This window comes from Micrasema longulum, unplaced genomic scaffold, assembly GCF_059751315.1.
Source record: "Micrasema longulum isolate JH-2025_06_02 unplaced genomic scaffold, ASM5975131v1 h1tg000220l, whole genome shotgun sequence".
NCBI classification, from domain to species: domain Eukaryota; kingdom Metazoa; phylum Arthropoda; class Insecta; order Trichoptera; family Brachycentridae; genus Micrasema; species Micrasema longulum.
In genome coordinates this window covers 761,604-988,454 of record NW_028277425.1, presented here as the reverse complement: position 1 = coordinate 988,454, position 226,851 = coordinate 761,604, and the positions used below count along the sequence as shown (strand labels likewise).

The 226,851-nt window shown below is 31.8% G+C and overlaps 1 protein-coding gene across 3 annotated transcripts; it reads left to right on the top strand.

Annotated features, from left to right (window-relative positions):
* The first annotated feature begins 25,304 nt into the window (after nucleotides 1–25,304).
* Rdl (Resistant to dieldrin) lies at nucleotides 25,305–215,997 on the top strand. 3 transcript variants are annotated; one of them, XM_088243622.1, is made up of 10 exons: nucleotides 25,305–25,528; nucleotides 123,958–124,055; nucleotides 127,191–127,258; nucleotides 160,979–161,205; nucleotides 202,968–203,050; nucleotides 206,554–206,691; nucleotides 208,241–208,525; nucleotides 209,873–210,045; nucleotides 210,364–210,498; nucleotides 215,194–215,997. In XM_088243622.1, the coding sequence occupies exons 1-10, from the start codon at nucleotides 25,452–25,454 to the stop codon at nucleotides 215,356–215,358; spliced, it is 1,449 nt and encodes a 482-aa protein (XP_088099748.1). In that variant the 5' UTR covers nucleotides 25,305–25,451; the 3' UTR covers nucleotides 215,359–215,997. The 3 variants fall into 3 exon arrangements, with proteins under 3 accessions (XP_088099748.1, XP_088099746.1, XP_088099747.1); XM_088243620.1 differs by lacking the exon at nucleotides 127,191–127,258 and adding an exon at nucleotides 126,129–126,196 and having other exon boundaries at nucleotides 210,361–210,498; XM_088243621.1 differs by lacking the exon at nucleotides 127,191–127,258 and adding an exon at nucleotides 126,129–126,196 and having other exon boundaries at nucleotides 25,343–25,528.
* Nucleotides 215,998–226,851: the final 10,854 nt, after the last annotated feature.

Here is a 226,851-nt window from a genome sequence, read left to right as displayed (position 1 = left end):
TCTCTAGTCCAAGCATCCACGCTATTTTTCGAAGCAAGCGATGTTGGACTGATTCAATGTGATTTATGCGATTGACATAGAATGGAGACCAGACCACTGAGGCATATTCAAGAAGAGGGCGAACAGTTGAGCAATAAAGAGTTTTGATTGTACGGACATTAGTAAAATCAGAGGATATTCTGTTAATGAAGCCAAGTAATTTCAGTGATTTATTTACTGTATTATCTATATGCTCGTTGTATGTCAGTTTATAGTCCAAAACAACTCCTAAATCTCTGATGGACTTAACTACATCAATTTTGGAGTTTTCTAATAGGTACTCGAAGGAAATTGGTTGATATAAGGTATGATAAGAATACATGTTACTTAAACATAAATATTATAGTATAGTATATAATAAAAAACAAATATAAAGTAATGAAATGCATAAAAATATAAATAATATGTGTACCAATTATAGAAGCTACTACGTTTATTGATCTACATATATTTTTCAAAAAAATCTCTCGCTTCACTATTTATATGTGCAGTTATTTTTATTTTAAAACTTGTTTTACATTTTGAGTCTTTTATATTTGGCAATAAATCATTAAATATTTTTGAAGCAATTACATTATATTGCTTTTTACCAAAAGCAGTTGATACAAATAGGACAATACAGTTAATTTATGTTGCTAAACGAGTGTTTATATTTTGTTGGGTTCTTTTGACCTCACTTAATTTATCATAAAATTTAAGTAGTAGGCACCTCACAAATAATAATCTTACATCCAATAGCTTTAACTTAGTAAATAGATCTTCCGTTGGATACCTCAAGGGCTTTTTGAGAATGATCTTCAATATAATTACAATGTTAGTAAATTAACGTTAGTAGTACAAGCATAGGTATATTATATCCTTAGTATTTCAAGAATTCCACACCAGTCAGAATTCTCGACAGCTCTCCGACACCGGGTGAAATAAAAATGGACGTGTCAAACTTGGAAAATGGAACGGCACCAGGAGTTGACGATATACACTCGGAATTTCTCAAAAGCAGCATCACTGGCATTGTTGGCCCTTTACACCAACTAATGACCAAAGTGTGGGAACGAAAGAGGCGTCCGAAAGACTGGGTAAACGGGGACATTACCTCATTGCACAAAATGGGTGGTCCATTGAATTGTGATAAATATCATGGCATCATTTTTATACGTCATGCATGGATCAAATACACAACATAAGGTGTTTTTTTACAGGAGAACTATGAACTTCATAATTCCTTGACTTTTTGCTTCATAGATCGTCAAGTTAGTTCGTTTTTGTCCGACAGCCCATTATTAACAAAAATGAGTTTACTGTACTGGAAAAATCATTATTTATAAAATTCAAATGAAAAAGTTTTTTTTTAATTGTTACAGGGGTTCATTGACGAATTTTGTCTCAAGTTGTAGTCATTACTTTGTACCAATTTCGTAAAAAAAGTTTAAAGCACTATGTCTGCAGATTTGTGTTTTGGTCTGTTGGACAAAAACGAACTGAAGCGACACGATTACGAAAAAGCGTTTAATAGTCCGCACAGACCCACACTCCGGAAAATACTAGAATCATATGAGTGCCTATATCACTAATCAAACTTATCAAAGCCCCTCACTAAAGTAGCGAATGCCGAATAATTAACGACGTAATCACAGACTGGTTTGCGGCAACCGCCGAAGTTCGTCAAGGTTACGTCCTCGCACCTCTCTTTTTTATAATCCTTATGGACTTCATCCTAAGGAAGTCAATCCCACTCGATCTAGAAATTTCCATCTCCTCCTCCCAAAATCTCAGTGACCTAGAATATGCCGATGATGTAGTTCTAATTGACGATTCAATATGGGGTCTTCAAGTCACTGCAGGGCCCTGATCACAATGGGAACTTAACATTTATCTTCAATCACAAAGTGAAATTAAATTTTCTGTATGAAAAACAGAATATGCAAACATATTTTTCTTTTAAACATGTTCAATTATAGGTTACCGATGAAGATACTTTAAATGTTCATACAAATCTACTTCTTTTCGTACACAAATATCGATTTTTCTTTAAAAACAGTCGAATATAACTCTGTTAACTTCCCATTTTAATCGGGGTCCAGGATGGGCTAAATGGGTACTTACTCGTATTACGCATGCATGGATTTGAAAATTTATCTCGATAGTTTTGATGGTTTCAAATACCTGAGAGTGCATGTCACAGAAAATGACGGAAATGGCTAAAATAATTTTTATTTATTTATTTTGTTTATTTTATTTATTTTATTTATTTTATATTTATTATTTATTTTATTTATTTTATCTATTTTATCTATTTTATCTATTTTATCTCTTTATCTATTTTATCTATTTTATCTATTTTTATCTATTTTATCTATTTTATCTATTTTATCTTATTTATTTATTTATTTTATTTATTTTATTTATTTTATTTATTTTATTTATTTTATTTATTTTATTTATTTTATTTATTTTATTTATTTTATTTATTTTATTTATTTGATTTATTTGATTTATTTTATTTATTTTATTTATTTTATTTATTTTATTTATTTTATTTATTTTATTTATTTTATTTATTTTATTTATTTTATTTATTTTATTTATTTTATTTATTTTATTTATTTTATTTATTTTATTTATTTTATTTATTTTATTTATTTTATTTATTTTATTTATTTTATTTATTTTATTTATTTTATTTATTTTATTTATTTTATTTATTTTATTTATTTTATTTATTTTATTTATTTTATTTATTTTATTTATTTTATTTATTTTATTTATTTTATTTATTTTATTTATTTTATTTATTTTATTTATTTTATTTATTTTATTTATTTTATTTATTTTATTTATTTTATTTATTTTATTTATTTTATTTATTTTATTTATTTTATTTATTGTCTTACAAACTATAATTAATTATAAAAAAATGTGACTTCATGGGGGTTATCCGTACCGAGGACACTTAACAATATACTTTTTTATTATTATTATTATTTATATATTTTTACATTTGAGAATAAACAAAGCAGACTAACTTAATAAACAGAAATAATTAATAAAATGTTAAGACAGTTTTAAACACTACATATTTATGTTTATACATAATGAAAGAACAAAAACCTAACATAAGTACTTGTGAAGCAGTTGATTCAATATTGGTTTGGGCAAATGAGACAAGCCATTTTACTTCTACCTAGCTCCACTATCCATTTTTTATGGCCTTTTTGAACATTATACAACCAGTTGAGGTTTATTTCGTTTCTCCTTTTTTCAAGACGTTTAAAATAAGATTAATAATCTTCATAGTTATACTGATTACGATTTTTCCCGGACCTGTAAGAATAGTTTGGTCAGTTTATATCAGTTTGTGACGAATGAGTTAAATCAACCTTAAACTTTTGCAGACCCTTAGAAACGCGAGTAACGCGAGAAGTTAGCCGAGTTTATAAGCAGGATAATTAACAATTCATCCAGTGAGTTGTTCCAAGAAATTAGTAGTGAAACAACCTAATCTCGGGAAGACACTTTGACATTCAAGGAAACAAGTAAAGACCAAACTGATGTAATTACTATTTACAATAATGCAGTGATGTTGATTTCTTAAACAAAAACATTTTAATTTTAATGAACCGGTTCATCTTTAAATTTAATCATTTGTTTTTTTATTTATTCTTTTTTTTTTTTTTAATCTTTATGGTTTTTTTTTAATATTAGGAGGTCTCAACAATGTTTTAGAATTTCCAAATGCTTGCAGACTAGCTGGATTTCCTCCCTAGGGAGTTATTCATATTTAAATTTATTGCAACAGATAAGGAAAATATTTTTGAGAAGGATATAAAATTAGACTTCCATTTAGGAAAAAGGCAAAGTCACAAAATTCAATTTTATTTAAAGCAATTAAAAAGTATTACGAAATGAAAAAAAATATTTATGAAGAAAAAAAACATATCAAAATTTAAAATAATGGTCAAGACATATGTGATAAACAATTTATAAATTAAATATATTTGCAATGTTATTATTAGAACACACATAACAATATGTATGATATGTGTGCCCTATTTTAAGATTTAAATAATAATAATAATAATAAATATATGAAAGTCTAAGCATTTACAGGGCTTATGACCTGTCAATGCTTAGACTTTCATATATTTATTATTATTATTATTTAAATTTAAAATAGGGCACACATATATACATATGTTATGTGTGCCCTATGTTAAACATCCACATTTCTTCAACTCTTCCATCTTTGACTTTGTGAAATAACACAAACTTCTCAAAGTCAACAGATGGAGAGTTAAGAAATGTGAATGGTTAAACATAGGCAGAATCGTGAATGTTACACAGTGTGTAAAGTGGCCACTTAAACCAGCCAATGACAGGTCATAAGCCCTGTAAATGCTTAGACTTTCATATATCCTTCTCAAAAATATTTTCCTTATCTGTTGCAATAAATTTAAATTGTAAGGTCTATCCATACAATATCCCATCTGGTAAAAGTAGACATCATGAGCTTTTTCAAGTTGATTTTAAATTTGTCTCCATTGTAATTTTTCAAATGGAAAGGGAAGTTATTGTAGTGTTTAAGTCCAATGTATATTTTTTGTTTGTTCACATATGAAATTGATAAAATTAATTAATTTTTAAAGCATGTTTTTTACATAGCAGTCTCACATGTTAAGCTTATTTTTTTATACTCTTTTATTTTATTTATTTTTTATTTTATTTTATTTTATTTTATTTTATTTAGAAAACATACAGTCATACAAAATCAGTATTAAAAACAACAATTTTTTAACATAAAAAGACCAATTAAGTTTTCATAAATTAAAAAGATATAAACATTAAATGTGACAAAAAATAAATAAGAATTTTAAGTGAAAAAAAGATAATTGTTGACATTTGCGTTTTCCATGGAGGTAATAAATTAAAATAAATAAAAATACCGAATGTACACTCCGAGCCATCCACGCACACACATGAACGCACATATAAAACATACACAAACATATACATTACATGCGGCACATATGCATAGCATAAACCACTCAAGATGTACATTCAGCAACTATCCCAAATAATCGACCCCATGAAGAAATTTTCTGTACAAATGCAACGTGCAGTTAAAAATGTCTACATCAATACTGAGTCCGTTATAATTAAGTTCATTGTTATTTTCTTTTTTTTTATAACTCTTAACTGTTTGAAATGTTATCGTTCTTCGTGTCATATTTTAATTCCTTCATTTTTATGTAAACTTATTTTATTTTCTCTTTGTTTTTTTTTATTTTTTTTTTATATCTACCTCATATCTTTGTAAAAAATGACAGACTATGCGTTTATAACAAAAAAAATATAAACATATTCATCAGTTGAACACTGACTGATTAAATTCATCGCAGATCGATGGAATGATCTCACATTTGACAAACAAGTCAATTATATTTTAGGTAGGTTTATTTAATACATACTCATAAATTTTTTAAAGTTTCAACATGTCTGATGCCACGCTTGCTCACTTTACAAGGCATCAGACTCTCGAGATCCTGGACGTCCGCTGCTAATCGTTAGTTGGCTGTTCATATCAGCGTCAGATTCATTAATATTTGTTCATACAATGTTTCTGTCAAAATGCTCTATACATTGTAGAGCTTTTAATATTCTTATGAATTTTTTTAGACAAATATATTTTGAGCATCCCCATTTCAAGCCAATTAAAGGAGGTACTACAAAATTTATTTTACGTTTTTCTAAAAATATAAGAGTAAATAAATTACTTTAAAACGTATGAAGACTAAAGTTAATTTACAAAACTTAATTTTACGTCAAACGCAGAGCTTCGCCCAAAGTGCTTTAGTTTAGAAGGCTACAAAACGCCACGTCAGCATTAAAGTTAATATATTATAATTTATACGTTGGTATAAAATAAAAGTAGTTATTTTGGGCCGTCCTATATAAGTAAAACAAAACGTTTTTTTTTAACTCAGTCAATCGACCGACTTATAAAAGCCCTTAATCTGAATAATCTTAGAATCTACTTAAATTTACAATAGGTATAATAGTCATGGCATGATCTAGACAGACATAGCAAGTGTGTCATCTCAAGTTAGAAGTTATAGCACCGCTCGCTTTTTGAATGCTTGCCTTTGCTGTATGAACACATCGGCAGCACTGTTTAGTGACATTTTGTTGACTGCCCTGAGGATCGGTGGCAGAAGGGAAAAGAATCTGACCTTGATTCTAAAATTTCCCACAACAAAGACAGCACTGGTACGCGAGTTACGGTGGGGTACGTTAAGGTTATTTTGAGCAAGGGCATCTACATATATGGTACAGTTAGATAATATTTTGTGCCAAAACATTGAACTAGCCAAAACACTTCTGAATTATAAAAAAACATACTTTTCACATAAAACGGGAATTTAAAGGACATAAATTTACTTGTCGTATTTTAGTAGATTAATTTAGACTGTTACATGCTAGCGTATTCAGCTCTTCGGGCCTCGCTTTATGGGCCGTGTGGGCCTCAGTTGAATGGCCTTTTGGGCCTCAGTTGAACGGCCTTTTGGGCCTAAGTGAATTAGTAATTATCTCGAGCACTGTGAAATTTCACCAATTGGGGAAATTAAATTAAAAGACAAAAAAAATTATTCTGCATCTGATATTTTGTATCTCCACAGAAAAAGATAAAAGCTCTACTACAACTTGGTTCCCATTTCCTAATAGTGAGTTATTTATTGAACTTTTTGTACATAATGTTATTTGCACATTGGCAAGCTTATTGCTAAATGGCAATTTCTTCCAACCAACCAATAAAATTATAGTTTTATTTTTATAATTCAAGTTACATAACATATTCAATAGAAAATAAAGATTAAAAAACTAAAAATATAAAAAAATAGAAATAAACGTATTTATTTATAAATTATCTTAAATCAAAACTGACGGCCGGTGGAAGAACCTTTGGCCCCCAATATTGAAATATTTATGTTACTCATAAGAACATATTTTTTTCTTTTTACAAAAAATAACAAAAATAATAATCAGTCACTCAGAATAATTCTAACGAAACCGCAAAAAACTAACAGATATAATATATTCAAAATCTGGGTGGCCTCCGTAGTGTAGTGGTTAAGACGCATGACTCACGCACGTTCCGAGTTGGGTTCCCGGTGAGGACACAAATTTTAAAAGGTGTTTTTTCTCAAACCTGAGTGAACTGGGCTGTAAATCAAACTGCAAAAAAAAATCCATCGATCTACTGAATTTCATCAAAATTCTACCATATATTTAACATTTCCATTTTTTCCATATAATTTTTTTATTATTTATTCGTCTCAAATAAACCAAATACTCATTCTTTTCTTTCTGCTCAGTTAGCTACTTTTTCTGCCATTTGTTTATTTTTAATATAATAATTATTTTCAAATATTACACCATCACAGGTAAGGAGACCCAATTACAATGGTAAATTACAGCACAGAATACCATATTTACGAATAGGTTTAAGGTATTCTCACCGGGAATCAAACCCTGAGCCTTCCGTGCGTGCATCAAGCGTCTTAACCACTGCACCACGGAGCCCAGCTATTATGTTATTTATATATATACCTTTATATATTATTACGAATTATACATATCCTTCAGTTTTACATATCATTATTTTCAAAGTTAATGAATTAAAATGATGTCATTTATAATTATTTCATAGTTAAATAAAAGGACAGCAGATCACTATAATAATAAAACGTTTTTAACGTATTTAACGTTAATAAAGTATTTATTTAGATCTCACTCATTTAGAACAAATAATTTAAACTAACCGAAAGTAAACTTTGATTTTATACTAATATAACCTAAAAATATTTGATATTAACACTACTTATCTATTTTATTAAATAAAACGAGCTGAACCCGGCAATGCTTTGCAATTGCTAGATTTGAGTACTTGCTAAATAGATTAAATGAACAGAATCGAAAGTTTGATATCAATTACTGTATTTAGTCCAAAATAGATATGTACGGATACATTATTATTTTTGTGTTTCGGTTTAGATAAATAGGTGTTCGAACATTGTTTTTCTGTCACTGTCTTGTAAATGCCTCCCCGATACTGTGCAAAAAAGACAACTGCATGTCCGACCTTTTATTAGAATACACAAAATTGACGTTCCGCTCTACCGTTTTCCGCACCTTAAAACTGAACCAATTTTGTTCTTTTTTTAGACATAGTATCAGAATAAAAATTTCTGTATCGGTATGATTTGCGCTTTTCAAAATTAGTTATATTTGTGTACCGTGCGCCCGAAGACAGCGGATTAAACTGTGCTTTTTATGGGTTTGAATGGTTCTAGTTCCCATAGTAAATAAAAAATAAATAAATACAAAACAACACGTGGACACGCCACTTGTAAATATCTAAAATGTGTAAAAAAGAGTTTTGCGCTGTTTTGGACATGTGGAGCGAATGGACAACGTAAGAGTGGCTAAAAATATTAACAATGCAAATGTTCATGGATGCAAAAATAGAGAAAGACCGAGAAATATATGGCATGACCAAATACAACAAATACTTGATGATGGATATGGCAAAAGTCGGAATAATCGGCGCGCGTGCATAAGAAGATCTATGAATATGGAGGAAGCGAGATCTGAATCCAAAGATAGAGTGATGTGGCGTTCTATCGTCTCTGCCCACCCTTTCGGGGAAACAGCGGAATAATTTGTTATTGTTGTTGTTATTGAAAAAAAAACATTTCTCTAATGTCATAATTCAGAGAGAAAATACGTGAATACGTTTGTGTGAAGAAAAGTCGGACCGCGTTTTCTCTTTAGACTTAACATGATTAAGTATGCTAACTAAACTTTACTGCAAAATCTTGAGTAAAAACAGTTCGGATAATCGTAAAAATAAATATATACGTAAAAAAAACATATACGCTCCTAACCTATTTTGTGATTAATAAATTGAAGATTTTATGAGTTGTAAACCTTCTCGTGGCAAAGATGTACATTTATCTGAAAATTGCAAGTAAATCGGTCCTGTAGTTATTTAGTCTATCGAGGACAACCATTCCAACATTGCCTTTTATTGTCACGTTTTTAACGTTAGTATTTATTGTGATCTCACTCATTTAGAACAAATAATTCAAACGTACCTTTCGGCACTTAATAATTCACTGTTTCTGCTCATTTATTAGCCTATTTCATCATTTAGAACAAATAATTACCTGGCACACGGGCCGACATGTTTTTTGCGTTCTGATTTTGACTAGTGTTATTAACTAAATTCAGTACGCTGATTCTGAATATGAATTCAATTTGAGTCCATCACGTAAAGATTTTATACAAAAAAATATAACAACTTTTAAGAATTTTTGTGTAAATTTCTTACATTTACTTCATAATATTAAGTAGGTATATGGATAGAATAATACTGTAGGATAGTATATGTACATATTTATTTGGTAATATTGTATTTTTCACAAGACGGCTCACTGGTGTATTGCAACAATATTCCTAAATTGGTAGTGAAATTAGGAGCGGACAAATACGATTGGATTTGTCCGCTCCTCATCGTGGAGGTTATTCATTGACTCTTCTAAAATAAGTCTGAAGGGTGTCTTGTTGCACAATTGTAATACATATGCCTCGGTGCTTGTTCCTCACTCCGCGCATCTCAAAGAAACATATGAAGCTATTACTAAATAAAATAAATAATGAAAAATATGGTCGGCAGCTGTGTGGAGGCCTCAAAATAATATGCATGCTATTGGTCAGCAGTCTGGAGACCTCAAAATAATATGCATGCTATTGGGTCAGCAGTCTGGATGCACAAAGTATCCGTTTTTTTTGTGTGAGTGGGACAGTCGAAAACTAAATCTACATTACGTGAAGAAAGAATGGCCAACTAGAGACCGACTCGTACCAGGACACAAAAATGTGCAGCGTGATGCATTAGTTGATCCAAAGTTACTTTTTTTTCCTCCCCTTCGCATCAAGTTAGGACTGATGGAACAGTTTCCTGCACTTTCTGAAGCAAAACTTAAGGAAGGAATTTTTGTAGGTCCTCAAATTCAAACCTTAAAATTCGGCAGATTGTTCCAGAATACGATGACCCAGGATGAATTTGTAGCATGGAGTTCTTTTGTAGAGGTCATAGATGGTTTTCTCGGAAACAACAAGTCTCCAGACTTCAAAGAAATTGTAGCCAATATGGGTGAAAATTATGAAAAACTGGGATGCAATATGAGCGTTAAACTCCATTTTCAAGACTCCCGCGTGAAATACCTTTCCTACTTAGCTTTCTACAGTTTCTTGAAAATCTTGGGGTTGTCAGCAAAGAACAGGGGAAAGGTTTCACTGAGACATAAAGGAGATAGAGAGACGTTATCAAGAGAGATGGGATGTAAGAACGATGGCAGACTACTGCTGGACATTGAAGGGGACATACCGCGAATACGCAAAAAAAAAAAGAAAAAAGGGATAGATTTCATTTAAAAAAACATATGTTTGTATAATTACACATCGGAACTTTATTTTTCAACACGTGTTTTGATGTGTATGATTGTTTAAATAAATATTTTCTCAGTACTTATGGCGGTTAATATGAAAATTTACGAAATCATATTTACACACTTTTCTTGAAAACCTGGCATGCTGGTACACAGATTCGTGATCAGCATACCCTATTTACTATAATACACTTATCAGACTTGAAACACTTTTTCTTGAAAAAAAAATGTAGGCCTGTGTAATTAACCACAGTTCACAGAAAACAAACCTCATAAACAAACAGGCAGAAAGTAAACGATTTTTTAACCTCAAAATATTTTAGGTTTACCTTAAACCAGTCTGTCAAAGAAAGAGAGATCTAGCGCCGAACAAAACAATTAAGGACACATGTGTATTCCCTTTCCAAACGACGTATGTCTTTTGCTATCGCTGAAGTATTTAACACGGAATGTCCTGAAGAAAAACTATAGGGTGAGTTAATGAATAATATATTTTTTAAATTATTTCATTTATCAATTGGCAGGTAAACAAACACACGAAATAGTACACCATGAGGCGGACTAATCTTCACTCAATTTCTTTTTGCAAAATATTTACCCGCGAGTGGAAACTAAATAAATAAAACCAAAAAAGATAATATTAATTATGCATCCACCCACCCTAATTGACCGACTGGATTGACATGATACGTGTAAAACAGGCCCGTACATGAAAGACTTAATCAATCATTTTTAGATTATTAATACTATAGGTTGTATTTCTTCTTGCCTGTTTTTAATAGCCATGAAAGGTTGAACAGTGTTTGGGTACTACCAAATCTCTGCAGATAAGCTCTAGATCTCACCGCCTAGAGGGTCAGTCTATCAAGACAAAGACATTTCAGTAAATTTGAGAAGGGAATATGGAAGTCTATATATTTACAGAAGTTATGATTTTATGTTAAGTTTGTTTTTGTTTTTCTTTTTTTTTTCTTTTTTTGTTTTTTATTTCTTTTATTTTATGTTAATATTTTTATTTATTTTTTATTTTATGTTTTTTTTATTTTATTTTATGTTATTTTTTTATTTATTTTGTGTTATTTTATGTTATTTTATTTTATTTTATTTTATTTTATCTTATTTTATCTTATTTTATTTTATTTTATTTTATTTTATTTTATTTTATTTTATTTTATTTTATTTTATTTTATTTTATTTTATGTTATTTTTTTATTTATTTTGTGTTATTTTATGTTATTTTATTTTATTTTATTTTATTTTATCTTATTTTATCTTATTTTATTTTATTTTATTTTATTTTATTTTATTTTATTTTATTTTATTTTATTTTATTTTGTTTTATTTTATTTTATTTTATTTTATTTTATTTTATTTTATTTTATTTTATTTTATTTTATTTTATTTTATTTTATTTTATTTTATTTTATTTTATTTTATTTTGTTTTGTTTTGTTTTGTTTTGTTTTGTTTTGTTTTGTTTTGTTTTGTTTTGTTTTGTGTTGTTTTGTTTTGTTTTGTTTTGTTTTGTTTTATTTTATTTTATTTTATTTTATTTTAATTTATTTTATTTTATTTTATTTTATTTTATTTTATTACTATTTTATTTTATTTTATTTTATTTTATTTTATTTTATTTTATTTTATTTTATTTTATTTTATTTTATTTTAATTTATTTTATTTTATTTTATTTTATTTTATTACTATTTTATTTTATTTTATTTTATTTTATTTTATTTTATTTTATTTTATTTTATTTTATTTTATTTTATTTTATTTTATTTTATTTTATTTTATTTTATTTTATTTTATTTTATTTTATTTTATTTTATTTTATTTTATTTTATTTTATTTTATTTTATGTTATGTTTTACGTTATGTTTTTTTCTGACAATGTTTTGAGTATATCCGCTTTGTAGTTTAATGATCAGCGCGTTTGTCTACATACAATAAATCTCGGATTCGATTCCCGACCTGGCTGACATGAAATATTTATTTAAAACGACGTTTTAAATAATAATAATAATAATCACAAATGTTTATCTACCCTGTGTTTAGTTTGAATAAGTAAGTATACTTACTCAACCCACTACTTGTTAATAGTTTATGTGATCATACAAATGTTTGAAGTATCAAAGACTGCAAACATCAGGAAAATCCCTTGTTACACATTGTGAATACATAGTTCACCGGGAAATAAAGTGATTCAACTTCGTCAAGTTCCTTATTGCACCCCGTAACTAATTTCACTAAATAACTGATTTTGCTAAAGGTGGTACTGAGAATTAATCGTATAAAAATTCCATCAGGCTATCAATAACGTAACTCATACCTCGTCTATTGCATTATCTTAGCTTGTAATAAGACATTAATTTGACCCCGCTATATCTTTCAAAAAGAAAGTAAATTTCACTATTACGCGTGAAGAATGTTCTACGTGCTATTTTGACCCGCGTCTCACTTCGCCCCGCCTTCCCCCGCGCTGGTCCTACGTACAAAGCTTCTAAAACATTCTACTCCCCGCGACGCATTCTCTCCTTGCTTACTCAGCGCTGGTTTGCGCAGTCTGACTGGCATAACGGCAACTACGTATGAAGGCATCGAATTCACGTTAAAATCTGTCTCGCCGAGTTTGTCACTTGCCGTTGGATCTTATTGTCTTTTTATTTAAGTTGTAACTTCGTTTATTTATTTAAAATTTCTAGTACATAGAATAAGTACTTTGGTGGACTTATTGCTAAAAGCAATATCTTCCAACCAACTAAAAAACAGGCTAGTTAAAAACAGAGTCAATCAAAAATTTGTACTAAAAAAACATAAATATAGATCCAAAGATACACACATGAAAAACCTAAATAATTAAAGCGTTCTTTTAATTACTTGCACATATTAACTTTAAAAATAAAGAAACATTATGGTATACATATAAAATGATGAGGAATGCGGAATCAGATAATGAGTTTGGAAGGAGAAAAAACGGGAAACCATTAAAAGAAAGGGGGATAAAAATATACATTTAAAAAACAAATAGTAAATATTGAATTCAGGATTCTGAGAAAACATAAAAATGTTTGTGAGTGTGTGTGTGTGGAGGTTTCTTGGAGGTGGCTAGAGAAAGTTATTTTTTTGTATGAAGAGTTAGCTCATTCCAAAGTCTAGCAGCTTGAACGGAAAGTGGATACCTGAAAAATGATGTGCTATGTCGAGGAATGGGAAGTGTTCTCTCCTGAGAAGAGAGAAGCGAAAGACTATGATCAGAAAGGTAAATGAAAATCTCAACAAGATATTTTGAAGCACAAGGGTTGTGAAGAATATTGTAAAGAAGTAAGAGAGATTAAAGGTTTATGCGCTGATAAAAATGAAGCCACTTGAGTTCCGTATTGGAGTCAAGATAGCAAATATTATCATGGCACAGCAAAGAAAATATAATTGATTGGGATAGATTTTTTTTGTTGTGGTTGAAAGAAAATTGTGCAGTCTTTTTAGTGAATGGGGGGCTCAACAAAACTTCTTCCTAGCCTCAGTAATCTGTTCATGCCACGTTAAGTGTTGATCCACAATTATGCCAAGGTTTTTCAACTGTCTTCCTGAAATGAATCCAATTTTGGACGATTATTAAGGTAGGAAAATTTTAGAAATATTGAAAAGAGAATTAGTCTATGGATACTTATAATCGCTTGGGATTTTTTTGGATTGATGAGTAAACCGTTATCTTTAGACAAACAAGAAATTGAATTTAAATCAGAGTTCAGCGTTTTACTAGCATTAGTGATATTTTATTACGTGTGAATATAATCACATTTATAAAAAATGACCGGTTATTGGTGCAAAAAGGACTGAATTTATCTTTGCCCACGAGTCGCGAAATTACACTGCGCATTTTTGATAAACGGTGGTTATTGCTCAGTTACGTAAGTACAAACTTAGTGTGCATTATCTTGCAATGGGTGTAATTTGAACCTAGCTGTGGTTATTTCCCCTGACTGTTGGTGTCTTCACCTTACGTGTACGTATTCAGACATTATTGTACTTTTGTGACTTAAGGGTAATGGACTATATCGCTATAGTCAGTAACGCCAAGCTTCGAACTATGTTGCCAGAGACAAATTGCATAATTAAGTGACTTGGAGACTAGACGCTCGTGTGATAACCTGTTATTGTCATACTGAAAGTTGAGCCCAAGCATGGTATAAAATCAATAAACATTCATCTGACAAATTTGCCTTGCATTGGTTAATCGTAATATCGGGTATCCACCCCGCTACGAACATTTGAACTGCTACCACCAAGTTGGGGATAATTTGTTCTTATCTATCTTCAACTTGGATTTCCGTACAAACCTCTTCACAATATCTTCCAAAAGCGTTGTTCATATATTTTACGCTATAAACGTGTTGGTTGTTTAATGCCATTTACTTCTTCGTCTCGGATTTTGCGCCAATTTGTGCCGGAGGAAAACTGGCCTTGCGACCTTTTGTGACGTTGCCGAAACATTCAAGAACTGTATTTTACTTTGGTTCCGGTATGTGTGAATACACACTACAAATCTTTAATTTTTCCCATTGGCAAAAATATATTAATAAAAACAATATTGTAGATCTCTCAAACTATACTCCTACCTCTGGGGTTAAATGATTTCCCCGTGCCATCAAAGATGAGCCATTGTAGCGTTTAGTATTTATATAAATAACTTACTTTCATCATTAATCATCCTCTTCTTCTCTCAGTGCCCTGTCAGGTAACCCCAACGTTGGCAATCACTCTGGCAAAAGTCTCCCTGTCATGTGCTGCCCGGAAAATCGGCTCCACAGTCCTGAAGCCAGTCCAGTCTCGTATATTTCGCAGCCAGAACATCTGTCTTCTTCCAGCCCCTGTGTGATCTTTAATCTTGCCTTTCAAAATTAAATGAAGCAAGTGGTACTTTTCTCCACGCATTATATGCCCCAGATATGAAATTTTACGAAGTTTTATGGTGGTTAAGAGTTCTTTGTTCGTTCTAGCTCGACTTAAGACTTCTGAGTTTGTTATTAGGTCTGTCCAAGATATCTTAAGCATTCTGCGATGCAACCACATCTCAAAAGCCTCGAGCCTATTCATAATGTTCACTTTCAGAGTCCAAGTCTCACAGCCATACAACAATACTGACCACACATAACATTTTACCAATCTTTGCCTTATTTTCAAGTTGAGATTAGCATTGCAGAAGATGGATTTTATTTTATTAAAAGCAGCTCTTGCTGTCTCAATTTTGCATTTAATTTCTATATCTGGGTCGAGAGTCTCTGTGAGAATGCTGCCGAGGTATTTAAATTGTCCACCTTTTCAATGTCAATACCCTTTAATTTGAAAGAAAATGCGGAGTAATCAAGGCGGCCAAATGTTATCCATTTTGTTTTGCCAATATTAATTGTTAATCCCAGCTGTTTGCCAAATGCATCCACACAATTTAACAACTCCTGAAGATCGGCAATAGTATCTGCCAGCAAAACAGTTTTGTCGGCGTACCTGATATTGTTGATTACAACTCCATTGATCTTCAGGCCTCTTTCATTACTGTTCAACGCTTTCTTAAAAACATAGTCAGAATACAAGTTAAAAAGCAAAAGAGACAGGATACAACCTTGTCGCACTCCCCGATAAATGAGTATTGCATCTGATATTTCGTTTCCGCGTCTGATTTCAGCTGTTTGGTACCAGTATAGGTTTTGGATATGTATAATTGAAGATTTTCATTGCAGATCTTACTAAACACTGATTTTATATTGTTCTACTGTGTTTGTACTTCTTCTGTGGGCTCTTCAGGAAATTGTCTAATTTTTTCATTTAGTTTTCGAGTGACAGTAATTCTAATCACATCCGACTGCAATTTGGAAGAATCAATTTTGTTGGTAATCTTTGGTTTTTTTATTTGTTTTAAACGTAATTTAATATCGGCGACAAGTAAAATATGATCTGATCCGATGTCTGCTCCCGGGTAAGTGGTAACTCTTTTTACTGAGTTCTTATATCTATTGTTTATTAAAATATAGTCAATTTGATTCCTAACGATGTCATACCTTGGGTTCCCATCTTGGGGTGATTTCCATGTGTAAAGTCTACGTTTTGGCAGTTTTAACCAGGTATTTAAAACAATCATATTTTTTTCTTGGCAAAATTCATAAAGTCTGTCGCCTCTTTGGTTGCTTGTACCCAATCCGTATTCACCAACAATGTATGAACAACGGCCTTGACCAATCTTAGCATTAAAGTCACTAATGACACAAATCAATTCTCTATTTAAGTTTTGTAATGTACTTGCTAATGAATTGTAAAAACATTCTACATCATTATCATATCTCGCTTCTGCGGTAAAGTCTATGCTGTACCTTGCATGTAATATGTAACAACAGGCTACCGGAGTCCAAAAAACATAAAAAAATGGCAATATGAATTTAAAAAATAACTCCTTGAGGAGGTAGGTGGAAGGTTAAATTTAGTTTCAAGTTTTTTTTTTACCTCGGATATTTCTTACTATATGTAAATGTTTAATTTTATGTTTTGTTTTAATTTCTTTGTATTATATACATAATTTGCCATTATTTGAGTTTTGTGTTTTTGTAATTACTTGTTACCATATAATTTTTTTGTGTTTTTTACACTAAAAATATATTAAAGTCCCTCGACTGGTACCCGAAACGTGAGACTGATCATCTTACCTTCATGTAACAAAAATGATCAAGATACGCTGCGATTGGTGATCCAATGCAGTGCCTTATGCACCATTAGGTGCGGAAAGGAAATTATGATGATATTATTTTCATCTCTTGATGTAAATATTTTTCGGTCCCAAAATGAGTTTGGAGTAACTCTTAGGAGTACATTTTCTTATAATGATTGTACAAAAAATAAAATAAAAAAAGAATCAGTAAAATCGATGTTTAGTTGTCACGTTTTTTGCACTCTAAAACTGGACCATTTTTGTGATTTTCTTTAAGAAATATGTTTAAAATGTAAGTTTCTAAGTCGGTACCTTTTGCGTTTTATAAAAATAGTTAAATGATACTGATAAAACTGAACATTTTTAAGAGTTTTTGGATAGTACTAGTTTTCACAAAAAAAAGGATACACCAATAGTAAATATCTATAGTGTTTACAAAAAATCACTGCTCTAGTGAAATAATCCAGGAAGAAAACACGGGAATACGTTTGTATGAAGAAAAATCAAACCACGTTTTCTCTTAAGGGGTTACAGGTAGTCTGAATTTTTATGTAATTGAATATTTTTGTTGCATTTTCTATAAGCGTAATTTTTTATCATGTTATGTTGATCCGGTAAATGGTTTGAAAGATGTCTTAACATAGCTTTTGGGTAACAAAAATACGTTGTGGGTCCAATGATAACCGGTATATAGCTTATGAAACTTGCAGATCAGCTTGATAATAAAAATGTATGGAAGCATTGTTTTTTCAATCTCTTAATAGGGTATAACCAAAAATAGGAGAGCGTCAGCAAATTTGTAAATGTCTTTGACATGGGTATCCATTGATATACTGTATATGTTTCTTATAGCTCTATTTTGTATAACTTGTATTTCTGATACATACTTTTTTGCGGCAAATCCCTAGATACGTGATACAGGTATACCAAATAAGAGTATTTCATTGAATAGTACACTGCACGACGTAGTGATTTTGAAAAATTCTCCTAAACCTATGCATTGTACCAGTGATTGAAGAGATTTTAGATTTAACATAATCAAACTGGTGAATCCATGAGAGCTGTGAATCCATGTATATTTCCAAATATTTTGTCACTGATCATATTAATGTCCCGTTTTTTACCAAATGTAATGTAATTAGATTTTTTTATGTTGAGACTGAACTTGCTGATACGGAGCCAAAATATAAGATGGTGAACATCTTGTTGCATTTCATTTTCAAGATCTTTTACATTACGATTGTTATAATAAATAAATGTGTTATCTTCATACAGTAAAGTGTACCTTTAATACCCTAATATGTAACATCATTTATATAAATTAAAAACAGCAGTGGCCCGAGAACGGAACCCTGTGGTACACCACATGTGATCCCCTGAACTGACTTGATTGTGCTTCAATCTGAACTAAGCAACTTCGATCACTTAGGTTATTTTGAAACAATTCAAGGGAAGTCCCAACGATGCCTAAAGGTTCTAATTTTTCTAATAGTTTTCCTAATATTTTAGTTAGGCACCTAATGAGTCTGAACTGGAGTTATCTTATTTGCACAGTATTGGAGAAGCATTAGCGAGTCAATGTCAGGAGAACAATGTTTAAATACATGTTCATATAAATTCTCAACCACCGCATATCCTGCGAATGCATTTTAGAATTTATAATTTTGTATCCAGTAAATCTAACTTTGGAATCCACTTTAGTCAATTATAACACTGAATGAATCTGAATTTTTAGGAAAACACAGATGTCTTATGTTTGATATTATCTATGGGTCATCAAAAAAATTGAATTTCGCGTCAGCAAATCGTTTTGTAGAGGGTAGTGACAAAAACAGTAATTTTTAAATATTTTTTATTTATTTTAGGTATACCGTAATATTACCAACTCAATTAAGAGATGAGTTTTCCAACGATTCATACTGTTATACTAATAGTAAGCGATAAATACTTATTAGTTGTTGCGTAATAATGGGTGGTAATAAGCAAAAATAGGTGATCAAACTGGCAAGCGTCTTTTGTATGCAGATGATGCCGTGCATATCACTAACATCAATTAAAACGACAAATCAACAAATGTTTTTTCACTGGAATTTCAGTCATCTAGCACAGGGAGAAGAAGACTCCCTGGAGGAAATTGTTGTGGTTGGCAGCGCAGAAGAAGCGGACGAGGGAGATCTGCCATGCGCTGGTTGAACCAGATATTAACTTCAGCAGGCACTTCGCTTGTGGTAGCTCTCAGAAATGTAGGGTGCTGAGACAAGTGAAAGACTGCAGAGACTGAGAATACCACATACCACTACTTTTAATTACTTATATTATATGTGTTAATAAAATCAATATATTGCTGCTCTTACTATAAAGTGTCATTAATTTTAAAGATGTTATTTAAATTGACCTAAATTTAAATTTACTGTCTTATATTTCACTTAAAGATTCTTCTCATCGTTTCTTTGAATCCCTTAAAATAAATATGTGATTATGTTTTTCCTTTTTTAAAAAAAATGTTTTTACTATTTTATCTTATTTTTACATCTAATTATGTTTTTCATTCTTTATTTCCATTCTTAATTTTTAATAACTCTTACAAATTTTCTTCATTTTTAATATTATTTCTATTTGTAAATACTCACTACAAACTACAAACCTTAAAATATATTTTTTTCACTTAAATTTTAATTTTTAAACAACTTTCATTAATGTTTTCTTTTTCCTTCTCTTTTTTATACTTTCATAATTAACCTTACATATAATTGCTTTTTAATATGGAAACTTCACTGGTCCATTAGAATTAAGTCTAATTGTGTAAAATATTAAACTTTGTAACTGTACTGTATGTTTCCTGAATAAAAGAAAATAAAAAATAAAAAATAAAATAGTGGTCACGATCCACAGTCATACAGTACTGACTAGAAAAACTGGAATTTAAACTTATTGATATTTAGTTAAAATTCTTCAAAGGAATTGCACCGAATAGCATATTCTGTGGGGCGAAACATATGGACAAAAACCTGGTCGTTCCCCAAATAACTAATTTCTTCGTAGAACGAACATTAAATTGCGTTATTCCAAGATTGTTCAATGACCTACCGCAAATTATTTTTAGAGTGGAAGATCCTCAATTTAAAAACAATAACCGAAAATCTAAAGTGGTAATAAATAAATGTATGTTATATGTAAGTGTATAAAATAAACATGTCTCAAAAAAATAAAAATACCATTCCCTCCTAGGGTTATCATTTAAAAAGGAATGGATACCTCGGGCATAGGTAAATACTAACTACAAACTTTTAAATAACTTTTTCAGCTTTAATTTCAATTTTTAAACCACTTCCATTTATGTTTTTTTTCCTTCTCTTTTTTGTACATTCATTGATAATATATATAATTATTTTATAATATGGAAACTTCACTGGTCCATTAGAGTTAAGTCTTATTGTGTAAAATTTAAAATTATGTAATTGTACTGTATGTTTTCTGAATAGAAAAAAAAATAAAAAAATAAAAAAATGGTACAGGGTGCCTAAAATGCCTGTTTCAGAACAATGCCGGCCGTCTAAACCTTAACCCAATCCCAGCGTGAACTATCTTTAAACAGTCTAAAAAATCATGCACCGTACGCGGTAACTGTATTCAGACATTTTTGACTTTACAGGCTGATACTTTGATAAGTGCATTATACGTGACCAAAAAATTTTTTTTTAAATATTCCCAGAACATTTGTTGATAAGTGACATCTTTGAATAACTCCTAATATTATATTTGTTTATATTATAAAAGATTTGAATCAGAGCGGGTGAAAAAATTAGTTAACAGTTTTTAAATTCCAGCTTAACGGTGACCTTGAGCCGTATCTCGAGTGTCGTAAAACCTTATCTCTATGGAACTGTGCGTTGATTGTGTTATTGAGTACCGGCTGTTATTTTTGTACTGATAAGACATGACAATTTTATTTATAACAATAACGACTTTACAAAATAACTCCTTTATTAATTACATTAAAACGTTTGTTTTGTTTAGTTCATGTTTTGTTTTTTTTTTAAATATATGTACGCAATTTAAAAAATAATATTCATAATATCTCAATATGTCGAATCGATGTTAAAGTGATGAGCGGGAGAGATTTTAAAGTAAGTGAAAATAAATCCTTTCATTTTGAAGATGATATTAGAATTATTGCTGTTTCCATTTGAACCATGAAAAAATCGGACATTAAACGACGATAATTTCACATTTATTATTTTATATATAGAATCTTAAAATTAATCATAAGGAGACGTATTTTTATTTTTACAGTAAAAATAACAAAAATATACATTGCTTTCTGAATTCACTTCTCTTGAAATTTGAACCGATGTTAAAAAATAAATAGGTATTTTTTAAAGTAGAACATAATATTGAACGAATTTCGAAGAAAAAATTAATTTGACTGTCGAGTAATGTTATAAACAAATGCAATAAAGACTGAATTTAAGAACGTAAACACTTATTATGCTAATTGTGCTTAAGCGTCTCCGCGCAGTGTTCCATCAACACTTTCATAAACACGAGTGAGTTACTATATAGCATAGCATAATGCTAGCGCTTTGCTTGCAAATATGTTGGAATACTTTTATATTAATGTTTTTTGATATAATTTCTCAATGTACAAAAAATTTTTTTTGATTTTTAAAGTTCAAGTATTTAGGAAGATAACTAAACGATAAATTATAGGGATAATTGTCTTTGTCTCTTATAACTAGGCAATTTTAAAATCTCTTACGTGATTTTTAGCGCTTAAAAGTATGCTGCCGCATACGGGTGGCGGCAAACGTACTCTATGCTTAGCGGTGAAAGAGTTCTGTCAAAGGCGGCGAACGCCTGTTATTTTATGCTAAGTCCTAACGAAACGTCTTTAGACGTAGTGGGTAATTAATTATAATTAGTTACTAAAAATTCCAAATAAATGCTGTTCTGCAGCTGAACTGAAACGAGAAACCTCTTCTCAAAATATTGTAATTACCATTATTTTGAGAAGTAAAATCATCATCATCGCCTAGCAAAGGGCACTGCATTCTTCAGCCACATGCGGCGCATCTAGATCATATGTTACATTAAGTTAGAATAATTACACTTACGCTTCAGGTGCTTGCCCGGAGACGATGAAATATTGTAGTGAAAAACCACATTGTAATCCATGGATTAGTTACATACCGTATTTTTTGGACCATAGGATGTACTTTTTTACTATGAAAATTCCACCCAAAATTGGAGTGCTCTTGTGGTCCGATGCGTTTTACTGTCCAAAGTATTTTTTTTTTTTTTAATTTATAGATGAATTTTGAGGTGCATCTTATCGTCCGCAAAATATAGTAAGTTAAAGAATCAAACCCGTGACTGAGCAAACACGCCAACCATTAAACTAAAGCGGACTTATATCCAGTATATCCTCTGAATTTCTTTTTTCAAGACCTATGAGTGGCCATCGAGTCGACAGCACCTCATCTAGGATTCTGGTTGTACTTCATATGCAGAACTGCATTTTTCATCGGCGCGGACGGGAAAAATAAGAAATCTTCATTATCATCATTCACTTTCCGCACCTGATGGTGCATAGGACACTGCATTGGTACACCAATCGCAACGTATCTAGATCATTTTTGTTATGTAAGGGTAAGATGATCGGTCTTACGCTTTAGGTGCCATTCCACGGAAAATGAAATATTTAAATGCAAAAACCCTTTTTGAAAAAAAATGTTAATGTCAACCATGTCAGGAATCGAACCAGAGGCCTCTCGAATGGCAGGCAAACGACCTGACCACTACACCACGAGGCCAATATTTTAAATAATCTTTATTTCAAAAATACATTTATGCATAAAATAAAAATGTTTCGTTATAATAAAAACATTTTAAGAAGACTTTAAGGTGATTCTAAGCGAAAATATGAAACAAATTACTCATAGATGGCGCTTTTATATTATTTTATAAAAATATGCCATTTTTACGCTTATTTTCAACGGAAATTTTACATAACTTGGTTTGCGGAAACTTTACACTATATTGATTGTAACAAATGCTATAAAAATATAACTGAGGTCTTTTTCACAAAATGGTTTACAAAACAAAAAAAAACATTTAACTTATTTTTTTGTTTTGTTCACCATTTTGTGAAAAGGGCCTAAATTATATTGTTATGGTATTTGTTACAATTGATATGGTATAAAGTTTTTGCAAACCAAGTTTTGTAAAATTTCCGTTGAAAATAAACGTACAAATGGCATTTTTCAATAAATAATTAGTTTTGTATTTTTGTTTAGAATCACTTTAGTTGAATGTTTTGTTAAACAAGCAAACATCACGCCGTTTCTCCGTAGGCGTAAGCAGAAAAAATAGACGGCTAATTTACTCAGTCATTGCATACCAGACATATTAAAGTATTTGTTAGATTTTATTTGAGCAAAAAATGTAAAGCTTGAGTCTAAAGTTATTCCTAGATCTCAAATCGTTAAAACTGAATTAGTGCTCATATTATTAATACTCTATATTTATTATATATTTTGAAATTATTTTCCTTGTAAATGTAATCTTGTTACATTTTTGTCCATTTAGGTGCATATCATTCAGATCATACGAAATACTAAAAGGATCGAGATCTTTCTGGAGCATTTATTTGTTGGTCAGCTGATGTTTCAATTCTACGGAATATCTTTAAATCGTCAGCATACAGCAGAGAATTGCCATTTTAAGAGAGAGCCAAGATCATTTACAAAAACCAAAAATAAAAGTTTAAAAAAAGCCCCTTGAATGCCTAGACTTCCATATTCCCTTCTCGAAAATGTTTTTCGTCTCTGTTGCAACAAATTTAGATCTAAATAACTTCCAAAGAAGGATATCCAGCCTGTCCACAAACATACTCAAAACATTGTTCATGAAACTATTTTAACTTCTGAATTTATTCCGTCTCAAATGGAAATATGTTTTGATATAATACTGAATTTATAGATAGCCAGTATTGGTTACTACTGCCACCTGTTGCATTCCTCTCTAGAGAATTAGTAAAATTCTCGGAACTGCATACCTAGTCCAGCCTGGGAATAGGCGAACCACGCGCCGCCGCACCGCCGCCGCCGCCGCGCGCTGTCGTCACAACACGTTTCCGCGCACGACGACTAGTCGTGACGCGATGATTCTCCGAGGCGATATATTATATTATATAATTTCTTCGTTACTTTTAGAAAATTTTAATTTACCAGAAAATTTTAATTAAGAAAATAAAATTTAAAATTTAATTAAAAAATATATTAACGAATTAAAAAAATATATTTTCATCAAATTCTAAAAATACTTTTTTTTAAGGATCAATAAAAGTATGCGTTTCTATGTAAAAAGTATTTTGAAATAAAATATTCAATAAATAAGTTTTTCTCCACCTTAATGTGTCTTCGATCGAAAACCAAACTTTTCAAAGCGTTTGAATTTCCCGCCGTAAAGTTACCCCCCTCCTATCGCTAGTCCCATGTGGGGAAGGGAAACACGACACCCCCTACCACGGTAACTCTACCGATGGTAAACCGAAGTTATGAAAACTTTGTTTACTTATTTTTTAAACTGACAACAATCAACAATAACAGTTTTTTTAGAGATGGATGATCGCATTCGGCTGAGTAGACAGTGTTGACTGTAAATTGTCCATAATGTGGCTAATTACAGGCGCTCTTTAGGTAAGCGAGTGACTGCCTCGAAGGCAGAGTAACGTATGTAAATAGGTCCCGCCCAGAAGGGGTGTGTCCGTGCGATAGGCGCGGGGAGCGCGGGGTGCCGGTCGATAGCCTTCCGGGGGCGTCCGGGCCGCGCCTGCGCCCCCCAGCCCGTCAGCCCTTAGACTGTGCCTTAACCGAGCGGGGTCGCAATTCTCGGGGAGAATTCTGAGCTCCGCTCGCCGCAGAAACGGACGCGACGGACGTTCAGTTTCCCGGCGGGAACGGCGTTTCCGAGGGCCCGTCGGTCGCAGCTCCCTTCACCCGCATCGAATGTTCCCGCCTCTCCCCGGGGGCGGTGCTGAAGAGGAGGCCAGCGCGGTACCCATAACATTGCCGGATTCTCGTCGCGCCGGACGCGTCAGCCTCGAGTCTCAGTTCGCTGCCCGATCGCCGCTCTAGTCGTCTCCGCCTTCGGATGCCGGAAGCGCGTGGCGCGAGTCGCTGGTGGCGGTGAGATGCGGTGAAGCCAAGATGGGGACTGCGGCCCGCGTAGCCGCGCTGCTGGCCTTCTGCCTGGCGCTGCTTCCCGGCCCTCTGGCGCTCGCGGGGTGAGTACCATTCGACCATTATCACCGGCAGACCCTGACCCGCTCCATCTTCCCATACAGAAGTCATCAATTCATCATCAGCAAAAAAAAGTTTATAAAAGTTTTCCCGCGAAAATGCGCACTCTCGGTTTACACGCACTTTACTGCACTACGCCCCCATTTCAGCCATTCCCTCGTCCTACGATAATCTACCAATTTATAGTGATTAAATTTATTTATAATATATTATCCAATCTATATGCCCTTTAAATTTATACTTAATATAATTAAAGTAATGTTTAAAAAAGTTTTGACGAAATTTTGTGATTTCCGACGGGATACCTAACGAAATATTTGTAATGTTTTTAGGCGTAAACGTTTCTAAAACTATCGTAAAAGACATGTAAAAGTGATTTTTTTATGTTTGACAAAACATTTAAAAAAAGTGTTCATTACAAAATTATTCAACAATTTGAAAAGGTTAGTAAAAACCTTAAAAACCAACATATATTTTTTTAAACATTTATTCGGGTTTTTATTTCTGTGTTCTCTACCGTTAAAATCTCTCATAAACAATAAATCTATATGAAAACATAGTAGATACTAAAAGCAGGTACCGCCGCATGCCGGTAGACTTTAGAGTTCGTAATTTGTTATTATGTAGTTTTCTTACATTAAATTAATCTTTTTGGTTGGTAAGTCTTTTTGGATTAAAGTTTTAAACGCAATGTGTGATAAACTTTGAAATCTATTTAATTTAATTTATTAGTTTTATTTTTATTAATCTAACCATTACTCCTTGTAACTAAATGCACAACCTGTTCATTAATTCTATATCTATAAGTAATGTGTTGTACAAGTGTATTTGGTTTTCGGGTATTTGGTATTTGGGTTTCATTTAAAAAGCTTTTTCTTGTTTTATTTTGGCTTATAATTAAAACACCGTAATGTATTTACATTTCTAAAAAAATTAAATAACTAAGCACTCCATCGCGATAAAATTGTGAATGTTTGGAATCAGTTTTGAAAGTTCATTTTATTAACGCTCAATACTTTATCATATTGCTGTTAATATTTTACATACATTAATAAAATCATATTTCACCAACAAACTACAAGAAGTGGCTTGGTGGGATTTTAGTTTTAGTAAAAATATGAATACTGAAATGTTAAAACTGTAAAAATGTATTAATTAAATAAAAATTACAAGAATATCTTCAAACACAGATTTGATCAAAACCCTCAAGAGAGAAATCATATTTTTTTAAATTAGTAGATGAAAACTATTAGAAATATAGAATAGGAATAAAGAATATAGAATTTTCAATCAAATTTATTATAGACACATACAATTATTTAAACCTCGTAAAAAATCACATCTTACTTCAATATTTATTTTGCTGATTACTAACTCAAGTCACCTAGAAAATGCTAGAAAATTTGGCCCTTCGGGCCTTATGTAATCGGCCCTCGGGGCCTCTATTTATCGACACTACGGGCCTCAGTTCATCGGCCCTTCGAACCTCGGTTGATTAAAAACTCGGGCACCTAGATATATCTTCTCTTTGGACCTCACAATTTATTGTTGGTTGTTCGGAGCAATCTAAGTAATAAAAAAGAATCTGTGGCTCAAAATTATGCCACAAAAATTACACAAAATTTACAGATATCAATAAATAAGATACCAATTACAGATATCAATTACAGGTGTAAGCAATTAAAATTTCAAAGTAATAAATCTGTTATTTTAAATAATAATAGTCAGTTGGTAGCGACTGTTAAATGCTCAAATTTATAATGCCATACAAAAAAAAAAAAAAAACATTAAAATAAATAAATTGCAGGCTGGATTTTTTGTTATTATTGAGTAAAATCTCATTCACATCTAATAAATTGACTCTATAATTTATTAAATTATTACTCAAACCCCGTTTTTTTGTAAAAGTTTTTAAAATTTTGAAAAAAAATGGACAAAACTTATGTTTAAACCCAAAATAAAACTCTTATATTTAACATCATACATATTTGTATACCCACATTTAAATAACTGCGATACTTTTTATATGTTTTGAAAGAGAAATAAAAAATATTACAATTCTACAGAGTATGGCAATGAGAATAATACCCAAATTAAATATCTGTACCTTAAGAGGATAAAACACAGGAGTACACTTTTTGTTGGACTGAAGTTATCGCAATTAGCTATTTTATGAACAAAACGCCAAAGTCAACGTTCGTCAATTAAATCCTTTTTTAAACTGAAAATCGGAAATCTGTTGTTTTAGCGAAGTCACATCAGTAGTCGTTATTTTAATATATGCTCTTATATTATTAATATTTTTATTTATTGAAAGTGTATTAAAGATTAAAATTATTACATTTAGTTCAAAGACAAAATCACAAAATCTTATTTACTGAACATTTTGTTAAATGTGATTCAATACCAAGCGACGTGTAGCAGTTTTGCGGAAGAGCCAATTAAAGTTTTTTTTTTAAATTAATTAAAAATGTGGTAATAATTTTTTGTTTAAATTATGTAAGAACCACACCAAACAAAACGAATGAGATTTTTTGATTAGTAAAAAAAAAAGTTGGCTCTTCTGAAAGTTGCTACATGTCGCTTGGTATTTTTTACCTTCCCAGTGTCAATATATGTACATATATTAAAAAAACAGGCGTTGTGGTGTAGTTGGTTACATAATTAATAAAAAAAATAAAAGGGAAATCCATGATTGATTTTTTTTCTCAATTCGTCTGTTTTGGTGTATTTTTTAATACTTCCTTCCACATCACATGGTGACAAGCCTCTTTAATATACACTTTACACGGGTTATTCCTTTTTTCGAAAACATAGAAAATATGGATGAAAATGTTAACTTTCTGACAGTAAAACAAAGATTAAAGTTTATTAATATCTCAACTAAAATAAAATTTAACGAACTATGTCATACATACGAAACAAGAGATAAAAAATTATAAAATTGCCAATGATGAGAAAAACCATCTCAAAATTATTGAAACAAAGGTTTACAACTGCACAATGAATAACCTGATGAAATAAAAGAAATGGAATAATTTGGAATATGAAAAGAAATACGGCCTTGATAAATTTAGGCGTCAAATTTAATGTTATTAAAGTTTATTCTTGTTAGTTCTTGCTGTTTTAAACTAACCTATCATAAAAAAAGCATAAAAAAATATCTTTGCTTTTACTGTCTAAAACGTTATCGAATCAATGAATGAAAAAAAAAACAAAATGATTTTCGTATTATTTACTAATTACATTATTTTTAAACAAGACAATTGAATTGTATTGTTTTGCGATAGAAGCGGTACAACTGTCCCTCTTGCAAGAATTTTAAGACTAATAAAATAGAAAAAAAGTTAATGTTGACATTTGACATGATACAGTAAATGATAATAAAAAAAATATTGCTGAATTTCTGAAATCAAATGTCTAAGTCTTAGTTTAGTGTCCGCAAATTATTTTTTGTTTCTTTTTTACTTCTTATTTTCTTTGAAAAACATTTAGTCTTAAGTTTAACTCAATCTTTATTATGACCAATTGATTAAATCAAACTACATACTTGTATAAAATTGATTTATTTATTCATTGAATTACATATTTATTACAAAATAATAAAAAAAAACGTATTTTAACTCTATGAGGCCAAGAGCCTTGTGTTTAGTTCGGATCTAACATAATGAAAAGGGAAAGCATGTACATTATTAAACAATAGCAAAACTAAAAATTAAAAATGGTGAAATAAAATTTATGAAAGATGGTGGAGTTGTATAATGAATATGTAGTTATAAAGAATGACACCAATACTTAAAAAATGTATGTTTTTTTTTGTGTCCCTGTTGAATATACAAATAAAATTTTCCAATAGTAAATAAATAAAACAAACCGTTGCCAACATCTGATAAATACAGACTTGTTGGCTGAAAGTATAAAAAAAAACCTTTTATGCGTACGTTTTTAAAAAAAACAAGCAATATTTGTATTTATTTTTATTTCATTGATAATGTGGGATTAGGCTTAGAGAGTATTTTCAAAAATAAAACTCGCTGATCTTAAATGACAACAGGCTTAAATTTATTTTTATTTTGAGAAAAATATTAATAAATTTAATCTTTACCAACAGAGTTGAATTTTTTTTCCGTCCACCGCAAACTTCCGTAGTAGATTAAAAATAAATTTTAAGAAATGTCATGTTTTAATAATACCTAGGGTTTTTCAATATCGCAACATGGCAACAGCGAAAGGGTATTTTCACAAGTCTGAAATAACGTTAAAAAACTGTTTTTTTACGATTCTAATGAAAACAAGTTTTTATGTAAATTTCTAGGATTTAAAAATGAGCACCTACAAAACGGCTCAGAGTTGTTGCCACGTCAATTTGACATCACACCAACTCCGTTTCTAATAAACATTGCATACAAATACGTCGCGAAAACGTCATTCGTGCCGTTTGTTTCATAGGGCGTGAAACGTCTCGTTCTCGCTCATTCAAATATTCATATTTTAAACTTTTGTAGGAAATTTATCCGACGTTGTACGGAAAAAAATATTAAAGCCGTTACCAATATATAACATCCCCACAATGCAGGTCCTCGGAAAAGATGGATATCCACGCAACTCGTATCACGGACAAATATCAATTAGATATTCTCGGTGTGAGCGAGGCGCATTGAAAAGGATCTAGAAAGAGACTGTTGAATAAATATACTTGTATACACTCTGGTCAACCACAGTATCACCATCAAGGTGTGGCAATTCTACTTTCACAGAGAGTTTTATACTTTTATTGCCGCACTAAGCGAAAAGAGCTCCTAGATGGCAGGTAATACAGAGAGGCCAACATTTATAGTGACCACAAGTTAGTCGTTTCTAAGATCCTTAGAATTAACGATGTTGTCACAGATTGGTTTGAAGTCACCACCGGAGTTCTTCAAGGTTGCGTCCTTGCACTGTTTCTTTTTATAATTCTTATGGACTTCTTTTTAAGGAAGTCTACTTTAAGAATTTCACTAGATTGAGGAATATTCATTTCTTTCTCCCAAAAACTCCATCACCTAGAGTATGCCCATGATGCGGTTATAATTGACGATTAATTTCGGGGTCTTCGGGTCACTTTAAATAAGCTAAATAGGAACTCCAAATGCATGGGGTTAAAAATAAATATTGCAAAAACCCTTGTCCTGTATACACATTTTGTGCCTTGATGCTCAAAATCTCCTGATTCTGTCAATCTAAATCATCCCAAGAGTCGAGAGTTTTAAATCCCTAAGAGTATACGTTACAGAAAAAAGCAGCTTGAAAAAAGAACTGAGAGTGCAACTATGAGTAGCAGGCGCCACATTCAACAATATGAGGCAATCTGAAGATTGGATATTTACTTAATGAAAATCAAATGCCGCCTATATAACGCCTGCATAACACCTATTCTTCTCTACGAATACGAATTTTGGCACCTCACTAGGGCCAAAAACATCAAAATTCTGAGTTTTGAGAATAGGTTTCTCAGAAGAATCGTGAAGGTGTGTGTTTGATTGACTTTGTGAGGAATAAAGTAATAAGAGAACGTAGCATACTCCAGTGACAACTGTCACCAAGCGGAGGCGATACGGTTTGCTGGGCCATATACTGCGTATGACTCCTGCAGTACTATTCTGAACCGATCTTGTGACTGGAGAAAACACTTATATCTCGTGTATTTGCATACAAAATACGCGAGAAGTAAGTATTTTCTATGGCCGCGAGAGCGTTTGGAATATCATTCTTCAGAGACTTAACCACGCTTGCATACTTTACAAGGCATCAGGTTTTTAACGTACTAGACGTCCACTGCTGACTGTTCGTCGGCAGTTTATGTCAGAACTTTGGGACGAGAACCTTACTTGGGAGTACGCACAGGAGCTGACTGCCAATGGAGATGCATGGAGGCTTTTTGTGGATACCATTTACTCCAACTAGGGAGCGGACATGGAATAATGATGATAATACCAACGTAACTTTTTGCCTGTAGTAAAAAGACTCAATTATATTGATGTAAAATTAATCATCACAAGAATTAACATAAAAACATACATGTCATCATATATGTTCTATGTATATTGTATGTTTAAGATTTTTTACAATATAAACCTACATATTTTAATAGTCCTATCTGTTAATATTTGTGAAGTTAAAAAGCTGGAACCTCTATTGATGCGGAAGAAATTCTGACTGAATTATTCTACCAACATTCTAGACAATGCCTGAAAATTATTTTCAATGTTTATACTTCTTCTTGGACCAGCTGGTTTCGTTGATATCAGTAACTCCCAAAGAGGTTGAATCTAGTTCGTGTCTTCAAAAAATTTGATAAACTTCAAATATTGTCAGTTGAATAAATATTTCCCTGTTTCGAGATTGGCACCTGAAGCGTAAGACCTTACCGTCCACGCATAAATAATCCTGATAAGCTGCGATTGGAGCACCGATGCACTTCCGTATGCACCACTGGGTGCAGACAGGAAAAAGACGGGAAAGATGAAAAAATAATAATAGTGAAAGTAATGATTCACAAAACCAAATTAATTTTAAAATGATAATTTGTTTTTAAAATGGCGTTTGATTGACATAGAATAATATGTTTTTTTATTGGTCAAACGAAAAACCTAACACAAACAGTTGATGCCCAATTATTATAGAACTAAATGTAACTTATTCATGTCGTTGTTTCCGATGCATATATTTGATCAAATATTTAACGGATTCAGAATTACAGGGATATGGTTGTAGATTTTATAATGCTCGTCGATTGTCAACTTGAATTTTCCAATTGGAAATTCAAAATGCTCGTCGATAGCAAACTCGAAGTTTTCATTTGGAAATTCAAAATGCTTGTTTGAAATTGTATCGGTCACATCTTTGGATCAGTTCCATAAAGCTATAACTAGACATTTCTCGATTTGAGGAATGGCTGACCAAACTATTGATTCATTTAAATAGATTGAAATCGACTTATCATTTGCATCACCTTAAATGAAATATAATGTATGTTAAAATATAACCCAAAATTTGTAAAAAAAGTCTTTTATTTTCCGGAGGGAGTAATATTTTTTTTGAAGATGAAAAGTAGTCGTTGACACGTTTTAACTCTCCGGCTATTCCTATGCACAAAATCACGTTGATCGGTTGTCCGTTGCGACTTAAAAAACACAAACAATCAGACACACACTTTCGCATTTATAATGTAAGTAGGGATATATTTATTAGAAATATATAATAGTTTCAATTGGTTATGGATCTGAGGGATTGTTAAGTTTATTTATTTCCATAGGAAAACATGTGTCATAAAACTAAAAAATTGGACTTGTCGTTCTATGGAACTGAGCCGTCGAGATAATTGGTACCATGTATCTGACAAAGGTAACCAAAATATTTAGGTAAATTTTCCAATTTCACTTACCAACTGTCCAAATGAAAAAATACCGATAAAAGTCTATGCAGATAACCAAATATCTCAACAAAAGTAAGCAATTCTCAAAACGAATACGGTGGCTCATTTATATTGTCAGGTTTAGGCCATCGCTTTATACACATAACATTCTTAATTCTACGGTGCGTTGTTTGAACATCTTGCCGACGTTTTGGTCAGCTTTGCGGCAAATATTGTCTGGGCTAAAGCTATCCGTTCTCTATCTTAAAATATAAGCTGAATCACGAAGACATTGATAAAAAGGGGGTACAAAAGTCTAAGCATTTACAGAGCTAATCAGTTGCAATTGGCAGGTTTTGATTTTAAAGAATGTTTAGCTTTCATTATTTTGCCTATTTTTGAACTCCGTAACAACTATTTATTTATTGTTTGCGTTAGAAATTAATTTTTGCCGTCCGCTGATTTTTATGAAGTAATATTTTAATAATAAAAGTAATTATGATTTAAATTCGGTCTATCAAGTATTATTATACTAATTCATAATGTGAGCAAATACGGTTTCAAATTACAATATTCAACCCGCGGCTTCGCTCACGTGGTATTAGAGAGAAATTATTTTGGTAATTAAAAAGTTGAGTCGTTTATCACTAAGAGTTTTCGTTTATCAATAAGAATTTTCCCGATGGAATGATATATTTTATCAGGATTGAAAAAATCTTTTACTTCTATCGCTATGAAAAAAATACTATGATCCGTTAGATATTCGTGTTTTTTTTTATTTTTTTAATTTACTTAACTTAATCCGTTATACTGTTATATTGTATATTGCAAATGTACCCTACAATAAACGTCTTTATTTGTTTTTATGTAGTTGTCATTTGCCAATATTTATTTATTTACTAACGGACTTGGTCTAAACGAAATATGTGTGTACACTAGTGCCATTAATTATGGAAACTTCAAGTAAAATTAGGATTAATTAGATCTCTTAGTCGAGATTGTCTTTTCTCTTATTTTAAATCGGTGGTTTTATGATATTTTTGAAATTTTTATGTTTTTACTTGATATTTAGCATATTTTGAAAATGTAATTGGTGTTATAGTCTTCACTAAACAAATTAAACATGCGTTCACCTTGGCCATACAACTTTCAGATTTTACAATTATGTGCATTTGCAATAAAAAATGACATTTATTCTATGTGAACTAACAACAAGGCGCGTAAGATTATTCTGCCAACCAATCAGGAGGGGGCTTTAGAGGCGGTTCCAAAGAATATTTTTTTTTTTTTGTCAACTTATGTCAATGAAGTAAAAAAGACCTATGTTACTTGAACTGAAGTGTAATGGCCCAAAATATGCCTAAGCGTGCTGATAAGTCACCGAATATAAATAAGAGGCGATAATACTTCACAGAGAAGGTTATTCTTACGAAGATATAGCCAAAAGGTTGGGTGGCGGTGCTACAAAGTATTTTGTTAGGATGGATAATTTTCCAACGGTACCAAGTGACTGGATTCATGAAAAGTGTTAAAAGAACCGGAAAAACCCGAAATTAATAGATCAAGGTGTTTGCAGAATCTGTTGTCCATCACATGTCCGTCGTTGAGCATCTCAATACATAACACCATCTTGAAGATGTCAGGAGCGCAAGCTGCTGACCAAACGATCAGGATGTAACTTTGTGAAAATAATTTACTTTCGAGAATTCCTCGAAAGAAGCCGTGTTCGATTAAAAATCAGAGACAAAATAGTCTGGACTGGGAATTAAATCCCAAGGACTGGACGGAAAATGACTGGGTCGAACTAATTTGAAGTTGCGAAACTAGAATCTGCATCTTTGGTAGTAACGGCGTCAGGTTTGTTCGTCGTTGAACGAGCGAAGATTAATTGCCTGAGTACACCACGGTCTCATGAACACCCCGTGAGTGTCGTGGTGAGGGCCAGCAGGGCAAAACATGGTGTTCGACGTCTGACACTCATGGTGGGTAATAGTTTTCTTATTTTTTTTAATATTTTAAAACAAAATACACATTGTAGATATTATACTTCTAGGAGTTATGAAAAAAAACTTATTTGGGACCGTACATAAAAAGAAAACATTTTTGTGACAAAATATAATTTCATACATAGTTAATACATCCGAAATAGTAAAAAAACATAACGTCAAAAATATTTAACATAGTATTTTACAGCATCTATATAAATAACATTAAATACTATCACTATCAAAAAGAATTAAGTAATATTTTTTTATTGCAAAACTTTTGGATTTGCTATTCGTTTTTTCGTGTTTTCGTTCATTGGGCAGTTTATTGAATTCGGAATGGCCAATGTTTTCCAGAGACCTTCTGCCGAACTTCGTTAAGCGAAATTTAGATACATGAAGATTTCCTGAGTTACGCGTATTATAGTTGTGAAAATCATAACGAAATGTGTATTTTAAATTTGTGTGAGCAGAAAAGTTTATGATATTCAAAATAGAAACAATAATATAATATCAATGCCAAAAGTATCAAGATGTGGCCTTGGAGCCAAAACTGCTGCCCACTATCAGTGATTTGTTCGAGGGGTATCTTGAGCAGTTTACCTTTCAGCAAGATTGTGTGGCATGCCCCACCGCACGAAGCAACCATAAGTTGCTCAGTAACCATTGTATCACTGTCCTGCTCAATTTCAGCAATAGTCTTGACACTCCTGACCTCAATTTTATTTAAAATTTGTGGTAGAAATTAAAAGTGCAACGGAATCTGAGCAATAAAAGCAAGTTGATCGAAGCCATCGTGGTTCAGGGTTTTTACACCCGAAGATCTTTGAGGTTTGGTGAACAAAATGCTTTTAAAAATTGAGGCAGTTATTTAATCTAAGAGATACACGACATATTTTTTGAAATTAACAGTTATACCCAATGTTGAACATTGTACCGTAAATCTTTATTCTGGCAACATGCATGTGTTACTATTTTATTTTGTTACGTGCAATCATAAGCATGCCAACATGCCATAAAATAATTTAAAAACACACACGTATGGGTTTACTATTCCAGAACAGATATTTGTTATAATTACTATTCAATCACAATTTAACCAAAAGTTTCCACAATTAACGCTACAAGTATATATATCGCGCCTTCAATGAAACAGTAACAATTTAAGATAAATAATTTAATTTAATATTTACTTTGAGTAAAATCACCAGATATATTTCATTTTCCCAACGATTTCTGAATAAGATATTATTTAACATGGAAAATCACAAAGTCGGTACTTCTAATTTTATTTTACAATTTTAAGTATTCTGATTTTGAGTTAAATATACATAATAAATTTTGAAAAAAAAATCCTTTAATAATATGCCTAATTCTAGCTGTGCAATTTAACCACTTAATCAATGTCTTTGTGACAAATTTACATTTATACTTTTTTGAATGCGGCAATTTTTTTGCAGTGTCATATTTACTATTTTGTCTATGGCAATCGAGATTTTCTTCAAAAAGTATAACAGCCTTTTTAAGGACATATCTAATTATATACAACACAGTGGCATTGCGTTAACCTTTAACTTTAAGATTACAAAAAAATGTTCTTGTATTTATAGGGGTTGCCGAGATTTTAATTAATTAAGTGCAATTTGCAACGACGCGCCGGTTACACCACAGGAACGGGCGGGTTAAAGGGTGAAACGAGAAACAAAAACTTGAATGGGGTTAAGACATTATATTATTTTAGTTTTTTGGCCTTCCTGAAAATTGACTTTTTTTATTAGACAAATTACATCTTAAATGATGGCACTATTGCTTTTGAGAAAGGTACATCATACATTATCATGTAAATATTTGAAGTTTTTCAGTGACATTTCTTGATGAACCTGCATTTTAATTATTATAATAAAAATAATCATTTTAATTCAATTCCACTTTAATTTATAATTTTCACCGGTTACCGAGTTGGACGTCTATCGGACAATGTCGGTCACAATGAAACCAGATTACTGGTGTAAATTATAAATAAAAGTGGTGTTAAACTAAATACGTATTTTTAAACCTTTATATATATTTTTTCTATCCGTGTATATGTCACTGAACTCTGAACGATTTTGATAAAAAAAATTGTGTGTGAGTGGGTTGCTAGATGGTTTAGATTCACAAACGGACCCAACTTGTGTAAACAAAGCTTATTTGTTAAATAAAAAGATACAAAATAAAAAGATTTAAATGTCATTCAGTACATGGCAATAAGCCCGCCAATGTACAAATAACATTATGTACAAAAAGTTAAATAAAAAAAAATTAAAAAAAAGACCAACCAGCTTAAAGCAGGCAAGTCATTTTTCGGGCAGGACAACGTCTATCAGGTCCACTAGTTATAATTTAAAATTTCGCTTTAATTTATACAAACATAAATTGTTCATGTTAGTGACATTGTACAAGTTCAGTAAGTCAACTAACACGTTTTGTAACTATGCGGTGTAAAGTGGGTATTCGAAGCGAAGTTCTTAAGTGAATTATTTTGAATAATTAATTTGGACAGCGAGTTATGAAAACACGCCCCAGTTTAGTGTACATCGGTATGGTCATCTAACACCAAAGTACGCTTTATTCAATTTCAACGCAGAGCAACTGAGATGAAGAACATTTTAGAAAATGAAATATGGAAGTTTATGCATTTACTGGGTTATGACTTGTCATTGCCTAGTTTAAAGGGGCATTTTATAAATATAATACCAGACCACAACAATTATGATTGTATTTACAACACTATCACATTAAAAAAACAAGACAACTTAGTGCAGGACTGTTAAAAATACAACATTATGGAATTAAGCACTACAACAACCAAGTACCAATGTTTCTAAAAACTGCAGTAATGAATCAAGCAAACCATTGTACATGATCTTTATATATAAAATTCCTCTGTACGTGTGATGTCACTGAACTCCTAAATGGCTTAACCGATTTACGTGCGGTCTTCAGAAAAATATAGATCATTTCACTGTGAGTGTTCGTAAATATTGAAATCTTCAATCTAATAAGTTAAAAAGAAGTAAGGGGCACATTTGTTTTATTTGGGGTTGAATTCGAGGAGGAATGCATTTACAAAAAAATGGAAAGATGTTGTTTTTTTGCTTTTAAAAAAAGGTTTTTTTTTAATGTTTACAAACAGCATTTGTTTTTTGTGGATCTCAATCAGAATCTTTGCTTAAATTCCTTATAATTTCTACCCGTTTATTTATTTTTACTGGATTTTTAGTAATACTAAAATGGTTTTAAATTCAACACATTTTTAAAAATTGTATTCTTACATAAGTACACCCCTCTGTTGGTGAGAAGACCGGAGTTTGACGGAGTTTGCAAAAAAAATGTTTTATTTAAAAAAATATTTATTTTATGTTTTGGAATTCAACCATAAATAAGTACCTAGGTACCTACTTATCAATGAAAAGTTTTTTGCCAACGTTCGGGCAGGACAACATCTGTCGGGTCCGCTAGTATATAATAAATTTCTTAGTGGATGTATTTTTACTGATTTGTGGAAGATTGCAAATGTGACCCCCCCCCCCCATCCTTGAATCGGAAAATAAATTGTCCATCACAAATTACCGAATCATTTATATTATTTCATGTTTTGCCAAAGTTTTTTAATCATTAATCTAAAAAGTTGTTCTAGAATATTTTAAGCAGTCCATTTGTCCTAGACGGCAATCGATACAGTCTACTTTTTATCACAAAAACGACAGAACGAGTTTATTTACTAGTTTCTCCCAAATACCACTCGAGCAAAGCCGTGGGCAAAAGCTAGTATATTTGTTCTACCTTAACAGGTTTTTTAATATTATAAAAAATATTTTTAAAATACAACACATGAAACATATTTTAGAAAACGGAATGTGAAAGTCTGGGCATTTATAGGGCTTATTACATGTGTTTGGTGAGTTTAATTGCCACATTATACACTATGTAACATTCTGCCTTTTACAAAATGATTTGTACCTCTGTAATCTGCCGTGCAAAGCCTAAACCGCCGCAACTAACATTTTGTTGTTTTGAATTATTTACTCATTAGTGATCACCAATTAATTAGTTAAAAAAGTATCCAGCTATATTTGCTACGACAAATAGAAATTTATTAATAAAATACCTACCCATGTAGTAACATTAAATTTATAACCCATAAATGATTAAAATACTAATACTAACTGAAATACGATTTTTTTTTTTAAATTTGCTTGATTGCGTAAAATATTTTTATTTGTAAACGCAAACGCAAGCTATTTTTTAAAAGTTTTTTCTATGATTTTTGAACTATGTTAAAAAAAAATGTGTGTTTTAATTCAATCATACTAAAAAAAGGTGGCCTCCGTGGTGTAGTGGTCAAGACGCTTGACTTACAAACGGAAGATTCCGGGTTCGATTCCCGGTGAGAACACAAAAAATAATGTGATTTTTCTCAAGCCTAGGTGTTCTGTGCTGTAATTCACCACTGTAATTGGGCCTTCTGACCTGATGTGGTTGAAAAAAAAATGCCAAATAGGATAAAATACTTATCGGCTACCAGTTTTCTCCAAAAACCAACAAAAACGCAGTAAGCCTTATGAAACACTACATTCCAGGCTTCAATAATGACTAAATGTTGTTTTTTCTACAGTATAAATTAAAAATACTGCATTTCAACTAGTTGTGGTCAAATTTTTGTCTGCAGCAACTGAAGCTAATTTGAAATTTTTATTTCCTTTTTTGTTAAAATTATTTATATGACACGATTTTTTCTCATAATAATCTCATTTCATGATAGAAATAAAAAATAAAAAAACATTTTTATCAATATAATTGCAATTAAATTGTTTGTTTGTATTTTATTTTTCTCGAAAGTGGATTTTTCGAGTAACGTCGGCTTAGAAATTGCACGGCAGTACTTTAAAATGGGTGAAATCCAGTCCTCGTCTATAAACATTTAAACAAACTAAAATTTTTGCTGTGCTAAAAGTAACAATGATTGAAAGTTATAAAATGAAAAAATATTATTTTCAAATTAGAAACTTTTTTATCTATTTTAAATCGTTTTTCTCCTACATACGATATGATTGTTATTACACGACAAAATTAATTGAATTTCGATTATTTCCACTTCGGTTAACTAAAATTATTTTAATCGAAATCCTATGGCAATTGGAAGCAAGTGCAAATGTGTGTTTTATATAATATGTACGGAAACGTGTGATTCATCCGGCGATGATAGCCGATATTCAATTATATCCAGTACTGAGATAATATGTCGGTAAGATCAATATCCAATCAACATCCGGGTTTTGCTTGTATGTTTGTCGTATATTTGCATTGCAATATTTTTTGCAAGGATTTTTATTTTTTTATTTGCCTTGTTTGAAACTGAATTCACCGTCCATATTCAAATCTTGCTCGCAATTTTCATATCTTTCATATAACGACGAAAATACATATCAAAATTCAATTATAAAATGCGCTTATTTGTAAACTGTCGTTGTGTCGCCGTCAATAAAATCTGTTAAATAAATTTTATTTTATTTTATTTATTATATAAATGACCTTTGTATGAAGAAACAAATGTAAAATAGAATATAAGCTTAGTATTATTAATTTCTCATGAAATTCAAATAATTTTAGTTTTGTCAAAACGAACTTATTATATTTATCAACAATATTTTGAGTTTGTCCAAATTTTTGTAGATAGTGACTGGACTCAACTCCCTGGGGAGCTGTTTATATTAACAAATTACAACAGAGATAAAGAATATTTAAGAGAAGGTAATATAGAAGTCCAGGTATCTACAGGGCTGATGACCTGTCAATGGCTGGTTTAAGTGGCCATTTTACACACTGTGTAACATTCACAAATATGGGCAGAATGGTAAATGTTACATAGTGTGTAAAGTGGCTATTTAAACCAGCCATTGACAGGTCATAAGCCCTGTAGATGCCTGGACTTCTATATTACCTTCTCTTTAATGTTCTTCATCTCTGTTGAAATATGTTAACTATTATATTTAGTCAAAAGAGAATTACGTTATTTTCCTTTATTTGCGAATAAAAATAAAAATAAACCCACAATCGAATATTTTTTCACAAATCTTTTTAACAATTAAAAAAGGTTGTTTTACATTATACTGGCGGCGCAACGACAATATAAAAGTTAGCATCTTAGCTAGCTTAAATGTGATCCACCTTAGCAATCTTAAACGGAAAAAATATTTTCTCGTTTGTTTAATAAAATTTCTATAATGCAGCATTTATTGTCTTCGTGAAAGCTTTGTGAAATAATATCTTTATTAGAGGAAATGTACCGAATACCGAATAGCTTAAGAAAAAAACTTATTAATTATCATAAATATTGTTTATAAAGAATCAAACATTGAAATCTTTGGGAACATAGTAATATAAGAAACATAAAATATCTCCGAAATGCTAAAATCGGTAAAATGTCATTATTTTTAACAAAAAGTTAAACAATACAAACTTCGTGTTTTCAAAAAAATGCTCCTTATATGGAATACTAATATATTTTTTAATTTTGCACGCAATAATTACATAAATAATCGATATTAGGGCCCCCGAACACTCAATCTCCAATGATGGCAGGTTTTACACGGAATTCACTTTGATTTCGTTTTTGCATTTTTTAAAAATATTCTTTTTCTTTTATAAACCTTCCAGTATGTTTTATTGGGGGTCAGGGACCTGAATACTATAGATAAATATATTTGTTAGAAATCATGTTCTTCATTTCAGATTAGGAACGAGATTAGTACTAACAAATGTATTCACTTAAAATTATCCACCTGAATTTAACTTCAAAACATTGTGAAAACATCAAATTTAGGCTATGATATTGACAATCAGTAAAATATTGATAATTTTGAGGAGAAAATTAAAAAAAAAAAAAGTAAAACGGACATTAATGTAAAATCGGAAAGGCACAAAAACGTCATCACTGTATCTGACCCTCGTGGTGTGTCTGGGATCCGTGCGTGTACTAACATGTTTTAATGGGTCGGTGGGGAAGTGGGTACGCTGGGTTCCAGAAGGCGTTTTTGCTTACATTTTGAGAACCACCGTCATCTCATATTAGGAACGTATGCCATATTCCGTAAATCTCTTGTGAATATATATTTTTACACCGTTTTTAGATTTCAAAAAAATCATTATCTAATTATCTGGTAGGCCTTTGAGTTGCTTATTAAATAAATGGTTGTCTAATCATTGCGTTGGCGTTGTCACAAACAGTCAACATTTTTTCAAACGGTTTATATTAAATCATATTTATTTTGGGAAAACTGGCTTAAGAAAAGTGCTTAAAAGGATTCTGATTTAAAATGGCTTAATAAATTAGGGATAAAAAAGCAAAGTAATATACTTAAAACGTTATAAAAATTACATATTTTTTAATTTCAATGTTTATTCAAATATCATTTTCTTTTATTACATGCCATGTTTTAGAGTAACTAAAGTAAAAATATTTTTGAATTTTTATTAATGAATTGATATTTAAGTGATTACGTTGATTGCAATATGGAACCGAATTGTGGTACAGTGAGAATGTCGCAGACACACGGATCAGAGATTCGGAGGATCTTGATTCCCTTTGTCTAGAAATCATCCCTTCCTCTCTCTACACCTGATATATGCAAAGGACACTGCATTTATACCAATGGCAGCGCATTTCAATTATTTATTACACGAAGGTAAGGTTATCAGTCTTAAGCTTCAGATGACAGACCAGGTACAATGAAATATTACAGTTTATACAACATTTTAAATATTTTAGTATATTCTTTGGTAGTATATTCTTTCAAATCAAAAAGAATTATTTCAAACTAAGTATTCATTCAAATGAGATTTCTTCACTTCAGTCCATTTCGTTTTGAATACCGACTACCGGTTTTATCACACTCGCGAAATCTTCACAATGAAATTATTTAGGAATACGGAAGTATAGTATTTAAGTATTTATAGGACTGTCCAGTCGCTGACTTGTTTCAATAATCACACCTTAAATAGTCTGTATTTCTCTTATGTTTGAATATTGATATTTCTTCAATTCTCCCATTTGTTGATTTTTTAAATGTAAATGAACTTAAATGATACCAGCCCCAAAAACTTAAACATTTAGCTCGAATCTTAGCAGACTGCATTTAACCGGCTTCAGAGTTATTACAACAATGATAAAAAACATTTTTCAAAAGGGAAATACGTAAGTCTAGGCATTTATAGGGCTTTTGACCACTTTCAATGACCACTTAACGCATTGTATAATATTCACAATTCTGCCTATGTTTGATCATCCATATTTCTTAAATTCCTCAAACTGCTGATTTGATAAGTGCGGTGAGTTTCATCTGACTGAATCATTTCGCCAACATACCAGGCATCGTCTGAATGTATTTAAATATATATATATTTAATTCTTCATGAACCAGAGAGTTTAATCAAAAATATTTTTAATTTGTCCCGATTGTTCCGAACAAGAACTGGATTTAGCCCCTTTAGGAGTTATTAAGATACAAAACCTTATGTGATTTTGCAACTGACTTTATTAATAGTGAAAAATACGCTACTTCATACAAAATACGTCCAAAATACGAACAAATCCAGCACACATGGTATCGAATTTTTTTTATATGCCTTCATTTATTTTTTTAAATATATGTGTATTTTGTACTAAAATTATTAATATTATAATCTCACCGCAAGCTCAAGAGGTTGCTTTTTTTTAGGTGTGGTATTTTTGTTTCTGTACTTTTGCTTTATTATGTTTTTTTTTACGTGTTGTAAAATTGTATTTTACTAAAAAAAAATAAAAAAACATAAAATTATTGCCGTTTTTTGTGAGGTGCTTAGCACTTTAATAATGTCAGTCATTAAATAACATAAGCTCATTTAGTAAATAAAATAAAACTTACATATGGCGTACATCAGTCTCGGATTCGTATTCCTGCTGCGACCTACTGCGGCCGTCCAGTCTCATCCAACCGGACACGACAAATTATCCTGGCTACGCTTGCCTAAACTGTCACGTGAAGCGTAAAACAGGTGATCTCACCTTAATGTAATTTGCGATCGAGATAACGCTCTATTTGGTGTTCCAACACGCTGCCTTGTGCAGTATTAGAAGTGGATGGAGGAAATTCATGCAGAATAATTGAAAATTGTTGGTGAATTTCGAACCTAACCTAAACGTTAAACTCAAGCTAAATATTTTTTCGATTCTTACATAAATTAAATGAACACGACATTAAGAACAAATTATTTATTTATTTATTTGTCCAACGGCTTACCCCCTTAACAACATATAAAAAATAATACATTATTGTGTTGTAGGTGATTTTGCATGAATCCAACAAATCTTATGATTCCTCCTAAAATTTATAACGTTTTTTTCTTTGCAATCATTTTCTTTTCTTTCTTTGTTGTGATAAAATGTTAGTTCAAATTGTCGGTAGTAAAAAAAATTGATAATTAATATCTGTACCTCAGAGGCAGACGGATGCAAATCCAAACATCAAATGTTCAAAACAAGCCCGAAGAATCTACTTTTTCTGATTAATTTCTAATAATTCATGGCATTCATTTGTATTTTAAGTATCTTAATACATTGTTTCTTTCATTATAAGCCTTACATTTCTTCAAAATTAATCGCCATGATCATAAACTGGATACGAAAATCGAAATGTCAATTCATAAAATTCTGGATTTGCATCCGTCTGCGTCTGAGGTACAGATATACAGTTTAATGATAATTAGATTTAAGTTAATATTAGGACATTCATATAATATAATGTTTATCTTAAAAACAGAATACATTACTCGCTTGTATAGAAACATATTATAATAAATTAATATCATCATGCGAATTATTATAGATACAGAAAACGAGGAAGATCGGAAAAAACGTGACATGACCAAATTCAACAAATACTTAGGACGGACATTCCAAAAGTCAGAATAATCAGCGTCCGTGAATGTAAAGGAAACGAGGTATTTTTGCAAATACAGTTTGAAATACAGAGTAAAACAGCGTTCTATCCTCTCGGCCTACCCCTACGGAGAAACGGCGCTATGGTTTATTTGTTTTTTATTTAGATAAAAAAAAATATTTGCGATCTTCTGACTTAAAATTCAAAATTATAATTTTTAGGGCCGTTTTCAACGAGTTGTAAACAACTCACTAGTAGAAAATTGGAATCAATTTAAGGTAGAGTGGGCTTCAACTCTCGGGCCTTTGATCAATTAGTCGGTGACGGGACAACAAACTGGTTCAAAACAGGAGCAAAAGAGAAAAAAAAAACGCAAATATTTAAATCCATAACTCAAGCACACATGACAAAACAACAAAAGTTAAATATAAACAAATTTAAAGTGGCAGAGACAATGTTTCAGAGTGCACTTTATTCATATTTTATTTAAAAACCGGTACTCATTGTCTTTTACATGTTAGTTAAAAAAATAACTAATATACATACTTAAAACAGATTATTTAATACCATTAAGTAAATAATACGCCAAAAACTACAACATAATATACTTGATATTACAGTTTAAGAAAGAAATGCTTTAAAATTATTGATGTAAAATTATTAATTATTGATTTGAAAGAGGATGAATAATTACCACCATCAAAACCGACAATGGATACAGCACTGCTTTGGTTCACCAAATGCTGCGTATCTCGATCATCCGCTACGCAAGGGTTAGGTGTTATGCTTCGTGTACCAGTCTAGGGACCGTAAAATATTACAATGTTGAAACAAGTTATAAACAAATATTTTGATTTATTGCAACAGAGAGGAAAAACTTTTTGATGGAACATAGAAGTCTTGGCATCAACAGGTCTTATGACCTCGCATAGATAAAGGTGGAATTTATCTGGCTGAATTATTTCACTTCATTAGGCAACACCTGAAAATGCTTTTCAATGTTTATTCTACTTTTTATACCTGTTATTAAAATCTCAAATGAAACCGTGTTGGGTAACAGGTATGAATTGGAAGTACCCACTTACTTCAAACTAACTGGTTTAAAAAAGTAGGTCTTTTATGGAATTTCCTAATAAGTAGTACAGGCACACGAACCTCCCCATCATTAGTAAAGGTTTAATCTGTTTCACTTTAAAATAGCGACCAACCGAAGGGTCAGTTTCGATTTCGCTTTCGACAAATAAAACTAGTTTCGGCCACGGTTCCCATCAAAACTTGCAGTTGGGATACTTCGGATTACGGTCGGCTGTACTCGGGTGGAAAGATAGCATAAATAGAGTTATTGAATTCTTGTCCATTAAAATAATTAGTTATTGTATTGCCATGAAAAATATAAACTAGATTGGTCTAATCTGAATCAGCAAAAATAGTTTTGTGATTTATTGACCATAGTTAGTTATAATATCTTTTTATTTCTGAAATTCCTTTATAGTTAGTCAGTTAAAGTTCCTCTAGTGTACATCGAAGAACTGTTATATTTAATTTTTATGTATAACATAACAACGAACCAAAAAGCTCTAAAAATCAACAAATTTACTCATAAAATGTCTGCCTAATAGTTTCATTGTGTATTTTATTTAATTGACGCCAATTTCAATGAACTCGTTAGCTTTACAATAAGACCGGCTAATTTTGGGCATTTTAGGTGTCTTTCAACTTATTTGAATGTTAATAAGTTATGGTTTCGACCTAAATTCCGGGCCGAAATTATGTTTCGTTTTCGGCTGAAAATCTTGTTTCGGTCGGTCATTACATTTAAAGTCGGAAATGTGAATGTACAAACATTGGCTGAACGGTAAATAGTGCAAAGTGACCACTAAATGATTTTTTTTAACCAATCTTTTTTTTGACTAGAAAATATTACTTTAAGCAATACACCCGCCAAATTTCATATATTTTTGTACCCGAAGTTTTAATAAATTAATTGAATGGCCAATGACAGCTCATGAGCCCTGTTAATGCCTAAACTTCCACATTCCTCTTATAAAATGTTCTTAACCTCTGTTATTTTTTTTATTTTTTTATACGCCTCCACTCGTAAACCTCTGTTATAATATGTAAGTTATTTCTCTGCTTAAACATCTGTCCGTAAAACCCACGTTAGATTTTCTTCATTGTCTCATGCATTAAATTAATTTTAATACATTCTAGAAATACCTGAAGTGTGAAACTCAATTATGCCTTTTATAAAATGTGAGAAAATTAACACTTCAATGGATTTATGTAGGAGAAATTAATACATTAGAGTTTATTGAAAATTTTATCGGAAAATAAAATTATTTAACAAATTAAAACAGAGATGGGAAACATTTTATAGAGGGGAATATGGAAGTTTAAGCATTTACCGGGCTTATGACCTGTCGTTGGCTGGTTTAAGTGGCCACTTCACGCATTGTGCAACATTCACCATTTTGCCTATCTTTGAACATCCATATTTCTTCAATTCTTCCATCTGTAGACAGAAATAGATTTCTCCCCCTAGGAAGTCATTCAGATTAACAAATTACCACAAGGATTGAGAACATTATAGAGAAAGAAATATGAACGTTGGCATTTACAGCGTTTATGGCCTATCATTGGTTAGTTAAAGTGACCATTTTCAGAATCTGATAAATCTCAAAGGTTTCAACTCTTTAACTTCACGAAAATAAACTTAAAGAATTGAAAAAATATTGAGGTTCAAACATAGGCAAAATGGTTAATGTTATAGTATGTAAAGTGGCCACTTAAACCACCCAATGACAGGTCATAAGCCCTGTAAATGCTTAGACTTGAATATTCCCTTCTCCAAAATGTTTTCCATCTCCGTTGCAATTCGTTAATCCTAGTGAAATGCAGTCTTTTGTCTACAAACATTAGGACAAACTCAAAATATTGTGGAAAATTATTTATTAAAGCGGTGGATAATTTGTTGAAGTATTTTATTAGTTTGTTACAAAATTTAAAAAGAATTAAAAATGGCACTTTATTCAATCGTAAATTGTTTTATCAATATTTTATTTGAAATAAATGACTCACAACGCTTTACTTAAACTTGACTTTATCTGGCAAATTAGACGTATCAAATATATGTAGTGTATTAAATCAACTGTAAAATATGTCCAAAAAATTTACAGTTTGTATTGAGTTATTACATTTGCATATTGAATCGGGTTGTGGTCCCGTGGCTAGTGTCACAGATCAAATGTCCGAGGTTCGAATCCCACTCTATCTCAACTTGATTTCCATTTTCCAATAGTGAGTTATGTACAACTCATTGAAAATGGCCTCAAAAATCGAAATATTTGGGTAAATAATAAAAACTCAAATGTTTCCTTTTTTTCGTAAAGGAAAAATAAGAAACCTGCTGACAAGCCGCTTTTGCGGTTTAGTCAGTTTCATTATTTAAAAAAAAAAATTTTTTGTTCTTGAAAATTTTTAAAAAAAATTATTAGTAACAATTATTTTAAGTATGGTAACGTAATAAACCAGCGAACTCCGGGTCACAGATCAGTTGCTACAAGCCCATTTTACCATAACTCGATTCCAATGTCCTTATACAAATATTCCAAAAATGTTCCGGTCAAAATAAAGCTCTAATATTTCATCACTAAAATAATCATCGTCATCCCCTTTTCACACCCAGCAGTGCATAGGACTCTGTTTTGGTAAACCAAATGCACATTAGTCTGATCATATATTACGTGGATGTAAGATGATCAGTCTTATGTTTTAGGTACCGATTCAGGAAAAATTAATTATAGCAGTTTAAAAAGCTTTTTAAATCATCATTTTACATCCACTCTGCTAGAAATCAAACCCAGGACTTCAAAACAGATAGGAAAACGCATCAACCGCTATATAAGGAGGCGGACTTACATTCACCCGATTTCCTTATATTGGATTTTTATCAGAGCCGCCATCGAGTCGAAAACATTGTCCATGGTTCTGGTTCTATTACACATAGACCTGTATGATTCATCCACTTAGACACGGAAAAAAAATTAGTTAAAAAAATAAAACCTAAGTAGGTATTTATAAATAATATGTTTATCAAAAAATAAAATGTTGATACGCAATACTGTTGTGTCAAATACATTTAAAAACTAAGCTTACATTTAATATACACTCCAATATTTATTCATTTTTTTTTTCTATTATAAACAAAGATTAATAATAAAAATTATTTGACCTCATTTTGAGGGGTTACCCGTGCCGAGGAAATTTAACAATTTAATTTTTAAAAATAGTTTTACATGAGACAACAAACAAAGAGAACTTAATATACAGAGATAATTAACAAAATATTCAGACATTTTTAAACACTGACGATAAGTTTATACTGAATTTGGGTACACATATCTTATTTTTATTATAAAACGTACAATAAAAGAACAAAAACAAAACATTAACTTTACATTTGTGGAGCAGTTTATTTAATATTGACAATCCGTTTTACTTCTACTCAGCTATATCATTATTATCTTTATTATTTTATTTGAAATTGTAACATAGAAAAAATAATCTAAAAAAAATTGTATTCTTCGCTTTTCGTATCCTATCGTAATTTTGTTATATTTTCATGAAGGTTTTGCTTCACTTTAGATTTTAATTCAGTAATCTTATTACTGCAACTTGCGATTAAAAAATTAAGCGGTAATGATTTTACTCGAAATAAAAGTCCAATTGGTGCGTAATTTAGTTCCGAATTTTTGGGACCATTGGGAGCCACCGCCCATTCGTTTTGCGTACGAATACCTCGATATTGCTGGACGCATGCGTGCTGCCTTGGACGTCAGATTCAACCGATTCCCAAATTCCACCAACTAAATGTAGCCTAGATTCTCGTGGACTTTTCTCAGCTAGACCTCACCCTGTGCCAACACTCCCCGGGTAGAATTTAAGGAGCTTTGTCAGTATTTCGTAGCGTTCTATAAACTTGACGACGTCGCGCTTTGTCTTCGTCGTTATTTTTTAAATGTTTTCAAAACTACAATACACAATCATTAAAATGTTGTATTCAAGTATTATTTATAAAATAATACCATTTACGAACTACAGCGGGGATGAAGAAAATTTCGTAAAAAGGAATATGCAAGTTAAGGCATTTACAGGGCTTATGACCTGTCGTTGGCTGGTTTAAGTAGACACTTAACACGCTGTGTAACATTCACAATGTTGTCTCTGTTTGAATATCCATTTTTCTACAATTCTTCCATCTGTGGATTTTAGTTAAAGTAAAGAGCTGAAACCTTTATCGTTGTGAAGAAATTCATCTGATCAAATCATTTCACATACTAGGCAACGCCAGAAAACAATTTTCCAATTCTTAAACTTTTTCTTAGGCCAGTTAGTTTTAATACAAAATATTGTAAAAAAAGAAGAAGATGCACTTAATGTTTATTTTTTCCAACGTACAGGTTTGGTTTTTTATCATACATACTCGTATTTAAAAAAATAAAATAAATTTTTTCATAATCATCAAACCCCTCCAAACCAGGTGGTGTATAAGGCACTACATTGTTAAACCAAATGCAGTGTATCTAGATCGTCTGTTACAGGACGGAAGGGTGATAAGTATTGCGCTTTAGGAGCTAATCCTGGGACAAATAAAAACTTCAGGGTAAGACCGCCTTTGAAAACATATTTTATTTTATCTCTACCTTTCACGGAATCATTCTCGGAACCTCAATCACGGTAGGCAAACGTGACAAATATTAGACTACGAAGCTAACGTTTCTCCGTTCGCACACTTTTTCAGGATTTTTATCTGAAGCCAGCTTTCGAGTAAAAAACACTCTCCAGGATTCTGGTTCTATTTCACAGATTAAATATGTGCACATTAATATTACACTTTGGATCGAAAATGTTTTCAACCTTACCATCCAACGATTGCTTTAAAATTCAATTTCACCGAAAAATATAAATTACGAGCTAATCCCGGCAATACTTCGCCATTGCTAGATTTGAGTACATACTCGTATATAATATATTACATGAACACAATCAAATGTTTGATATCAATTATTGTATTTAATTTAAATTATTTATGTACATTTAAATAATTATTCTTGATTTTCTTGAATAAACAATTAAAAATCCATTAAAAACAAAAAAATCGAAGAAGTTAAAAGGAATTTAATGAAAGAATCTTATTGAGATGCAAAAAATACTAAAGTTGTTGAAGTATAAACATTTAAGTACAAACTTTTTTTAGATAGAAAAAATAACATTCTCTCGTTTTTAGTATATGCATTCTCTTCGAACGCAGCCTTGTGGGTCAATGAACAAAACATTTACACTCCTAACTTTTTTTAACTGAACAAATTAAAGATTCTAAGGCCTATAAACATACCCAGACCAAAGCCCGTCATTTCTCAAAAATCAGCACGTAAATCGATCCAGTTGTTATTTTTGGTCTATCGAGGACACACATAAGAACGTTGCCTTTTAGATATTAAGATATAAAAATGAAATTTATAAACTCTTTTCTATAAGCATTGTAATCTTATGAATAACTAAAATATTTTGATTTTAAGGAGTAGTTTTTAATATTCAAGAAATTGGGCATAGATAGGTTTAAAATCGAAAGCAAAATGGGTGATATCACTGTTTTTTATTGACATTGTTAGTACTTAAATATTTCTATACACTGACAATATTTTTATATCCATTATTAAAACAATATTATCAAAGATAATTGCCGTATTTTCCTAGCTAAATTTTATATAATTTCACAAATATCTTAACTATCAGGTGGATTATTTTATGCAGCACGCAAAACCTTAATTTAGAGTCAGTGAGATATTGTTATACTCGTAATGACACGCAAAGAAAATTTGTTAATGTTATGAATAATTTTTGACATAATTTTATTAGAAGCAAATACTATATTTTCTGTCAAAACAAACAAAATTATATGACCAATAATTGAATAAATGAGATCAATTAAATTTACAATATTTATGTTGAAATCTTTATTAACGATTTAAATTGGGAATTTCTGTTAAAATTAATAAGACATCTAATTAATCCATCGAATTTTCTCAAGTAGAAATCACATCGGAGCACTTTAAAGTTGTTTATGTTCGTACAAGATCCTTAAAACGACTTACAAACAAACTTACCGAGACCATGTCCATGTAATACTACTTTACCCAGGTTAACTAATTAAGTGAAAATCAACACTACCTAACGTGCTCAACCATTCTACAGTATGAATTATAAAATAGTTTCCTCAAAGTGAGAGTTTTACTGCGTAAATTTTAATGATATAAGTAGAAAAACGGTATAAAATTGACTGTGATTTGTTAAAACAAGCAAGTATAAAGCAGTTACTTAATTCTAAATGGATAGAGCACGACCTCTCTTGTGTTTTTTTAACAACTCCGTAAAGTAACTAAGTATTCGTTTTTTAGTAAGTTCCTTTATCGCACCGAGTTTTTAATATTTTGGAAAAGCGTGTAAAGCTCTCAAGGACAAAACTAAGAAAGAGTTACAGGAAAGGGTTGTCCTCGGAGGGAGTGATTAGAGTTAGAAACTTCTTGGTGATTTTTCAAATTATTTGAGTTGATTGTTTTAGGTAAATCAAATTAATATGTGTCTTTGATGTGCTTTGTGTTATTTTTTAATTATTTTCTTGTTATACATATAATTTCATGTTCCAGATTTAAAATAAATATTTATCTTCATACTCAGGAATCCATACTAGAAATAATTGGAATATTTTTGTTTAATGAAATGAACAACGGAAATAAAGTGCAGTCAGGAATACAACGGCGCGACATACAGCTTTGAAATTAAAGTAAACTGGCATAGACTATAATTATTTTTTTCTCTACTACATTTTGCACGGCAATATTGACTCGACAACTATAATTGTTTAGAACATAATTTCAAACTATCGTTTTAAAAGCATCATCTTTATTTAATTATACCATACCTCAGAGATACTGTATAAAAAAAAGTTAATGCTGCCTAAGTCAGAACAGGTATTTTATTTATTTAGTTTAGTTCGTGAGGGGTAGCAATATATTAAAATTTAACAATTATTTGAATAGAAATAAATAAATTAAACCAAATTTAGGTTATAAATTAATAAATTACTTGGCCCGGGTTTTCCTAATGATAAACACATTGTTGATTCAACCTTATAATGTATTCTTGTGAACTATTAAATAAATAAATAAATTTAAAAACCGCGATGGAGTTTAGCAATTATGCTTTTAATGACTCGTTATAGTCCTAAAAGATATCCTACCATTAAATTTTTGAAGTAAGGTTGGAGTAATTAAAAGCATGTAAACACATATATCACATGTGCTTTATTCTTAAAATAAAATAAATTTTTTAATTCAATATTACAACTCAGAAAATGTCTACACAGAGTTTAACTCCGTCATTCATTTTCCTATCTGCATAGATTTTTTTATTATTTTATTTTACTTTTTGTACATAATGTTATTTGTACATTGGTGAGCTTATTGCCAAATGGCAATTTCTTCCAACCAACCAATAAAATAAAAGTTCAATTTTTATAATTCAAGTTACAGAACATATATAATAGGAAAAAAAATAAAAAACCAAAGATCTATAAAAATAGAAATAAACGTATTTGTTTATAAATTATCTTAATTACTCAATGGGAAAAAGGAAAAAAGAGGAAAAAGGAAAGGAGGAGAGATTAAGGAAGAGAAAGGAGACGTTTCTTCAGACGTGATTTAAACAGAGATAATGTAGTAACATCTTTGATGGTGGATGAGAGATGATTCCATAGGTGAGCCGCATGGACACTATATGAGTTAGAGAAAAAAGAGGAATTGTAGATGGGTATTAAGAGAGTGCCTTAAGAATTAGAACGAAGAGGTAAACCATGAACTGATAAGCGTTGAAATTTTTCACGCAGGTATATAGGAGCGTTAGGACTATGAAGTCGGCCTCCGTGGTGTAGTGGTCAAGACGCTTGACTCACTCACGGAAGGTTCCGGGTTCGATTCCCGGTGAGAACACAAAAATTAAAATGTAATTTTTCTCAAGCCGTGCTCTGTGATGTAATTCACCACTGTAATTAGGCCTCCTGGCCTGTTGTGGTAAAAAAAAAAAGAAGTACATTGAACAGAAGTGAGAGGGAGTGATAGTCTCTCCGCTGTCTAATTTTGAGCCATTTCAGTTGCCTATGATAATCATAAATGTAGTCATATTTCCTAAGACTGAAAATGTACCTTGTGCATGTATTTTGAAGTCGTTCAAGTTTATCGAGTTGCTCACAGCTTAAATCAGTCATGGAAACATCAGCGTAATCTAGAATGGGTAGTAGTAATGCTTGTAAAAGGGTGCATTTAGTATTAATGGGTAAGAATTTTTGCAACCTTCAAAGTGCATATTATGGTGCATAGGACACTGCATTGCTATACAATGAAAGATTTCAATAAAACCGAAAATATTCTTGATAAAACCAGTTAGTCTAGAAAGAAGAATAAAAATGGAATATATAAAAGTATATCATTTCCCGGCGTCTCCTAAAATGTGTATCATTATTTATTTTAAATTACATTTTTATACATATTCACCAACATATTATGGTTTTTTAGGCTGTGCCCGTGTTAAGCCAAAATTTTTTACACCAACAAAATATAAAGTAAAATAAAACAATCCATTGTTTCATATGATACGATCAAAAGTTTACAATCCAAATACAAGAAATAACATTCAATACTTTGATAATAATAATTTGGAATAATACAATATTAGAAATTACAATTTGATAAAACAATAGTAATCCAAATTAAAGAAATGATATTTATAACTTATAAAAGTAATATAATATAAATCATGCCTATAAAGTAACAAGCGTAAACCAGTATACAAAATATTTATAGCATTAAAATTAATCAAACATATAATACAAAAATATAATTCTTTATAATAATTTATGTCTAGAATATAAATAAAAATCATCAATAATGCAACGAAATAACGGTTTAACGATTTGCAAACTAAAACGAGACAAAAAAAATAGTATAGGGAAGGAAATCTAAGAAAAAATATGAGTGAAATAATTCAGTCCGAATCTCTCCCGCATTAATCGAAATCTCAGCTCTTAAACTTCACAAAAATCAGCAGATGTAAAAATTTAAGAAACATGGGTGTTTAAATAAAGCCAGAATAGTCTATAATACACAGCGTGTAAAGTGGCCACTTAAACCAGTCCACGACAGGTCTTCAAAGGGATTAAATACAGTTCTAGTCTCTAAAAACTTGGACAAACTATGTATATTTTTTATTACGATGATATACACTCAAGTTTAGCTGCCTTGTTACACAAGATATTGGATCGAAATATCATTTGTACTAATATTGTTGAAATATTGTTTATATGTCAGAAAAGTTGATGCATACCACGGAGAACCTTACTGGATGTCAAAAATAAAATATAAAAAATAAGGAATAATTAAAAAAATATATATTTATAGATGACAACCATGAAGTTTCACATAAATAAATTGTCTATGTTTTTATGAATGTATGAATGTGTATGCGCATAAATATGTGTACGTGTGTGTGTATTTACATGTGTATATACATATGTGTATATATATATATATATATATAAATGTGTGTGTATATGTGTATGTCTGTATGTATATGTATCAAAATGTGTAAACGGATAAGTTTATATTTTGTTTGTCTGTGCTCTATATTAATTTGTTAACTATTATAATATATTAAAATGTAATTGCCTAGCTTGGAACGGGGTATGTACCCTTGTTAGCTGGGCAAAGTGAACATGGAATTGTATTTTGATAAAGAGTGTAAATAAATAAATAAATATATAAATATACGCGTTTACCAATCATTACTCCACAGATAGCAAAACTATTTTTTGAAAAAAGAGACTACAATAAGGCTTTAATAAATGTTTAACGTTGGAGGTGGAAATAAATCAGCCCCTTTAGCTACCACTAATACGTTAACACGCCTTAAATAAACAAATGTGCCTTACTTTTCCTTTACAAATACTTAATCTATTTTATTCTGAAGCGTTGGTAATCAGTAATTAAGTAGCCAATGGCGTGTCGGAGGTACATGCTTTTTATATAATTATCTTGTTATCAACTTAATGAAGAAATATCTTGTAATTCACCTAATTAATTTAGTGCTTTATTTCAACACCTAATAAAGGTATTTTACCGATCAATGCCGAGGTCACTACAAACATTTCATTTTGAGAAAAAACCACCAGGTGAATAAATTAACTTGAAACTAAGTTCAGTTTTCAAAAAGAAGTTTTAATTTATTTTTGAAGGCCAGCGTGTTGTAATGGCTAAGCCGCTTCCCTAAACTATGGTGTCTTGGTTGACTCCCAAGAAGTCACAAAAATATTTAATGTGATGTTTTATAATCCTGAAGGCGTTATCGACTAAAAGAGTCCGTAAAAAATCTATAATTTCACATGCAATGGGAAAACATGTGTTATTAATATTAATATGGTGTATGAAAATACTGTCAAGTACAAAAAATATTTTTTTGCACTTATTAGTGGGATTTATATTTTTTTATATCAGTTCACTTAATAGTGTACAAGTTGGTGCGTTCGCCTACCATGCTTGAGGTTCTAGGTTTGATTCCTGGCAGGGTGCAAGTGAAATATTGATTTTAAATGCGGTTCTACACTGCAACAAGACGTAACTTTAAGAAATTTGTATAGTAAAAGTTTACTTAAAAACAATTTTATTTAAAGGGATTTTTACTTATCAATGCAATTGTAGATGTTTAATTAGAACGTCAAATAACATCTCACCAATTTATTTTTATTTCATATAAAATAAGTTGGTTTAATTTTGTTAGTACTGCCAGTGCAGTTGAATTTTTTACCCGGCTTTCTATTCATAAGCCTTAGGATACTATTAAACGGTTTTAATTTACTCAATTCCAAAATTAGTATTTAATTTACTTTTTTACCTTTGTCTAAAAAAGTGCCTCTTTTTATGGTTCAGTCAGTATTTTTTTTTGTGGTAAAACATAACACAAAATGATCTTGTATTTGTGTTATAATAATATATTGTTCACGGTCTGGCAACATTATGCGGCCACTTCACGCATGCGCGCAGACGGGATGTCATGCAGGAGGAGCGAGGGAGGGTAATTGGGAAACTTTGTGCGATTGTGCAAAAAAAGTACAATGTATGCCAACTTGGTTCTACGTTTTCTGGTAAATTATAATTCTATGCGTAAATCGTTAAAAAATCGTTTCGTCTTCACAAAAATATATATGTTGGCTTAGCAATCTGAATATATCAACTGAAATAAGAATAAAGAATATTGATTTTTTCGTTCTCTAAAATCTTTTTATCTCTACTGAAATATGGTTTGAGCATACTGGAAACATTGTTAAATAAATATCATATTGATGTTTTTTGTTAATATTTCTTGATAAAACTCCATAGTAAATGATTAATATCTTGTTAATAATAAAGATAAGATCAGATTAGATTAAGGCCTTAGATAAGAATAAAGTGTATAGTTTAAAGTGCAATGATTGTGAAGGTACATATATAGGTCAAAGTGGTAGATCAATAAAAATAAGACTCAAAGAACATATTGCCTCCTATGGGTTAAAAAATGACAAATCTAATTTTGCAACACATTTAAACTCGCTTAACCATACTTTTGACAGCGAAAACAATACAAAATTACTACATTTTGAAAACAAAGGGGAAAAATTAGATAAATTGGAATCATTAGAAATTAATAGAATTAAACTTAATGCAGTAATAATTAACCAGCAATTGGAATTATCGAACTCTCCTTTACTTAAACCATTAATTAAATATATAACTACGCTCCTTTTGATTGAATTATTTACTACTTAAATAATATAATTAACATAAATTTAACTATCAAAATGAATAACTTCATTCTTTTAACAATGTATTATCTAAGTATGTATCTTAAAATATTTCGTCATTTATCTATAGGCATGTAAACTTCCCTGTCAAAAAAGTATTATGCTAACTTTATCTGTTAAAATGTGTATTTCCCTATTGGTATTTCGACATGTGTTCCTTTCCCACCATTTAAATAATAAAAGCTAAATCCCAATTTCGGTCCAAAAACTCCCAAAAAATGAACTGTTTAGCAAACTAGTAGTAAATATTTATGTTTCTGTTCCCTGTTAAAATACTTATTTGATCTTATCTCCAAAATATGTTAAGAATAGTATAAAAACTGTAAATGTTGTAAACAATTCACCAGTCTTGAAAATGCCTACTTAGGCAAAAGCGCTCGTTGGTCAAAATAATAAAAAGTAAAACTAAACCAAGAAGTTTCATTGATAAGTTTATTTATAATTTTATCATAATCATTAAATATTATATTGTATTCAAAAGATGTCGCTAGGATAATTATAAGGTGAATGATGAATACATTTTCCGCATTGCCGGCCACAATGCAATACCCCGTATGCGCTACTCGTGAATGGCCGCAAGATAGATGCGCGATATCCGCGTATATAGCGAAATAGCTCATTTAATGGAAGCACACCCTCCTGACGTGTGTATTGTCTGCGATCAACGAACGCTGGTACGGAGATATGAACTAACGCTGCAATTGTCCTGAATACCAGCGTGAAATTTTTATCTGGACTATTTAATATGCGCATGGGCTTGGTTACATGCACTGCACATTCCTCCTAGGCATTTTGTAATTTATTCCTGTATTCAAAGACAAAACTCAAGGGAGGCAGTACACTCTTCAAACAGGGGTCACTGTCACACATAAGAGTATTTATGTATTATCTAAACTGCTTACTTGCAGCTTTTTGCTTCTACGCTTAGGTCATCCATTGACCAAAGTACTAGGTGGGAGACGAATGCTTATGTTCTTAATATGTTTCCACTACTATTGGTGGAACATATCGATGTACGAAAGAAAAAAGTTCCTTAACGACATGGAGCAGCTTTACAGAAGAGCCAATTAAAGTTTTTTTTTTTAATTAATTAAAAATCCTCATATACCTATTATTTAAGCATGATTCCTACACAATTAAAATGAAAATTTAAGAGATGAGATTTTTTATCAATAAAATAAAACTTTCATCGGCTCTTGTAAAGTTGGTTACACGATTTTTTTTTCTTTCCACTGTAAATGTGGTATCTACAATTTCAATCCAAATCTTTCTGTTAGCAACCAACTTCCGTGCGTCCTCCTAAGCCAAGTCAAAAAATTGACCCTGGTTTCTACACGTTGAGGTGTAATGCACCAGTCATTCTTACTTAGCCCACGTCTGCTTTCTAGGTGGAGCAAATCGTACACACCGTCCTGTGCGTCCTCCTAAGTCAGGTTCGCGTCCCGTGGTTTAAATATGTCGGTGAACTGTCAGCCCTGGACTGCCAGGACCTGAAGCCTTGTGAAGTAGGCAAGCGTGGTTTAGAGTCTCGGAAGACAATCCGCAGTATCTACATAACCCGGCTAGCCGTATCGCCTCCAGTTGGCGACAACATTAATATAACATTCCTTTCAAAGTCAAACCACCACACACCTAAAGTTCTTCGAAGGCGCCTATTTTTGAAGCTCAATAGCTTGGTGATTTGAACCCTCCCTGGTGAGATTTCACGATTCACGTTGTGCAGGTGAAATAAGAATTACTGAGTAAAATGAATAAATAGTAAACGGTGGCAAGTTCTAAAAAATCCTTAGTTTAATTTCGCTCTTCAGTCCCAGGTCCTTAAAAAACCGGCCTATTATCTGAATGTTCGCAATTTATTTTCTTAAAAGAATTTCGTGTCCTAACCAGTAATTAGTAAAATTATAATTCAAATATCTCAATTATCTATTTTACTTCTCTCTTTATGGTATGAAGCAAACATACTTATTTATTCATTTTAATATTGTTTAAGTAACGTCTAAGAGCAAATTCAAACATGTGTTATTTATTTCTTGACGCTGTGTTTCTTCAGGCTAAATAATTTGTTATTAAGAGTATCAAATATTACTTTAATCATATTCTTAGAAATCCAATAGGTTTGTCGCACACAATTATTGTATGTTTTTTCCCTGTGTAACATATATTTAACCACTAGAAGAATATTATTTCATATGTTTTGAAAATTAATTACAAAACAAATTAACATACATTAAAAACCTTGTGTTTTCCTCAATTCATAAATCATCCTTAATTTCAAATAAGTTTAAACTAAAAATATAATATTTGAAATTAATAAAAAGTCTAATGATTTTGAACCTAGGAGTGTACGTAACGGAAAATGGCACCTGAACAAAAGAATCGGCAAGTCCTACATTCAACCGTATGAAGGTAGTGTGCTGATCAGGTTTAACTTAAAAAAAAACATTTCTGCCTATGCAACGAGTGTACGTGTATAGTATACTCATAGTACCATTTTTTTTGCGGATGCAAATCGCGGCATCTCACTTTTTTTTGTAAATAGGAGAATTTTAGATGCGCGGAGATTTAACTTTGCAGAGAATTTTGAAATAAAATGATAGACGCTGCACCCTCCGGTGACAGCGAAGGAGACGTGGCTTGCTTGTTTGCATATGCTGCAAACATCTCGCGAGAGCCTTAACCCCGCTTGCCTACTTCACAAAGCGTCCGGTTCTCAAGGTCCTGGACGTCCACGACTGACAGTCCGTCGCCAGCTCAAATTTGAACTACAATAGAGGATACCATATGCTCAACTTAGGTACCGGACAGGAACCTGGAAACAATAACTGATGTAACGCTCGCTGCGGTACGTGGATTAATTTTTCAAAATATTTAATTTCGTTGTTAAATTCCTGTACTTTAACATATTTTCTTATTACTTTGATTAATGTGCTAAATTATTGTAAAAATTAATCCAGCTATTTTTATCATTTTAATGGTTTCTATTTTTAAAAACATTGTAAATAGTTCACTTAACTGTTGAATAAATAAATATTGCTTGAAACGCTCTTTTAACCCATCACATAAACGTAAATAATAAATGTTCGCCTAGGGCTGTAGTCGGCAAACCGCGGCTCGCTAGCCGCATACGGCTCTTTAGTCACTTGAATGCGGCTCACACAGCGCAAGTTGCACTGTTTGTTCAATTTACTTTGTCTACGGGTCCTAAAAAAACTTCTAGGACTTTTGGATTATTGAGCAATGCTCATTGAGCATATTGCAAATGATGTCATTGAATGCATGAAGGAGCATCATTCATTATTAGACTCGGAATTGTACCAATTTAAACATAATATGAGGCTAAACGTGTGACCGAAGTGAGAAAGGTTTAGCTTAATGTCATTAAATGTTTGTATGTCACCTTTTACCGACTTTTCTTTGTCTACCGGTTTCGAAACGCACCCATCTCTTCGCCAGGACAGCAATTAAACCATCATGCAAAACCCTTTTTTACACCTTCACCGTAGTGTTGCGCAAAAACATAAAATCAACATGCTGATTTGAAACCACATGCTTTTAGTAGAACAACCCTTATATGCACTGATTAGGTTATAAAAAAGTTTGGTGTTATGGAAGAAATAGTAAAAAAAGGGCATGTTTCTAATTTCTGGGCAAACATTCACGACCGGATACTTGTTTAGCGTTGCATAATTTATTGAGAAGCGCTTTGTGCAAAGACATTTCCAGAAGAAATTTTCAATGTTATGGATTTGGTGATCAAGATTGCTATCACAGTTGTCGCTAAAATTCGCCAATTAAATTAATTTTTAATTGAAATATGGAGTAAATACGCAGATCTTTGCTTCATAATAAGGTTCGTTGGCTTTCAAGGGGAATCAGTTTAAGACGATAAGAAATTTGGCTCTCAAAAGAAATCTTAATTGTTGTACTGCTGATCTTTGGCTCTTTTAAATAATGAGTTTGCCGACCATTGGCCTAGAGTATTTTGTACTGACTGAAAATTCCTTATATGTACGAATCATAGATGAGAAATTTCTAATTCCGGTTATTTGTGGATAGTATGTGTAGGAAATATATTTCAATACGGTACAATTTAGGGTATCGTGTTTGCGATATTCGTGAAAATGGCAAGCATGACTCCGCTGACTAACTACAGACAATGAATACAAATACGTAAATGCATATAACATACGATTCACGATATAGATTATGCATGCCTCACGAACAGAAGCACAAAAAATACATTTTAATTTACCAATTTACGTCACGCTTTCTCTTGTGTCGACGTAAGCAAAAATACTCGTATACCGCCTACGTGTTTTATATTAAAAATGTTTTCCGCTTTATCGTATGACATTGAAGACAATATTTTAAATAAAGCCAAATGTTTGTATACAAGTCAGGATTCCACTCCCTTAGGAGTTAATAAGATTTAAAAGTATTGCATAAGAGAAGAAAAACATTTTTGAGTAGATACGGCATATGACTTATCGCTGGCTGGTTTTAGTGATCGCTTTAAATACAATGTTTAAACACCCACATTACATCAACTCTTCACTTGTTGACTTTTGTGAATTAAAAGAGCTACAATATTTATTAATATGGGTGAGATTCATGTGGCTCAATTTGTACACCTACTAAGCAACGCCTAAAAAAAGTGAACAAATAAACCAGCCAATGACAGGTGAAGTTCTGTAAATGCCTAGTATTTCATAATTCCCAAACCCAAATGTTTTCTCCCTCAAAAAACAATAACCAAGCAGTATAAATAGGTACAAAAATGAATTACAGGTATTACGAAATTAGATATCTTTGTATGTAATATTTTTATTTTTCGTCTCTGTTAATTGAATAAATTGTGGAATTTAACTATGTTTCTTCCGTTACTCCTTTCACTAAAAGTTTTTCGAATTATATGGAAGACTTATGTCGGAAAATATTGTCTTACTTCCCGAAAAACATATTGCAATAAGACATTAGGTAGAAAAAACTGTGTTTATTTACTTGTATTAAATTCAGTATTTAAAAAAGTTTGGTAATCATTTCGGCGAATTGATCATGTCCTATTAGTTTAACGCTTGTAGATTTATTTCTTTCAGCACAAAGATGCTTAGACTATCAGATTACAGAAAACTCCTTCGAGCAGCTTCTCTCGTTCGGCAACGAGCAACTTTTCTGTGCATGTGAGCACTGCCAAGGAGACTTGAGTCCTCAGATGCGGTGTGCGGTATGAGGAGGGCAAGCTGTATAAAATTCAGTTACAAAAAAATATATTAAAATACCTATACATGTATATTATATACCAACCTATACATATTTTTGATATTTTTAATGAGTTTTATAATTTTTTTTATTTTTGCACCACAACAGGACAGGAAACAGTGGTAAATTACAGTACAAAACTTCCAGGCCAGAGAAAAATCACATTTAATATTGAGTTCTCACCGAAAATCGAATACCCATAATCATGCAAAAAGCACAAGCAGTTTCAAGGTTGTTTGAAATGGTGCAGTGGAGAACCGTATTTAAAACTTATATTCCACGTCCACCCTGCCAGGAATCAATCATGAATTTTCGAGCATAGTAGGTGAACGCGCCTACCACCTATGGAAAAAATGAAAAGAAAAACTAGATTTTACAATGAAATTACAAACGAAAAAAAAATGTCGAAGTTCCATTGCGATATATTTATTTGAATATAGTTTTACGTCATATCGCGGTAGCGTGCGGTACCTTTCCGCGGTAGGGGTTGGCACCTGCTAACATCCACCTCACTCTGTTGTGTCTGCTCCGGACGCTCTTCAAATATTCTCAAGTGGACGTCTGTGCTCGGCTAAATAAGGCGAAAGACTTCAAGCTTGGGGAATCTTCAACCTGCAACCCAAATACGGAGTTTATTTTTAAACATTCATCTTTTAGTTTTATAGGGCGCGGCGATTTGAGCTTTATTTCTGATATTCACAACTAGGAAATATCAACAATATTTTGAGATTGTCCAAATCTTCGTAGACAAGAATTGGATTCAATTCCTTAGGGGGCTATTTATATTAACACATTACAACAGAGATGAAGAACATTTAAGAGAGGTTTCAGCTCTTTAACTTCACAAACATCAACAGATGAAAGAATCGAAGAAATATAAATGTTCAAATATAGGCAAAATGGTGAATTTTACAGTGTGTAAAGTGGGCACTTAAACCAGCCATTGACAGATCATAAGCCATGTAGATGCCTTGACTTCTATATTACCTTTTCTTAAATGTTCTTCATCTCTGTTGTAATATGTTAATTATGAGATATATTACATATCACCTATAGGTGTATCAAGCACTGTATTAATCTAGCAATTAGAGTGCATCTTAATCACTTTTTTATGTTCTTTATTTATTAATTATCTTTTTATTGTCGTCTTAACAAAAAGTTAGGTCAAATTTACGTTTGTCCATAAACGACGAAAATTTCAGTGTACAAACACTTTCCTTGTAGGTCAACCTTGTCAGAAATCGAAACCATGAATTTGATTTATTTAATTGGTCGTTTAGTTGGTAAGGTTAGCTCTTTTTAGATTAAAGGTTAGAGTTCGTCCGTTATCAAGCGGGTGAAGAATGCAATTTTGTTTGTGAAATTATAAACCAGAATCCTGGTTGAATGCTTCTGACTTTGACTCAATGCTACGGTCAAGTAAAAATCTTAATAAGGAAATGAACTAGAGATAAGTACGCCATGTAGTGTGGTGGATATCACGTTCACGTAACAAGCTTGAAGTCTCGGGTTGGTTACCTGGTAAAGCATTTTCGGAAAGCACGCATCTTTCCATTTTTTTTTTTTGATTTAAGAAAACTGTTTCTTAAAATAAAAATTATATAGGATATGTAGATACATAATCAATAATTACATTTCTACTTTTTAAATAGAGTAAAAAGTCGTGTTGAGAGTAGTAGCTCGTTTACATTCATTTTTAATTTCTTAACAAGTATCTAAAAATTAAAATATTAAAATAAACATAATTTTTTACTGTAGGCGTTTCGAATAGGGTGAGTTTCGTGTGTTTCTTTAATTTAGATTTAAATGTTATAATATTTGGTATTTATTTTATGATTTCTAATTTTGTAATAATGCGTTGAACGAATTAAAGTTGTCTAATGACGATTGTTTTTTATGTTATTCCATAATTCAATAAATACATGAACAATAAATAATAAAAGTAGGTGACAAAAAGTTTATCAATTGATTAATTAGGACAAGAACTGTGAAAAATCAATGTTTCATGGATAATTTATAACGGTTGTCGGCTGAGGGAAAAGATTTTTTAAAATTATTTTCTTAAATGTCTAAAAGTACGTTTAGATGTTGATGGTAAATATCATTTCATTTTACCGAGAAAATTGTGTTTCAGTAAATACCTCGCTTTACTTCTGATGTCATTTACGAAGCGCAAAACGTATTATGTCAAGTGCTTGAACAACGCTCCAATATCAACCCGATACCATGACATTTTGTTTGCCCGTAAGCTCTTATGTCTGACACGGAACATTAAAATGTCAGAACCCACGTGTAATTTCTACGACAGTTTATTCATTTTTATTTTTATTTTTATTATTGACTCGCGTATACGTAATATTCATAAAAAAGTTGATTCCTTCGTCGTGATAAAACTTCCGATTGAAAAATATTATTTCCCTATTTGCCCCTGGTGATGCATAAAGCACTGCATCAGTACTTGCTCATAAAACGCGTTTTTGTGTATTCATTTTCGCAACGTTCCGAGAGTCGAATTTTTTTTTTTTTGCACCACAACAGGCAAGCAGGCCCAATAACAGTGGTGAATTACATCACAGAACACCCAGGCTTGAGAAAAATAACATTTTAATTTTTGTGTTCTCACCGGGAATCGAACCCGGAACCTTCCGTGCGTGAGTCAAGCGTTTTGACCTCTACACCACGGAGGCCGCCGAATTGTTGTTATAATGTAATTTCGAGTATATAAATAAATAAATGTTCCATTGCGCTGTCCCGCGCGGTCAAAGCTGTCGTGGAGCTGGGACAGGACAACATTGTCATGTTTGTTATAGTGTCCTCATGTGAACACAGTTTCACTTTGTCCAACTAGTAAGTACTGATTTAACTTAAAAGCCAGGTTGTAAGTAGTGGTCTAAAATTTAAAATCTCAATCAACCACAACTTTATTCTCATTTTCTGAATAATTTATTTACAACTGGCTGGAATTTTTTTTTCAAATAATATGTTCGTAAATGATAAGAATCTTAATTGTTATTATAGAAAACGAAATTCTCTCCGTAATTTCCTTACAAATCAAATGATTTGGAAGAATCTCACATTTGTACGAGAAAGATAAAGCTACTTCAATAATGTAAACAGATTACATTTTTAAAAAAAGTGAACTTATATTTCGTAAAGTTATAACTTACCATCCAATAATTGGTTATCAGTCCTTCAAATACACAGAACTTCATTACTTTGAAGCATTTTATTCTTTACTGTTAGAACATGAATTTAAATAAATACATATCTGAACATGAAAGCAATTTAATTGGTCATGCAAGTAAAACTAGGAATAAAAAATACACTTTGCAAATAAAACTTTAAGGCCGTCGAATATCAGGAAACTAAAATTGTTAATTAAAATTTCCGTAAAACGGTATTTTTCAATTAGAAAAATGGTTATTCAAATGGTAAAATACAAATGTAAGAGAATATGGAATATTCACCGATGTATACAAGCTTTACGGTATTCACTGTTGAAAATTTTCATTTCCGTTGAGTTGATTTTAAAACATACGATTATAATTTTTCTCCTCCAACTAAATTGATGAAAAATATAACACGAATTTCGCCACTAAAAATTCAGTTTAAAACTGCAGGTTTTTAAATGAAAAATACAGAATATATTACTAAGCCGCCATTTGAATTCTTTTTCGAAGTTTATTCGTATTTAACTTGTCCATCCAATAAATGAGTTTATGCCATTAAATTTTTAGTAGTTAATCAAAAAATTGTTTCGTTTACTTTCAGCGCAAAACAAGAATAAAAATTGAATTTAAATGGCTTGATATTTAATTTTAAAAGTTCATGTGGGTTAAAAATGTATTTCATGAAACATTTGGAATGTCAATTTTTTTCTACAAATTTGAAACAACCGATGAGAAAAGAAAAATTAATGTTCATCAAGTATTTTGTGCGTTTCTCAACTCGAAAAATTATTTCTCAATCTCTTTTAATAATAAAAATGCATTATGTAACTCGGTAGACATTATAATAATAAATATGTACAACTTCCTTCATTTCCTTATCCTCTCTTCAAGCATTCTTGTCCTAATCCCGCCCGATTCACAATAACTAACTGTTCTAAAAAAAAATATTTAAAAATCTTTGATTACTGAAAAATATTTCCGAGTATATCAAAATAACATTTTTAAATGTATATATTTAATATGTTATATTTATTTTTTCTTCACTAACTTTGTATACTTTGTGGAGATCTGTTATTAGTTTTGAATAATTTATACTCTTTATCCGCTTGTTTACTATAAATATGTATGTAGAACTGTTGATTTCCCAAATAAAATAAAATAAAAAAGCAAAGACGTAAGAATCAAATAAATATCTATAAATATCTTTAAAAATGGTAATTGTACGCAGTATAGATCAACTATATATGTTTTTATGTTTGAAAAATACCTTTTGCTATAATATAATATGCGGTCTCGTGGTGTAATGGTCAGCGCGAACGCCTACCATGCAAGGTCTCTAGTTCTCTCATACACTTAAACAGATTTGTTTATTCACTTCATACGAGTACTCGTTTCTTACAAGTACATACTCGTACATACGCCAAAACAGAAATATTGTTAGTTCAGCTCCCCGGAAAGTTGAATACAGTCCAAAACATGTCTACAAAAGTTTTGACCAACTCAAATTGTTGTTAACATTTTTTTTTGTTTTTCAGAGGAATATAACCTTATGAGTCCAAAAATGTACCTTATGCATGTATTCTGAAGTCGTTCAAGTTTATCGAGTTGCTCATAGCTTAAATCAGTCATGGAAACATCAGCGTAATCTAGAATGGGTAGTAGTAATGCTTGTACCAGAGTGCATTTAGGATTAATGGGTAAGAATTTTCGCATCAGTCTAAGTGAGTGTAGACAGAAAAATATTTTTCGGCTTAATTCATTAGTATGAGCTCTTCAGCATAGATGTTCATGTATTAGTACTCCTATTTTTTTTATATATTTGCTGTATTGGATATTGGTATCATTGACATTAAGAGGATTAAGTGAAGATACGTCTAACTTACTAAGTAATCTTTGACTACCTGCAAACATAAATTGGGTTTTAGATGGGTTTATAAGTAAACCATACTCTTATTTTCATGTTGAAACGCAATTTAGTGTATTATACATCGATTATATTGCTTCGCTGGTGCTTTCGGGTCTGCAATGAAGATTTAGTTGTAAATCCTCTTTATAGAGATGATATTAACAATTGAGACATTCTGCTATCGGATTGATAAACAGGTAAAATAGTAATGGTGATAAAACTCTACCTTGAGGTACTCTAGCGACAATATTAACCCATTCCAATTGATGATCTGGTGTTTTTGATGCATTGTTTTCTAGCTCACAAATATGATTTGAACTATTTTATAACCGAATAGTGTGTCATATTTAGTGTTTTGAGTTTAGCTAACAAAAAATCAGAATCTACCCAGTTGAAAGTGCTGCTGAAGTCGAGTCTTCCACCGTCACATCACGTCTTGTAAAAAAGCATTTAGATATATCTTTATTTTATAATTACAGCATAGCTTAAGATGTACTTCCATGATTAAAACAGCTTGGTACTACCAAACCTTTTAGCTCTTATTATTACTATTGTTTCATTATATGTATTTACTTTGCCAATAAGTTGTGTGTACTTGTGAAACAGTTTTGGATTTGGATATCTTCCCGCAGTTTTAGGGTAATTTAGCGAATGGAAAAGCGTTCACTACCGTTCATCTTATATTTTAACACGCCTTTATACACAGATATACAGATAGATGTATCAAGTCTTGTATACTATGTAGAAAAGCACAAGACCGTTCCAGATAGAGGGAGACTGTCCACAGACGAGTCATTCCTGGAGTCAGGCGTCACCATCCTCAGACATGAGGCACGGATTGATGAGTGAGATACTATGTAGATCCATGTTACACCACTACCACATAATAGTTAAGAAAGCCGTCGTGTCACTTTCACCGCATAATGGCCGCTAAATAATGGCACAGCTTCCTTAAGAAACGTTTAGCCTTTTTGCCGTCGGTTTGTATATGTTCCATAATTTATAAACCGAAATTTGACACTAGATGTCAACACTTGTGTATACGCTGTGGCAAATCACTGACATACATGTCATTTTCAAGCTTTATTCATAAGCTGTCAAAGTCAGTCAACAGTGTTTGATTTGCTAGTGCGCATATTTTTGGCGCATCATATTTTTTTCAATCATGGATAATTTTGATACTTAAATTTTGATAAATTTGAACTTCCCACAAATGCTGTTTGTTTTGCTGAGTCCCTTTTTTTGAAAAAAAAACTGTAGCCAAAAGTCATCGTTTGCTCGTGAAATTGTATGAAAAACATGCTTTTGCAAAACACTGACTGGTTTCAACGCTTTAAAAGTGGCGATTTTGATATCAAAGACAAAGAGCGGCCTGGACACCCAAAAAAGGTTTGAAGATGAAGACCAGAAGGGAGTTGTATATTATGAGCTTCTAAAACCAAGTGAAAACTAGGTAAAGAGCTGTACCGACCATAACTAATTCGTTTAAAGAGATCATTGAAGGAAAAACGGCCAGAATGGGAGACCACTCACGAGACATTGATTTTCCAACATGACAATGCTTGGCCACATGTTGCTTAACCCGCTAAAAACTATTTGGAAAATAGCGGATTGAAAGTTCTGCCCCACCCGCCATAAAGTCTAGACTTGGCGCCTTCTGGGTTCCATTTGTTTTGGTCGATGCAGAATGGACTTTCCGGAACTCACTTCACTTCAGTCCAAGGCATCAAAAATTTGTTCGATTCATTCCTTGATTCAAAAGATCACCGTTTTTTTTTTTGCGATGGCACCCACGAATTGTTAGAAAGATGAGAAAATGTTCTAATTTCCGATGGACAATACTTAGAATAACAGATTTGTTTAAGATTTTCTCTAATAAACGCTCAAATTTCCTTTAAAAAATCCGGTTTTTAAGTTGAAGACCTTTAAATATTTCATTTCAAATATAAACCATGTTCATTATATTTTTTTGAATGAGAAAGTTCGGTGTCTTTTTAAAAAAACATATTTGTTAATAGACTGAAAAAACTCCACGTGTGACGTCAGAGGTTGTTCTCTGTTAGTTTTTCCCATTGGTACATTTATGGTAAGCCAACCGTATATCCTTCACAGCTCTCCCATCATTGGTTGATTCATATGAACCAGTGACGACAAACAAAGTAGTGCGTTTTTATTTTTTTCGTAAATTTTCAAGAAAATTTTACAATTTAATGCTCTTATTCTTACCGAGCACAAGAAAACATTTTTTGAATCCATTTTTCCGTAGGGCTGAAATTCCTTATTTAAGTATCGCTGTTTGATTAAACATGTTCGTTTTGATATCAGGTAGTGGAAAGGGGAATTTCGTATTTCGCGCTCTCTTTTAACTAAGGATATCTTGTTTATTATTAGTCAGATTAAATCATACGATACGGCGTTGAAAAGATGTAAGTGTATACTACAAAAGTTTTGTTTACAATATTGCGCTTGGTTGGTTCAGTCGTGAACTATCGTGCGTCGAGTAGGCCTGTGAAAATTGGTTGTCCAAGTTTTTTGTCAATAGGAACAAGGGCTTCTACGAAAGGAGCATTGTAATTCTTGTTGACAAGTTATCAAACAGAACGGCGCATATTTGACTTAAATTGGATGATTGTAACACTTTTTATAAAAAATTAAAATAAAGCGAAAAATGCAAAATTTCTTTTTCCCCAACCTTTTATAAAAGAAAGAAAGAAAATATTCTTACAATACAATTTAAGTAGCAATAAATTTCCTTATTTATAATAAAAATTAAAGTGTTTTTAATAAAGCGATTGTGGTAACTGGAGTCACAAAGTTATAACTGCAGAGGTTTTAGTTGTTAAGCTTTTAGCGTAGATTCTAAATCCCGCTTTGCGCAAATGTGATTAACTTTTGTATCTCTGCGTTATTTCCTACTCCGCGTTTTAAAACATTTCGCGTACAATAATTGTGGCAAGATTATTGAATTACAAGCAGATCCTTTCCGCAGTATGCAAGCGGTAAAATAGCTTTAGCAACGTAAAGCCTGAACATTTTCAATTAAGATTTTATAACTCTCAGTCAAAGCTTTTTTATGACGAGAAAAGGTGAAAAGTGCAAAAGAAAAGAAATTTTATCCACGACATACACACGAAAGTTCGATAACTTTTTTAAAAAAAAAATTCAAGTCAGCGAAATTAAAATAAAAAAACATTTTTGTTCTTATTTTTTGCAGGGTCATAAATATTTTTTTCGTGTTGTTGGAAGCATTTGGATCAGGCTTCGTTATTTGGCAAGCCAACTTTTCTAGGGCTATTTTTAATGCCATTTTTTTTTTTTTACAGAAAAAAGTAATATTTGCGTTCTTATGATTTACTCAAATATTTAACTTTTGGAGACATTTTTAACGAGTTGTGAATAACTTACTATTAGAAAATGGAAATAAAGTTAAAGTAGAGTAGGATTCGAACCACGGACCATTGGTCCGTGAGTCCGAGACACTAGCTACAGGACCACAACCCGATTCTCGACAGAGAAATATCTTGACACAAATGAAGATATTCTCAGAGGAATTTTAACACATTGTTTTTATTCAGTGAGATCCTTATTCTTAGCATACCATATTTTAAAGGAATCATTTTTAATTTAATTGATTTGAATTTTTAGTTGAATAATTGTTTAAAGACGCTTATTGAAAAAAAAACATATTTATCTCGGAATCAACAAGGCTAATGACTTATTATTGGCTGGTTTGTGGGATCACTTAACATGTTTGGTGACATTTATCATTATATCTATATTATATTCGTTCAAACGTACGTTAGCGTCATTCCTCGAGCGAGTAAAGAACCACATCTGTTGATATTTAGCCTATATATGTATATTTTGATATATTTCGTACTTCATTTTCTCACATTTTTATTTTTTATCAAAATTCTGAGTACCTACGTCTAAGTCTCCATAAAAATGTCGTGTGAGTGACTCTCACATTCCATTGTCGAAAAGTTTCTTCATTCCGGTTGAAATGTCTGTAAACAATATTTTTTTAAATCAAATAGTTCATCATTAAAGTATTGTTTTTTTTGTCTATAGAATAGTGGAATTTTGCTTCAAACGCCACGTATTATCAAAGGTACTTATTTTATCATAATTTATTTTTATCGTTGGTTTAGACCAGTTTTTTTTTTATAACTAATTATGTGCCTTTCAATCAAATTACTATCATATTATTTCGAAAAATGACTGTTTGTCAGAGTATTGATAGCAACAAACTATGAGGTCTCACGTTTTACATTTAATGAATTTCCAAACATAGATTTATTTTTAGAATTATTCTTTCCACTTTATAAAAGTTTTTAAAACAATTTCTGTAACTCGTTTGGCGTTTGCCTGAATATTTAACTGTCATAATTTAAAAAACAGAAGTGGTATTCTAATAATAATTTTAAGATACGCATAATATGTTGCTTTTCAAGTGCTAATAATAACTTGCAATTCCATGTCCTCTAAAACTGAATGTTTAATGGTTACATTTTACATCCAACAAATGTCAAAGCAGGCTGCCTGAAAGCGTTGGAATTCTCAGTTCCCATAGTAGAGCATTAATAAAAATATTATTAATGCAACGCCAAAGTCCGTAATCCTCCAGCAAACTTACTGCGCTAACGGGCAACAAAGATACATACATAAATTAGTATAAAGTATAAACCCAGCTAAGAAGATTATGCTGCTCCGTTCTGTTTAAGCTCTGTACTCTAGGAATTTTCCTTTTTGCAGTCAAACTAAGAATGATGAATATGTGTCCTTGAAAGGGAAGCCTAATAAATATTGACCGTTAATAAATGTATTTGACATTCCAGTTTCTAGTGTTCCACTAACTCTGGAATCAACACGTTATAAATCCACACGGCATGTGTTTTTGCGTATCTATCAATTAACAATGACAGTTCTACCTAACTTCGCATTACCCGTGACCACAAATAGCAAATTCGCAGCATTTGACAGTTATACCAACCCATCAATGTTATTTAATTACATCAGACTTGTGGTTGGAAATCACCGAAAACGCTTTGAAATTGGATTCATTCATAAATTAGTAATATTTCATTATTAATTACCACAAAATCTGAGCTTATGTTTACATGAGTTTCAATCACTAAACAGAACTGTAAGTACACTTTTTATTGAGTTTTTATAATTTACAGGAATTCAATTTGATGAAAATGTATTGCAACAGAAAAAAAAATCATTTTTGAGAAGAGAATATAGAAGTCTAGCCGTTTACATGGCTTATGATCTGCTGTTGGCTGGTTAACCTGTCAATGAAAGGATATAAGCCCTTTTAATGCCTAAATTCGATATTCCTTTCTCTCCTGTTTTCCATCTCTATAGCAATAAATTTATATCCTAAAACTTCCTAGGAAGTGAAATCTTGTCTTGTCTCCAAAAATTTGGGCATATTTAAAATACAGTTATACAAATTTATGTTTGTATCAGAATAAATTAATAAAAAACTAATTGCCTTAAATAGAGACGTTGATTCGAATAAACAGTAACAGCTTTGATCGTAATAAAGCCATTTATAAAAATTGTAGCGATACTGCTGTTATTTCCTATTTATCTTATTAACTATATGAATTCATGTACTTAAACGTATTTTACTACATAATTACCTGTGGTAAGTTAATAGTTTAATATTTTGAAGGTTCAAGTAAATTGGGTCGACCCGCGACGGCTCACGGACGTTGAAATTGGAAATTTATGGGAAAGAAATTACTCGTATGTTTGCAATTAATTTTATTTTTAGAAAAAAGTATATGTCTTTGTTATAAACTGTCTAGAACGTAGAAAGCAAAACACCAAAAAAAATAAACAAGCATCTGCAATAATTGGCAACTTTGCAAACAGCGGCAACCACGCGCGTTGTCTAGGTGGGGATTCAAATTTTAATTCAGTGTCGTACACTTCTCCGAAGTGATAAGTCGTTTTCTTAGTTCTGTGTGAAAAAAAAAAATATTTTCAAAATGCATAACATCGTCAAAAGTATGTACTACGAGGGTTGCTACTTAGGTTCTGAGATAGACAAGTAAAAACCAATAATTATGTTAAAAAAATGGCTTTATTGATTTTCAAAATATTATCTTTGAAGATGAATACACTTTTGCATGCGTTTGAACGAATTTTCGAAGCACTTTTTCCAGCCCGATTGTTATAGCTCCCAAACATGTAATTTAAACGTATCAACCGCTTCTTCAGGGGTCGAAAAACGTTGACCTCGCATTTTATTTTTGATATGCGGGAATAAGAAAAAAAATATTGGGTGCCAAATCAGGACTGTACGGCGGATGACCCATCAACCCGATGTTTTGAATGCTCAAAAATTCACTTGTGTCAGCTTATGTGTGACAGCTTGCATTGTCGTGGTGGAGAATGATTTGTCTTCTGCAATTGGCTTTTTTTATTTTTCCAAACACTTTTGGCAAACAAATTGTGGTGTTCCATTCAGAATTGATCGTTCTGCGTTGCTCTAATAGACCGGTGGTGACATGTCCAGTTATTCCAAAAAACTTCGAAGTGCTTCGTGCACGAACAACTTTTGTTGCATTTAGCTCGTCTTGAAAGACCCATTCAGTCGATTGTTGTTTAGTTTCGGGTTTATATGCACAAATTCGTGATTTGTCGCCTGTCACGATCTTATAGACGTCTTTTAAAACACCGCGATTGAATTTTCGATTGATTTGATTTGCACCAATCGGCACGAGCCTTTTTTTGAGCGATTGTCAAATTATGCTGTATCCAACGCGAACAAATCTTTTTGACGACCAAATGTTCATGCAATATTGAATGTATGCAAATGAAACTAATGTCCAAGCATAACTCAATATCACGGTATGTCACATGACGCTTTTGCAATATTAGTTCACGCAAAGCATCGTTTTTTTCTGGCACAACAGCCGATTTTAGACGACCTTTGCGAAATTTGTCCTGACCTTATAAAAAGTTTATTTGTTTCATCTGATCCCGGAACATCAATTTTTGAGAAAATTCCGCGGAAAAAAGGTAGTCGGCTTTTAAGGGGCCTTTTTTAATTTGTCGAAACTGCTCCAATTTATAATAGCGCACGATTATGAGGGCAGCGATGCAGAGTAGATTTATTGTAAATAATTCCTTGATTGAATTATATTTCTTCAGTTCTAATTTTTTCTTATATAATTAGCCGTTTTGTTTAAATTCAGATTGCATAATAATACCTTTCTCTTATGTTAATGAAGTATTTTTCATATAAAATATTTTTAATTAATAAACGGTAGTATTTTTAAACTGTGTATATTTAAAGAAAATGTATTTTAATATCTAACTATTTTTTACCACCTAATTTGTCGAATTCGACGTCTGTGGCGGCCGTTAAATTATTTTTGAAATATTTACATCATTATTTTCTTAGATCTAAACTAATAAATATGCCGTTGGGGTGGAGATACCGTTAATTTTAAAATTTAACTTTTGATAGATAGCGTGTTAGGCTTATACATAAATTAAAAGGATACTTGAAAAGTTCTACTTTTGACCTAATCTTTCCGAAACTTCAAGATGTAGGTTCTGCAGTGCAGAGGAGGAACACCTATACACATTATATGTTAATGTGATGCTTTACATCATTAAAGGAACTTCATCCTCGGGGGACCACTGATTAAACCCGGGGATGTTAAAGGGCTAGCCCCGTACCCCGTACCTAGTAGACCAATACTTTACGGATCTGGGCTTGGAGGGAGAGATTTAGCGAAATGTAAACTCTCGCCTTCCACACAGTAGCCAGGCTCTTTATAGACCTGGACTTGGAAGGCGAGAACTATTCACGGAGACCCGTCACAAAAGATCTTCGCTGGTAGCAGTGACGTCAGGAGTTTGCATAGCACTGACCCCCAACATTAAAAATAAGAATAAAAATAGGCTTATAAATCAAACCTTGAGACGTCAAAGAAATAAATATACGTACTTCAGCATATTTTAAATTAACATATGAATATGTCATTATTTCCGTTTATATAATATTTTACATTGTATATAAAAATTTACTACTATCAAAATTACATGCATCAATTTATTACATATATTGTTTACATATTTTTTTTACATTAATCAAAAACACAAAAAAAAACTTTTACATAAAAAAAACAAGAAAATCCGACAAAGGCCAGTGTGCATTTTATTTTTAATTTCAATTACGGATACTGGAAGAAAAATATAGATATAAAAAAAGTGTAAAATTAATGCAATTTTAGAACACAATTTTTTTGTCATTAAACATGAAAAATCCATAGTAAAAGTATATGTTATTCATTAAGTTAAGAAGCTTTTTGAATTTTACCAAAAATTTTAATCGGAACAAATTAGAATAATACTATCTATCATATTGTCCTTATGAAATGCATTGAACAGTTTTGTAGCTATGAAAAATGAGTGTCTTTGCCCGAGTCTGGATTTACAATAAGGGATTTTAAGTAAACTATTTGATATTTGACTATATCCATCAATTTGTTTAGGAAATAAATGTTGGCGCGTAAAATCATATTTTAGTAATTACGGGTAATAGATTTATAATCAAGGAATCAGAACATCAAAATATGATTTTAACATTGTGCATTGTCTTAGTTAGGTGTCAAAATGACTCAGCCTGTTCTAAGGTGGAGAAAAAATATAAAGAAAAAATAAGCTATAATAAATACTTAATAAAATGAAAATACTGGAAATATTGTGTACTTTGAAATTCAATATTCTTTATGAAATTGGAAGGTAGTTTAACAGATGATATGATAGGGTACTGAATATGATTGAAACAAAATAAAGTAACTGCAAGTCACAAACAAACGGATATGAAATACGGAGCGTTCAGGATATCAACGTCTACAGATGATAACAATTTCCTCTAAGATATTGGATTTTCGCATCTACAAAGTTTCTATGATATTGTACTGAGTGCATTGGAGATTTTGATATGTGTACACAATAAAAACTCAAAAGAATTGTAACAAACTGAGATGGTATAAAAATATTTCTCACGCTCAAATAAATTTGTTTGTGAGATTGCCTGTCAAAATCTCGAGTCATGTTTATGAAATGGTTTCAATAAAATATTCCATCTTTTATGCGTTAAATTAAAATGGCATATTTATTTGTTGTTCAACTGATCTTATAAGTCCACAATATCAAGTTTATTTGTAGCTGCTCGTCAAACTATTATTGACAATTCAATTCCATAAATTAAAAAAATACTTACTTTACTTTATTTTTATTACCTTATACTTGTTTTTTATTTTTTACTATTCTATCAAATTGCATTGTTGTATTGGCAAATACGCATTTCATATATACATATTTTTACTATTTATTTTTTTTGTGATGATATATGCTTGCTTGTTTATTAATTTAACTTAAAAATATCTTTCTTGCTTACCGTAACACTTTATTTATTGTTTGATTTACAGAATTTATTTCATAAGCTTATATCTTTGCATTTTTTGTTTATATGCTTACTGTTTTTTCCTGCATATCTTTGTTATTATTTATTTTTATTTTTTTACTTTGTAAAACTTTTTATTATATCCTTTTTAACTAATTTCACATATTTTTTCTGTATATTCTATTCTATTCTATTATTTAGTATGTTAGCATGTATTTCATTTTTATATTTTGTAAATGCATTTTGGGCGTTAATGAACAAAATAAATTACCTTACTTCTGAAAAAAAAATATTTTCAGAAAAAAAAACATTCGTTGCGTCCTCAAGTGATTCCTCTAATATACTACCCATACTTTTTGTTTTAGTTATTGGTCGGCAAACGAAGGATAGTTTTTTTTCAAATAGCAACGATTGATATTTATTATGGAAAGAAGAAGATTTAATAATATATTTTCTAAGTTTTTTCACATAGTTTCTTGACTGATATTTTCCATATTAAAATTTTTAGAATACATACATTTCATAATTTGCTCGACCGTATATTTATCACACGGTTAATTTACTAACGACAAGGTCAGTCCCTACGTTAAAAATTTCTTTCATAAGTCGGAGGACACTGTTGAAATGTATTTCAAGTAGAACTTGCCTTGTAGTATTATAGCCAAAAACGTATGTGTTACAAATGGAAACACAAGTATAATATGTTATGTTAGTGTGTGGCATCGCTTAGTCTCAACTCGCGTAATCAATTCGCAACATACGGACAAAGCATGATATTTAAAAATCAATGTCTAAAGGTTTATCAGAAGTACGGAGAACTAAAATTATTTTTTTATAGAACACATTTTTTTTTTATTTGATCGAGATAAAGCTCGGATTGGTTCAGAAATTATTTAAATAGTCTTTGCATAAAATAATAAAACTTCCATAAACATTATGAAAATGTGGCATTTTTTCCGTGTTTTTCGTTTAAAAATCAAGCGAATATTTATCTCTGTTTGATTGGGAATTTCGCAAACAATGAAATCACGGAAAACAAAAGATATAATTAAAACCACGAATCCATTCAAATAAGTTTCCTGTAGGGTTATTGAGCGAAATAACGGCTTAACAGTCAGGTGAATTGAATTGAATTTTCAATGCAAACAATATTTATTGATAAATGCATTTAAACACGTCACTGACGTATTGTCTATGAGAATTTCATCAGTTTTCACCTGCAAAATCCAATCTGAATTGAGTGTTTGCCATTTTTTGGTGAAAATTGTACGAATTTTGTAAAATACGTGGTAATTGAACTTACGCGTTAAAAGCTTCGGGGGCATATTACAAATAAAAGATTTGTCTCTCCCAGCACAGCGCGGCGTGGCGCCTGCGCTTTTGTAAAGTTGACTTCGATTCCCGTCGCATGCGAGGAAGTAAAAAAGCACCAGTCTCGGTTCGAAAATAATATTTATTTGCGCGTATTATGTTGGGTCACCAGAGCTTATACCCGCCTAACTTAGCACAGAAAATTCTAGCATTTTTATATCAGTTTAAGAAATATTCCGTTCTACAATTGTTTTGATATATTTGAAATGGCTTTCATAATGAGGAATTTCAGTGGTTTTATGGGTATTTCTTATTTGTCAATAGACTTAACCACTTTTTTAAAAACTATTTTCATGTATCTTTTTATCAACTAGCAAAGTTTTGTAATTGTTTAATTACTCCGCGCGTGACGTCACTAGTTCTCTTCGGTGAGTTGTCCTGATTGGTGAGTTAGACTTCCGTCAACCGGAATTATATCACAGCACTCTATCATTGGTGGATTTGGAAAAACTAGTGACGTCGTTCAAAGCAGTTCGTTTTTATTCAAATATTTCATTTTCTCATACATTTTAGAGAAATTTTGCCGTGCAATTAAATGCTTTTATTTTTAGCGCGTGTAAGAAAACATTTTTATATCCGATTTCCCATATAACTGAACTTCCTTATTCAGGTTTGATTATTGGCTGCATCAAAATACATGTTTGTGTTTTACTCAGCGTTTATTTATTTTTTGTGTAACTAAACGGTCATTATTTTTTCGGCTGTTTAATTAAAGTCCACAATTCATTATTAAATGGGGTAACGCGTTATGACAAGTATATAATTGTGACTTGTGGTTTCTTTTTAAAATATTTGACATATAAAAAGACGAGCTTCTATTTATTTTTAAATAAAGATAAAGACAACAACTTTTTTCAATTCGGTTAATTTATTCTGTTTTTTTTTTGTTTTTTGGAAATGGAATATGGTAAAATGTAAATGTGTTTTTTGTAAAATTACCATTCTGTTTTTCACTTTCGTGAATTTATTTTTGTCTGTGGCCACCAAACAACGAGATGGACGTTTCTCCACTCGATTTCCTTTTTTAGGATTTTCACTTGAAAGTAGCCATAGAGTCATATTACTCTTCCAGGATTCTGGTTCTAATTTAACACACAGAACTGTATTTTTTTACCGTCTGGACACAGACAATTATAACAACCATGTTCTTATAAAAAGGCAACCGAAATTCTAATAAAAAATATCTAGGCGCATTGGGACAATGAAGAATATTGAACCATGGGAAGAGAGATTAAAAGTTAATGCGTTGTCCAAAAGAAATCCATTTTACAAACAAAGCATCTCGCGTTACCCGGTAAGGGTGGGTAGAGAGGATAGAAGGCCACACCACTGTATCGTTGCATTCAGATCTAGCTTCTTCTACATGCATACATCTTCTCATGCACGCGCACCGATTACTCCGACTGTTGGCACGTCTGTCTTTAAGTATTTGTTGGATTTGGTCAAGCCATGTCTTTTTCGGTCCTCTTCTATTTCTGCATCCATCAACATTCACATTTTAAATATTTTTACCCGTTTTTTCGCTGTCCATTCTCTCTATAAGTCCAAACCAATGCGGAGCTCCTTTCTTGATTTTGTGGATAATGCTCATCTGAGCCTTACAATGTACGGATCTCGACATTTGCGCACCCATCGTACATAGTTTTACCACACATTCGCCTAACAGATCGCATTTCGCCAGCATTCAGCCTACTTTTATCCCTGTTTTTCGAAGTCCTTACTTCGCTCCCATACATCAGAGTCGGGACCAGGACTCCATTTTGAACTTCTAATTTTTCCTCTTGCGACAGACATTTATTTGCCAATGTTGATTTGAGTGCACCGTTCACTCTGTTCCCGGCACTCGCCCTCCATTTAATATATTTCTCAGTCACTCCATCCCTAGTAAACATACTTTCTAGATACAGAAAATTTTCTAACTGTTTTAGTATAACCCCATTCTCAGTAATTTCATATTGTGTCATTTTAACTTTTATTATTTCACTGTCACTATGGGAAAATCTACCGATGGTTATTTTTGCACAAGTCAAATGAGGTCAGCGAAGATTTATTTGAATAGTGCTTATTTTGTTGTTTGATGCCGGTTTTACTCTTTTTTGCTGCAAACAATGAAAAGTTACGGGATTTTAACGCAGTTGAATCACACGTGCAATAATGAACCACGTGGTTTATTCCTAAAGTACATATTTTCAATGGAAAGGCAATGGGGTGCAATAGTTTACGGAATTCACGCCTAACAAAGGGAGATTTAACTCATCGGTCTGCCGATTATTCCCGACGCCTAACGATGCAATGTTACGCACATGCATCATTTAGTCAAAGGGGTATAGTGACATCATCAGGTTAAGCTTGACATAATAACGTATGTACTCATTAACTCGGGTATTGATGGCTAGTGTCCGACCGAAGTTTCGATTTCGGACAGTTTCGGCCAGTGAAACGAGTTTCGATTCGGCTGAAAATTGACCGAAACTTTGACTCAACCGAAACCTTCGTACTAGACGTGTCAGATTACGTTCGGCTGTACTTGGGTGCATTTTATGGCTCGTGACTATAAGTTCTCGTGAGTACTAAAATCTTTCATATGTATTTTTTTGTAATTCCTTTATAGTTTATAAGTTAAAGATCCTATAGCGTACATTTGTCATGAACGTACTTAGCACATACTGTATTTAGTTAGCTGGTGGTAGAAATTACGTAATAGTCTTAGGGCTCAGATGCATTTGACGCTCAGCCATCTGGTAAAATCCCCATAGACCTATATTTATATCTGACGCAATTACAAAAGTCGTGTATTTTTATTTAAAAGGGTCGCTAATTGTATTCACCTGAAAACCATATGAACCAAGTACGTCGTAATAGTATTTTGCGTGAATCTCAGGATGTTGCGTGAGAAGAATAAAAGTAACTGTTTTTTTTATCCAACCCTCAACCAACCCTCTCTATAGGACCAAAACTGTATTATATAAATCCATACGCAGTCTTTTAGGAGGCAATTATAAATGTAACCTCACGTGGTTACTACGTCACTGTGACGTAATACTTAGTTTAAATACTCGTACGTACGATAGCTTTCTAGTGTAATAGTAAAATAGCTTCAACAATGTTTGAGTATGTCTAAATGCTTGCAGACTGGCTGGATTTCCTCCATAGGGAGTTATTGATGTTGAAATTTATTTCAACCGAGAGGGAAAACATTTTTGAGAAGGGAATATGGAATTCTAGACATTAACAGGGCTTATGACCTGTTATTGGCTAGTTTAAGTGGCAACTTTACACACTGTATAACATTCACCATCCTGCCAATGTTTGAACATCCACATTTCCTCAACTCTTCCATCTGTTAACTTTTGTGAAGTAAAAGAGCTGAAACCTTTATCACGTGGGAGAGATTCATCCGGCTGAACCAAATCACTTACTAGGCAATGCTTGAAAACAATTTCCCAATTGTTATACTTTTTTTTTCCGGGTAGTTAATTCAACAATGTTTGAGTATGTCCAAATGCTTGCAGACTGGTTGGATTTCCGCCCTAGGGAGTTATTCATATTCAAATTTATTTTAACAGAGAGGGAAAACATTTTTGAGAAGGGAATATGGAAGTCTAGGCATTTACAGGGCTTATTACCTATCATTGGCTGGTCGAGGTCGAAGCCGACAGGTCCGAACGCGTAGCCCGCTGCAAAGTCAGCTTGGCCAATATATTAGAATTATAATAATTACAATAATTACAATAATTACAATAATTACAATAATTACAATAATTACGATAATTACGATAATTACAATAATTACAATAATTACAATAATTACAATAATTACAATAATTACAATAATTACAATAATTACAATAATTACAATAATTACAATAATTACAATAATTACAATAAGTACAATAATTACAATAATTACAATAATTAGAATTACAATCCAATAAACTTGTTCTATTTTGGATACATTACCAAATTAAATATGGAATTCTACCAATTGTCTGCATACACAATAAATAATATATTAAACGCCTTTCATCGGAAGAACACATTACATTTCATCTTAGCATTTCATGTCGCCCGGCTACCAGGTCTCCGCCAGTGTTCGCCATTGTAAATTCCTTCTGTAAAAAATAATAGGATGTAACTTGTGTGTAACTGCTTAATTAATAACTTCAGCTTTAATCCATCTTTTTCATTCAACCTTAAGTCAACTCACGCGCACCCATTATATAAATGGTGACCCCGACGTGATCCATTCCCAAAATAAAAAGTATGATTTATTTTTTACTAATTCACGTTGTCAAAGCCAAAGATATTGCGTTTTTGATCAGACATTTTTTTAACAATTTCATTTTAAAAGTTATGTATGAATACATTTCTCCACAATATTCGTATTGATTTTGAAAGTTAAATTTATGTTTCTTTTATTTATTTAATTAAAGTGATATAGGTATTTCTAAACTCAACATGGACTTTATTTTATGCTTGAGGTATTTGAGAATTCTGATTAATGTGAAGCCTGAAAACATCAGTAGTGTGAGTAAAAGTGTTTTAATATTCCGCCTAGGTTGATATAGTTGTCGAACAACTCGATACATTCATTTTAACTCTTGAGAAATGCATGAGGTTTAGTTCGGTTAGTTCGCAAACTATAAGTTAGAACGAACAGATTACATAATATTAGTGAAATGAAACTTCTCTATAACGACCTATTCAACTCAAACTAACTAATTCTTGGAATTTACCAAATTTATGCATGTTATAGTTATACTTTGCTCGGTTCAAGCTACACCACCAAACTGACCGAGACATACATATACTTATTACTATATATAAAATGCAATGTATGTATGCGTGTTCTCGATAGACTGATTATTATTGGACCGACTTACGTGCGGTTTTTAGCGAAATGTAGATCTTTGCCATGAGCATATTTATAGTTCTAATAATCTTTTATTTCTTCTGTAGAAAAAATGAAAGGAGCGTAAATATTTGTTTTTGTCTTTTATCAAGGCTGCATTCGCTGAGAATGCATCTACAAAATAATTGCAGAGGCCTTATTTTTTTGTAAATATAAAAATGATGTTTATAGATTCCAATCAGATTCTTACCTTAAATTCCTTATAATTTCCACCCATTTTTTTATTTTTAATGTATTTTCAGTGAGGATAAAATAATATAAACTGACATTTGAAAAACGTATTCCAACATACAGTGCACCCCTGTTGATTGGAAGATCAGAGTTTGACATTTGTTAAAAGAATTCTTCATTTGAAAATTAGTTATTTTTTTGTTTTGAAATTCATTCACAAAAAAGTACCAAGGTAACTATTTATATTATATATTTGAAAATTGATTATTTTAAGTTCTTGAACTCAATCATAAAAAAAGTACCTAGGTACAACAAGTACTCCAAATATAATCATTGATATTTAACTTTCGATTGATTTAATCTTCCCATTCACGAGTATGTACTCAAATCTAGCAATAACAAAGCATTGCCGGGCTCAGCTCGTATAGTTTATAGTAAACTAATATAATATATGCAGATATCAGGAGCGGGCGGTGAGGTTTTCAATTAGGTAAGCAGTCACTTGGTAATAGTTACATACGAATACATACATAGGTAAAATTTATGCGTACTACTAACACAGAAATTAAAATTAAGTGCTTTGGAAAAAACTAAAAACCAATTTTATGCCATAATTATTTTGGTATAAAAGGAAATACTATTGTCTCAGGCAATTTTAGTGCTAAAGTTGTTATAAAACCGTCACAAAAATAAACCTGGATTCGTTTGTTAGAATTTGTTCCACACATACTGAAGATCTTTATTTGCGCATCTGCGGACTTGTGAAATTCTGTATTGGGAGACCGCATCAAATTAACTAAAACACTTACGAAATTCCATATTCTAAAATTAGACAAAGCGCAGTGTATTTTATACCAGTCCGCGCATAGCTGCGCTGTCGGAATGTCGTGTGGGGTGGTCGTAATTTTTTAGAAGTTATTAATGAATTATCATCGATCCCGTCTACCAATAACAAAATTGGTATTTTTTATAGTTATTTAAAAGAGTAGTTAAATTATAGATGATAATATAAAATTTAAAAAAAATATGCTTATTGTAAAGATGTCATTTTTTTTAGGGAAACATCGCATCGGTTCTATCCAATACATGGATGGACCGTGCATGGTAGGTTTGTATTTATATATGATACATTGTAGTTTAGTGATAATGATAATAGAGATAAAAACTATTTTATGGAAGCGAATATATAAGTCTAGACATATACAGTTCTTATGACCTGTCATTAGTTGGTTTAAGTAGCCACTTTACACACTGTGTAACATTCTCCATTCTGCCTATGTTTGAACATTTGTATTCCTTAAAATTTTACATCTGTTCATTTTTATTTATTTAAAGAGTCAAAGCTTATATTGATGCGTGTGACATTCTGACCGATTGTATCTACTTGTGAAAACCTGTAATTGGCTTATTTGTAATTTGTTTTATTTTATATAAAAGATAAATATAGGTGTTGGTTATCCGAATAAAGAATAATAAATAAATATAAAAATCTAAAACAATCAATCTCCTTGGGAGTTATTAATATTATTTTATTACAATAGAGATGAAGAACACTTTATAGAAAGGGAATTGAATCCATTTCTTGTCTACAAAAATCTGGATAGGCTAAAAATATTGTTAAAAAAATATGTGTTATGTGTTTACTTGTACGAAGTACAGAAATATGTTATAACCTGCCATATTTTTTTGTTTAAAATCGCTACCAACGAAATAAATAATAAGTTTATTAATTTTATAATATATTTTATTATATAATAGTTTTAAAATAAATAAAAGATAGATTTACCATTCACAAAATACTGTCATTTAATTTATTACCGGTGGTAGATTTGAATCATCGTTCATTGCGTGTCTAGAAACATGCGGCTGGCTTTAATAACCCCAACCCTTAATCCTTATTAAGTCGAACTAATATTTAATACCAGATTACTACGCGAGGGGCAAAATGTAATACTAGTGCAAACATGCAATTCCATTTCAGGGCGATTATTAAATGAGTGTTAACGGTATGATATTGGAATAGTTTCAAATGCCTCGGAAAATATTTTACAGAAAATGGCTGCTTTCAAAATGAACTGGGAGTGCGGCTAGGAGTAGCAGGCGCCACATTCAACAATTAAGGCTGTCTGTTAATCTGATATTTCCTCAGTGAAAACCAAATGCCGCCTAAATAACGCCTGCCATAATACCTATTCTCATCTACGTACAATTCATGCACCTAACTAGGGCCCAAAACAGCAAAATACTTTATGAAAATTGGTGTCTCGGGAGAATCTTAGGTTTGCGGTTGTTTGACTTTGTAAGGAATGAAGAAATAAGAAAATGGACGCAGCAAACTCTTTCCTCAAGAAACATGCACAAAATATGAATTAAAACGTTAAATTTCCAAAATATGAACAATTTCTGAGTTAACTAATAAAGAAGTAAGTTAATAAAATATGAACAATTAGCAAATTCGGGAATAAATATGGATAAAATGAAGAACCTTATTAGATGTTATGTGTTACCTAAAAGTGTCGATAAAAACCAAAGGCAAAATATGCAAGACGGCAGTTTCTCTAGTTATGCTTAACGGATCAGAATGCTGGACCATGAAGAAAAAGCAAGAGCAGAAAATTCATGCTGCTAAAATGAAGATGGTCCGCAGGTGTTACCAGGATTGAAAAGACAAAAAATAAAAAAGTTTTTGGTAGTTTTGGGGTCGTGCCTATTCCGGAGAAACTAAAAGAAACCTGACTCCGATGTTACGCACGCGCTAATAAACGGAATGACGATCACGCGGCCAGACTTGCGTTGGTTATTCCCAGTCAAGCGAGGGCTCGGGGTCGTCCACAAGCCACCGGTAGACCAATATTGAGAGGGACCTGAGGAGGGAGCAGCTGACCAGTGAAACGATACAAGACAAGAAGAGTTGAAGACTGCGTACCACAAAGGCCGACTCTAGATGAACTGAGAGGAGGCAAGGAAACTTTGAGAACCGGCCGAATACACATAGAATTTACCCTGTGCTCGGCTCATTTTTGTGAAATTTTATGCTTTGTTAAGTGTTTCTTAAAAGTGTCATAATTTTAAAAACACTGGGTTAAATCAATTCAAAATACTTATATTTATTAGAGACAATAAAAAAAAATCATTTTTTATGATGGTTTTGCCAACATTGGCCTTTATGGAGAGCCACTTTGCTCATTACAATGTTCACACATATACAGGGTCTCACTCCTTTTTTTGTGCTTTGTATCCCGGAGCCGTGTAAACACGTGATTATAATAACCATGCCTTGTGTTGGGACAGTCCCGTGTTTTCACGTGGTTTACCAGCAGCAAAAAAGTACTAATTAAAGTCACCAGACGTCAATTAAATGCACTTTTTTAGACCACGTGAAAACACGGGACAGGGACACAACGTATTGTTATATAATCACGTGTTTACACGGCTCCGGGATTCAAAGTGATAATAACAAAATTTACAAATTAATCATCGCGGTATATTTTCGTCTAGACTATTCAGTTAATCAAATATTAAAAAAATAATTTTCGAAATCCAGTGCTCATATTTTTCATGATCACAAAAGTTACACCGCATATGAAAACCTTGTTTCATTTCATAAAATGAGTAAAATCCTGTTGAAATTCGAGGCGAATTCGTTTAATATACATTCCAGCAAAAAGTTTATACGGTGTTTGGACGTTGGATGAAATGACAGTTTATTGATAAAGTTATGGAAAAAACAAAACGATTCCTTTGGCAAGGAATTAACATGTATGCAGGTTTACAAAACGACAAACTCAAATGTGACCCGTCAACGTAATTGAAAAGGGGAAAAACTACCATCGTATAATCCGCAAATTGAATTGAAAATTCTTTGCTTTTGCAAATATTGGATTTTCTGAAGTAAATATTGACTAGTCGTAGACGTAGCAAATTGGTTTCAAAGTGAATAAATGAAAACTAGAATTAATTTGTTTTCACTGGTTTTCGTTTATTTGAAATATTGTTTTTTTCCAATTTTATTTCTCTCTTTGAACTTGTTTGCTTTTGACATAATAAAAAAAACTGGTTTAATATTATCTTAAATAAAAACAGAATTCATTATTAAGAGCACTTAATGTAAATTGGAATAATTCAACTAAATGTTTTCGTATAACCATTTACCGACTCTTCCATGTCTACCGGTTTCGAGACGGACCCTTTTCTTTGTCGGGACATCAATTAGACCAACGTGCAAAAAACAAATATACACCTTCACCATAGTTGTTGCACAAAAATATAAAACCAACATGCCAACACTTCCCAATTCAAACATTATAAATCACTATTTTATTTTTATTTTATTTATTAGAAAAGAAAACAACAAAAATTACAATATTTACAAATAAACCAAAATTAATGGTTTATTCTTGTTTTTTTAGTTTTGCAAAAAAAAAACGTACCTGTGAAAAGCCACTCCGTATAACTCCACTTTTAAAATAATAAAATGTCACAATAGTAATGAAAAAGAACATATTATGAAGAGATTTTTTTTTGTTTACTGTCTTAAAAAAATCTTTTCGTTAACCCCATATCAGCCTTACTTCCTTTCTTCTTTCAAACAAGAGAAAATAAATATAATATAAAATATTATAATAAGAAAGTACACAAAAAAATAAGAAATGTTAAATTTTTTTAAATAGGTACAGTTTAATCAAATTAATTTTTATTTGCAAAAAAGGTTCTAGCATATTCTTTATAGTTGTTATAGTGAGAAAATATATTTAAATTTTAGAAAAAAATTGAATTAATTACTAAGGATTCTGGGAAAAGATGCAATATAAATCGTATCGAATATATTATTTGTGTCTAAGTGGATAAAATACGGTTCTATGTGTTAAATAAAACCAGAACCCCGAACGAGTATTTTCCATTTGATGGCTACTCTTGGGTAAAAATCCTGACAAATGAAGTCGAGTGGAGATAATCTTTGTACGCCTCGTTTTGTAATTGTTGACGCATTTGCCTACAGTTCTAGAGGTCCCGGGTCGTTTCCTAGAAGATTTTTTAAACAATGCTTCATTGTTTCTGGACAAGCACCTGAAACGTAAGACTAAAATTTGTTTTACCCTATGCATTCCTGAGTGCAGAAAGAGGGAATATGATGACGATATTCATATTTTAGTTTTTTAGCACTTTTGATTGGTGCAAATAAAAATAAGAATGTTTTTTTTACTATTCAGCATAATTTAGAGTATGTTTAAATGTTTGTAGACAGACAAGTAATAAATTTTGACCCCGAGATATTTTATCGAGATTAATAGATATGAGACGGTGAACTTTTTGACAGCAAAATATGCCAAACTAATAAAGATCTATTGCCCAGCGACAACTTTACGGCATACATTAATTTGTCTTTGTTTGAACATCCATCTGTTATTTTTTGTGAAACTAAGAAGTTGCTTTAATAATATAAGTGTAATCTTACCAAATTTAATACAATTTACGAAACCGTTGTACGAAAATTCCCTTCAGTTTTTATGTTTCTTTCATAATACTTTCAAATTTAGAAATATCTTTCAAACACTTAAAACTATGGTTGGAATTTTAAAATTATTATGTTTTTAAACAAATTTCTACTGTCAATTACATCCTCAGATAAAAAAAAAATTACTTTAAAAAACCAGTTTTACTCAATTTAACATATGTTTATACGGTCGACGAGACACCACGTCGACAATGAAGATTTGTATTTTCAGTATAAAAGCGAGCAGAAAAACGACTTCGCAATAATTGAGAACGAATATGTTTAAATATGCAAACTAGTTGTTGTTTTCATAACTGTTGTTTAAACCAATGTTTTTATGTTTTGAGATATTACTAAAGTGTACGGCAACAGAGAGGAAAAACGTTTCTGCAAAGGAAATATGGAAGTCCCGTCATTTGCTGGTTTCAGTGGCCACTTTACACAATGTGTAACAATCATCATATTGCCTATGTTTAAACATTTACATTTCCTCAACTCTTCCGCCAGACATGACTTTTGTAAGGTAAAAGATATGAAACTTTTATTAGTGTGCGCGAGATTTATCTGGCCATATTATTTCTCCTAATAGAAAACGCGTGTAAATGCAACAAAGTTTAGTGCAACAATAAAATGATTGCTCTGTTAGAAAACTGTATCAATTTTACAAGACTTATTTAGCAACTGTGTTTAAATTTTTATTTAATTTGTGCAACGGTTTTTAAGATTACAGTTTTTTTGTGACGCTCAAGATATGTTTGTGATCAAATTTTTAAAAAATGCGTCAGTATATATAAAATGTATAACATTTTAAACACAGATTAAATTGTTGGCTGTCATATTTTTAGTGTTTAAATTTGCATTGAAAAAATAAATAAAATCTTCAAGTAATTTTCTCAACAAGATACGAGGCGATTCAAAGTTCCTCAAAACATTTTTAAGAGCTCTTAAGCCAAGTATCAGTAATTATCGAAGCCAGTATAATAAGGAGAAGGTTCTTGGCAGAATACACACACAGCACCTTCAACCCTTTGATAAATTAATCTCGTGAGCGTTCCAGTATCGACCGAATGAAGCTCTAACTTAGATAAACCTATTAACACCTGTGATCACTAAAACTTTATTATTGTGTTATTTATGTATTTATTGAAGGTTTAATCGACTTAACACGTTCAATATTGCATGTTAGAACAAAGCATGACATAATATCGACTAAAAGTTCATTTATATACATTTTAAGTGCGTATTCGTATACAAATAAAATGAACTGATTGTTTTTCATTAAAAAAATATATTTCTGCTATTTCAACTTTGATTAAACAAATTTATGTTCTTTACTTTAGGCACCTTCTTTCCATATTTTTTTCTACTAAAAAAATAATAACGAAATTTATTTAAGCTAGTTACAAAAAAATCGTAACCGTTATCATCATTATTACTTTTCCATACCTAATGGTGCATAAGGCATTGTATCGGTCCACCAACCGCACCGTTTCGTAACTATTTCCGTTACATGAAGGTAAGATGATTTAGATTCAGGGACTACACCTTTTCCAACATTTTTTTCATAAAAATCATTTCAGAAATCAAACCCTAGGCCTCTTGCATGGTAGGCAAATACGCTGACCGTTCGACTACGAGGCAAACAAATCGACATAATTTATAAACAGTTCATTTATTTAGATGTTTACGTAGTGTAGTGTATTCAACGATTAAATAAAAATTAACATTTAAATTACTGTGTTTATGAATTACCGTATTCAACTATTTTGTGTAAGAAAAGGTTTTCGGCGTATAAATTGTTGTGTTATATTTAGTTATAAAGGTGCTAAACTTGCTTTGTTTTTTTGTTGTTCTCAATATGTTATTTTTTAAATGTTTACATTATTTATGTCCCGAATTGACTTGTTATAACTCCTGGGAATGTAATTCAACGTATTATACTTGTAAAATACTTTGTGTTCTATGATTTAATTTTTTTTTTTTTTTAAACTGGAGTTATTTATAACTAAATAACATGTAGGTATTAGATATAATAGCATCGCAATTTAAAGTCCTTGAGACCAAAAGCCTTATGGGATACACCATAATGGAAAATGGAACCGTATTAGAAACCATATATTTATATCAGATATTCAACAGAGCAGCTAGGCTGTTCATTAACCCTTACGCTGCTACGCAGTTTTTCAAGAATCTAATCAGAAATCCTCTTATTTATACATTTCAAAAATATTTTATCGAATACGTTGTTTTCCAAACACACTACTGTTTTATCAATTAATAACAATTCCAAGAAAAATCTTCCATTTCATAAATATCTAATTCAAACCCAATGGAGTGAGCAAGATAGGCAATTCGTGCCGCAAATAGACAATTTTCGTACAGCGGTTGTAAACCTTTTCTAAATTGAAAATAAAAACAAGCAAAACTGATCTCGTACTGCAATCTCAAGGCGCATTGTTATTATTGAAACGAAATAATTATGATAGTTTTTTTGTTGATTGCGGGGCAAAGTGCTCTGTTATATATTATCAAACCTACAACTTCCATCAATGCATCTAAACAAAAATTGAGTAAAATATATCTTGAAATTTGTTGCAATAGAGAGAGAAAACATTTTTTCCAAGGGAATTTGGAAGTCTAGGCATTTACAGGACTTATGATCTGTCATTGGCTGGTTCAAATGACCACCTTACACACTGCGAAATATTCACTATTCTGGGTATGTTTACACATCCACATTCATGATTATTTTTACATTACCTCAACTCTTCTATCTGTTGACTTTTGCAAATTAAAAGAGCTGAACCCTTTATTGATGTCGGTGAGTTTCATCTGGATAAATTATTTTACCTCATAGGTAATGCCTAAAAATACTTTAAATTTTTCTTCAAGTTATTTTAATCAACAATATTTTGAGTAAGTCCAAATGTTTGTAGGGAGTTATTTAGATTGAAACTTAAAGGTAACCGGTAAATGTACTAAGTGATATTATTTATTGGTAGTTGTTATAATATAATTTTAATTTTAAAAAAAATGTTTTTGTACAACTGTCTCACAAATTGATATCTCTTCTAAGAAAAATATTCCGTTTCACTAATAGCTAGTTCACGCATAATAGATTGAGCGAGATAGATAACAGTTGCCGAAATTACAAACAGCTGAGGTAAATTACATATTTATTACATTTATATATATTTTTAATCTTACTTTGTTACTCTAACTAACAATTTAACTCTGCAAAGCGTCCTTTTTATTATGAATAAATTTACAAAATATATCATTCAAAATGATAACGGATAGTGAAAGTGATAAAGAAATAATAGTACCTCGCCGAGAAACTCGGAGGCTTAGCAGCTGAACCTATTCCGAAAGTGAATAAGACAATAACGATATTTTTTAAAGTGATAGTGATAATAATTAATAATATGACTCTTCCGAAAAGCACGAAATCGAAGAAACTTTTTCTGAAGTATTTTTGGATCAATATCGAGCTGATATACCTCATTTACGTTTTGTTTGTAGAATAGTTTGTAGAAAAGAGTTTTATAGTAATAATTACGTTTTGTTAGTAGAGTAATAATTACTACCTAATGAACAGCTAAAACATTTTGATTTCTTAATACTGTGGGTACCCATTATAATAAATTAACAAATGATTTTTTTAATATTCAAACGTCCTAATTGACAATCATTAGGTTCCATGGTGAATTATTTTTATGTTTTATGGCTCTTTACTTATTTGTTTATATTCTTAATTATGGGGTTTTCCGGTGATATAGGGACCTCACTAGATAAGAGTTTTTATATTAAAGGTAAAGTATTCAATTAGTTATTCATTACGGAAGTACATCGATATTTTCGTAATCACTGAATCGGGTTTAATAGCGGGGAAAACACCGAATATAATTATTTTCCTCAAATGTCATATAAGTGATTAAAAATCTTACTATTAACATTGATTTATTTTTTATTTCACTATTTCTGGAATGTAAAAAAGTTCACTGTTTCAGGTCCCGACTAGCTAGAAGTTTCCTGTGTTTAGACGTTTCTCTTTTCCTAAAAGCACTGCGAATTTAAACATCATAAGTAAATTTATAATGAGGATGTTTAGTGGTTTAAAAAAAAAAATGTTAATAGACAAAGCTTTTTTTTTCAATTTTTATGTATCGTAAGCGCTACGATCTTTTAAAGTTTTGTATTTCTGACATTAATCCCCGTCGCAAGGTCTCTTCCGCTTCTTCTCGGTTAGTTCTGTTGATTGGTCCATTGACGATTAGCAAACCGGAAATCTTAAACAACCCTCTTATCATTGGTTGATTCATATGAACAAGTGACGTCTTTCAAAGTTGTTCGTTTTCATTAAAATATTTTAAATTATTTTTTATTCATTTTCAAGAAACTTTGCTGTACAGTTTAATGCTTAAATTTTTACTGCGCGTAAGAAAATATTTTTTGTATTAAATTTTCCGTAGGCCTGAAAAAGGTACGAAACTAAATAATAACCCGTCGAATAAGTAATGTTTATGTTTTGAAAATGTTTTATACCACTGACGGTTAAGTGCAACAAGCAGTTCCCGAATTCATTTACCCTTTTGGGGATTATGACGTCAGCATCAGTCTAGTTAGAACTTTATGATAGGGATTAACAACAACGATATATCGTTGTTTAGCAGTATAAGGGTTAAATGCCGGCATTCACTTGAATAGCTAGGCCGTTCGTTGAATGAACGAAACGGTTGAACATGGCTTAGACTCTTTAATTTTGATACAACAGTAATAAACGTTTTATTTTTTAATTTATGTTGTGTAAAATGAGGTTAGGTTAGGATAGGTTGTAAAAAAAACTTTTGTTAATTATTGAACTAAACCCAACCTATCCTAATCTAACCCGGCGGCTATTGGTTCGGGCGTTTCAAAAAGACTGAGTTATCTTAATTTATTCAACGATTGGCCTAGCTATTTAGTTGAGTGCCGGCATTTTATGAACAGCCTAGCCGCTCTGTTAAATTGCTGATTTCTTTTTTTGTCAACGAACTGTATACAATATTAATAATTATGTTTTGTTTACAAAAATTACAATTTCTTTATCTACATGTTTTAGGTTATAGATTTCTGTGGATTATGTATAGTCTCCCTAACTAGGTACAACCTATTTTGAGGCAGACATTTTTATGCAAAATAAACAATGACATACCTTCTAGTTAATTAATTACACAGAAATACAATAGTTAAATATGTTAGTTGAGAATGTGTTCGAGTATATTTTTGGATTTTTCTCTACATAAACCTAGGAACCAATTTGTTTACAAATTTATTTGATTGAATCCGGGTTATGGTTTTGCAATATTTAAATAATATATTAAATATTTTGGGGCCCAGAAACCTGAATTTTAAATTATTATTTATTATTTAATAATAATTACAAAAATCTTTTTTCTAAAAATGTAAAATTCCCTCCTATCTAAGATCTCAACCTCCTCAAACTACTTGACGCTGGGGTACCTGAAGGGTTTTTAAAAAAAAATAATGATCGATAATTATTAAATAGAAAAATACAATAGTAAAAATTTAAACGTAAATATCAATTCCATATCACCATTTGAACAACATGCAGCACTCTGAGTATCAAATTATGATCAATCATAAATAAGTTATTTGAATATAATATACACCTACGCCTTGCTTAAACTAAAAATTGAAAAGTTATAATAATCAGACAGTCAACAACACAGTTTTCCGGAAAATGGTTAAAAATGACCACTCTAAAAGCTTTCCAAGCTTCGTAGAAAAAAAACTAAGCATCTATAAAAATTGTTTAAAAAATATATTTTAGCAAGTAATTAAAATAATCTGAGAAACTTGGGAGGAAAGAGTTTGAAAGCAAAGTACTCGTGTCGTTCAGTGCTCTCACGTTTGTCTAGGGATATTTTCTAGACCAGCCTTTAGCATCGACGTTTGCAAGATATATTTCAGTGTCTAAGAGCCGGAATGAAAGGGTCTCTCCCCATTGAATACTAAAAAACGATTCAGTTTTCTCTTTTCTTATGGTTGTTTGAACTTTCCCCAACGCGAAACAGTAATTTTTATTTATTCTCGTATTTTACTATCATGCGCTTCGATAAAGTGAATCACATTCATTTTTTTTTTTTAAACAAGCTTTTCTTTAACAACGTTTTGCGTTTGTCCGAACGATTGCTGACTTGTACTGAATTTCGAAATATTACAATTGAGGTGGACCCGTCATTTATTTATTTATTTATTTACATACTTAAGATTACTGTTCATTATTTGAGACATAAGTCCCAACTTTATGGGACTAAAAGTCCTGTGTTAAGATGGGGCAAGCAATTAGTTGATACAGACACATAAGTATACCACCACAAATATAGGATCAGAAACAAAAAAATATTTTTAAAAAAAACTTATATATATCACATCAATATGGTAAACAGTAAACTCAAACGTTCGGAAAATCATTATTGGCCGATGAAAGTGTACACTTTTTGCTCTGTGTAACATTTATAATTCTGTTTTTGTTTGAACATCTGGAATTCTTTAATGAGGAAGCTCAGCCCTACTGAAAATTGGAACTAATAAATGTATTCGTACGCGCGGCAAAAATTAGAGCATCCGTAGAGGAAAACAGATGTTATGCAGGCGTTGTATAGGTGGCATTTGGTTTTCACTGCGTAAATATCTGATCTCTAGACAGCCTTTATACCATTGAATGTGGCGCCTGCTATACCTAGCCCCACTACTAGTTCTTTTTGAAAGCTGCCATTTTCCGTAACATATTCTCCCATGTACTTAAAACTCTCGACCCTTTCGATGGCTTGTTTTGACAGAATCAGGGGATTTAGGGTATGGGTTATTGGAATATTGATTTTTAAACCCATGCATATGGAGTACCTATCTAATTGAAAAAATACAGAGCTTAAAAAAAAAATATTATTATACTGATAATGCGATTCGTATTTTTTTAAATTATGGTTTAGTTTAAAAGGCTACAGACAAATAATAAAATAAAACCACTGAACTTCCTCATCGTTCCAATTGTTGATTTTTGCGAAGATAAATAACTGAAATCTTTATTAATGTGGGTGACATTCATCTGACTGAATTATTTTATCTATATACCAGGAAATCTCTAATATTTTTATTCTTGCATCGGTTGGTTTAATCTACAATATTTTAAGTTTTTCTTGATCTTAAACACGGAAACTAGATCAACTCTATTGAAATTTATTAACGAAATCATATTAGACCAGATGTGGATAATATTTTAGAAAGGGGATTTCGAAAATCTAGGAATTTAAAGGGATTATGAACCGTCATTGGCTGGTTCGAGTGAGCACTTTGCACACTGTGAAATATTCACCATTTTGACTATTATCGAGCACTTATTTTTCTTAAATTTTTCGCTGTCAATGAACGAGTAACTCTTTTGGTATTTTTAATTTCATATTTCGAAATATTAATTTTATTTTATTATGCCTTTTTCAGTGCCCTTTTTCCGGTGAATTTGGCAAATTAAATGGAGGACCTTTGTCGGATGTTGTCATTTATCCGGATGATCATATTGCGAACACTAATAGTAGCGAAAATCAACAAATGGGAGGATTAAAGAAATGTTAATATTCAAACAAGTATAGAATTGTAAAACATTCGCTTTGTGAAATGTGACCACTTAAACCATTCAATGACAGCCTTACAAACTCCTACACTTACATATTCCGTACTCTGTAATTTTCTCCATCTGTGTTGTATTACGTTAAGCTTTTTTTCCTTTCACGTTCAGCAATACAATAAATATTGGGTAGTTAAGTCAACATAAGTTTGGTCTTTTTTTTCCAAATATAAGAGAGCACAGCAACAAAAAAATCATTAAATTACACACCAATTAATAGGATCTTCCCAGTACGCTGTATTTATAATCAGCTTTAGCAGTTTTTAAGAGAAGGACATTTTGAAAATAAATGCTCACTTTCATCTACTTAGCATTTCATTTTAAAGGGTTGTAATAAAGTACAATAATATATGTAATGTAAAAGCGTAGGGTAAAAAAAAAATACCTGAAGGCAATATGCCCGCTCTTGGGCAGATGTACATAAACTGTATATTTCTATAAAACCTTTAAAAAAACAAAAAAAAAACAAAATTTTCTTTCAAATTTACCATTTTGTTTTTGTAAATTTGGATAAAAACGACAAAACTTATGTTAACACCGAATACATTTAAATCAATTATCTCTCAGTTTTTTTTTTAAAAACTGCTCGTAATAAAGGGCTTATGATTAGAAGCAAAGCGTAGAAAGCTAAAGCTACTGAGGGTATGCTGACAACATTTTTTATTTTTAATTTTTTAACTATTGGAAAAAAAGATCTTTATAAAAATAGAACGGTCTTTTTCTTTTAGAACAGTCGGTTTTTGCTCTCCTGTAAACTTCCCAAAATGCAATTCCAATAGTATACTTAGGAATGGCAGCAACAAAGGTGGAAAATATTTTCGAGTAGGGAATACATGAAAATCTTTATAACTTCATAGGGAGTAAAATATAGCCCGCCTTCAAACATTTGGAGATACGCAAAACATTGCTGATTTAACTAAAAACCCTTATTATAGGATAATTTTATACTTAATAAAATATTTTTTGAACATTCTGTAACTGAAAAAGCGCCTACTTTTAACATAAAAACTCTTGAACAGATAATTACAGCAATTATAGCATTGTTTACTGTGTTTTTGCTACCTGTTACCCAATATTGTCTGCAATTTATCAAAATACACGTAGCCACATATTCTAAAAGTTTCAAATTCTAAAAGAAAATCTGAGCCTGTTCTTGCCGCGTACCTTTCATTTGTATACGATAATGTGTTTGGCCGAATCCCATCATCTTTAGGTGCATTAATAAAAAAAAAACAATTTATCTTTATAATACAAAAATCACTAGACTTGAATACAGGCGCGAAATTTTTTTTACAATCAAAAAAATACTGAAATTTGCTCGTATGACTAACGTAAAATAAATGACTTTGAAATAAAGCTCTTACAATAAAGTGAGAGATATAAATTTTTGAACTGTGATAAATCTTAAATTATGAAACCGGAAAATAGGTTAAATTAAAACCTTAAAATAGTGGTGTCGATTCACAAAGGTTATTGTGCAAATTAATTTCCTAATAGCCGACTGAGTTTCAAACTTTTATGCGCCACATCAAAGTGATTTAGAGATAATAGGAAAAGATATTTTTATTCCTACAAAATTCGCTGTTGTCAGTTAAATCTTTTTATACTTCATCAAAGCAGTTTTTTAGAAACTAAATTAATTGATTTTTATTAAAAACTAACTTCATTCTACGAAATATATAATTTCTAATAAATTAAAAATAACACTCAATTATGTAACAACATTAAGAGTAAAAAATGTTTTTTAACTCAGTTTAACCGACTTGTATTCTAATTGAAAATTAATGAAAATTAAATTCAACGGAGTTAGAAAATCTATTTGAGAAGGTAACATAAAAGTTAGATGTTCATTGGATGGTTGTGATCAATTTTTTTTCACATCCCTATCTAGCTGAAGCTTGTAGAAATCTCCAGACGCTTCCAGAAGACCTTATCGCCATCCAGCAGTCTCGCCTCATCTCACGTCAAACCCGTCCTTAATTTCACTAAATAAATCAGATAGATCGTCATCAATAGTCTTCCAGGATGGGAATTCGCAGGTGTAAAGAAGAAGCAACTTGGGTTGAGGCTCTCCTGAGGCATTCGCAGCACGTGTCTAAGCCAGGTCTACCATCGAATCCTCAAAACGCTCGTTATAGAAGTGTACGTCCGTTCTTGGATTTTATATTTTCTAGTTTGTCTAGAAAGTCTATCCGGTTATCAAGTATTAAAAGGATATTGAGGCTTAAAAGTTTTTTTTTATTTTATTTAATTAACTCTTGTGTGATGTCACACTAGTCGACAAAAGACACAAGATTTGATATATCTCTCTTATTTTTTTAAATTATGTGCTCGTATTTTATATAAACTTCAAATGGATATTTTCATATCGGATTTGGAAAGTAAAATTTATATAACTATTCTGGATGTTAATGCAAAAAGTATTTATCCTTGCTACGCGAATAATTAATGTCCTCTAATTCAACACATCTGTATACTGTACTTATAAGTAAGAGTACGAAGATAGAACTCATAATAAGGAAGAGAGAGACGCTGTTTGTGGTGGGTGTTGGGAAAAACCGATTCAGTTTTAAATCTGTTTATGACAGTGATGGGGGACGCACGCGCCTAATATGAGAGGCGTTTTTAAGATTTTTAATCTGTTTTGCTACAACAGGGAAAAATTACATGTTTATTTGCATAAATTATGGAAAATGAGTTATTCAACAGTATGTTTCTATGTTTTTTCAAATGTCTGAACTTTAAAATACTACGTCTTTTACAAGTGGTAACACGATGTTACATCACCGCGCGCAAAGGGATGTTTTACCACAGTCTTTTAAGAGTTAAACGTACCTGTGAACTTTGCAGTTTAAGTACTTAAACTATCATATTATTAATTGTTTCATTATTTAGTTTGTCGAATAACATTTAAAAAAAATATTAATACAATACTTATGTGTGGAGCATAAAAGTAACTTATTTATACCTAATGTAAAATTGAGTAAAATCGTGTCCATGTCTACTGGACTCTATCTCCTTTGAAAAATACCCGTAATCAAAATAGCGATGAATATTTATCTTCTCTTAACTAACGTTGGAGGTGAGAAACTGATCGTACTAACTAGAACATTGACAAAAGAACATATCGAGGCATACTGACAGAGTGCATTAAGTCAACAGTCTTTATATATCTCAAATATGTTTACATATAAGGGTAAGATGTTGATTTCAATTTTTATGCTTTGCCAAGAATAAAGATTACTATTTCAAAGCTTTAAAAAAATGTGTGAAAAATTATGCGTTGAATGAATAAAAAAGTTTTAAATGCGATCATCTCGTAACTTGCTTCAATGAATTAATGCATTCTGTTGGTGAAACCTAGATATTATATTTGTAAATCGGTTGACATTTGTAAAGTTTTATGGGGTAATTTCATACATACAACGTTTTAAAATAGTAGATATATATAAAATTATACAATAATTCATATGGTATCGAGTTAAATTCCTGGTAAGTTCAATTCAGTTCAGTTAAGCGCCAAAATACGGCAATTATTTGCAAAAATATAACACATACATACGAAAAATAAAATCATATAAAAATAAGTGCTTAGCTTGTAAAATTGCAAGAAAATATTCCGAGCAGCTTAACAGGATACAAAAATACCTATTCTAAAGCTATATATATGCACTTGTAATAAAAATATATATTGTTCACAACCACTAGAAGTTTACACACCAATCATTTTAACTGTTACTCAATGTAAACGTTAAGATAAATATATTTACTAAATACATATTTTTTAAATTGTGTTTCGATGTATATAAGAATTAACTGACATTTCATCAACCCTATAAATAAATGCTTTATGACCTTCATATACCTTTCTGAAGTAACTTTACAATCGCGGATAATATGTTTATTTATTAAAACCCGTAAGCTCATTTATACAAATTGTGTAACATAGTTTAAAAGTTAAGACGAATCTAGTTAAGTTGGGCTGCTTTTGGAAAGCTGAATCACGTTTTCAGAAATAAGGAAATCACAAACAATCTTAGGGCCAAAGTCTACAACTCTCGTGTTCTGCCGGTGGCGACATACGGTCTTGAAACCATGTCACTTACTGCCAGAAGTGTTCACAAAATTAAGTGCACTCAGCGGTCTATGGAAAACTAATGTTAGGCGTCTTCTTAAGATATCGAATATCGACAAAAGTGACCGGTGTCGTAGAAAGAGTGGGAATACAAAAATGGCAGTAGGTGGGTCATATGGGGAGACAAGAAGTTGATAGGTAGACTCCCAGAATTCTAAATTGAATACCCTATGAAAATCAAAGAAAATAAGGTTTAATTGAATCTGCATGCGTTCCGCAAATCTTTATTATAAATATTTCTAAATAAATTATTATGAAAATAAATGTTTGTTTTTAGTGTTACACAATTTTTATCATTTTACAAGAACTATATTACAGTATCGAAAGAACACTTCTCCCATCGACGGGTGATAGATATCTCAGGATAAGTGTTCTCCCAAAATTAGTGTTCTCGTAAAATTATAAAAATTATGTAACAGTAATAACAAAATTTTATTTTCATAATAATTTATTTGGAAAGTAGCGAGACTACAGAGTAGATGAACAGGCTGAATCGTCAAACTCGTGGGACATGAATAGAAACAGAGTGTCCAGGACAGAAAAACACGGAATTTTAAGAGGCCTATATCTAGCAGTTGAGAGAAACGGGCTGATAAGAAGAGGACGAAGAAAAATTAGTGGTTATAAAGTAATACAATATAATACGTATATTAAGTTCATAAATCTTGTATGCATATTATGACGTACACATAAGCACATTATGTATGTTTTTGTGTACGTTAGTAAAAAACTATATTTATTTATAAATATTTATTAACTAATTATTTTTTTGTTCTTTGGTTGATGTTGTAATGTCAGTAGTACCTATTTCCTATGTACAACTAAATGCGTATGTTGAACTAATATAGATTGTTTGTATTCTTTAATAATATGAATGCTTCCACTTTCTATGATGTTGTATCCCAACTCAACTCATAGATTATGTTTAAATTGATCAGATCAAACAGATTTCTCCTATCACTCAGCTTTAATCAAAATTGCGAACAAAGCGATTGAATATAAACGCAATGCAATGACAAATTTATTTTGAAGTAAACATAGTTTAAAAAAAAAATACCCGTTCTGTTGATTGTGAATGGATTGAGTAGTTTGATACCTAAACCAAAGAATTGTGAACCAATCAACTCCTTATTAACGTCGTATACAAGACTTTGGATGTGTTTATGCAATCGAAGTCTTATGTAATTCTCTCTTGTAGGTATGTTTACATTTTTTGAGTTTTAGGGCTTATGAAAGGTGCAATAACGATGCGGTGGAAAAATCTTAAATTTACTCGTATTTTTAAAGAGAGATAACCTGATTGAGTATTCGCTCATTAGCAATCGACGTTTCTTCAAACTCGTATCCGGTTCCTCCGCTTAGCATTCAAGTATCATTGTCACTTCGTTGGCGACTCACTCTTTTGAGTTAAGCACACTTCTTTTAAGCCTCGATTCCTATCGCCACAACATCTTTCTAATTGTCTCGACCCCATTCCTTTCAAAAAGTTTCGGGAAAGGGAAATTACTCTTAAGTATTTGCTGAAACACTTAAGAAGGGATTTTTTTGATTCGGTTTTATCAAAGCCTGCTCATTTATCAAACTTTTCATAATTACAAAATAAAAATTTGCTTTTACGCAATGAAACATTTTTCAGTCCATTTCTGAACATCCGAATTGATTTATTTGTTATATTTATTTATTCATTAATTAAAACAGTATGTATTTTAATAAAACAGTTACGCGTCCCGAATCCGTGCTACCAAAAGTCTTGTGTTGAGTTGGAATACAACATAATAGAGAATGGAAGCATACACGTTTTAAAAAAAATAAAAATAGTAATAATAATATCATCGATAGCAATGTTTCGCTGCAGTCTCCTGCAATGGTCTCTTCTAGACAAAATCCAATTCCAATATTCAAATCTATGAGTAGGTAATGTGACTACTTAAGTCAGCCCATGACAAGTCATAAGCTCTGTAAATGCCTAGACTTCTATGATCCCTGATCTAAAATATTATTCATCTCGTTGTAATATATTAAGATTGTACACATCTACACTTTCGCTCATACAAATACACATAAACACACCCTTTTGTTGTAACACAATTTATTTAGAAACTTTGCTGGTTTTTTTTAATGTTATCATATCATTGTCGACTGTTGGTTTCTTTAAAATAAATAAACAAATGAAGATATTATTATATGTATTCGTAAGATATCATGTTTTTCTACAAGTAAATTTATAATTCTTTTATATGTATACAGCAATGGAGTATGAATATGTGTTAGCTGTTCATTAAGTTATTCGAGATCTGGTTGTTTTTTTAATCTGTCAAATCCAAGAATTTCAAATTACGGACTTTAGGAGCAATATAAATTATTTTTACTAAAAAAAAGTTGGAATCCAACGAATGATTTTCTAATTATTTATAATAGTTATCTAAAGTCTCATAATCTCATTTCATTTTACTGTTTATCCTTTAATTAGCGTTGCCAAAAATTGCTTATGAACGCTATGCCCTATACACTACTTTAAGTGAATAGAAGTAAAATAAAGAATAATAAGGACAAACGCTTTGTTCAAAGAAAAGTAACATGTGTTTAATAAGGTCACTCGTTTTTCCTCGTTATGTTCGCAACAACCCTGACACCAATGGTTGGTTATTTAACTAATAATTATTAGATCTCGTGTTACGATAAAACCCAACACATACGCTACATGTCTAATGGTTATGCACTTTTTACTACATAAAAAAGCTTTTATTTTTAATACACGCAACAATCCAGTTACGTGCCATATACGATATTGGGTGTGGATGAATTTCAAAATATATTGCATATTAAAAAATGAATATTATCTATTTTCAGCTTATCGACACCTTCTATGCGTAATATCGTAACCCACGAGACGCAATTTTACAGGGGAAGGATTTAAATATATTTTTGTCCAGTATGAATCTAAATACATAACAATTGCATATTTCTTTTATATATTTTTTTATATAAGTTTTAAAAAAACTTCAAATGTTTTGCGATTTTTATAAAAATGCGCAAACGATATTATACTTCGGAAAAAACATGAATGATATACGATATTATACTTTTAAATAAACGAAAAGTAAAATATGGCATCCATGACATAACATTAGTCTAAAATCAACCAATTACAAATAACGGGTTTGTTTTATCGAGGATTTTACTGTCTGACATAAAAAACTTTGGTTATTACAAGATGAATCTGTGACGTAGTTTTCATTATTAGTATTGCAATTTGGATTCTAAGGCTTACTCGCATTGTTGTGCTCTGGTTAATTTAATTTGTTTATTTTTTGCATAAACGGTATTCATTTTAGATTGAATATAAAAGAAAATGCACGCACGGACGTCCGTCCGTCCGGTTCGGAGAACACAATCGTAACTGATACTTAAATCGCTTCCGGTCATCTCTTACGTCCCCCAAATATTATCGCTACGGCTCATTCAACAGTATACTTTCCAAAAAATGCGTCCCAAAATAACGTTATAAATTGCATTTTTTTCTTCCTTTTTTGGAAATAAAGATAAACGCCTCCCTAATATGGTTTTTTGACTGTGGTCAGTGACTCCCTCTCTTTGTTCATAATGCTTTAAACCGCTTCATTGGTAACACGATCTGTCAATGAAATTCGAAGCATTTTTCTGCACAACCGAAATTCGAAGGCCTTAATTTTGTTCGCCGTTGAGACTATGAGAGTTCAACCCTCAGCTTCATACAGCTACACTGACAATACATAAGCTTTTACTGCTATCCATCCTGTACTTAGTCTCAGATCTCGGTTGCACAAGAGTTTCTTATTTTACAGAATTCTAATCTCGCAATGTTGATTTCGATCTTTATTTCTGGATCCAGATTCCACTCGTTAATTGGCCAGGATCGTAAATAAATGGGTAACCTATTCTATCTCACGACCGTCTATAGTGAGACCGATCTTAATATCTCTCCATTTGCCGTTTGCTAAAAATATATATAACTTACTGCAGAGTTATTTTTACTTGCATTAACGACCGTCTTCGTACAAATATGATGCCGTGCAAAAACGCCATTTAAAAAAATCATGTCAGTCTTGGCAAGAAGCAAACTCGAGGCCACGTGCTTTGTTCGGAAAAGTGCAAACTACTTGACTACTCGTACGAGGCGGATATACAAGTCCTGGACTTAACTCACAAGAGAAATTCCCCTCTTATGTTCACTTTTCCATATTACCTTCTCAAAGACGTTCTTCATTATTTTTAAATATCCATCAATGTAGATTTAAACTCCTGAGTAGATTGGCTTCAGCGCATACTTGTCTTTAATATCCTTGTTTGTGAAGAAGGTATATTGCATCCACAAATTTCTGCCGAGCGAGTGTTTGTCTGGGTATCTTATTTTCATGCAGTGAAAAATATCAAAATAATATTTACATGCCCTACGGTGAAAGCTTGGCGGAAGAGTATTTTAATAAATGGATATTTTATTTTATTTTATTGATTTATTTCACAGTTTTAAAATGTACAGAGGTTCATTGTTTCAGTTTGAATATAGTTTTTGATGTCACTCTCTCGCAAAGTCCTCCCTGAATACTGTGCCAAAAATACAAAAATATAAATTATATTCGAATACAATTCGTCCAAATTGGGTGCAGATAAAAGCACAATGATCAATGTATGACAGGGTTACGAATGATGAAATCAGGCGAGAGTGTAAATCTGAGTCAAGTATAATTGATGAGATTAAGAAAGGGTCTTTGAGATGGTTTGGTCATGTAGAACGAATGGACGACGAAAGAATGGTAAAACAAGTATATACGGCAAAAATGAACGATTACGTGAGACGAAGACGACCAAGGAAGACGTGGCATGATCAGATAAGCCAAAATCTTAAGACTGGTCATGTCAAAAGCAGGCAGAACCGAGAGGCATGTATTACAAGATGTAAGAAGCTAGGAATGTATGCCAAAATAGACGTGTGTGGCAGTCCATTCTCTCTGCCTACCCCTACGGAAAAATGACATGATGTTAGTAGTAGTAGTAAAAGAATAATGATGATGATAATGATGACGATGACCAGTCTTACGCTCAAGTCTTAAAACGAAATTTAAAACATTGCAGAGAAAAAACCCAAATCAGGTAATTTTACATTAACGACATTTATTAATTTAATTTTAAGCTAGTACATACATCATCGTTTGTAATTCTTCAATAATCTCAAATCTTTATATCAGTCAGCGTTATAAGAGTATTCATTAGTCTATTTCGTAATCAGCGCGTTTGCATACCTCGAGTTCGATTCCCGGCATGGTTGTCATAAAATATATGTTAATAAAGGTGCTTTAAACTAGAATATTAAGTCATTGTCCTAGAACTGGGAGCCTGAAGCGTTAGACTGATCATGATGGAAAAAAAATGATCAAGAACCACTGGGGTTGGTGTTCCAATACAATGCCGCATGTACCATTGAGTGCCATGGAGAATAATTTATTTAAATACGTCAAATTATTATCAATAACATTTCACTTTTTATTTCTTCATTGATTGCTATTTCCTCGTTATTATTCTTCACAATTGTCTGTACAACTCAATTTAATTGCGCTTAACTGTTTACCACGTTTGTTAATATAAAACTTAATGTGTCTTTTTATATGCTTAATATTTTACAAGCTCCATGGAGGCCATACGGTAAGGAGGTTTCTGCACGCTAAGCTATTTTATATTCCCTTTTATACCACTGATATTAAAAACTGTATTTTTATTATATTTATTTAACTGTATATGTAGTGATCGGCGCATTTTCTTACCATGCAAAAGGTCTTCGGTTCGATTCCAAACATGGTTGACATAGAATATTTATTTAAAAGGGTGTTATTACAATATTACTGTTTATATTCCCCGGACTGGCACCTGAAACATTAGAGGGGTCATCTTACCTTCATGTTACAAAAATGATCAAGATACGTTGCTATTGGTGTATCAATTAAGTGCTCTATGCACCATTAGATGTGAAAATGATTGATTGACTGATTAAATTTTTAATATACCTCAATGTTTTTTTAAAGAAATAATTTTGTTCTTATTTATGATTAAACTAAAATATCAATTTTAAAAAACAAGTTTTGATAACTATAAGAAAATGGTGTTCTAGTTTGGGTAGGGTAGGGTTCGAACCCTTGAACCTCTGGTCAGTCCGCAACACTAGCCACACCATGGCCAGTTTTTTTTCTTGCGAAATCTTGCGAAAGTTATCATCTAAAGTATATCGTCGGCACGGGTATTTTAATTATTTATTATTGTTAACAATGTAAAAAAAAATGTATAAAATAAAAAAAAGACTGAAATTGTCGATTATAAACGAATGCATCAGTTTTGGGGATATTCTTGTGTAAGTACTAACCACGTTAGAAAATAGGAAACAAGTAGTATACGGAGGTGGACCTGATTAGGAAGCCGCGAAACTACCACGAAACCAAAACACATTTTAGATCTATCGTAAGCAAAATTAAACTAAAAACAAACCCAGTTTCTTTGTATTTTCCTCTTCGTTTAGATCTTTTGATCTGTTTTAACAGAAAGCTGCTACTCTTGAGACGTTGGGATCCAACTGTTCTTTTATCTTTTGAACGATCTACCAGGAAGGCAACGACCACGTTGAATTTCTTTAGCAGCAATAAAAGGGATCCGTTATGTTTCCATGGCCTTACCAAAATGTTTTTCTTGCTCTACTCCATCGCACAACATCTTCAGTGGTTCAGGTCCGTCTTTATTCTTAATTGCGGATTTGGTCTCTAAACGTTTACCCTGTAAATGCCCTGAAAGTTTTCATTTCCGATGTTCTAAGCAGATTCATTGTCCTGATTAAGTCAAATCTTGTTTTTACTCCATATGCCGTGATCAGCCCGACAAACGTCTAATATATTTGTACTTTGCTCTCTGAACGCATCTGTTTATTGCTTCAAATTATATTACGGAGACATCCAGATCTGGCAAAGGTTATATTGGTCTGCTTCCTAACTTCGGATTACAGATCACTGATACTCGGGATCTCTACACCTAGATTTTTGAATTACGTAACCTGCTCTACTGGTTTGTCACCTACAATTAATTTGCATCTTCTAAAAAAATATGATATGGTTGAGACCTTTGTTTTGTTCAGTGAGATGCTCATGTTAAACCTTTAGAATGCTAGATGGAACTTGGGGTCTTCCTCCAATTCTGCTACGTCATTGGTATGGCAGATGATATTGATGATTTTATCACCGATCTTGCAACCTTATCTCAGACATGCCACCTCTTGCATGAAGGGCTCTGACCATCTCCTTCCCTAATGCTATTGGCTGCGGGAATTTCCTTAGATAATTCACCATCCTCTTTTATTTTGTTCTGCTATTAGAGTTTATATCCTAGATATTTTTAATTAATGCTGGCGATATTCCTTTTTTTGGTTATTATTATTATAGCATCATTTAGCATTACCTTATCGAAAGCTTTCATCAGATCGACAAAGCACGTATCCAATAGATTTTTTTCATCTGCCTCATGATAAAAATGGTGTCAGTTGTGGAACGATGTCTTCTGAATCGTTGTTGCTCTTTTTTGTTTGTAATACTTTGCTCAAGTCTAGTCGTTAAAATGCTCGTTGAGAGTTTAAGCATCGAACTGACCCTTCTTAAATATTGGCAATGTAATGCTTGCTTTACATTCTTTGAGAATTTTACGCGCTGACATTATTTTATTTAATAATTTGTTTATTTGGCTTTCCATATTTGGACCTGCGTATTTCATCAGTTCAAAAAAGCCAAAGTAAAAACAAACCTCATTTCTTTGAACGTTAATTTTCCTATTGACTTATTTGAAAAATATTATTACAACTACAAATCTCTTTGTGACGTCAGTTACTTTGAACATTCATTATTATTATTATTTAATTTTTCTTCAATGTAGGAATAATTTATACGCTTATTCTTCGGTCAAAGAGTTTATTGATAAAAAGATTCAGAATTTGTAGGAATTCAAACCTACAATATGTTTTCCATATGCTTTTAATAATATTACAAATACTCTTCTTTCAGATTTGTGAAATAATTTTAGCCTCTGCTGGAGTAATAAAATTATTTGAATGCAAAGAAATTCGTACTTTGGCATTCCTTTATGCGAATGTCAGCTCTATGCGAGGCATTCACCCTTTCATACGATATGAACTACTGCAGTGTCTTGAAGCGTACAATGGAATATTCCGCTCGGCAGCACCATAAAGCTTATATTCCCAGTCGCTCGTCATCTCAGCGATGATTCAAATTGAGAATTGTTACTTTTTCTCAGAATTCCACGAATTCCATTAAATCTCCGACTTTAACGGTAAATTTCGTGGAATTCGCGAAAGAGCGAACATTCAAAGGGTTAAATTAAGTATACATATACGTCACCGTATGACCCGATTACGTAACAAATTCATATCAGCGAAAATTTGAAATGCTGTAAAGGACAAAGTATAAATTGTTCATGAAAGGGGAAAGAAAATCGTCAATGAACCATTTTTCTTTTCTTTGTCAATAATATAAATACACATAAAAATTTGTACTAAGAACATACAAAGTTTATAAAACTTAAAAAAATTGTCAAACCAATTTAATGCACTTGTTCCTGGACTGGAACCAGAAGCGTAAGACCTATCAGTATGAAAAGGGAATTATTATGATGCTTAATTACATTGTGTATATAACGACTAATGTTTTATTGTTAAATAAAAAGACGTTAGTCTTTTTTATGATTCTCAATACAATTTTGTCATTTAGAATTGACATGTTTTATCGACAAATACTTAAAATTATTCGGACGATTAAATAGACAGCTTCATGAATAATATAATGACTCATTAGTCGTAAACAACAAGCGGCCAACCGTCCAATTGAGGAGAAATAATTATTACTTATAAAGGTCTGTTTACTATTACCTACCATAGTAATATCGTTTCATTCGAAGGATTCCTACTTCCTAAATCTTTATTCAATATCCCGTAGACTTGAACAGAAAGAATCGTCTTACTTGTTATGTAGGGATTTTAAAAATGATATTTTTAATCAAATCGTTTCCATGTATTTAAAATGGATAAGCTGCTTGCAAGTAAAAATCATGAAAAGAAAAATCGAGGGGATAAGCCGGCCTCGTAGTATAGTGGTTGGTATATATAGGTATCTGTCTGTTGTGCACAGCTTAAAAGATATTTGCCATTTTATTAAAGCGAAGACTTGAGCAATATGCGGAGAATCTTTCGAAATAATATCAGGCCGATTTTCAAATGGGAAAATCTATAGTTGATTAATTATTTACAGTCGATCAAACCTTGGCAAAGTGTTAGAAATTCGACATTGATAAATACCAATTATTTATCGATTTCGAGCAAGCACGCGATACAATAGATCCGGAAAAGTTGTACGAAATCGTCATACAAAATTCCATATCCTCTAAACTCATAAGGCTGGTGAAAGCAACAATGACCCACTCGAAAAGCCAAGTTAAGGTAGAAGGGGAATTAACAGAAGCATTTACAATTACTCAGAGACTTAAGCAATGGAATAGCCTGGATCCTACTCTCTTTAACTTGGTGCTGGCAATGTCATCCGCAGAGCATTAATCGATACCGGCTTTCATATATGTTTCAAGAGTTGTCAGATAGTTGGATATGCAGATGACCCAAATAAATTCAGAAGATAATTAATAACTTTCAAAGAAATCTTCTATTTTCTGGAAACCGTGCGCAAGGTGGGCTTAATAATCAATGAAGATAAAACAAAGTTTATCACTTAAAGCTGAAACCCATCAAACAGAGCAAGAAATAGCATGCAGTTAACACATAATTTCTCTTTTGAGGCAGTCGACCAGTTCACGGACTTAGATTATTTTACGGAATGTAATGAGGAAACAAAAGAAATAAAGTAACGAATATCAGTGGTCAATAGATTATATTTATTATTGCTGCCAGTGTTTAAGTCCAGAAGCGTCCATAAAAAAGAAGATTATCTTGCACAAGACTATTACTAATAATATAGTACTAAGACTGTATTCCCGTGCGGATGCGTGCATTGACAATGACAGAAAGGTCCGCTGAGATGCTCGACATATTTGAAAAGAGAGTTCTATTTGAAGACAGAGAAAGCTGTGGTCCCGTGAAAGATGAAAAGTAGCAGCGCGCTAGGCAAAATACCGAATTGTACAGAATTATTAAGCGCTCTGGTATCTCAACATACATAAAACTGCTCAGACTGAGATAGGCTAGACACGCACAAAGAACGATTGATGCACAAATACTTAAGTGAATTATGACTGGACATTCAGGAGGTGAAATAAGGATTGGAAAAGCCAGACTGAGGTGGAAAAATAACGTCAAAAAGACGAAACCCAGCTTCTACAAGTTGCAAATTGAAAAATGGCTGCCGAGGACATAATTTTAATAATGCAATAATACAATTCTTGTCAGATTACCAGTCCTAAAGGCAAGGACGAAAAGAACTGGAACTGCAGCATAATACTAGTCATCTTACTTTCATCATGAAATGAACTATAAGGACAACTCTTAATTGGTATCCTAATTCAGTTTTTTATGCACAAAAGCACCTTTTTGGTGAAGAAATCATTTATGTATGATTTTGTTTTTCTTATTTAAAAGTTCATAATGGAGTTCTGGTACCAACCCTAATGTATGGAAGCGAAGCATGGAGTTGGAAAAAAAGGGACGAAAGTAGACTGAATGCTGTTGAAATGCGATCCCTCAGGCGAATGTGCGGAAAAACAATGTATGATAGGTGCCCTAATGTCGAAATTAGAGCTGAATGCAAGGCTGAGTTAAGCATTATCGACAAAATTAAGAAAGGTCTTTTGCGATGGTTCGGTCATGTGGAGCGAATGAATGATGAAAGAACGGCTAAAAAGATTTATGATGCGAATGTGTCTGGTTGTAGAAGTCGAGGAAGGCCGAGAAAGACATGGCATGATCAAGTACAACAAATTCTTGAAAGTGGTCATGTGAAAAGTCGGAATAATCGACGTGCGTGCATGAGAAGATGTATGAATGTGAAGGAAGCAAAGGAAGTGTGCCAGGACAGAGTGGTGTGGCGTTCTATCCTCTCTGCCTACCCCTCTGGGGAAATGGCGTGATGGTTAGTTAGTTAGTTAGTTAGTTTATTTAAAAGGTTTAAAAAATCGGACACCCAAAATAAGGCTGTGGAAACCATGGACAAGTAAACAAGGTATTAAAAGGCCACAAAAAGATGGGCAAACGACATTGCCTCGATAGTTGGTGGAATAAAAAAAAATCCGGTTACAGAAAGGAGTAGATACGTTTTGACGAGGCCTTTATCTAGCAGTGGAAAGAACAAGGTTGAAAAAGAGGAAAAAATAATACATAACAGTATTATTTTTCAAATTAGTATTTTTTTAATCTAATGATGATGTCAAATGTGTGTCCAAATTTTATAGATTGACAGATATTTACAAAAAATGGTGAATGTTTTACGGTGTGTAAAGTCACGATCGCTCAAACTAATCAATGAGGAAAGACAGTGTTTTTTTTGGAATATTTTTACTAGACTATTTAACTCAGAAAAATAGCGCTATGGTTTTTAAAAGTTTTTTTAATTTTGAAATCACCCCACGTGTGACGTCACGAGTTATCCTCGGTGAGTTCTGCCGATTGATTTATTGGCCTCTCCTGAACCAAAAATACATCACAACACTCTATCGTGAGAAAACATTTTATATCGATTTTCCCGCAGAGCTGAACTTCCTCATTGCATTTGACGTTTGCGTTTGAGTCTTGTAACTCAATATGTAATATGTATCGATATATAATATACCGTTTCAGGCACCATCTTTAGGTTTAACCATGTCAAGATGGTTCCTGAACGAATCCAACAGACACGGAAATACCTTTAAAAAAGCGATACATATTGATAACAGTAAACGTGAAAATCAACGCACCTGTTTAGTTTTATAACACCAAAACCGTTAATATTGATTTAACATCTGTATGAAATCAATTCACGATTATCACAGTAAAACAACATAAATCGAGAAAGTTAAAACTCTGCAATTTTTTGCGATCAGAGAAGCCCCGGTCTATGTTTTGAAGAAGCCACCAGATGGAAGAAAATAACGATCCTGACAGATTGCAAATCTGGAGTCCATGCAGTAACTGACCGAAATTCGGTCAACCCTATTGTAATGGACATAAGAACAGATATCCAGAATCTACGATGCAGACACCAGGACGTGTACATCGGCTGGATACGAGGACACTGCGGAATCCTTGGCAACGAAAAGGCTGACGAAAAGGCTCGGGAGGCTGCGCTTAAGAAAACAGCCCCCGATTTCGCCGATTTTCCGCTCAGTTTTGCCAAAAGGAAAATAAGAAGCAGGACCTTTCAACTCTGGAACGATCGCTATTTAAGTGAGACAACCGGAAGTGTAACTAAAATGTTTTTCCCTACAATTTTTCATGCCAATGATTTCAGAAAAATGCAGAATGCTGGCTACGAGCTCACCCAGATGCTTACGGGTCATGGTGGGTTCATGAGATACCTGCATCGCTTCAAGCTCTCAGAAATCGACAGCTGCCCATGCGACGATGAAACTCCTCAAGATGTCACTCACCTGTTGACTACTGCCAACAGGCCGGCTTCTTTTGATTTATTCAAGTTCACTGCTTAATTCAAGTTCGCCATGATGTTAAGAGCGTTTAAGATGTTTTAAAAACATTTTAACAGCACAGGGCATAGACAAAACGTGAAAATTGAAAAACTTTTATAGAAATCTTTTTAACAGTTTTAAAAATGATTTTGATTATCTTGTATACTAACATATTACAACGGAGATGAGGAACATTTAAGAGAAGATAATATAGAAGTCTAGGCATCTACAGCGCTTACGACCTGTCAATGGCTGGTTTATGTGGCCATTTCACACACTGTGTAACATTCACCATTCTGCCCATATTTGAACATCTATATTCCTCAAATTCTTTCATATGTTGATGTTTGTAAAGTTACAATTTGTACAGTATACAATTTTTTCAGTATTTTGTCTTCCGATGAATAAAGAATATAGTTCTGTGTGTAAATTAAATAAAAAATCTAAACGATTGCTTTTGACTTGGTAGCTACTCTCAGATAAAAATCTTGAAAAATAAAATCGAGTTGAGATAATTCCGTAGTGTCTCGTAGTGTAGTGGTTGGTGCGTTCGCTTACCATGCTTCAGGTCCCTGATTTGATTCCTAGAAGGTCGATACAAATATATATTTATATATATATATTTTAAAGTTAAAACCCTCTTTAGTTTCTAATAAAGGGGCTTGTCAGCGGGTGGGAAAGACAGTTTATGAAAGGAAATAACAACAAACAAACCATCACGCCATTTTCCCGTAAGGATAGGCAGAGAGGAAAGAACGCCACAACACTCTATCTTTGCATACAGATCTCGCTTCCTCTACATTCATACATCTTCTCATGCACGCGCGCCGATTATTCCGACTTTTGACATGTCCATCTTTAAGTATTTGTTGGATTTGGTCATGCCATGTCTTTCTCGGTCTTCGTCTATTTCTGCATACATTAACATTTGCATTGTAAATATTCTTAGCCGTTCTCTCGCTGTCCATTCGTTCTACATAAATGCTTGTTTCAAGAGGCAAAATTGGCAGCTCACAACGGAGTCCTGGTTCCGTCCCTGATGTATGGGAGCGAAGTATGGACTTGGAAAAACAGGGATGAAAGTAGGCTGAATGCTGTCGAAATGCGATATCTTAGGCGAATGTGTGGTAAAACTATGTACGATAGATGCGCAAATGTTGAGATCCGTACATTATGTAAGGCTGAGACAAGCATTATCAACAAAATCAAGAAAGGAGCTCTGCGCTAGTTTGAAAGTAAATAATGAAAAATAATATACCACAACACCCAGACAAATTGAGAAAAATCATTTATTTGATTTTTTATTGCAACTGGCGGGAATTGATCACCAATTTCACAGTTCACCGTCTGTCTATCTACGCCACGGCGCCTGCCTGTAATGAAGTATTGATTTAAAATGTCATTCTACTCTGCAATATTTCGTATTCCTGGACTAGCACCTGAAGCGTCTGACTGATCACCCTACCTTCATTACGATCGATATATGATGCATTTCGTGTAACAATTTCAATTTGTAAACAAATGTAATTTAAAATAAATAAATGCAGTGCCCTATGCACTACCGAGTGCGGATAAGGGATATGATGATAAAACCTAAAAATGATACGTCCTGAGCCCGTAATACAATTTTTATTTTACTTGAACATAAAATAATACATGTATAAAAAAACATAGAATTGATGATTTTGTGGATTGTCAGTGCCAATATATCAATCTTCCGGTCAAACACATTGGGGCGTAACTTGATTTTTGCTAATTTTCAGGATAGCGTAAAAACGAATTCAAATGATATTTCGTGTCAAATGCCATTTACAAATATAAATACACGTTCAAATACTCGTATATATTTTAGATTGCCGTTGAGATTATTAAAAAAAATATTCTGTCGAAATAAAACGCTAATTAAATGTTTTTTTCGCAAATGTCGTGTTTTACGCCTCTATAACTCTGTTTAAGAAAAGCTTAATTATAGTAACGACCTTATGAGATCAATATTTCAAAAACAAAAAGGGCGTCAGTTAGCTTTCCCGCCCATAAACTTTCAAATTTTAATGTGCAATATGATCGCAAATGAAAATAAGATGGTATTTGTCTCATTTTTTTGTAAAACTATGAATATAATATTTTAAGAAATTTGCTTTTAAAATATTTGTTTAAGTTTGCTGATTTTCAGGGTGCACGGAGAACATACGTCCTTATGCTCAGTGCATGTATCTTATACCTAATACATTTTATAGTCGTATGTTGAGTCACTGCTCTATGCTATTGAACTTGGTGCCTGGCACTCCGAAACAGACTTTCAAAGTCCTTTCCAAAATGATTGAAAAAATATTTAAAACTCAACTGTCCAATTATCTGGAAAAATAATATATTTCAAAAAATCAATTTGGATTCCGCAAAAACATGACAACTTCTGATGCGCTAAATGCATTAACAATTCATATTATTTTTAATCTGGACAAAGTTAAAAAGTACACTGGAATATTTTTAGACTTAAGTACGGCTTTTGATACCATTTCTTATTGATAAATTATAGAGTAAACTTAGTGAATTAAATATTAAAAACACTGAACTGGCGTAAATAAAAAGACAAGTCGAACACAGATGATACAAGTAAATGGAATCTTTAGTCACCAATCACCAATCACGTTTGGGGTACCTCAAGGTAGCGTTTTGGGACCAACTCTTTTCTTGATGTATATAAATGACCTTAATTTTCGAGAAAAAAAAAATATAAGCTTTGCCAATGACACTGTTATTCTCATTGATGAAATTACTTGGAAAGAAACTTACCAAATAGCGGAAAAAGCGCTTTCCACAATTAAGGGTTATTTAGACTCGAATCTTCTGACATTAAACGTAGAAAATACGTAATTCCTTAATTTTAGCATGACAACCAAAGGGTGATAGATTAATTATACATAAATGCAATAAAACTGATTTAGACAGTGACAAATGCACACATGTAAATTTATAAACAATGTAAAAAATATAAAATATCTGAAAATTTAAATCGATTCTACCCTATAGTTTAAAAACTTGTTTATAAGTTTAATACCATTCTTGATAATAAAAAAAACGTTAAATCAAGTATTCCACTCAAAGTGTCAAATCACTACTTATATTATGAAATAATTGCATGGAATGGAGGTAGCAAAGTGCTGTGCATACCTTGGAAATGGCACTAAAGTATGTACTCAAGGTTCTACTCGCGGTCCCTATCAGAACAACCACAACGGAGGTGTTTGAACCAGTACGTATTCTGGGCGTCAGACAAATTTACGCTAGAGCACTTCTCGTTCACACACATAAAAATGGTGGGAGTAAATATAACACAATCTATGAAACAAGATAAAAATTAAACAATAATTCGTGCCAACATGAAAATGTAAAATGACAACATTGTTTGGTCAGGGGAATTACATGTACCTTGCTCCCAAAATTTACAACCTCTTGAATTTAAAATAAAACACAAATAAACAGAAATTCAAATTATTTTTTCAAAAATGGCTTTTGTTTATATTTTGACTATCATATATAATATTTTTGCATATGTATATAAGTATTTGTGCGTATGTTGAAAGACCGGCAGCTGGACGGTGTAGAGAAGACGGTGGCACGCTTCTCAGCTCAATATCTGCACACTACTTTTGTGTATAACTTATTTTACTACTGTTTTGATTTTTTGTTATTATTATGATTGATTTTACTATTTGTTTAAATATGTATATGTAAATATATGCGTACATATATTATTATAAATACCAACTACTGTAACTAGAACAAAATACAAAACTAATGTCAATGAATGCCTCGACACGGTTTATGCCCAGTAAGGTGCTTAGATAGAAAAAAAATATTGTTTTATGTAAAATTAATAAAATAAAAATTTATAAATAAATTCTGTCACATACCTGTTTGTTTCGTGCGATAAATACACTTTATGCCTATAAAAATCTGGCTATTAAGAAGACGAATTATCGTACAAAAAACCGGGTTCCATCGGTTGATCTATCAATATAATATCTATCAAACATAACATTTAATAAAAAGCAATAATAAACATATTTTCACCCAAAATCGACTTATGTTTAAATACTTCAGACAGAGAGAATTTTTATCCTTTAAAAAAAGTGTATTTTAAAAAATAAATCTTTACACTACATAATAACGGCGGCCTCCGTAGTGTTGTGATTATAACACTTGACTCACGCACGGAAGGTTCCGGGTTCGATTACCGGTAAGAAGACAAAAAAAAATTCAATCCTGGGGTTCTGCGCTGTAATTTACCTCTGTTTCTGGGCATCCTGGCATGTTGTGGTGCCAAAAAAAAACCACCACAGAGAAAGAATGACAACTTTGAAGGTTCAATTTTAAAAAAAACATTTTTACCACAAATACCTGTACAATATTTTGCATATAAATTCTGATTGAACAGCCACTCCTTTATTTGTCCCTAGTTGTTTATATTACCATATTCCCCTCTCAATAACAATCATCTTCTTATATATGTTTCCCTGTGATGTAATCGCTTAGAGCTTAGACGTTTAAATTGATTCCTTCTAAGATTACATGATATTACAAAGTATTTTCTAACCCGGGGTCGTTCTGTTGCAAAAAGTACAAATCTACATCCATTTTCTAGATTCATTCATTTTGAATTAAAATTTAAATAATTTTTAAAAAAATTAACCACTTATTATTCCAATATTTTGAGTTTGTCCAAATGTTTGTCTACAAAATACTGGATTTACTAGATACACCCCTTAGGGAGTTATTAAGATTAACAAATTACAAGAGGGATGAAGAACATATTAGAGAAGTTAAAATGGAAGTCTAGGCATTCACAGGGCTTATGACCTGTCATTGGCTGGTTTAGGTAGCCACTTTACACGCTGTGTAACATTCACCATTTTGCTATGTTTTAACATCCATATTTTTTCAAGTTATCCATCTGTTGGTTTTAGTGAAGTTAAACAGCTGAAACCTTTATTGTTGTGTAGATATTCATCTGATTAAATTATTTCACATACCAAGCAATTTATGATGCGACGCGTGTGATTTTCTTCAACTTAACATGATAACAGTTTTTCGAATAAATTACAATATGTCACAACTTGATAAGAACAAAAGTATAGTATATCTTTTGATACTGGAATATTAAGCCTTTTTAAGATCAAATATAAAAGAAAGTCAATGTCGCATTTTTTACACACGGTCATTGTTCTATGATCATAGCGATTTATTCAAAGAAATTATTTTTATTTTAATTCAATAAATAAACACCAAGGAAAGTATAAGTTAAAATATAAATTCTATCAATCGTTTTTTTTTTGTTTTTTAACAATATAAGAGGTTAAACAGAGTATTAAAAAAATAAAATATAATTACGTATAATTGAAATACATATTAACAGTAAAAATAGTAAACAAAAATCTGACAAAGGCATGGCCTGTTCGTGGGTATTCAAGAAATGTTTGTGAATTTTTGCTCCTTTAATAAATAGACAGGTATTATATGTTTGTGTAATATAAAAAAAGAGAAAAGAAAATATTCTGTAAAAGATTATAAGGAATTTTTTTATTCTATAGTAATTAAAAAGGGAAATTAAAAACACAGTAAAAAAAACATAAAAATATTCCTTATTATTAAAGGGCAACAAAATGTATCATAGAAAAAAAGAGTTCATATCTTTATTTTGAATCCAGGATAGTGAGTGTTTTTTAAAAGAAGAAAAATTTTGAAAGTTTGGAATAAAACTTTATTCCTTTATTTATATTTATTTTTGAGCGGTGTTTTAAGTCTTGTATTTTTAAAGGACAATTTCAAAATAGTTGTATTTATTATATTATAATGCAAACAATGCTAAAAATATCGTGTGTATCCAGTTACAAGTAGGCAATTAATATTAATACTATTAAAACATCATTTTAAGATTAACTTTTTGTACCTCATATTCCGTATTCGAAGCATTTGTAAACAAATCTGAATTATAATTGATTGATTACAAGTCTACAAGGTTACACTGCGTGGTCAGAATCGCCAAATTTAAAAACATATTTTTTGTATTTATTGAATTAAAAGTTTAATACATCGCAAAAAATGTTAGAATATTTTTTTGTATACTGTTTGGTAAATACTGTTGCTATGCAAAATTCATCAATCACATTTTAGATTAAAGCTTATGACAATCACTTTGGTTTTGAAGTTTTAACACTCGACTCTTGTAAATATTTTAGAATTTATAATTCCTGTAGGCACTTTAGTATTATTTATTTATTTATTCATTCAAAATTACACTTATTAAGGCTTTTTAGGCTGTGCCCGTGTCAAGCCATAATAAATAACAATAAAAAAATAAAGTAAAATTAATTAAAATCAAATCAAATGACATGTGATGCAATACAAAAACAATCTAGCAAAACAAGGTATAAGTAATAAATAATAAAATTCCTAAGAACACAATTTAAAAAAGATAATCAGACATAAATATTAAAATATAAATATACAAATTTCAATTCATACATAATCAAATATTTTTTTAAAAAAGTAATATAATTGAAATCAACAAAATAATAGAAGAATAGAAAAATATAGTAGTATTAAAAAAAAATTATCAGTATCATTAAAATCAATAGAAAAAGAATAAATAAAAACATAATTGAAATTATAACTGAGATATGGTATTTAGAAACCCACTTTACACTGTAGTAAGAAATAGGAGTAATTAATAATAATGTGCCAAATAGTATTGAGTGCTAAATTAAATAATACAAAAATACATAATGAAAAAAACATAAAAATACATGTTGAAAAAGAATATCAAAACATAAAAAAAGCAAATAAAAATACAAGTATGGAAGGAAAATAGATTTGTAAATTTTTGCTAATTGCTAATCTCGAACATTAAAAAAATTGAAAACCTCGTCCTCGTCCTTATATAACCATGAAAGTTGCAATAGACACTCATTACCGTGAATAAATAAAATACGCATTTTTTATTCTAATGACTTGACATGTAGCTTTTTAAATAAAATGTGGTTATTTCGCATTAAATTAAATTATACTGAAAAAATGAGAAGGTAATATCAGTTTTTATGTTACTAAAACACGGTAATTAGAATTTACCATTAAAAACCAAATTTTCTTTACGGTTTAGTTTATTCAATCCAAATAGTTTACGTTATTTAATTATTTTATTTTATTTTATTTTATTTCATTTTATTTCGGATTTTTACAGCTATTACATCAACAAAATAATTAGAAAAATCTTAACAATACTAAAGCCAATTAAAAAAATCCACTGTAAATATAATGACACATAATATATAAGAAAAGAAGTTTAGTAATTGTATTTGTGTGACGTTTGTATTCATGTGTATGTGAATGTGTGTATGCGTGAATGAATGAGGGAGAGGATACATGTGCGAGTGGGAATGAAAGAGGGAGAGGGTGCGTTTGTATGGGTGCGTAAGTATGAAAATAATATATTTGCTTAAAACTTGTAAATTGTATTAAAAATGGTACAATAAAGAGCTTATTATGTTTTCTTTTCTTTAGACTTTTGTTTAATAATGAAAATAATATTTTACGAGTGTTTTGTATGTTCCCATTTTTCCTAACATCTCAAGAAACTCACAAACAAAAATGATGTAAATTACACTGATTGATTTGTAAATAAAAACGTTTTACAACAAAACTATGTAATATAGTAAGAATTTTAATGCCATATTTAAGGTAGTTTTAATAGGTTTAATGTCGGTATACTATTACGGCTACATAAAAACATACAAACAAACACAATTTCTAACCTTGTCAAAGAGAGCAAGATTGAATCAAATCAATTTACTAAGAAACAGAAAACAAATGTAAGATTTTCATTTTCTTTGTGGACGTTTGTGTTTTGGCGTAAAGCCGCAAAACTTCATTTGTTTGAATAAATATTAAATTAACAGCCAAAGTTCGCACTGAGAGGTAGACGTCACGAGGATCGCATTTGTATGCGCTGTCGTTGCCCTTTTTGCGCTGTGTCTTTGCTTCTTGCGCTCACATTGTGAAGCCTTTGTTGTCGCACAAACAATCACCCTCTTTCTAACCCGCACTCCGTCCACCCCTACCCCGGGGGGTCGGGCGAAAGAAATATACGAAAGTAGAATAATTCGCGCGTCATCTGAAGGATTTTCTGAAAGGGAATACCAAAGTTATGTTTAACTTCAATTATCGAGATACGAAAATAAAAAGCAAGCTATAATAGAGGTACAATATTTTACGAAATAAGTTTCATAACCACTTCAAGAACTTCTATTTCAGGGGGTGTTTTAAATAGTCTGACTTTATAACAATTAGAACATTTTACAACATTGAAAATAATGTTCGAAAATCAACAACAAAATAGTGTTGTTCGTCACTTCAAATAAGTGTTGTAAACAGATTTTATAATTTTCTGAACGCCCCGCAGTGAAACTTTTTCTCTGCAATATGTGGCTAAAACCTTAGAGTATATATATACTCTAAGACTAAAACGATCAGATTTTACACTAAGCATCACTTATGACTTGAACTCGTGTAAAAGTTTGAAGATCGAGAAACCTTGTAATTTGTAATTTTATTTTATTTATTGGGGATATCAACAGTAATACATTTAACAAAAATACAACAAATAAAATAAACAGAGAATAAAACCAATGACAGATATCCACAGAAATACATTAAATACACGTACAATACATACTAGTGTGTTTGTGTGAGTGTAAGTGAGTGAGAGGGTGGGTGTTATATTGGAATGAGGGTGGACATGTGTGTAAATATTGCACAAGTGTCAAGTGTCGAAAATATAAATATATTTAAAATATTAAGAATTAGAGATAAAATATAATAAAAAAAATAAAATAAGATAAAATAAGACTTTTTTATTGAAACTAAGTATAAGACAAAAAAGACAAAAAAGTATGTTTTAAGACGCGCATTTTAAGTACCTTTCCTTTGTATAACTACAATTTACTTTTATATAAATAAATACAAACAATATATTTCTGTTTTCAAAACCACAAATAATATTCAACAGACTTTCATTTTTTTTTTCATTTAATGCATTAAATAAATAACACCAACTGAAAATATTTTATTGTTTAAAATTTTTGACAGTCGAACCATTCAAGCTTAAAAATATACATTTTAACATTAATTCCTTTGACGGCTTTTATTCATTTTCGTGATATAAATAAAGACTTTTACTTAAGGATTTAATTCATTTTAAGAATTAAAGGTCTATTCAAAATAAAGGTGAGGTGAAAACGTTGCTTTTATGTTTATAAATAGAACCTTTATACAAATTTCCCCAAGCGCTCATACAAGTTACCCTTACAATATATTCAAATATATTATGAGCCCAGGAATCGAAAGAATTTTTTTAACGAGACACCAAACAATGTTTGTTATCTATATAATGTTTTAAAAAATGGTTAATAAGTAAATAAAAGTGCATTTTCTTTTTCAAACATACATACAAAACACAATATTATTATTTAGAAATTTATCATTTTTAGTTTTCTGCTTATTATCAATTTTAATTTACTATATTTATTTAACAAGAATACAATAAACTTGTGTTTGTAATTTTAAAAATATAAGTATATAAAAAATGCATTTGGAAAATGAAGAGAAATGGTTTTCAACAATCTGTTATGGGTATAATTTGTACCCAATAAATGCTAAAGGAAGCCGTTTTGTGGATTGCTATTTCTTGATATTAAAAAAATACCGATTGCTATTTGGAAAATACGAACTATTTTTTAACCTCAAAATAATATACTTTTAATGATCGCTACCCAAAATTAACCTTTTAATTTTTTAATAAAAATTTTGACTTTATTTTTGTGATAATAATTTCTTTATTTTTCGGTTTACAGGTCAGGCGGAGGTGGCATGTTCGGTGATGTCAACATTTCCGCTATACTGGATTCTTTTAGTGTCAGTTATGACAAAAGAGTAAGACCAAACTATGGAGGTAAGTTTCGTTATTTTAATCGTCATTCTTTTTACGTTCTAATCTATTCAACTTGCTTTACATTTTAAATAAAAGCATTTTAAGAACAACGCTAATCATTTATCTACCTAAACTATCACATCAAAATTTTAAAATAATGTCTCATTCTAAGAGTACACTGTAAATCACGTTGATTAAATAAAAATGTATCCATCGAGAAATAAAATATCAATAGCGATTTAATGACTTATTTTCGTATTATTGACACTACACAAATGTTGACCTAACATATGGGTATATGAGTACGTCGCAAATGAGAAGGAAATATTTAGTCTTCAGTAGCACAGAAAGCTACAAGCAAAATATATAAACCCAAAAGAGACGAAGTCTGTGGATGCGTCGTCCGTCGGCGGTGTCGGCGCGGGGTCGTGCGTAGCACTACGCTCTGAGCGCTTCTAATAAAAGTGCCACTTTTGCGCGTTGCCACTCCAGGGGTTCGCACCTTAAGGTGCGAGAACCGAACCAAAAAGTCTTCCCGAAACCGAATTTCTCGGGTGCGTTAAGCGGGTTGCGCTCTTCCCGGATCGATTGTTTGACGTCAGTTGCTAAGCGACCGCCCAGCCTCTGGGTCAGACATTCTCTCTTTTATCCACGAGTCATTTGAGACTATATTTGCGCGCAGCCACAAGAACAAGCAAAGCAACCCGAAAGGTCCAAATTCGATCGCGAAATTCGGGGGTACTATACTCGCTAGCGGTTCCCTTTTCTTCCTGGAGCCTAAATTTTGCCTACACACCGCTGAGAATAAAGCGTACTCTTGAAGCGAAAAGAGACGTAGTGGTATCTCTTACTCTTAAACTTCGCAGTTATCCCGTTCCCGCGCTTCCCGTTTCGCTCCCGCTCGCCAAAATGTTTTCGTTTATCGGGAATTATCTTTCGTTATGGAGCTCCGGGAAAAATAGCTCGCAGACCCGGTCAAGTGATATGACGGGAAGAGTACTCACTCTACCCTCTGACGGGAAGAGATTAATGACAACGGGAACGGATTGTTCAGTCACTTTACCGTATAGGCCGCTACGATGACCCCGCGTTTAGGGACTACGCAATCGCACACTCAACTTATTCGTATTTTCCCGTACCTGTACCCAAGCGGGTAGAAAGGCCGCAAATAGGATCCTCTTACATAAAAGGTCTTTAACTTTATGCGGAAATTAAGCATCATCGCTTACTATTACTTACCGCGTGTTTCTTCACTATTTTTACTTTTTTGTAATTATCTAATGCACATTTTCATCATCTAATATACCTTTTGTCAATTGAAACTATCAGGAATCGTCGTGTCCTCCCTTTTATATCGAACGATTCCCCAATATAGGGGACTAGTTTAAAACCTTCACCTATATATTCCCCTTGTGAACTTCCCTATAAGTACATGCATTGGAATTACCTACAACCCTAGTAGATAGCATTGAGTACACTAGGGCAAAAGAGGAACAAATTCTCAAGCAAAAGTATATGAAGGTAGGGCATATAAATCGTCGAAAATATCTTGAAATATTTTTTGAATCACAATAAATGAAATTTATCAATCTTAAAGCTTTTGTAGTGTATGTGAATTGAATAACGCAATTAATCACTAGTTTATTTACGCATTCGTGTTTTAAGACTTACTTGTGTTTGAGATGACAAGCATTATTTGACTAGATTTGATAATAAGTTCATTTACATTTAAACAAGAAGAGTTCATTTAGTTCTCGTACCCATAGATGTTCATAGTTGGATGGTTACATCGACTTATTAATGGGGCGTAAATAAAAAAGCAACATGGCCATGGCCATGGACATCAATTGATTAAGATGAAATTCTAGATGATCAAGGCAGGGCCTGCATAGAACTTAGTTGACGAGCATAATTAAGCTAAGCTCAGTTCACTACTTTCTGCGGGTCAAATGGTTTTACTCTGTGTTGTCTTGGGTGGATATTTAGGGTTTTAATGTGGAAGTTTGTTGGTGAAATGGTACTCGCCGGTTGGGGTTTCTTTTGCTTTGAAGAGCACAGGGTCCGACTTGAGGTGTGGTGTTTGTTGATTTGCAGGTCCGCCGGTGGAGGTTGGAGTCACCATGTACGTGCTTTCGATCAGCTCGCTGTCTGAAGTCAAAATGGTACTGACACCAAAAAATCTGTGCATCAACATTCAAAAATAGACCCAAAAAAATATTCCGCTTCTTAATTACCCGTATTTTGTGTTTAAGTTTTGTAAATGTTCGAGTAATTTTATTTATTTTCCAATACACGTACATACAATCTGACGAACACACAAAACATGTTAGCGATACAATATTTTTATTCAGTTCAGTCATAGGTCAAATTAATGTTCTCTTATTTTATTTTGAACCAAAAAAGACACATCATTATTCTCACTTTATTGTGTGGCTTGATTTTATTTATTGTCAAGCGCAAAACTTTTTTAAAAAAAACTTTGTTAATGTTGTTTTTTTAAACATTGTTTTTCTCAAAAACAAAATAAAAAAAACAATATAATTATGTATTTACTGGCATGAAATGATCGGGAAAATACGGTTATCCGTTATAATTTCATTTTTGTGTCTCTTCATTTCTCTACACATTTAATTTTTCATTCAAAAATACAACTTTGACGGAAAGGGAAAGTAGCTCAGTTGTGTTAGTTTATTCTAGAAATAAATGTTAACATGTTCCCAGCACTCGGTAGTTACTAGCTGTACCCGAATGGGAAGTCGGATTCCTCGCTGCGGGAGGTACTTTCCCTCGCCGGGCGTGTGACACAGAGCCTCCACAGTAGAGCAGTAGTGTTGCATGCGCCTGCTGACATGACGCGGTAGCGAGACCAGCTCTGACCGTACCCGAGCGTCCAGTGCGCCCCACCTCACACCACACATCCTCCCAAATCGTCCGACCACTGTCACACTGCGCCTTTTTGTTCGTGCTAGTTTCCGTTGCGTCCCGACCGAGTCCGTCTGACGGTCTTAACTTTTCAGGAATTTAGAGCAGGCGATGGGCAACGTCACTGTCACTACTTTGATTTGGTTTTCATTCGTCGGAACATGTAGCCAGTAAGTTCGACCGTCTTATTTTGGTCAAACCTGTTATATACACGAAGACGATTATACTTTGCAGGTCCTCCGGTGGAAGTGGGCGTCACCATGTATGTGCTCTCTATCAGCTCGGTGTCCGAAGTGCTTATGGTACTCATTCTCAATACTCATCCTCAATTTGAATAAGTTTTTCATCCACCGATATCTTCTTAGCAAAGTGTGATCTGCCAAACGTTCGTTAAATTATTACATTCATTGCCATCTTCGCGTCGAACAAATTGCACTTTGCTAGTAATTTTTTATTCATTTTTTTATTATTTTACTCATTGTCGTTCTCGGCATCATAATATCGTTGTTGGCTGTCAAACGGATTTTAATGAAAATCCTTATTTGTTAACAAATTCTACTAATGCTAAATACGTACGCCCAGTCTATGTCGGTTACACTATTTAGCATTATTAGACGCTTTATCGAGAAACCTTAATAGTTCCGTGTTAAGGGCTTTCCAGGAATGCTGTTGCTGGTGGAGAAGGGAACCGCGCATCGTTCCCCATCGCAGTCCTGAATACCTGACTGTGTGCATGGCCAGTCCTTCTTGGCCAAAACATACTAATTGCTTTGGCATTGCATCTTCACCAAACTATTTAACCATTTTCTCGCGTATCGTATACCACATCACGAATAAAGTCGTTCTGGGAAAATGCAATGTACAAAGCTGGCCATAAAATAAATGTTAATTTATTGTATTTATCTCACCGGAATAACAAGAAAATATGTGTTCACATTTGGCGCCGAATGTTGGATTTTATTTGCTATGAACTAACCAACCCCCAGCTAACCATTGTTTGTAATATTTATATATAACATAATAATACTTAATATATAATACTCCTTTATATTACCATTCTAACGGGAATTCTTGGGCAAAGCAGGTACCTTGTTCACGTGCCTACCGAATCGGAATAATAAGCCGCTCACTCAATTTTCGAGAGACGTCTACTGTATAAAGTTCAACATTCCTCAGGCAGATGAACTAAAATATTTTTTGTTTGTAGTTTTGCTGTGGTTGTATGATTATTGTTTTGTATTTGCTGTACATTCAGTTCCAAATTGACTTGGAACACTGAATCGGTCTTGATATAAATGTTGTCATGTGTTGGACATGTCGATGTTACGGACCAAGTGACCCTTGGTTGCTGGTTGCACACTCGCGGTCTTTCACGCAATATCAACTAGAGGCTTCCTACTTCCGGGTAGGAGCTGCAAGCCGCAACTCGCGATACGATCACTGGAGCCTAGTCGCCGGTGTTCCAAGTGTTTGAGACTGTATGTGCCGCTTAGGGGATGGGTGAAGGACCTAGAGTGGAAACCAAATCAAGGTCAACCGAAGGTCACAGCAGGACGTGACCCATTGCCCGCCTGTCACCTGCCGCCAAGCCACGCCACCGCCCCGCCACCGCCACCCGCCACCTCCCATGTCCCGTCTAGCGCGGGCCGGTGGTACGACCACTGACGGACAGACTAGATTACTCACGATGATAGGTGGAGTCGGCGATAGTGCATGCCTGTTTGTATACAACAACATCGCTTTCTTTTGTTGCTTGATGTACTTACTTTTTTTTCACCACAATTAGTTGGCAGATGCATTTCTTTATAATAGCATTATTTTTTCTCTCTTGCAAACATACAAACAAAATCCAATGGTTTATTACCTGATACCAATACTTTCAGTTAGTTGAACTGTCTTACTTGGTTCGTATTTCAACTTTACATTATTAGAAAATCAATAATTGCGTTTTCAAAATCAAAGTATTTCTCGTCGCTGTAAATTAACTCTCACGCATTCTCTTAATTCTTCCATTTTCTTCAAAAAGGTCTAAATAATATTTTGTATCGCATCGCGAATAAAATATTGTATTAAGAAGCAAAAGTAAATAATAATATTCTCTACATATGTTCAACTTTATGTTCTTTGCAAAGTGGCGTAAAAACCAAAAAAAATCGAGAGAACAAAATAATTCCCTTAATTTGAAGAATAAATCAGAATAACAAGTGTAATAATCCGGTTGGTTCATGGTACGGATTTGGCTTAGCACAATAAAAGTAAACGATAAAATCTTTCACGGTTTAAACAGATATTTTTGTTTTTAAATTATATTATTTATACTTAAGTATAATGTATCCATAGCTTTATCGATTTAACAAACAAAAGTACGAATCTGTGCACAAATACTGATTCGTTAAATTATATTACTCACTTACCAGCCTAATAAGTTGAAATTGATTAAAATCGAAGGGATACCTTTTTTAAGAACATTTTACTTGACGTATAAATGCGTTATTTAAATTAACATAAATAAGCTAAATTATAATTCATGATTTTAAGTCTCTAGGAACTTATACTATTTTATTTTGGCTGATCAAAAATCCAATTCGGAATTTAAGAATTCGTTTGATTTTTTTTTTTCTGTCTGGCATGGAATCGTTTTTTAATACCAAATACATAATAAATATTTTTAATTTGGTGTTCGTTTTGAAAACGGGTTTAATAACTCAAAACAGTTAGACATATAACATATGATTTGAGATACAAGAAATAAAATAAAGATACCGTTTTTGATACTTGATGGCGTTTTCGGCGACTAATTTCGAAAATAAACAAGGCAACTGGGCAAAACATGTTCTTACTGCGAACTATATACTTAGGAACTACACGATTTTGCATTATTATGCGGAGAACTTTACGAAACAAATTGAGAACTTAACTTTTGTTTTGCTTGCAAGTTTTAACTTAATAATATGAATATTTCTCCACTAATCCATCTTGCATATATTACCCGGCTAATTTCAAAGAATTTGAGTTGAATACTCATTCAATCCTCACTTCGTTTTCTTGACTGAAACTTATCTTTCTCGAGTATTCAATATTCAGCAGATTTATTCTCCAGCATCTAATCAAGAACTTGGTAGATAATTTTGCAATTTGTTGTGATAAATGACCTTAAAGAATGAAGTGATGCAGTACCATTGTTAATAACTTTTTATTTTAAACTATCTTTTTTGATTTATTAGGTATTTTTACATTTTTTTTTTATATAATCGGACGTACATTTAAAAAAATATTTTGTTGACCGAAATTTGGTGTGATTTTATCATAAAACATACTGGAAAAAACATTTTTTTTTATTTTAAAGTTTGCGAAATAATGTTTTTTATGTATTTATTATACGGCACAAGTGCCTTTTACAATATAAAGTATACAAAATTATGAGTTAGTTAGATACACAAAAAATTCAAAACAATATTTAAACATGGGTATAAAAGGAAAAATAAAAACGACAAGAAATATATTTATAAATGTTTATATATGTACATGTATGTATGTCAGTATACAAAAAATATAGAAAATATAAAATTAATAAACACCAGATCATAAGCATAAGTAGCTTTTGCAAATTATTCATTAATCTTTACTATAGAACATCATAAAATATTAATAAAGAGATGATTTGAATTCACAGACTCAAGTTAAAAATGTCGATATGAGAACATTCGTTTCCTAGTCTGTGTATGCGCGGTATTGGTGAGTGACAAAGATGGTTGGTTTGAGAAGGGTGACAATAATATAGTATATTTTGTCTAGTTCTCCGTATTGGTATATTACTGTTTAATTAATCTGGGAGTTTGCAACAACCGAACTAATAATCAATTATTTTATTTAAAAATATAAGGTCAGTTATTTTTCTGTTTTATTATTATTTTAATAATTACGTTTCCCAATAACGTAGAGACGAGTAAAACTATAACAAACAATATGACGTTTTTTCGCAATAACTAAAAATATCATCAAACCCTTATCTGCACCCCACAGCGCATAAGGCATTTGTAAAATCGAATGTAGCGTATTTCGATCATATGTTGCTCGAAAGTAAAGTGATCAGTCTCGCGCTTCAGGTGCTATATAAGGCACAATGAAATACTTGGAAAACCACCTTTTAATCCAAATATTGCATCGCAGGCGAACGCACCAAAGGGGGCGAGCGTTTCTTTTCTCAAAATCGTTTATTAGTATTTTTACCTTAGAGCATTCATCGAGTCGAAAACACGAGTTCAAGATTCAGGTTCTATTTCACACACGGGGCATCTATCATCCTACATCCGCACGGACCTAGACAACTTGCAATAGCTACTAATGAAAAAGTTGTTTTTCTACAGTAACTTTGTCGATTACCAATGCAATGTGATTTTTTTTATCCCATTAATTGTAATACTTATACCTACCTCAGTTATTTCATACTATTTCATATATTTTAATTTATTTGTATTATATACTTAACTTGCTATGTTGTTTCATTTTTATGTACATATTATAACCATACCTTTATGGAAATATTTTTCTGTCTTAAAATGAGTTAGTTGTAACTCCTGGAAATACAAATAATAGTTGTATGATCTAACAGTTAATTAAAAAAATAGTTATTTCTCATTATTTTTGTAATATAAGGTATTGTGGTAATAAATTACAATTTATCAAAATTAAAGTTGGTTTTCACATTAATGTTTATAAACCGGGTATTTCTGTGGATTTGGGTAAAGAGGTACACGTTACTATTAACTGATTGTGCAGGGGAGGCATTTAAAGTAAAACATTGATTTCATTATATAACATATCGTTTTGGGTGCTATTTTAGGACAAATTCGAAATGCAAATAAACTTAACAATGAAAGAGGTGATGCCGTACAAGTCATATTGTTTCTTCAAGAACAATTTTGATTCAAGTTACGTATACTTGTTTACCAGTAACAGTACTTTAGCGTTTTTAATAATATTTTCAAACTATACAACATCAACTAATTTTAATACTGAAATGCGAAAAAAAATTTTTTTTTTCTTGACATCTATTTCTTTACTCAATTTTTCGTAGACCTTATAGAATGGGGCTGCATACTTAACTCGTTTCTCAATTTGTTTGACATGTACCTATATCTTTACCTAAATGCCTCAGATTTGAAAATAGGCGCTGAATGAATTGAAAAGTAACTTAATTATAACTAAATGCCTAAAGATTGTACGTTCATTATGCTGAAAATACTTTTTTCTAGCTAATCCGCGACTAAGTTTATTAAATTTCTACCAAACTGTAGGTAACGCTTTCCCGCTGCAAATGGCAGAGATTAATGTGTAGAAGTGTGTAAAGAACAATCATTAGGGCTCACTAATTACTAAAAGACTTCTCCAGAGTTTCCCAAATTCAGATTGCAAAAATTAAAGGAAATAATAAAGTTTTGTCTGCATTTTACAACTCTACTGAATGCATTTTTTTGCTAAACCCATTTTGCCTTCTACTAAATAAGCATTTTATGGTCCAAGCTACGAGTAGTATCCTTATTATTCATATTTAATGCATTAACTTTGCAGTCAAACATTTATCAAATGTTACTAAAAAGATGTACATAACCACTTACTGACTTTTCTTTGTCTACCGGTTTCGAGACGTCCCCGTCTCTTCGTAAGGACACCAATTAATCTATCATGCAAATTCTCCTATACTCCTGCACCATAGTTATTTCACAAAGAAAATTATTACTGAAATATTTCACATTAGAAAGACTTTGAAAATAATGTTTCTTTTAATAATCAAATAACCTTTCCATATAACGCATTATATTATGTTCCACTGTAATGGTCACCCTATTCCTAGTAAACTCATGCTCCTCTTTTCCTCCCCTCCTCATTTTTCCAAGTATTTCTCCCACAACATCAAATATGTTCATAAATTATAATCAGTGCATGTAAGTGTTATCTTAAGCATGTGGTTTTAAATCAGCACAATGGTTTCATATTTTTGGGCACAAACTGTGGTGAAGGTACATATATGTTGGGATTTGGATGTCTGTTTAATTATCATTTTAGAAAAAGCAAATTATTTTTAGCATTGAAGATGACTCGGTTGATTTGAAACCAATGGATTATATTTAAATAATTAGTGTTAAGGTGTAAACAAACCTTATTTTTCAAGATTGCTAATACGTTTTAAAATTTAAGAAATTTCTTAAAAAAAACTATTTTATTTATTTTATCTATTTTTTAATGAGTCAAATTAACCACTAAGATAGGCATTTTAAAAGAACGAAGACAATTTATTTATTCAAAAACTTTTGCAAAACTTGATAGTTTTTTTTTTCTTGTAATTAATATTAAAGTTCCTATTATTTATTTATATAAACGCCCAATGGGCATTTTAAGGACCTATTTATACATAGAAAATTATTATAAAGAAAAGAAGAAAGACACAATGGTATATAGTAGACTTTTTGGGAGTAGAAGCGGAAGAGAGGTGTTTATAATTGAATTTGATTCAGTGATCGTTTGAAAGAAGAGAACTTGGTATCAAAGAAATTAAGACTGGTATGTTTGTTGGCAGACCTAGGAATTCTAGGCACAGGAGAATGAAAACCATGGTTAGTTCTATGGTTATTGGTATGAAAGAGTAAGTTTTGTCTGAGGTTTCTAGTTAGGATATTGAATTTAATTGAGCTCAGTAGTTCAGGCGCATCAAAGAGTGAGTTAAGAATTTTAAATAGAACCAGAATATCGGATTTATTTCAACGGTCTTAAAGAGAAGATATATTTAAGCTAATTTCAAACTCATTATACGTATATTGGTCTTTGGATAAGCCTCACTTCCAGTCTATCTTTCTTAAAAATCGATGATGAACTGATTCAATATTTTTGAATATGGAGACCAGATAACAGAGGAATACTCTTTACCCAAATATTTAATTTTGAGAGCAGTTTTCAAGGAGTTGTAAATAACTCACTATTAGAAAACGGGAATCTAGTCGGGGTAGAGTGGGGTGCAAACCACGAACCTTTGAACCGTAAGTCCGAGACACCAGCCACGAGACCGTAATCCGATTCTAGTTCATTTATCAAAATTTATCTATTGTTTGATATTTTTAACAAAGATGAAGGCTTTTAGAATTTGATAATCTAGGTATTTACAGAGCTTGTGATCTGTTATCTCAAAAGTGAAGACTTTAAACACCGTGTGACATTTACCATTATTGTTATGCGTTTGTTGACTTTCATATTCATGTATGGCATTTTTCCATTCTCTATATATGGTTGATTTTATTATTTTATTTCTCACGCAAATTAGCTCAATATAAATGAAAGCATGGATAAAACTAGCGACATCTATTGTTGAAAAGGAGTAGGTCTATAGTTAGGCAAACAAGATGTTATGAAATCAGATTTTATTGTGAAAGACTGTTTTCAAATGAAATTTTGTCCATTACTTCCCTTTAACAACCTCCACTATTTTTTTTTCATCGAACCCTATTTAAAATCTTTCCGTCCTCACTCAAAAGGTTGTTGGATTTAAACATACGTATTGAATAATTCATTAAAAAATATATGAACACTTACCTACATACTCAATAAATAATATTTTTCAACAACTATAGTTTTATTAAATCAAATGACGACATGCAAAAATAAAATATACAAATAAGCCGTTCCCCCGAAGGGAAAGGTAGGGAGGATTGAACGCCATATCACTCTGTCTTTGTATACAGACCTCGCAGACTAGACAAAATTCCGAGTAATCTATTGTTTAAGTATATATGTAGTATATAAAGCAATTGTATTTTTTTGTTAATAAACCATGATTGTTATTATTATCATATTGTTAAGAAACTTATTTGCAAAAAGGCTTTGTGAGCTCTTTTTTTGTATTGTAGGTTCTAAACACTTTAATTCTTTGTCTGTCTGCTAAGATTTCGACTTATTGAAATAAAAATTGCTTTGTCTAGCAAATCGCGTGCGCGCTGATCGTTCGCGCAAGTAGGTGATGAACTTTAATGAATGCAACGGAATAATTGACTTGATTACATGCGGTTGCTAGCTTTAATCCTTTGTCATTACAATTCGTGATTCTCATTGAGTAATTAAGTGTGTGCAGTATTTTATCCCTCTCTATTGTTCGTTGGATGTGTATCGATCCGTGAATTTGCCAGCTCTACAATAATCTGTTTTGTGTTGTGAACAGCTAATACTTACTGATCCGCTGCTTAACTCGCATTACGCTGATTTAATAGCAACCGCAAATGTTTGAATTATTGATCCGAAATACTGATTTTTGTTTTAAATAAGACATTATACAGGATTTCAGTTTTGAAGAGAAAACTTCTTTACAATTTTCTCGGCATTTCTAGGCAGCGATTTGGGGGAGCCGAGTTTAATCAAAATAGTGAGAGAATCGGTCGAGCATTGCTGCCGTGATTAGTTTTGTTAATAAATGCTTTTAATCCATTTCGCAATTTTCCTAAATTCATTTGCCATAACGTTTTATTAAAAAATATAGGAATATAATTTAACAATAGATGTGTGCTAAATAAAAGATGGATTCCCGAGTAGTTTTTTAACTGTATTATTTCAATTAATTAATAACACACATCATTTTTTATTATGAACTTATTTTTGTACATTAATAATCAGTTTTATTATTTAAGTGAGATTGTTAGACTAACATGATATTCAATGTTGTTAAATTTTCAAAGTGTAATAAAAGTTTAGTTTATATTTTTAGTCCTCCTTTTTTATAAATTTAACAGTTTAAAGTAATGAAATATATTTCGACTCAATTTTAACTTTAACAACAATATTGTTATTGTTATATCCAAAAATCTTTGTTTTGTAAAATAAACTGGACTACAAAAACATTTCAATTGAAAGAGACATTTTCAGAATTTTAAGTATTTAAGTAAACTTTCGTGTCGTGTTGCCTTTTTTGAGTTAATTTGCGTCTCAATTAGCCAAACAAAACAAGGAAAATGTAAAAAGAAAGCCTTGAAATTTCCAAGGTAACGCCCGCAAAAAACATAATTTTCTTTTTACCATTTTTGCTCAAATGTATGCAAGTTATTACGCTTTTATATGTGACTGATTCCCTAAAGACTCGACGTTTTGCTTAACAGTTTTATTTTGCAAAGGGTACAGATTACGCCACTTGAGTGTTTTCCGTGTTCGATAGGTTTTCTGTGACATTTTTACTTCGTGTTTCGGTTCAAGCATTTTCGCGCGAAGCGATGTTCCAGACTTAATACGATTGGCGATACATTCCCAACACACTTTACTGAGTTGCGAAAGCTTGGGCCTGAAATCAGTTAGTAAGAAACAGAACAGCTGGGTGAAAGTTGGAGGGTGTGTGAAGGAGTGAGATATACAAACTTTAGCTTCGGTTTGGCTAAGGCGGGAGGGAGTATTTTGGTAAAATATTGCGGTAGGATTCCGATGTACACGATAGGTTGGCTTGGGCTTTTTTTCCACAAATCTTCTGCTCTTTTTTTGTTTACATATTGTCTACGTCATATATGATGAAATTATAAAAAAACTTATTTTTAAATAACCCCAATAGAAATCATAACAATTCTTTTACCCAATTGCTGATTTTTTTTATTTAAAATTTATTTGTTTGCCATTACGGATTACATTTATTCAACAAATTAGGTTTTTTTTTTTATTTATTTTTTATTAATCAACATATTTACATAAATGATACATGTTTCTTTTATTATTCTAAGATAAATCTACTTTAATACGCATAGTAAATGTAATAAATGTAACTCTCTAAAAAATTAAACCAGTTTTTGTTGCTTGGAGAGTGGCTTACACTGTTATAGTTACTTATTTATAAGAATTTATATTATTTCGAAAATGCACATGAAACAAAAAACGATATAAAAAGAAAAACAGGAAATAATAATAAAACATTAATACCTATTAAAATAGAATGCTGTTTTTACACGGGTTCAAAAAAATATTTAAATTTACTTTGAATTTATTTATTATTATACTCGTATTAGTTTTAATAGTTTATTTATTGATATTTTGTTGTTTTTTCTTTATTTCATTTATATTATATTGTTCAAGAAAATATTTTTATAATATTTTTTAAAGGCTGTCTGATTATTTTGTTTTGTTTTATCTATTAATATTTTTACACCACTATATTTATTTATTTATTATATATACGGCCGAAGTCAATTACAACAGTTACAAAAAGAAACATTCATATAAGAAAATGTTTTTAAAAAATGAGACTGTGTAGCAAAGACAAACAAGGCATATTAAATAATAATATACAATTTATCCATAAACACGATACACATATAAGACTTCTAGCTGAACCACGCCAATCCATCTTCATCCTACACTGCTTTAGTGGCGAAGAGATCTACAAAAAACCGGAAAATCTATCCCAAGAATTCCAAGCTATGTGGCAAATTGACCAATCTATAACCCAAATTTTTACCGGACATGGAGCCATGAGAAGTTACCTATATAGGTTTAAATTAGGGAATGATGACTATTGTCCATGCGATGGTATTTCTTCACAGAGTATTGAACATCTGTTATTTCAGTGCCCTTTTTTAATTTACAACGCCATAATCTTAAAGCAGAATGCTGGAAAGATGGGATATCTTCAAAAGATATCCACACTGTCGTTAAAATTAATTATCACGCGCCATTGTTCTTGGACTTTGCAACAATGGTGATTGGACTTATAAAGGTAATAAACTAAAATCAGTAATCGTGTTCGATTTCCAAGATAAACAAAAACGATTTTTTTTCCGATTACTTTGGCCTTGTACATGACACGTAAGGCTACTAAATACAGGGATCTAAATATGTATTAAAAAAATATATATTTAAAAAAACTAATCTACACATTCTGGACATTGGGGCATAAAAACCTAATTTGCTAGTAACAGATATAATATAAGATGTTTACTTCTGCTGACATGGTTAGGAACGTGAAAAGAAATTGGTTGCAACAGAGATGGGACATCACTTTTAGCATTAAGTATTCTAAAAATGCATATAAGGTCCATCTCAGTTCTACGTTTTTCCAATGAAGACAGATTAAGAGATTGCTCTATTTCAAAATAGAAATAATTACCTTAATCTATTCATTAATTTATTAATTATAATTATTAATTATGATTACTGTACAATAGAATTTAATTCATTATATTATTGACCAATTATTTTTACACAAGTTTACTCGAGTAGCTATTATGCACATACTTTACATTCATTTTTTCTGAGTCCTGAAGAAACACCCAGGAAGAGTGTTTTCGACTTGATATCCGGTAAAAACCCTGAATAAAAAAATCGAGTAGAGATATGTCCGCCTAGTGGTTGATGGGTTCGCCTTTCACTCTTGTGGTTCTGGGTTTGATTTCTGGAAAGATAGATGTGAAATACTGATTTGAAGGGTCGATTGTACAACAATAATTTATTATTCCAGGACTTAAGCGTAATAGTGACCACTTTTAATTCATATCAAAGATAATCGAACTACACTGAATTCGGTTCTTAAATGTAATGCTTTATGCCCAGAAATAGGACTGATGATTTCATTTGTACTATTGTGTATTTTTTATAGTCACTTTTATTATCACATAAGATTTAAACCTACTTTTTATGATCCTTTTAAGCATTAACATTGATCAGTTTATTTTATTTATTTATGTGATCTCACGCTACTGCATTGATTTTGTTTTTGAAGATTTAATTGTTCAATCTTATTTTAAAATAAAAAACTTCGACGGAGTCGAAAGTAAGGTACTTTATTTTACATCATATGCATTTTTTTTAATGTTCGTGTTTTGAAAACGGTAAAGACATTAATTTATTAAGACACCTGTGCTGAAAAAATATAAATGTAGTTATGGTAGAGTGGGATTTAAGCCTCGGACCTTTGTTCTGTGAGTCCATAATAATACAACGGGACCACGACCCGGCTGAAGTATTTTTCATGTAAATTAAATTTGTTACATCATAAAAATTTCCAAGGTTGGTATTTGTCGGACACACCTCTTTACTTTAAAATATTTTAATGAACGGTAACATCTAAAACTTTTTATTATCTTACAAAAGATTATTTAACTAATCGTAATATTTTGTTCGGTGATTATGATGACAAGAATGTTATGATCAATTAAGGTCTCCGATACGTAATTTTTTTTCAAATATGTTTTTCCAAGTAAGATATTATTTTAAAACATGAGTCAATAATTTTTTTTCAAATATTTTTGAACCGTTTCTACGATTTATTTTTCTAGAGATATGTAATTTATTATTTTGTAGGTACCCATTAATATCGTAAATTGCGAATGTTGTATGTGTTACATTGATTTTAATTTATTACGTCTGTGTAATGAAAATACGTACAAGATTGTGTAATGAAAATAACAAATGAAAATAATATTGTGTGGAAATGCCATGCCCACTTTATTCAATAACTGTTCGTTATTATCACTACTGTAAAGCGATTTAAATTAAATACAATATAAGAGTTAAAAAAATATATGGAAAAGAAACAGTATACTGAATCTTCCGTATATTTTTTCATCTGCTGTGTGCATTTTATATTATATTTATGATTATTTATTAACGTTGTTTTGGGTAGAGTTTAAAAATTCCGACGCACGCTAGCGTTTCTGGAATTAATCATGGATTCCAGGAGCGTACTCCGCAAACAGCTGTGGCGTACTTTAGGGCCGCAGAGCACCGATCGATGTCATTTTCGATTCGACTTTGGCCGTTCCCGGGATTCGGCACTTTGAACGTGCGTCCTTTTCTTTTGAAAGTTTGAATTCGGGAAATTATTCCCGCTTCGGCGGAGCGCCTGCGCGCCTCGACGCCTCTCTCTGGCCGCCAGCCAGCGACGCAATGCGACGCCGAATGTTTTTAGGGGCAGTATATATAGCTACAACCTTAGGGGCATTATACATACTGCCTTAGGGGTGGTCTACACTCTACATAGACCTTAAGGGGGGCGACACTCGCCCGACAAATCTTAAAATAGCCGTCTCTGAAATCGCAACCCGCAGTCAGCTGCTGGGCGCGCTCTTTTTCAGCGCCCAGAAAAATACGAAAATATACGCATGATATTCCTTTTATTTTTTTATTTACGTTTCATTTCTTTACTATTGTTCACCTTATAATCAGAAAATAACTTAATGTGATATATCTTTAAAATAAATACATGAAATTTTTTTAGTACTTCGTGAATTGTAAATCAAACTTAACCTTAAATGCCACCATATATACATATATACAACATATTAAACATTTGTATCCACAGTTTTTTTTAAAGAAAACCGAGTTTATAAAATAATAGAACAGTATAAACTGTTAATGATTCTAGGCGATAAATGTAACAATTTAACTGTGTGTATACCAATCCATAAATGTTTATTTAATCACCTAAGAAAGGTTAAAATAAATATAATTAAAAAAATGTTTTTTGTAACTACTAAAATTCAAACAAAAATTGCATACTTTGTCATTGCGTCGGTAATATCTGTAAGTAATAATTTTTTAATTTAAGGAGAAAATTTCAATAATGTACTTTGCATGATGGATTTTTTTACGCGTTTTTTTTTTATTGATAACATAAAGGAAAAATAAGTAAATAAGTATATTTTTAATAAATATTGAATGGTCCTTTGTTTATACAAAATTGTGTAATATTAATAAAAAACAAAAATTATTTAACAGATATAGCTGGCGCAACACCGATTTGTAGAAAGTGATTAATTTTATAACATGTATCATTAAAATAGATACAAAAAAATAACACTGATTAAACACAACCATGGCTGAAAAATTATTTTATTTGTGACGCATGTCTTAAATGCTTACAACTATTATAATGATAAACAAAAAACGATATGTATGAAAAACAAAACATCGCAACGTCCATCATACAGCAGGTGTAAACCCTGATGATCAACACAGGAATTCAATCCGAAATTTCCGCAAAGAATTCGAACGAAACATTACACAATTATCGATAAAAACTTAATTCGAAACATTATTTACATTCTAAAAAGTCATTAATGTAAAGTTTTGATGTTAATTTAATTTATTCTTATTACATTGCTTTAGCTATTTTATTGTTTCTTCTTTATTTTACTATTTTTGTACTTATCATTTGAGATCCTTCAACTCCGTTATAATACTTATATTCGGAGCACTTTCCTGATGGTATTTCATCATATAATTAAAATTATATCATTCTGTTTTATAATATTGATCGCCGCAAATTAATATTTTTGGAAAATCAGATACTCGAGAAAAAAAATATTTTGTCAATGGGGATGCCGGAAGTGAAGGTTTTCTAAAATTAAATAGTGAAAGTCATTCCAAATTTTCTATTAATTTAAAAACAAGATTTAAAAAAATCAAAAAAGGTTATTATTTATTTAATTACTGACCGGTTACGCAGTTTCATCTCGTTTCTTTATAAAGGTACACTTTAGAAATGAATATAATCCTTTTTTACAATTTAAGGGACACAAAATTGCTTGTGTCATTTGCCAGTCTTCTAACTATCGCATCCAACAAAAAAACTGTACATCATTTAATGATATATAATTTACCTATCATATCAATACACATTAAGTATTCCGAGCAACCCTATGTCAACAAGGTTGATATGTACTTATGAGAAAACTATAGTGAACTGATAGACGTAATGTGATCGTATTGAAAAGAACTTAGACGTCATTGGTTTCGGATAATTTATTTACGTTTCCTGCGAATCACACTCACGACATGTTATTTTTCTTATTTATAAATGTATGCAATTGCATACTTTTTTTTACTAAGTTGGACCTAAACACAATAATATCTGTACCTCGGAGGATTAAACATAAAAGTTAATTTTTTGCAATTTTGAAGGAAAAAATTAAGGAATTATCTTAATAAGCTATTTAAACCTGAAAAAAACACCAAAGTCCGCTTTCGTCGTTAGAATGCTTTTTTAAGGTGAAATAAAAATCTGAAGTCAACTTTGTATTACTGCAAAAAACATAAGTAGTCTCTGATACTAATTATTTATTAAAAATTTTACCCGTTTTCATATTTATTATCTTATAAAGGGTTTTTATGCTGGACGCTAGTGTTGAACCGTAATAATTAACAAGGTTAAAAAATACATGGTAAAATAAATCAAATTATAACATGTGATGCAATAGAATAACAACCCCAAAAAATAAAGTATAATTACTAAAGAATTAAACAACAAATAATAACATACTAAATTAGATAACATAAAAAAACCATCATAAATGTTAAAATACTTACTATGCTAATTTTGTAACACATATAATCAAATATACAAAATAATAGTATCATTGAAATCAATATAACAATACAAAAATACAATTGAAGTTATAATTGAGATATAATTTATAGAGTAAGAAATTAAAGTAATAAATAATCTGGCAAATAACATTGTGCACTAAATTAAACACTACAAAAATCATTTAAATATCAAGATATATAATAAGCTAAATCATGGAAGAAAACCATATTAATAATTTTTCACTGGTCTCGAACTTTTAAAAGAATGGTAACCCATCGATTGTAATATATGTACTATTATTATCGAATAAATATTTTTTTTGCACTGAAAGTTCTTTAAAGGTTTAAATTATCTTATTTGGTTAAAAAGTTATGATGTTTAAGAAATCGCGCGATTGGAAAATCTTGTTTCCTGAACATTCCATTCAATTTGAGTCCCATGATTTATCCTCTAAGGTACGTACAGCTATGCTAAAATAATAATTTCAAATTTATTTTTGAAGCGTTAACTTTATGATTATTCATTTTATACTTATTAAAAGTGAAATAAAAACACTTTGTTTACTAACCACTTAATATTTATTTAATTACCGACTGGTTTCAAAATGACACAATCTTCCTTATTCATAATTTTTTTATTTTTCGGATATTTAAAGAAACACACGGGATAAAAGAGTAAACGAAACCCAGTCAGAGGTTAATTTTTTTTTATTGTGCATAAAATACGGGTTTGATATTTTATAAATATAATTTTTACGTACTTGAAATAATTTTAATCTCTTTTGTTTCCAGATTGCCATTATACCACGCATACATTATGAATACATTAAAAATATTTACAAAATGTCATTAAATATTTGTATATAACCACTTTCCGACTTTTCTATGTCTACCGGTTTCAAAACGTACGTCTTATCGTCAGGACACCAATTAAACAACGATGCGCTTTGTAGCTGCAAGACTTTTTGTGATGTTAGCTATCATATTAAGTAAATGTTATCAACTATCAAATATCTAAATTTAGCAAATGGGATCTAGAATTTCAACCGTCCATGCGTTCAGTAGCTGCAAGACTTGTAATCTAGCTTCTATTTTTATAAATTTGTTGTTTATTTATTTTTTTAAATATCACTTAAACTCTAAACTTATTTGTCAAATAAAAAAATATAAAAAATTTAAATAGGGGCTAGATTTCTTACTATCCATACGCTCTGTAGCTGCAAGACGTGCTGTTATCTAGCTCCTATATCTAAATTGTTAAATATCATAATTTGAGGTGAGAAACTAGAATCCCAACCGTCCATGCGCTCAGTAGCTGCAAGACGTGCTGGGATAGTCATTTATTGTACAGCGCCCTTGAGGTGATTTTCACAAAAATGACGCTATATAAATTATCGAAACATATGCAAAACCTACTGTACACATTCACAATGGTAGTTGCACAAAAGACGGTCCTGACAAAGAGACGGGTACGTCTCAAAACTTGTAGACATAGAATAGTCTGTAAGTGGTTATATACAAATATTTCATTACATTTAATAAAATGTTTGTCCACAAAGTTAATGCTTTAAATATTAATAATCATATTACTTTAATTTATACTTCATACACCATATTTTAACTATTATTACAATTACGTTTTGCTATTGTTTTTTATTAATTTTAAAAGTCCATTTAATTTTGTTTATTTTATCATATTTGTAAGCATATATTATGTATAATTTATTTTATTAATTTTTTTGTTATTCCTATTTTGGAATGTTGCTCTTTATAACACTATTTTATCACGTGATTTATTATTTATTTTAATTTTTATCCACATTTTATTCTTATCAATTATTATTTCTTAACAGGGGTACAGCTTAAAAACCATAATAAGTTATTGAATTTGCAATCAAAAGTAATTTTAATTGAATACTTTTGTTATTTTAATTTCAAATATAATTATTATATTGACATCGATAATATCCCATAAAAATACATACATTCACTAAAGTACAATTAATATGCAGTACAGTATATAGTAGTATTTTAGCGGGCGCTTTAAAATTAATAAAACCAATAATCTCAGTCAACTGAATTGCATTTCAATCAAACACTTTAATATGCTTTTGAAAATACATTATTCGTAAATATTTCACATATTCATCTCATAATAAACGATGAATACTTTGTGTCATAAATGTTCAATTATTTACAAATTAGGAGAAATAATTAACTATGACAGTATTTTTTTATTATTTTATAATGGCTGTCATGTTTTAAAAACCCATTCCGATTTATTGAATTTTTTTTTTTTTCTTTTAGTAAGTTGAATCATTGAATGTCATCGTCGTACTTTTCCGCACCTTATGGTGCTTAAGGCAGTACCATTTTTGCCACGTGAAGGTAAGATGATCAGTCTTGCGCTTGAGGTGCCAGTTCAGGGACTATGAAATATTAACTTCATTTACCTATCCGAACCTAGTGGTGCATACAACGCTGTATTGGAACACTGTACATTTACGGAGACTGGACTGCGGACGTGCGGACCATGAACCCACAGCGTGATATCGCATGATTGGCCCAATTTACACTACGGCATGATAAAATACAATACAGTTGATCGATATTTATTGTTTTACAATTATTTACTTATTTATTGCCTGGCAAACGGAATAACCAGTACACCGTGAAACATACTAATCTCCAGTTTATTTCCTTTCGCAGGATTTTCACACGAGAGTATTCGCTAAATAAAGGTGATCACTTTGATGAGATTATCATAAAAATCAATTTTTTTACGTTTTACCATACTATTTAAATCGAGTTGTGGTCCCGTGGCTAGTGTTGCGGGCTCACAATTTAGAGGCCCGAAGTTCGAACCCCACTCTAAACCAATTTCGTTTCCGTTCTCTAATAGTGAGTTATTTACAACTCGTTGAAAGTAGTCACCAAAATTGAAATATTTGGGTAAATTATAAAAACGCTCATATTTTTTTATCATAAACTAACCGAGGCGTTTTTATCGATAGTTTCATTGGCGTCATTAACTATAGAGTTTTATAAAAAAAAGAAAAATTTAAAAATTATATATTTTAAATAGGTTCTGAAGATTCTAATAAATGTCAATCCACTATAATTTTACCATGCCGTTTAGATAAATATGAAATAGGTAAAATAGGCTTTTCTCCGTCGGGTATCACGCGTTTGTTTATTTGGAAATTCTAGTAATAGTGAACAGATTTTAGTATTTTTTATCATAGAAAGTTAGGTAATCAGCGTTTCATATACTAAAGCACTAGTGTAAAAACATCTTTCCATTTAAATATTTCATGTCAATTATGTCGGGAATCAAACCCGAGACCTCTTGCATTTTACGCAACCGTTATAATATAAAAAGAAAGAAATCATACGAATTTGCTTTTTCAAAGTGCCGATTTGTTTAAATCACGCCTGTTAATAAATAACATAAATTTACATTAAAAATTCATAAATTTTTGCAAAGGTATTTCTGATTTAAAAAATATATTTAATATGCCGTTGAATGGCCAATTCGAACATTTTACTTAATTAGTATATTGCAACAGAATTTAAGAACATTTTATAGAAGTCTACGCATTTACAAGGCTTATGAAATGCCTAGACTTCTATTCTTCTTTTTTTTATCAACACAAACTTATATAAAAAGAAAATATAATTGATTTTCAATTTAATTTATTATCTTTAGATCATATTTTTTTGCTTAAATACTTCGTCTTTGTACCGAAATTTAGTCTAAATTTCAAGAAGCGTAATCTGCGGACGAAAATAAATCACATTTTAATTTTAAAAACTTTTTGGATCGGGTTGTGGTAACGTAGCTAGTGTCTCGGACTCACGGCTCAAAGTACCGTGGTTCAAATCCCACTCTATCCCAACTTGATCCTCATTTATTAATAGTGAGTTATTTACAACTCGTTGAAAACGGCGATCAAAATGAAATATCTAGGTAAATTGTAAGAACGCAAAATGTTGTTAATAAAAAAAGTATTTATAAGTTTCTTTCTTACACAATGATTTTAGTTATTATCTAATGTTCATTTATTTTATTTTTTGAATGGCGTGATTTTGAAAAATCAGCATATTTAATTAGCAAAATCGTTCTATGATATCAGCCTAAAGAATAACTATTGTTGACAATTTTGGTGAATCGAATACCGAAAAATTCAGTATCTACATAGGTACAAATTTCTTTATTAATTTTCTTATTTTGTGTTGGCCCGACTTGACCCGTTGTTGGCTGGTTTGAGTGGCCACTTTACACACTGTATACCATTTACCATTCATTATTTCCTGTACATTCCATTTGTTGACTTTTGTGCCTTTTGGTTTTTTTGGAAATCCAGCCTGTCTGCAAACATTTGGACACACTCAAAACACCGTATATTAAGTTCTAGCTGACTCTAATTAATGGATTACATAGAAGGAAAGACTCGCTTTTTAACGGTTACAATTCTAGCAGGGTAGCTAAGTTATTTTGGCACTCTGGGATGCTGTAAAATGTAAGAAAGTTATCAATAAATTCCGAGCACATACAGACATGTAATCTCGCGTCACCATAAATCTTTCCTTATACATACATAGCGGCAGTTGCCTCGCTTCTCTTGTTAATTAAACAGTGTCTTACACTCAGGGAGATGGTTTTTTAGTTATACCTTCTTGAGAACGGAGAGTAGGTAATTTCTCCACAAAATAGAATGCTTTAGTTTTAAACTCATCATCATAACCATCATTCCATGTCCATGGAGCGTTGGAGCATATGGTGTCCACAAAGAGCCTATATGCATCTCTATCGGCTGTTAACTCCGAAGACAGATTCTCGTAACGAAGTTCTGACATAAACTGCCGACGCAGAGTCAGCAGTGGACGTCCAGGACTTCGAGAACCTGATACCTTGTAAAGGAGGCAAGCGTGGTAAAGGCTCTCAGGCATCTGCAGTATATGGCCCAACCAACCGTATCGCCCCCGCTTGATAACAGTTGTCACCGGAGTTTGCGTCCGTTCTCTTAACACTTTATTCCTCACAAAGTCAAACCACCGCACACCCAAGGTTCTTCTGAGACACCTATTCTCAAAACTCAGTATTGTGCTGTTTCGGCCCGTAGTGAGGTGCCACGATTCATATCCGTAGAGAAGATGGGTGTAATGCAGGCGAATATAGGCGGCATTTGGTTTTCACTTTAAAAATGTATGATCTCCAGGCGGGTTTATACGGTCAAATGCGGTGCCTGCTACTCCTAGCCGCACTCTCAGATATTTTCGTTTTATTTTACGTTTCGTGTTGAGTTTTTTCCGGGTTATTGTGCCGTTTTCACGTAATAATTTTTGAAAATGTATGTTTTGGTTGTACAATCATAAATCACCAAACTTCATTTGTAAAAAAAAAAACGATATTTGCAAACATTCTAGCAATATGCATTTATTGTTTTTATTTGTGTTCTCTTATTGAAAATTAATTTGGGGTTAATCCGCGTGAATCCGCTTTCGAAGATTTTTTCAGACCGAATTCACAAAAAACTTTTCATTTAATTGCATTATTATTATTAACCTAATTTACAGATGGATAAAAAATAAATATTAATAAAATTAAATAAATAATCAATTAGTCAGCCTCGTAGTGTAATGGTCAGAACGTTTGCCTACCATACTAGAGGTCTCGGGTGCGATTCCCTATATGGTTGATATGAAAAATTTATTTAAAAGTGTGATTTTTACTAGAATATTTTATAGTCCCTAGACTGGTACCTGAAGCGTAAGACTGATCATCTTACCTGCATGTAACAAAATTGTTTAAAATACGTAGCAATTGGTATACCAATTCAGTGCCCTATGCACCATTTGGTGTAAAGAGGAAATGATAATGATTACATTAATACGGCTTTGTATATAAGTGTAAAACTTTTTTTTTGTAACGGATGTTGTTTTAAATCAATAAAATAAATAAATAAATAATATCAGATATTATAGGATGCGATTCAAATCACCTTGGTACTCAGTAATAAACATAATATTAAAAAAACGTAGACTGTAACACTATTAAGATTTATAAGGTGCATTTAATTACGTAAATACACATACAAATTACAACAACCCTGAAAATGAGTTCCGAAATTTATGTAAAGAGTACAAACGACACCCAGTACAGTAAGCCAATAAAACGTAAAACTGCATCTCATCTGCCGTTTAAGAAACTTTCTTTAAGTTTAACTATTATTTCTAATTTTGAGAAAGTATAATTTTTTTAAATAATAAAATTACATACAGATCTACTTTTATACATCTAGTAAATGTTATCGCTGTAACTCCCCAAAAACATAAAATGTAATTTCTGTTTGAATACCTACTTCGTCGATAAAAGTTGTCGGCTTCGTCGTTCTGATACAATGATATGTCATGCATAAGTCTTGGATTCAACACAGTCATTTAAAATAAATAAATTAAGGACTATTTTAAAACAGTACATTTATTTATAATTATCGTCAATCTAATAAGTAATTTATTTTGTTTTTTTTTTCACCTGTTTCACGCAGTTCCGAATAAATAAATCCAAACTAGAAAACAACTGTTTAGATTCGTTTTGTTGTAATTATCTTTTCTTTCATTTTCATCATTTCTTTCATCATTTCAAGTCAGAATAATCAACAATATTTTGAGTTTATCCAAGTTTTTGCAGACAAGGACCGGATTCAACTCCCTGGAGAGCTGTTAACATTAACATATTACAAGAGTGATAAGAACATTTTAGAGAATGTAATAAAGAAGTTTAGGCATCATCTACAGGGCTTATGATCTGTCATTGGCTGGTTTAAGTGGCCACACTGTGTAAAATTCACCATTCTGTCCCAAAACTAGTCTATGATAGGTCATAAGCCCTCTAGATGCTTAGACTTTTATATTACCTTCTCTAAAATGGTCGTCATCTCTGTTGTAATATGTTAAAGTCAGAAAAACATTTTTCGAAATTTGTTATGTTTTAAATAAATTCAAAAGATTTTTCAAACCTATTCGTAAAATTGAATATATCAATGTAAAAATTGCAATAGACATCACCCTGGTTTTTTTCAATACTAGAAAACCAATAGCACTCAACTTAATAAAAGTGCACAAATCTCTTTAAAAGCTATAGCGAGCTTAATGATAATAATTTTTCTTGGATTCCTGAGTAAATCGATTCTTGTGTGGACGAGCGTGAACGATAAACGCCCATTGTGTTGGCTTGAAGCTATTGCGAAAGCCGTTATTACTTTACCGTTCAAACTCGTTGACATAGATATTAATTGAATGCGTCATACGAATAAACTAGATATTCCACTCAAGAAATAAGAAGATAAAAATCATTTCATATTTTAATTATATTATGAAAAATAAATTACTATCCCGACTTATTTTATTATTTAATATTTTCGGTGTTATGTTTTTTTTACTTTAGATAAACAAAATCATTCGTTTGCAAGTCCGTATTCTCAATATCATCAGCATCACCTTATTGCATACAATGGTGCATATTGCATACAAGTTATTACATTGTTATATTTGATAACCATGGTCCACAAAGTGCTTCAAATATTAAAAATATTATAAAATTAAAATCATCAAAAACATGCTCCAAGTAACTACAGATCTCGTATTTAAAATATCGTAAAAACAACGGGTAAAAAAGTTAATGTTAAAAGCCAAAATTAAATCAGGAAGTCGGTTTATATGACGCAGCTTAAAATTAAGGAGTTCAGTTGTTTTTTTTTATTTTTAAATTGTTAATAAACTATCACACTAAGCCAAAAAAGTTTTAAAAATATTTTTATGTATCATATTAACTGCGCTGTGGTTTTTTAAAATTTTGCAATTTTGTGTCACAAGTGCTCTACAGTAAGTTCTGCTGATTGGCAAATCTTCTTCGCTTAGACGGGAAATCTGTCACAATACTCTATTTTTGGGTAATTCACAAGAACTTGTGACGTCATTCAATGTAGTTTGTTTAAGTCAAATTCATTTTTTATACATTTTCAAAAAACTTCGCGGTCCAATTAAATGCTTTAATTTTTACTGCGTGTAAGAAAACATTTTTATATACAATTTCCCGTTGAACGTCTTCTTAATTTCGGCTACAGTGACTTATCTGTCACATTTTAATCTTTTTACTATCTTGATTCTTGTCCAACATCATCATAAGTATTTTTGAAAAAAAAGTGCAAAAAATTAGGTTTAAGAGATTAATCAATTTAGGATTGACAGCAAAACTGTTTTTTTTCTCGCAAAATTCTCAGGAAAGTAATTCTTATTTCTTAAATTAAGAAAATAAAGCGGCTTATCAAACGTTTCAGAATAAAATCTTAATTATCCTTGTCAGATTTGCGTTCTTCGCAGATTTTATTTCAATTATTAATTTACCTTCTTTTCGTTGTTGCGTGGGATTCGTCTTTACGAAAGCCAACGTAAATCCTGTCAAATTTATCTTTTATACTTGACATTCAAATTGAAATTTTGTAATTTGTTAGCTTATCACTTATAACTTTGGATTTTTTATGGCGAATTTATTATATAATTTGGTTTTCTTAATACGTCTTATTTTACCCACGCCAAGTTTTATCTTCATAAAACACAAAAGGCAAAAAATTATGGCTCTAGAGTCGTAAAAGATTAAAAATAACGTTTCGTATTAAACGAAGATCCTTTTTTATGAAAAAGTGTTTTTTTTTCACTTCACTTTCTTAAGTTAACTAAAATTCTTAACTATTACCACTGTCTTTTCTTAGGACATTCACGCGTTAACAAAAAGAGTAATTCGAAATCTACGTGAGACACATGTCATTAAAATATTTTCGTTGAACAGTGGAAGTGATCATTTAACATATTGTTTCCATTCTGCGTATCTTTTGATCTTCATGTTTCTTCCATTTTTCCATCTGACAGTCAACAGATTTAATCAATACGAATATTCAAACATTGGTAATATAGTTGAGAACCTTAAATAACATTTTTATTCGTACTTTTTAATTTTGAAATAACTAACCAGTTGTAACTCAACAATAGAAAATAAGATTCAAGTATGGTAAAGAGGGATGCAAATCTCGAAATATTTAATATATATACGAGTAATATCCCCGAAAATACTATGGGATCAACCCGACTCAAATGATACACACTACACAGCAGGGGCGAATCCTTAAAGTAAGCGATTATGCACAGCTTACCATTATATTTGACTTTTAATAATAATAATTTATAGTTACCATGTTTATGGGAAAATAAATAAAGTGATTGTTATTTATTATAAATCACCGTTTATATCTTTCTACAAAAAAATATCTACGAAGTGCGCCCAGCCCATTCTTACTGAACGATGAAACTAGCTGATTACCTCAGCTTATTCTTCCATACAAAAAAGTACACTGCATTTAGCCAAGTCGGCTTTTTTAGTACTAAAACAAACTTGCAGATTACAAATATTTTTAGAAGATTCACTATTTGGAAACTAGTATTTCGAACATTATTTCCGAAGGACTATTTTTCTTTGATGGGATACCGTCGACATATTATGTATCACATAGGACAGGTGGCGTTCGCAGTGGCCGTTTTAGGCGTTATTAATTTTAAAAGAAACCGGCCAGTGCTCAAGTCTTGACAGTACCACAGACTACAGATGACAGTACTGTCAAGGACAGATCATAATGGAAATATCTGCGGAATGTCATCGTGGTATTTGTTAATAAACTTTTGTACAAGTAATGTATTAAAATAGTGTGGAATAAAGCTACGTTTATCGCGGGGTTAATAATAATTGTTGTTTGAGTTCATTTTCACAGAACCACTACAAAATAGTAATTTATAATTACATTACTTACACGTTATGTAAGTACTTACATGTAGTACAAATTAATGAACATTTTAAATAGATTACCTATAAAATAAATCACGGCTCGCCACTGCTACACAGATGGTGAGTGTGTGAGTCAACCGGCAGAATAAAAAACGCAATTTTTAGAAATTCAATACGTTATATCAATGTATAAGTTTATAACAATATATTACTGACTTAACATAGAATTTGCCTTACTAGTAAGTACTGGAAACATAATTTGTATATATCAAAATTGTAATATTAAAATAAATAAAGAACGAAATATAAAATAGACGTTATGTAATTAATACATGCAACGACTTTGTAACAAACGTGTTCTTAAACGGTCCGGTAAAATGAGATTCGGTTTTGCGGTTCCGTACTTCTGAAGGTATTAAACTCTCTCAAAAGCTCGGTTACCAAGTTGGAACTCTGGTGTCGAGAAACAGATAATATAACACTTCTCATAGCTGACTTGAATTTATGTGAAGATAACAGTTTCGGTGTGAGATATTCATAATATTTCAAGAACATACGGTGACTGTTTTTATATTTATTCAACTGAAAATTTAAAGACAATTTAATACAATACATAAAACCTAAATGAATTGCGAAAAAAAAACAAATTTTAATGCACCACACCGCATTCCGTAGCTCGACGGTAGAAATATTTTTACATTATTTATATATATTAACATTTATAAGTAGTTAACTGTTATTCAATAGTTTGTTTGGTTACCGGATAGATGAAGAATACAGTTATGTGTGTGAAATAGAACCAGAACCTTGGACGAGAATTTCCCACTCTTTGGCTACTCTCGGATAAAAATCCTGACAAAGGAAATCGCGTGGGCATAATTCAGCTTTGTAGAGTAGTGATTGGTGCATTTGCCTGACATTCTTGAGGTCCCGGGTTCGATTCCTGGGAGAGTCAACAGGAAATATTTGTTTTTTATGGTTGTTTAACAACCCAATATTTTCTGGCACCTTAAACATAAGACTTTCCATAAATGTAACAAAAAATATTAAGTTATTCATGTGAACAATATAACACTACTGCTGATACAATAACATGTTTTTAAAAAAAGCACAAAAGATTATTGAGGTTCAGCGTAGAAGTGCACATGGTTAGATGATCTAGATATGCTACGCTTGGAGGGCCCATGCAATGCCCTGTGCGCGGTTGGGTGAGGACAGGAAAATGGCGATGACGATGATAACGATAGTAAATTGTGCAATAGTATAAACATAACTGTTTAAATAATCGAAAGTTTGCGGTAGTAGATTTTCAGCCAATCAAATAGGTGTTACCTGTTTAAATGTGTGGGGCTCATATTCCATAATCGATGACGCGCTGAAACGTGTTTCACCTGAAATAATGTGATGACCGAAGAAAGCAATGCCATCATTTTTTGTAGAATCCAATATCACATTTAATGCAATTCTATCAGTATTGGACATGAAATCGGGATCATCGTTCTGCAGTACATTCACATCGTCCCTACCATGAAAAAATGAACTACAAGGAACGTCGCCTATAAAGAGACCTCGGGGCGTGTCAACGCCAGTCAGTCGACCTAACAAGTTCAGTTCAGTCAGTCCAGCTCGACGACGTCACTCAGTTCCAGAATGTAGTTCAAAAGAAGTCTCTTCAACCCATCATCGCCGCTACGCTCGCGCTACACAGGAGAATAGATATTTTATTGAGAACGTTTTCATATCTCCAGTACGTGTTCAGGGGAATTAAGAATACGATTATGTGCGTGAAATAGAACCAGAATCCCGGACGAGCGTTTTCAACTCAATGATTGGTCTCAGGTAAAATTCTTGAATAACAAATCAATTAGAGGTAACTCCGCCTCAATGTGTAGTAGTTGGCGCGTTCGCCTACCATTTTTGAGGTCCTTGGTTCGATTTCTGACAGGTTGGACCTAAAATATTGATTTCAAAAGTTTTTTTTTTAAATAAACATAAACATTAGCGTTCTAATAATTTAGCCAAATGTTTAATTTTAAGGGCCATTTTCAACGAGTTGTAAATGAGAATTAAATTGGGTTACAATGAAAGCATCCACCCCTTTCCCGAAACTGTTCATAAAGACTTGAGTCTTTCTTCAGTTTCGCATATCAATATCAATTTTTTTTTTTTTTAAACTAATTAAGCGAAAATTTAAATTGGGTTAGAGTGCGGTTTGAAACGCGGACCTTTGATCCGTGAGTCCGAGACACTAGCCACAGGAACACAACTTTTCATTATTCCAGGACTGGCGAAACTGAACTGATCGCTTTACGATCATGAAACAAATGATCTTAATATGCTGCATTTGCTCCACTGGGCAGGTAGTAAGGGGGATCTCCAAACAACCTTATATTCACATATTACAACAGAGATGAAGAACATTTAAGAGAAGGTAATAGAGAAGTCCAGGCATCTACAGGGCTTATGACCTGTCGATGGCTGGTTTAAGTGGCCACTTTACACACTGTGTAACATTCACCCTTCTACCTATATTTGAACATCTATATTCCTTCGATTCTTTCATCTGTTGATGTTTGTGAAGTTAAAGAGCTGAAACCTTTATTTATGCGGGTGAGATTCATCTAATTGAATTATTTCACCTACATACTAGGCAACGCCTGAAAATATTATTTTTTCAATTTCTATACTTCTTCATGGACCAGGTAATTTATCAACAATATTTCGAGTTTGTCCAAATTTTTGTTGACAAGGACTGGATTCAACTCTCTGGGGAGCTGTTTATATTAACATATTACAACAGAGATGAAGAACATTTAAGAGAAGGTAATATAGATATAGAGAGGTAATATGTTACACAGTGTGTAAAGTGGCCACTTAAACCAGCCATTGACAGGTCATAAGCCCTGTAGATGCCTGGACTTCTATATTACCTTCTCTTAAATGTTCTTCATCTCTGTTGTAATATGTTAATATAAACAGCTCCCCAGGGAGTTGAATCCAGTCCTTGTCTACAAAAATTTGGACAAACTCAAAATATTGTTAACCTTATATTCTGTTTAAAACAGCGCTTGCATTCCTAGCCGCACTTTGAACTATTTTTTATGAGAATTTTATTCATAATCATGTAAAGTTTTAAGTATAATGTTTTATATTATATGTTCAAATTTCACCAAAGTAACATCATTTACTCACACGATGTTTGTTCAATTAATAAATTGAAAAACATTTTTTTTTAAATTATATCAGTCACACAAATACGATTATTTAAAAAAAAATAATGCCACTAATGAATTACTTGCCGTTCGCGAAATAATCGAATTAACATTGGATTTCAGCTTTTGATTTTAGTATCAGCTTTCAATGTCCGTTGAAAATTGTATTCATAATTATCCATTAAGAAGTAACGTGAAATACGTATTTAATACAAAACTACGGACCATCCACGTGACTCACTATCCAACATTGCACGTGAAGAATTACTACTGAGCACGCAAACTTTAAATTCTATTCACGAGGGTTGAAACAAAGCTTAAATGATTCATTTACGGGGCAATTTAAAATGTGGTTTTATATAATATTCACGTTATTTCAATCAAACTAATAAAAATCACTTACGCATTTACGAGTATCAAACCGTTTGTTTTATTTATCTATACTGCCTTTGCTAATTATAACAATTATATGATTGAACTTAAGTACAAGAAACTGGATGAAAAGAACATAAACCTTTGTAGCAAAGACAAACAAGGGCAATACAATAATGGTATACAATAAATTTATTTTTAAACACGATCAACCTATAAGACTTCTAGCTTACCTATGCCAATCCATTTTTATCCCCCCCTGTGTTAATAGCAAAGAGATCTACGAAAAGCCGGAAGATCTATCCGAAAGAATTCAAAGTTGTGTGACGAATCGACTAATCTACACATTGTGGACATTGGGGTATAAAACAAAAGTTGCTTTTGGAAGATTTGATAAATAGCAGATTTTGACTTCTGGTGACATGGTTAGGAAGATGAAAAGAAATTGATTGCAACAGAGATGGGACATCACGTATATTGTTGAGTATTTTGAAAATGCATACAGAGTCCATCTCTGTTCTGCGTTTCTTCAGTGAAATTGAGAGATTGCTATATTTAGGAATAGGAATAATCACTTCTTTGCAATTTTTCTTAAAAAACGGTGATGGACAGACTCGATATGGTCAATATGAGTCCTATAGAATGGAAAACAAATTGGAGAAGCATATTTTAAATGGGGTCGAACTTGGAATAAATTGGGTAGGTAGGAAGAGATTGCCCCAAGGCAATATGCCCACCCTTATAAGTATATAAATTTCATAATCATATAAAGTTTGAAATAAATAAATAAACTAGAGAGCAGTAAAGAGTTTTGATCTCGTTAATGTTTTACTAATGATTTACTGTTTTTCTCATGTCCGCCTTGTGGTTTTATAGCCAGCGCGTTTGCCGTTTACAAAAGGTCTCAAGTTTGATTCCCGACATGGTTGACAGGAAATACCTATTTAAAAAAGTATTTTCAAACTAGAATATTTCATCGTCCCTGGACTAGCGCCTGAAGCGTAAGACTGATCAACTAATATAAATCCAACAAAAAATATTTAGTTACGCTACGGTTGGTAAACCATTATAGTGGTCCATGCATTATTAGGTTCAGTAAAGGAATGATGATGATATCTGAAGTAAACGTAATCGTTGGTCACCTTATCATTTAATTACAAAACACGTTATAACAAAAAACGAAGTAAACATAAGATCCAAGTATTCTGTCTTGTCTTTGAAATAACATAAATATTACTTAAGATAAATAAGCAATGAAATATTTTTATATGTTCTGTTTCACCCAACTTTACGAATAATTTTTAGAAAACGGTGCACGAAGTCATAATATTCAATGGCACAATAAAATATTTATGTTTTAAAGTAACTAGAATCTGCAACATAATAAAACCAAACATTTAAATTTTAATTAGGCGCGATTTAAGCAGATTTATAACAATCTGACTTGGACACCCCCATCACTAAATTAACAATTCTTTTATCATTTCGTACGTCAATCAATCCGTTACCATTGCAATGAAAATATTTGTCTGTATTCTTATAACCTATTTTATAGATTAACAGTCACACAAAGCCAATATTATATTACTATACTGACTAAAAAATAATAATTTACACATATTTTTACGACATTAAATTAAGTCGAACCGTATGAACATATTGCAACAGAGATGAAACACATTTAAGAGAAGATAAAAGAGAGAATATAAAGAGATAATATAAAAATAGGATAATATATGTTGTCAAACCGTATCATTAACAATCCGTGAAATCGCTTTTAATAATATCAAATCAGTGTTAAATCTGTTTTCAACCAGCCTTAGATTTACTCAGTTAACCTATACACATATATTTGTATTCGTTTTTTTTATTTTTCAGTGCAGAAGACGTATATTTAATACCAGTGAACGAGCACACGAGTAATAAAATACGATCTATTACATCCTCATTATTTACTTTACAATGTGAATGCAGAAATACTTTGAAATAAAAACGCTAAACATAAATTTGTATTTTATAAAACACAATGTAAAGCCAAACCGTTCATGTTACGAGTTACGAGTACATATTATGTATGTTTATAAACGAGTATGTATGGAATAAAAACAGTATTTCATTTCAATGAACCAAGCGCAAACTCATTTTCAGGAATAGGAAATGAGAAAATTATTCTATCCGAGAGAGGTAAAGTAAAAATCATGTATTGATATTTTGACATTAATTTCATTACACTTAAATAGTTCATTTAAGATTTTTTATCACATTTATGAAATCAATTAGTTTAGTATTATTTTATTGGTTGTTTTTAATATACTTTAATCCAATCTTTAAAATAAAAACATCGGTTTAAAAATTCTGTTTTTTTTTTAGTTTTTAGATAAATACACTAAAACCCCAAAAACGTATTTTATGAAAATCTTTACATTTTTATTTTATAAATTTAGTATTTTATTTATTTAAATTTTACCGTTCTAAAAACATAATGCTTTTTTATATTAAGAAGTGCATATTCCTATTTCAATTAAACTGAATTCGTTCGCATTGATTTGTTCTGAATATTTTTTTAGACTTTGAAAATGCTTCTGTATTTATTTTTTGTGGTAAATTGTGTTCTGCCTGCGCTTTTTCTAGATGAGTATTATAAAATGTAGTGCAGTAGTCATTAGGTAATTGCATGTGCAATAATGTTGTGTCCATGAAACTTCCATTACCCATCACGTAGAGTACAAATTACGAGATTATTCAACCGCATAAGTGCTTAGTACATTTGTCAATTAGTCACCTTTGAGAGTATTTAATTAGGGGTTTGTCGGTGAAAAGCTTCTGCACCAGACCAATGTAATCCGGCATTGAACTAGCTTACCTGCTTCACTGCATGATAGGTGGCCAATTAGATCACACTAAGCGGGCCTTTGGTGTTGACAATATTCATTAAATTTGATTGCATTCGTTGATTGATTGGTTCTATTGACAATGTTTTCCACGTGTGTAAATATTTATAGACGAGTACCAAGCTGATTTTTGCCCCTCCAGATTATTTGTATCCAAATAGACAGAAATCTGATATCAAATTATAAAGAATATGATGGACGTATAGATATTCACAGGGCTCATTTAATATTTACCACTCTAAGTTTAATCTTCAATATCGCTTGATAAAGTGGAAGTTGTAGATGTGAATAAAGTTTTTTTAAATATTATCTTGAAACAGCTGGGAATATTGTACTTGTCTACAAATATTTTTAAATACTTGAAATATTGTACACAGAAAACAAATTATTTCCAAACGAATAGAAATTATTTTCTCTTTTTATTACATTTCATTCGAAATGCTTAATAATATCGTTGACGATAAAATTTTAAACATTAAATCCAGTGTCAAATTACATTTGAATTCAATTCTGTGACAGTTACAAATGTTTACGCCACAGGCACGGACTAAAATAGTTAATAGAGGAATATGGTTTGATCGGAAAAATGTCAATACAAACAATACTTTATTTTTAAAATTTTATTTGCTTTCAGATAATTTAGCTTTCAGTTATTAAACAAATAAAAAAACACAATCTAGTTTTCGTGTATTCAAATATATTTTGACAATGTGAAAAACTTTATTTTTTCACGAGGATTTATAGATAAATTTTATTATTTCACGAGGTTTATAGTTTATGTTTTAATTAAGCTTAAATAGTTTTTTTTATATTCTTTGTTTTTGGGAACACAAAGAACCTACAAAATTAATTGAAAGATTCAGATTAAGATAAATATTCATCATCGGGTATTATGCAACTAAATACAAAAAACAAATTCAAAATTATTATTAATTTAAAAACATTGTTATTGGTGTAACGATGTTTTTATGTTTATGAACACAACTACAATTTTGGGTGAAAACTCCTCCCATCAACGAATGTCACAAAACTAGTACGGTAAACACAGAAAACTATTTATGATGTATTCATCAATTCTTAACAGAAAACAAACTGACTGTCCACTTACCTGAGGTGTGTTGACATATGCGTAAGTTAGAGTCGTGAGTGAGCAAGGAAGGGTGAGGGATGGGGGTTTAAACATATTTTATTTAAGGAAACATGGTTAGAAGAGGCGAGGAAAATATAAATATGTAAGTATATTAATTCGATTGTAAAATGTATCGTTGGGTTTTCGCTCTATATAGATATATTCAAGAATTAAACTCTCCAAAGAGACATAAAAAAACTTTTACATGTATCCTTAATTCGAATCACGTTTGAATGAAATGACAAAACTCATAATAAAAATATTTAAAGGTTTCATAATTTTTGTAATGATTTTTTTTTTTCATATTATGTACCTGTTGAACAAATTAACCACATTTTTCATTTAAATAATTTAATTTATATGCTTCGAAAGATCGATGAAAAATAACAGATTTATTTAAACAACATACTTCACTCCGAATTCGACTTTTACGAACTCCTAGAATACATCAACTTTAAAATACTGTCCCGGTTTACTAACAACAATGTTTTGTTTTATCACCCACGTATTCATAAATTGGGTAATGATTTCGGGATGAGTCTGGATATTTTTTATTTGTGCCAATTAAAAATTACATCAAACTAAAAAGCGATTACTTTATCGCCGAATGATGGAACATGTATTTTACTGTACAGTCTCGATTAATTTATGTGTTAAATTGAATAAATAAATAACGATTTATCAAATTGCTCTGACAATTAATTTTTTAGTACGTTTGTTGCTAAAACATTAGGACCGATTAACTTTTAATGTAATATCTACTTTAATTTCCATCCTAATTTTTTATTTTTATTGAGTATTGATTATTTCATCATGAATAAGTAGTGTTTTGTATCTATTACAGTTTAAACATTCATAGGTAGGAGGAGTTTCCTCGCGAAACTATAATCGTGTTCTCTAAATTAAATAAAAGTTAGTTACGTCGATAACAAAGTTATTTGTTTTATAATAATATATTTAGAAGTGTTACGAAGTAAACCCGATGAAATCAATAAAATTAAACAACATTACATTTTACTCCCTTCACCCACATCCACCCCTTTAACCACAAAATTACATTTTCTGTACAATTTTCGATTAGTTTGTGTTAACGTTTCATCTGATTATGGATAATTTTGTTTAACCTAAATGTTAGCCTGATAATTTTTTGTGTGGTCCCAAAAACAAAAATATTACTATTCAATCGTGTCATTTCATAAAATGAACATTGTATTTGGTGGTGTTAGTATTTTGAGAAACTAATCTGATGTTGCCTCTATCAGGACTTCACCCTGGATTTCTACTTCCGTCAGTTTTGGACGGATCCTCGCCTAGCATACAAGAAGAGGCCAGGAGTAGAGACACTCTCCGTAGGATCGGAGTTCATCAAGAACATTTGGGTGCCAGATACATTCTTTGTAAATGAGAAGCAGTCATACTTCCACATCGCCACCACCAGTAATGAGTTCATCAGAATACATCACTCGGGATCCATCACAAGAAGTATTCGGTGAGTTCCTTTCATTTATTCCATCTGAATATCCGATACATTTTGGGGCAATCACTTGTCCGAACATTTATCTACTTTGCGCACTGGTCATATTACTTTGCTGTATAATAACTCCGAAGATTTTATGTAAGATTTGTATACGAGTACTAAATGGATAAAATGTCTCGAATATAAATGTATGGAATACATAAAAACCTCCCGATAGAAATGGTGTTCGACTCAGCACTCAACTCCGAATCGTTAAAAGAAGCTTTTACTCGATTTGTTACGGTTCAAGATAGGGGTTTCTTTGTGATGCTGTCTTATTGGACCAGCCTCAATAAGATATTCAATATAAATAAATAGGGGGTGATATATATAAGATTACGGATTACAGGTATAAATATACAACGATCGTTTATCATTCCTGAACTAAATCATATCGATTATTGTGGTTTTCCTTTCTCGCAGATTCTATATATTTCATTATTTGTTCTCCAGATTTTTCTGGACTTTTTAAAACGGTAAATTCTCTCGTAACCTTCTGTGTAGAAACTTTCCGAGGAGAGAGCAGAAAGCTTTCCTTGCCAGTTCCAGGCCCAGATATTAGTTCTAGTTTCCTGACGCTATCATCTGCTAAGTAAGATGCAGCAGAGCAGATAATAACCATTTCCTACTCCGTCTTATCTTGTCTTCCGGTTCGGGAACATAGCAGATAATAGATACTCCGAATTTTAAGTTTTCCAATAAACATTTTACTATGAAACGTCCGTTAGGCAACTAATTTTTTTATTTTCAGATCAAAATAACAAGTCTAATATTATGTAAAAGCATGTGGTCATTTAGTTAATTGGGTTTATTTGTGTATACTTTACAGGTTAAGTACAGTAAGAATGGCTAATATTGAATATTTATTTTTATTGAATTCAAATTGTTTTACATACAAACATATTTCGTGTGTTTTTGCTGAGTTGTTAGCTAAGCAATAAATTTTCAAAATTTCTGTAATTTTATTTCGCCGTTTGGATAAGCTCATCATCATATTGGCTCCCGAAAAGTAATTGTTTTCTTTTCAATCATAAAAATCAAAACATAAATATATGAATTTTTATGCCTGAATATGTAGATTTTGAGGCCATTTTTTAAAAGCTGTAAATAACTCTTTTCAAAAAATGGGAATCAAGTCGTAATAAAGCGGGGTTAGAACCTTGGACCAATAACTTGTGAGTCCGTGACATTATCACAAGTTCTCAACCCAGGTAAAATAAAGTTACTTCAAAACACAGAGTGTTGGGAATACCGAATCATGTAGGTATTTGAATAATTAAAGTGGTCGCTTTTACGGCGTACAAAATAATCTAAAAACCAGGAATTAATACTCGAAATGTCTAATCAAAGGAATGGCACATTTCAACACTTGAAATGTGTTTTTAATATCTCATTCACTGTGAGTTTTAATAAGAATATTGTGTCAAAGGAAATGAAAAATTATTTGCTGTTTTCGTGCCGCGAAAGGCATCAACGGTTCCGCATTCCATTTTACATTTCGCGGGGACGGGACCTGAAATTCATTTAATATTCGAATTAATACCACATAAAGTGTTTTTGCCTTTTAAATCCACTCTACATTCCTGAAATTACAATCAAAATGCATCCTCATTATTTCAGATCCAGAAAAATATCCCAGACTTGACATCCTCGCTTTTCGAGTGAGAGCTCTTTTCAGATGTCATCGTCTTTGTTGAAAACACTTTTATCCGCTCTTTAATTATTACCAACGTTTTATTTTCTGGTAAACGGACTAAAAACATACCCGCATTTATTCAGTATGGACAATTTCACATATCAAACCAACGCAAACACTATTCAAGATTATTTTACGTGAATAAAGGGGAAAGCTTTTTTATCGTTTGAGAGATTAAATGTCACGAATTCTCGTTTCTAGGTCGATGTTAGCGTTGTATTATTTAATCGTTTGTGGTTAACGGTCGAACCGATTACTTTTGATTTCATTGAAAATGTAATTTTGTATCGGAGGATTAGGTACTCCATTTGGGGCGATAAGTATATTCTTTATACAAGATGTCACCCAAACCACCGTAATCCCTTCGATGGCTGATATGACTCACCAGCGCATGACTCACCAGAATGTGGAAAAGATATTGGCATTTTTCTGATATGAAATTAGCGTGAATGTAAATTTATAAAACAAAATGATAGTCTGTTATCCATGGCGTATTTGCCATTTGAACGATGACACCAAAAAATATGTTCATAACACGTAAATACAAAATTAATCTAAATTTATAATATTACTGCCCCAACATAAAAACCATTTATTGCAACTAAGGTTAATATTCTAGAGTAGAAAACTTTATCTTTTAAATAACAGTTGATTTAAAAACACGAAGCAATCGAAGCATTTAGCGTCATTCGCGCATAATCAGTTTTATTTGCCCTCCATCCAAGGTTGACAACATCAGCTTTCTGTATAATTTTTCACTATCAGTCGAATGTTGTTAATACAAGATTGAATCGGCTCAATACTCTATCGATTGGTAACTATTTGCACAGCGAAAAGGCAGTTATTATATCCGTTAGAAAATTATAAATATATTTAGCTATGAATAATATGTTCTAAAAGAAATACGGAAGTCTAGGCATTTTGTAAAGTTTATTAACGCATTACTTATTAACGGCCGTAGGGCTCTTATAATGAATAGTTTAAATCTTCATCATATATATAGCAACATCAACTAATGCATGTTTGATCACCACTCGGAAAAAATACCTATGTCACTTTTAGTAAAATCTCACAATTTTGAATGCCTTCATAACTCTTTCTTTAATAAAATTTGCTAATGTGATAAATTAGACACTGTGGACGAATATGTTTCTTTCAGTATAACTATCAATTGCTTTTTTAAGTGGAATATACATAATATAAAAACATGCAAACGGTTAAGATCCGAAGTCAGTAAACTACACAAATCAATGTTTTCAATTCCTCTCTCCACACTAAAATTAGTATATTTGTCTCTGGCCGAATCCATAATAAGATACGGAATCACCGCCTGGGGGGATTCTTGTGCAACAAACATTACATATGCATAAAATGTTCAAAATGCACTTGTCAAATTGATTGCATCAACTTATGTATACAATCAGAGACATAATACTCCATTCATGTAGAATGAATTACATGTTTTACCAGTTAAGGGTATTTTATGGAGCAAAAAAATGTTCAGCGCAATGTATAAAAATAAATAAGAACACACTTATCTTACAAGATTTACATCTGTTGATGGTCTAGTCGTACCAAAATTCAAATACAAATATGGACAGCGTACGTTGGAATACATTGTTCCAAAAAAAATTTAATATGTGGCCACTTCACTTGAAAACATTTCAAAATAAAAATAAAATTATGTTTTTATTATAAAAGTTGTTAGTAGACAGAACGTTTCTATACTGATTTATTATTAAAGCAAAACATTCATTTAAATCTCTCATTTAATACATTTTTGTTATTTTGTTTTTAACCTTTTCTTTTGCTTCTTTCTTATTTTATTTACATATTTAAGAAGCTAATTTGAATGTGTACATTAAATTTAATTTTTGTTTATGAGATATAAATTGATTGTTTTTATTTATTTTGCTCTATTTTTTTTTTTCTGTCCTTGATACTATTTTTAATACTAAAGCATCTCAAACAAAATAATCTTTGTTCATTATTTTACGTGTACAAAATTATGACTACTCTTTTGCTTTTATTTTACTCTTAATTTAAAATACTGTCTGATGACCAGATGACAAACTATTTTTTAATACTATATTTAAGTTTGCCCAAATGTTTGTAGAATAAAGACTGAATTTCACCCCCTCGGGAGTCATTAAGATTAACAAATTACAACAGGGACGGAGAATACCTTAAAGGTGGAAATATGAAAGTCCAGGCATTTACAGGGCTAACGACCTGTCATTGGCTGGTTTAAGTGGCCCCTTTACACACTGTGTAACATTCACCATTTTGATTATGTTTGAACATCCATACTTCATCAATTCTTCCATTTGTTGATTTTATTGAAGTAAAAGAGCTGAAACCTTTGTTCTTTATGGTTCTTATTTTTTATATTTATCGGGAATGTATTTTGAGTAAATTTTCTAATTTTTCTCGACCTAAACCCAGTAACCAATTTTTTACAAATTTGTTAAATTGAATCCTGTCATGGTTTTGCAATCTTTGGGTAACATATTGAATATTTTGGGGCCCAGAAACCTGAAATTACTTTGCCCGAATCCAGAGTTTTTGTGATAGTAATAAAAATCATCAAGGAGTTTCATACTGTCGTAATATTAAAAAAAAAAAAAACAGTTGTGTAACATGTATTTTAATAGATCTTTTAAATTAAGTAGTTTTAGACAAAATATGAAAAGGAAGTAAATGAAGAAAAAAAGAATTTATAAGAAGGGAAAAACACATTAAAAAGTAGAAGAATTTAAATTATGGCCATTCAGCGGATAGAACAGTTGATTTAATTGCAGCAGAAGTGGTGGGGAGTAACTCTAACAGCTCTGCATAATTATTTGCAGTTCCGTGCATGTTCACCAGGGGGGGAGAGTGCAGAGTGGAGAGTGTAGTTTGTGCTATTGTACTCGCATCGAACATGTGTAGGAGTCTGATGGTTGTATGATCTGTCATCGTCTGGTTTTGAGTAATCACTTTACACAACATTAACAATTCTACTTATGTACACTTAAACATCCGTATTTCTTCAGCTCATCGCTGATTTTGAGGTAGAAGAGTTTGTGTACCTGGGAAGCGTGTTTTCAAGAGATGAAAGAGTAGAAAAAGATGTAGAAAGGAGAGTGAATGCGGGCAACAAAATGAACGGAGCACTAAGCACAGTAATTGCTAATAAAAATATGTAGATCGAAGCTAAACTGGCAGTGCTCAGCGGAGTTTTAGTCTTAACACGTATGTATGGAAGTGAAACATAGAACTGGCAGAGGAAGGACGAAAGCCGAGTGAACGCGGTTAAAATGCGATCTGTGAAATGCAATGTGTGGGAAATCAATATATGACAGGATTACAAATGATGAAATCAGGCGAGAGTGTAAATCTGAGTCAAGTATAATTAATAAGATTAAGAAAGGGTCTCTGAGATGGTTTAGTCACGTAGATCAAATAGACGACGAAAAAATGTTAAAAAAAGTATATATGGTGAAAATGAACAGCAACGTGAGACGAGGACGACCAAGGAAGACGTGGCATGATCAGATAAACCAAAATCTTAAGTCTGGTCATGTCAAAAGCAGACAGAACCGAAGGGCATGTACGACAAGATGTATGAATGTGGAAGAAGCTAGGAATGTATGCCAGGATAGACGTATATGGCGGTCCATTCTCTCTGCCTACCCCTACGGGGAAATGGCGTGATGGTAGTAGTAGTAGTAGTAAAAGAACAAAAACGTTATAAAATTTTACGTATTACTATAACTTTACAGATTTTACTATTTGTAATTTAAAAACATAAAAAATGCATTTCTCGAAAATTATTATTTATAATAATATGTTTACGCAAAACTCTGCGTTCGTAAATAAATATACGATCATGTAATTTGTATTGAGAAAATATAAATCATGATTATATATTTCCTAGAACCGACTCTCATTAAATATTCCTTATCGCGGGTGTCGTTTGAATAATTTTATGATCTACCGGGCATTTATATATATTTTGTGAATAAATAGTTGTATAGAGAGCTGTTGAAAACCATTCGAGTATAGAGAGGCTTTATTCAGTCGAGGCACTTGCACTTAATTAAAAAATCAAGAGCGCTTGACTGAAGTTTCAAGCTTCTGCGGGCTATTTAAGCTCAGACGGGTGTATTTGTAGATGGTAGGCCTTCTGAAACGGTCGATTTTGGCTGAAAGTTATGTGAGAAACTTTGAAACTTCTCAACAGGCCATCAAATACGTTAACCAATTGATAGGGTTTGTTAGAAACACGCTTGTTCTTCACTGATTTCTAACAGTAAATGAATCTAATTCAAACGCTTTTCATACAAAACTAGGGATTAACAAGATGAAATTACCAAAAAGGAGAAAAATTGTCTCAAAACTCATTGTACAAGAGTTTAAAACTGTACAATGAGTTACCTGAAGAAATTCAAATAATGAAATGCCTTAAAATATTACATAATATTTTTGGGAAATGTGTTTATGAAAATTTAAGCAAAATAAAAGTACATAAATAAATGAAGATATAATTTTTTTTTAAACAGGCTTAATGGTGAACAATATGTTCGCTGAACACTTTAATTATTCAATGACTGATCATAAAAATACAAATTATGTACAACACACATATCACTGGTTTTATAGCATTTTTTTAAAGTTTTTTTTTTAAAATTAGGTCTTTAAGTTATTATGATAAGGCTATTTACATATTTAATAAAAAATATTGTTATTTTCTGAATTCCTGAAACCGCAACTCAATCTATCGATCGATTGTCAAAATCATCAATGTATGAAAACTACAAATATACATGCCAACGTAAGTAGAATTCCTACTTCCAATAAAGAGCACTTGAGTTTTTAATTCATACATAGATTTATTTCCAATGTGCATCAAAAATTTTTTAAAATGATCTATAATTTAGAAATTAAGGGCTACTACTTTTAACAAAACAAAACTTCTCTGAAATGTAGGAGAACAATAATAAAAATAGAACACCATTTGTAATACACATTCCTGTATCGTCATCATGAAATCATTGACAATTTTGTTTGATAACTATCTCTGCCTCCAATCGAAATTTCATTTTTTTCAGATTTTGACTTTGATTTTGACTATCGTAGAAAAATTTGAAGATATCGAAAAAATTGGGGAAAAAATGTGATTTTGTAAATAAAAATGAGAACCCTGATTTTTAAATCGAAATCTTTAAAAATCAGAGTGGCTTCAAAATAACATGAAAAATGTTTGAAAAACTATTTTGGATTAACAAATGAAAATACTGAATTTCTTCACCTTTCTATTTACTGTTCTACTGTAAATATTGGAATGTGGGATATGTGTGGAAAAGAAACATGAAGCTTAACTAAAGAAGGTGAAAACTAAATGAATGCGGTTGGAATGTGATCTTTTGAACAAATATATAGGAAATCGATGAATGGCAAGATTTAAAATGATGAAAATCTAGGAACGGAATAATAAAAAACGGTCAATTATAACGAATGGGTGACAGAGGAATGGTTAAACGAATAGAATATAGAGAGAACAACAAGTACACAGAAGACAAAAAAAGACTCGGCATGATCAGGTTAATCAAGACTTTAAATCTTGTAATGTTAAAAGTCTATGTGCCTAAAGTACATATTGTATAGAGGCGTAAGACTAGGCTAGAAATAATCTTGGAATTTGTGCAAATAATAATGTAGAAGAGTGTGGTGTTCTATTCTTTCTTACGGCAATGATAGTTCACTTTATTGAAATAAATATAATAGTTTTTGGTAGGTCAAATATAAAAACGGAGTATCATATATGGCATGGATGGAAAACAGAAGAAATCGATGAAAAATATACCAGTTTTAACACAGTGTCGTATTTGCGAGAAAAGGGGACAGACAACCATCAGAAGTAATAATCATGAAATTTTAATACCTATCAGAAGATAAATAATTACAACATGTACAGTGTACGGGCTTAGTACTCCGCAGTGTCTTGTACCACCTTAATTAGGCAATAAGTTGCAATTTCCATGTTACTTGAAAATGATATAATTAGAAGACGATTTCATGTGTCACATGTGAATTATAAAATTATTTACTGCAGCGAGTTCAGTAATTACAGCTTCAATTTTCCTGGCCGCTAATGTAAAGCTGTGAAGTCAATATGTGTCTGCCATGCCTTACCAACTACGGGGCTTGATATCGTAAAACAACGCTGGAGAAACTTTCTTAATATCCGGAATTTTCCTATATCACGTGCATGCGGGCCGGCATTATGAATTTTCAATGGGCTTAAACTGCAGCAAACTTTTCCAAATAAAAACGGCAGTATCGGCGTTCGAAAACTTCCACGATTCTTTTTTGTTTTTAAGCATCTCGCACTTCGAATATTTGTTTGTATTTTTAACAAATACAAGAGCAATATTTTAAAACAGACTAAGAACTTACCAATCAATACTGATTAAATATTTAGCAGGTTTTATTAAACAGTTTGTGCTAAACATGTTAAGAACCTTCATATTTAACACATTTTTTTGGACATATATTGTTAAATTAAAAAATATTATGGATCAATATGACTGCCTGTGATCATTTTTCATAGCCATCAAAAAATCGAACAGCTATTCAGTAAAACTCCAGTTATCCGGATTTATGATGGCAGATTTTATTTCTTTTGAAACAATACAGCAAATTAAAATCACATTGAAAACTTACTTACTTTATCCACCAAAGTTAATTTGACAATTAAATTAAAATTAAAAATATCTTCTTTATTTTTTCTTTCCACATAACGATTTGGATATTTAGCATTCCGGATTACTGGAGTTTGGTTAAACGGAATTCCACTAAGATTTTATATTTTTTTCCTGTGTACATACAAAAAACTCTCTCTACAACACAATCATAATAATATTACATTTTAACTATAGTCTCAAAAATTATTTTTAATGGACAGTTTAGAAATATGCTTACCATTTTATGTTTGTAATTGTACGTTATTAAATTGTAAAGCTCGGGTTTCCTAGGACAGCGGTGCCCGTATTTTAACGGCCGTAGTGAACATTAATGCGGTTGACAGCCGTCGTAACGGTGACTAGAGAGTGGTTTCCTATAAAAATGGTGTTGATAACACCGTTAAAAAATTAAAACCACTCTCTAGTCACCACTACGACGGCTGTCCACCGCATCAGCGTTCACTACGGCCGTTAAGATACGGGCACCGCTGTCCTAGGAAACCCTAGCTTAAGCGGTTCCTGTGTAGTTATTAAGACGCTTACCTCACGCACGCGGGGTACAGGATCAATTCCATGTAATATTAGGTACAGTAATTAACTGTGATTTTGTGGTATAATTGTATTCAACACTGTACTACTTTTTGTGGCGCAATAAATGAACGCTATAATATGAAAAAATAAGAAAAGCATTTTTTTTCATTTCGTTGAATTGTTTCAAAAACAACAATAACAGCAATTTTACACTGCAAATATTTATACTGAATCATTTGAAGAAGAATACATTAGAAATTGTCTAGTTTTTACGATGCTCGCTCCGGCTGGCATCTGTCGACTCTACCGTGTAACATAAAAGTGTAGATTCTGGTATGTCGAAGTAGGAGGGTAGTTTATACCAGGGATGATAATATCTTGAGATAACTAGCTAGATCTTGGATCGTATCCAACTTTTCTATTATGGCTCTTTGCCTTTCTATACACTGTTCTCAAGTTATACAAACACTTTGTTCCTGGGAGCCGACGTATTCAATTGAGCACTTGTAGTTTTCAACATAAAGAAGGTTCTTTCATCATACAGCCATTTAAAATATTTTTTCAAATATGTTTATAATTTATTGTAATTTTTCTATAACGCTTATCGCTCAATATGATATAAGAAAGGGATAAAAGGAAAAGGCAACAGTATAACACCTGAGAATATTTTTATCAATACAACTTGCGAATACTTGACAAAGTCGTTTATCACAATCGAAAAATAATATTATAATGGAAAAATGTTTTTGATATTCATCACAATAGAAAAATGTATTTAAAAATGTTTTATTTTTGTTTTATTACATTTTTTAAAAATTAATTACATCGGTTAAAATAGTTTCGAGTAATACCTAGATGGAGAAGACCCGTGCTTAGGCAATATTAACATAAAGTCAAAATAACCCGTATTATAATATATGCGTCTATCCAGATATCATTAAATTATTCTAGAGACAAAACAGCTATTTAATAACGAGATTGTCAAGATGTTTATAGACAAGGACTTGATTTCAACCCTTAGGGAGTTATTAAGATTAACATATTACACAACAGAGATGTTGAATATTTTAGAAAAGGAATATGGCGTGGCTTAGTATGAACAAATTGAACAGATACATTTGACCCGCATCCATAAAAGTTTCAGCTTGAACTTAACTTTTACTTAACGATAATCAATCAACAGACAAAAGAATCAAAGAAGTATAAATGCCCAAAGACGGGTAGAATTATAAATGTCACACAGTAGTCAAACTTTTTAGATTTTTACGACCGTTCAGATGCGAAATAAGTTTTTATGCGTTATAATGCCGAGTGTTGTTTGTTCTGTTTACCGACGTTTCAGAATGCACTACAACGTCCATCATCAGGATGGGTGTTATTTGTGTAGATAGATGTGTAACCTTAATACTTAGGATTTGTTCCGTGTCGCAGTCGTTGCTGTCTACAACTTGTCAATTTGAAATATGTGGCGCTTCACAACCTATGCTTTTATCTGATTTCTTTAAATAATAATTTAATTTGATTAATTAATAATTTAATTAATTTAGATAATGACAAAAATAATAATAGGTCTTTTAGATAATAAAGTGCTTTTAAAATCATTCTGGTACCCAGTAGATGCCCAACAAGTCTTGTAAATGCATGAATTTCCATTTCCCTTTATCTATAATGTTCTCTGTTTCTGCTGTAATAATAATATGTTATCTACGGTGTATTAAATATTTTTAAAATGTGTGCATACGATAGGTTTACACTTTTTCAGTTCAGTTCAGTGCCAAAATACGGCGTTTATTGCCAAAAAAAACATTTTTAGAGGTTTGTGTCAGTGCTATGTTGACTATTTAACTATTGTGACGAAAAAATAAGTGTTTGAAATGTGAAAATTCCAAGAAAATATTCCTAGCAGTTTCACTGGATACAAAACTACCTGTTCTAAAGCTGCATATATTATATATACTATGTTTACACTATATATTGTAATAATAACAATATGTTACAATTAAATTAAGAAATTACACAAACATGATACTTATATTATATTTATTTTATTTTATTTGGAATACCAACAGTTCTACATACATATTTATAGTAAACAAATAGATATAGTGTATAAACTCAAAACTAATGACATATTTCCACAAAATATACAAAGTTAGTAAAAAATAATATATTCCAATTTAAATAAGTTTATACATTTAAAAATTTTATTTTCATGTACTCTTATTTTTTTTAAGAACAGTAAGTTATTGTAAATTGGGCGGAATTAGAACAAGGATGCTTGAAGAGAGGATGAGCGGGGGAAGGGAGATATACATATTTATTATTTATTGTTTTCACAAGTTACATAATTCATTTTTAGTGTAAATTTTTAAATCTGACAGATTGATGTTTGTGTAATCTTTGTCTTTAAATTTTGTATTGTACACTGAAAAAGTCCTACGAAAAAAATCATTTTTAACATACGATCTTTTAATTATTGGTACATGAAAAAAGTGGTACCGTCTACAAATCCTGGCTGGCATAAGTATTGTTATTAAACTAAGTAGTTCTGTACAATCAACTATCCCTGTCATAATTTTGTGAAGCAGTTGTTGGTCCGCACACACTCTGCATTATTGTAGAGAAGTGATTCCATGGAAGGTGGATGCAGTGAGAGGTGTTGTATTTTAGGCACTTTATAAATTTATTTGGAATATTTTCTATTCTTGTTATATATATGGCATACTGGGGATTCCATATCTGAGATGCGTATTCCAAATGGCTTCTGACAAACGTATAATATAATGAAATTAGAGCCTTTGAATTATCAAAGTGTTTACTCATTCGAATTATGAAACCTAACATGTTCAATGCTTCCGGGGTTAATTTATTGATATGCTATTCAAAAAGTAGTTTCGAGTCTAAAACAATCCTAAGATCTTTAATTTCGTGCTTTCTCATTAGTACATGATTGTTTAGTTTGTAATCAAAATTAAGATTGTTTTCCCTTGTGAATGTAACACAGACACATTTATTTATATATAATACTTATTTACGAAAAAGTTTTAAAAAAATAACTTTATTAACTTTATTCTACTAAGTTTTAAAATCAAATAATTTATGGGGATTAACGTGTTAAATCAATCGAATCGGGTTTTGGTCCCGTGGCTAGTGTTACGGACTCACGGGTCAGAAGTCCGGGGTTCGAACCTCCTCCGACAATTAGTTGAAAATGGTCACCACAATTGAAATATTTGGGTAAATTATAAGAACGCAAATATTTATTTTAATTTTTTTCATTTAAAAACCCGTATAAGTCTACCTAACTAAATAAATATAAATAAAAAAAGATCACCTTGTCATGGATTTAAAAAAATGATTTAATAAATTAGTATTAACTTCCACCAAGAAATTACACTAATTATGTTTGTTTTTGAGTTAGTCTTCTTTGTTTATTCTCAAATGTAATTTAAAAAAACTAAATTGTTAAGTGTCCTCGGCACGGGAAACCCCAGTGAGGTCACATTATTTTTATTATTAATTATAGTTTGTAAGCGAAAAATATGAATAAATAAATAAAATACAATTTTAGTAAGCTCTCGTATTATTATTTTTATCACATTTCACGTCAACCCTCCCAGGATTCGAACCCATGAGCTGAGGCATGGTAGGCAAACGAGCCAATTGGCTTACCACGTCATGAGGTGGACTTACCTTTACTAAATTATCTTTTTCGGGATTTTTAGCAAATAAACATAAAGTAAAAAATACTCGTGCAGGATACTGGTGCTTTTTTATACACATAAGTGTATTCTTTCTACGATATTCTGATATAACAAAAAAACAAAGAACATAATACAGTTGTTGTTCTGTTTAATTAAAATAATCGGTGTCAGCAAAACAAACCTAAAACATAAAAAAATACATATTTTTCTTGACTTTTTTGAAAGAAAAATATACTTATTATGATAGTGGAACTGCATTTTAAAAGCTGTACAATAAATAAACTACAATTCATTCCTATTCATGAACAAAAAATATTTCTAACTATGCTTTCAAGGGTGAAGGAAGTGGTATATCTAAGACTAAGGGAGATAAGGTTGTTAAGGGAGATAATGCTACACAGACGATGCAATAATGGTGGCAGAATCAGAAAATAAGTTTCATCCAGCATCACAAAAAAATTAGTATAAGCATTTATCTATCTTTAATGAAATTATCTTAAGGCCGTTAAAAAATACAAATTCTTTCATTATCTAAACGCTATTTACAAAACAAGATAAGATTAAATTATTACATAAAATAATTTCTCGAATCTATGCAGATAAAAATATTAGCAACTACCAAACAAATAAGAATGTTTATTTGTAAAAACATGAAAATAGATGCAATCTCGGCTTCTCTTTATTTTGTTGAAAAATGATTTTTTTCGCATTTTTACGTAAATACAAAGACGTAAATCGTATTAAAAAAACTAAAAAACTATAAAATTTTAGTGAAAAAAATAAGAATGTTGTTTTTCGCACGGGCTGTTTTTGTACAATATTTTGAAATGTTGAAATTGCGTAGTATTTGGGGAGTGGAGAGTGGGATAAATTTGTAAGAGTTGTAACATATTAAGCTTTATAATAAACTTTTCCGACCTCATTCTTGGTATTAAAGATTAGCAGAAACTTTTACGCTTCTTAGCGAAACATACTGACAGACAATCCTGGCTTATTTTTGTTCTTGTAATGTTTCTACAAGACTCATATTATGAAAATGCTAACAAGATAGAACACAATGAAATTATCGTTGAATTCTCACAAACTGTTGTGGTGATCTTTTTCACTGTTTTTGTCTCTAAGAATGTGGGCATATTTTGTGATGAGTCCTTTGTTTAATTCAATTTTAACCTACAATTTTTCTTTTACATTTCTAACAGTGAACGTCATAATACTATTTTTGGATCCATGTGATGGATTTATAATTTTAATGTCGTTAAGTTGTATTTTAATGCCGAGTGAATTGGATATTGTATATTGGAAATACTTATTCTGTATTCGGATGGATTAAGAATGCAGTTGTGTGTGTCTGATTAAATCAAAACCCTGAACGAGTATTTTCGGCACGGTGGCAACTCCCAGGTAAAAATCCTGCAAAAGGAAATCGAGTGGAAAAAATCTGCCTCGTAGTCGGCGCATTCGCGTACCATAGTTAAGGTCCCGGGTTCCATTTCTGGGATGGTCGGAATTAAAAAAACCATATCCGACAAAGTTCCTCCATACAATTTGCCGAACTCACAGTGAAAGTAGTAAACTTAATTAAAATCGCAATATTTGAAATTGAGCATTTTAAAATTTACGCTTTTATTTTTAGTATAAGTGAAACCGCTAGGAAGATATGTGAAGGAAGTACTGAATTATTTCATTGTCTGCTTGCGCACCCGCGCGGTCACTATCGACACTACACTTGTTAGCACAGTTCACCATACCTGCGCCGCGCCGCAAAACGCTTACCACAATGGCCAAGGCTAAGCACCTTGCATTTTAATTTCTTTGGTTTTTATCCATTTTATATATTATTTCAGATGAGCGTGACATTTTATTTGGGTGGGTTGAGTTTTAGTTAAACGGGTTGTTAAAACAAGTGAACAATGCTATTTGTATTAGTAATTATGTAATTTATTTTAATTATTAAATACGACAAGTAGTTATTTGTTAATTTCAATTTTCATTGATACAAGATGACAATTTTCTCAAAATAAAAGAACATGTGACCACACAAGGAAAACAGCCGAAGTAATTTGTTTACAATTTTGAGATTTTTTCACTAGTTTTAGTGCTGGGTGTTATCTTTTACTAAAAAAACTCCACATAATATATCTTAAAGTTTTTTTTACAAATTCCATATTAAAATGGAGCTATGAACATCTGCTACAAGAAATATTGACAAAACTCAAACACAATAAGTTGCTAATTCTTTGTCTCTCTCAAATCAAAATAAACTTAAAATCAAAAGTGTACGTAATCGTAAAGCCATTGGTTATTTGGACTTATTAGACCATTTGACTATGTAAAAATTTAAATTTTGATTGACCAACAAACAAAAATTCTGACTCGGCCAGTTTTCCTTGTATGCTCACCATATGTAATTATGACAAACGATATAAATTCGGTAAGTACCTCATTTTTCTTTGCGTATTGTAGGTATCCACAAATTTAGATGAATTTTTTTCAAATTAAAAGCTATTCGCTTGTGTTAAAATTGAAAATTGGGTTTTACTTTCATTTTCCCAGTAAATGCTCTTTAGAATAATAAACACAATTTTATGAAAATAAATATTCTCTTAATAATACCAAAGAACAACGTTATTTCAGACGATAAGCCGTCAAGAGTTACTCACAGAATAAACTCTAGATGAAAAGTAAGAAAATATAATAATATTACCTCTGTACTGTGTAATCCTATTGAAGTGTATAAGCTTTCTTATTCTTTTTAGAACTAAGAGTAGGTACTGAGCTTTTATATTTTTTTTTTCCTTGAGATTTAATACCGGGCAGTTTCCTTTCATATTATGTTTTTTGTTTGTAAACGCTTATTGCTTAAGGATTATGGAATTAGTTTTTCTGAGAACGACGATTGGGGATGGCAATGTAAAAGTGTTTTCTCAATAATTGTTTTCGTGTTGTTTTCTTTGATTTCTTTACGAACTGTGCGCATTTTCAATGTCCTTAGGGATTGTATTTTAGGTTGGAGAACTAATTATTTTTAGGATTTGTGATTACCGCGTATATTACCTGCTAACTGAAATAATGTTTGGTGTATTAAAGACACTCTAAATATACAAGTGCATGTAAAAGAAAAATCTCATAAAGAAAACCTTGTAAACTTATATTTAATGTCCAACCTGCCACGAATCGAATCTAGGACCTCAAGCTATGTAGGCGAACGCGCCGACCAATAAACCACGAGGCGAACATATCCTTACTCGATTATCTTTTTCAGGATTTTTATCAGAGAGTAGCCATCGAGTCGAAAACAAGCGTCTGCGGTTTTGGTTGTATTATTCATCTGCCCGAACTTAATAAAATTAACAGTTTGTCATGAATTCCCTTAAATTCTTAAATGACCGGTCAAAGGTTTTAGTCTGATTGATTAAGCTATTTATTTTTATTCCTTGTTTTACGTCACCATTCACTCATTGTTATTTATACTAAATACTTATCTGCCCTTAATGGAGCATAGGGCACTGGATTGGTACTCCAACTGCAGCATGTCAGCGATAATTTTATAAAGGAAAAACACGTTTGTACAAAGCAAGATGATCAGTAACACGCTGCAAGCGCCAGTCGAAGTACTTTCAAATTAATAATGCAGTAAAAAATCACATATTTAGCAAAAACATACCACGGCAATCTCAGAAACGATAGTCAAATGCGCCAACCCACTCGATTTCCTTTTTAATATTTTTACTAAGGAAAGTTTACCAAGTTTAAAACACTCGTTCGGTTTTCTGGTTATATTTCACAAATATAACAGTATTTTTTATTCCACCCTGACAAGCGAACATCTATTATAGCTCAAACTAGCCAGTGGATACAAACATGAACAAATTGACAACATACGTTGGCAGTTATACAGCTTGCCCACCACATACCGCACACCGTATCTGAGGTATTAATAATATATATAGAAATACGTTTAATTAAATAAACACGTTACTTACTAGCGTAAAGAAAATGGTATTTTTATTTGTGGCTAATTACCCTCAGTGCCTTTATTATCTAACCGACTCTAATGATGATCAAACGTGAAGCTACGCAGAAATATGCTTTTGTGTGTGATGAAAAAATGCTGTCTGCACAGCAACTATGAAAAAAAACAGGTTTATCGTTTTATTCGTACATACAATCCAATTTATGAAATACATAAATAATTAGTTACATTTATAGGTACTAAGTTCTTTTTAAAATTTTGACAGCTGCCAAATAGAGTCGTATATATGGTAATTAGTTGTACATAAATAAATATGAATGAAGAAAATATATTACTGAATGAACTTTTCGAATTTTTCATTTCGAAGCTTTTGGCCCTCAATTCGAATTTCTGCATTTCTACGTTTCTCTCCTTTGATATTTATTTTTTTCCTTTTTTTTATTTTATTTATTTAGAACGAAAATACATATTATATAACATTACTTTTGTTCTCCGATCTTCTTTAAAAGGAAATAAGCTTTCAACCTTACCTCGCGAAAAATGCATGATGCTACGCAAGTAATTCGTTATTGCGTCATTCTGATAAATACTTCACTCCGCGTCTTCCCGGGTCCTGTCCCCATGTGCAATAATTGCTGATAATTTATTATTCTCGAATATTCTACCCCCCGCCGCGTCTCCTTCCGCTCACCTACTGACCCTTTGCTCTTGAGTCACGCAAAAATAACCGGCGTTGTCAGACAGACTTGTCCTACGAGAAAGCCAGATGTTCTTGTCCAAAACGCGACTCACCTAACGATCTCTTCCCATAAACTTCTTAATTACATTTTATATTTATGAGAATTTTATAAACACGTCCTTATTGTATTATATATTTATAAGAATTTTATACACAAATATCGAGCCAGTCTCAATGAAAGTTAGTTTCAAGCTTGTTATCAGTATGGCCAGTATTGATAGTTTTAAATTTATATGTTTATAATTAATGTCTTTTTATCTTTACTAAATCATCTCTACGATTGTAGCCTTATTTATTTTATCATAATTATCTGTGAGGTTAATGTGTACTTTGATTATAAACTTATATATAATTACTTTTTTCATTCGCTAAGCAGGGGAGTCCGTGAATTTTTTATAGCCCTTTAAAAATTGACTAGATACCTTCTTGGAGTTATTGGTGTTAAGAGTCCACCCAACAAACTGGGACTAAAAGACCCTTACTCGTGACGCTGAGTTAGGTGAGGGCATTTAGGTATTATGCGGAGATAGAAATGGGTAATGATTTACTTCATTACCAATTAGTTAGTATTCTTACCTAGGTGACCGGTGACCATGAGAAAAATGTTAGTGATTGTAAGTATAGAGAACGACCTCTCCCTCGGTATATTATTATTAATATAATAAATAAATTTATGTAATGTCTCTCCTGCAATAGTCCACCAACAGTTGCTCTATTCAAATATATAACTATTGTTCACCATCCATTTGCGTTTCATAACCACAGAGGCAATTTTTTTGTATAACCCGTATTGTTTTGTCATTTATAATTTACTGCTCTTTTTTTCTAACCTACTTTATACTACATATTGTATAAAAAAACTAAGAACGTACTTTTGAACAAGTTTAAAATGTAAGCGATGTTTTGATTTTCATTTTGAAGTCTGCGTTACGTAAAATCACTTTAGATAATTGAAATAAGGAATTCTAAGCGAATATCACTTTAAATTTTTCTGAAAAATAATAAAATTCCAAAACTAGAGTTCTACGTTATACGCTAACTGTTCAGGTATTTTTAATAATACAAAAGCTATGGGCGGAAGGAATTTCAATCATAGTTTCAGATTACTTTATACGCGGAGTTGCACGCTGGAATATAGTGAATATTATTTTAGTTATAAAACATATATTTGGATGTCTTAACTTTATGAAGATAAGGATTTTGCTTTCTTTTAACTGAATTCGACATTAAAATCTAGTATGTTGTTTCAAAAGATAGTATAAATTAGGTTTCGTAAGATAGTCTTTATATTTATTTTTATTTATTTATTTAACTTTTTGTACATAATGTTATTTGTACATTGGCGGGCTTGTTGCCAAATGGAAATTTCTTCCAACCAAACAATAAAATAAAAGTTTTATTTTTATAATTCAAGTTACAGAACATATTCAATAGAAAAAAAATATTAAAAAGCTAAAGATATATAAAAATATAAATTACCTTAAATCAAAACTATTACTCAATGGGAAAAAGGAAAAAAGAGGAAAGGAGGAGAGATTAAGGAAGAGAAAGGAGATGTTTCTTCAGACGTGATTTAAACGGAGATAAGGTAGTAACATCTTAAATGGTGGATGGGAGATTATTCCACAGTCGAGCCGCATGGACACTATATGAGTTAGAGAAGAAAGAGGAATTGTGGATGGGTATTAAGAGAGTGCCTTGAGAATTAAAACGAAGAGGTAAACCATGAACTGATAAGCGTTGAAATTTTCACGCTGGTATATAGGAGCGTTAGGACTATGAAGTACATTTAACAGAAGTGAGAGGGAGTGATAGTCTCTCCGCTGTCTAATTTTGAGCCATTTCAGTTGCCTACGATAATCAGAAATGTGGTCATATATCCTAAGACTAAAAATGTACCTTATGCATGTATTCTGAAGTCGTTCAAGTTTATCTAGTTGCTCACAGCTTAAATCAGTCATGGAAACATCAGCGTAATCTAGAATGGGTAGTAGTTATGCTTGTACAAGGGTGCATTTAGTATTAATGGGTAAAAAAAATTGCAACCTTCTAAGTGAGTGTAGACTGAAAAATATTTTGCGGCTTAATTCATTAGTATAAGCTCGCCAGCAGATGTTCATCCATTTGTACTCCTAGATTTTTTACGGATTTCTTGTATTGAATATTGGTACCATTGACATTAAGAGGATTAAGTGAAGATACGTCCAGCTTACTAAGCAATCTTTGACTACCCGCAAACATAATTTGTGTTTTAGATGGGTTTATTAGTAAACCATACTCTTCTGTCCATGTTGACACGCAATTTAGTGTATTAGACATATATGACGGCATCCGTGGTGTAATGACTAAGGACTTTTGACTCAAGCACTGAAGGTTCCGGGTTTGATACCCGTTGAGAATAAAAAAATCAAATGTGTTTTTTTTCACAATTACTATTTTAATTGAGTCTCCTGGAATGTTGTGGCGTAAGATAAATAAAATAAATAATTCATAACACCATTGTCTGTGATATACTGGTTAATCAATCAAGGTTTCTGACTTTTACTTTACGAAAATCAACAAATTATAGAAATAAAGATTTTTAACATAGGTTGAATTATAAACAATAGAAAATGTTTAACAGTACATAAAGTAATAATTTAAACTAGATAACAACACGCCGAATGCCCTGTATTTAAAATAGTCAAACATTTAAATTTGGGAGTGAAAATTAATTATCGTTAATTACTGAAATAACAATAAAAATATCCACAACCGAGCCAAAAAAGGTTCCTTTGTGAGCTTAAAATTAATTTTGTAATTTAATGTTTTATGAAAATAAATAAATATACATTATACTTATATTTAAAATGTCGATTTGTGTTCTGTCTCATAATTTTAACACAGATGAAAATTATATTAATTTATACATATTGAAATTGGATTTTTTTTTTATGTTTGGATTACTTCTGTATTATTATAAAAGTTGAATAATTTATACGGCGCCTTTTTTGTGAAAATCACCTCAAGGGCGTTATACAATAAAAATATATCCCAGCACGTATTGCAGCTACAGAGCTCATGGACGGTTAGAAATCTAGCCCCCATTTACACATTTTTAAAATTGACAATGAAGTTTAGTCTATCGAGTGAGAGAGTGATGGTGGATTGCCGTGCTGTCTTTTCCTGCTACGTGACTGCGGGTGCAAGACCTTGCCCATACCACACCATCCAGACACAACTTGCATCTATCTTAGTACGGGTTTACCTTCACAGATATAAACTAACATACAACGAGCATATAGATAATACAGTAAATAAATCACTGAAATTACTTGGCTTCATAAACAGAATATCCTGTGATTTTACTAACGTCCGTACAATAAAAACTCTTTATTGCTCAACTGTTCGCCCTCTTCTAGAATATGCCTCCGTGGTCTGGTGTCCATTCTATGTCAATCGCATAAATCACATTGAATCAGTCCAACATCGGTTGTTTCGAAAAATAGCGTGGTTGCTTGGACTAGAGAGAGATAATTATTCTTATGCTGAAATAGAGTCAATGTTAAATATTTCTAGTCTACAAAAACGCATAACTAATATTGACTCCATATATATGTTCGGCATACTAAATGGTATAATCGATGTACCATAATTACTGGGGCAAGTAAAATTCAATATTCCGACTCGTAAGTTGAGAAACAATTAAGTACTGTTCATCGATCAGCATAGAACAAACTATGGCCTTAATTCTCCAATGACCCGTCTTTGTTATATTGTTAACTCAATACAAGATCTGGACTTTTTTGGTTTAAGCTTACAACGATTTAAACGAGCACTAAATAAATGATCCAGATCTTGTCTTGATGTCCCTTATATTGTCAATGCTTCTTTTTTTTTAATGTTTTAAACTATTCTTTTTTGTAATATTTAAACCCTATAAATTGAGTATATGGACAATGTCCGTTAATAAATAAATAAATGCAAAAAAAACTTATTTTAGAAAAATCCACATAGCACATTGTTGTATTAAAAAAAACATTTAAAAATTAAATATTTTAAACAAGGAATAAGATTGCAACCCGTATTACCGCCACTAGGCGCTTGGGCGGTTGGAATTCTAGACCCCATCTACAAAATTTAAGTATTTACTTCATGTGACAACACAGATGAAGAACATTTTAGAGAAGCAATATAGAAGTCTAGGCATCTACACGGCTTATAACCTGTCATTGGCTGGGTTAAGTGGCCACTTTACACACTGTGTAACATTCACCATTCTGCCCATATTTTAACATCTATATTCCAGATGAAGAACATTTTAGAGAAGGCAATATATAAGTCTAGGCATCTACAGGGCTTATGACCTGTCATTGGCTGGTTTAAGTGGCCATTTACACACTGTGTAACATTCACCATTCTGCCCAAATTTGAACGTCTGTATTCCTTCAATTCTTTCACATGTTGATGTTTGTGAAGTAAAAGAGCTTAATCTAATTGAATTATTTCACCTACATACTAAGCAACGCCTGAAAATCTTATTTTTAAAATTTTTATACTTCTTCATGGACCGGGTGGATTTATCAACTATATTTGGACAAACTTAAAATACTTGGAGTTAGAATGGACTTATGCAGTCCATTCTAACAATGGTAAATATAATTTGTTATAATAAATATAGGCACTAATAAAATAAAATACAATTAAATAAAAATAAAGCTAGGACAAAAAAATAAATGACTACCTCAAGACAAGATCCAGTCTATCTTAGTGAATTTTTAAATCTATAAAGACTCACACCAAAAAAGTCCAGACCTTGTCTTGAGTTTACAATGCGTCACAATCGGGACATTGGTGCATGCAAGCCATAGTTTGTGCTGTGTTGATCGAGGAACAGCACATTATTATTTCGCAACCGGCGGATCGGAACATTGAATGCCACTTGTTCCAGTAACGGTGGTACATCAATTAAGCCATTCAGCAAATTAAACATAAATATGGAGTCAATGTTGTTTCTACGTTTTAAAGACTTGAGACTTTTAACATTTCTCCGTAAGTGTAGTCTTACCTCAAGGCCAATCATTTATGCTACTTTTCTTAGCAAACGATGTTGCACCGATTCGATTGTTGATATACTTTTTAATCTGTTTATTTATAATGTGATGTTTGGATAATTTGTATAGCGCCTTAGCGTTTTTGTGAAAATCACCTCAAGGGCGCTTTACAATAAATAAATATCCCAACACGTCTTACAGCTACAGAGCGCATGGATGGTTGGGATTCAAGTTCCTCGTCTCCAATTATGATATATTACAATTATGATATATATGAGCTAGATAACAGAACGTCTTGCAGCTACAGAGCGCATGGACAATAAGAAATCAAGCCCCTATTTACATTTTTATTTTTAAAAAAAATATTTGACAATGAAGTTTAGAGTTTAAGTGATATTTTAAAAACGAAATAAAAAGCAAATTTATAAAATTGGAAGTTAGATAACAACAAGTCTCGCAGCTACTGAGCGCATGGACGGTTGAAATTCTAGACCCCATTTACTAAATTCAGATATTTGATAGTTGATAACATTTACATAATATGATAGTTAACATCACAAAAAGTCTTGCAGCTTCAAAACGCATCGACAAATGGAATTTCAACAACATAAGAATGATTTTTAAAAGTTAAAAATAAAAAATAATTTTAAAAAACGCAATAATAATACATTGAGCAAAGAACTAGTAAGTATGGCAATTAAGTGAACATGTAACAGCACAAAAAGTAAAATATAAAAAAGTAAACAAAGATAGCATTCCTTAACTTATTATTAAGGTTAACAAGACAATAGACGATACTTAAACTCAAACTCGTCCCTGCTTTATTTTGGTATGTAGTAAACATGATTGTCTTTTTCCTAGTAAATAACTGTAAAAACACTTGGTTCACATTTGGCTGTTCCCTGGGAGATGATAGTAGAAACGCATCTGTGTGCGAAGTGTATGACAAAAAACATATAATTTATTTTATATGTAAACGGTATGAGATAATTAAATAAATTACAGTGCACGAATAGGTGCCTCGGCGTAGCGTTTTCACCTATGCGGCTCTGCCACAAACCAGGTCACTCGCTACCAACTACTGCTACCATATTTTTAGACATTTACAATTCAGTACAGAACACACACGCGATTGGATTTTTCGCGTGTTTTCTGAACAGTTCAAACAGCAAAACAGTTGCTGATATCGATAGATATTTCGATGGAATACTCAACGTATTTAAGAGTAACATTCTTGAAAATGGCATCAGAATGTACATGCACTTACTAGGCTTATGTCTGGTTGAGGTAATACAAAAACATTAACCATTCTACCTTTGGTTTAACTGCAATTTTTCTTCAATTTATAAAAGGGCTGAAACCTTTTTTGGTGTGTGTGAATTCGAATTATTTTACCGTCTAAGCACTGCCAGAAAATGCATTTCATATTTTATGCTTGTTCGTAGACAAGTACCGAATTATACTCCCTAGGGAAACATTTATATTACCATTTAAATGTTTTCCATCTCTGTTGTAATAATGTGTAGATTTGTCGATTTGTCACAGCTCTTTGGGATAGATCTTCCGGCGTTTCGTAGATCTCTTCGCCATTAACATTGTAAGATGAAAATGAATTGGCATGGGTTGGCTCAAATTCTTATATATTGATCGTGTTTATGAATATATTGTATAACATTATTTTATTGCCCTTGTTCGCCTTTGCTACGTAGTTTATGTTCTTTTGTTCAGTTTTTTGTACATACGAGTAGGTTTCTTCATTTACTGGGTAATTGGTTTAGGCCGTGTATATAATAAATGAAATAAAATAAATATCAGTTTTGATAAAGTTTCTAATGGCCAGGTTGCATAAAAAAATTGAGTTGAATAAAGTTCAAAATTATGAAATTGTTTCGTTTTTGGCAAAATGTGCAAAATTAGTTGTTTAGGATCTAAATTTATTGCAACAGAGAGGGAAAACCATTTTTAAGAAGAGGATATGGAAATCTAGGCATTTACAGGGCTTATGATCTGTTATTACCTGGTTTAAGTGCCCACTTCACACACTGTGTCATAAACCCTGTGAATTAACTGTTATCTGACCCTCCATAATCAACTTGATCCTCTGCAATCTGGTTTTCGGGCTGGACACAGCACTACTACCGTCTTAGTTAAAATAACTGACGACATTAGACAAGAAATGAATGATAAACGTCTAACGCTTTTGGTCCTACTTGATTTTAGTAGTGCTTTTAACTCTGTTGATTTTGACCTGCTTCTCGCTAGACTTAAGTTCTTAAATCTATCTTCATCCGTGATAACTTGGTTTTCAACGTATTTACGTGGCCGTCGTCAATGCGTTAAAATGGCAGATATCTTTTCAGATTGGATTGATCTTACCGCCGGTGTGCCACAAGGGGGGGTACTTTCTCCACTTTTATTTTCCCTTTTTATCAATCCAATAACAAAAAACCTCCCCTGTTCGTACCATTTATATGCCGATGATTTGCAATTGTATATTCATTTCGAGCCCGTCGACATTGTTGAAACACATAGAGTAATGTCACTTGCACTCGAGCATATCTCTTCATGTACAAAAAAACATGGACTTCTCATAAATCCAACAAAAACCCAAATTGTACTTGTTGGTAGTAAACAAATGTGTATTCAAAAGTGAATTTTTCCACACTTCCTCTTTTCAAAATAGATGGTACAGATATTTCATTCATGACTTCAGTCAAAAACTTAGGTATTATCATTCATAAGCATTTAGAGTGGCACGATCAGGTTAACGAAGTTAGTCGTAAACTTTATAGCAGTTTGCACTCAATTAAAAGATTACAGAATTTCTTGCCTTTAATGTTAAGCAAACATTAGTCCAGAGCTTACTTCTTCCACTCCTTGACTACGCGGATGTATGTTATCCAGATGCTAGCTCTGAATTGCTTGATAAGTTAGAACGATTGCAGAATATTTGTATTCGTTATATCTTTAATCTTCGCAAATTTGACCACATAACCGAGTAGCGCACGCAACTACCCTGGCTCAGTATCGGGCATAGAAGAAACATTCACATTCTATCACTTCTTCACAATATTTTAAATAATCCCACTTCGCCTGTTTATCTGAGAGAGCTCATCCAACCTCTTTTATAACACGGACTATCTCTTCGTTCTAGTAACGAGAGAACCTTTTTAATACCCTGTCATCGCTCTAATTTTTTTGCCTCCTCTTTCACAGTAGTAGCCGCTCGATTGTGGAATAATCTACCCACTAATGTTAGAGACGCCCCTTCATTATCTACATTTAAGTCAAGATTGAAATGTCACCATCTAAATATTTAAATTGTTCCTTCATCTTTCTTCTTTCCTTCCCATCCCCTCTCCTCTCTTCATAGTATAGTGTTATTTTTTTTTATATATAAATTTATTTTTGTTAATCTTTGCTTTTAATTTTTGTATAAAATTGTAAGATTCAATATGTCCATGTATTTATAATTTTCTCAAACTGCATGGTTTGGGTAGGTAGGAAGAAATTGCCTTAAGGCAATATGCCCGCCCTTATATGAATATTTATTGTATATGTATATAAAGTGTCAAATAAATAAATGGCTAGACTTTCATATTCCCTCCTTAAAACGGTTTTCCTTCTTTGTTGCAACAAATTTATATCTAAATAACTCTCTCTGAAGAAAATCCAGCCTGCCAGCAAACATTTGACAACATTTTCTAAACTATTTTTTTTTTAATATCTGTTTATTTGGGTCAGCTCATTCAATCAACAATATATTGAGTAGATCCATATCTTTGTGGGTACTAATATTTACGGGAATCGAACCCGAGATATCTTGCATGCTAGGCAAACGCGCTGACCATTACACCACGAGGCCGATGTATAACAACGTACACGAGGCCGGTACAAAAAAGAGGCTCATTGGCTGTGTGAAATCGGTAGAGATAAGTTCGACTCGTTCGGTAGTGGTTATCGCATTCGCCTACCATTCTTTATGTCCTAGGTACGTGCGATATCAGAAAAGATACGGTTAAGTAGACATTGACAGAATACAGTTCTTTGTGTGACAGACTCCAAAGACAACAAATTAGGCAACAATTTATAGTATCCTCACCGTACACTGCTCAAATATCGTGAGCAGCTTTTACAGATTTATTTTCTGAATTAAACCCGAACAAAAGAAAAATTCAAAAACGATTTCTTTTGTCTATTTGTCCTGGGTTCTATTCCTGGTAGTGTTTGGCATATTTATGGAAGAGCGAATGGTGACGTCAGACAAAAATTGAAAAGTAAGGCCTGACACCAGCTATCGAACCAAAACCTTTTATTAATATTGACAATTCATTGAAAATTTAAAGGGTACGCACGACAATGTATTCATTCTATTGAATTTGGGTGGATAAGTAATTAAGTGCAGTATGCGAAATAGAACTAGCACCCTGATCCCAAGTTTTCAAATCGATGGCTACCCTGAAATGAGAAAAAAATTTCTTCAATTGGTGTGTTGTGGTAGATTTTTCATAATTTTTTTCTCTTTTTCACCGGCTGACAAGTTAATTAAATAGAAGCTTAGCGAGTTATTAATTAAAAAGAAAAAAAAATATTTTTTCACCATTTTACCTGAAAATAGCAATCGGATCAAAAACTTCTGGTTCTATTTTACACTCAGAACTGTATTTTTCTTTCACCTGGACATGGATAGAAACTAAATAAAAGTGTACATTATTATTAATTAAGTTTAATATTGTTGTTTTTCTCTAAAGCAGATATTTCAATTTGAGTGATTTTCATTTAAAACAATATAACGCTTTACCTGAAAGATTAATTTTGACTGGGCGTCAATCACAGAATTGTTTTTTGAAAATTCCAAGAAACGTTATTTGAAATCGAATTCATATTTAAGCGAGGCTTACATTTGAGATTTACTCTCGAATGATCCGTTTAAATTATTATTTCAGTAATTTATACGCAAGAGTTGAAAATAATTTATCAAAATAATATATTGTGCGTTGATTCGTGTCAAGTGTTATTGTATTAAATCTAATTAGTGTTAATTAAAACAGGAATCTCAAAAATTTACGGCGTATTCAGATGATAAAAAAATGCAAAAAGGTGACAATATAAACGTCGCATGTTGATACGACTGGACGGCAACAGAATCCATATTTATATATTGTAACAAAGATTAACAACTCAGAAAAGGGAATAAAGAAGTCTACGCATTCACAGGGCTTATGACCTGTCTTTGGCTGGTTTGTTTACTGTGTAACATTTATCAGCTTCTTACCTCAACTCTTCCATCTGTTGACATTTGTTACGTGAAAGAGCTGAAACCTTTATAAATATAAAAATATATATGTAATATATATATTATTTTATTCAATTTTTTCTATTTTATTTTATTTGGGAAATCAACAGATCTACATATATTTTTATGGGTGAATTATTTTAGCTACTAAGCGACGCCAACCCCTGAAAAATTAAACAATCACAAAATATTTTTTATTAGAATCTTTATTTAATTATCGTATTCAATGCTGGCCCTGTTGTACATAATCAATTACGATATATATTCCGATTTAGCTTTTATTTGCTTACGCCGCGGCTTATTTCTGCTTCCGATATAAATCAGACCGAGGATAGTCGTATTAAACTTTAAAATCAAAAACTTCAAAAGTTATTAAAGTCTTCGATTTATATTCTCGAAAATCAAAAAAATGCAATGAGCCCATTTTAACCGTGTACCTTTTTTGTATCAACATTGCTATGTTTTCAACATTGCGAACATCAGAAGGTATTCTAAATATTAATTAGGTGAGTAATTCCAATTCGCTCGTTTAAATGAATCCGTAGCATGTGACAAAATAAATTGTTTGGGCGAAAAGGAGACGCCCAAAAGGCTGATTAAATGCGGCATAACAGGGTTACTCACCCTAGTTAGACAGCAAGTATTTTTATTCATTTTAACGCCTATTAGGCTTTTACACATAAATGATATAAAACAGGTATGTGAACAACATACAATTTAAGAAAAACAGTATACAGAAATAAAACACAGTACAGTATTTAAAAATACACAGACGAAAAATATACAGAAGTAGAGTACGCAGTACGACAGAAAAAAAACTAGATAACATCACAGTACTACTATCACTACTACTACCATCACGCCATTTAACTGTAGGGGTAGGCAGAGCATACATTCCTAGCTTCTTCCACATTCATACATCTTTTCATACATGCCCTTCGGTTCTGTCTGCTTTTGACATGACCAGACTTAAGATTTTGGTTTATCTGATCATGCCACGTCTTCCTTGGTCGTCCTCGTCTCACGTTGTCGTTCATTTTCGCCATATATACTTTTTTTACCATTCTTTCTTCGTTAATTCGTTCTACGTGACCAAACCATCTCAGATACCCTTTCTAAATCTTATCAATTATACTTGACTCAGATTTACACTCTCGCCTGATTTCATCATTCGTAACCCTGTCATACATTGATTTCCCACACATTGCATTTCACAGATCGCATTTTAACCGCGTTCACTCGGCTTTCGTCCTTGCTCTGCCAGTTCCATGTTTCACTTCCATACATACGTGTTGGGACTAAAGCATAATAATATATTCATATTACAATATTTTGTATGTTTATACGTCATCGTAAAACTGAAGGACTGGCTATTGAAGTTGACGTTACATGTGTGCCTATGTAGGCAGACTCATCAAAGTAATGGCATCATTACATAACCTGTTCCACAAAATTAAAGATCTCTCACCAAAACAATAAAAAAACATGTTGTACAATGCTTTTGTTAAAAGTAAATTAAGATACATGATTGCCTTCTGGTGAATTGGTAACAAGACAAACGTAACAAAGATACAAAGACAACAAAATAAAAAATTTAAACTAACATACAACCCTACCTGCCCTCTACGACTGAACTGTACGAAAAATACACCAGTTTGACGTAAAATATTTGTGAAAAATTTAGACTAAAACAGTTGTACACACAATTGCACCGGGAAACAAACTAGACATAACACTAACCAAAAATGCTGACATGCACAAATATAATGCCAGACAAAAACAACACTACAATATTTAAAAAGCTAAGACAAACGTAGAACAGTAAAAAATACTATCCAATCGACTTAAACACAAACACTTACCTTACCATTTAAAACATAGAACTAGAGTCAAATTTCAAAGCAACCTGAAAAACATTATATGACTGGACCTTTTAATATTTCTTATATAAGCATAACGGGGTTTTTATTATAATAAATAAACAAAATTTAAGTAAATAAAAATATCTGCCGATACAATACAATTAGAATATTAACACAGCCCTATGCATCATAAAATTTCGAATGGAAAAATAATGATGATAAAAATCACCCGACCAGTTGTTTTGTTTGTTATTTTTTGTAATCTTGAAATGGATATTTTCACTACGGGTTTGAAAAGTAAAATTTGTATAACTATACTGGATGTTAAAACAAAAAATATTTATCATTTCCACGTGAAGAATAAATGTCCGCTAATTCCGCAACACATCTGTATAAGAGAGAGCACGAAGATACAACTCATAACAAGAAAGACTTTGTATAAATTATGAAAAAGAAATAATAGTTAACCAGTAATTTTTTTTTACAAGTTGGAACTTTAGGATATTCATTATTTTACTAGTGGTAACACGATGTTACATCACCGCGCGCAAAAGGATTATTTACCAGTCTTTTAAGAGTTAAATTGCGCACAATGGTATGTCGTTTTACTGTCTTTGTCAATTCCTGTAAAGGAACTGATGTTTTAATTAAAAATAATTCATTTGTACTAGTTGATGTACTTGTCTAAACGTATTGGTTAATTATCTACCTGACAAAGAGTTTACCTTTATATGACGTGTTCGTATTATTATCCCGGTAAAGTAGTGAGTAGTCGTAGTGTCTATTATAATTAGTTTCAATTACGTCAAATCGTTAAATCATCGTATTGGTATGTTTATAAGATCTATTTGATCGAAACAAGAGAAGCGAGATTAATTTATATAATAATTAATAAAGCAAGCCAACAAATTGTACCAAATCTCCCGGGAATAATCCAGGGGGTAATTTGAATTTGTAATGTTACATGCAGGAGAAGTAATTACCCCATCATGTTGGGGTGAATGATTAGGTTATTATGTACCATTATTTATTTATCAGCAAGCCAGAGCTTCTGAGATTGCGCAAAAGATCTTCCAAGTTAGAAGATCTTTAAACTTTGAGCAAGTCAGCAATATTTTGAGCTTTCAAAATCTTTGAGCCGAGCCCTAAATTTATTCCTCGGGGTATTTCATTAAAGATGAAGAACTTATACAGAAGTCTAAATTTGTTTCAGTGATAATTATACGTACTGTATACCGTTCGCCGTGTTACTTATATTTATTTATGAACTACCATAGAGCTCTCGCACGGATTTGTTATAACATACGCAAACAATATACAAATGACATAAATGCAAATACTATAAAATATTATAATACAGTTACAATAAAAATCAACTATTTTTTTTAAATCTGTAATGATATATATTTTTTTACACACTTAAATAGGTCGATTAGTGAAAGGGAAAAACCTGAATTTAAAATGTAGAATTAATAAATAAAATGTTGGTAAATAAAACACATTGTAAAATTTATAAATAATATAATTTTTAACATCTTTCTGTTGATTTTTGTGAAATATTAAAGCTGAAAACCAGGTCCATAATAAGGTCTGTAAATGCTTTGAGTTCCATATTTCCTTTTCAACCGGGTTCTTAGTCTTAGTTATATATCTTTCAATTTTGAGGAAGTAATTGACAAGAAAAACCTCATACCATGCTCAGAATGAGTAAAGTGACCACTTATAACAGGGTCGTAAACCTTCGTCGATTAGGTCGATTCTCAAAAAAGATTTTTAGCGTTGAAATATTTATCAATTCATATGTATAGAGATATATTCCTTTACTTCACAAACTGACACCGTAGGTAATTAAAATAATAATCAAAAAAATATTAATTTAAAAAAATCCGAAAAAAATTTATATGTTAATCTGTTTTTGCCGTGTACACTTCAAATTTGTACTATTAAGTAATATGAGTACTTACATATAACTGACTGAAGATGTAGAAGTTAAACTATTTTGTCTTTCAAATTTTAATTATTTAATTATTAAATCTGTTTACTTTATGTTTCTGAATCGGTGTGCATTATGGAGATAATTTATAAAAAAATGCATTTAAAATACCCAAATATTTGCGTGTTAGTTGGTTTGCGACTCAAACTTAAATTAACATTTTAAGTTTTATGAATTCAATCACATTTGAACGTAGTTAAGCAGAAAGCAGCCAGCTATAGAAAAATGAAACTGAGATAATAGTACTTTTATGAAAATGTTTTTTTTGCAAATTGTGAAATGCCATTTTTGTGATCGACACTATTTTCAGAATAATTTACAGTTTTTTGTATGAAATCGGTCTGACTGTTTTTAGCGAAACATAATTGACCTTACTGCACCCGAAAACACCAATATTTCATTTTAGTTAAAATTCAATTTAGTTAAATTGTGGTCGTTTAGATAAATACGTTTATTTCACTTTTTAGCAAAGAGAAAAATCTTTGCATTATTAAGTCGAATGTATGTTTATTGTATATGCTTGCACGATTGTTTCTACTGGCTTTATTAAAGTAGGTATTAACATTGACTGCAGTCAAGTGGATGTTTCGAAAATAAATAAAACCACTTTGGAATATACATTTAAAACAATAAGTATTCAGGAACAAATCATGATGCACGAAGATTATCTTAAAAGCAAACAGAGCTACGTGATTCTCTTCTAAGGAACCGGTACCGAGGTAGCAGACAAAACAAGGATACAAAGACAACAAATATAATCATAAACCCTTTGTGCAATTTACTCTACTTGACCCCTACGACTGAATTAAAACATACCAGACTTTTTCTCAAATTGAAAATCGTGCCTTTAAGGTGTTTATTTCATTATATGTCACATAATGACAAATCATTCAACTTTTTAATCATTATGACAATATATATGTATAAAAATATTTGGATAATTGATATAGCGCCATTTTTGTGAAAATCACCTCAAGGGCGCTGAACAATAAATAAATATCCCAGTTCGTCTTGCAGCTACAAAGCGCATGGACAGTAAGAAATCTTGCCACAATTTATTTTTTTTCATTTTATTTTATTTGACAGAGATGTTTAGAGTTAAAATGATAGTTTAAAAAACGAAAAAAAATAATAATAATGGAAAATAGAAATTAGATTACAACAAGTCTTGCAACTACTGAGCGCATGGATAGTTGGAATTCTAGACCCCATTTTCTAAATTTAAATGTTCGATAATTGATACCATTTACCTATTGAAGCTAGATATCAAATCGTCATGCAGGTAGAAAGTGCATGGACGAATAAAATTCTAGCAACTTAAAATTATCAATAAATTTACAAAAAATAAACATTGAGGATAATAGTAAATTGCCAATTAAAGCACTTTTATTAGCCCCATTATCTGTATAGGTTTCAATAAATTATTTATTTGATGACGTCTAAAAAAAAATACTATAATTGGTAGAATATTTTTGATAGTTTCGATTTTCTAAAAATTAAAAATTAATATCATACTTAAGTTGTTAGTTGGGGGTATATGTGTTACATACTAATTTGGTAAAATTATAAGTCTTGTTAGTATTTTCCGTTTCGTGAAAATCAAACATTATTTAATGTTTTCATCCAACCACTTCATTGGTATTAAAGTGGATCACAATAAATGATCAATGGGATGAAATAATATTCCAATATTTCTATCAAATTTGATATTCATCACTATTAGACCAAGCGGCCTATCGCAATTTCAACAGCATTGAAACATATCAATCGAATTTTCATTACTTGTCATGTATCACTCAATTTACGATAATTTGTGGATTAGTATTACCCTTCCACGATATTACGAACACTTATAACCACAGAACAGAGAATTCCATATCGTGCGCTGTCATATCATCAATCAATTTTAATGTTTTACATATAAACATACATACAGACGTTTGAATTTATTTTTTATTATTAAGAATTCAATATTTTTACGCATTCGCACTTAAATTGTTAACATAAGTTGTATTTATTTTTTTCAAAAGTTAAAACTTAACGCTAACAGTTAAACAAAGAGGTATAGGTTCTACGTTATTCTAAAGAAAATTTTCTGCTTTTAAGATATTGTTTTTACGTAATATGTATTATTTTATTTGATTACGAGCCTTCAAAATGGAATGTTAAGTAGACGAAAGTGAGCGTTTTCGACAAAGGGAATAAAGCTGCCACAACTGGTTGCGATATTTGCGCAGAGTGCGGTGAAGATTTAATGAATTATTGAATAGTTTGTAGTAAAATGATGAAGGAAAATTAATTATTGACTAATTTTCTGTGTCTTTTTCTTTCTTTTTTTGTAAACAAAGATTTTTTTGAAAAAAAAAAAAATTACCGTTCATTACAGCTAAAAAAAAAGAAATTGTTTTTGCAATGTGCGGATCTGAAAAGAAGCCACAAGACCTTTAAAACAGATTCGGGTAAGTGGGTGCGGAAAAAACGGACACAATTTATGCCAACACCCTATACAGTACAAAATATGTATTTTAAGGCATAAATAATACAAGTAAAATTAACCATACAAACAGTAAAAAACAATATCAATAAAAATACAGTCAATAGAAGCTATTCTTTCTGAACTTTCTTTCAGTAACTTGCAATATCAAAAGAGATACGGTTGAGCAGACATTGACAGAATATAGTACTTTAGGTAACAGACTCCAAAGACAGAAATTAGTCAACAATTTATAGCATCTTCACCGTACACTGCACAAATATCGTGAGCAGCTTTTACAGCTTCATTCCCTGTATAAAACGCGAACAGAGGGAAGAGTCAAAAACGCTCACCTTCGTCTACTTGACATTCCATTTTTAAGGCTTGTAATCCAATAAAATAATACATGTAACGTAAAAACAAAAATAATATCTTGCAGAGCTGAAAATTTTCTTTCGAATGCCGTTTAACTTTTACCATTTTGTTTTTCCTTTGGTATTATACATTTTTAAAATTTGGAAAAAAACGTACGCAACTTATGTAGCAACCCCTAATACATAAACGCATCGAATAAATAAATGTAAACTTTAAATTTGAATTCTTCATCAGACGTACAATACATATTCTTCATCAACCTTAAAAAATCAAATATTTTGAGTAAAATAAAATTACACTTTTTACGCTTTTAGAGAAGCGTAAAATTATTTTTCAAGGCATCTTTTTTCAGTCAAATATAAAACGGCTCATGCATTCAACTAAATATATAGAAGTGGGCATTTGCTAACCAGAAATGAAAAAAAAAGTGAAAAAAGATTCGCTGTGCAACCTGTAATTGTGGAGTTTCATTAAAACCAAACGAGTGAGAATTCCTGATGCGCTTCTGAGATGAATTGCATTTCTTTCTAATTGGATAACCCAGCAATACAATTTTAGCAAGCTATCCGTTTTTCAAAACATCATGACGTCACGTAGTACATTTTAAATTAAAAATTTATGCAATGACTTCAAGCCGTCTCTTTAATCTAAAAGTTTATACTTATGAACTTTTGGGCAAGAAAAAATATTCGCGTTCTAAATTATATTTTGGGGCCATATTGATATATTTTTCTTGGAAAAAATCATTATTCGGATTTCTAAAAAGACACTTTTTTTGCACCACAACAGGCCAAGAGTCCCAACCACAATGGTGAATTACAGCACAAAACATCCAGGCTTAAGAAAAACCACATTTAATTTTTGTTTAAATTTATTGTGCAGAGAGGGAAAACATTATTGAGAAGGGAATATGAAGTTCTAGGCATATACAGGGCTTATGACCTGGCTTGTGACCTAGGCTGGTTTAAGTGGCCACTTTACACACTGTGTAACATTCATATTTGTTTACTTTTTACGAGGTATTTAATTCAACAATGTTTAAGTATGTCCAAATTTGGATGTTCAAATATGGGCAGAATGGTGAATGTTACACAGTAAATAAAGTGGCCACTTAAACCAGCCAATGACAGATCATAAGCCCTGTAAATGCCTTAAACTCCATATTCCCTTTTCAATCATGTTTTATCTTTCTGTTGAAATAAATTTAAATATGAATAACTCCCTATGGAGGAAATCCAGCCGGTCTGCAAGCATTTAGACATACTCAAACATTGTTTAATTTTTGTGTTCTCACCGGGAATCGAACCTGGAACCTTCCGTACGTGACTCAAGCGACTTATCCACTACACCGCCGAATTTGACTATTGACTTATTAGGATAACAAACATTTGGACAAACTCAAAATATTATTTATTGGTAAGTCTCACAAAACACTCTGACCCAAGAAAAGGTTTGAAAATTAAAAATATGTTCAGGCATTGCTTAGTATGCAGTTGAAATAATTCAATCAGAGGAATCTCACCCTCATCAACAAAGCGTTTAGTTCATTGACTTCACAAATTCACAAAAAGCAACATGCGGAAGAATCGAAGATACATAGATGTTCAAATATGGGGCTCATGATGACATGTAATAAGTTCAATCATTATTTTCTTACTGAAATTCACGGAATGGCATATAAAAATATCATGACGAAAATACAAAGTTCAAAATAAAATAAAAGATATATAGTACATGTCTTGCCAAAATCATTCGAGAAAACTTTAAAACCAGTAGAAATAAATTTCCGGCGACGTGCCCTAGACTATTGCAAACTTTGACTAGCTGAAACTTGCAGAATTACGAGCACTTTGCGAATGTTCATAGAAGATTGTAAGTAATTGTTATTTCTTGGATTCTAATGGAACTTAATTTGGTGAATAATAAAAACACATAGAAAAGTAATTAAGACTGTGACTGTGACTTCGAGTCTCCTGAGTTTTTGAAGCGAAATATTATTTAAGGCCCGCGTGCGCACGTTGCGCTGGGCAGTGAAAATGTCTGATCCGTCACGGTTAAAGGACGTTTACACGTACTGGTGGTTTAACTTAAGCTGGCGCGTTCAGAAAACTCACACTAACGCATTTAAAATCAATAAGATGATGGTTTAAAAAAAATCTTGTTTTAAATTTTAGCCAAATGTGCGGTGTTGGGAGGTGTACATGAAAAAAAAATGGGTTAAGAAAATGTAATATTAATTTGTTAAAAAACTTTCTTTTTTTATTTTATACTGTTAAAATAATTTTTTAAATGCTGAACTTTACTAATTATAGTCCTTCTAAGAACAAGGGGCAATTTAATTTTTTTTTAAATGTATTTTTTTAAAGACAAATACTCTAGAACTAGAATGCAAAGTTGTGTAACTTGTTTTAAGTATATAAATAACAAGATTTATTGTTTGTAATTAAGTGCGTATACATATTTTTTTCGATATAATTTGTACTGTGCATTTTAATTATTATTATGATGAACACAAAATATTAAATAAAAAAAAATGCTTTTTTAAAAATAAACACTCGTAAATATATGACATTTTCTTAAGTAAATGTTTTTTTTTCGCTCTAATCCAAAAGAGATTTTTTATAACATAAAGATTTTTAAAATCAGTATTCCGTACATTAAATTTTTTTTTGTGTAAGTTTTGCAAAAGCGCCATCACTACATAATCGACTTATTCATGATTTGATTAAATGAAATGCCTACATATTTATAAACCAGTGTTTTCAATCCATAACTTACTACTCGTACATATTATTATATTTTTACTACTAAGAATCGCAGCGAAGTTTAGACGAACGCAAAAGCACCATGTGTACATTGTATTATCATATCATTAGCAAGTAATAAAGCAATAGTTGTCTATGTCACGCTCATAAGCGCGTCTGAGCGCGAGAGAGACAGAGATTATTTTCATAATGCGTATGCCGTGCGATGTCATACCATGGGCTTATTCACGGATACTACACAATGCGTATGTGTAAGTATAGCGCATGCGCCAGCTCACAAAAATCCACCAGTAGACGATACAGTATTGTTTTGTCTCAGGACTCGGTTATTGTCCACGTGTAAATAGCAATTTGTGGCACAAAACACTTTCCCGAGATAGGCGATAGGCGGGTAGGCCAACGTATCGCTCCAAAAGAAAAAATTCTAGCAATCATTTTTATTTAACAATGTTTGATTATGTCAAAATGCTTGCTTGATAAAGGTTTCAGCTCTTTTACTTCACAAAAGTCAACAGATGGAAGAGTTGAGGGAATGTGGATGTTCAAACATGGGCAGAATGGTGAATGTTACACAGTGTGTAAAGTGGCCACTTAAACCAGCCAATGACAGGTCATAAGCCCTGTAAATGCCTAGACTTCCATATTCCCTTCTCAATTTTTTTTTCCCTCTCTGTTGAAATAAATTTAAATCATTTTTATTATTTAGTTCTTAAATTCAACAATTCCTAGACATTTTATTTTTCTTGGATTCGCTCACGTGTGAACTGCTGCCGAATTTTCATATTGTCCCAGCGTTCTGTCCTTCGCAGTCGAGAGGGTTCACGAAGCTGGGACATGACAATATTGTCTTATCTATTGTATTGTCCACATGTAAACGACCATTTCGAGGTGAAACGTTCATTAGGGTAAATTAAGGGAATCGGAGTTAAGCCGACCGAATGAGACACAAATAGCTGTGCGTCGCTGCTGCTTCCTTCTGTATTTACTTTAGTCACTGATTGTTTTTTGTACTTTTATTTTAGATTATCTGCAATAATAATTTATTAGTGCGTTTTGAAACATAATTCAACATTATGAACAATTGTATTATCGTTGTGTGTACCTATATTTATTTTACTTTCTAACATATTAAAACAGAGATGCAGAACATTTTAGATAAGGGAATGTAGAAGTCTAAGCATCAGCGGGGTTTATGATATGTCATTGGCTGGTTTAAGTGGCCACTTTACACACTCTGTAACATTTACCATTCTGCCAATATTTGAACATCTATATTCCTGCTATTCTTGACGTTTAAAAAGTTAAATTGCTGAAACTTTTATTGTTGCGGGTGAGATTCATATGATTGAATTATTTGACCAACGTCGGGGAAAAAAAAATTCTTTCAATTTTTATTTTTTATTTTGGACCGGGTAGATTTATCAACAATGTTTTGAGTTTGTCCAAATTTCAGGTCATAAAAAAATTGCAATTAAAACAACATTTAAAATCAATATTTCACGTTCACCCCGTCAGCAATCTGATCCAGGACCTCGAGAATGTTAGGCAAACTCGCCAACAACTACATATTGTACTTCCACTTAATTTCCCTTATTCAGAATTTTACCTGAGAGCTGCCATCGAGTCGAGAACACTCGTCAAGGATTCTGGTTCTATTTCACATACAGAACTGTATTCCTAATCCGCCTGCATATACAAGTTAATTGTTTGTTATACATTGCCCAAAACCCATTTTGTAAAAATTCACAATATATTTTTGATGATATTTAAATTTCAATCTGTTGTTATTTAACCAAAAGGTTGTGTCCCGGAAAATGTTATCTGTGTCACAGGTTCCGGTAATTCAAGGGTATCTCAATGAGTTACAAAACTATCACACCACGTCAAAGCCTAACGAATATGGATCATGTTTGTAAATTCGCTTTCATCAAAATACATATTATATTTCATTAAATATTTTAGTGTACGTTCAATGCATTTCCTGATACTACAGCGATCATTTCATTGGTGAATTTAGTGAATGACACCGTATTCCATTCATTGATGGACTGATCAATGAAAAGTTATTTCATATTCCGGCATTAACTTTTATTTCGTCGGATATCTGGCACAAGTAGGTACATTTTACAAGTTGTCAGATGTTGGACTAAAGTAAAAAGCTCTTCCAAATCCATGATTTGAATACAACCGCAAGTTGAATATTAAAGAACATATTTTATTGTATTTATAAAAAACGAAATATTTTTATTTACTTTTAAAACAAAATACATTCGACGCCATTTATGATTATTTGATAATCTGTAGTTACCAACTTGTTCCAGAAACCGGACGATTGGAAAAGAAGAAAATGGCGTTCATTTTCCGTAAAAGTGCATTTTAGTAAAATACGTTTACTTTTTGTACTCGTTTCAGGGAATTGAATTTTCCTATAGATCGGTGTTTGTTTTGTCCGCCTCGTGTTCAAATGGTCAGCGCGTTTGCTTAGCATGCAGGAAGTCTCGGGGTCGATTTCCGACATGGTTCAACATGAATATCTAAATAGGCGTTTTACACGAGCATATTTCATTATTTTTCTGGCACCTTAAGCGTAAGACTGATGATTGATGAGGATGATTTGGTGAATTTTAACATTTTCGTTGGTTTGAGCCGTCAAAAGACGTCCAGAGCGGGGTTGGTCATCAATTGACATTCCCCTCTTTTTAAACAGGGAAACTACTCAAGCACTTGAGTTTTACCCGTAACATCACTTCTGTGGGCCGCTATTAACACTTCGAGAGTTTCTGTGCCAATTTTCCCGAGCAGGAAGTAAAACTCCTCGGCCGCGCGCTCTATCATAGGTCGAAAAAACAACGAGCACACAAAACCAATGTCACAAAAAAACTCATACTAGTCAAATATAACCTTCTTTGGTAATGAAACTTAGCATGTAGACTGGGAAACGATAGCCTGCCCGGTACTACAAAGACTCCCCCCACCACAAGATGGTTGAGTTTTTTTTGGGTACCCTACTTATAACAATTTTATAAAATTTGGTAATATATCCAAAATAAAACAAGTTTATTGGATTATAATTCTACTTTATTTTTTAAAATATTCAAATGGTATATTGTGACGCGTTTCGTCTTGTTAGGACATTTTCAATTAAACTAACTTTAATATTTATAAAGTTTCCTTAAATACTAAAAATAATTTCTGTTTCATGATTGTGAATTTTTATACGAGACAAAATAATTAGAGTAATTAAAAATCAATTCGGATATACTGACAATATTTTAGAGGTATATTTTTAAAAAATAAAGCAGAAGTAAATCCAATAAACTTGTTTTATTTTGGATACCAAGTTTAATATGGAATTCGGCCAATTGTCTGCATACACAATAAACAATTTTAGAAACCATTTACGTTTTTCTGCTCTTTAATATATTTTTATAAACTACATTTATAAAAACTAGAAATTCAATGCAAATACATAAAAAACTACAAAATAACATGTATGGTTTGCATATTTTAGGTATATATTTTGAATGCGTAAAGTACATATTTAATCAATGCGTTGATAATGTGAATTTGAAATAAAATACATTTGACTAAAAACTCCACTTCTCTATTAAAATCTTAATAAGATCTGATAGAATTTCAAATTCATGGAGAAATAAAGTTTAAAAGACGAGATTACTCGTGGGACACATAAATATCCGTATAAATTTCATTCTAATTTATATATCAAGTTGGACACGCTTGGGATCTGAATAATTCAATGTAAAATATAAAAACCAATTTATTTATTCGTAAATATAAAACTAATACGTGGTGCGGCGTAAAAGGAATATTTGTTTTTTTAAATTACACCACTTACCTGCCATGGGAAAATACAGGAAAATTTAAGCATAAACGTTTTTTTGCAAAAAGTTACTTCTTTAAGTAGTGTCCATTTTTGTTGATGCTAAATTGAAGCCGTTGATGACTCTTTTCCACTATTCTTTCTAATATCATAGGTCTGTTGGTGTTAACGAAAAGCGGACTGTTGTAAAAAACCAATTTCATTCAGTTTTGTAAAAGATTGGGTATATTTTAAGAAAGGAGAGGAACACGGAAATGGACCTACCTTTGTTAAAATGAGGTGTTCTTTAATTTTGGGCACTGGGTGATGGAATTATTTGACGATTTATGATAACTTTCACAGCGACCTGTCAAAATTTTGTTTGTTTTGTTCCAAATGTTTTTTTTTTGTATTTCTTCTATCTTGATGTAAGATTAATACCATAAGGATGGGTCAAGGGAAGGATAGGAAAGAAAGGTAATTGGTCAGGAATAATATCGAGAAATGCTGTTATGTTAACTTTTGTTACTAAACAGTTGGTCCCAGCGATTTCCAATGCGACCAAAGTTCGTAATATTTTACATAACACATTTTAAAACTTAAATAAAAAATATGAGGAAAGTCTGGCATCGAACTATCTCGTGATATTTCAATGTGATGTGTAAAAACAAAAAATATCCATTTGATTTTTTTTCATATTGTAATCTTTCAAAAAATTAATCCCTCGTTTGTTATTATTATTTTCAGATTGACAATCACGGCGTCTTGCCCAATGAATCTCCAATATTTTCCAATGGATAGACAACTTTGCCATATTGAGATAGAAAGTTGTAAGTATAAATCTTTTTTCCTCAATTTCCTTAAACTCACACTTAACTCACAATGATGGCTAATGTACGTTGTTTTTGAGTGTTCACGTGCACACATCTTCGGAATGGTTTGAATCCATCCTCTTTAAAATATTACTACATTCAATTTACATACAAAATTTGAAACCATTTTAAATAACTAAAAAGCGTGCTGAGGGAATATTACTTTACTACTTACACGATGACAGAAATAACATGACCCAGCCACTTAACAATTTAAATTGCAAGACAATGGGACATTTCAATAATAAAGACATTTATGTTGTTTTTTTTCGAACATATGAAAAAAAATATAAGTACCTAGGTTTAAAAAAAAACTTTTCTGGCATCAAAAAGAAATTATTAGTAAAACGCACGAATAAATAAATATTTATTATCAGTTTGAATCACTTATTTCTAGAAAGTTCTATTAGTATTTTTAATGATCATTATAAATGTTTTATGTTGTGTGTTGTGCTAAAAATAAAATATAAAATCATTTCTGAGAAACAAATTGAAATTTTTGCGAAATAATAACGAAAAAAACACAATTATTCCCGTATCTCTTCATAGCGACACACTATCTTCAATCACACATAGGTCATTTAAAATACAAATTTATTTTGAAATTCACCAACAAACAAACAATTTGTTATAGTTTCTATTCTAAAGCAAACTTTATTGTGAGAAAAACTAAGAAGCATAATAAAATTTCCGATTAATTTGCGTTCGAAATATACTAATAGAGCATTTTAGAAATCAGCCACAAATTTTCCTGAATAAATAATACTCATTTACTTGATATCATTGTAAAAATAAAAATACTTTATTTTGTTTTTTTTAAAGAACCCATTTTTATTTTAAAACTATTATATGTTTATATGTTTATAGTTTAATTATAGTTTCCACATTAAATGTTTCGTTTCACTAAATTTAATAACTGTTTGTCTTGGTGTCAGAAAATCTGTTTGTCTGAAGGTATGGATTGATATAACGTGTCTCACTGTCAATACAGCTTGTTTGTTTGTCCCTTATGTTGTGTTCATTTCAGTCGTTGTGTTACATGTGAATTTCATTTCCTGGCGTTGCTTTATCGTGATACCGTACACACAGTCGCATTTGCTCACCTCAATTTTACCAAATTATAGCAAATTACTCAAGTTTTAGTTAAATATAAAACATCAGATTATTTTACATATCGCACTGCGGTGCATTTGTACAAAAACGTGAACAAACTGTAATATTTACAAGTATGCTTCATATTGTTAATATACAATTACAATTTAATATTTACATGTATCTATTTTTTATCAAGTCGCGTGTTTGCTTCAAAGTTCTTGTATATTAATTATAAATGTTTATTCAGGGACTTCTGAATACGATTATTCTGAGCGAAAACGATTGAAATGTTAAATTAATATGACCGAAAACGTTTTTATGTACATATTTATATATAGTGTTGTAACAAATTCACTTTTAATAGTTTACATGTAGGTAAAACTATTTCAAATAACAAATGAACAGATATGAATATATAATGTAACAGTAAACTTTACTATAATATAATATCAAACGGTTATTTATTTTTATTTGAATAATTGAAAAAGCTGTTTTTAATTTTCACACTCAGAAAAATCCCATCAAATATCCTTGAAATCCTTGTAAACTGATTATGGAATGAAAAGAGGTTCAAAAAATAATTTAATAGAATATTGTGAATCGAGCAAAGGCTTTGAATCAATTACTAGACTTTGGTATAGAAATGAATTTAATGCTACTGATATGACTGCAAAGGATGCCCCGTTATAAACGATGAAAGGTTGAACACACAGACTACCGCTGTCCGTTTCTGTTTTATTCCCAACACCGAGTAGTGTAAAATAGTTATTTGATTCGGGCGTAACGGCGCATCCAACGTATAATACTCGTTTAATATTATATCGAGAGATTGAAGTTTGTCTATATATCCACCCCAGATATTTATATATGATTTCGTTACTTTGGTTTGGTTTGGTTTGGTTAAATGTCGGTCTCCTTCTCGAATACAGCACCCGCGGAAGGCAGACTGTCTATACAGCTGTGTGACCACTGAGCGGTGCGACAATAGCGACCGGCGGCGGCGGCGCGGCGGCGCGGCGGCGCGGCGGCCCGCCCGCCCGGCGGACTGCATAACATACTGAGAACCGTACTTGCAGGCCGATCCACCGACTGTCGACTGCCGACTGCCGACTGCCGACTGCCGACTGCCGACTGCCAGTAGTGCCGATGGATCATACTATATTTAGCATTTACGTTTGAAAACTTTGACAAAAGGGAACGAACATCGCCGCATTGTGCATCAATTCCTCAGTAAACCCAGCCGCCCCGCCCGCGCGGACTCCGTTGCTGAAACGATCAGCGGGCGACCATGTTGTGGATTGCGAACTTACAACATTATACCTCAGTCTCATCGTTCCGTTGTTTATGAGTTGATGGCACGCATGGCTCACGCCCCGAGCACGCTCACCTGCATGCCCTACCCCTCCCCACCCAGCTCACTGGTTTATACAACACTGCATGGATTGTTTATTAACCTTCCTTTTTATTTTTGATGGCTAGCTTCCGCTTCCAATCGCTCTCTGGCTTGGCACGGCTGAGTGAGTGGTCACGATTGTCTTCTTAATATTTTTATTTCTTTTTGTTTCTCGACCGGTATATTTTAATTTATTCTTTAGTATTAGTAATTGTATTTTATATTTTTTGTTTGTCGTTAATACGTGTTTTTTGTAAACCTATATAATTTACGAACATTTTCATTTTTATTATTGATAATTTCATGCCAAATGTAGCTTTATGTTTCTCTCATCCATCGACATCCGGTTCTGAAGTTGAATCAGCGTATCGCTTATCAAGGCCCATGCCGGTGGCTTCCCAAGCCCGGTGCCTCAAACTTCCGAACCCGATGAATGTTACTTCATACAACACCCATACTCTCACCCTCAAGTGGCGCCGACCGGCCTCCAGCGGGCATGCCCCTAGCGGCCGGTCGGCTGTAGCTCTAGCGAGATGGACGGTGTCATGTTGTAATGTAAATGACGGCATTTTGTGTGTTTGCTCTGTTTGGCTCTGGAGTCGGATACACAATGCGCGATATTCGCTACTTCTGGCGGGACGGACTCAGTAGCGTGGGCATGAGCAACGAGGTGCAGCTCCCGCAATTCCGAGTTCTGGGCCACAGGCAGCGGGCGACAGAAATTAATCTGAGCACAGGTACAGCCTGTCCTGGCCGCACAAGCACTACCCCCGCCGCGCGCCGGGCGGTCACTCTCACCCTCAGTCGGTTACCATAGCTTCCATAACGCTGCACATTACGTTTCCTTTTTTCGTATGTACATTCTTTCCGAATTGACCGCTAACGAGGGAAGGTAAGTAGACCCCAAACCCATTGTACCGTAACAAAACCCACTGAAATGGGTCCGGGGTCACTCATTCTCTTCACTATACAGTCGGCTACACGATGAGGGATATCCGCTATAAGTGGAACGAGGGCCCCAACTCGGTGGGAGTCTCCAACGAGGTGTCCTTGCCGCAGTTCAAGGTGCTGGGACACCGGCAGCGCGCCATGGAGATCAGTCTCACCACAGGTACGTGTTGGCCATGTTCCCTGCGCGCAACACGCCCAACAGCTCCCTACTTCACCACTCTACCTGCTCTTCCCGACATGCGACAGACCAATATGGCTTTAGTATGTAGATACCCGCGGGAAACGTTTTCTATGTTTTCGCTTTTTAAGAATTTAATACTTTCATTGAAATTCAATTTTTATAGATTGTTAATATTCTGGCATGTAAATTCGCTTTAATCATTTTTTTTCTTTATTGGTTCGATATTTTGCTAACAAATTGGCATCCAGATTGGTTCCTAAATTTTACCTACAAGTAAAGACGAATATTCTCCATCGCTTTCTTATACGGCGTCATGTAAATTTACTTTATATATCCACACTCGACAATTAACTCATCAATTAGATAATAAATCGAATAAAAGTTGAACGTAACAGAGAATACTGTGTACCTACTTAATTTCGGTCACAACTCCGATGCACAGCACACCGCTCGCACAGCTTCTCTATGTGCTTCCAAAGCATTTTGTGAACCCTTATCTCTCGTGATACGGTGTTCATTTTAGTAGACACATTTAAAAAAATACTATTTAATAATAAATATACATCCCACTGTGTGCGTGATTCGTTTACACGTTGTGTTTGTGCGCTCGAACTGTGTTCAACGAGGTGAGGCAGGTGATCACGTCTCGGATTCGTAAAAGATTATACACTATGTGAAAGACCGATATCACATATTATTATGTAGGTACTTAATACTAACATGACTCAAGTTTATGATCTGGTGGACAATTTCTCACGAACCTACACCCGATCATTCGCCTCATCTGTCCGAACAAAAGGTCTCATTGCTTGTAAAACGATAATCTCTATTACACAACCAATATTATTACTATAGTTAAAATATTTTTTCAATCAAAATAAGAATTTCCCTTTTTTGTATTCTTTGCCGTAAGCAGAAATCGGGTGTTTTATCAGCGATGAGACTCTAATATTAATATTATGATGAATGCATAAAAGTTAAAACATATAATTTATTTTCTTCTTAAGTAAGATACCCGATACTGTAACCATAAAAAATAAAACAGTGTTTTGTTGAAAAAAATACTTTCAATCACTTTCATAAATTATTTAGTTTGTTTTGAAATTTAAAAATCTACCAATATTATTTGTGAAACTTAATGACATCATAATTGTATCAGTCTTTCTATTAATTTAACCTTAATTAACATTTACAAAATACCTACATTTCCATATTTTTGAATACATTTCGTTGATTGATTATTAATGGAAACCAATAATGAATTAATTATAGTATCATAAAAACATTTCAAGTAAATTATTTTTAATGAAAATTTTCTATAATCGCAACATAAATTTTATCATTTCTACACAATAACTAATTAATTAGCGTAGGCGATATAAATCACATGTCTTTCAAATGATAGTTCAATAAATAATATTATTATGTCTAAATCTTTACGGACGTGTGGTAAATTTATTTATATCACCGTAATTTATGAACGATTCTGAAGTTTTTGTTCCGAGTCTTATAGTTTTGTAACGTCTAGGAAACTATTCCCGACTGGCTTGCGAGATCCAATTCGTCAGATCTATGGGATACTACCTGATCCAGATCTACATCCCATCCGGTCTGATCGTCATCATCTCCTGGGTCTCCTTCTGGCTGAACAGGAACGCGACACCTGCCAGAGTGGCTTTAGGAGTTACCACCGTGCTGACCATGACCACCCTTATGTCCTCGACCAACGCCGCTCTCCCGAAGATTTCCTACGTCAAGTCTATCGACGTCTACTTGGGAACCTGCTTCGTGATGGTTTTTGCAAGTTTGCTAGGTAATCTTCTACCCACAGATAAAACTTAAAATTAAATAATGCAAGAATGTCAGTAACGCATGATCGAGTTTTCTGTACGCAGGTACAGTTTTGGGAGCTATCGAAAAAAATACGTGAAACCTGAGATACTCGTGTGTAAAAAAACAGATAAATATTTTTATCAGGTTCCTGTGTTACATTATCTTTACCGGCGTTCTTGATTATTTCAACTCTACTCAACGAGTGGAATGTAAACTTAAAGCGTAAAAAAATAGACCAAACAATACGTTTTTATCTGTATACGTTTCTGCTCCAACCCTTATGAAAATAATTTGTGCAAGCTTCTCATAAATTATCTTAAAGCTTGTCAAATTATTTACAGCTCTGTTGAACTGGAGATTTTTTAAAAGTACTTTTTCACTATCTCTAAAACCCATAAACATCGTCTTTGCAGTAAGTACAGCGACATTTAGGATTCTTAAAATAAGTATCTCAAATACTTCGTTGTAATCTAATCCATGTTAAGCTAAGGTGACGGTGATCAAAATGATACATTTTATGGATATTTATAATTATTCGTTTACTGTTTGGAAAATCCACTCGTTGAAACATTTATTTTTTAAATAGCTTGCGACTGTGCGAACACAGACATATCGGAACAAGGCTTACTCATGGACCTAAGAATCGGAAGGACGATTGTTTTTCTTAATGCCACTGTAATTTAATATCTTTAAGTTACGGAACAACCAAACATCGTCAAAGGAAACTATCTACGTATTAGATATAATGTATTATTCAAACTCTTAAAATATAATTTGTATACAAGCAGAGAACTTTTCCAATTTGTGATCAGGGTCTCATGATATGCCTAGATCCAATACGTTTGTTGACTACTAACAGATATAATTTCTTGCACTTTTACCATTGCTTGCGTCATTCTGAAAAAAACAGCCTGCGATGTTTTGTTTGTTGACCTTAAAGATTTTATAGCATTATACTGAGGCACTTGCAACTATCTGAATTGAAGTATTTTAGTGCCTTCTGTAGTTTTCATTGCTTTATGTAAAGTATTGATATTTTGACCGATACCAAAATTAAGCAAATCATTTTTAGGTGGGTGTTTAAAATGATCATTCTTCTGATATCCTTGGTCCGATATGAATGAGTTTGAAAATTTCATGTTTTCTAATTATGTTTTTTGAGTATTTTATTGACACTGAACACAGTCAATTAATTGAACAGAAATACGTGATCTTTAAAATATAAAGTTTTTCAGTATTTACTTGATCGAAATGGAAGAGTACAGTTTCTTTATTGATCGCACAAAACATATCTAGATGGATCGACTTGTCCGTTTACCCATTGTAGAATATGCCACGGTGGGCTACATGGCCAAAAGAATCCAGATGAGGAAACAGAGATTCATGGCAATTCAGAAGATTGCTGCCGAGAAGAAGATGCAAGCGGAAGGGCCACCTCCAGGAGACCATGGACCAAAGGGAGGAACCATGAGCAGACAAGGACCTCCAGGAAGAGCCTCTGTAAGTATTTAAGCTGAAATTTTAAATATAACAATCAAAATTCAACCAGTTTGAACTAGACAACAATTAGCTCTTGAGTTTGACTATACTTTCTGCGTGATAAATCTTCAAAAACTGAATCATAACTCAAAAACATGTCAATCAAGATTCTATGAAAGCTGAAACAAAGTCAATTGAAAATTCCAGAAATGTTTTTATTAAACTTGTTTATACCGTACATTTCCTAATTTTTTCCATTGTTAAACCGCTCTAAGCCTTTTTGGAGCTCGTTTTGTTTAGGTATACCTGTACTTGTTAGTGGAACGCTTGTTCCAGGAGGTGAGATTCAAGGTCCACGATCCCAAGGCGCACTCCAAGGGGGGTACTCTGGAGAACACCATCAATGGAGGACGCGGGGGAGGGGACGAGGAGAACCCTCCGGCACCTCCTGCCCACCTCATCCACCCTGGCAAGGTATGCTTCTCGCGACGTTCAACAGGGGGCAGTGAGCGCTTGTCCAAGTACAGCTCGCGGCGGCGGGCGCGACGGCAATCCGTATCGAACTCGCCACATACATGTTCGCGTTGGCCGCACTACCGGGCCGCAGTACCCGCCAACGGGTTTGTTTGAACTCTGAGACAATCCGCTAGCCGCCAGTTGAACCCTTTTGAGAGATCTTTTAGTTAGATATTTCGCCGCCGCGCTCTCCACCGTACCGCTTGGTAATGTTGACAAGCACTTTCTCTGGGTTCAAGGTTCTCTGATGTTTTTTTTTTTATATCGCCTCTTTACTGCAAGAAGTTACTCATGATATTACAATACATTAAACCACTATATTATGTATACATTTAGTGGTTGGTTAGTGATTCACTATTTTGTTATTCTTTTTTTTTATTTTTTAATAGCTATATATTATAAAGTAATGCCTAGTAGGAGAAGACCCGTACTAAGGCATACTAACATATATGACTAATGAGCAACTAAATAAGGTTTTTATTTAACTGCACATTGAACTGTAATAGGTGAAAAACATATTTGATTGTGACCCATTTTGTTTTACTAAAACAAAGTCTTATGTGGTTAAATAAGTTCGGTTCAAAAAGTGTCGGACCATTATCAAGTTTACAAAAGTTGAAAGCATATATATTACCATTTAATAATTTCTCCACCCACTATTGTTATGTTAGTGACTTCTTGTGATAAACCGAGGATACATTTATACTCAACTCGATTTTTTCATAACAACATTGTAATATGTCCATAAAATTTTCATCGATCGGTCATCAGTTATATAAAATTTCACCCAAATATTCCAATGTTCGAATGAAAAATTGGAGTCAGACATCGATAACTTATGATGTGTTATAATACATTTCCTGAAAATCGGTTGAAACTTCACTAAAATTGAACCCGAGAAATATTTCAAAACGATATAAAAAATGCGTAAACTACGCTGTCTTTATAATTATATTACAAATCGAAAATAAAATGTTCATACAAGCTATTCTAGCTGTTGTAATTAACGCCAAGACATAATGGTAAATAATTATTTTTCTGTAAACCGATTTTAGTGAGAAGCTTTCGACCTGACATAGATTCGTTTCCCTGGATTTTTTAAATTATTATTTTTTTAATTTGATTATTAGCAAAAGCAATAAATTACCTTTTGGTTTATAATATAACATATTCGGAAAACAAAACCAAAGTGATTACAGCTCGCGTTTAGTTTTCTGCATTATAATTTATTAAATATTCAACAATGTAATTATATTCAAATAATCGTCGTGATAAACATTTTAGTAAAACATTTGTAACTGTAAATATTTGTACTATTGTGACTATCAAAACATTTTAACAAAATTATCCAAACCAATATCTCGAATTTTCATACAATGTCATTTACACTAATATTGAAATTGATTACTGAATCGGTAATTAATACAAAATTAATTTTCTTCAGTTTCTATGATTGTGTAAATAATTATTTTGGTTTTGTTTTTTTTAATATCGGTACAAATTATTCCTACCGTTTCGTTTTAATTAACGCTTACTAAACTGATAAAATCAAACTCTATCAAATCATATCGGCATGGGATAAAACAAGTTTCGTTATTTTCACGGTTTTAAATTCGGCATATTTTTATATTACTTGTAATTACATTATTTTCTTATTAATTCATGTTATTATTGTTGGATTTTAGAAAAGTAACAATAATTTCTTAGTTAATGTATGTTGTTAAAGATTTTAATTACTTCACTTGATTTTTATGATCAAATTAACCATTGAAAATGTGTTTCAAGAGACAACATATTATTTTAACAACGGGACAGTTGGAGGTTCGGTCAAAATATTATTATTTAACTCAATTTTTACGATGTATTTTATTGTAATACATACTGATTTTTTTGCGATTTGCGATATTTATCTGCATCTTCTACATCGAACCATGCGTTGATTTGTTTTCTAACCAAATAATATTTTAAAGCGTTATTTTGCTGAATCGATTCCGATATGCGAGTTTATTATCCGATTGTTATGTGCGTTAAATAATACTCGTAATATTATAATCTGTACACATTTTTTAATTCGATTTGATTTTTATGCCTTTTGATCCATCTTATATATTTATCGAATCCATGTCGTTCGAGTGATATATATATCTTCATTTTAAATTATGCGATTCAAGTGTTTGAAAAATATATATTTTTGCGAAATGTGAATGAAATTTAGCAATTTGATTTAATTATATTACATATTATATTATTTAATTTTGTTATATTGTAAAATATGCGAGTATATATTATACATTTTTGTAAACATTTCAAATATTTTCTCGTTGTACTCATATAAGCGTTTAAATAAATAAATTAAATATTTACTGTCAGATTTATTCCTGAAATTTGCAATATTTTGTATTTTTATGTGCCTTATAACGCCTTCCATTTTCTTCTAAGGTAAGTCAACATCATTTTTATACAGGATCGATCCATCATAAATAATTCTCAGTTTGATAAAAGTATATCCATTTTTTTATTTTATTTTTTATGTTCAAATCATTAACTTTATGGTCGAACGTCAACTTTATGATAAATATTTGTATTTATTTATCCACTTACCGACTTTTTATATCTACCGGTTTCGAGACGTGCCAATGTTTTCGTCAGGACACTCACTAAACCAACATGCAAATACTAAAATACACTTTCGGCTTTGCCATCACCGTAGTTAACAAAGTATTTATGAAAAAATACATAAATTACATCCATGTTTGGACATGGCGGTGTTTGCATCCCCTTTAACTCTCCATGTAATTTACGTATTTTTTCGTAAATACTTTGTATACTACGGTGATGGTAAAGGTGAAACTGTATTTTAGTATTTGCACGTTGGTGTAGTGAGTGTCCTGACGAAGAGACGGGTACGTCTCAAAACTGGTAGACATAATAAATCGGTAAGTGGTTAAATACAAATATTTACTAGTATTGATTTGTATATTTTCACTCATTTAATAAATCATTCATTATGAAATTATTATTCTTATTTCTGATTCATTTGATAAAAAAGCAAATATAATGTGTCTACTAATTATGTATTCAAACAATAACACAAATCTATACTACTTCTGTTTTTTGCATAGTATATTTATCCATGTTTTTTTATTACCCGTTAGAAAAAATGTTTAGGGTACACTTTTTGTTTAAATCTATCTCATTCCTGAATTCACGACCTTTTAATGTCATAAAAAATTTACCGGTAGAATATAATCTTTTGTATTTAAGAAAAGATTTCGAACCAGTATTTTGTTGAATGATAAAAAAATATCACCACATTTTCCTCGGGCACAAATTAAAGTTATTTTACTTCTTATTTTTTTCTCTCGAATGGACCCATCCATTCTTAGAAAGTATGGCAGAAAATAAAATTTCTTTTTTTTGTGTACATTCCTTAATCATTTTTTAATTATAATTTTGTATAGTCTCGGTTTCCTTTTAGAGTTTCCTAAATATTTAAATACCAAATGAAAAAACATTTTCAAATTTTACATAATACCATATTTCTGTATTTACAGATTTTTATGTTTTAATTATCGATATTTCTTTTTCTGTTTTATAATTGCTAAAACTGATGTTTTGTTGTATGGATTTCTTTTTCAGTAGAGTTAGTATTATTTGAAGTTAAATAAATGTAATATTTCAGTACGCGAATTGCTTTTTAAAAAGTAAATTATTTTAAAGCTTATTTCAATTCAGAATGAATGAAATAATTAAATTTCAATAATCTTAACTCTGCTACCAGAAATTTTTTTATTCTTAATGATCAACCTTTAGCTGTCTCGAATAGAAAAGACACTTAATATTCGTATTGGAAAACATAAATTCGAGCCGAGTGCCAATTATTTTTGCTGATTGGATATCAATTTGTTACTTGAACAAATTCTAGTGTCTATTTTTTTTCATGAATAATAACTATCAGTTTCCTCACTCACAACTTGATTCAAGTGATTTTCACTCGTTGGGGGAAAAAAAATCGTATCACTGAAAATGTGAGATAGTTAATTAATAGAAAAACTTGTTACTTTATCCTATACGGTCGTCCGGTATTTTTTTACATTTCCAAGCTTCAAGTTTCTTTAATTATATAAATTATTTATCATTTCTATACTTTCTAATTATTAAATATGGTAATAAGGATCAGACATTCAGAATACAAAGAAAATATATTGTTATTGAAGGCTTTGATCTTTTTTTTCCATTGTGCATATTGTCTGAATTAAAAAAATACAGTATTTTTACTAAGACCGATAGATTTTTGAGGAAGAAACATGGATGTCCAGGCATTACTAGGGCCCAACCTGTCATTGACTGATTGCAGTAATCACTTTACGCACTCTGTTATGTACAATCACCATTTGACAATCATTTAGCATCCATATTTAAATGCCTAGACCTTCATTGATTTTCCTTTCAAAATTTCATTGAAAAATCTGAGGTCCTATTTTAGATTAATAAGAACCTCTCGAGAAATCTATTTGCCTTAAACATTGACTAGCAAATACTGTTAGAAAAGGCTTTCGCTATAAAAGATTCACGCTTGTTTTCTTCTGTATTCTGAGGTCTTCGGATGAAAGGTTTTTGCTTTGATTGATTGTTCGTAATGTACCTTTACAGGATATCAACAAGCTGCTCGGAATAACTCCGTCGGACATCGACAAGTACTCCCGCATCGTGTTTCCAGTGTGCTTCGTGTGTTTCAACCTCATGTACTGGATCATTTACCTACACGTGTCTGATGTGGTCGCTGACGACTTAGTTCTCCTGGAAGAAGACAAGTAGAGGAAACTGATATGATTTTCTCTTCTGATGCTCCGCCCTAATATGGTGTTCTCGAAGCCGGCACGCCAAAACATTAGCATCCATAAAACTCGTTGGACGCGTGCTCAAGCGTCCACTGGAAACTGTATCTCGCGTACGCATTTTCAACGTGAAATACGTCACTGGTGTGGAAATATAACATTCCGTACAGTTTGGTGATGTTTTGAACCCGGCCTCTAGTGTAGGCTACAGTTGCTTGCATCTAAGTTAGGAATACCAGAAATCGCTAGGATATCATTCATTTACCCATACTCCCATATAGTGCATGTGTGTTAACTAGAAATTTAACGACATATTTTATTTTCTACGACAAAAATTCGCATGCTGAGATGGTTTTAAAGGGAGGGTAATTTTACCAGATTTAATAAAACCTTCTCTTTTTATAAATAAATTATATCACTAAATTATTGTAAAATAAGTGAGTACCAAATATTCGTTTATTACTGCTAGTAGTAAAAATATAAGTAATATTAATTTTTATTCTCAGTTTTAACCCACTCTCAAAGTATTTTTTATTAATCGTTAAATTATTATTGAGCGTACCTTTTTATATTAGGCTCTCATGACCACACTTTTGCATATTTTCTTGTTTTCAAAAAATCATTTAAAGAAAATGCTTATTAATTAGTTTCATTAGAAGTATTTATCATAGTTATTATACTCATATTTTTTCATTGTATTTATAATGCGCATTCAATTATAATAGACTTCTATGATGGTAATGATGTTGCTAAATTAGATTCAACGAATTGAAATTTTACAATGAACACAATTCAATTTTCTGAATAAATTAGTTTTGTATTTACATCACAATTAATTAAATTAATCGTATTAATAAATATTTTACAAAAAATGTCAATGTGTTAATATCATATACATCTAGAAAATGAGTAGCATTCGAGCAAATCAATTGATATGTATTATTTGCCCGGTGGCAATATATTATATATATACAATGAGGAAGTTCAGTGATTTTTTTTATTTATTTGTTAATAGACTATCAAACTCAGCTCAGAAAAATATTTTTATTTTCATATTATAATCGAATGTAATTGAAATTACACCGCCCGTGACGTCACGAGCTGTAGTCGGTAAGTTTTCCTGATATTTAAAAGGAAAACCCTGAACCTGTCAAAACACACTAAACTTTGAAAAACATTGCTACTTTGAAACCGGACACCTATCACAGCAAATAAAACGCTATAATTGATTGTTTACATGAACCCGTGACGTTTCAAAGTAGTTCATTTTTGATCATTTTTCACATACAATTAAATGCTCTATCCGATGTCCCGTAGCACTGAACTTCCACGTTGACTGCACTTTAGTTTATTGTCCTTTTGTAAATATAAGAAAATTTCTCAGATTATAATCATAGTCAAAATGAAAGGATTTACTAAATAAAGACAATAACTTCTTTTACTTGTAAGATTAACTTATAATAGTAAATAAAATGTTCATTTATTTTACTTACTAGCACTCAACAATTTAGAAAGAGTCAAAATGAATGAAATTTTAAATTATGATAACATACAAATTAATTAAATAATACTTTGTATGCGTAATAATTTAAAACTTTACAAATTAACTCTACTGTACATAAAGATTTCTGGTAATCCTAATCATACCGTATTTTGTAGAGAGCTTCAACATATTGTATTGATTGAATTAAACGATTGTGTCTACCGATAAAGCTATTTTGAAATTAACTTAAGTAAAATTGAATGTTTTAAGAATCAAATTACCATATGATGTATTATGATGTATTAATCTTTAAAGTTAAAACATTCTTAATTTCAATGTTACCTGTGCTTTGATTAAGTTGTCCTTTTACATTAGCTTAAAGGGAATTCTTTTAATAATATTAATGAAAATGTTTGTAATTTAATTATTCAATGCACAAAATGGCTTTTTCGGCTTTTCATCGTCGACCCTTTTTGTAATATTAAGTTGTATTTTGGTTTTATGTAGATTTATTTAAGTAATTTTAATTTAATTTTTAATTAAGTACTTTCGTATTTTTAATTTATTTGGCACATTTAGATGCGATGTACAAACTTAGAACTGCTCACTGATTCACTAGGAGCATGGCCCATGGCAGAGAAGTAATGTGTAGTTCCGGAACATAGGTCCGGGCCGTCGAGAACTGGGCTTGCGATCAGGTGTAATTGGTCGGGGTGGAGTTGAGTAGCAAGTAGTAATCGAGAACCAGTATTTCGAAGAGCATCAGAAGAGCCCAGTGCTGACCTCGAACCTCTGACCCGCAGGTTTACTATAACCGCCACTGCCACATATTCACCGAATAAAGACTGCGAGTGGCTATACCTACCGACGATGCTCACTTGTGTCGTTTTATATTCTAAATCCTCCTTTGAGCAAAATAATTATTTGTGTTGCATGTCGCTTCACCTGCCCGGTCGGGCGATGGGGCTCGATTGTCCAACCAATCACACACGTTTCACTACCTACAAGGTTACATTATAAAACTTCACCTTATGAATATGAAGTAGAAATCATTATTTACATTATTGTAGGGGTAATTATTTAAATGCGAATACAAACTGCATTTTGACTCAAAATGCGCACATAAAATAATTTTGTCAAACTTCCATCCTACATATTATTATAATATTGCTATGATACTGAAATGTTAATGTAATATACATAGATGATATTATATATATATATATATTAATTATTTACAATACATATATTATGTATACTTGTATGAATATTTTTTGCCAAAAAGGAAAACACAAATTTTATTTATATAGTGTTGAACATGTGAAATTTTAAATATATATATATATATGTATATGTTTTATTTAATCTGTTGACTACTCTTACCTAACGCAAGCAATATTCAAATAGATAATAATATTTTTTTAAATACTACATATGTACCTACATATTATTATTATTGTTGTTTTCCAAACATGCTAAGCATTTGTGTGAGATATAATATGGTTTTATACGAGAATAATAATTTATAACATGTGCTAGTAATGTACAGTACAAACCACAATTATATGCATGAAACTGGTTCCTTGAAAGATGAAGATTAAAGTACCTACTAGAAATAATTATTTACACATATTTTGGTAAATTTACCATCTATGTATATTGCATACGCTTATAAAAAATAAACATTATATATTTATATTGTATATGTATATGTTTTACTAAATGTGTTATAATAATACAAGTAGGTTTTATGTTCGAGTATCAGAGAGGAAACATTACTTCATATAGTTTAAATTTACTGAAAACCTGTATATATTATACTATTAAAGATATTACAAACACAAATACACGCATAAAAGTATGCGTGCATATTCTGTGTATGTAAACTCACCACCGTATTGCACTAAATCCAAATTAGTTAGGCCAGAACATGTTTCACAATAAATGTAAATAGTATCACCTCACCAACTATCGAGCATGCCTTTATATTTCATCATTATCCGAGTAGAGTTTAAGTACCAGTACGGATTACGGATTCCTCCGGCCCCCGTCCCTGTGTTCGGGGTCCGGGTATTACTATTGTATTACGAGAAGACCGTACTTACTGCTTCCTGGCGCGGGCGGAACAAGGTACTCCACACCATCACCCATAGGAGATTAGAGACAAATAATGCACCACATCGCTATATATCCATTATAAATTATTCTCTAGAAAGCGAACCGGCATGTGCGAGTACAGTACACAGGAGCGCTTCGGACAATGGTGTTGATCGAATTCATTATTTTGCAGAACCTTTCCTGCGCATTGTGGCCTGTGGCCAGCCAACAAACAATCAAACAAACAAACACTTGACTGCCGAAATCATTTCCCTTTTACCAATCCGTGACAACGATACACACCTTATTCTGAGAGCCTTCTTCGAATGAGGTGCATAAACATTGGCTCTGCGATCAATGACAGCTCCCATAATTAAATAATGATCGTAACGGTGTATGTTTCTTAAGAGCTATTCTCCTTAATGTAATTTGCATTTTATGAATTCGCATTCATTGTCATACTAAATATACATGATAAAATAACATAGGTAGGATATTAGTTATAACGGAAGAAGCCGACAGGCGGACCGTTTCCTTTTGGAACAACCAGCTGAGTCAGCGGAGTGGACTGCTCTCGCTCGTGTGTGTATAGAGTACCACTCTCCCCAGGTCTTCCTTGGGCATTCTCGTTCCGCCATCCAGTCCTCCTAGAGCGACTTCTTCCGTGTAACAAACACGAAATTCTAAACTGATATTTAATATAAATGAAGCGTAACATTGTAAGTTAATATGCATAGGTCAATAAATATAAGGTGAAATACTTTAGATAGGCATACGTAGAAGAAACAAATATATTACTAATCCTATATATACACACAAACATATAATATTATGAATATACATATGTTTTTATAAGTGATGATTCCTTTAAAGTCTGCTTATAGGAACATACGTATAGTGATTAGTGTACAGGAATACATACCTTCTACCCGATATATCTTGGAAATTTGTAAGAATTTATTTCTGAATCGTTTTAGCAAACGAAAACTTGTAAAAAAATACAATATTGATAGTCTCGCCCTCACATAGTTGAGGGCAATAGCCCCTTTTCCACACGGGAGCCCGTGGCGAAGTCACTCCACACAGGAGTGGCTCGCACATATGCGGCGCCCGAACCCAACGAATGACTATAAAGATAAAACTTAGAAGTCCCCTCTGCCGACAAAGGCTATATAATATAGCACTAACTAAAGTAACACCTACAACCTTAAGGCTGACCTGCAGCCGATTGCTCAACAAGAGTCTACCAAGTTCTTCTTTACTTTGCCGGCTGACTTGTGCTGACCGAACTGTGAATATGTCCACCGTGAATATCGCCACTCGTGATAGGCGATGGTATTGGAATATAACATTTCGTGTGGCAAAATAAAGAGAACAGACGAGACCGATAAATATTATTATAATTCGTAAATAGAATTATCGAGTTCCAAGAGAATTTGGTACTAGAAGACATTTAAGTATGTTAATTTAGGCACTTAAAATAAAAGACAGAAATAACAGAATAATTATATAAGAACCATAGAGAGCAATATTAAATTACTTAAAGGCACTTTTAATATTACGAAATGGTCAATAGTAATAATTATTTTATTCCCATTACTAGACCATGTAAGGCTTCCAGCCTCTATGGAGGAATTTCAGCACCCATTATCTCCACTCTCTTCTTCCTTGGGAAGACTTCACCGTATTCAGTCTCCTGGCACCCCGTGTATACCTCCTGTCCTAAACTACTATTCTACTGCATTCCTGAGATGTGAATAGATAACTGAATTTGAAACTTTCCACTCAATTTACGCAGTATTACATCAAATCAAATTGGAAGAATCAAATGATATTGATACATTTTGGTAAAAATAAAAAACAAATTTAAATTCTTATAATTGCCGTGTATGTAACACAGTTATTCATGAAGTCTAGAGCACCTTTGAATAAGCACGCTCCATAAGAAAGTACCAGAGAAGCATAAATGTTGTATCTTCTCATGTGTGCCCAGATTTAATACTGAGAAAAGTTTGTTTCAGTTCAACTGTGTCAACATTTAAACTTTTGTCTGTTAAGATACAACAATCGATTGGAAAATCAAATAAAATAAATTTAGATAATGCGATTGCGATAATATTCTACTCTAGGAAATGTTTATTCCATGTTTCATATATAAATAACAATGTGGAAAGTGCTCAAGTGTCAATTCATTATTGCTTATACAGAGAGATTAGTAATAAAAAAAATTAAACGGTGCTTATATTCATAATGCAGGATATAAAACAAGCGAATGCCTCGCCATGGCTCCTTGTAAACTGAAAGCCCACTCATTCTCATACTGGTATAGTTCCCACTTCTTTACATTAAGAAAACTATGGATGATAAAAATAATAATCGTTACCATCGCACTCAATATATTCGTATCACTTTCGATAATAATTACTCCCATTCAATTCAAACTTGCACAGTCATAATACTTTACGTTGAGAGAAAACTCCTTATACATAATATAATATTCAGGATAACTCGACGATCGGCAGACATCTAGTGTATCTGAATATCCAGATCCTAGTATTGACATAAGTTAGCTCTACAGTATGGTGCAAAATGCAAATCGTTGTTAGAAATATGTCTGTGTTTGAAGTTATCCCAACTGACAGTAGTTACTAGCTTAAACGAGGGACGAAAGGTAAGAAATCTCACCAGATTTATATTCAATTTTACCTGAATAGCTGAAGAAAGTCTCGTAATTTTAACTTTAGTTGAGCGAAATGTGAGGAGTGATGTGATAACTGACAACCTCTTTCCCAGAACAGGTTGGTACATTTGGGTTTTACGAGAGTGCAATCTCTTCCCCATTGCTCACCCATGCCGCCTGGGTTAGAGGCAAAGAAAGGTGATAGAGTAGATGTAGCAAGCCAAATATAGCCTTATGTTTAACTATTACTTATTTTTTATTCATTTTATATGTCTACTTTTTATATCATTTATCATTTAGAAACGGTACTGTAAACATTCTCATATTGTGTTACTGGAAATATATATGTACGTATATAAGAAATGATAACGTTTTATTGATTTTTATAGAAATGGTAAACATGTCATTGTAAATGTTTGTAATATTAATTAAAATTAACTATTTGTTCTCATTAAGGTAATTAATTATTTATGTCACAGAATTGTACAAATTTTAACACCAGAAACATCATTTGATGTTGAAACAAAATATTCTAAATGGCCGGAGGAGTAACTCGTGAATTCCAAAATGTTTGTATGTGTGTTAGAGATATTATGTATTACATTAAGTCAAGCTGCTCACTTCTCCTTTGCCTATCACAGAAAAAAAATATGCCTTGAAAATGGATTATTAATGGATTACATATTTTATATCAATATGCAAAATGATCTTGATCATGATTAATATTGCTAGAATGTAAAACTGAAAACTGAAAACTGAACACTTTTTTATTGTAAATATACGGAGTCAGATATATTTTATTATTTAATAACTTTTCTGCACATTTCAGTAGATGTCTAGATGCAAATATTTCTCTGGATCAAAAGCAACTTAATTTGTAACATAAACGTGAATAGAATGCTAAGGAACTTTATGTAAAAGATATGAACTTGGGAACGCTTGTGTGCGTTGAATATTAACTATTAAGTACAGAGGGCTGAGCCAATAAATAATTTTCCTCAGGATTGTTAACACGCCCTGTTGTCCTTTTTAGATTCTTCCAACATATTATAATATGTATAGCCAATTAAGGATAAGGCATAAGAACTCAAACACAGACAGGTATAATAACATTTGTATTGGCGTTGTGGTGAGGAGTTCAGTGGGTGCTTATTGATAACACATTTCAATATTCTAAATTCATATAAACCAACAAGCATAGCCCAGTGACCACAAAACACTGCGACAGTTTATTGTAATTAATGTTAAAAATAATATGAGATGAAACCAATTCATTCAAAACTATAGGAACATGATAAATAAACTAATAAGAGTTAAAATATACCATATTACATAATAAACTGGACTTTTATTTATTTATATCACTACAATAATTTTAATGAAGAATTTAGATTAATGAAGTTATATTAGACGCTTTACCTCTGTATCTAAAAACACAGTTTTAGTAATCATTTCAAATTCGGATGTAAATGCACTCATACAAAGGATTACTGAATAAATAATTTAAAAAACAATTTCGTGGAAACATGCTTAAGCATAGAATATGAAAAAAACGTGAAACTTTAGATGCACCGCCTTTAATTTGGGAGGGCGAAATCTCCCGATCTGTCCACCTGCCGCGAGGTTGAGGAAGTTGAGTGGTTTTTATTTGTTAATAAACTATTAAACTAAGCCAACATTTTTATTTCTATCTATCATAATATCATCCCTACGATTTTTCAAAGATTTGTAATTACTCCGCGCGTGACATCACTGGTTCTCTTCGGTGAGTTGTCCTTTGGGGATGGCTGCCCGGAAACTGTAAATCAATCGCAACACTCTATCATAGGTTGATTTAGAAGAACTTGCCACGTCATTTAAAGTAGTTCAGATTTATTAAAATCATTTTTTTTTTTTTCATACATTTTAGAGAAACTTCGCCGTACATTGAAATGCTCTCATTTTTACCGCATGTAAGAAAACATTTTTATTCCCAATTTCCCATGGCACTGAACTTCCTCACGGTAAAAGACATCAAGCACAGCTCTTACATAACTTATTCACTCAGTGTGCATCCAAATGGTATAAATATTAAAACCCACCCACTGAGGGTCAAATATTAACATTATACAATAAAAATGTTACTGTATTTTAATTTTATCATTTTATGTATTCTTAATATGTATATATACATATTTAAAAAAGATTTACGGGGTATTTTTACTATTACTTATTTTTAAAATAAATATTTGCATTCTTACGATTTACCCTAATATTTTAATTTCGGGTCTATTTTTAACGAGTTGGAGATAATAACTCGCTATTAGACAATGGGAATCAAGTTGTGGTTGAGCAGGATGCAAATCTCGAACCTTACACAGCTACACTAGCCACGAGATCACAAACCGTTTCAGTTATGACATTCTGTTGTAATTTGTAGACCTTTACAAATTAACATTTTTTACTTGAGAAGGTGATTTCCTCGTAAAGGTGAATAACGGAAAAATATAAGTGAAATAAAATTTATATTTCCAAAAATAATAATTATACCTGTATGAATTGATGATTGAAATATATTTTGTTTTGTATGTGCAAATAAAATAACATAAACACTGTTTATATCTGTGCATTGCAACCAGGCGCACTTTGCAAGCATCAGACCCTACTAAAACTCAATTTTTAAAAAATATATTTTTGAGGATATCACTAATCAATCATGTTAAGATTTAGATAAAAAAACAAGACAGTGATAGGGGAAACAAAAATGTTATATAAATATGTGACGACACATTATTACATAATATACCTAATGTGTTTTCCTTGGCATATTTTAGATAGGTAAGTACTAAGTATGTGTATGTTGAATCCAGGCCTCCAATTACAGTCTGAAGGTAAGAGATCTACCAATGCTGTCAATACAGGTACTCTGAAATTTGTCAAGAACATCCTACATGTATTTCTAAAGTGACAACAAAAAAACCTGGAGCCGTTGATGCGCAACGGCATCACCTTTGATTTTTTCTGTAATAATGGCAACATAATGACTGATTGATTGCTTTACTTGTGGATTTTCCAGGTTCAATTCTCGGTGAAATCACAATAATTAAATGTGATATCTTTCATCACTGAAACAGGGCCTCTTGGGGTGTTATGCTGAAAAAAAAACAATAAAAATAAATCCATTGCTAACCTAACCCGGAAGCGTCCGTGGCGTAGTGGTTAAGACGCTTGACTCACCCATGGAAGGTTCCAAGTTCGATTCTCGGTGAGAACACAAAAATTAAAATGTGATCTTCCATAAGCCTGGGTGTTCTGTACTTTGATTCGCCACTATAATTGGGCCTTCTGACCTGTTGCGGTGCAAAAAAAAACAAGCTAATTACTTCTACTTGAGAAATAAGTATGCAGATAGGAAGCCTAACATCATATTGGATAGTAACATTTTGGCTGCATACAGCAACCAGAAATATTTCAGTATTACCTCGGGTTCACTTACCTTTAAGGCAGTAACACAAAGCAAAAAAAAAGTAGCAATACGAAATAATCTACTATGCAAACTGACACATACTAATTGGGGTGTCCAACCAACCATCGCTTATTGGAACCATCTCTTGCCTTATGTTTCTCAAGGGGTAAATATGCAGCTCCAGAGTCCAGATCATCACACTCTAAACAAGTAGACATCTATTTTATTTATTGTTTTGGGATTTACTTACATTTTATATAATATACAATAAATAAAATGCATTATATTTTTACGTCACACATGAATTTTATTTTAATAAGAACACAGGTTTCAATTATTCAGTTTATATTTACAACTTCGTGATGATGGGTAATTCAAAATACCCAAAAATAATATGTTCTTATTAAAATCACACTTGTGTGTGGTGTAAAAATACAATCGGGCTGTGGTCCCGTGGCTAGTGTCTCAAAGGTCCGTGGTTCGAATCCCACTCTACCCCAACTTAATTCCTATTTTCTAAATGTGAGTTATTTATTTCCTCCTCAAAATTAAATGTTTGGGTAAATCATCAGAACGCAAATATATGTTGGAAAAAAAACAATATGTTTTATTTATTAAAGTACACATCTTCTTAGATGACAATTGCCATATTTTCATTGGGTGCCTAAAACATATTTTATTGGATAAAACTTTACTTAAAAACTCAAGAATGTTCAAATAAAGGCAAGCTGCACTATGGTCCAGCTAATGACGGACAGCAGGCGCCAGGTGTAAGTTGCCCACTATAGAATATCCCTCCTGATTCTAATACTTACAAGAAAATATATAGGATTATTAAATGTAGAAAAATCTACTTTGATGAATTATAAACCTTGTACATAATAAGCAAGGTAAATAATAAATGCAACTCACATATAAAAAATCCCACTGCAGGTCGAATATAATACAGCTGCCAATAAAAAAAAGAAGAAGATCTACCCGTTGTCTACACTAAGGTTGAGATTGATAAATAATGTGTCTGTTGTGGAGGCTGAAATCGATCAAATATAAAAATCCCTCGAACCAAAAAAGCCACCTGGTATTACACAAGAGGGAAAATAGGGATATCAATTTTTTAAAAACATTTTTAAAGCAATAAAGGTCTATGAAATACTGTAAAGAAAAAAAAATTTTTTGGTCAATATTAGTAGCATAAAAAATACTTTTAAATTTGTAATTTTGAATTCCCGCAAAACAGTCATGCCATTGGCCACGCCCCAATACATCACGATTCATGTTTATTTGTTTCTGGCCTTTGAACTTTGTGTAGAACATCACGAATCTTGACATCACAACCAAGGCAAACACGTCGCATTTTCTAGCAACGTATTTTTATTAAATTTATTTTTTACATTTATGTATGAAAACATTTCTCCACAATATCCATGTTGATTTTGAAAGTACAATTAATAATTCTAAATCCATTTCATATATTTTTATCGGCATTCGTAGTATGTGATATTTCCATATTGTGAGAAACGCCTGGTACTTTGCCAGGCGTGAATTTAAAACTCATGAGCTTCTATTCAAAATCAGGGATTTTCCCAAAAGTCAGGAAAAAAGGTTTGCTGCGGATCATTCCAAGGGGTAATTATCAAAAGAAATCTGATCCCAAGGCTTACAGCCCAATAATACTCTTCCCAGCTCTTGGTAAAGTTCTCTAAAATCTAATTAGAAATAGGCTGGAAGGCTGGCCTCCCATCCCCCCCTCTCCAAAGCAGTATGGTTT

Coding starts and splice junctions, on each gene's coding strand:
- Rdl (XM_088243620.1), top strand. CDS start 25,452: ATGGGGACTGCGGCCCGCGTAGCCGCGCTGCTGGCCTTCTGCCTGGCG. Junction 25,529..123,957: donor GGCCCTCTGGCGCTCGCGGG/GTGAGTACCATT, acceptor TTCGGTTTACAG/GTCAGGCGGAGGTGGCATGT. Junction 124,056..126,128: donor AGTAAGACCAAACTATGGAG/GTAAGTTTCGTT, acceptor GTTGATTTGCAG/GTCCGCCGGTGGAGGTTGGA.